Source organism: Gigantopelta aegis, chromosome 14 (genome assembly GCF_016097555.1).
Source record: "Gigantopelta aegis isolate Gae_Host chromosome 14, Gae_host_genome, whole genome shotgun sequence".
NCBI classification, from domain to species: domain Eukaryota; kingdom Metazoa; phylum Mollusca; class Gastropoda; order Neomphalida; family Peltospiridae; genus Gigantopelta; species Gigantopelta aegis.
In genome coordinates, this window is record NC_054712.1 from 37,634,134 (window position 1) to 37,898,453 (window position 264,320).

General features: G+C 38.0%; 9 protein-coding genes and 3 non-coding genes across 20 annotated transcripts; 6 read left to right on the forward strand and 6 right to left on the reverse strand.

Moving 5' to 3' along the window:
- The first annotated feature begins 371 nt into the window (after window positions 1–371).
- On the forward strand, window positions 372–8,297 carry LOC121388689 (peroxisomal coenzyme A diphosphatase NUDT7-like). Of its 3 annotated transcripts, XM_041520143.1 has the most exons (3): window positions 386–503; window positions 1,453–1,593; window positions 4,282–5,136. In XM_041520143.1, exon 3 carries the CDS (start codon window positions 4,282–4,284, stop codon window positions 5,002–5,004), a length of 723 nt encoding a protein of 240 aa, XP_041376077.1. In that variant the 5' UTR covers window positions 386–503; window positions 1,453–1,593; the 3' UTR covers window positions 5,005–5,136. The 3 variants fall into 3 exon arrangements, with proteins under 3 accessions (XP_041376078.1, XP_041376076.1, XP_041376077.1); XM_041520144.1 differs by lacking the exons at window positions 1,453–1,593; window positions 4,282–5,136 and adding an exon at window positions 7,506–8,297 and having other exon boundaries at window positions 372–503; XM_041520142.1 differs by lacking the exon at window positions 1,453–1,593 and having other exon boundaries at window positions 372–503.
- A 20,832-nt stretch (window positions 8,298–29,129) lies between these two features.
- LOC121389046 (uncharacterized Nudix hydrolase NudL-like) lies at window positions 29,130–37,812 on the reverse strand. 3 transcript variants are annotated; one of them, XM_041520659.1, is made up of 2 exons: window positions 37,758–37,812; window positions 29,130–30,056 (listed from the first exon to the last, which is right to left on the reverse strand). In XM_041520659.1, the coding sequence occupies exons 1-2, from the start codon at window positions 37,809–37,811 to the stop codon at window positions 29,331–29,333; spliced, it is 780 nt and encodes a 259-aa protein (XP_041376593.1). In that variant the 5' UTR covers window position 37,812; the 3' UTR covers window positions 29,130–29,330. The 3 variants fall into 3 exon arrangements, with proteins under 3 accessions (XP_041376593.1, XP_041376594.1, XP_041376595.1); XM_041520660.1 differs by having other exon boundaries at window positions 37,670–37,811; XM_041520661.1 differs by having other exon boundaries at window positions 37,633–37,811.
- A 19,063-nt stretch (window positions 37,813–56,875) lies between these two features.
- On the reverse strand, window positions 56,876–58,969 carry LOC121389223 (early nodulin-75-like). Its single transcript, XM_041520824.1, has one exon. It carries the CDS (start codon window positions 58,967–58,969, stop codon window positions 56,876–56,878), a length of 2,094 nt encoding a protein of 697 aa, XP_041376758.1.
- Window positions 58,970–77,377: 18,408 nt separating this feature from the next.
- Window positions 77,378–77,449, forward strand: Trnaq-cug. Its single transcript has one exon. It is a non-coding gene; the product is annotated as a tRNA-Gln (tRNA).
- A 1,065-nt stretch (window positions 77,450–78,514) lies between these two features.
- Trnaq-cug lies at window positions 78,515–78,586 on the forward strand. Its single transcript has one exon. It is a non-coding gene; the product is annotated as a tRNA-Gln (tRNA).
- Window positions 78,587–85,323: 6,737 nt separating this feature from the next.
- On the reverse strand, window positions 85,324–90,778 carry LOC121387997 (peroxisomal coenzyme A diphosphatase NUDT7-like). 2 transcript variants are annotated; one of them, XM_041519188.1, is made up of 2 exons: window positions 90,712–90,778; window positions 85,324–87,619 (listed from the first exon to the last, which is right to left on the reverse strand). In XM_041519188.1, exon 2 carries the CDS (start codon window positions 87,616–87,618, stop codon window positions 86,857–86,859), a length of 762 nt encoding a protein of 253 aa, XP_041375122.1. In that variant the 5' UTR covers window position 87,619; window positions 90,712–90,778; the 3' UTR covers window positions 85,324–86,856. The 2 variants fall into 2 exon arrangements, with proteins under 2 accessions (XP_041375122.1, XP_041375123.1); XM_041519189.1 differs by lacking the exon at window positions 90,712–90,778 and adding an exon at window positions 89,786–89,932.
- On the forward strand, window positions 90,151–127,953 carry LOC121387996. 3 transcript variants are annotated; one of them, XM_041519186.1, is made up of 14 exons: window positions 90,151–90,336; window positions 92,488–92,616; window positions 97,181–97,282; window positions 98,591–100,720; window positions 101,202–102,048; window positions 102,906–103,164; window positions 103,791–103,981; window positions 105,586–105,767; window positions 106,794–106,987; window positions 108,951–109,074; window positions 118,311–118,391; window positions 118,963–119,277; window positions 120,040–120,213; window positions 126,273–127,953. In XM_041519186.1, the coding sequence occupies exons 1-14, from the start codon at window positions 90,264–90,266 to the stop codon at window positions 126,320–126,322; spliced, it is 4,851 nt and encodes a 1,616-aa protein (XP_041375120.1). In that variant the 5' UTR covers window positions 90,151–90,263; the 3' UTR covers window positions 126,323–127,953. The 3 variants fall into 3 exon arrangements, 2 of the variants coding, with proteins under 2 accessions (XP_041375120.1, XP_041375121.1); XR_005959915.1 differs by lacking the exons at window positions 118,963–119,277; window positions 120,040–120,213; window positions 126,273–127,953 and adding an exon at window positions 112,680–112,789 and having other exon boundaries at window positions 118,311–118,338; XM_041519187.1 differs by lacking the exons at window positions 118,311–118,391; window positions 118,963–119,277; window positions 120,040–120,213; window positions 126,273–127,953 and adding an exon at window positions 112,680–112,985.
- A 23,032-nt stretch (window positions 127,954–150,985) lies between these two features.
- LOC121387984 (DENN domain-containing protein 11-like) lies at window positions 150,986–168,491 on the reverse strand. The gene is made up of 9 exons (XM_041519170.1): window positions 168,278–168,491; window positions 163,506–163,605; window positions 161,983–162,141; window positions 160,957–161,116; window positions 159,522–159,660; window positions 156,101–156,226; window positions 155,051–155,201; window positions 154,437–154,511; window positions 150,986–153,840 (listed from the first exon to the last, which is right to left on the reverse strand). The coding sequence occupies exons 1-9, from the start codon at window positions 168,489–168,491 to the stop codon at window positions 153,642–153,644; spliced, it is 1,323 nt and encodes a 440-aa protein (XP_041375104.1). The 3' UTR covers window positions 150,986–153,641.
- A 116-nt stretch (window positions 168,492–168,607) lies between these two features.
- Trnan-guu lies at window positions 168,608–168,681 on the forward strand. The gene has a single exon. It is a non-coding gene; the product is annotated as a tRNA-Asn (tRNA).
- Window positions 168,682–173,156: 4,475 nt separating this feature from the next.
- LOC121388748 (60S ribosomal protein L14-like) lies at window positions 173,157–190,268 on the reverse strand. Its single transcript, XM_041520239.1, has 5 exons — window positions 190,232–190,268; window positions 186,942–187,043; window positions 181,354–181,548; window positions 175,558–175,611; window positions 173,157–173,401 (listed from the first exon to the last, which is right to left on the reverse strand). The coding sequence occupies exons 1-5, from the start codon at window positions 190,232–190,234 to the stop codon at window positions 173,204–173,206; spliced, it is 552 nt and encodes a 183-aa protein (XP_041376173.1). The 5' UTR covers window positions 190,235–190,268; the 3' UTR covers window positions 173,157–173,203.
- Window positions 190,269–192,439: 2,171 nt separating this feature from the next.
- Window positions 192,440–215,003, forward strand: LOC121388370 (probable D-lactate dehydrogenase, mitochondrial). 2 transcript variants are annotated; one of them, XM_041519669.1, is made up of 12 exons: window positions 192,440–192,574; window positions 195,511–195,632; window positions 197,139–197,280; window positions 198,620–198,761; window positions 200,092–200,251; window positions 201,232–201,337; window positions 203,016–203,109; window positions 204,323–204,451; window positions 206,083–206,210; window positions 208,482–208,572; window positions 209,795–209,906; window positions 211,645–215,003. In XM_041519669.1, the coding sequence occupies exons 1-12, from the start codon at window positions 192,482–192,484 to the stop codon at window positions 211,811–211,813; spliced, it is 1,488 nt and encodes a 495-aa protein (XP_041375603.1). In that variant the 5' UTR covers window positions 192,440–192,481; the 3' UTR covers window positions 211,814–215,003. The 2 variants fall into 2 exon arrangements, with proteins under 2 accessions (XP_041375603.1, XP_041375604.1); XM_041519670.1 differs by lacking the exon at window positions 209,795–209,906 and adding an exon at window positions 209,951–210,062.
- A 7,054-nt stretch (window positions 215,004–222,057) lies between these two features.
- Window positions 222,058–242,096, reverse strand: LOC121388805 (sex hormone-binding globulin-like). The gene is made up of 5 exons (XM_041520310.1): window positions 241,771–242,096; window positions 232,398–232,495; window positions 229,098–229,299; window positions 227,316–227,465; window positions 222,058–223,969 (listed from the first exon to the last, which is right to left on the reverse strand). Exons 1-5 carry the CDS (start codon window positions 241,873–241,875, stop codon window positions 223,871–223,873), a joined length of 654 nt encoding a protein of 217 aa, XP_041376244.1. The 5' UTR covers window positions 241,876–242,096; the 3' UTR covers window positions 222,058–223,870.
- Between the last annotated feature and the right edge of the window lie 22,224 nt (window positions 242,097–264,320).

Sequence of the window (264,320 nt, forward strand, 5' to 3'; positions counted from 1 at the left end):
TGATTAAACATAAATCGTAAATCTTACCAAATGTTTGACATTCAGTAGCCTATGATTAATAAATCTCTCTCTCTGTCTCTGTCTGTCTGTCTGTCTCTCTCTCTCTCTCTCTCTCTCTCTCTCTCTCTCTCTCTCTCTCTCTCTCTCTCTCTCTCTCTCTCTCTCTCTCTCTGATATAAATGAATGAATAACATAAATAAAATAAAATAAAAATTAATTAATTAATTTTGCTTAGAGCAGACACGTAACCTTCCCTCATAACTACAGGCACTTGGTTTGACGACTCGTATCGAGTGTATTGAACAGTTTCGAGTTTTAAGATAACCGAACAAGTCCGTGTTTTTGACATTCCCTTTTACACGAATAAGTATCGGACCATGACCATGGAAACCACAGTAACCTTGAATTGCAAGGGGTGATTATTACGCTATTTACATAAATACGCAGTGACGGTGTTGTGCATTTCGTTAATACTACAGGCTGTGCAGTCCTCAACAGTATCAGTAAGTGCTAGTTTGTATAAGATCCTAAAGCTAACTCTATTCCTGGTTGTTTACGAACGCCTTTATCTGTACCAAAAACTAGCTGTCACTGAGAACATAGCGCCCATTGTAATCTGACCCATAGAAGCGAAACGTAAATTTAGCATTACCTGTTAAACTAACTAACTCACTCTCTCTCTCTCTCTCTCTCTCTCTCTCTCTCTCTCTCTCTCTCTCTCTCTCTCTCTCTCTCTCTCTCTCTCTCTCCAGGTATTAGGAAATCATGTTTACACATCAGATTTAATTCCAAATGGTTTGACGTAAACAGAAATGGGAAATTGTTTGGTAAAGAACAAACAAAAACGTGCTACACAGTAGTATTTGTATATATGTAAATCATTCATTGTGCAAACGATGGCGCTTGTCTCAGCTGTCTACGCATGGAGTTTGAAATTATTGTGTGACAGGGTGTGGGTGATCCTTTATTTAACGGTCTAGGGCGTGAAGACTGGGAACTTCTTCATTAACCAGTTAAACTTTGTAATGCTCGATTTAATATAATGTTAATGTGCTAGGGTAGAGTGTAATTGTCAAGAGTTACCCGTGAACAGGACATTTTCCAATAGACAGGCTATACATCAGTATGCAGAGAATATTTACCATTGGTCATATTTACCAATATACTAATATTGTGATGTAATAACCCGTGCTTTAATGTAGCACGGGCAACTTTAGATGGGGTGTCGTGGTCTTACACTGCGCTTTCCACCAAAACATACGACCTCCGTATAGATAGTCAGCCCGCATTAGCCGAGTCTATATACACGGGCGCTGTACATTGTGTGTGTGTGTGTGTGTGTGTGTGTGTGTGACGTCTGTGTGTGTGTGTGTCTGTGTGTGTCTATTATAAGAGACAAAGATGGCGGTATCCATTGCCGTTGTATTTATGAAATTTGTCTTTGTATGGTAGTCGACTGGACCTTAGCGCACAAACGGATCCTTGTAATATGAAGTGCAGCATCGGGTAACCAAAAAGAAGGCGGTCGACAGTACAAATCAAACGAAGAGAAGCGGTCAGAACAATCGGACACTAACAGCATTGCGTATTATAGTAATATTCCACCAGTAACCAATATATATATTCCATCAGTAATCAATATATATATATATATATATATATATATATATATATATATATTTCCACCAGTAATCAATATATATATATATATATATATATATATATATATATATATATATATATATTCCACCAATAATCAATATATATACTACTCAAAAGAATTTAAGGGTCAAACATTTATAACCAAATAAGTTTCAGAGTGTATTAGATTGATGATGTAAACTACACCAAAATTTTTATTTATTGTTCCATATTTACAAAAAACCCCACAAATAAACGTCACTGTATACAAGAAAGTCACATGACATGCTGTCAAAGTTGAAGGTTGTCAAACATGGATTTTACACATTAGAACATTCGTTTAATAGTGTGTGAATCCACCCCTGGCGCGAATACACTCGACACATCGTTGCCTCATGCTGTTGATCAGACGTCTGAAGAACTCTTGGGGAATGGCCTGCCACTCTGCCATAAGAAGTTGACCCAGATCATGAAGGTTGGCCGGAGGGGCATGGTTATCCCGAACTCTCCTGCCTAATTCGTCCCAGGCGTGCTCTATTGGGGCCAAGTCAGGCGAATATGCTGGCCAATCCATCCTGGCGATACCTTGTTGTCTGAGAAAGTCCGTTACCACCCTGGCGCGGTGGGGTCTGGCATTGTCATCCTGCAGAACTGCCCCGCCGCCAATCTGCTGAAGGCCTGGGAGAACCAACGACCGGATAATCTCATTCACATAGCGGATTACATTCAGATTGCCATCCACCACATAGAGGGGGGTCCTGTGGTGGATAGAGATGCCGCCCCACACCATGACGCTGCCACCACCGAACCGGTGACATTGTCTAACGTTAACGTCAGCGAAGAGCTCCCCAGGACGTCTGTAGACACGAACCCGACCGTCGTTGAACTGGAGACTAAACCTGGACTCATCAGTGAACATCACTCGACCCCACTGAGCACGTTGCCACCGCAGATGAAGCGTGCACCAGTGACGTCTGGCCGTTCTGTGACGTGGTAGGAGTGGTGGTCGAACAGCCTGGCGACAGCAGCGTAGATTATTGGCTCTCAGACGATTGCGTATGGTTTGATCAGACACTCGAGTTCCAGTCGCAGTCCGCAGATTGTCACGTAATCGGCGTGCAGTGGTTGTGCGTTGACGTAGAGCCATATTGGTGATGTAGCGGTCCTATCTATTTGTAGTGCTTCGGGGTCTTCCCGAACGTGGACGATTTCGAACAGAATTCGTTGCTTGGTACCGTTGCCACAGTCGGCCAACGACACTCTGACTGACACCAAGTCTCAGAGCAACATTTCTTTGCGTATTGCCATCCTGAAGCCAAGCAATAGCCCTTCCTCGATCTTCGATAGTCAGTTGAAGTCGTACCATTGTCGCATTTGGAGTGTGCACCGTACACGAACGCAAGCTCTTATTATACGGAAATTCAGCATTGGGAACATGGAATACACGTGCAAATCGTGCAAATGAAGCGCTTTGTGAAAAAGCAAGTTATGGGCACTTGGCAGACCTTTCGCTTTCGCCCTAATTTACGTGCAAATGTAAGCATGTTTTCGCCATTAGAACTAGTCGACAGTGTCAATGACAGTGGATTTTAATTCATTTATGGGTTGCTTAGACCCACTTTCGTCAAAATGGAACAATACCATGCGTGACATTATGGTCTAGCTAATATAATTGACATTCAGAAAATAATGTCGAAAATATCGTCTGACCCTTAAATTCTTTTGAGTAGTATATATATATATATATATATATATATATATATATATATATTCCACCAGTAATCAATATATATATTCCACCAGTAATCAATATATATATATATATATATATATATATATATATATATATATATATATATATATTCCACCAGTAATCTATATATATATTCCACCAGTAATCAATATATATATATATATATATATATATATATAGAAGAAGTGTTTTATTTAACGACGCACCCAACACATTTTATTTACGGTTATATGGCGTCAGACATATGGTTAAGGACCACACAGATTTTTTTAGAGGAAACCCGCTGTCACCACATAGGCTACTCTTTTACGACAGGCAGCAAGGGATCTTTTATTTGCACTTCCCACAGGCAGGATAGCACAAACCATGGCCTTTGTTGAACCAGTTATGGATCACTGTTCGGTGCAAGTGGTTTACACCTACCCATTGAGCCTTGCGGAGCACTCACTCAGGGTTTGGAGTCGGTATCTGGATTAAAAATTCCATGCCTCGACTGGGATCCGAACCCAGTACCTACCAGCCTGTAGACCGATGGCCTGCCACGACGCCAACGAGGCCGGTCATATATATATATATATATATATATATATATATATATATATATATATATATATATATATATATATATATATATATATATATATATATATATATATATATATTCCAACAGTAATCAATATATATATTCTACCAGTAATTGCCATTGATCACGACTTTTACTAGGAATCGCGACATTTTCCTAATGAACTAGAGCTAGTATTACTATTCCACCAGTAATCAGGACATTTGCCGGTGGTATCGTATTAAATCAATTTACCAGCAACAGGACATTTTTAGCTGGATATACATAGCGATTGTAATGCTAAATCTTATATATTTGTTCACAGATGTCCGAACTATGCACTGTAGAAGATGTAGATTCCATACGAGAGAAATTCCAACAGTATGACATTCGAGGAAATATCAGGGTCGATTATCCGCACACTCTATATCCACATCTAAAACGATCAAGTGTACTGGTGCCAATATTTTTCAAGACGGGTCAGTGGCGTGTGTTGCTAACCATTCGCTCCCGCAAGCTGAAAAACCACACAGGAAGTGTGGCATTCCCTGGTGGGGTTAGCGACCAATCAGATGCAGATGAAGTTAGCACTGCACTTCGGGAAGCCGAGGAGGAAGTTGGTCTCTTGAGACAAGACGTCAAAGTCGTTGCCGTTCTACACCCTTGTTTTGTCGCTCCCGGGAACGTCGTTTTCCCTGTAGTTGGCGTTATAAACAGAGACTTTGTTCCCAAGCTCAACAGCGATGAAGTGGAGGCTGTTTTCGACCTTCCTCTTGAACAATTTCTTCACGGTTCTAATAAAAGCCACACTTGGAATCCGTTTGGACATGAGATTCATGTTTATGTTTTCCCCTGTGTTGTTGGTGATAAACATGTAGATGTCTGGGGTTTCACTGCCGTGGTATGTGTGTCCGTCGCTTATGTGTTGTTTAATGTTAAGAAACGTGCTCGTATTTTAACACAGTCGAACGAAGCAGATGATGACATCTTTGGCGATTTTGTATTTACTTTCCATCATTTGTGCCAGAACATGAAAGCGCGTCTGTGATGTTGGACAATTCGCATACGTCATTCAGTTGACGTAAATACACTACATGTAAAATGTAGACTGTTTCACTGATGATAGAACATTAAAGTGCATTTGTTTAGTTCCATCAGCATTAAAATATTATAGTCAAAACCATTTGTATTATTTTTAGGGCTGAGGTGATGGGGAGGTTATTGTTTCGTTTCATTTTTGTTATGGTATTTTATGAGGATAGGCATTTGTTATTAGTACTGCTACTGTTGTGTTGTGCTTCTCTCTCTCTCTCTCTCTCTCTCTCTCTCTCTCTCTCTCTCTCTCTCTCTCTCTCTCTCTCTCTCTCTCTCTCTCTGTTTTATTTCATTGAAAATATTCCCTCTAGAAAACAAGCCATGACAAAATGTATAATGTTCTTCCCTGTGGGGTTTCCCCCCCCCCCCCCCCCCCCCCCCCCCCCCCCGCTGAATCCTTCACGATACACCTATTTGGGTGGTTTACTATTCAGCCACTAGTACAACTTGTACAATCAAAGTGTTTGGTATGTGTTACACTTGTGAGGGAGTGAACATAGAAATACTTCTTGGTATGCAAACCGCATATAATGATAGTGAATTTCCAAAATGGTATTCTTAACCTGTATGTTCCAGTGTCCACGAGTCAAAACCGCTGATTAAAAGCAGTGCGTTGAGGGGTCATCAATCATTTCTTTACTTTCTTGTCTCACCATGACAACACTGGCGTGGCCAGGTTCTTATATTGGGGGTGGGGGTGGGGGGGGGGGCTGTTGGGGGCAACCCACACTATGTATGCTTATATATATATATATATATATGTATGTATGTATGTATGTATGATTTTATCAAATTTATTAGTTGATTGTTTTTTAAATGGTTTGACAATGGACGGGACCTATCGCAACCGCCTTAGTTGTTTAGGTCGAAGGATCGAACCCCGTCGATGGACCCATCCTCTGATTGGGTTTGTTTTGCTAACCAACTAGAGAGTCATAACAGGTAATAAAAGGCCGTGGAAAAGTACATATAAAAGATCCCTTGCTGCTGCAAATGAGGAAAATGTAGCAAGTTTCATCCTAAGACTATAAAGTACATATAAAAGATCCCTTGCTGCTGCTAATGGGGACAATGTAGTGAGTTTCATCCGAAGACTATAAAGAACATATTAAAGATCCCTTGCTGCTGCTAATGAGGACAATGTAACGGGTTTCATTTGAAGACTGTGTGTCAGAATAACTAAATGTTTTCACATCTAATAGCTGATGATTAATTCGGACACGGATGTATTATTCTATTTCTTTCATATCCTTAAAAGCAAGGATATGTGACAAAGAGAATACTACATTCGTATCCGTTAGATAAAATTTATCTTACAACTTCTTGCTTTCGCTTATTGGAATAAAATACGTTTTAAAGCAATTCGTTGTGAGATAAATTGGTATCTAACGGCCACTCATGTAATACCGTATCCTCTGTCTCACTGAACAAAATAAAGTGACAAACAACTACGACAAAAACTGCAATGGAAACAGTACTAGAAGAAATCGTTGATCCATATCATTAAATGTCACGTGTGTCACGTCTTATACGGTTCTGCTTGGCAAATTACGAATCCTGGAAATACAAAGCCAGTATTTTGAAATCAAATTCTTTACTTTAACTGTCGTAGTCAACACTCCGGACCAAGCATGCGATGAAACCGATTGTCTCATTGAACAAAATCTAAACAGCTACTACAACAACTGCAATGATGACTACATCAGAATTTGAAAAGTAGAGCCAGATTGGCCAATGAAATCGTTGATCCCAGTCAGTACATGTGTGTCATGCCTTAGCAATTTATGAGTGCTGGAAGTAACATTCCAGTATGTTTAATGAAATCCCTGACTTAACCGGACAAAGTCGGCAGCAAGATCGGCAGCAACAGTGCTGGTCAGAACATAAAAGTTTCTCCGGTCAGGGCTGTACAGTATTGACCACTGTGGGCAGAACACTGGCAGTGTCGACCATTAGGTTTAGGTTTAATGTTTTGGATATTGAATACAAAAAAAATTGTCTTTCCATTGGTCAGTGCTTAACAAACTCCATGTGTTACTCAGCCCAGTGGTAAAGAAACATTGTTAATCACCTATGGGCAAAAATGTCAAAGATATGTTTACAGTAAATAGAAATACCCAGTTCATAGCATATATATTCATAATAATGAACAGTGTTCAACATGTAACCTAATTAGCGATGTGGTTTTTCAGGGATAGGCCTAATATTTCAGCAGCAATGTAAATTCATCCCAGATGAAATAATAAATCGCGATTACTTGTTCAGTACCAACATTGGTGTTGGTTTTAGCCATAAAATAAACATTCTTGAGTAACTTAGAGTGTTGGATATATAGCGCGACGAAACATATTTCCAGGTGGTCTAAGTATGACTCAGACATGATTTAAAAATAACAATAATGTTTGCTTCCATCAACCATTTTGATGCATGTGTCTGTTTGTTTGTGTTTGACAGATCTGATGTCTTCTGAGGTGGTTCCTGTCGAGGTCATACGTCAGCGATTCCAGAAATATGACGTACGAAACTCTAAGGATGAAATTTGTCCTCACGTCCTGTATCCCCATTTACAACGAGCTAGTGTCCTGGTGCCGATTTTCTCCAAGAATGGACGGTGGCACGTGTTACTAACCATTCGCTCGGGTATGCTGAGGGTTCACACCGGAAATGTAGCTTTCCCAGGTGGCCTGAGGGACCAATCGGATGTCGACGAAGTGGACACAGCTCTCCGAGAAGCGGAGGAAGAGATTGGCCTGTCGAGACATGACGTCACAGTTTTGGCAGTTTTCCAACACACTTTCGTCCTTCCACGGTACATTGTTTCTCCTGTGATAGGTGTAATTCCCGATAACTTTGTTGCAAAACCAAACCCTAACGAGATTTCATCTGTGTTTGACCTTCCACTTGACACCTTTTTCAATAAAGCTGATAAGCAACTTTGGGTAGGATTTGGAGTCGAAGGTTTTACACCTTTGTTCCGCTGTTTTGTGAATGATATAAAAATTCATGTTTGGGGCTTCACAGCTGTGACGTGTCTGTTGGCAGCGTGTGTGACGTATGACGTAGGAAGAAAAGCTGCACTAGAGGAGGGCTCATTTGGAATCGTCGATGACGTTTTTGCTGAATTACGATTTTCGTTCCATCATTACAGCCAAAACATTAAATCACGAATGTAAGACACAAATATAGTTTTCAATATCACCACCTTGAAACCAATAAAAAGCCAATAACAGCGAAACTAAGTATAAGTGACAGTAGGCATACTATTAACTTTTTAAAAACTATATATATATATATATATATATATATATATATATATATATATATATATATATATACTAGTATATATACAGTATTCCTCCTGGTGTGGCTGGTATAGTGCTCTACCTCTTGGGGAGCCAGTATGCTTGCTCCTGTTTTGCTGTCTGATTAATGGAATGCTATCTTCTCTGTATAGTTGCTTGCTACTAATGCTTTGTTGTAAGCGGGGGCGGCTTTGGCAAAGATGTCTTCGGTTGATGAAAGGAGAGAGATTCACTTGCTGACAGTTCGTGGGATTTGCTTTGTGATTGCAGGTGGATGATTGGAGTTCCTGTCGATGTACATCGTTTGGTCGTTTGGTTTTCTGTAGGGCAAGCACCAAAAAGAAGAATAGATCTAGGAACACAACATGGTTCAACCCGCCATACAGCAGGAACGTAAAGTCAAAAGCGGGGAATACATTCCTACAGCTAATAAAGAAGCACTTCCCGACCGGCAGCAAGTACCACGAACTCTTCAACAGGAACAACGTCAAAGTAAGCTACAGCTGTATGAAGAACATGAAAACGATCATACAACACCACAACGCAAAAATCATCGCCGAAGACAGCAACAAGCAAACAGAGGACAAATGCAAATGCAGAAATAAGGACGATTGCCCACTTGAGGGAAACTGCCTCACTAAATCAGTTATATATGAAGCTGCAGTGCATACCACCAACACACCAAGCAAGACATACATAGGCCTCACAGGGGGATCCTTCAAAGAAAGGTATGCCAACCACAAGAAGTCCTTCATGCACAGCAAGTCCGAAAAGGAAACAGAGCTGTCGAAATACATTTGGGAACTAAAAAGAAAAAACGCTGAGTACACAATAACGTGGCGCGTAATAAGGAAAGTGAACACCTCCAAGAGAAGCACGTTGAGGAAAAGCTGGAAGTACTTAAAGAGCTATAGGGACCAACTCGCTGAACAAGAGAAATGAACTTATATCCAAATGCCGACACCCACCCACATGGATTAACACAGCCATCTAAGCTAAGCCGAAAAAGAATAGCCCGTACCCAATGCACCTGTTGTGACGTCACTGCTTCATGACGTAACGACAGGGCAGTTGCACGTTACCTGATGATCGCTCATAGCGTGATACTTTAAGTAGTAACAAAAGGTGTAACGGTATATATATATATATATATATATATATATATATATATATATATATATACATACATACATACATACATACATATATATTCTGCCATTCTAGGCGAAATGTACACTAATAGAAAGAAATAAGGGAATGCATTATATTTAATATCAAATTTAATTCACTTCAGCAGTAGTTATGGCTGGTATAAGATACAGAGAGGTAATGTAGGATCAAATGTTAGTTATGTAGGAGTGGCTGCAAGTAACACAGTAAACTTCCTGATACTGGGGGATCGGGACGTAGTCCAGTGGTAAAGAGTTCGCTTGATGTGCGGTCGGTCTGGGATCGATCCCCATCGGTGGTCCCATTGGGCTATTTCTCGCTCCAGCCAGTGCACCTCGACTGGTATATCAAAGGCCGTGGTATGATTGTCATTTTGTTAAAGAACTATGGAAATCTATTGCAAATTGGATAACATATACTTTGGGTGAACATATTACTTTTGATAAACATATCGTTATCTTAGGTTTGTATAATGAAGCAAATAGCAGTGTAGTAAATTGGATGATTATTAATATAAATTATTCTATTTATTCTATAAAAATGCCCAAACAAAAGAATACGAATATTTTGAAAAATATTGGAAGAAATGGTATAATTTATTTATTGACAATTTTTCATGAACCTTTTCCAGCTGTAGTTTAACATATTGGCTTAGAAGAAGAAGAAGAAATGTTTTATTTAACGACGCACTCAGCACGTTTTATTTACGGTTATATGGCGTCAGACATATGGTTAAGGACCACACAGATTTTGAGAGGAAACCCGCTGTCGCCACTACATGGGCTACTCTTTCCGATTAGCAGCAAGGGATCTTTTATTTGCGCTTCCCACAGGCAGGATAGCACAAACCATGGCCTTTGTTGAACCAGTTATGGATCACTGGTCGGTGCAAGTGGTTTACACCTACCCATTGAGCCTTGCGGAGCACTCACTCGGGGTTTCGAGTCGGTATCTGGATTAAAAATCCCATGCCTCGACTGGGATTCGAACCCAGTACCTACCAGCCTGTAGACCGATGGCTAACCACGACGCCACCGAGGCCGGTTAAACATTAAAAGAGAAAATTTGCTGCGCCATTATTCTTTTCTGTCTCTTCTGATATATTTTTTTTTTTCCTTTCCTTCTTTCTCTTCTTTCTTTCTCCCAGAAATAATTACAACTTATTACTGACATGTATGAAAACTGATGTACATGAATATTTGTGGGGGCAGGTGAGTAGGTGAGTGGATGAGATAGTTTTTGAATGCAGTATATGTTTTAAACATGAACATTGTGTACATGTAAATATTCTATATATATATGAAATATATTTAAAATATTTATAAGTCAGTGAGCTCAGGGCTCCTCAACCCTGACACTGCCAAGTATTTCTGGGGACAATAAAATTTACTTTGAAAACCAAAGTTATTATAAATTCGGAATTAAATCTTTAAGTGGAACGAATTAATCCCAGATAAAATGCCGACTTTTCGTGTTGTTTATATAGCACCTGTCGGTGATTATCTTTCAAGTACAGATAATTGTAATAGGGTAATCGTTAGATGAATAAACCTTGCATGGAACACCCATCAACCGGTGAGCCTTGGCATACCTATTCATTTCATTTCAACTTACTTACATGCTTATAACCTGGGCACTCCCTCAGCTATCTGGGCTGTCTGTCCAGGACCCTGGGTTAGTTGGTTAATTGGTTAGTGGTTAGTGAGAGAGAAGAGGGTGTAGTGGCCTTACACCTACCAATTGATCCATTGAGAACTCGCTCTGGGTGGGAGGCGGTACCGGGCTGCGAACCCTGTACCTACCAGCATGTAGTCCGATGGCTTAACCACTGCGCCACCGAGGCCGGTAAATATTTATAAATACAGACTACCAGTGTGTTTGTTATTTGTTTATTTCACGGTGATAAATAATTGTTTCAAATATATACCTCATCTGACATTTGACGGCGACTCGTGGGCCAATCGGATCATCTCGCCCAAGCTGGTTCTATGGAAATATGCGACGTTGTCCGATTGATTTTTGTGTTACAGAAACACCCAACAACGGCCGAATGCATGGTTCGAATTACCCAATGGGTCGAACAGATTTTGATGTACCAACATTGCTCGAGCTAATGATATTCTGCTATATAAACATTCAGATACGAATCTACAGTTTAATACAAAAACTATAACTTAACTGTCATGAATAAAAGGAACAAATCATTAAGGTTGCCAATGGGCATTACATTACACTTTAAATATTTTTATAGCTTATTGTCTATTGTTATTAATCTTTTGAAAACTTCATCTTCCTAAATGTCATTTGCCTGATGGTTCATTCGCTTTTGGTCGAACTAATGAATACATTATAGAAATTTTTAAGATGTTATCGACTAATAGGCTTTTTAACGATTGTAATTACATATCAAATATATTTTTCTGCATAAAATATTAGTGGCTGTATATTAAACGTGTTTCTGACCGTTCTTATATTTGTACTAGGTTAAATTTCATTTTATTTCCTAAACTATGTTTTTTCGTACGTACGAATTATTTAAAGACAAAATCCAGTTTGAGCTTCTAACAAATATTAAGACGACCGGAAACACATTGAATATACAGACACTGATATTCTAAACAAGAAACTATATTTAATATGTAAGTTTAAGTATTTTATTAGACGGGAACACTTTACAGTGCAGCAAACTCAGGAATGTCCCTTTAATGAATAGTTCGGAAGTCTGAATGTAAATGTTTGATTTAATGTTAATTTTAAATATTCGAGTTTAAATCAGATAGCCATTAGCATTAAGGTACTGAATCTGTCTTGGCATCTTCTGAAGGCAACTTCTGAGTTCAAGCATGATCATCAGGCGCGTGTCCAGGAATCTTAGCGGGGGTGGGTGGGTGCGGGGGTAGACTGTTTAGACTATGGCGAGCGATGTTTATAGGGGGAGTTGGGTGATGCCTCTTCGGAAAATGTTTTGAGAAAAAGAAATTTTGCTTGAACAGGGAGGGGTTTTGACCCCTGAAACCTTCAGTGGGCAGAGCGCTCGTCTGGAGTGATTGCGTCGTAGGACTGAACCATTCCAGTCGGCCCATCCATTCTCTGACTGCTTTTTTTTTTTTTTTTTTTTTTTTGGGGGGGGGGTTCCAATAGCTGATGATTAATAAATCAATGTGATCTAGCTGTGTTTAGTAGTGTCTCCAATTCGTCGGAAAGTTTTGTCGGTTTAATACAAAAAAATATATATATAATACAAAACAAACAAAAACAGACAACAACAAACCATAATACACATGAGTAAGTTGTTTAGTAGTAAATAACAAATGCGCAAAACGCAATTTTGTTTGTCGTCTGCTAACAATAACATCGCGAAAAGTGGACCATGGCATTTTAGTATTGGTGGGGATCCGCGTTTTTGTACGAACTTGAGAACATTTCTTCAAAAAGGAAAAGATAACTCAGGAGAAATTGTTCGAGTCGAAAACATCCGTTCGATCACCAACAAAAATATGTTCTATCTGTGGGTGTTCACCATCGCAAACTGCTTCATTTACTGGAAATGCTGCTAGTTTCCGTAAATAATAGTAAATAACGGCGATCGTGCTTGATTTATTATATGTATACAACTTACGTGCAGCGTTAGTTGCAATCTGAGGCACTCTTATATTTACGTCCAACATTACACGTAACTTGCGTTTTCGTTGTTTCGTGAATAGCTCTTCAGTCGTAGATTTACGTTTACGTGTAAAACTAGGCTTACGATGTTTTGTGAATATGGGTCCAGGCGGAGTATTCCAGGACCCATATTCACAAAAAGGTGTAAATTTACGTCTACGACTAGCACTTACGTCTGCCGTAGATTTACGTTTACGTGCAAGAAGCACCTTATTCTCAAAGACGGTCGTAAATGTAAACGTAACTTAGTTGGACGTAAATCTACGATTTAACACTCACTGGAGTAATTAATAAAAACACATTAGAAACGATGGCTACCGGGTAAATAACAAATGCGCAAAACGCAATTTTGTTTGTCGTCTGCTAACAATAACATTGCGAACAGTGAACCATGGCATTTTGGTATTGGATGGGTATTCGCGTTTTGGTACGAACTTGAGGACATTTTTTAAAAAGGAAAAGATAACTCAGGAGAAATTGGCCGAGTCGAAAACATTCGTTCGATCACGAACAAAAATATATTCAATCCGTGGGCGTTCGCCATCGCAAACTGCTTCATTTATTGGAAATACTGCTAGTTTCCGTAAATAATAGTAAATAACGGTGATCGTGCTTGATTTATTATATGTACACAACTTACGAGCAGCGTTAGTTGCAACCTGAGGCACTCTTATATTTACGTCCAGTTTTACACGTAACTTACGTTTTCGTTGTTTCGTGAATAGCTCTTCAATCGTAGATTTACGTTTACATGTAAAACTAGACTTACGATATTATGTGAATATAGGTCCTGTTCTCCAGCCACTTTTGCGCCGTCACCGAAGACCAGGAAGTCCCCTTGTGTTTCAACAAGACAATGCCCGTCCACATACTGCAAGAATTACCCAGGCATTCCTGCAACAAGCCGGTATCACCGTTATGAACCGCCGTTTCACCGGATTTGAACCCAAATGAACACATGTGGGATGAGTTAGGACGTCGTCTACGTCACCGCCAGCCACCACCGCGTAACGTCACTGAGCTTGCACAGGTGTTGCAAGAGGAGTGGAGGAACATGCATGTGGCTTATTTGAGATGTTTGTGCTAATCCTTTCCCCGTCGTCTTCACGCATGCTCACGGGCCAATGGTGGACACACCAGATACTGACCTTGATATGGGGGGGGGGGGGGGGGGGGGGTTGAACTTTTCGATTACGAATGCAACTCGATTACTGATGATAACTGGCCATGTTTCCATGTGAATGTATCTCATGAAAAAAAGAAAGAAATGTTTTATTTAACGACGCACTCAACACATTTTATTTACGGTTATATGGCGTCAGACATATGGTTAAGGACCACACAGATTTTGAGAGGAAACCCGCTGTCGCCTCTTTTATTTGCGCTTCCCACAGGCAGGATAGCACAAACCATGGCCTTTGTTCAACCAGTTATGGATCACTGGTCGGTGCAAGTGGTTTACACCTACCCATTGAGCCTTGCGGTGCACTCACTCAAGGTTTCGAGTCGGTATCTGGATTAAAAATCCCATGCCTCGACTCGGATTCGAACCCAGTACCTACTAGCCTGTAGACCGATGGCCTAACTACGACGGCACCGAGGCCGGTTAAACATTAAAAGAGAAATATGCGAGGTTGTCCGATTGATTTTTGTGTTACAGAAACACCCGACAACGGCCGAATGCATGGTCCGAACTACCCGATGGGTCGAACAGACTTTGATGCACCAACATTGCTCGAGCTAATGATATTCTGCTATATAAACATTCAGATACGAATATCTACAGTTTAATACAAAAACTATAACTTAACTGTCATGCATAAAAGCAACAAATCATTAAGGTTGCCAATGGGCATTACATTACACTATAAATATTTTTATAGCTTATTGTCTATTGTTATTAATCTTTTGAAAACTTCATCTTCCTAAATGTCATTTGGCTGATGGTTCATTCGCTTTTCGCCGAACTAATGAATACATTATAGAAATGGATGAGCGAATCCATATGGACCAGTCCAAACTTTTAAATAATAGTAAAATCAGTTTATAATGTTTTCAGAAAATAAAACATTTGGGTGAATAATTCTTAAAGGGACATTTCTGAGTTTTCTGCAATTTTTAAGATATTATCGACTAATAGACTTTTTAACGATTGTGATTACATATCAAATATATTTTTCTGCATAAAATATTAGTGGCTGTATATTAAACGTGTTTCTGACCGTTCTTATATTTGTACTAGGTTAAATTTCATTTTATTTCCTAAACTATGTTTTTTCGTACTTATGAATTATTTAAAGACAAAATCCAGTTTGGGCTTTTAACAAATATTAAGACGACCGGAAACACATTGAATATACAGACTGATATTCTAAACAAGAAACTATATTTAATATGTAAGTTTATTCGTAGAAATATTTTATTAGACGGGAACACTTTACAGTGCAGCAAACTCAGGAATGTCCCTTTAATGAATAGTTCGGAAGTCTGAATGTAAATGTTTGATTTAATGTTAATTTTAAATATTCGAGTTTAAATCAGATAGCCATTAGCATTAAGGTACTGAATCTGTCTTGGCATCTTCTGAAGGCAACTTCTGAGTTCAAGCATGATCATCAGGCGCGTGTCCAGGAATCTTAGCGGGGGTGGGTGGGTGCGGGGGTAGACTGTTTAGACTATGGCGAGCGATGTTTATAGGGGGAGTTGGGTGATGCCTCTTCGGAAAATGTTTTGAGAAAAAGAAATTTTGCTTGAGCAGGGAGGGGTTTCGATCCCTTAAACCTTCAATGGGCAGAGCACTCGTCTGGGGTGATTGCGTCGTAGGACTGAACCATTCAAGTGGGCCCATCCATTCTCTGACTGCTTTTGGGGTTTTTTCCCAATAGCTGATGATTAATAAATCAATGTGATCTAGCTGTTTTTAGTAGTGTCTCCAGTTCGTCGGAAAGTTTTGTCGGTTTAATATAAAAAAATATATATATATAATACAAAACTACCAAAAACAGACAACAACAAACCATAATACACATGAGTAAGTTGTTTAGTAGTAGTAGTAGTAGTAGTAGTAGTAGCAGTAGTAGAGGTAGTAGTAGTAGTAGTAGTAGTAGTAGAGGTAGTAGTAGTAGTAGTAGCAGTAGTAGTAGAAGTAGTAGTAGTAAATAGTAGTAGTAGTAGTTGTAGTAATAGTAATGGCAGTAGTAGTAGCCACAGCAACATAGTAGTAATAAATACTTATGTTAGTGCATCTAGTTTCTTCTAGTATGTATACGTTAAAAACACTAGTTAAAAATGTGGGGGGTCTCGTTATACATAAATTATTTTCATTCTTGAGGGAAGTAATTCGAAAAGAAAACCAACTGTGATGTAGACTAGGTTTTATCGAGTTATTCCCCTTGCAACACTGGCATATTTATACCACTAAATCTAATGTTTCGACGTCAAATGTTAAATACGTTACTATACAAATGTTAAAAATGTGACTATACAAATATGAAATATGTGATTATACAAATTTTAAATATATGACTATACAAATGTTAAATATGTGACTATACAAATGTTAAATATGTGAATATAGGCAATATTCGCAACCTTTCATTCAACATATACTTGGGGGCCGTCCATAATTTTCAACATTTTCACGAGCGTACAAACCGGGGGTGGGGTGGGGTGGGGGGTTAAGGGGCCAGCGTACACTTTTTTGAAAATGAAAAATGTCGATCAACATTTTTCATTTGGGGAAGTACACTTTTAGGGGGGGGGGGAAGGGGGTGGTCAAAAGCGGACGGTTTGTACGCTCTTGAAAATGTTGAAAATTATGGACGGCCCCTTAGGCGTACGGGCTCCCAATTTGGAGAGGTGGTTCAGGCTGGTTTTTCCCCGAATTAAACAAAAGTGCCCGAATCTGGATAACAACATTTATTCATATTAGCATTACTGCCAAACATCTATATAGGAGTGCAAACGAATCACAACGCATTTTTACATGGATTGCAACTAATTTTGCTGCTAGAATGAAGAAAATAAATGGTAAAAAAAGGTCTGAGGTTAGCTCATTTTGCCCGAATATCTCTATCGTTTTTGCCCGAATGTGTTGAATTGCTTCAACACAAAAATGTAGTCCTCCCCAATCCCCGCCCTCTGTCTCGTACGTTTATGAATATATATATACTCCGTTATCACACATATAAATTATACAGTATGTCGCCCATACAGTTAACTGAAGGGTGTTTTATGATTTCTCAGATTTAATACAATTATGTACATATGCATTTGTGGGTAGGCTGGCCGCTCGGAGGAGTGATAGACCCTAGAAGTCGATACTTCATCATATCCACTAATTCTTTGTTTGGTAGTTTAAAATGGATTGAAAGTCGTCGTCGTCGTCTGCTCTCGAATGTTGTTTTGATTGTGGCGGGAGGGGTGTTGTTTGGTTGGTTGCGTATTGTGCTTTATTGTGTTCTCTCTCTCTCTCTCTCTCACTTAGTGCTCCTCTGACTTTAGGGACTCTCTCCATCTCTTACTCTCTCTCTCTCTCTCCTGCTCTCTCCTCTCTCTCTCTCCTCGCCTGGTCTCGCGTCTCCCCCCCTCTCTCTCGTCTCTCTCCCTCTCTCTCTCTCTTCTCTCTCTCTCGTCTCGTGTCTCTCTCTCTCTCCTCCTCTCTCTCCTCTCTCTTCTCTCTCTCTCTCTCTCTCTCTCTCTCTCTCTCTCTCTCTCCTCTCTCTCTCTCTCTCTCTCTCCTCTACTCTCTCTCTCTCTCTCTCTATCTGTGTCTCTGTCTCTGTCTCTTGGGTGGGTGGGCGGGTTGAAGGGAGTTTTGTAGGGATATACTATTAATAGAGTTACTATATTGCTCTAACTGATATATTGTTTTGGAACCCTTAAAAAACACCAGACACCCTACTACAACCACCACCACCACCAGCACCACATCCCACTAGATCCATTACACTCAAGGTTGGTGTACACGTTATCATCAGCACGTTGTAACGTGTGAAAATGTTGTGGTGGTGGTGCTTGTCTGGATCTCTCACTCGGTCATCACCATGACAACGGTCACTGTGTCACTGGCGTCCCCAGTGTTGATGTATGTCTGTCAACTGGTACAGTTTCACCGTCTGCATATTAGAGTAACAGATGTAGCCAGATTTGGGGGGGGGGGGGGGGGGGGGGGGGGGGGGGGGGGGGGGGGGGGGGGGGGGGGGGTTCACGCTACACATTACACCTCTTTTTCTTCTTGTTTTTAAACCAACTTTTACATTTGTTTTATATATTTGGCAATTAAATTTTATTTTGTTTAACGACACCACTAGAACTCATTTGATTTATCAATCATCGAATACTGAATGTCAAACATTTGGTAATTCTGACATAATATAGTCTTGGAGAGGAAACCCGCAACATTTTCCCCATTAGTAGCAAGGGATCTTTTGTATGCATCATCCCACAGACAGGATACCACATACCACGGCCTTTGATATACCAGTCGTGGTGCACTGGATGGAACGAAAAATACCCCAGTGGACCCACCAACTGGGAACTTTTATATTTGCATCAAAAACAATAATTCTGATACGAAGTCTTCAGAGGAAATCCGCTACATTAGCAGGCCGGGAGGTCCTGTGCTCTCCCCCCCCCCCCCCCCCCCCCCCCCCCCCCCACTCGAGGACGAAATTATACGTGGGGGTGTTCTACTCTTATAGAAGTAACTTTAGGTACACATATGGCTTGTGCCACATCCCACCCCGCAATAGAGGCTGTGAACCACCACTGGAGGTTGTGCCCCTCCCCATCCCTCCATATATTGTTTTTAAAAGGCCTGATTTGTTCATTAGCGGCACCTTTTTCTACTAATTTTTGTTCAGTTTTCATATCACAAATATTAAATGTTTTATAGAAGGAAGGAAGGAAATGTTTTATTTAACGACGCACTCAACACATTTTATTTACGGTTATATGGCGTCGGACATATGGTTAAGGGGACCACACTGATATTGAGAGCGAGAACCCGCTGTCGCCACTTCATGGGCTACTCTTTTTCGATTAGCAGCAAGGGTTCTTTTATATGCACCATCCCATAGACAGGATAGCACATACCACGGCCTTTGATGTACCAGTTGTGGTGCACTGGCTGGAGCGACAAATAGCCCAATGGGCCCACCGACGGGGATCGATCCCAAAAACCGACCGCGCATCAAGAGAGCGCTTTACCATTGGGCTACGTGTTTTATAGAAGTGCCCTTGTTAGGAGTTAGTCCATGCTCTTTTTCCAATATTTATTTACATGCTCATATACCACGAAGGTTTCAAGCATGTCTGTCCTGGGCATAATCTCTGGCCTTTGCCAGTGACTAAGTCCAGGGTTAGTCCATGTATCCTTTTGTTCTTGGTCCCCTCTCTAAAAAATATTTCTGTGATTAGTCCTTGGTTGGGTCGGAAAAAAACACAATGGGTCCGCCGAGAAGGTTCGATCCTTCCTAGACATACACCATATGGCTATCTGGTGTATCTGTTCAGGACCGCTGTGGCCATGACAAACAAAACTGGTAAAACGAAACCTAATATTGAATAGCATGCTTTAACAATGAAAATGTATTTACGTCTGGCAATATAAAAAACAGCCACAAGGATTTATGGGTTATCTGAAACCTGATAAGGTTAGAATACGGAGTTGTTAATCAGAACAGAACATCATGAGTGACATGAGTAATAGCCTATACGGTGTTACTGAGGATTATATAATACGGTGTATAGTGAAACCTCTCTAAACCAGACCCTCTGTAAACTGGAATTACCTCAAAAGCGGACTTTTTCTTTTTTTTGCAGCCCCCTTTTAAATATCTGTACAGAACAGAACCTCTCTAAAACCGGATCCCTCTGTGAATCGGACGTTTTACTTGGTCCCTAGGGTGTCCGGTTTAGAGGAGTTTCACTGTATTTTACTTTTAAAGGAAGCATTGTCATAGTTGGTGGGGGGTGGGGGTGGGGATCGCCCCCAATCACATTGTTTCCACACACACATACACACACACACACACACTACCTTTTATATTTGCCTGCCGCCCCATAATATCTCACAGTGTGAGTATGGATGCCTGCCCCAATGTAGGTGCCCCCCACATCCCGCCCAATATGAAGTCTTAGCTGTACACCAATGAAAAGAAAGTTTTAAGTTTGTTTTGTTGAACTTACTTATTGCTTTTTCTTTTTTTTTACCCCACTGACCCCTTTCCTTTCTCTCCTTTTGAATTCCATTTCATTTCTGCCCGATCTGGCAACTCCTCCTATCTTTCAACTTCTTTCACTGTCCACCTCCACATCCCAGTCCTTGTCTCTCCAACCGCGACTACTGATTGCTTTATTAATCTTCGGGTATTGGATGTCAAAATATTTGGTAATTCCGACATATAGTCTTAGAGAGGAAACCTGTTACATTATCCGCTACTGGGACGTATTTCACTAAACATCGTAAGCTTACGTCTCCTACAAGTACCGTAGTGTTATTTTGTGTCTAACGGATACTTACTAGAAGAAACTTGATGCAGTAGCATAAGTATTTATTACTACTATGTTGCTGCTCCTCCTCCTACTACTACTACTACTGTTACGTAGTAGTAGTAGTAGTAGTAGTAGTAGTAGTAGTTAGTAGTAGTAGTACAATATTTAGTAGTAGTAGTAGTACTATTTACTACTCTTACTACTACTACTACTACTACTACTACTACTACTACTACTACTACTACTACTACTACTACTACTACTACTACTACTACTAAATAACGTGTGTATTATGGTTTGTTGTTGTTCTTGTGTCTTTTTGTTTTTTTCTTGGGGGAAATCGGCACCAGGACACTAGCTCGTTGTAAATGAGGATACAGGAATTGAGGACAAATTTCAACCTTAGGGTTTCGTATTTCTCGAATCGCTGACGTATGACCTCGACAGGAACCACCTGTGACGACATCAGATATGTCAAACACAAACAAACCAGATACACGTATCAAAATGGTTAATGGAAGCAAAATTTATTGTTATTTTTAAATCAGGTCTGAGTCATTGTTAGACCACCTGGAAATATGTTTCGTCGCGCGCTATATCCAACACTCTAAGTTACTCCAGAATGTTTATTTTATGGCTAAAACTAACCCTAGTGTTGGTAATGAACAAGTAACCGCGATTTAGTATTTCGTCTGGGATGAATTTACATTACCGCTGAAATATGAGACCTATCCCTGAAACACATCATCGCTAATTAGGTTACATGTTGAATACTGTTCATTATTATGAATATATATATGCTATGAACTGGCTATTTCTATTTACTGTAAACACATCTTTGAAATTTTTGCCCATAGGTGATTAACGATGTTTCTTTACCACTCGGCTGAGTAACACATGGAGTTTGTTAAGCATTGACCAATGGCAAGACAAAATATCTTGTTTTATTACGTCCAAAACATTAAACCTAAACCAAATGGTCGACACTGCCAGTGTTCTGTCCACGGTGGTCAGTACTGGACAGCCCTGACCGGAACTTTTAAGTTCTGACCAGCACTGTTGCTGCCGATCTTGCTGCAGACTATGCCCGGTTAAGTCAGGAAGTTCATTAAACATACTGGAATGTTACTTCCAGCACTCATACATTGCTACGACATGACACACATGTACTGACTGGGATCAACGATTTCAATGACCAATTTGGTTTCAAATTCCGACGTAGTCATCATTGAAGTTTTTGTAGTAGTTTGTAGTTCAATGAGACAATCGGTTTGATCGCATGCTTTGTCCGGAGTGTTGACTGCGACAGATAAAGTCACGAATTTCATTTACAAATACTGGCTTTGTATTTCCAGGATTCGTAATGTGCCAAGCAGAACCGTATAAGACATGACACACGTGATATTTAATGATATGGATCAACGATTTCTTCTGGTACTGTTTCCATTGCAGTTTTTGTCGTAGTTGTTTGTAACTGTATTGTGTTCAAGGAAACAGTGAATACGGTATTACATGAGTGGCCGTTAGATACCAATTTATCTTACAACGAATTGTTTTAAAACGTATCTGATTTTAATAAGCGAAAGCAACGAGCTGTAAGATAAATGGTATCTAACAGACACGAATGTACAGTAGTATTATATTTGTTACATATCTCTAGAAAAGAATTTTAAAATAAAATTTAAACACCTTTTCTAACTAAAACCTATGTACGGCCCTAGTGCTTATAGTTAACTTATGCGTCACAGAGTGATCGATTTCGTTTACGTTTATGTTACGTTTATTTCCTATTCGATATTTGTTTTCTTTGCATTTACATGAAAACAAACCCAAACCCCAACAGGTTTTATATACAAATCATCATATAAAATGCACGAAGTTGACTTAATTCCACTTTTTAAAAATCTCTGTGTCGTTTGAATGCACGTTATTTCGCCTATAAATAACTACGGTCATTTGCATATCAAAAGCATCATTCTATAGTGCGTTTCATACTAATGCTCGGTTCTGTCGTCCTATCCGCACAAATCGTAGTATGACCTATATTTAAGAAAATATCTGTAAACATGAAGCAGGCGCGGATTCAGGTGGGGAGTTCAAGTGACAAAACCTCAGTTTGAAAAAAATATATATATCAAATATTATAATTATATTGTGGAATACACAAGCGCGCGCGCTGAAGGGAGAGAGAGAGAGAGAAAGAGAGAGAGAGAGAGAGAGAGAGAGAGAGAGAGAGAGAGAGAGAGAGAGAGAGAGAGAAAGACGTCATTTATGTAACGACGCACTCAACATATTTTAATCTATGGTTATATGGTTATAGGGAGAGAGAGAGAAGAATATGGTATGCATGCGATTGGTGGAGGTGTGACCCTCTGCACAACCCCAACCCCGGGACGTAGCTCAGAGGTAAAGCGTTCGCTCATGGTAGTCGACTGATCGATCCCACATGGTGGAGCCATTGGGTTGTGTCTAGTTCCAGCCTGTGCACCACAACTGATGTATAAAGGCTGTGGTATGTGCTATCCTGTCTATGGGATGGTGCATATAAAACGTCCCTTATTGCTTATCAAAACTGCTTATCGGAAACAGTGGCCCATGTGGCGGTAGCGAGTTTCTTTCTCACCGTCATAATGCTCCTTAACCGTTTTGTCTGACGCCACATAAACGTATATCAAATGCGTCGAGTGTGTCGTTAAATAAACATTTCTCTCGTATGTATGTGTAGTCTATATGCATTTCTAGTCGATTAGTTTATAGGTTGTTAGGTTGTTTGATAGTGAATGATATGGAAATAAATAGTTTTTGGTGTTAAAGAGTTCATGCATACATTAAAGTAATACTCCTGATGGGTATGGAGAAATAACTTAATCAGTCGACGAACTCATTTCTTCATCACTATCTTCGTTAACGGGGACTATCACAGGGGGTATTTCATTTCTTATAAAACTATTTTGTTTTCTAAAATCTTCTTCGATCTTTATTACATGTTTAACTGCGTCAGAGAAGTGTGTAGGTGTGACAGAGTTCAGTGCATGTGCAAGTTCTCTCCGCACCGTGGTCATTTTACCATCATTATGACGAGCTATGTGCCCTTTGACTTGACTCCAGATCAGTTCTATCGGATTGAGTTCAGAATGTCTTGGCGGCAGTCTTAGACACAAGTGCCCATGGCGTTCAGCAATATCATCAGTAACAAATTGCTTTGTACATTTGTTACTTTTCACAAGTTCATAAAGAACTGGCTTTGTCATGTTACTCTCAAAAGGTATATTTTTGTTTCGTAGCCACGACTGAATTTTTTCCTTTTTAGCGTTTAGTGCAGGACATCGTGTAATCTCAGTTAATTTGTTGTGGTAGCTTGCGTTATCCATGACGATAACAGAAGGTTCTGGTAGAGAAGGCATAAGTTGTTCTTCAAACCATTTGATGAAATTTTTCATGATTCATCTCACCATGATAGTCTCCGTCTGTTTTTTTTAGCCTCAAAGATCAATTCACAGCCATCTATCAATCCATATTTATCACAGCCAGCATGACAAATAATAAGTCTTTTTCCCTTCCCAGTCACCGAACAGAGTTTAGGAACTCGATCAGCAGCGTCTGATTTCGGCAGGTGATTGGCGGTACTTGTGCCCGGGTGGATATCTGTCCAGTGGTGGGATGTTGTGTGGTTGACATTCACCCAGGTCTCATCTTGATACACTATTAAATACCCCTGTTCTCGTAAACTGGATATTTCATGGAGATAGGACAGTCTCCTGTCTGATATATTGGCGTTCTCAAAAATCACTTTTCCGGTTGTAGACATATGTTCGTATTTAAAATCGAGGTCATGGAGTGTTCTTCGTAAAGTTGATATGGATATGTTGATTCCACATTCCTCCTTTAAAGCCACGTTAATCTTATGTAATGTAGGTAATTCGCCCTCTATAAAATCTGTATACTCGTCGTCTAATAACATCTTTATCAAATAAATCGAGGAATTTTCGGTCGCGTTTTTTAGCGGTGATTTCTGTGCTTGGATTCGTAGAGCTTAGATTTTTCAGTTCTTTTTACTGTTGAAACCGAAACTTTAAGTGCAGCGGAAACTCGATCGACAATTCGATAAGAAGCATACCTAGGTCTACCGCGCTGATATTCATCTTCAAAATAATCGAAAACGTTCTTAATACACGATTTTAGATCAACTGAAGTGTTTTTCGATTTACCCATATGTTTCCTCAAATAACAAAAAAAGAATGTCGACTAATACATTTTCAATGAATTTATATACCCTACCTAACTTGTATTTTACGGGGTTTACACATTGCTACAATAGCACGTGCAGTCATAGATCGAAATAATGATGTTATTGACCAAGCAATGCTATCGTATTTTGAACATTCAGGGCTGTGTCTGCGGGATGAAAAAGTGGTTGAACCCATACGAGTCCGAACAATAGCCCTTTGGTTTTTAGTATTACAAATGTAACACCCCACCCCCAAACCCCAGCCCCTAGCACCACCCTAAATACTATATATACTCTTCAACAAAAGAAACGCAAAAGGGTACAAATGGGTTATAACTCCGATTTTATGTTTCCTACCGGTTCATGCTTTGTGAATATAAGGTCATTGCATGTCCCAAACACATTCCCACGGTTACATTCGATAAAACGCAGCTACTGTACAATAAAGTTCCAAAATGTGAATATTCGCAAAAACGCAGCCACGTGCAAACCATGTCACCACTGCACGTGCAACATGAACACCGACAGTATAAAAGTGCAGGGTGTTCGCTTGCCTGGCCTCTGTATCTGGCCGACAGTTGACAATCCAGGACATGCCACGTCTCAGTGAACCGCAGAGAAACAATGCCATCGGCCGACTAGACGCAGGCGAATCCAGAACGGCCGTTGCCAGGGCATTCCATGTGTCCCCAAGCACCATCTCCAGACTGTGGGACCGTTACCAGCAACATGGATCAACACGTGACCTCCCTAGATCCGGTCGACCACGGGACACTACCCCCGGGCAGGACCGCTACATCCGGGTACGCCACCTTCGGGAACGATTGACTACTGCCACCTCCACAGCCGCAGCAATACCAGGTTTGCGCAGGATATCCGACCAGACCGTACGGAACCGCCTACGTGAGGTAGGAATTCGTGCCAGACGTCCAGTTCGAGGTGTCATCTTAACACCACAACACCGTCGACTCCGACTGCAGTGGTGCCAGATTCATCGACAATGGCCTCAACTGCGATGGAGACAGGTGTGGTTCAGTGACGAGTCCCGATTTCTGCTCCGACGTCATGATGGAAGATGTCGCGTGTATAGGCGTCGTGGTGAACGTTATGCGGCAAACTGCGTGCAGGAAGTGGACAGATTCGGCGGGGGTAGTGTCATGGTGTGGGCAGCCATCTCACACACTGGCAGAACTGACCTGGTCCACGTGCAGGGCAACCTGAATGCACAGGGCTACATTGATCAGATCCTCCGGCCACACATCGTTCCAGTTATGGCCAACGCCAACGCAGTGTTCCAACATGACAACGCCAGGCCTCACACAGCACGTCTCACAACGGCTTTCCTACAGAACAACAACATTAATGTCCTTCCTTGGCCATCGATATCACCGGATTTGAACCCAATTGAGCATCTATGGGACGAGTTGGACCGACGCCTCCGACAGCGACAACCACAGCCCCAGACCCTGCCCGAGCTGGCAGCAGCCTTGCAGGCCGAGTGGGCCACCATCCCCCGGGACGTCATCCGTACTCTGGTTGCTTCAATGGGCAGGCGGTGCCAGGCAGTTGTCAACACACGCGGAGGCCACACCCGGTATTGACTCCAGATGACCTTGACCTTGGTGGTGCGTCCTATCACTTACTCACAATGGACTAGAGTGAATTGTGAACAATCCTGCAACATTTGGTAATTATCGGACTCACCATTCAATAATTAAATCAATTCTCCAAATGTTACGACAATGTGGTTTTGCGTTTCTTCTTTTGAAGAGTATATATATATATATATATATATATACGTATGAGTTCCCAATTTAGAGGCAAATTAAATAACATTTTTATTATTATTTGATGTTGGTGGCCTTTGATATTTTATCCCCCCCCCCCCCTCGTCTTCTGGGTCCGGCCCTGCATTACTCACACGCATTACTCACACGCCCCCCCCCCCCCTCCCCGGACCGGACCATTTAGATCGGACTTTAAACTTTTAGACCTCCGTTCAAAATTATATGTCGAAATTATTCTCTTTTTTTTTAATATTATTAAATAGTCCGATCCTCTCTTCTTTCTCTTATTTATTTTTGGACTGTCCATCTAAAATGCTCCAAATTATATAAATATTCGGCCGAGCAGTCAATTCTTTTTATTTTTGGCTTGTAACTTTTTATTTATTATTATTTTTTTAATTCTATTAACTTTTTTACTAATAGCTATTTTCAAAATTCTGCCCATTTTCAACTCTATCCTCCCCTCATCCCGAGTCAGGCCACCGATCTTATCGGAGGTCGGACTCTGGATGGGCGTGTTCGAAACCCTAGTGGTATATGGACACGTTAAATTGTTATCTATCTATCTATCTGCATTAAATTTATTTATAAATTTGGAAAGCACATTCCTGCGGTGTGTGAGGTGATTTGTGTTTATTACTGTGCTACACCTCAGTTGTGTTAGGTTAGGTATGGTATGTTAATATATAATTGATATAATAAAATAAAAATACATAATACATTAGCTAAATTTATTAAATATAATGCACCTACAAGAAAGGGTTACATGTTCTGTTTGTTGACATCTATGTTTAACGGAAAGATTAGACAATGCTATTAAGGTGCGATCACATTTATCCGTTTTTTACTCTCCACTCCCGGTCCCGCACCCGTTATCCATCGTCCGTTGTCCGTTGCTTACGAACACACCTGTCAGTAATTTTAACAAAAATGCATGTCTACAGTTGCTGCACGAGAATACTTTATATTCACGTGTGTTGTAGGGTATATATACTTCGAAGCATACAACAAATATCCCTAATTCTTCGACATGTCGAAATACCTACAAGTCCGCTGCAATGATGATGTTTATATAACATCTCCCTCTCACGGACAAGTCCTATACGCTTCTCGTAATCGAAGTCGTCTGTTTGTCTCGGCATTTTATAACACTGAACATCAATAATAAAATTAAAATAAACAATTTTATTTTAGTTTGGTATTAATAAATTTTATATAGAAACAAATTAGTGTATTAGTCAATATTATATGGAACCTTAATTTCAATTAACCAAATTTTATAAAATTACTTCTCCATTAGAATTACAACATGAAATGTAAAATAACAAAGTTATGGTCAGAGTACATATATGATAATTTTATAATTTTAGTAACAGCGAGGAAGTTACTTTTGTTTGCAATGAATGGGGTATTTCGTTTTTAATTACTTAAATAGTAACCTCGTCCCACTTCTATGTACGGTTTACTACCCATTAATGTTGAATGAGAGAATAAAATTTTAACGAAAACATTTATAAGGAAAATAAAGCATTTACCAGAAGTGCCAGACCAACAACCTACGTAACTACGTACCTTAGAAACATATAAATTTCACCAGTAAAAGACACTGCAGACAATAACGTTTTCGTATTTATAGCAAATTGATTACAAATTACTTATAGCCATTGGTCGATATTAACTCATCATTTCAACAAGAAAATCATGAATACTGTGATTTCACGTGTAAATGTATTCAGTGGCATACCTGTATCACTTATTTTTCGTGGGAATGGGTGGTATTTCACCTTTAACAAAATATGAAAGTACTTGATGGGTTGGGGTATGTTTGAACCCCACTTTACCACAACCCCCTATAAAAATTAATTATGAAAATATTTACATTGGTGGAATAATGAAATAACTTACACACACAAACACACAGACATATATACAGACACACAGACAGACAGATATTTATGTAATTAGAGCTGTATCTACGAAGAATTGAATCGCGAGGTCAGGAAATACCCTAAATATGACGTCACACTGTGGGAATCCTATCCGCATCCATTGTCCGCTTCAGTCAAAATCGGTCCAGGAACGATTTGTGCGGACGAGTGTAAGTGTGCGGAAGCGGAGACGGCTAGGTCTGTTTGCACGCATTGATTTCAATACAATCGAATTTAACTGACGACGGATAACGGGTGCGGGAGCGGAAGCGGAAGGAAAAAACGGATAAATGTGATCGCGGCCTTACACACTGCAAAACAATAATAACCTTGATTTAGTGAAACAAGCTATAATGGCCTTCACGTAGCCTCAGATCCCAATGTTTTGATATGCAAATGACCGTAGTTATTTATAGGCGAAATAACGTGCATTCAAACGACACAGAGATTTTTAAAAAGTGGAATTAAGTCAACTTCGTGCATTTTATATGATGATTTGTATATAAAACCTGTTGGGGTTTGGGTTTGTTTTCATGTAAATGCAAAGAAAACAAATATCGAATAGGAAATAAACGTAACATTTGCAAAAAACTTTGGGTCTAAATAATTGAACAGGATAATAGTATGTGTTAACAAGTGGAAGTATGTGTTATGTAAACAACGCATGATGTTCTCACCAATGTGGGTGTAACGAAATGGTTTCATCACATTCGTGAGTGTTGGCACAGATAGTAGAACAGAAATCTATGCTGACTATAGACATCATCACCGGCGCATGCTCGCCGGTCACTTAGTCCACCGATTGTTCCCCCAGTATTGTACACGATGTTCGCCGTCCACATACAAAGCCTGGCGGTGAAACCCCAGATATCCATCTTTACACTGTCCACAAAACGAGGGAAGTGGACGATACTGATATCAATACTGAACATACTCCAATTCTGTACGCGAAAGTCGTGTAAGAATGTATCTAGCGGGAGATCGAAAACCGTGGCAACCTCGTCGGGGTTAGGCCTGGCCTGGAACCAGCTTGGTATGACGGCAACCACAGGGAACACGATGTAACCCGGCCTCACGATATTGGGAAACAGAACCGCTAGAACTGTGACGTCACGTCTCAGCAGACCAATCTCTTCCTCGGCTTCTCTGATGGCAGTGTCCACTTCGTCGACGTCAGAGTCATCCCTAAGGCCGCCAGGGAGCGCTACACTTCCGGTGTGAGTTCTCAGCTTGTGTGAGCGCACTGTGAGCAAGATTCGCCATTGCTGGTTCTTGAGAAAGATTGGCACCAACACACTGGCTCTTTTCAAATGAGGATATAGACTGTCAGAGGGTATATTAACGGCACCGTTACGAATGTCGTATCTGTGGAATCGCTGTCGAATATCTGTGATATCGTCTACTTCGCGACCAGCCTCTGATGACGTCATCTGTGAAGAACACGCAAACAGACACGTCATTGGGAAGCACGGACATGTTCTATATATAATGTTCATCATGTTTAGCACTGAGCAAAATTAATTTGAATATGTACATATTCCTCCTGGAACACAAATTAAATATAATTCTGATTAATATCAAACTACATATAATTACAATGCACTCCTTGGATATTTTTTTTTAAAGTATATAGACCTATATTTAAAAATTTACAATTTCTTCTTTTGTTTCTTCTTAGCCCAAAAATGTCGATAGTGTCGGAGGTGGGGCCCTGAATCAGTATGTTACAGATAATGTTGAACATAAATAACATTAAATATATATATAATACATAATGAGTATTGTTAGACTAAATATGTTCAGATTGATTGTACATTTTTCCATAGAAAGAGGGAGGGAGAGATAGAAGTGGGAGAGAGAGAGAGAGAGAGAGAGAGAGAGAGAGAGAGAGAGAGAGAGAGAGAGAGAGAGGGGGGGGGGAGAGAGAGAGAGAGAGAGGGAGGGAGGAGAGAGAGGGTGGGGGAGGGAGAGAGAGAGAGAGAGAGAGAGAGAGAGAGAGAGAGAGAGAGAGAGAGAGAGGAGATATGAAGTAAAATAGGACAGCAAGACAGTTTTAACATTTAAAAAATTTCTATCATTGTTATCTTATTATGTTTGTTCACATGTTAATAGACCACAATACGTGGCACAACTCATTTATACTGTTCGTGTATTTATTAATACACTGATTTGATTTGATTTGTTTTTATGAACGCCCATAACAGTCTAACGCAAATCATACAAAGACATCTTATATTGAACTTATTGTACATCAAATATATTTTAACATCATGCACATCAATTTATATAGCAAGTGTTGAAACCCTCTTATATTGCCGCACGCTAAACCCTTTTCAACAGCATGCGTATAGCCTAAAGGTACAAAGTTTAAAGTTTGCTAAACATTTGTTTTTGTGTAACGACACCACTAAAGCACATTGATTTATTAAACATCGGCTATTGGATGTCATACATTCGGTAATTTGGACATATAGTCTTAGAGAGGAAAAAAAAGAAAGAAAGAAATGTTTCATTTAACGACGTATTCAACACATTTTATTTACGGTTATATGGCGTCAGACATATGGTTAAGGACCACATAGATTTTGAGAGGAAACCCGCTGTCGCCACTACATGGGCTACTCTTTCCGATTAGCAGCTAGGGATTTTTTATTTGCGCTTCCCACAGGCAGGATAGCACAAACCATGTCCTTTGTTGAACCAGTTATGGATCACTGGTCGATGCAAGTGGTTTAACATCTACCCATTGAGCCTTGCGGAGCACTCACTCAGGGTTAGGAGTAGGTATCTGGATTAAAAATCCCATGCCTCGACTGGGATCCGAACCCAGTACCTACCAGCCTGTAGACCGATGGCCTAACCACAACGCCACCGAGGCCGGTATCTTAGAGAGGAAACATGCTACATGTTTGCACTGCCTGGAACGAGAAACAGCCCAATAGGCCCACCGATGGTATATACAAAGATTCCGTATATTAAAACACACTAAACCTATTTGACATCATACTTACCAATGTAGTATATACCAATACCTTATATATCATCCCACGATAACCTAGTTTATTTTAACCTACTGTGACACTGAACTTTGGTGTTAATCTGATGTAAAGATACCGCTCACAGATCTGACTTTTACTTATTTGATCGTATTTCAAATACTGTAATCCGTAACCTTTAGCGAACATGTTATTGTGGATCTATATTTTTAATGTTTAAATTACTATATTGACAAACACATTGTTTACTAACAAAACATTTAGAAGATGTTCAGAGGGACATTTGACATCAATTACTCCCAACAGGGCTGTTCCAAATAATTGTCAAGTAACTAAGTGAAAACGTTTGTTTTGTTTAATGACACAACTAGAGCCTATTGATAAATTAATCATCAGCTATTAGATGTCAAAACATTTAGTCATTCTGACACACAGTCTTCAGATGAAACCCGCTACATTTTCCCCCATTAGCAGCAGAAAGGGATCTTGTATATGTACTTTAGTCTTCAGATGAAACTCGCTACATTTTCCTCATTTGCAGCAGCAAGGGATCTTTTATATGTACTTTTCCACGACCTTTGATGTACCTGTTATGAGTCACTAGTAGGTTCGCAAAACCCCCAACACAAACCCAAGCAGAGGATGGATCCTTCTACCCAAACACCTGAAGCGGTTGTGATATGTCCCGTCCATTGTCGAACCTTTTTTCAAACTAATAAATTTGATAAAATCATACATACATACATACATACATACATTCATACAATATATAGATATTCATACATACATACATACATACATGCATACATGCATGCATACATACATGCATACATACATGCATGCATGCATACATACATACATACATATATGTCTGGTTAGGTAGCTCAGAATGCATCGTGGTTAGTCAGCAATTTGCGAGCGATTAGGTGCCATAGGTTCAAGTCCCAGCAACGGCATGGGACAATTTGTGAGGCCAGAAAGGATTTAATTGTCCCCTGTGCCAGTGCGTTAATATGTATGTATGTAACAGTCAACCTCGACATACATACAATATATAGATATTCATACATCAATACATACTAGCCAGTGCCAGGTCTGCCCACTGTTTCGTGCACGTAAGCGGGAGACCCCATGCATATGGTTGAGTTAAATAACTTCCTTTTTATGGAAGCTTCGATAGCTCAGAGCGTATCGTGGTTAGTCTTGCAATTTGCGGGCGATTCGGTGCCACAGGTTCGTGTCCCAGCAACGGCATGGGAAAATGTGTGAGGCCAGAAAGGATTTAATTATCCCCTGCGCCAGTGTGTTAATATCTATGTATGTAACAGTCAACCTCGACATACATACAATATATAGATATTCATACATGCATACATACATGCATACATGCATACATGCATACATACATGCATACATGCATACATACATACATACATACATACATACATACATACATACATACATGCATACATACATACATACATATATACATACGTACATACATACATACTTACATGCATACATGCATACATTCATACATACATACATACATACATACATCCCCTGCGCCAGTGCGTTAATATCTGTGTATGTAATAGTCAACCTCGACATACATACAATATATAGATATTCATACATCAATACATACATACATTCATACATACATACATACATTCATACATACATACATACATACATACATACATTCATACATATATACATAGTGTGGGTTGCCCTCTCCACCCCAATCCCCACCCATCACCCCAACCTAATATGACATCCAGGCTATGCCAGTGTTGTCAAGGTGAGACGAGAAATGAAAGAAATGATTGACGTCTCCTCATCACACTGCTTTTAATCAGCGGTTTTGACGCGTGGGCGCTGGAACATACAGGTTATATACGCTCTGCACACCATGAAGTCTTCTTATGTTAACTTCCACAAGTATACAAGTTGCACCAGTGGCTGAATAGTAAATCACCCAAATAGGTGCATCGTGAAGGATTAAGGGGAAAAAAAACCCACAGGGAACAAAATTATAACATTTGTTATACATGGCTTGTTTGCTAGAGGACATATTTTCAATGAAATAAACACAAACTGTATAATTTTATTCTACATGTGGTAATTATTGAAAACAAACTCCTCCCCTCAACCTCCAAAAACATAAAATAGACACCTCCCCCAAACACCCACCCACCCATCCCAAAAAACCCACAATAATAATAATAATAATAATAATTTTTTTACAAAAGAGATTAAAACACAACAGTAGTGGTGCTACTACTAAATGCCTATCCCCATAAAATACAATAACCAAAATGAAACGAAACAACAACCTCCCCATTCCCTCACCCCTAAATATAACTAAGATGCATTTCAAGACAAGATTTTTAATGTTGATAGAACTAAACAAAGGCACTTTAATGTTCTATTATCAGTGAAACAGTCTGCATTTTACGCGTAGTGTATTTACATCAAGTGAATGACGTATGCGAATTGTCCATCGTCACAAACGCGCTTTCATGTTCTGGCACAAATGATGGAAAGTAAATACAAACTCGCCAAAGATGTCATCATCTGCTTCGTTCGACTGTGTTAAAAGACGAACACGTTTCTTAACATTAAACAACACATAAGCGATGTACACACATACTGTGGCAGTTAAACCCCAGACATCCACATGTTTATCACCAACGACACTGGGGAAAACATAAATATGAATCTCATGTCCAAACGGATTCCAAGTGTGGCTTTTATTGGAACCGTGAAGAAATTGTTCAAGAGGAAGGTCAAAAACAGTCTCCACTTCATCACTGTTGAGCTTGGGAACAAAGTCTCTGTTTATAACGCCAACTACAGGGAAAACGACGTTCCCGGGACTAACAAAAGAAGGGTGTAGAACGGCAACGACTTTGATGTCTTGTCTCAAAAGACCAACTTCCTCCTCGGCTCCCCGAAGTGCAGTGCTAACTTCATCTGCATCTGATTGGTCGCTAACCCCACCAGGGAATGCCACACTTCCTGTGTGGTTTTTCAGCTTGCGGGAGCGAATGGTTAGCAACACACGCCATTGACCCGTCTTAAAAAATATTGGGAATCTACATCTTTTACAGTGCATAGTTCGGACATCTGTGAACAAATATATAAGATTTAGCATTACAATCGCTATGTATGTCCAGCTAAAAATGTCCTGTTGCTGGTAAATTGATTTAATACTATATCCACCGGCAAATGTCCTGATTACTAGTGGAATAGTAATACTAGCTCTAGTTCATTGTTCACTGGGAAAATGTAATTCCTGTAAATGTCGTGATCAATGATAAATTAATGGTGGAATATATATTCTGATTACTGGTGGAATATATATCTTGATTACTGGTGGAATATATATCTTGTTTACTGGTGGAATATATATCTTGTTTACTGGTGGAATATATATTTTGATTACGGGTGGAATATATATCTTGTTTACTGGAGGAATATATATCTTGATTAATGGTGTAATATATAATATAATACGCAAGGCCGTTTAGTGTCCGATCGTTCTGACCGCTTCTCTTCGTTTGATTTGTACTGTCGATCGCCTTCTTTTTAGTTACCCGATGCCGTACTTCACAAGGATCTTTTTACGCTAAGGTCCGGTCGACTACCGTACGAACATCGTGCTAGATTCTGCGTACAAATATGAATTCCATAAATACAACAGCAAAGGATACCGCCATCTTTGTCACTTAGCATAGAAGTGGCCGGTATATATACAATGTACGACGCCCGTGTATATAGACTCGGCTAATACGGGCTGACTATTTATACGGAGGTCGTATGTTTTGGGGCAAAGCGCAGTGTAAGACCACGACACCCCATCTAAAGTTTCCCGTGCTACATCAAGCACGGGTTATTACATCACAATACTAGGATATTGGTAAATGTGATAATGGTAAATATCGTCTGCAGCCTGGTGGATATCCTGTCCATTGGAAAATGTCCTGTTCACGGGTAACTCTTGGCAATTTCCCTCTAGCACATTAATCGAGCACTACAAAGTTTAACTATAGTTAAAGAAATAATGTATGAAAAGAGGCTCTCATGCAGTCTTCACGTCCTAGGCCGTTAAATAATTGTTCACCCACCCTGTCACTTCGATAATAACAATTTCAAACTCCATGCGCAGACAACCACCACCGTTTGAACAATTAAGACGTTCGTTTTTGAAAAAAACAGGAGTGCTAAAAATCGCACTCCTCAAAATGCTTACGAGGGTGGTGGAAATCACACTCCTTAAAATGTTGAGGAGGGCAAAATCGCACTCCTCAAAATAATCAGAATTGGAGGCAAGAGACTGAGAGCAATTGCACCCATGAACATGATTAAGTTTGAGGAGTAATGATTTCTAAATTAAATATCGTAAGAGTTTTTTTGTTTTCAAAATAAATATCCTAATTAACTAATATGATGGTTGTTCTCAAAGATGAAGGAATGGGCCATTGCAGTCTTACAACAAGAAAAAGAAACACCATGAACACAACATTTATTGATTTTTTAAATGTATTATATGCATATCATGTTGCATTAAAATTCCGAATCATGATAATGTTGACTATTTATGAATAAAGAATTGAAACTGATTTGTTTGTGCTTATTCTGTTTTATTTAAAACAAGTACAATAATTTTAGTCTTCATCGCAGAATGGTATGATTTCTCCATGGACACAAACCTGTCAACTGAATGTGAATTGACATTGTAACAACTATGGTATTGTTATTAAGAATTCTAACTGTAAAATGTCTAATAAAACTCTTACAAAAAGTAATGTCAGAAGGCCTATTTGTAAATCATTTACACTAAAAAGAAATTAAAAGTGTAACAACCACATAGCATAGGGTTATCACATTTATCATGATATCATAATATAAATGGTATGTACCTGCAAATTCTCTGTTTTAAAAAAAAAAAAAATGTCGTAACAGAGGAAATGTCAACATCTATTGTTTTCTACCCAAATATATCTTACTGCAATATTTATAAATATATATTTTTACTAGAAATCGGACTCTACCAAGGTCAATGAATGTCCTTGGCTTTAAATTACTTGGCAGTATCGTGAACCAGAAAGTAGAAATGTGCGAATACGTCGCATTGCTAATAACAAAAACAAAACCTGCTTTACTAAATTAGTTTTTTGTTGGTGTACACGTTTACTGTGATATTAACATGTATAAACATTGTACACATCATAGAATTATTGGATAACGCACCTATTATTTTTTCTGTACGTGATCAAAACGACGATAGTGTAAATTAAATTTCGCGAACATGACCTTCTGCATTGTACGAAATTAAACAAAACAAAACCGACGAGATCTTAATAATAAGTGAACTCCTAGCTGATTTAAACCTGAGTGAGTGCTCCGCAAGGCTCAATGGGTAGGTGTAAACCACTTGCACCGACCAGTGATCCATAACTGGTTCAACAAAGGCTATGGTTTGTGCTATCCTGCCTGTGGGAAGCGCAAATAAAAGATCCCTTGCTGCTAATCGGAAGAGTAGCCCATGTAGTGGCGACAGCGGGTTTCCTCTCAAAATCTGTGTGGTCCTTAACCATATGTCTGACGCCATATAACCGTAAATAAAATGTGTTGAGTGCGTCGTTAAATAAAACATTTCGTTCGTTCGTTCCTAGCTGATTGGCTCAGTGTAAAGATAGCCAACCAGTCGTGTTTCAATTTATAAAAAGTATTCTAGGACGTTCATTGTGAACAGAATGGAATGGTTTGTGGCATTGTGGATTGGATTCAATAAACAATTAAAGGGACATACCCTAGTTTCAACCAGTGAAAATTAACACTAAGTTTAGTTAATCTACAGACCTGTAACACATTTGGATAAAGGTAATGCTAAATTTACGTTTCGTTTCTATGGGGCAGATTACAATGGGGCGCCATATTCTCAGTGACGGCTAGTGTTTGGTACAGATAAAGGCGTTCATAAACAATCCGGAACAGTTACCTTTACTCTTCAGTATCGAATACAAACCAGCACTTACTGATACTGTTGAGGAATGCACAGCCTGTAATATTAACGAAATGCACAACACAGTCACTGCGTATTTATGTAAATAGCGTAATAATCACCCCTTGCAATGCAAGGCTACTGTGGGTTCGAAGTCCCTCGTAGGTCACCGTCATGGCCCGATCCGTATTCACCGAAAAGGGAATGTCAAAAGCACGGACAACTTCGGTTACCTTGAAACTATTCAGTGCACTCGGGTCGTCAAACCAAGCGCCTGTTAAGTGGGAAGGTAATGAGACATGCTCTATGAGAATTCTATTTATTTATTTATTTTTATTTTTAATATCCAAATACCTACATTTGTCATGAGGAATGGGGAATGTACTGCCCTAAATGGGAAAGTGCATATAAAACTAATTGGTGCTAATCGGTGTGTGGCTCAGTGCACCGAGGAAAGAGATGTTTGATTAAAATTACCTCATGCATCATATTTTAAACAACGGCTATTTGAGAATAAGAGAGAGAGAGAGAGAGAGAGAGAGAGAGAGAGAGAGAGAGAGAGAGAGAGAGAGAGAGAGAGAGAGAGAGAGAGAGAGAGAGAGAGAGAGAGAGAGAGAGAGAGAGAGAGAGAGAGAGAGAGAGAGAGAGAGAGAGAGAGAGAGAGAGAGAGAGAGAGAGAGAGAGAGAGAGAGAGAGAGAGAGAGAGAGACAGACAGACAGACAGACAGACAGACAGAGAGAATGAATGAGAACGAGAATGAGATAGAGTGGATGAGAATGTAGGGTCTCCACGAGTACTCGAGTACTCGGGCACGGGTCGAGTTTAGCAAGACTCGAGTCCGTTCACAGGACTCGAGTACCCGTGCAAGGTGGAATACAATGATCAACTATAATACACTGGACAATGTAGGACAATAATTTCAGGATTAGATAATCAACGATTTAAGTGACACAATAATTATAAAATCATGCGCTAGTTTCTTTTTTTAAACTGGCCGTCCATCCATCATAACACTAAATATATCAACCGGTTTCTAAATGCAATACAATGACATGATTTGGCATCCATGTTCAGCCCTGGAATTAAAATGCATAATTCTATTTAACTTTATTCTTTAATCTCATCATCATCTAATGTAAGTGTCGGGTACTCGGGTCCGGGCCGAGTTTGACCCTCGAGTACTCGAGTCCAATATTTAGGACTCGTGGAGGCCCTATGAGAATGAGAGCGAGTGAATGAGAATAAGAGGGAGAGAAAGAAAGAAAGAGTGTGAGAGAGAGAGAGACAGAGAGCTTGTTTATTTGTTTTGCTTAATGACACCACTAGAGCACGTTAATTTCTTGATCATCGGCTACTGAATATCAAACATTTGGTAATTTTAATATACAGTATTAGAGAGAAAACCCGCTACATTTTTCATTGGTAGCAAGGGATCGTTTATATGCACCATCCCACAGACAGGATAGCTCCCATTCTTACAATTGTAGGGTGAACTTTTATTTGAAAATGTCCGGTTGTTTATGATATTATATATTGTATTTGGGGGTTTTGTGGAAAATAATATGCACTTTTTAAAAAAGGAAGTAAATTTGTATAAGAAAAATAGGTTTATTGGTTATTTGTGGTATAAAACTTCTGAAGGGAAAAATAAGAAACTAATTTTGTTCGACATGCATAATCCGTATAAGTACACGTAGTCCTTGCTGCGTAATGGATAAAGCGAATGTTTGGTGTACGCCACACCAAATGTACGAACGTGCCCTGAGAAGTCTCATCAAGAAAATGTAAGTGCAGAAAGTATGGTAAACTCTGGGGACGAATATACAAAGTTCTCTTAAACGAGACAGATCCTAGTTTTAAAACACTACGGAATATTTCTCGTTATTAGCACTCGGGTTTGTTGTGGGGTGTTTTTTGTTTTGTTTTGTTTTGGGTTGTTGTTGTTGTTGTTGTTGTTGTTTTTTTTTGTGTTTTTTTGGGGGGGGTGATAACTGAAATAATACATTACTTATATTTTATTGTTTAGATTATCCATTTCGTACATTGGAAGTGTTTCTGTTCATCCTGCAATAAGTTCAGCCAGCAAACGTTTCGCTAATGTTCGCGAACTATTTGATTGGTTCCCGAAGTGGTAAGTGCGTGCGTGCGTGCGTGCGTGCGTGCGTGCGTGCATGTGTGTATATAGGTATTTATCGGATAAAGTCTGATATATAGAGGCTATTTCATGTGGATTTTCGAATACGATTTTGATGTCAACGAGTGACGTGTGAAAAGCATATTTTCACGAATTGTGAAGGAAATTCGCCATGAATCTAATGCAAATAATGCAAATAAAAGACTAACAGATTTACTCATATTTAGGTATTTTTGTGGTTTTCAAACAGACTGTCCTGAATTTGTTTGTCATTGTAAGATGGTTTCGACTACTAGAGCCTTGTTAACGACTAAAATATCAGACACACATACAAATACTCTCTCCCCCCCCCCCCCCCCCCCCCCCTCTCTCTCTCTCTCTCTCTCTCTCTCTCTCTCTCTCTCTCTCTCTCTCTCTCTCTCTCTCTCTCTCTCTCTCTCTCTCTCTCTATCTTTCTCTGCGTGTGTGTGTGTGTATATATGTATGTATGTATGTATGTATGTATATATAGATTTACCTAGCACCGAGGTGTTACACAGATTTATTTAGCATAGTGCAGAAGCTGGCTAATTCAGTCCAGTGGGCAACAAATATAAATGTATATATATATATATATATATATATGTGTGTGTGTGTGTGTGTGTGTGTGTGTGTATGTGTATGTGTGTGTGTATGTGTGTGTGTGTGTGTCTGTGCGTGTGTGTGTGTGTATGTATGTGCGTGTGTGTGTGTGGGGGGTCATTATCAGATAAAGTCTGATACATAGAGGCTATTTCATGTGGCTATTCGAAAAGCATACCATGAAATGGTCTATTTATTAAATACAATAACATCTTTCCTAGTTTTTCACAATATCGCTTTTGGTTTTTTGTTTATGTCTAGGGGCGGGACGTAGCCCAGTGGTAGAGCGTTCGCTTGATGAGTGGTCGGTCTGGGATCGATCTCCGTCGGTGGGCCCATTGGGCTATTTCTTGTTCCAGCCAGTGCACCACGACTAGTATGTCAAAGGCCGTGGTATGTGTTATCCTGTCTGTGGGATGGTGCATATAAAAGAACCTTTGCTGCTAATCGTAAAGAGTAGCCCATGAAGTGGCGACAGCGGGTTTCCTCTCTCAATATCTGTGTGGTCCTTAACCATATGTCCGACGCCATATAACCGTAAATAAAATGTGTTCAGTGCGTCGTTAAATAAAACATTTCCTTCTGTTAATGTCTTTCGCTGATCCTATTGAAAACACGTCACACCATGATATATTTCTTCCGGTTGAACTTTTGTTGAAAATTAATTTGACCATGGTATTTTACAAAGAAATACAAATAAAAAGTATCTTTATTTAATTAATAATTACTTAATAATACTGCTGTGCAAACATACTTGACAAAATGATCCTCCCACAAATACAAAACAAATGGAACGGTAAGTTTGAAAACGTACACTTAACGACAGAACATTGTGTCATCATTATTTAGCTTTGTATTCAATTAGTTTTAGATGTTTTATCGTAATTGCTAATTGCACTTCATATCCAAGTACAATTGTTTAAATTAGGTGGGGGGATTTTTCTTTCTTCTTTTCTTTTTTAAATACAAGTAGATGCATTGGTAATTTACATACAGTCGAGACTGGTCTTACGGTCACCTGTATTTAAAATATATGTACATTATGTATGTATTGATGTATCATTATATATATATATAGTGTATGTACATCGAGGTTCACTATTGCATACATAGATATTAACGCACTGGCGCAGTGGATAATTAAATCCTTTCGGGTCTCACAAATTGTTCCATGCCGTTGCTGGGACTCGAACCTATGGCACCAAATCTCTCGCAACTTGCAGGCTCGCATGCAACTCACCTTCACCGAATTCACACAAAAAAAATCTTCTTTTTTTTTTCTTTTTTTTTCTTTTTTTTGAACATTGCACTACAGCACCTTGCACACTCTAAATTGGTCTGCCTCTTTTGTCGGCGGGCTGGTTTCACATTACAGGGTTGTATTTTGTCAATATTCGTGTCACCAGCACGTGACACTGAGCTCGGTGCAGGCACACAGCCTTTGAATAATGAGAATAATGGTGTATTCTTTTAAAGGTGCTCTATTACAAAAAAAATAAAAAATAAAATAAAAATAAACCAACCAACCAACCAAACACACAATCACCAGGACACATTGATTTATTAATCATAGCCGATAAGATGTCAAACATTTGCTAATTCTGACAATGTAAGCATAGTCTTTATGGGTATAACTTTTTCACATTAAAAAATGTATAGATACCCGTGAGTTTGCAACCATTGTAAGATGTTACGATAACAGAGCCTTGTTGGCTACGACTCTTTCATACTAAATATATTTTCTTCTTTAAAATACCAGTGTCTGTATATAGAATGTGTTTGCGGTCGTATACTAATGTTTGTAGAGGTAAAATCCAGTTTGGGCTATTACAAGCATTAGGACAACAACAAACACCTTGTAAATACAGACACTGATATTTTAAATAAGAAAATGTATTAAATTTGTATGTTACGTCATCGAAAAGGCTCTATTGGTCGGAAATGTTTTACAATGGTTGTAAACTCAGGATTGTCCCTTTGATAATAGTAAAATACTTTTTGCAGGAAGCTGTTACTGTTGTGGATAGCGATAAGTCACCACTTTGAGAGTGTAGTTGGTGACGTCACAGCTAACACGACACAAGGAATAGTTTATATTACGCATTTTTCCAGTCAGGGCAGCACATACCACTACCTTTGATATACTAGCCATGAGGCACTGATTAGATCCGCAGATTGGTTTTGATCCTTCGACTCAAGGACATCAGACGACCACTCTACCGACTGAGCTAAAAATGTAGCGGGTTTCCTCTCTAAGACTATATGTCAAAATTAACACTTGTTTGACATCCAACAGCCGATGATTAATAAATCAATGTGTTCTAGTTGTGTCGTTAAACAAGATAAATAAACTTAATCGGTTTAACGTGAAGAGCATATATCAGTTTAGCAAACTCTTCTCTTTTTTTTTCTACTCTGTCTGGCTTGACTCCTCCCCCAAGGTGAATTATATTCTGGGCGCCTTTCATCGCCGACAGATTCCCGTTAGTTACGAGCATTCTACTTTTTTTTATACACAAAGCCTGTGAGGAATTTACGATAACTGTTTTAAAAATAAAACCAAAGTGTTAACATGTTCTAAATGCAGATTAAAGTGCACATAGCTGAACTGTTATGTTTTCAGTTTTTAGTAATAAATCTAATGCCAGCTGTACTCTGGGTATTCGAGATAACCGCACGTGGTGCTGACATGCCTGTCAAGTATCGGGTAATAACTATCATTGCATAGATTGGTATGCATATATGGGTTTACCGCATAAAGAAAGTTAAAGGTGGTGGGGTATATATATTTTTTTTTTTTTTTTTTGGGGGGGGGGGGTTTCTTTGTTTATCGGCACAACTAGATAACATTTATTTATTTATTTATTTATTTATTTATTTATTAAAATGACGGACCCTAAATTTGAAACACTAGCACGTATTTTTCACTATTAAAGACGTTTTTGGTCATTTAAATTTGACCCTACTGACATTTATTTATTTATTTATTTATTAAAATTACAGACCCTAGTTTTTAAACATAGGCATGCATTTTTCACTACTGGAGACGTTTTGGGTCATTTAAAATTGGCCTTACTGACATTGTATTGTTTAGAATATCTATTTTCGTACATCCAAAGATTTTTTTCGTCATCCGGATTTTTGTAATACACCGAAATATTATTTTTTCAAAATTCTAAAAAAAAACATGTTCCTGTTAGAACTGACGGGGCGAGACGTAGCCTAGTGGTACAGCGCTCGCCTGATACGCGATCCATCTAGGATCGATTCCCGTCGGTGGACCCATTGGGCTATTTCTCGTTCCAGCCAGTGCTCCTCAACTGGTGTAACAAAGGCCGTGGTATGTACTATCCTGTCTGTGGGATAGTGCATATAAAAGATCCCTTGCTGCTAATCGAAAAGAGTAGCCCATGAATTGGCGACAGCGGGTTTCCTCTCTCATTATCTGTGTGTGGTCCTGAACCATATGTCCGACACCATATAACCGTAAATAAAATGTGTCGAGCGCGTCGTTAAATAAAACATTTCCTTCCTTCCTTCCTGAGAACTGACGGTTATCGAGCCAGGCTCTAGTCTATTTTCAGACAGTATTTCCCCGTTTAAACATCATAGGCTTTAGTGTCACTCCATTGTAACTTTATCCAACTGTGTTATGTGTTTGCAGATTATCCAAACTTAGTGTCCATTTTCACGGGTTAAAACTTGGGTCTGCGACAATCAGTATTGAATGCCAAACATTTGGTAATTCCAGCATACAGTCTAAGACTCTTATAGAAAACCCGTTACATTTTGCTATTAACATAAAGGATCTTTAATATGACCTTACCGTGGTCTTTGATATGCCAGTCATGTGACACTGGTTGGAACGGGGGGGGGGGGGGGGGGGGGGGGGGGGGGGGGGGTGGTGGGGGGGGGGGGGGGGGGGGGGGGGGGGTCCAATAAAAGAATGGATCCACCGAGGAGGTTCGATCCTGTGACCAAAGCACTTCAGGCGAACGCTCTACCGATTGTCCAACTAGTGCACCACGAATGGTGTATCAAAGGCAGTGGTATGTGCTATCCTGTCTGTGGGATGGTGCATATAAAATATCCCTTGCTACACCGGTCTCGGTGGTGTTGTGGTTAAGCCATCGGAAATAAGGCTGGTAGGTACTGGGTTCGCAGCTCGGTACCGACTCCCACCCAGAGCGAGGTTTAACGACTCATTGGGTTGGTGTAAGACCACTACACCCTCTTCTCTCTCACACTAACCACTAACAACTAACCACTAACCCACTGTCCTGGACAGACAACCCAGATAGCTGAAGTGTTTGCCCAGGACAGCGTGCTTGAATCTTAATTGAATATAAGCACGAACATAAGTTTAAATGAATTAATGAATGAATGGTGAAATGTAGCGGGTTTCCTCTCTAAGATTATATGTTGCAATTTCCGAATGTTTGACATCCAATAGCTGCTGATTAATAAATCAATCTCCTCTAGTGGTGTCGTTAAACAAAACAAACTTTAACTTTTAATTCTACCGACTAAACTATATCCCACCCAATTACATATTATATAGACACACTAGTAAGGCTCTTTCACAAATGATAACACTAATTGTACTAAAGACGAGGCAATGTTTCAATACCAGCACCCACATAATAAAACAAATATTTAAACCATGTATGAGTATAAGACAGAGGCTAGGAGGTGGGGAGGGGGGGGGGGAGGGGCTAACGGGAAAAGGGCACATTGACCAGCTCGTCAAAAGGGCATCGAAATGGGGGGGGGGGGGTAGTGTTAAAACATAAAAAGGGACACTTGAATATTTTTTAAGAATGACAGGTTCCTTTGTTTCCCTACCCCCCCCCCCCCCCCCCCATACGACATCCACTCCCACCATCCCCACCACCCCACCCACCCCCCCACCCCCACCTCCACCCCACCCCCACTCCGACCACCCCACCTACAGGATCCGCCTTTTGTAAGACAAGATACGCTGCTTTAAGCGCAGTTTAATATAGTCCAATGCTTTATGATCTTGTTAACTCGGTCTTAACAATTGTACATCAGTTGACCCTGTCAGACGAATCATTTAAGCGGAACACTGTTAGGCTATGGACTTCTGAATGCCCTTCCTATTTCGAATTATAATAATAATTCAGACGTCAACTTATCTATCGGCCGTATGACCTTGTGTGCTCTGCCCCAATGAACACAATTCTTGACGTTCTTTTCATTGATAAACATCGCGCAATTGGTTTGACCTTCAACAGACAAAATAAAAGCATGTTTACATTAATAGCCAAGAGTTTCTTACATGCGTTGTTCGCTTCAGCTGGTTTTTTGTGTGTGTGTGGATTGTCAAAACGTCGGACATGTCTAACCTATTTGAACCCAGTAACACGACCGAGTCTCTCGTCTCTGTATTAACAACAAAACATGAAGTGTTATAATAAACCAACAGTCAGGCGACAGGAGCGGGTCCATGGAAGTGGGTGTTAGCTAGGTGTGACAGTGCGACAACCAGCCAAACCAGTATACACGCACGCACATACACACACATATACACAACCAAAACAGTCGACGTTGAGTATAATTGTGAATAGTGTTTTTTTTATATATATATAAAACTGTATAACAATTAAGTTTAAAATACTTGAAACAAAATCACTTTGAACACAACCTTCCTCCATCCAAAAAGGAAAAAAGGACAATTTTTTTTATAAAAAACAAAAAAATCAATAAAAAAAATACCTCCCCCCCCCCCCCCCCCCCAAAAAGAAGAAGAAAAAAAAGAGAAGCAAACACAACACAACAACAGCAAACCAACAAAACTCGCACACATACATACTCTCTCTCTCTCTCTCTCTCTCTCTCTCTCTCTCTCTCTCTCTCTCTCTCTCTCTCTCTCTCTCTCTCTCTCTCTCTCACACACACACACACACACACACACACACACAGACACACAGACACACAGACACACACACCAGGGAATTAATTAAGAATTAAGCACCACCCAAAACTTTTGACCGTGCGGCTTATACATCGTAAGTAATTGTGAACATTTCGTGGCTACAAAACAACATTAAAATGAATGTTGTGTATACAGAGCATGTTAAAAATATTTACAGTAACTGACACTGTCGTTACATTAACGTTTAATGTATTCTAGATAGAAAAAAAAAAGATAGCAACCATAAATATGCATTAAAATGTATGGCAATTAACTATGGAACTGGAATCACACTCATAAGTACTTTATTCATGCCATCTCGGTACATACCCACTAAATATAGAGTATGTAAAAACTCCGGTTTACGCTCCGTCGGTACGGATAAATACGTCTGGACGCCTTTTTGGCTTCAATACAATTCAGGTGGCTTTGAATTAAGTTACAGGTTTATATATATATATATATATATATATATATATATATATATATATATATATATATATACTGTGTATGTGACACATAGACAGACAAACAGTTTGTTTCTTTGTTTGTTTGTTTTGTTTAACGACACCACTAGGTCACATAAACAGACAGACAGACAGACAGAAAGGAAATGTTTTATTTAACGACGCACTCAACACATTTTATTTACGGTTATATGTCGTCGGACATACGGTTAAGGACCGCACAGATATTGAGAGAGGAAACCAGCTGTCGCCACTTCATGGACTACTCTTTTCGTTTAGCAGCAAGGGATCTTTTATATGCACCGTCCCATAGACAGGATAGCACATACAACGGCAAACAACAAATAAAACATCCCCTCCCTTCCTCCAACAAAACAACCCTACACAAATTACTTCGTGTCTGAATGCCATGACTCACACGGTCTGCTTTGACTTGAACAAGATATATTGACTTTGTCGTCTGCTTTTTTCAATGGATCTGAGGATAAATGGAGATCTTTTTTGGAAGGAATTCAGGAAGATGACACTGAAACGGGGGGGGGGGGGGGTCAAATACGAACATTGGGGTGGGTAAGCAGTCGTGCATATGGTTGTTGTACTTGGAAATTTGGAAGCGATTTATGCTATGATGGTTATAGTTGTAGATTGTAGAAGGGAGATGCATTAATCATATTATGATTGAGCAATTCTGTGAATGTTATATTTGGAGATCGGGGAGGGACTTACAGCAGTCATGCTATTATTGAGTTATGTTATGGTGGTTATATTCTGGAGATTTGGGAAAGGAGTTGTAGCATTTATGCTATGACTGATTTATGCTATGGTGGTTATATGTTGGAGATTGGCGGGATGAATTGCAGCAGTTGTGCTATGCTTGAGTTATGATGTGATGGTTATAAATTATTTGGAAATTATTGAAAGGAATTCCAGCAGTCATGCTGTGATTGAGTTATGCTATGATGGTTATATTTTGGAGATTGGGGAACAGAATTGCAGCAGTTATGCTGTGGTTGATTTATGCTATATGATGGTTATTTCTAGAAACTGGGGAGGGAATTGCAGCAGTTATGCTGTGGTGAGTTATGCTATGATGGTTATTTCTGGAGATTGGTGGGGGGGGGGGGGAGATTTCAGCAGTAATGCTATGACTGAGTTATGCTATGATGGTTATTTCTGGAGATTGGGGAGGGAATTTCAGCAGTCAAGCTACGATCGTTATGCATGGAGGGTGGGAAATAGATCGTGTTATGATAATTATATTTGGAGAGTTGAGGAAAAGCGCCTGCTACTGAAGCTGATGATGTGGTGGTGGTTATTACGATAAAGATGTGTATAATGTTCTGGGGGTGTTATAAACATTCGATCTGTACCATAGTGATATAATATACAGTTATAACCGAAAACGTCATCTACGAAATGACGGTGTACTTTATTTTTTAATTTTGAAAAAAAAGAGAAAAAAGTTTATATTATTTATAAAAAAAACATATGAATTACATATTGATTTATTTCCCCCAACTGTCCCGAGGGCGGGACGTAGCTCAGTGGTACAGCGTTCGCTTGATGCGCGGTCGATCTGGGATTGATCCCCGTCGGTGGGCCCATTGGGCTACATCTCGTTCCAGCCAGTGCACCACGACTAGTACATCAAAGGTTGTGGTATATGCTATCCTGTCCGTGGGATCGTGCATATAAAAGATCCCTTGCTGCTAATCGAAAAGAGTAGCCCATGAAGTGGCGACAGCGGGTTTCCTCTCTCAATATATGTGTGGTCCTTAACCATATATCTGACGCCATATAACTGTAAATAAAATGTGTTGAGTGCGTCGTTAAATAAAACATTTCCTTTCCTTTCCCATCTGTCCCAAACGTACAGCTGTAAACTTCACATTCTCAACCCTGGGCCATTTCCAAACTAACGCTCACAATTGCTCGCTAGACAGGTTTTTTAGCCTGATATTCAGTGAATATGACAGGACAGAATATGTTGGAAACCAGTCAAATTGTTCGCGACCGATTGCCTTCTTGAACACAGCATTGTTTCATATCTGGAATATAAAACTAACGTCATCTGTACAGTTGAAAATGAGCCAAGATATACCAAGACCGCGGAGTGGTCTTATTGTTAAAGGAAACACGTCAGTAATATTACTTATATGCCAGATTATTTCTGGCTGTACGTTTGCTATTCTAGCCACAGACATACACAACCGGCCTCGGTAGTGTTGTGGTTAAGCCATCGGGTCATACGGCTGGTAGGTACAGGGTTCGCAGCTCGGTACCGGCTCCCACCCAGAGCGAGTTTTAACGACTCAATGGGTAGGTGTAAGACCACTACATCCTCTTCTCTCTCATTAACCACTAACTATTAACAACTAACCCACTGTCCTGGACAGACAGCCCAGATAGCTGAGGTGTGTGCCCAGGACAGCGTGCTTGTACCTTAATTGGATATAAGCACGAAAATATGTTGAAATGAAATTAAATGAAATAGACATACACACAGTCAAACCGAGTGAACCATAGAAGAGAAGGAATGTACGTACTAGTATTGTGTGTGTATGTGTGTGTGTCTGTGTGTGTGTATGTGTGTGTGTGTGTGTGTGTGTTTATGTGTGAGTGTGTATGTGTGTGTGTGTGTGTGTGTGGTGGGTGGGTGGGTGGGTCTGTGTGGGTCTGTGTGGGTCTGTGTGTGTGGATCTGTGTATGTGTGGGGGGTCTGTGGGTGTGTGTGTGGGGGGTCTGTGGGGGGTCTGTGTGCGTGTGGGTCTGTGTGTGTGGATCTATGTGTGTGTGTGTGGGTCTGTGTTGGGGGGGGTCTGTGTGTGTGTGGGTGTGGGTCTGTGTGTCTGTGGGGGTCTGTGTTGGGGGGGTCTGTGTGTGTGTGGGTCTGTGTGTGTGAATCTGTGTGTGGGGGGTTTGTGTGTATGGGGGGGGGTCTGTGTGTGTGTGGGTCTGTGTGTCTGTATGTGTGTGTGTGTATGTGTGTGTGGGGGGGGGTCTGTGTGTGTGGGTCTTTGTGTCTGTGGGGGGGTCTGTGTGTGTGTGTGTGTATGGGGTGGTGTGGGTGTGTGCGTGTGGGTGTGGGTGGGTCTGTGTATGTGGGTCTCTGTGTGTGGGTCTGTGTGTGGGGGGGTCTCTGTGTGTGGGTCTGTGTGTGGGGGGGGGGGGTATGTGGGTCTGTGTGTGGGGGGGGGGGTATGTGTGTGTGGGGGGGTCTCTTTGAGTGGGGGGGTCTGTGGGGGGTATGTGTGTGTGGGTCTCTTTGAGTGGGGGGGTCTGTGTGTGTGGGTCTCTTTGTGTGGGGGGTCTGTGGGGGTCTGGGGTCTGTGTGTCTGTGTGTGTGTGTGTGTGTCTCTCTCTCTCTGTGCGTGTCTCTCTGTGTGTGTATGTGTGTGTGTCTCTGTGTGTGTGTGTGTGAGTAGGTCTGTGTATGTGGGTCTCTGTGTGTGTGTGTCTGTGTGTGGGGGGGGTCTGTGTGTGTGGGTATGTGTGTGTGTGTGTGTGTGTGCCTGTGTGTGTGTGTGTGTGTGGGGGGGGGGTATGTGTGTGTGTGGGTCTGTGTGTGTGTGTGTGTGTGGGGGGTCTGTGTGGGGGGTGTCTGTGTGGGGGTGGGTATGTGGGTTTGTGTGTGTGTGTGTGTGTGGGGGGGGGGGGGGGGTCTGTGTATGTGGGTATCTGTGTATGTGGGTCTTTGTATGTGTGTGTGTGTGTGGGTATGTGTGTGTGGGTCTGTGTGTGGGCGGGTCTGTGTGTGGGGGGTCTGTGTGTGGGGGGTCTGTGTGTGTGGGTCTGTGTGTGGGGGGTCTCTGTGTGTGTGTGTGTGTGTGTGTGTGTGTGTGTGTGTGTGTGCGCGCGCGCGCGCACAAAGTTTGTATTTAATTATGAAATGCAGGCCCCATATTTTTTATCGTTCTAGTCTTGGTACCCTCCACTGGACTGGGGGGGGGGCTACCCAAACTATGTATATACATGTGTATGTATGATTTTATAAAATTTAATATATTAAAACAAAGGTTTGATGGGGTGGGGCGTGTTTTCAAAGAGGCACTTTTATGGGTTATATTTGTTGTGTCTGTGAAAATGTCCTTCTCAATTGAATTTGAAAGAAGAGTCTGGCAACCTCGAGCCGTACCACTATATTTTACACTTCCGCCCCTGCTCTGGTACCCTCCCCGCCCTCTCCCCCTCACCTTTTTGAGCTCTAGTTTAGCTGGTGCTCGTTGTGGTTTCTTGTTTGCTGTATCATGCGCAATCGTACAACATGTGCCGGTGGGGATACAGGCTTGGAATAGATATTTAAAAAAAAAAAAAATAGGTGTCATAGTTATCGACCACCTTAAATAATTGTCGTAATCCCCAGGGATGAAGCGGTCACTACAGATCCTATCCCATCGTGATGGTCCTTTCCATTACGCACGGGTTCGGTTTAAGAACCGCTTCCATGCAAACCCCATGATTGTTGGTTTGTCTAAAGTTCGGAAAAACTGCAGCTTTGATACATCCAAACACTAAACAATGGTTCACCATATTTTACATTTGAAAACTATCTCCAAAAGAATATTCCGTCCATACAATTCAATTCAATAGAATAAAATTTCTGTGTTTTAAAAATACACACGTTCCACCTTTCATTTTTTGCCGGTTAGCGCGTCACTGGGTCACGAGACTTAGCTCTTGGAATCGAGAGGCGTTTTGGCAATCGATGACTTTTTATTGCGAATATATTAAAAACGGGTCAATTTTTTTTATTGATACTTCATATATATTGTAATAGGTATATGTAGATACCAAACAATAGTGAATTAAGTTTTCGATGAGCTTGGACCTTTAATATACTGTTAACGTCACTAGGTGAAGACTGAACATACACATGTAAAAACCAAGTAAAATTAGGTTTTTTTAACGAATTGTTATGGCAAAACGTCTTTGTCTTTTCCGTGACTACTGTCGCTTTCTGTCTTAATGGATAAATCTAACAAAACTTTCGAAAAAAGAGCTTTCTTCGCTCACTTCGTTCAACAGCTCGTTTGGCCAAGTTCAAGAACAGTAACTTTATCCCCTTGTCGCGCGTCATAGGCTGAAAATAGCCCAGTCGGCATCTGACAAAAGATTTTTTTTATAGAGTCCTTTCAGGAAAACAATTACTATTATTAACAAACACGTCGCGTTTTTAAAATTAACTATCGGATATAGTAATATAAACATTATTTATGCCATACATCTAATTAAAATATGAGAATTACATGTTGATATATAGAGAATAATACATGAGTGGCCGTTATATACTATTTATCGCACAACGAGTTGTTTAAAAAAAATTATCTAACGAGCGAAAGCGAGTTTGATACTTTTTTAAACGAGTTGTGAGATAAATGGTATATAACGGCCACTCATGTATTATTCTCTATATATAAACATATAATGTATTATTCTATTTTATACGCATCCTCAAAAACCAGGTTTTACGCTAATTTTAACATCTTTTTCGACTAAAGGTTATCTACAGCCATTGCACATGTAGCACATGTAGGCGTCACAGAGACATGATTGCCAGGTTAACTATACGACACAGTATAATCTATTTCCACCATGTTGTTTTTCATTGGATGCATGACACTGGTGACCTTTGTCATCACCTAGGAGCAGCCAGTCGTATGTCTTGAAATTGTTAACACACGTACGTGTGTTAACAACACATGTGTTATCAAAAATAATACATGGTGTTCTCACCAACGGGTGTGTAAGAAATACCATCTATAATTTGCAGGGCCCCGTTCCACGAAGCGATCTTAGCACTAAGATCACCTTAGTGCCTAAGGTAGCTATGCACTTAAGGTGATCTTAGGGCTAAGATCGCTTTGTGGAACGGGGCTCAGGAACTGAGCGTATGTAATCAAGAAAACGTATTCTCATTACAAACTAAACCCAACCTTGATTTGCGTTCCTTTTGCTCTTCAGTGTATATGTTTTACTGCGATATTTTGTTGGGTCATTTATTAGGCCAAACAAAGTATGTTTTCACTACGGTCTTAGACCTTTACTGTTATTGTCTATCTAGCATTAACGTAACTGGCATATTTTCTGTCTGCAGCGACAGCGTGTTGTTAGCCGTGAAGAATGTGGTCAGAATGTGTTATAACTGGTAAGTTGGCTCATGTTTGTAGTCCACACGCTTCTGTAAGGGCAGGTAAAGAGAGAGTAAGGTGGGGGGTATTATTTATACATACCGGCCTCGGTGGCGTCGTGGTTAAGCCATCAGACATAAGGAAGGCTGGTAGGTATAGGGTTCGCAGACCGGTACCGGCTCCCACCCAGAGCGAGTTGTAACGACTTAATGGGTAGGTGTAAGGCCACTGCCCTGGGCAGACAGCCCAGATAGCTGTGGTCTGTGTGCCCAGGACAGCGTGTTTGAACCTTAATTGGATATGCCAAATGAAATACCAATTTCGTAATGAAAATAAATTAGGCCTATGTCATTTTATTTTTATTTTTTATAGTATTGATCAAAAATATAGCTGGACGAATAAAGATAGAATAAAGTTTATTGGGTTTTTTTGTTGTTGTTGTTGTTGTTGTTGGGGGGGGGGGGGGGGGGCGGTTGTTGTTGTTGTAGTTTTGGGGGGATTTTTTTTTTGGGGGGGTGTTGTTTAACGACACCACTAGAGCACATTGATTAATTGATCACGGGCTATTGGATGTGAACCATTTAGTAATTTTGACATAATATAGTCTTCGAGAGAAATTCCGCTACAGTTGTTCCATTAGTAGCAAGGGATCTTTTATGTGCACCATCCCACAGACAGGATAGCACATACCACGGCCTTTGATATACCAGCCGTGGTGCACTGACTAGAACGAGAAATAGCTTAATGCATGGACCCACCGACGGGGATCGATCCTAGACTGACCGCGCATCAGGCGAGTGCTTTACCACTGGGCTACGTCCCGACCATGGTTCACATTTGTAGTCCAAACACTTCTGTAAGGGCTGGTAAAGATAGGGTAATAGGGGAAGGGGGCAAAAGTAGTATTTATACATAATGGCCGGGGATGGTGTGGTAATTTATTATTGAAAATAAATTTTCATTTTATTTTTAATTTGTTTGGTGTTGATTAAAAATATAGATTATAATTGTTGAAGGGGTAAAATACCTGTTTGTTATATTTCTAATTACTGTTATTAGTGGTTTTAGTAAATATTGTTGATTCATAAACTTCCTCAGTGTTGGTTTATTTTTAAAACATATGTAAGAAGGCATGTAATAACGTGTCAACTATAATGGATAAGTGACATTTCACGTGTGTGTCTGGCACACTCTACATTGTAACAATAATAAGAAGTGCTAATGATGTATACACACCATCTAAATACGTTGGTGTACGGGACATGGTGGGAATTTGCCTGCTAGCGTGACTGACATTTGACTGATGGACGGACGGACGGATGGGCGGGCGGGCGGACGGACGGACGGACGGACGGACGGACGGATGGATGGGTGGATGGATAGACGTGATAGGAAGGTAGATGATTGATGCATGAATGTTTTAAGCAAATTTTAACATCTTTTTCGACTAAATGTTATTTACAGCCCTTGTGTTTGTAGCTAATTAACGCGTCACAGACAATTGTCAGGTTAACTATACGTCACAGTGTAATCGATTTCAACCGTGTTGTTTTTTCATTGGATATATGGCATTGGTGACTTGGTCATCATCTAGGAGCAGCCAGTCGTATGTCTTGAAATTGTTAACAAACGTGATTGTATAAACAACCCATGTGTTATCAAAAATAACGAATGATGTTCTCACCAACTGGTCTGTGAGAAATAGATATTTACACAATGTTGTTAAAGGGACATTCCTGAGTTTGCTGCAATGTTTAAGATGTTATCGACTAACAGAGACGTTTTAACGATTGTAATTACATATTAGTGGCTGTATATTAAACGTGTTTCTGATCGTTCTAATATTTGTACTAGGTTAGATATCATTTTATTTCCTAAAATAGTTTTTTTTCGTACATAGGAAATTATTTGAAGACAAAATCCAGTTTGGGCTTCTTACAAATATTAAGACGACCAGAAACACATTTAATATACAGACACTGCTATTCTAAACAAGAAAATATATTTAATATGTTAGTTTAATCGTAAAAATATTTTATTAGTCGAAAACATCTTACAATGCAGAAAACTCAGGAATCTCCCTTTAACTGCTTTACGTTATTACGGCTCTTGCCAAATGGGGACCTGGTTCACTGACTTCTGGGTGTTTTCATCCAGTCGGTGGGCCCATTGGGCTATTTCTCGTTCCGGCCAGCGCACCACGACTGGTATACCAAAGGCCGTGGAATGTGTTATCCTGTCTAGGGGATGTTGCATATAAAAGATCCGTTGTTACTAATAGGAAAATGTAGCGGGTTTCCTTTCTATATACTGTCTAAAAATGACTTATATGTTTGACATCCAATAGCCGATGATTAATAAATCAATATGCTCTAGTGGTGTAGTTAAATAAAACAAACTTCTTCTTCTTCTTGTTTTTCACTGCTAGTATCAAAATATAAAAGTCGAAAGTCTGGTGTCAAGCCACACGACCTAACGGCTATTCGGCAGCAGATGGTTTAATGCACAAACACAACGTTGGCCTTGAAGTGGACTTTTATTGAATATCGACATCTTACATTGTTGTTTAAGAAAATTAATATTAATACATCAAAAACACCATATTACTGCTTACATCCAGATTATGGTAGCCCCACTCCCATAGCTAGTGATATTCAATGTTGGGCTAGTAAATTACTACTATTGCCATGCCCAATGGCTAGTGATTTTTTTGTTGGGGTGTGTGTGTGTCAAATGTTGCAGTTAAGTATTTTGTAAATATGAATATCCTGCTCAAACCCAAACCCCCGATGTTAGTGTTTTTAAGCTCTATCTCCCTCTTAAATCACAATCCCATGGCTAGTGGATTTTATAAAAGTTCTAGAAGCTCTGCCTTACACCTATATTTAGTGAGATGGCATCTACTATTAAAAGGTATATTGAACTCCGTTGAAAACTCACCACCCAATGTCCATTTGTTATGGTTATTGCATGCGTCAGGTTGTGATGACAAAAAACCCCACAATAACCCTACTATACATGTTGGGTGGGGTGGGGTAAACAAAATCAGTTAAATGTATTATTTCTTATCAAATCCATTTTACAACTATAAACCTGACTGGTGCGTTTATAGTGGACTTCAGTAAACGTATCAGTTTATTCGGTGTATTTTTGTGTTTTGTTTATTTTTGACGTGTGCGTGCATGCGTGTGCGTATGTGCGTGCGTGCGGTGCGTGCGTGCGTGTGTGCCTTTTTGGTGCATATTTACTGTGAATAACATGCAAGAGATATTTCGAAGAAAAAAGAGTAGCTTCATTAGGAGTGTGGATGTCAAGCAATTTTTAGCGCAATCTTGTATATTTAGACCTTCATTCATATAGTTCTGACCCAAAACGGAAGTGAAAACAATACAAATTCACAAAGACATCCTTCTCGCAAAGTGGTGCATTCGGGTGTGCATCATATAAGAATCAGGTCAATTGTCAATCGCATATGACACATAAAGCACTGGGGAAATGATACTTCCTTGTCTCAGTGTACTGTTGTATTGTATAGGTCCCAACTACAGAATGATACACAGACTGGGTTAACATGTACAAGTAGTACATAGCAGATATGGGTACGATAAAACAACAACAAATATATGGGAAGTAAGGAAATGTTTTATTTAACGACACACTCAACACATTGTATTTACGGTTATATGGCGTCAGACATATGGTTAAGGACCACATAGACAGAGAGAAGAAACCTGATGGACTACTCTTTTTTGATTAGCAGCAAGGGATCTTTTATATGCACCATCCCACAGACAGGGTAGTATATAAGTAGGGTTTAAGGTAGTAAATTTGCTATTGCCAGCTAGCTATTTCTAGCAGGTCCCTGGGTCACCTATAGCATGGGTCTCTTTTTCATGGGTCTGGGATGCATGGGTCTCTTTTTCTTGGGTCTGGGATGCATGGGTCTCTTTTTCATGGTTTGGGATGCATGAGTCTCTTTTTCATGGGTCTGTGATGCATGAGTCTCTTTTTCATGGGTCTGGGTCTCTTTTTCATGGGTCTGTGATGCATGGGTCTCTTTTTCATGGGTCTGTGATGCATGAGTCTCTTTTTCATGGGTCTGTGATGCATGGGTCTCTTTTTCATGGGTATGTGATGCATGGCTCTCTTTTTCATGGGTCTGTGATGCATGGGTCTGTGATGCATGAGTCTCTTTTTCATGGGTCTGTGATGCATGAGTCTCTTTTTCATGGGTCTGTGATGCATGGGTCTCTTTTTCATGGGTCTGGGATGCATGGGTCTGTGATGCATGAGTCTCTTTTTCATGGGTCTGGGAGGCATGAGTCTCTTTTTCATGGGTCTGTGATGCATGGGTCTCTTTTTTATGGGTCTGTGATGCATGAGTCTCTTTTTCATGGGTCTGGGATGCATGGGTCTCTTTTTCATGGGTCTGTGATGCATGGGTCTCTTTTTCATGGGTCTGTGATGCATGGGTCTCTTTTTCATGGGTCTGTGATGCATGGGTCTCTTTTTCATGGGTCTGGGATGCATGGGTCTCTTTTTCATGGGTCTGTGATGCATGAGTCTCTTTTTCATGGGTCTGTGATACATGAGTCTCTTTTTCGTGGGTCTGGGATGCATGGGTCTCTTTTTCATGGGTCTGTGATGCATGGGTCTGTTTTTCATGGGCCTGTGATGCATGAGTCTCTTTTTCATGGGTCTGTGATGCATGGGTCTCTTTTTCATGGGTCTGTGATGCATGGGTCTGTGATGCATGGGTCTCTTTTTCATGGGTCTGTGATGCATGAGTCTCTTTTTCATGGGTCTGTGATCCATGGGTCTCTTTTTCATGGGTCTGGGATGCATGGGTCTCTTTTTCATGGGTCTGTGATACATGAGTCTCTTTTTCATGGGTCTGTGATGCATGAGTCTCTTTTTCATGGGTCTGTGATGCACGGGTCTCTTTTTCATGGGCCTGTGATGCATGAGTCTCTTTTTCATGGGTCTGTGATGCATGGGTCTCTTTTTCATGGGTCTGTGATGCATGGGTCTGTGACGCATGGGTCTCTTTTTCATGGGTCTGTGATGCATGAGTCTCTTTTTCATGGGTCTGTGATCCATGGGTCTCTTTTTCATGGGTCTGGGATGCATGGGTCTGTGATGCATGGGTCTCTTTTTCATGGGTCTGTGATGCATGGGTCTCTTTTTCATGGGTCTGTGATGCATGGGTCTGTGATGCATGAGTCTCTTTTTCATGGGTCTGTGATGCATGGGTCTCTTTTTCATGGGTCTGTGATGCATGAGTCTCTTTTTCATGGGTCTGTGATGCATGGGTCTCTTTTTCATGGGTCTGTGATGCATGGGTCTGTGATGCATGGGTCTCTTTTTCATGGGTATGTGATGCATGGCTCTCTTTTTCATGGGTCTGTGATGCATGGGTCTGTGATGCATGAGTCTCTTTTTCATGGGTCTGTGATGCATGAGTCTCTTTTTCATGGGCCTGTGATGCATGGGTCTCTTTTTCATGGGTCTGGGATGCATGGGTCTGTGATGCATGAGTCTCTTTTTCATGGGTCTGGGATGCATGAGTCTCTTTTTCATGGGTCTGTGATGCATGGGTCTCTTTTTTATGGGTCTGTGATGCATGAGTCTCTTTTTCATGGGTCTGGGATGCATGGGTCTCTTTTTCATGGGTCTGTGATGCATGGGTCTCTTTTTCATGGGCCTGTGATGCATGGGTCTCTTTTTCATGGGTCTGTGATGCATGGGTCTCTTTTTCATGGGTCTGTGATGCATGGGTCTCTTTTTCATGGGTCTGGGATGCATGGGTCTGTGATGCATGAGTCTCTTTTTCATGGGTCTGGGATGCATGAGTCTCTTTTTCATGGGTCTGTGATGCATGGGTCTCTTTTTTATGGGTCTGTGATGCATGAGTCTCTTTTTCATGGGTCTGTGATGCATGGGTCTCTTTTTCATGGGTCTGTGATGCATGGGTCTCTTTTTCATGGGTCTGTGATGCATGGGTCTCTTTTTCATGGGTCTGTGATGCATGGGTCTCTTTTTCATGGGTCTGGATGATGGGTCATGGGTCTCTTTTTCATGGGTCTGTGATGCATGAGTCTCTTTTTCATGGGTCTGTGATACATGGGTCTCTTTTTCGTGGGTCTGGGATGCATGGGTCTCTTTTTCATGGGTCTGTGATGCATGAGTCTCTTTTTCATGGGTCTGTGATACATGAGTCTCTTTTTCGTGGGTCTGGGATGCATGGGTCTCTTTTTCATGGGTCTGTGATGCATGAGTCTCTTTTTCATGGGTCTGGGATGCATGGGTCTCTTTTTCATGGGTCTGTGATGCATGAGTCTCTTTTTCATGGGTCTGGGATGCATGGGTCTGTGATACATGAGTCTCTTTTTCGTGGGTCTGGGATGCATGGGTCTCTTTTTCATGGGTCTGTGATGCATGAGTCTCTTTTTCATGGGTCTGGGATGCATGGGTCTCTTTTTCCTGGGTCTGTGATGCATGAGTCTCTTTTTCATGGGTCTGGGATGCATGGGTCTGTGATGCATGGGTCTCTTTTTAATGGGTCTGGGATGCATGGGTCTGTGATGCATGGGTCTCTTTTTCATGGGTCTGGGATGCATGGGTCTCTCTTTCATGGGTCTGGGATGCTCAAAGAATTATTTGACATCACTCGGTTTTATCATTGTCATTTAAAATAACTATTTTATTCTAGTAAATAATGATATTTATCGGACTCTTCGTGTGTATATAACTAAAAGAACAGTTAATCACAAAAGTACTATTCGTGTGAAGAAGAAGACGTTTGTTTGTGGTGCACTGGCTGGAACGAGAAATGCCCAATGGGCCTATTGACAGGGATCGATCCTAGATCGACTGCGCATAAAGCGAGCGTTTTCACCACAGGGCTACGTCCCGCCCCTATATTGGTGTGAATAACACAAAGTATCGTTTAAACACACGTACTGTTCGTATGTATAACTATAAGTTTTAACACAAAGTATCGTTTAAACACACGTACTGTTCGTATGTATAACTATAAGTTTTAACACAAAGTATCGTTTAAACACACGTACTGTTCGTATGTATAACTATAAGTTTTAATACAAAGTATCGTTTAAACACACGTACTGTTCGTAAGTATAACTATAAGTTTTAACACAAAGTATCGTTTAAACACACGTACTGTTCGTATATATAACTATAAGTTTTAACACAAAGTATCGTTTAAACACACGTACTGTTCGTAAGTATAACTGTAAGTTTTAACACAAAAGGAAAACTGCATGTACTTTGGATGGTAAATCGAACAAAGACCAAAAACCAAAAAAATAAACTACAAAAAAAACTACAAAAAAAAACCACCAAAAAAACCCCAGCAACAACACCACCCAAATACAAAATACAAATTACAAATACAAGTACAAAATACAATGCAAAATACAAATACAAAATACAATACAAAATACAAAATACAAATACAAAATACAAATACAAAATACAAAATACAAAATGCAATACAAAATACAAATACATAAATACAAAATACAAAATACATAAATACAAAATACAAATACAAAATACAAAATACAAAAAAACAACGAAACAACAACAAAAACTACAAATCAAAATAACATACGTATTTCAAATGATACAGTAATCCTAATTTTAACTAAAATTGATGTAGCCTGATTTTGACGGTACCATGCACATGTGTTGTTTTGAAAACGCTTAAACCTGTCAGCATTTAGTTTTGGATTAACGCTGACAATTGTGTTGACAGGTGTAGGTGACCCGTTGGATACTGGTGTTATGTAATGTTATTAAACATAGGTGTACTATTATCACCTGATGGTCAAATAAGAGGGAAGACACAGTAACACACACACACACACACACACACACACACACACAGAGAGAGAGAGAGAGAGAGAGAGAGAGAGAGAGAGAGAGAGAGAGAGAGGGGGGGGGGGGGGAGGGAGGAAGGAAGAGAGAGAGAGACTGCAAACAACAGTAACGAAATGCATTAGCATTATGTATGCATAGATGTATGACTGTACGTTTATACATACAGAAAAAGAAGAAAATACTGTGGTCTTCCAACAATATCTCTCAAAGGATCAATAAACACGCTGAGAGTATTGTTGTTGTTGTTGTTGTTGTTGTTGTTACAACCAGTATTCCGTGACATGTATATCAAAGGCGGGGTATGTGTTATCCCCAGGCGCGTGTGCTTAAACTGAATTTGTAATCTACAACTGACTGGGTTTTTTCTCGTTCCAGCCAGTGCACCACGACTGGTAAATCAAAGGCCGTGGTATGTGCTATCCTGTCAGTGGGATGGTGCATATAATGCCCTTGCAAGTAATAGGAAAATGTAGCTGCTTTCCTCTCTAAGACTATATGTCAAAATTACAAGACTCGAGTCCGTTCACAGGACTCGAGTACCCGTTTAAGGATGATCACACTCATTTAAAGTTACATTCTCTGGTTACCATATTATAACATCACGTACAAATATGAAATACAAGCTCAAATGCACTTTTAAAAAACTCGTGTGTGTTCGCTATGAACGGAGACCGTCAAACGTATACGCTTGATTCGTCGCCTGTGCTGTCATAACTCGGCAAAGCACAAACGACTGCCTGTTGTTAGTTTCAGTTAACACGTGTGTTTGCCGATTTCAAATTGTAGGGTTCGTCTCAAAACATTAAAAGAGAAATCTTGCGCTGTACGAAAAACGTTCGGTTGAGGATACGGTACTAGAGTCTTTCGTTTAAACCGGTTTGATCTCTAACAACGTATTATCGACAATCGTACCTTCCTATTTCAGAATTAATCTTTTATAAAGTGTTAGTAGAACTTTCAAAGTTTAGTTTGTATACTAGTAACACATTAATCATGTATATATTTTTAAAATAAGTAGACAATGAACGTTTTCGCTTCTTAATTTTACGTGTTAAAATCGACAAATTCAAATAAATATTCTTTCGTTTGAAAAGGGTAAAGTTAGGGAGGGGGGCTGTTTAACGACATCAAAGTTAGAGCATATTGATTTAATAATCATACGACGCCATACAATCGTAAATAAAATGTGTTGAGTGCGTCGTTAAATAAAACATATCCTATCCTTCCTTCCATCTGCTGCTGGATGTCTAACATTTGGTAATTCTGACATATAATCTTAGAGAGGAATCGGGTGCATGTGCAGGGGGAAGGTATTGGAGGTCGAAACCCTTACTTGCCTAAGCTTAAAAAAAATTGAAATGTATTTTCTGGGGGAGCATGGCCCCATATATAAACTTCGCTCAACACAGTCTATAACCCCAATCCCGCTGAAAACCCTGCACACGCGCCTTGGAAACCCGCTACATTTTTTTTAGCAAGGATCGTTTATATGTACCATCCCACAGACACGATATCACATACCATGGTCTTTTATATACCCGCCGATGGGGATCGATCCTAGACTGACCGCGCATTTCCAAAAAAACACCTTTTTAGGTCTAAGTAATAAATAAAAATAACATATAGTCTTGAAAAATGTTACGTAAATCGAACACAGTACCCTCTTTCTCTACCCCTAGAGCGTTGCGTAATTAGTAACACCCCCTTACATGTACCGCGTATGCTAACAGCTGGCCACTGTCAAAATTTCAAGGCAAATCCCCCACCCACCGACCCCTGGAAAGGCGTTGTACTATACCTCTATGGATATAAATATGTTTTGGAGATATGAGACGACCCCTCAATCAAGACGGTTAAATTTGTTCAAAAATTGCGAAATCTCACGTGATCTCTTGTTGGGGAATTCCACACTTGTGATAAGCCAATGAAAACCGATATCGGTAGGAGCCCGTCAAAAGTGTCCCACTTTCAAAATACTGGCTTTGTTTTTGACCTGGATAAGCCAGCGTAGTGAAACCAGTGCGGAGTGTGGCGTCACATATGCACCAAACGTAATTGGATTTTCTGTTCTATATGCTTAAATAATAAAAATATTCCGGATACTGCCGCTTTAATTATAAATAATATTGTTTAACGTCATTTTACCATATGTTTGCCTCCAGTTACGTTATAGGGTTACGTTATAGTGACAATGGAAGGAAGGAAGGAAATGTTTTATTTAACGACGCACTCAACACATTTTATTTACGGTTATATGGCGTCAGGTTAAGGACCACACAGATATTGAAGGAGGAAACCCGCTGTGACGGAACATGCTCTTAAATTTGTTTCGCCTGTGGCGATTTTTAATTGTGTTAGAGGGCCGTGTGCAGTTTAATTGCACTTAAGCGCAGGTGGGCAACTTGTTACGTAATATCTCCGCGCGACCGTACACATCCAGCCAGGTGCGGAGGCCATGTGGCGAGTAGTTACGTAATACCTCTGCGAGTGCGGTTTCGACGACCGTGATTTGGCGACGATGGCGTCAGTAAGTCTGACGATCAGAGAGAAATATACCGACTCTAGTAGAGGTGGAATATCAGATGATAGGGGGAGGTACCGCCTTGTACCCCAGGCGAATTCTGATTTTAAATAAATAGCTAGTTTTAAGAGAAATCGAGGAGAACGAAAAGGACGGCTCCCAGGGAACGTAGTCCGTTGGACTTTGGTAAATATTTTTATTTCTGCTCTGTGTATAACCTTGATGTGATTGATGTGACTTTAAATATTTTGATACTGTATTATACCAATATTCTTTAGACAGTGTCTTCGGTCATCTGACGAAGTAAATCGTAGACTTTTTGTTCTAACATTATATGAGTATTTGGTAATATAAAGCTTAGCCAGTCATCCTAGAGGACCTAGGTAAACTGTAGGTTATTGTCTTTATTGTGATAGGTACCAGTATTAATTCTGTGTTACAAGGTTACTGAAAGAGTAGTTAAGGGTTAATTAAAAATTAACCCGTTAGGAATAGAGCTGTAATTCCTTTATTAATTAAGTTCCCCTGGAAGCGTTCCTAAATTATCACACGTTACTGAACGAGTAGTAAGGGTTAATTAAAAATTAACCAGTTAGGAATGGTGTTGTAATTCCTTTATTAATTAACTTCTCCTGGAAGCGTTTCTCAATTATCACACGTGTGGGTGTGGTGTAACGGTGAAGTGATTCGCATATTGTGTAACTAGACACCTAGAGATTAATTAATTAAGTGATCAGTTCTGGGTTGTTATTATTGCTGTTATTAATTAACTACTACGGCTGTACATTTGTCAGCGTAGATTAATACAGATTCCAAAGTGTATTGTGTTTTTGTTGTGTTTCTAGAGAACTAACGTGCTATAATAATATATACTTTATATAAGATCGTATCTCTGATCATACCTAGAGACGAGCCATACTAGGGTTAACCGCCTGTTACAGAGAGGTCTAATAGATATACAGTTAGGAGAGATATTTTGATAATCGTGTTCTATTCAGTTACGGGAATTATAGAATCCCCGTGACACCCGCTGTCGTCACTTCATGGGCTACTCTTTTCGATTGACAGCAAGGGATCTTTTATATGCACCATCCCATAGACAGGATAGTACATACCACGGCACTTGATGTATCAATCGTGGAGCGAGAAATTTGAGACAATGGAGGGAAAACAAAAGCCGAGTGTGTGGAAGACAATACGAAGGCATGATTTGGAATCCATGTTCAGCGTTGGAATTAATATGCATACTGCTCGTTTACTTTATTCCTTAGTCTCATTATCATCTAGTGTAAGTGTAGGGTACTCGGGTCCGGGTCCAGCTTAACCCTCGAGTACTCGAGTCCAATATTTTGGACTCGTGGAAGCCGTACTGTCTCGAAGAGCAATTCTTGACGTTTAGTTGAACCCTCTCCCAAGAAAACCCCTGCATTCGCCCTTGCAGTGGGTTTCTTATTATACATTGTACAGTAGTCTAGGGCAAGTGCGCAATTACCATAATATGTTAGGTCAGTAACTTAGCAGGTGATGTTTAAACAATGTGTCATGTTAAACCTTCGTTTTTTTTTCTCTCTAGTGCGCATTAGGGTCGGATGCAAGATGATTCTAGGGACTTTTTTTTAAATGCGCCTACAGTAGTAAAAAAAACTTCAGTACGTGCAATGCGATCGGTAATACATGTATATGAGAATGCGCAGGGGAGGGGTCGGAGGTCTAAACATACCTGCTCAAAGCAAACCATTTTGGGGTTGTTGTTGTTGCTTTTCAATTTATTTTCAAGGGAAGCGTGACTGTACACCTACCTCTAGCCCGAGTACTCTGACTGTAAGAGAGCTAGACGGACATTTGGACATAAATACGCTCTCATTAGTCAGAGACCAAGCTATGTATTTTTGGGGCAATTCCCGACAACTAAAAAGTTGGCAAAGATTTCCGCTCTAATACCACAACAATCCTATGTTTGACGTCAAATACCTTTACATCGATCATTTTCGAGTTAATTGATTAAAAAAAAATCCACATATTAATCACTAATACACACACTACAGAAAGAAACCCGACAGCACCCACATTCAGCTACGCTTCGTGACACTCCGTCGCAAGAATTACAAAGCTCGGTGACCTATTTCGTGACGTAGATCACGTGATCGCCCACTGGGCGATTCCGCCTAGTTGACGGAATGGCTGAGTGGGCGATCATGTGACGCAACGTCACGATATAGGTCGGCGAACTTAGAATTCTGCTGTCCGGAGTTCGCCGAAGCGTAGCTGAATGTGGGTGCTGTCGGGTTTCTTTCTGTAGTGTGTGTATTAGTGATTAATATGTGGATTTTTTTTAATCAATTAACTCGAAAATGATCGATGTAAAGGTATTTGTTGTGGTATCAGAGCGGAAATCTTTGCCAACTTTTTGGTTGTCGGGAATTGCCAAAAAAATACATATCTTGGTTTCTGACTGTAATGAGAGCGTATTTATGTCCAAATGTCCGTCTAGCTCTCTTACAGTCAGAGTATTCGGGCTAACCTACCTCCAACATCTCACCGAACCCCACCCCAACTCCTATCCCCACCCCATACACTTCGCTCGCCATAGTTCAGACCCCTCCCCAACCACAACCCCGCTAAAATTCCTTCACACGCATCTCCAAGCCGGTCAATATATATGGTACATTCAAAGCCAATAAATTAATTGTGTTCATCTGCTAAATACTGAAGATATTTCGGTTCCTGTCAAAACTCGCTTGGGGGTGCAAACACCCCACCTGGATACGCGCCTTCATGTCAATGCGAACCAGACAATATAAATGTTATTGAGTGGGTATTGAGAAACCCGCTATAGAATAACGAAGTATAGCGGCCTTCCGATCAAGGCTATAGGGAGTGGAAGTCGATGCTGGGTCGGCATACCTAGAGTAAACATTGTTAGACGCGGTAAAGGTTAAGTAGTTACGCACGAACGTACCACAAACCTTTACGATGTGTCATTAAACAGGTATATTTTCAATTCTTTACTGATCTTGAGCTTCGCAGCTCATCGGTACGAAAAACAGGAAGGAAATGTTTTATTTAACGAAAGAAAGAAAGAAAGAAATGTTTTATTTAACGACGCACTCAACACATTTCATGTACGGTTATATGGCGTCAGACATTTGGTTATTATTTAACGACGCACTCAACACATTTCATTTACGGTTATATGGCGTCAGGCTATGGTTAAGGACCACACTGATTTAGAGAGGAAATCCGCTGTCGCCACTTCGTGCTACTCTTTTCGATTAACAGCAAGGGATCCCACAGACAGGATAACACATACCACGACCTTTGATATACCAGTCGTGGTGCACTGGCTGGAGCGAGAAATAGCCCAATGAGCCCACCGACGGGATCGATTCCAGACCGACCGCGCATCAAGCGAACGCTTTACCACTGGGTTACGTCCCGCCCTTATTAATGAATAAAGTTGTAATTCATATAAAAACATTGTTAAGTTTTAAACCCATATCGGTTCCATAGACTGTTATGCCGGTGTGGTGTTGAGGATAAGCTCTCATCATTTAAAAAAAAAACCCACACCAATGGCATGCGACAAATAAAGCCTCTGACAGTCCAATCTAATTAAAATTAGCTCCACTATTACATGTGGATCTAAAGACAGCCAGTTGGAGCTCATGTCCACCAGTCAAAACCTTACTTGCAGAATCCTACCAGTGATTTAAAAATAATTTGAAAACATTCCGAATTATCCTGAGGGTATACGACATGTTTCGTGTGAATTACGAATGCCTTAAACATTTTTATTGTAAAACTGAAGACTGATTTAGTTTTTTTTAATTTTATAAATAGATAAATAATTTTGAATGTAAAATTGAAGACTGATAACCCACCCCGTACGTATTGATATGGTTCGCTGTACTGCGGCCACTAAAATAGACTCGGCCGATATTTTTAGAATTTGTATGCTCCCAAATAACGTTATAAAAGGCGAACTGTGATTGGTCAATATTTAAATTATTATTTACAGACGAAATGTTACCTGGACATTGGGGACTACGCAGTGTTGTTAGTTTTAAATCACTGGCAGGATTCTGCAAGTAAGGTTTTGATTGGTGGACATGAGCTCCAACTGGCTGTCTTTAAATCCACATGTAATAGTGGAGCTAATTTTAATTAGATTGCTGACAGTCCAGCCCAGCTCCAGGCCTTCCTGTGGCGGAATGGTTTAAACTATCAGGAGAAGGGGCGAAAGGTCTATCTGGTGCCTAAAAACCAGACGCTTCGGGTAGATGGGGCTCGTTAGCCGTGGGTGGCTGCTCGTCTAGGAGAAGAAACACTCTGATATCAAACCTCCACTGCCTTGTGGCCACACCTTATAAGAGGAAAGGTTAAGGGAGTAAACCCCTACAGAAAATCACCACTGCCTTGGGGTTTAGGCGGGTAAACCAAAGTCTAAGGGACCTGCCCTGAAAAAAAGGACGCTGAAGTCGGAGGTAGCTGACCAAAAGGTGCAGATAAAACAGTAGGGCGTAAATGTCATGACTGCAAACAAACACGCAACAAACTTCAAATGATAGTCAAATAAAAAAAATCAACCGTTATGGTGATCCATCAGTGACCCATCAGGCAGATAGAGTGCCGGGCTCTAAGCCTCGTAAGAGCCCACCCCAAACTACTGGTAAAAAAAAAAGAGAGAGAAATATGCAGATAAAAAAGATACAGTCCAAATGCAGAGCCAATATGGAACCTGACCAAATAATCAAAATCCTGCAATGGAATGAATGAATGAATGTTTAACGACACCCCAGCACGAAATATACATCGGCTATTGGGTGTCAAACTATGGTAATGCAAACAAATAAAGTGATGATCAACATCAATACAAAAAGTCAAGATATAAATAAAAACACAGTGTAAAGAACTGTGCAAAAATACAAATATCACAGATAGATACTGACTTTTACTCAAAACTTTAATTGTATCCCGAAGAAAACAAGGGGATTTGTGCTGTATTGGCCATTCTCAAAAAGAATGTTACACCCCTGCACCACGGCGAGGTTACAGCACGCGCAAGGGCCTGCAATGGAATGCTGAAGGTGTGATGAGGAAGAAACTAGCATAAAACATAAAAAGGTTTAATTGCTACTGTCCTCCAGATAAGGAACTATCACTCTACAGCATGAATATATCTGATGAAGATGAATGTTTTGTGGTAGGAGATTTTAACAACCACTCCCAAAACTGGGGATATGTAGAGCAAGATAACAGAGTTGAAGAAGTAGAAGATTGGTACACCAATATCAAGTACAACTCATCAATAAACCCGATGATACACCCACCTTCTATTCTAGGAGATGGCTGACGACAACAACACCAGACTTAGCCTTCGGCTCCTCTGTCAAGGACAGGATTTTTTTCTTCCATTAGTAGCAAGGGATCTTTTATATGCACCATCACACAGACAGAATAGTACATATCACGGCCTTTGATATACCAGTCGTGGTGCGAACAAGGGTACCAACGAGTTTGTAATGCTGGTGGGTGGAAATGGACGTCTGGTGATTATATTGCAAGACTGTCAGAACAGGCAGAGACAGATGCAGGTTTATATCTAGGGAGGAGATGCGACGATCAAACAGGGCAACTACAGTATACAGGAAAGAAAGAGAAATGTTTTATTTAACGACACACTCAACACATTGTATTTACGGTTATATGGCGTCAGACATATGGTTACGGACCACACACAGATATTGAGAGAGGAAACCCGCTGTCGCCATTTCATGGGATACTCTTTTCGATTAGCAGCAAGGGATCTTTTATATGCACCATCCCACAGACAGGGCAGTACATACCACCGCATTTGATATACCAGTCGTGGTGCACTGGCTGAAACGAGAAATAGCCCAATGGGCCCACCGACGGGGATCGATCCCACACCGATCGCGCATCGATCGAGTACAATATACAGGAGTACACTAACATGTAGTATCTATTCAGAAATACCAAGCTGACCATTCTAAACATCTTTTGCGCTAAAAGCCAATAAATCCATTAATTATGTTCATCTACTAAACTCTGGATTTTTCGGGGCACTTCCAATTTTGGAGGGGGTGCACACCTCCAGTACTATCGAGTAGTTAGTGATCCCATTGGGCTATTTGTCATTCCAGCCAGTGCATCACGACTGGTGTATCAAAGGCCGTGGTATGTGCTATCCTGTCTGTGGGATGGTGGATATAAAAGATCTCTTTCTACTAATGAAATTTTTTTGCGGGTTTCCTCTCTAAGACTATATGTCAAATTACCAAATGGAGGGGGTGCACACCTCCGGTACAATCGAGGGCAGTTATTACGATACGATTAAATTATTGCAATAAACTGAATGGAACTGAATTGAATTAACCTCGAGCTCGCGAACATCAGTGTGCATTAGGCTATATGTTCACATATACACGGATACTGATCCGACCATGCGGCATTTGCATATGGAAATATGATTCGGCAATCACAGGTGGTGTTTACGTACGGCAACAGGTGTTCAAAGTGAAGAAGACAACAAAGAAATAGAGAATAATACATGAGTGGCCGTTAGATACCATTTATCTCACAACGAGTTGTTTTAAAATGTATCTAACGAGCGAATACGAGTTTGATACGTTTTTAAACAACGAGTGGTGATATAAATGGTATCTAACGGACACGAATGTATTAATTTATTTCTTACACAGCCTCAAAAACCAGGTTGTAAGCATATTTTAACATCTGTTTCGACTAAAAAAAAAATTGGGTGTTTTTTGTACAGCCGTTGCACTTGTAGCTGACTCACGCGTCAAAGACCCATGAATGTCAGGTTAACTATACGCCACAGTGTAATCGATTTTCATCGCGCTGGTTTTTTATTGGACGTATGACATTGGTGAACTGGTCATCAGGGGTTTCCCCAGGGCCGTTAGGCGTAGCGGCCCGACACGCCTTGGTCCGTAAAGTAAGCGCTTTGACGGCGTGGCAGCGCCTTAAATCAATTGCCGCTACGCCTTGATTTGAAGTGCTTTAGAAAAACAATTATCACAAGTACGAGCGTGGCAGTCGACTACCTCTTGCAAACAACTTGTGTACCAGTATATCAAGCACATCTAATCACTATGACAGGTAAAACACTTCCTAAGTATCTAACAAGGGACCAGTCGTCTGCTCACAATTGCTGTTTGGTAATTTTGCCACATCTACTGGGACCGCTAACCCGCCAGGAAGGCCCTTACGTGCAACAGGATTCCCATGCCGAGTAATCAAGCTTCAAGGCTGATCAAAGAAGATGCCAATTGACAGAATCAACTGTACCATCTAACTGAATAAACGATAGGTGAAGCACTTTTTAACATTACAGTTACTTTGCAATCAGTCATTTCTATCCAAACACCCCCTTCCCAAAACACACACAATGAAAACATCAAGGGCTCGCGTTGTCGGTAGCCAAATTAGCCATTGGCTAATTAATTTTATTCTATTATTTTTTTTACAAATTGTGGCTAGCCATTTTGTATTTTCTGATGTGAACAAACGGTTACATAATCTATCCGACACCTCAAACATAATTATAATATCAAATATTCAGTTAGCGTAATAGCGATCTCGCGACCGGTAACGAGAAACAGTGTTAGCCTATCCAGAATATAGCGTAGGCCTTATGTTGTTTGCTTATTTTAATAATCACGGTTAATAATTTTAACAGGATGCATTCGACATGTATGACAGCAATGTGACGGTGATTCAATATCTGGAAGATCTGTAACTTGATATTTTAAATTTGTAAAGTCTGAACCAAAGTAATAAAAACAAACGGACAATGCGTGTCAATTTGAATACGCATCCCAGTTCAGGGTCTTTGTTAATTTTGTACCTATGGTCGAGAGCATAACATAAATGGAATATACTGTGAAGTCAGCATTCTTAGTCTAGGTATTTTACAAGCAGAAATCACAACACGCATTTAACACGACGCTGAAATCAACAGCAACAACATGGCACAAAATTATGAAATTGTTGGGGGTGGGGAATTGATGGGTCACGAGCGTAGGAAGGTGCCAAAAAGTGGCGATATCTGAAAGGTGGGGGGCACATGCCCCCTTGCCCCCCCCCCCCCATTTCCTACGCCAGTGTGGGTTACTTAAAATAAAAAATAAAAAAAAGATCATGATTAGCTGGATTGAAGGCAAACACTTAACTGTTTTCAACCCACTATCCCACTTATTTTGACTTGACTTGTGTTATACTGATGCTAAAAATGTAAGCGCCTTAAAAAAAAACCTGGGGAAAGACTTGGGTCATCACCTGGGAGCAGCCAGCCGTACGTGTGTAAACAACTATGTGTTATCAAAAATGATGCATGGTGTTCTCACCAACGGGTGTGTAAGAAATGTATTTTTCATTTACATAATTAGTAAATAATATATAGTCGTTGTTGTATAGCCTCTACGTAATCATATTGTGGTTCCTTGTTTGTGTTCTGAAAATAGAACAACTGTTGTCTGATTATTGAACTCGTAGAAAATGTTCATTGCTTTGTTTCTTTCCTTCTGTGTTTCTCTCTTTTAATAATATTCATTTCTGTTCATATTTAAATTGTATAAATATATTAATTTCGTGATGTCTATGCATTATGGAGGACTAGTCTAGACAGTTTTAAAATTTGTGCCTTATCCATTGGTACAATAATATGTTTCAAGCAATCAACATCTCTACGTTCAGCCAGCGAACGTTTCGCTGACGTTCGCGAACTATTTTATTGATTCCCAATGTGGCCATTTTGGTTTAACGTGAAGCGCATAAACCAGTCTAGCGGACGTTTTTCTGCTCAGTCTGACTGAACGCAGCCCAGATCTTTCCAACCGAAACTAGCATTGCCATAGGAAGCTGTTTTTGTCAACTTCCGGCGTGCGTTTTGGCTTGAGGATACAACATCAATCACTTCATGGGGCGATCTAAATAATCGTGTCCGTATCCGGATGCCGTTTTACGTATTCGTAGCCGGACATATGTGAACACCTCCATTGAAGCAATAGCGATTTTTGCCGTATCTTTATTCCGATCAGCATCCATTTATATGTGAACACATCTTATAGACAGGCGTTGGGGAGCATGGGTCATGGTCCTCCTCGATCGTAGCTTCTTCCACCCCCAAATGTGGGTGGTCCCATAATATAAAATTCTGGCTTTGCCAATACTTACGCACCCTTACTTCCATCTTAGCAAGCCAAGGTACCATTCCGAACAATATATACTGCATTTCATAATGCAGTATTCTATACGGAAAGACACCTTGACTTGCGACGATACCGTATCTCTGACTTCAACAGTACTTCAACAGTACTTCAACAGTACTGACAGGCGGGACATAACCCAGCGGTAAAGCGCTCGCTTGATGAGCAGTCGGTCTGGGATCGATCCCCGTCGGTGATCCCATTGGGCTATTTGTCGTTCCAGCCAGTGCACCACGACTGGTGTACCAAAGGCCGTCGTATGTGCTATCCTGTCTATAAAAGATCTCTTCTACTAATGGAAAAATGTAGCGGGTTTCCTCTCTAAGACTATATTACCAAATGCATATAGAAGATCCCTTGCTGCATTAGGAAACATGTAGCGGGTTTTCTTCTGTTGCTTAGGGGTCAGAATTACCAAATGTTTAACATCCAATAGCCGATGATTAATAAATCAATGTGCTCTAGTTGTGTCGTTAAACAAAACAAACAAACTAATCAACATTATTGACAAACAATCAAACAAACAAACAATGAAACACTTACCTCTATTGATATATATATATATATATATATATATATATATATATATCCACTCGACACTTGTAGAAAACATGGCAACAAAACAGCATAGTAGTTAGTGGTTGTCATTAGGTAATATTAGATCTACATGTATGCACAGATATTTTACATTTATACACATTTGAACTAAATATGCTTATAAATGTCAAACAGCGACCTGTGGACACATTTCTGAAGTTGTATTATATTCAGAAGAATGTACATGGTATCGCTAAATTGCATCAACATGCATATTAACACGTCACGTTAACGTTTCCGGCCATTTTCTTAACTTTAGCGGAAGTGCACTCTCCCCATTGATGCGCGCTTAAAAGGAGAAAAAGGGTAGTATAGGACTATGTCCAGTAATAATCCCATATCTGTCAACGGCCGAAAAGATGATGTAAAAAATATAATGAATGAATGAATGAATGTTTAACACACCAACACAAAAATACACATCGGCTATTGGGTGTCAAACAAAGGTAAGTATATGAATATGTAAAACAATATAAAAAATAAAGTTAAAGTTTGTTTTCTTTAACGACACCACTAGAGCATATCGAAAAAAGGAATGTCAAACATTGGGTAATGTTGACATAGTCTTATAGAGGAAGCCTGTTATATTATTAGCAAGGGATCTTTTATATGCACTATCTCACAGTCAGGTTTTTGGTAAAACCAAATATTCCTGCATTAAAATAAAATAAAAATAAATGTTTTATTTAACGACGCACTCAACACATTTTATTTACGGTTATATGGCGTCGGACATATGGTTAAGGACCACACAGATATTGAGAGAGGAAACCCGCTGTCGCCACTTAATGGGCTACTCTTTTAATTAGAGCAAGGGATCTTTTATATGCACCATCTCACAGACAGGGTAGTACATACAACAGCCTTTGTTACACCAGTTGTGGAGCACTGGCAGGAACGAGATATAACCCAATGGGTCCACCGACGGGGATCGATCCTAGATCGACTGCGCATCAAGCAAACATTTTACCACTGGGATACGTCCTACCCCTTTAAGTATATGAATATGTAAAAAAAAAAAAAAAAAAAAGTTAAAGTTTGTTTTGTTTAACGACACCACTAGAGCATATCGAAAATAGGGATATCAAACGTTTGGTAATGTTGACATAGTCTTATAGAGGAAATCCGTTATATTATTAGCAAGGGATCTTTTATATGCACTATCTCACAGGCAGGCTTTTGGTAAAACCAAATATTCCTGCATTAAAATAACAGCCTATTGTTGTTGGTTTTGTTTGTTTGTTGTTGTTTTTTGTTGTTGTTGGGGTTGGGTTGTTGTTTTGTTTGTTTGGGGGGGTTGGGGGGTGGGTGGGTTGGGGGGGTTGTTATTGTTTTGATGTGTTGTTATTATTTGGTGTTTCAATAAAGTCATATAGGGCCTAATTCTTTTAAAATCTCGCTCCAGTCAGTGCACCACGACTGGTATATCAAAGGCCGTGGTATGTGCTATCCTGTCTATGGGATGGTGCATATAAAATATACCTTCCTGCTAATCGATAAAGAGTAGCCCATGAAGTGGGGACAGCGGGTTTCCTCCCTTAATATCTATGTGGTCCTTAACCATATGTCCGACGCCATACAATCGTAAATAAAATGTGGTGAGTGCGTCGTTAAATAAACCATTTTCTTTCCTTCTTTTAAAATAGGGGTAAATATCTGAATATTTCTGTTTGTGTTTTGTTTTGTTTTTGTGCAATTCAAGGTAGAATGTCTATACACTTCACAAGATAAATTAATATTGTCGTCAGTCTCCGGGTTTATATTATAATTTGACCATTTAAAATAGACCTTCAATATTAATTTTCTTATTCTTCGATATAGCAGTTGGTTATACGAATTCGTTATAGGAGCGGCACGTAGCCCAGTGAAACATCTATCTTTAATATTAGCTCTGCCATTTACTTTTTGACCGACCGGTCAAAATTGCGCCAAATCTCCTCAATCAAAATTGCGCACCTTTTCTCTTTGGCATATTAAAGGGACATACCCTAGTTTTTAAACACTAAAGCATATATGTAACTATTATAGCCGTTTTTTTATAACTGAAATCATACTTTACTTAGATTTTATGGTTTAGATTATCAATTTCTGTACATTCGAAGTGTTTTTTGTCATCCTGGTGTTTTTAACATCACAAAATACCTTTCTCATATTTTTAAAAATGCACGTGCGTCTGAGAAGTGTCAGTTATGGAGTAGAATTTTAGCCTATTTTAGAAGGCATTTCACCATTTCAAAGTCACAGACTCATGTTTCATTGAATTGTAACTTTATCCAAATGTGTTATAGGTTTGTAGATTAACTAAACTTAGTGTTAATTTTCACGGGTTGAAACTAGGGTATGTCCCTTTAATTGCTCCATTTCAAATTCCATAGCATAGTGGTCCATATGTCTGACGCCATATCACCGTAAATAAAATGTGTTGAGTGCGTCGTTAAATAAATAAATTCTTTCCTTCGTTATATAAAGTTTGTTTTATTTAACGACATCACTAGAACACGTTGATTTATTGATCATTTGCTATTGGATATCAAACATTAAATTATAGTAATTGTGACATATAGTCTTAGAGAGGAAACCCGCAAAATTTTCCCACCAACGGGTGTCACGGGGATCTTATAATACTCGTAACTGAATGAAACACCATTATCAAAATATCTCTCCTAACTGTATATGTATTAGATCTCTCTGTAATGGGCGGTTATACCCTAGTGTGGCTCGTCTAGGTATGATCAGAGATACGATCTTATATAAAGTATATATAATATAGCACGTTTAGTTCACTAGAAAACACAACAAAAACACAATACACTTTGGAATCTGTATTAACCTACGCTGACAAATGTACAGCCGCAGTAGTTAATTAATAACAACAAATAATAACAACCCAGAACTGATCACTTAATTAGTTAATCTCTAGGTGTCTAGTTTACACAATATGCTAATCACTTCACCGTGACACAACACCCATACGTGTGATAATTGAGAAACGCTTTCAGGAGAACTTAATTAGTAAAGGAATTACAACTCTATTCCTAACTGGTTAATTTTTAATTAACCCTTACTACTCATTCAGTAACGTGTGATAATTGAGAAACGCTTCCAGGGGAACTTAATTAATAAAGGAATTACAACTCTATTCCTAACTGGTTAATTTTTAATTAACCCTTAACTACTCATTCAGTAACCTTGTAACACAGAATTAATACTGGTACCTATCACAATAAAGACAATAACCTACAGTTTACCTAGATCCTCTAGGATGACTGGTTAAGCTTTTTATATATATTAGATCAGTGAGCCTACAGTTTACTGCGTCAGATGACCGGCAGCACCGTCTAAATAATATTGGTATAATACAGTATTAAAATATTTAAAGTCACATCAATCACATCAAGGTTATACAACAGAGCAGAAAATATATAATTACCAAGTCCAAACGGACAGCGATCCCTGGAAGACTTCCTATGTTTCTCCCCGATATCTCTAAAACCCTAGCTATTTATCATAAAACCGAATATCGCCTGGGGGTACATCGCGGCCCTCCCCCTATCAAGTGATATTTCCACAGTGACCATGAGGGGAATTTTCTCTTAGATGGCCAGACTCAGTGACGCCTAGTCGCCAAAATCACGGTTGTAAAAACCGCACTCGCGGAGGTATTACGTAATTACTGGCCACCTGGGCTTAAGTGCATATTGGAACTGCACACGGCCCTCTAAAACAATTAATATCGCCACAGGCAAAAACAAAATTAAGAGCACGTACCGTCACAACGGGGATCGACCCTGGACCAATCGCGCTTCGGGCGAGCGCTACATACAATGATACATACCAGTCGGCTACGTCAGTACGTGAGTACGCCCCGCCTGAGTTGAAGTTCGTTATTCGTCACCAACGAAAATGTATTCTCCATTTTAAAACCGCTTGATTTGACATAAGAAGAAATAACAAAAACTTAAAAAGGAGGGCTGATGGGTGATAATCACACACACACACACACACACACACACACACACACACACACACACACACACACACACACACACACCTCCCCGAGGATCTGCGCCTAATGTGCTGAGCCTTGCCTGGGGTAGTACGAGGTAGCTCAATGATTTGAGTCTGTTTGTGTTTAGAAACGCTAAAGCATGTACAGTAGATTAAGACGTTATCTGTATAGGTTCCATGGTGTAATGGTTAGCACTTTGGACTCTGAATCCAGCGATCCGAGTTCAAGTCTCGGTGGAACCTACAATTTTTGTTTTGTTTTATTTGGTTGTACATGTGGTTCATGTGTCCAGCTGGTTGAAAGTCAGTTTCTGTTACCATAATGCCCGAAACCTTAGTGGTATAGGAGCAAGTAAAAATACTCTCAGTCTGTTAACATATTTCTGTACACCCAGGGAGTTTTTCACTCTCCTACTATATTGTTGTGATTGCTTGGCGCGTTCCAGATGTTCTTTTTGTTGCTGTTGTTGTTGTTGTTTATATTTGTTTCCAGGTAAGATTTGAAGGGTGGTATGGTGACTATATAAACTAGTTTATTTCTACAGAAATACTATCCTGTCCTGGACGAAGGAGACGGCCGAGGCCGGCATCTGTGTCCATGACAGGCTTGCGCTAAAACAACTTGCTCTGAATGTGAACATTAAGCCCTATGACCTGACCTCAGAAATATTATACAGGACGAAGTACTTTTCAATGAAAGGTTAAAACAGTTACAGACATAATTTTTAAATAACAAATATTAAACATGTATTTATTTTACCACTTAATTGCTGTGCACTAAAGAAAAAGAAAGGAAGGGATGCTTTATTTAACAACACACTCAACATTTTACTTATGGTGATATGGCGTTGGACACACGGTTAAGGACCACGGAGATAATTAGAGAGGAAACCCGCTGCCGCCACTCATTAATGGGCTACTTTTTTATTAGCAGCAAGGGATCTTTTATATACATCGTCCCACAGACGAGATAATACATGTACATACCACGGCATTTGTTGCACCAGCTATAGAGCACTGGCTGGAACGAGAAATAGCCGAGTGGGCGCACCAAAGCTGGCAAAGGGGATCGATCCTAGACCGACCGCACACGCAGGGGAGCACTTCACCGTTGGGTTACGTCCCACTCCGTGTCCTAAAGGGAGTCTAATAGTTTACCAACAAACAGACGGCTGCTTTAGAAATAACGAATAAGATCATTTACGAGTAACTGGACAGATACAAATTCATGTCATAATTTCCCACATAGCCCAGAACACCTCCAACAGGCCTAAATTGCTTCAATATGTGTATAAATATATATGTATAGGTTCCATGGTGTAATGGTTAGCACTTTGGACTCTGAATCCAGCGATCCGAGTTCAAGTCTCGGTGGAACCTGAATGTTATTTTTTTTTAAATATATGTGATATTTTATTAATACAGTCTTTTGCGTTTAATACTATGTTAATAGGAAGGAAATGTTTTATTTAACGACACACTCAACACATTTTATTTACGGATACATGGCGCCGGACATATGGATAAGGACCACACAGATAATGAGAGAGGAAAGATGCAGCCGCCACTTCATGAGCTACTCTTTTCGATTAGCAGTAAGGGATCTTTTATGTGCACCATCCTGTAGACAGGATAGCACATACCACGGCTTTTGATATACCAGTCATGGTGCACTGGATGGAGCGCGAAATGTTAATATGGAAGCTTGTAGGTCCAGCAGATTGAAAATGTTCAATATTTCTGTACATCCGGCGTCTGCTTGGCTACTATCTGTAGAATGAATGAATAAACGAATGCTACTGTCTGTAGAAGCTCATCACAGAGTATTGTGAGTGCACGACGCGTATCAGAATATTGATGATAATGTTGCTGTTTTTGTTCTTGTTGCTATTTAAAACATTTCTACAGAACACGTCAACTGAATACGAAGAATTCGAATTATACGAACGAAGGAAGTCTTTTATTTAACGACGCACTCAACACATTTTATTTACGGTTATATGGCGCCAGACATATGCTTAAAGGAATGCTAAAGCAAGGCTTTTGGACTGGTGTGCATATTCAACGATACATAATGCATATTATTGCTTAATATCAACAAGCATAATCGTATAGTTAAAACGGCTGAACAAAATAAGAAACTTCCGCTAACTTTGCTTGAACATAACTTGATGAAAACAAACCGGGGGAATAATTGTTATATATGCGTTTAAAGAGTGTTCCATGATGCATCGTTTGGTGCAAAAATCATGGCCACCGGTTAACAGAAACTGGGAGAAATTTTGACCAAGTGTGGTAGGGGTTAAAAATAAAAACACCCACTTAAAAACGGGTATGACCACCTCTTGAATTGACCACTGCAGTGCATCGCAGGCGCATAGAATTGACTAAAATGGTAATTTCTGCCTGTGGAATATTGTTCCATTTCTGAATGAGCGCTTGACGAAGTTCGTTGACGTTAGCGGGTGGGTTGGGACGACGCCTCAATCGTCTGTCCAGACTATCCCAGACATGCTCGATGGGGTTGAGATCAGGACTTTTAGCCGGCCAGTCATCAATGAAATCAATGTTATTTGTCCTAAGAAAATTTACAGTGTCTCTAGCTGTATGAGAGGTGGCATTATCATGCTGAAAAATCGAGATGCTGGCGTTGTTATGGAACAGAGGAATGACATGATGAGCGAGAATGTCATCGCGGTAACGTTGAGCATTTAAATTGCCATCAATGACGACTAGTGGTGAACGATAACCATGGGCAATGGCTGCCCAGACCATGACAGAACCCCCACCCCCGAAACGATCTCGTTCAAGAACACAACAGTCAGCATAGCGTTCATTTCTCCTACGGTAGACGCGCACCCTGCCATCACCACGTTGTAAAGAAAATCTGGATTCATCCGAAAAAAGAACGGTATTCCAGCATTGCCGTATCCAACGAGTGTGTACACGTGCCCAATTAAGACGATTTAGACGATGACGGTGCGTTAAAACGCATCCGACGTAAGAACGTCGTGCATGTAAACCGTTCTCCCGTAGACGATTACGAACAGTTTGCCCACTGATTCGGTTATTATGAAGCCCAGGTGTGTTAGCAGCAGTAGCAGTGGCAGTTTGGAATCGATTGGACAAATGCGTGTTCATGATATAGCGGTCTTGACCACGCGTTGTAACACGCGGACGTCCACGACGTGGCAAGTCGTTGGTGCTTCCTGTCGTTCGAAATCTTACGCGAAGATTTCGTATCGCTCAACTAGAACTCCCAACATGCCTTGCAACGTCTTCTGTCGACATGCCAGCATCAAGCATGCCAATCGCCCGTTCGTTTAAATTATTGGGTATTCTTGGCATACTAAAAATGCTACAATGTAAAAAACGTTAATTTTTTTTTTACAAATTTTGAAGCGTTTTCGTTCACTTGACAACAGTGTCAGTAAGACAAGTAAAACAAATTGACCGAATACTACACGGGACATGTCGAACCATGCATGCACGTGCAAATTGAATTTCACGTTGTCGATGATTAACAGTGCAAACATAATCGATAAAATTCATGAATCCTGATAATACAGCTCAAGGCTAATACTACCTATATGATTTCATTACACAATGAATTCTTTAACACAACAATTAGAGCATAGTTGAATTTCTAGTCCAATGGGAGCTTCATATTTGGTCACGTGAAGTACATTTATATCCCGATAAAGTACTTCAGACATTCACTTTATAAGCGGTATTGCTGCATGAGATTTTGGTTCTGCTCTAAGACAGTTAGATGACGAGTAACAATACTTTATCGGCGTATAAAGGTAGTGTCGCACGAGAAAACGCTCGGCTAACGCCTCGCCTTTGTCTCGTGCGACACTACCTTTATACGCCGATAAAGTATTGTTTCTCGTCCTCTAACTATTACATAATATATGTACAAATCGGAAGTTTCTTTTTTTTTGTTCAGTATATATAACGGGCGCAGCCATTTTGTACCATCCCAGTGAATACGCCCTCTGGCGAGCTGGTGGTTACATAATACTTAACGGGTCACGTCAGGCTTCGAACTGAAGAAACAAACATACCTGATGTTTGCTGATGCATTGCAATGTTCTGTAATAATATCTATCCCAGTAACACAGCAACGTGTATATGTGGTTTATTTTTCAATACAAAATAAACCACCATTGTCAAAGTGTTGAAATAACTGTATTATATGTTGTATATAAATTAACCCACGTACTGAAATAATAGTCGGAGTGTTTTCTTGCTTAATTGGTCTTTTCTTTCCGTGGCCTGTACCTGTGGTTCTTGATTGGCAGGTGTATATTTAGACGGTCCCTAGACACTGTGTCTAGACACACTAAAAAGAAGTGTCTCTTTTATTAAGATCACAGGGTATTGTGTGATAACCTCAAATCGTAATGGACTTTACCAGCTTTATTACTGTAAGTAATTCTGTAAAACTCTTGATTAAGTAGACTTTCCCATCTAAAATCACAAAACTGACCAATTACGTAATCCCAGAGAAAAGAAAATTATCACTTGGGTATTGTGAGTGGTCGTTTTTGCTCGAACGTATCCTACCAATAGGCCTAATAATGTGCATTTTTTCTTTGGATTTTTTAAAAGAAAAAAATACTATAACTCCATTTCGTTATATTGATGCAAATTAAAATATGTTTAGTTAAATAGTTTATTATACTATCAAGTCATTTATGTTGTTTTACAAGTCAGGTTGATGAAAGCGAAGCGCCTTGTCGTAAATTAGAGCATTTGTTTACACTGCATAATAGAGAAGTTGGACCTGAGCTGACGTCACTTCGCCCCAAGCTATACCACCGGAGGTCACAAAAAACGAAACAAAATCATTTTGAAAATGGCTGCCCCCAATTAGCAGGAATAATCACGTTTTTTTTATTAATTCTAAAATTACGCGTTTTTCATGTGTTAAAGTGTCAGTATGTGTTGGTGGTCCGGGTATGCATCTTTCCAACACATAAGGCTCTTGTTGGAGTTTAGTCTACCTTTAAGGACTACACAGATACTGAGAGTGGAAACCCGCTATCACCACTTCATGGGCTACTTTTTTTCAATTAGCAGCAAGGGAGCTTTTATATTCACCATCCCACAGACAGGATAGTACATACCACGGCCTTTGTTACATCAATTGTGGAGCACTGGCTGGAACGAGAAATAGCCCCGTCCCTCAAATTATAGGGTGACGGACGAATCACTATTTCGCTATAGAACCTACGTTTTCTACACAAATACCATAGAGTTTTACTTGAAATATTAAAACAGTAACAGATGCAATTCTGAATGCCATTTCTATTAAACACGTATTTATTTTACCACTTAATTTATGTGTACTAAAAAAAAAGCAGTAAAAAAGAGAAATGTTTTATTTAACGACACACTCAACATATTTTAATTATAGTTATATGGCGTCTGACATATGGTTAAGGACCACGGAGATATTTAAAGAGGACACTCGTTGCCGCCACTCACGGGGCCACACTTTTTCTATTAGCAGCAAGGGATGTTTTATGTGCACCATCCCACAGACTGAATAATACGTACCACGGCCTTTGTTACACCAGCTACGGAGTACTGGCTAGAACGAGAAATAGTTCAATGGGCCACTGATGGGGATTGATCCTAGATTGCTTTTGCACCAGGTGAACACTTTACCGCCCGACTACGTCCTGTCACCATGTTTTAAAGAGTTAAAGTGTGTTTGTTAGTTTTGTTTAATGAAACCACTAGAGCACATTGATTAATTGATCATCGGCTATTGGATGTCAAACATTTGGTAATTCTGACTCGTCATCAGAGGAAACCCGCTACATTTGTTCATTAGCAGCAGAGGGAGGCGGATCTACTGGGGGCAGGGTCCCGGGCCCCTCTAAATTTGCGACAGGTATATATTTTATTATATATTAATTTTCATTTTTTACGATCCCCCTCCAAACCTCCCCCAAAGTTCCCTTGGCATTTCGCCTCATGTCATTGCTCCCCCCCCCCCCCCAAATGGATTTTCAGGCTCCGCCAATGAGCAGCAAGGGATCTTTTATACGCACTTTCCCATAGACATAAAAGCACATACCACGGCCTTAGACCAGTTGTGATGCACTCTTTGGAATGAGGACAACAAAAACAACAACAAAAAATCAGTTGAATGGATCCACCGAGGTGGTTCCATCCTGCGACGCAACCACCTCAGGCGAGCGCTCAACCAACTGAGGTAAATCCTGCCCCGTCTTAAAGAGAGTCTAACAATTTGCCAACAAACTGATGGCCGTTTCAGAAATAACCGAAAAGGAGATGGGGGTAACTGGAGAGGTGCAGATTCTTGATTCATATTATCATCATTTATCGAATAGCTGAGAACGCCTCCAACAAGCCGACGGTACTTCCAACTTCCGCGTCACGAGGAATAGTTGTCATGGTATCGATGCCTTCACAATCTGTTACATGGCATATCATCAAACCCAGATGGGTCTTGACGCAAGTAGTTTTGAGAGAACAGTTAGCACATGCCAGTGGCTATGATCTTTAAGAAACAGAAAAACATAATATATAGGCCCTCTTTCTTTCTCTCTGTTTTTGCTTGTTCCTCCCCTTCTCTCTCTCTTTCTCTCTCTCTGTCCGTCTGTTTCTCTCTTTGTGTGTGTGTCTCTCTCTCTCTCTCTCTCTCTCTCTCTCTCTCTCTCTCTCTCTCTCTCTCTCTCTCTCCTCTCTCTCTCTCTCTCTCTCTCTCTCTCTCGTTAATTTGAGGATAACTATACTGTATTTGACAATTTGCAGACTTTGATTATAAAACCAGCATTATAATTCAATTTGCATAGCCCAGTGGTACAGCGTGCGCGGTCGGTGTGGGATCGATCCCTGTCGGTGGGCCCATTGGGCTATTTCTCGTTCCAGCCAGTGAACCATGACTGGTATATCAAAGGCCGTGGTATGTACTACCCTGTCTGTGGGATGGTGCATATAAAAGATCCCTTGCTGCTAATCGAAAAGAGTAGCCCATGAAGTGGCGACAGCGGGTTTACTCCCTCAATATCTGTGTGGTCCTTAACCATATGTCCGACGCCATATAACCGTAAATAAAATGTGTTGAGTGCGTCGTTAAATAAAACATGTCTTTCTTCATGACAGAAATATGGGGCGGGATTTAGCTCAGTCGGTTGAGTGCTCGCTTGAGGTGCTTGCATCGCAGGATCGAACCATTTTGGTGGATCCATTCAACTGATTGGGGTTTTTCTCGTCCCAAACACTGCACCGCAACTGGTCAAAGGCCGTGGTATGTGTTTTCCTGTCTGTGTGAAAGTGCATATAAAAGATTCCTTGCTTCGTTAGAAAAAAAAAAGTAGCGGGTTTCCTCTGACGACTACGTGTCAGAATGACCAAATGTTTGACATCCAACAGCCGATGATTAATAAATCAATGTGCTCTAGTGGTGTCGTTAAACAAAACAAACTTTCTTTTTCAATAGCCGATGATTAATTAATCAATGTGATATAGTGGTGTCGTTAAACAAAACAAACTTTCTTTTTCAATAGCCTATGATTAATTAATCACAATGTGCTCTAGTGGTGTCATTAAACAAAACAAAATTTAACTTTAATAATTGACTGGCTCATCAAATCCATTTGGGACGTGAAACCTGACCGAGTTCAGCCTGACCGAACAGAAAAACGTTCGCTTGACTGATTAATATGCTGAACGTTAAAGCGAACGACCGCGCAAACGTTAGCGAAAAACGGCTGACTGAACTTCGTGTCACCTTAACATGTCGGATATTTGGGGGATTCCCCAAGAGCCTGTTTACATATTCATACGCAACTTTTCGCTGTTTAGTCAGACGAATAACCTTTGAAACTTTTTTAAAAGCAAAAATCCGCAAAATGTTGTATTTGACCATTTGCAGATATTTGCGACTGTAAAAATAGCATTTAAAATAACTATTAAAATTTAATAATGCATTTTTTTAATATTATAAGTTACTAAATAATATCGAAATTAAAATATATCACACTTTTGAGTGTTATTCCACCAAGTGCTAATTTTGAATAATAATAAATAAAAAAAAATTTTTACTGGGAAGGATACAAGACAACCATGATAAATGGATTTCATATGATTTAATTATTATGTTTAAATAATTAATATACAGTGGGTTTTATTATAATCTTTTTAATGGAGTTGATGGTATTGTCAAGAGCATAGGCCTAATGGAATTGGGAATGTATACATCCATCAACTCAATTCTATTTGTTTTCTGTTCAAAAATGGCACTTGTCGATATTTTATGAAAATGTCCCTCTAAACGGTTTCTTATGCTAGTACTTCATCATAATGTACAGTCAAAACCTCTTAGACTTGCTCGGGCTTCGTTTATTTTAATTATTATGTAAAGGAGTTAAGTCTAAAGCCTAAGGGGCCGTCCATAATTTTCAAAATTTTCACAAGTGTACAAAGAGTACACTTTTGACCACCCTCCTGCCCGCCTCCTAAAAGTGTACATTCCCAAATGAAAAATGTTGATCGACATTTTTCTTTTTCAAAAAAAGTCTACGCTGGTCGGTCTTTTTTCTGGATAGAAAATAGTCTTATACGAAACCCGCTACATTTTTCCATTAGCAGCAAGGAATTTTTATACGCACTTTCCCACAGACAGGAAAGCACATACCACGGCCTTTGATATACCAGTCGTGGTGCACTGGTTGGAAAGGAAAAAACCCAGTCAGAGAACGGTTTAATGAGAAAAGTCCATATCCAAATGCTCACGCCTATTCCAATGGGCAATTCCATGACTTAAGGGATATGAGTGCAAAAAATATATATATTTCATTATTTGATGCTGATCTGAATATATTGGGAGTTTCGTTGACATTGTAACAAGAATAAGCTACAACTTTTGGATTAACAACTTTGTTAAATGAATTTCAATGAAAAGACCACCGGTTATTGCATTGGATTATATCAGAATAGTGTATTGTTTGTTATACAATACAGGTTTAAAATACACACCAAAATTATAAAAGTCTAAGGGAACACTTCAATGACTTCAGGGCTTCTAGGTTATGATAGCCCCACTCCCATGGCTAGTGATATTCAGTGTTGGGCTAATAATAGATAATTACTATAACTAGCCTGACAGCTAGTGGAAAAAACACTTTGTCATATGCTGCATTTACATATTTTGTAAATATGAATATCCTGCCCCTTCTTTCCACCCCAATCTAAGGATTTTTAAGCTCAATCTTCCTCTTTGGGTGACATATCTGATTATAATTAGTAGTAGAATTGTATTTATTTAAAGTAGGGCTAGTGAACTTTTAATCATGGCTAGTACATTTTTAAAAATCACTGATCCCATGGCTAGTGGATTTTTACAAAATTCTAGAAGCCCTGGTTCGGACCACATAATAGTAACAAAAGATACTAACTGCAACCAAACCCCTCATCCACAGTATCAGGAAATTAACCTTATTATTGGCGGTCAACCCCACGGTACTGACAATCAGTACCACATTACATATATGTATTATATTAAGTCATAACTACTCTACTGCTAGTCTAGTAAATTAAATTCTGTATCAAATACCATGAGTTGTCTTAACTGTGTCCATCAGTATTAGGTCTTTACATCATAATGTTCACAGATTGGATAATGGAATTATTTTTCTATTAAGAACTGCCCTGTGGCCACAGTAGAAAAATAATAATTTCAGATCAGCAAATATGTCTTTTTCCTCATACTGTGCATGAGCTACGTTACGCATAAAACGAAAATTGCGGCGAATTCTATAAGCAATGAATGCCACCATGACATTCACGAAAGCCGTCAGACCCCAAACTGTCAGTGGTTTGTTGGGCACGGCAAAGTACGGAACATCAAATCTGACGCCATAGAAATCGGTTTCTCTAACAGTGTAGTCTTTGCCAAGGAAGGCCTTAAGCGGAATGTCAAATACTTCTTCCACCTCGCTCGAACAGGGTATGGGAATAAAGTCTGGAGGAATGATTCCAACGAACACAGAGATGCAATAGTCTGGTGGTGCAACAAAGGGAAACAGACGAGCTACGATCTCCACCTGGGATTCCAACAAACCAACTTCCTCTTCCGCTTCACGCAGCGCAGTGCGTGCCGCATCGGCGTCGTTTTCGTCTCGCTGACCTCCGGGAAAGGCTACGACGGAAGGATCACTGCGCAGACGACTCGACCGAACGGTCAGCAGCACGTGCCACTGGCCAGCCTTGAGGAAGAGGGGAACCAGCACACAGCATTTCCTCATATGGGTGAAGAAATCTTCAGGTGGGATTCCTCGTCCTTGGATATCGTACCACTTCAGTAGCTTCTTGAGCTGGTCTACACTCGGTTGTATCGGGTCACCCTCAGTCTTTGGTCTCATCGCCATTCTGAAAAAAAAAAGACTCGTGGATCTCAAAGCTGTCAGGGTCTCTTTCTCTTTGATGTCATAGCTAGTCTGAAAAAAAACCTCGTGGATTTTAAAACTGTGAGGGGATCTCCCTTTCTATGATTTCATTGTCATTCTGAAAAACATTCGTGGGTTTTAAAATTGTGATGGTGTCTTCCTCATTGCCATACTAAAAAAGAAAAAAAGAAAAAAGAAGACTCGTGGGTTTTAAAACTGTGAGTGTCCCTCTGTTTTTGATACCATAGAAATTATAAAAAGGACTCGTGGGTTTTAAAATTGTGAGGCTGACGGTGTTGAAGAACTGTGTAACCTAAAGCAAACTTTCTACACTGTTTTTTTTGTCATACCATGGAAACGAATAGAGATAGTCATGGTGATGATGATGATGATGCTAAATCTAATAATACAAGGCATAATAATAATATAACGAAGACGACTAATTGAATGTGGTCATGATAGTGCGCGACTAAAATCACTTATGTTTGAATGTTTTTATTCAATACATATTACGGGGAGAGACGTAGCCCAGTGGTAAAGCGCTCGCTTGATGCGCGGTCGGTTTGGAATCGATCCCCGTCAGTGGACCAATTGGGCTATTTCTCGCTCCAGCCAATGCACCACGACTGGTACACCAAAGACCGTGGTATGTGCTATCCTGTCTATGGGGTGGTGCATATAAAAGATCCCTTGCTGCTAATCGAAAAGAGTAGCCCATAAAGTGGCGACAGCGGGTTTCCTCCCTCAATATCTGTGTGGTCCTTAATCATATGTCCAACGCCATATAACCGTAAATAAAATGTGCTGAGTGCACCGTTAAATAAACCGTTTCCTTCAATACATATTAAATGGACTTCATTATTGTGCATAGGTTATTAAGTGTGCTCTTTGTGCACTATGTTGGTTAAAACTGAACTTCATAAATTTGATTTTCATAAAATTTTGCATTCATAATGAAAAGTAAAGTTTGTTTTATTTAACGACGCCACTAGAGCACATTGATTTTTTTTATCTTATCATCGGCTATTGGACGTCAAACATATGGTCATTCTGACACTGGTTTTTTTTAAAGAGGAAACCCGCTGTCGCCACATAGGCTACTCTTTTACGACAGGTAGCCAGGGATCTTTTATTTGTGATTCCCACAGGCAGGATAGCACAAACCATGCCTTTATTGAACCAGTTATGGATAACTAGTCGGTGCAAGTGGTTTACACCTACCCATTGAGCCTTGCGGAGCACTCACTCAGGGTTTGGATTAAAAATCCCATACCTCGACTGGGATCCGAACCCATAACCTACCAGCCTGTATACCGATGGCCTAACCACGACGCCACCGAGGCCGGTGTATTAATAATGAGTACAATTCCGTTACTATTCCTATTGAAAATAACTGGTTTTGTCCAAATGTTGGCCACATTGATGAGGTTATTCTTTTGATAGACCCCCGACCACAAAATAGTATAATAAAATATTCATAACCTTATTTGGTATTGACCATATATACCAGACCCTTCGTATAAATAAATGATATTGGCCAAAAAGTGGCCAAAATGGCAATATTGTCTAACACTGTTATTTTTGGAATCGGCAGCCATTTTTACATAAAGTAGTTTTTTCAAAAGTTCCTTTCCAAAAATTCTGATTAAAGCCATCTGTCTCTTGTTGTAAATGGGTTTGTAAATAGAGAATGGTAAAAAATAGCTGGGTACATATCAAAATGATATGTATCACTTCGACCAGTTGGGTGAAATAAATTAAGATCGATTGTGTGTAATAAATAGAATATTAAACTCGCTACCATTTTGTATCATGTTTATGTCCCTTGTGAAATAATTTTCATTGTCACTCGCTGTAGCTCGTGACAACTGAAGATTATTTCACTCGGGACATACACGTGATACGAAATGGAAGATCGTTTAAGCCTATATATGTGTCTGTGTGTGTGTGTTATGCCCCCTGCATAATTTTCAGCATACGCACCAGTTTGCTCCATTATTTAGTTATTTTTTAACTGCTAGATTAAAACAAAATGAAGTATGTGGAATACCAGCAGTGTGTTAAGATAATATAGGGGCGTTAGGTGTGATGTAAAACACCGACGCTGTCCAACTCACGATCTGCTTAGCCTAAATTAACCTGTTCTCACACGTTGTGATTTACTGGGCCACAAGTATACAACCCCGAACTCCGTGTTCTCTTCAGATTCGCCCTAGTCAGCCACAGAGGTGAAACCCGTCCCCTCTAGTCCAACATCCTAAACTCGATTGTAATATCGGGTTACAAGAGAATGTACTTTAAGTGTACCCTGGCAATACAAAAAAAAACCTTAAAACCCATTCATTTTTTGCCTATAGCTAGAAAGATCACAGACATAACGTCATCGAGAACTACTTTCGCCTCGTAGGTCCCGCCAATCACAATCAGTACTGGCAGGAGCCTTTTCAGACCTGTCCAATCGCGGCCACATCTGTGTTGTTACGCTGGTACGTGCTTGTAATTTCGGAGAAGACACCAAGGCGTTCCACTGCTGGTATCATCATCCGCACACGCAATGAATCATTGTTTTTTGGAAAATAAAAAAATAGGAACGACAACAATCAAAAACTTATATATCGGATAGAGGAATGCCGTCAGATGCCGATCATCAGGTGGACATTAAAATTTTCAGCGAAACAAAGTGTAACATTATAAAACAAGGTATGTTAACATTTTCAAAATGGCGGCTATTAGAAAAAATACTGATCGGAGGTTGAGGAAAGAAAGAAGGTGCATGTATTTTTTAGAGTGCAGACCTTTTACGTATGTCACGTCAGAGTTTTGGCGCTGATTTTTGTGCATTATCGGTATTAGTTTTGTGTATGCAAGTCAATGTAAATGCAATCTTTTTTGATGTAGGAGTAAAAATATTTTATCAACAAATTTAATCATCATGTGCATAAATTAGAATCGATATTGTTTTCATACAGTCCAGCAGTTAACAGTGACAACGGCAAGTGGTATGATGACACCATTAATCAAAAGTTCTGTCTTCTTGTCTCTACCTAGCTGAGATGATGTTTTATTTTGTCTTACCCGCAAATACTCGAAACATGGGAGGTGTGATCCAGTCAGACGTCTGTGGCAAAGGTCAAGGCCACAATAACAGGATTTTTACTATATTTTGTAGTAGTTAGTAAACCGTAACATATCTATTAATAACAACACCTAATTGTACTTTCCATTAATTCATTGGGATGATTATGAACTATTTTATATAAATAAACATTACTATACATGTAATAATGTTGATTATTTATATGACAAAATCATTGAAAATGATTTCAAAAGCCTTTGAAACGAAAGGGTCAATATGACCTGCACTTAAATTGATGTTTAATGTGCACACCCACACTTATATATAATTTTTACAAACTGCACAATATATAAAGCATTTTAGTTTACACCTTTACCGATATGATTAGGAATTAACCAGATGGTTTGCACTTTATAAAAATATAAATTTAGATATTTGTAAGATAACAAACTATTTATAGTGTGCGCTGCCGCCCCCACCCCCACCCCTCACCCCCCTCCATTTTAGGGGAAATATAGAGGCACTGATTTTCTGTTTTCGATTTTCTTGTCCATTTCAGTATTTTGCAAAATCTGGGTTTTTTTCCACCCATTTCAATAGTTTACAAATTCTTTTTTATTCCATAGACACACATACAGCTGCAATTATTCGATGGTATAATATAAGTAAATTATGTGCAATGAGGCAAAACATGTCAATTCACTGTATTTAATTTTGGTTTGCATGTAGACTTAAAATGAACTAAATGTTCATTCTCAGTAACTCAGTTTAAGCAGAAGATGACCACTTCTCCACATCATCATAGCTGTAGGAAATCGAGGGTGAATATATTTGGTTCTTTGTCCTACTCTTATATATAAATAACAAAATATGGCTTGTGTGTGTGGCCTACAATGGTTTCCTAAATCCTCATACTCTGTTTTGTTCTGTTCTATTTCCAGCCGGCTAAGATGTTTGGGGTTTCAAAATCATAATATGGCCTACTAATAGCATCTCATACTGTTTTTCCTACTTTTTATTCTTGGATTCGTATTATACCTGTGAATGTACCTAACATGATTAGTGGGATAAATCAAATTAAAAAAGCGCATTATAAATCTATAGTCAGTCCCATCCTACTACAAAAATCAGAACGACCTCGGTGGCGTCGTGGCAGGCCATCGGTCTACAGGCTGGTAGGTACTGGGTTCGGATCCCAGTCGAGGCATGGGATTTTTAATCCAGATACCGACTCCAAACCCTGAGTGAGTGCTCCGCAAGGCTCAATGGGTATGTGTAAACCACTTGCACCGACCAGTGATCCATAACTGGTTCAACAAAGGCCATGGTTTGTGCTATCCTGCCTGTGGGAAGCGCAAATAAAAGATTCCTTGCTGCCTGTCGTAAAAAAGAGTAGCCTATGTGGCGACAGCGGGTTTCCTCTAAAAACAGTGTCAGAATGACCATATGTTTGATGTCCAATAGCCGATGATAAGATTAAAAATCAATGTGCTCTAGTGGCGTCGTTAAATAAAACAAACTACTTTTTTACTACAAAAATGATTTTTGTAAATAATTTTAGTCTGGTTTGACATAAGAAGAAAATTTAAATTGTTTTGGAAATAACAAACCTTAGTTTGTGTTCAATTTAGAAAACATTTGGCTCAAAAGTAAATAACTTGTAGTAAATTCCACTTTTGAAAAAAAGTGTTCTCTATAATTGATTATTAAATTATCAATAAACATATATAGGCTACGACAGCCTACATTGAAACTAAAACTTTATTTTTTTTCAGACATCATGTCAATGTCCAACAATGAATTCCAGGAGTTTTTTAACGACCAAGTATTCGGTACTTCCCTCGCAGAAGCTGCATGTAACCATGGTAACAGTATCAACAATCAAGATTCATCGGTTGGAACAGGTAATAATATGATATTAAAAACATTTCACAGATTTTTAGTTAAGAGTAGCCTACATCTCCTGTAATTGCTCTCGGCGATGCCATGGAGTTTGTAATTATCTTCAGCACTTTGTGTTTTACAGTTGACTAATCCACTAGATTCAATTGCCACAGACATTTTCTTAATTGCAGGGGCTGTGAATAGGATGTTTTCGCTGACTAAAACTACACATAATTAAATACATTTGATTGTTTTGAATTAGTGTCATATATATATATATATACACACACACACACACACACACACACACACACACACACAGTGTGTTTGTAGTCTTGAGCTAATGTTTGTAGCAGTCATTATTGATTTTGTCGTAATTTATTAGAAGGTTGATTCTGGTTTGTGCTACTTTAAAGGGACACTCCTGAGTTTGCTGCAATGTTTAAGATGTTATCGACTAACGGAGACTTCTTAACGATTGTAATTAAGTATCAAATATATTTTTCTGCATAAAATATTAGTGGCTGTATATTAAACATGTTTCTAATCGTTCTAATATTTGTACTGGGTTAAATTTCGTTTTCTTTCCTAAAATACATTTTTTTCGTACATACAAAATAATTTGAAGACCAAATCCAGTTTCGGCTTCTTACAAATATTAAGACGACCAGAAACACATTGAATATACAGACACTGATATTCTAAACAAGAAAATATATTTAATATGTAAGTTTAATCGTAGAAATATTTTATTAGTCAGAAACATCTTACAATGCAGCAAACTCGGGAATGTCCTTTTAAGCATTAAGTCGAAAACAAGCACCTTGTTTATACACTACCTCTGCAATTGCTACGGCAGGCAGTCAGCAATGCCGTGGAGATTGCCATCTGGTTTTTTCCTTCCTTCTCTGCTGCATTTTTTTTTTGCCGTGGACTATATTGGATTTATTTTGTCAAGATTTATTTTTTCATTATTGTAAAAAATAAAATATGCTTTGTGAATTGAAAACAGATTAAAAGTAAATATTAAAACAGTAACTGCACCGTTATTACTAAAGTATCTGAATCTCAGCTCCATCAGGCATCATTGGAAATTGCGTACACGTAACAATACCGATCCAAAGTTCAACCAGCAAACGTTTTGCTGACGTTCGCGAACTATATGATTGGTTTCTGACGTGGCCATTTGGTTTACCGTCTACTGGATGTTTTTCCGCTCGGTTTGGCTGAACGCTATCGGGCATTGAGCGAGTTCCATCTAGGTCATTGAACTGTTGACTGTTCATAATACCTTTAATGCTGTCGAAAATTGCCAAAGTGACCGAAATGTTATCTATACTACTCAAAAGAATTTAAGGGTCAGACGATATTTTTGACATTATTTTCTGAATGTCAATTATATTAGCTAGACCATAATGTCACGCATGGTATTGTTCCATTTTGACGAAAGTGGGTCTAAGCAACCCATAAATGAATTAAAATCCACTGTTGTTGACACTGTCGACTAGTTCTAATGGCGAAAACATGCTTACATTTGCACGTAAATTAGGGCGAAAGCGAAAGGTCTGCTAAGTGGCCATAACTTGCTTTTTCACAAAGCGCTTCATTTGCACGCTTTGCACGTGTATTCCATGTTCCCAATGCTGAATTTCCGTATAATTGGAGCTTGCGTTCGTGTACGGTGCACACTCCAAATTCGACAATGGTACGACTTCAACTGACTATCAAAGATCGAGGAAGGGCTATTGCTTGGCTTCAGGATGGCAATACGCAAAGAAATGTTGCTCTGAGACTTGGTGTCAGTCAAAGTGTCGTTGGCCGACTGTGGCAACGGTACCAAGCAACGAATTCTGTTCGAAATCGTCCACATTCGGGAAGACCCCGAAGCACGACAAATAGAGAGGACCGCTACATCACCAATATGGCTCTACGTCAACGCACAACCACTGCACGCCGATTACGTGACAATTTGCGGACTGCGACTGGAACTCGAGTGTCTGATCAAACCATACGCAATCGTCTGAGAGCCAATAATCTACGCTGCCGTCGCCAGGCTGTTCTACCACCACTCCTACCACGTCACAGAACGGCCAGACGTCACTGGTGCACGCTTCATCTGCGGTGGCAACGTGTTCAGTGGGGTCGAGTGATGTTCACTGATGAGTCCAGGTTTAGTCTCCTGTTCAACGACGGTCGGGTTCGTGTCTACAGACGTCCTGGGGAGCGCTTCGCTGATGTTAACTTTAGACAACGTCACCGGTTCGGTGGTGGCAGTGTCATGGTGTGGGGCGGCATCTCTATCCACCACAGGACCCCCCTCTATGTGGTGGATGGCAATCTGAATGGAATCCGCTATCTGAATGAGATTATCCGGCCGTTGGTTCTCCCAGGCCTTCAGCAGATTGGCTGCGGGGCAGTTCTGCAGGATGACAATGCCAGACCCCACCGCGCCAGGGTGGTAACGGACTTTCTCAGACAACAAGGTATCGCCAGGATGGATTGGCCAGCATATTCGCCTGACTTGGCCCCAATAGAGTGCGCCTGGGACGAATTAGGCAGGAGAGTTTGGGATAACCATGCCCCTCCGGCCAAACTTCATGATCTGGGTCAACTTCTTATAGCAGAGTGGCAGGCCATTCCCCAAGCGTTCTTCAGATGTCTGATCAACAGCATGAGGCAACGATGTGTCGAGTGTATTCGCGCCAGGGGTGGATTCACACACTATTAAACGAATGTTCTAATGTGTAAAATCCATGTTTGACAACCTTCAACTTTGACAGCATGTCATGTGACTTTCTTGTATACAGTGACGTTTGTGGTTTTTTGTAAATATGGAACAATAAATAAAAATTTTGGTGTAGTTTACATCATCAATCTAATACACTCTGAAACTTATTTGGTTATAAATTTTTGACCCTTAAATTCTTTTGAGTAGTATATAAAAACGGTAACTACAAATTTCAACTCTGTATTATTTGCGGATTGATCTGCGAAATGTAATGTTTATACGGCGTTACCATTTTGCATAAATACATAAGGTACATTATACCTTACAATAAAAATAGTTACATCAATTTTGTATTAATTTATCTTAAATTTATTTGACAAAGGATAAAGTCGAATCGGGTAATTGATTGTTCTATTTTCAACTTTCGAGATCTGTGTTTCACCAATAATCTTTATTTTTATAACAACCGGTTGTTGTAGATGCTTTTGAGCACATCAAAAGTTCCAAGCGAAATATCTTTGATTTCCCAGAACAAGAAGTTCTCACTTTAACTTGAAAAGAAATTTTATTTTCAGATGAAAGCAGTGTTTTATTTAACTGCACACTCATCACATTTTATTTACGGTTATTTATGGCGTCAGACATATGGTTAAGGACCACACAGATATAGTGATAGGAAACCAGCTGTCGCCACTTCATGGGCTACTCTTTTCGATTCTTGAAGCTGCAAGGGATATTTTATATACACCATCCCACCGACAGGATAGCACATACCACAGCATTTGATATACCAATCGTGGTGCACTGGCTTATTTTCAGATGAAACATAAAAGTGACAATTTTACATGTATAGTACTTTCATTCTTATCTTTTGTATCCATTAGATACCTTGAGTAACAATACGCTTCAGTGGTGTCAACACGCAAACAAACTTACATAAAAGGTTTACAATGTTGACAACCGATTATATAACCGATGATTGGTTGGTTCCATTAACCAATCATCAAACATGAAAATCCAACTAATTTCAACCACTAGTAATAATGTTTTGTTTTGGTCATTAGCACTACCGTACATATACATGTATATACACCAAATTCTGCAATATTTTGCTTTGGAAATCAGTCGCTTTGTGTGCAAATCTTACAATATTTACCAAACAAAAAAGGAATTATGAGTCTTGTGGGGTAGGATCTATCTATGTTTGTATACTGCTTGCTTGAGGTGCTTGCATCATAGGATCGATCCACCTCGGTGGCACTAGTTCAGTTTTTTCCAGTCCAACCAGTGACACATAACTGTTTTATGAAAGGCTGTTGTATATATATGTATGTTCTGTCCTATGTGTGAAAAAGTCCATATAAAAATATCTTGCTGTTAATTAAATGGAAAAAAGTAGTCAAAATTATCAAATGTTTGACATCCAAGTATTGATTGCTAATAAATCAGTCTGCTCTAGTAGTGTCATTAAACACAAAATTTTTATTAAGTTCTGTAGAAGCTTCTATTTTGATGTGTGGCGGGATGTAGCCCAGTGGTAAAGCACTCGCTTGATGTGCGGTCACTTTGGGATCGATCCACATCGGTGGTCCCAATGGGCTATTTCTCATTCCAGCCAGTGCGCCACGACTTTTATATCAAATGCCATGGTATGTGCTATCCTGTCTGTGGGATGGTTTGTATATATAAGATCCTTGCTACTCATGAAAAAATGTGGCGGGTTTCCTCTCTCTATGTTAACATTCCCAAACGTTTGACATCCAATAGATGATGATTAATAAATCAATGTGCTCTAGTGGTGGTGTTAAACAAAATAAACTTTATTTTGATGTCTATTTTTTCTTTGGTATTTGCAGATCACCAAATATCTTCCAATGCAAGCAATGTTGCCAATATGAGTGGGATCAATGGGACAGACGAATCTTCCAGTCTCAATATGCAGAGGTCAACAGACAGCTGTAGGTGTACAGGAAATATGGTTCATTGTGAAATATAAGTTAGGGTTTCTGCCAGAGGGTAAAAGGAAATAATGATATACCCGAACAACTTTTAAAGTAGTGGATATAGAGAATAACATTTATCTCACGAGCAAAAGCAAGTTTGATACGTTTTTAAACAGCAAATTGTGAGGTAAATGGTATCTAACGACCATTCATGTATTATTTTATTTCTTACGTATCCTCAAAAACCAGGTTTTTAGCAAATTTTAAAATCTTTTTCAACTAAAAGTTATTTAGTGCCATTGCACGTGTAGGTAACTTATGTGTCACAGACACATGATAGTCGGGTTAACTATACGTCACAGTGTAATCTATTTCCACCATTTTGTTTTTCATTGGATGCATGGCACTGGTGACCTGGTCATCACCTAGGAGCTGCCAGTCGTATGTCTTGAAATTGTTAACACACGTATGTGTGCAAACAACCATGTGTTATCAAAAATAACGGGTGTGTAAGAAACATTTGAATAAGTTTTAGTAAGATTATAGTGTGAGGTCTACTGTTGAATTTCAAAAAGATTTCAACTCCATGACCATTTAGTAGGGGCACTTGTGATCTGTCCTGTTTTTATTATGTACCCTCAAATTATTTTCTGGTAGAAAGCCTGTAAAGTGGTCAAATCTTTTTATGCACAGTGTTTAAACCTGTTGTCAAAGGAAATATTTTTTGGTACGTCAATACAGTGTTCACACTTTGACTTGCCTATCGGGCAAGTGTTGACAGCACTTTCACTTGCCTGACTGCAAATTGTAAAGTACATACATTTATCAATATCCAAACATATACGATGAGAACACATTTATTTTGGACATAGAAAAATATTTTAGTGTCCGTCAATAAAATTAAATACCATTCACTTGAAATATAGCTATCCAAGCAGATTACAATCCTTCCTTCTACCCGGACTGTTGTGTTAGTATAACATTATTTTCATATATTCATTGTATCTTAACATCGGTGGCTCCATTGGGCTATTTCTCATTCCATCCAGTGCTTCACAACTGGTGTAACAAAGTCTGTGGTATGTATGGGTTTCCTCTCTCAATATGTTTTTATTCAATACATATTACGGAGCGAGACGTAGCCCAGTGCTAAATCGCTCACTTGATGCGCGCTCGGTCTGGAATCGATCCCCGCCAGTGGAACAGTTGGATATTTCTCACTCCAGCCAATGCACCATGACTGGTCCACCGCCATATAACCGTAAATAAAATGTGTTGAGTGCGTCGTTAAATAAACAAAAATTCCTTCCTTTCTATTTTCAGATTTCATAACTGTCTCGTCACCAGACCAGGTGTCTGCCATGCAGTCTTTATTTCCTTCCACCCAGAGTTCTTCTAGTCACGGTGCCACAGATATGTTACTGGCATCAGCGAGCACACAGAGAAATACTTTAATGGACAACGTGTCGACATTGTCAAACACGCAGTGTATTTCTTCGAACATACAGACAGCAGATAATGTAGCCGATGCCTTGACTACTCAGACTGTTAGCATGATGGAAAACAATGCAAGAAACGGTTGTCCGCAGCAACCCGCTAATCAAAATAATCAAATGAATTCTCAGCAAATTGTGATGGACAATTCTGGCGGCAACACGAATGTGAAGACTATGGTGTCTGCCGACTCCTTAAACCTGCAGCAGAATGTGAATTCGCAGAATGTGGTGAGGAATCACGGGGAGTTAAATTCACCAAATGTTGCTGTGGCGGCAGTTGGCAGTTCGAATGTGCAGGATGTTGCCAAAGGGATACTAAACGCCCAGAACCTGTTGAGTGGAAACGTGATTTCCATCCCTCTTCAGAGTCCGTCTGGCGCGAACCGGATCAGTATTAACACGTGCAGTGAAAATCAAGGTATTGGTATGTTGGATCATACCCAAGTTAAAGCCCCAATTTTTGTGAATATCCATAACATGAATGCTTCCCAGACGGTTACTGCTCATGGTCATGTCGACTCGTCTCCAAATGGCTCTCAAGGCATGAATCCTTCCGTGTCGGTAGGCAGCCATGATACATCACCGGCTAATATTGGATTGGCTGTTGATAGAAGTCTGCCTAATGTGTTCCTGATTCAGGGCACTGCCAATTCGCCCAAAATGTTGATTGTGAATGCGGGGAAAAATAACCTTGGACAAATTCCATGTACTTTTGCCAGTCCAGCCCAGCTTAACATCAAGGATGTGTTGTCGTTGGATACTGGCAGTCAGGTTAATGTAGGCGAGCCAAACATTGCTTTGAATAATGAACAGAATCTGTTTCTTCATAAACTTCTGATGGAAGCTCGAGGAAGTTTGAACATTGTTTGCAGCAAAGAAAACAGTCAGCCTGTTAATTCACCTCACGAAACTGTTAGTGCGCCCTCGCAGTGCATGGATTTGGGTAGCCGCGAGAATGTTAATTTGATCAATATGTTGTCGAATAATATTGGTATTTTGAACTCTGTATCTGTGCCAGTGAACTCGCTTCCTAAAAACACTTCAGGTGCCGAAGGTGTTGGTGTCCAAGCACAACACATGGATTTAGGAAGTCAGGATAACTTAAACCTGACACAGTTACTGTCAAATAATCACGGAAATTTGAATTCTCAATCCTCGACGATGAACACACCAAAGAACCCTGGACAAGGAGATGGTGGTGGTGGCACACATTTACACTGCATGGATCTTGGAAACCATGAAAACATCAGTCTCTCAAATCTTCTTTCAAACAATAATGGGAACATGAATTCCCCACAAGTTCAAGAGAGAATGCAAGCGGGGGAGAATCCTTCCCAGGGGGGTGATGTTCCACAGAATGTTGGAGGCATGCAGCAGCGAATGGATCTTGGCAGTCAGGATAACCTCAATTTGAGTAGTCTCCTTGCGGTGGATAATAAAGGAAATTTGAATTCCGAATCAATTCAAGTGATCGCACAATCGGCCAGGCCTCCCGAACAGATCCTGACGCCCACCAAAGATGAAGTAAAATCCCCCGTCATGATGACGAATACGAACACCGATATGACGCAGCAGGGATCCAATCAGATGACAGCTCACAAGCAGGTGGGTGAGCACGGGATGGAGTCGAGAAGTCCGACTGCGTCGCATGTGATGATTAACAATCAAGGTCAGCTAGTCTCGGAAAACATGGAGGTCTGCCAGCAAGGAAACATGTCTGTGCAGCACGTGCTAAACCAGGCCGGGCAAAACGTAGCCAATCAGAATGTTGGAAATCAGAGTATGGCTGGTGAGAACATGTCTGGGCAGAGTATGGCCGGTCAGAACATATCTGGCCAGAATATGGCTGGGCAGAACACAGATGGACAACAGTTGGAGAGTAGAATGGAGATCAGCATTCAAGAGAATTACAGTGCTAATCAAGCTAATGGGAAGAATGTGTCGCAGGCTTCAACAAGTATGTTTAATGAAATTTAAATTTTTATTTTTTATTAGGATAATATGTTGGTTAAAAAAAGTAAAGTGATTTGTATTTCAATGTTAAAGTTAGTAAAATAATGAACTATATTTGCCAAATTCAGTTTTAATTTGCATTTGGTTATTTTGCAAATAACAGGTTAACCATGCATAATTAAAGTTGGAAGGTGATACAAACATAAAATTGTAACTGCTTACCTTCTTTATCCCAAGACTGATGTCATCGGTGGGTCATTTTTAGTTTGCACAATTCTTGTTTTAAGAAATTGCTTTGGACGTTTTTGTCACTGAATGTTACATTCGAAAATGTGAAAAACGAATCCTCCTATTTTCCCGTGAAACTGATTTGGGGTGTACATATTTTTACAGTATTAAAAGTGGGCATGAACACAGTCTATATTTTGTGGATAAAAATTCATCCTAAATTCATTAATTTATGCATCATATTTTTATTGTTTCAGATTCGGCAACCAGTGGGACGGTCAACACAACCGTAGGCTTGCCATTAGACCTTCACAACATATGCCTGGACACGTTTCAGAATGTTCCACTGAATATGGGCAACCTCAATCAACAGGCCGTTTTCTCGACAGCCACCTCATCCTCGCTGAATGTCCAGCTGAAATCGCCCACCAGTGCTGGAGCCAACCAGCATCCCATGTCGACGACTTCCGTGTTCTCAACACAAACGAACAACTTCAACAGTATCTCCATCTCAGAAACGACCGACAACGCGATCACACAACTTAATAATCTCGGTGCTGAAAGCCAGCTGAGCGAACCGAGTTTAAAGCTGTCCCAGCCATGTACACTGAACGTGTCTTCACAAGGGTCCATGCTTCGCCGAATGCTGACGGGTGACTGCGACGACGCTTCCCTCTCCCCTAGTTCTCCCATATCTAATCCCGAAAACCAGTTGGAGTCGCCCAGGGACCTCTCGTCGCCTAACAACTTCTTCCAGGACATGACCACTCAGTCGACGTTGATCAACAATGCAGAGAAGCTGCACCTCAGCTCGGATGCGTACGTTAAAGACGAAACCAGCGACGGTTTCAATCTCATGATGACGCCATTCCAGACCGAAGACAATACAAATGTTCCAAACAAAATTCACAAAGGTTGCCGAGACGACGATGCCCATTCGTCAAGGTCCGACCCTATCTGTGTCGACAAGTTGTTCGATGCCAATGGAGCGTCGTCGACGACTAGTTACGAGTTCACAAAGTTTGGCTCGGACATTCCAGGTGTTTTCAAGTTCGGTCTTTCCAGCAAAGCTAGTACTGTGAGTACAAGCTGTACAAACACCAGGTAAAGGATCTTTTTGTTGTTGCATCCCTAGCGAGTTGTTAATATTTATTAGTTGTTCAAGAAATGATGACATGGGGAAGGTAAGACTCTTAAGAGGCACAATATATAGGTGTATAGGCTCCCATTGTAGGGTGGGGGGCTGAAGTACTGACGTTTGCTCGAATCTGGATAACATTTTAATCATATTTTCTTTGCTATCAAAATTGCATAAACACGGTATGAGCAAAACGATTGTTCCTGATGTCTGGCAGACACATTGGCAGATATGATTTTAAAATCCTGAGGATGACGTCGCAGCATCATGGTGGGGAGTCATCCTGGTTATAAAGTTGTAGAACACTGTCCTAAGCATAATGTCGTACTCCATTAGCGCTGCTAAGAGCCTGTGAATGAATTAGCTTTGAAATTGGATTTCTCTTGGCAAGCCACATGATTTCAAATTTTATGGGAGCACTTTTTGGTACTGTGCTCTGTTACCATCGGAATCCAAGGGAAGCTGTTTTATGTGTATATTGGGACAATATTTCAAATTCTTGGGCAACGGTTAAACCGGAAGTCAGTTCACGTGAGTTTTACTTGGGTAACCGATTGTTCGGTTACGTGAATATAGTTCTAGTAACCAATCAGTTATACCTGCCTAACTATAAAACACAGACCTACGGTTCTATGCATATATATTTTGAATTTGACTTCTGTTACTTTTAATTTTAGAAGTTAATTGTTCACCACGTAACCCAATTGGCGGTTCACATGATTTTAAAGTTGCGTAACCGACACATGAACAGAACAGCGGTTCTCATGAAATATTGTGCTCTTGTATAATGTACATAATGCGGTTTTTTCTGGTTTGTTTTCAGGGCTGTTCCTTCGATTGTTATGAATATGTCTCAGGGTGGTGAATCGCTGAAATCTGTGGTCCCCCCACCTGCTAAGCCTGCAGGACACAGCAAGAAGGTCAAGGATCCTAGTCTGAGCAGTCATTTTCCGAACAAAAGTCATGGCTACGAACTACAGATCGTCAGTCAACCGGAAGAACAACATCGCGCCCGGTATTTAACTGAGGGAAGTCGCGGAGCAGTCAAAGACAGGTCGCAACAGAATTATCCAATTGTTAAGGTTTGTTTCTAAATAAAGAGTCTCTGTACATCAGCTAGTGTGAATTTTCTTTGATTCCATATAACAATAATGAAACAATAACAATCCATGTATGAAATAAATAATACACACATTTATGAAATACAAAAAACCACATTATTTACGAAAAGCACACATAAATGTGTTTATGCATTTTATACATTGTGACAGCATGTAAATTATGTATTACTTAGACAACCCCTCCTACCCCCCCCCCCATCCCTTACCCCCCAGTCCCCCTACAAAAATAAATGATACATAATTACACTTTTTTTTTCTCTAAAAATTATAATTTAAAAAATCAATTTTTTTATTTCACGTCTATAACTGATGAATATGTCATTTTTGTTCATAATAGGCCTATAAGCATTCAAATAAGTATAAATGTATGGGTTAAGCTAAAAACATTTTTTATAAAATGGGGAAACACTTCATGTTCCATGTAAATGATGTCCTAAATTCTGTGTGCATATGAAAATTAAGTTGTGTAAATTAGGAAATGTGCAGGCAATTTTCAGAGGCTTGGCTCACACATTTTGAAGTGTGTCCAGATTCTTATATTAAATTTCACAGTGGATTTTATTCTTACTATTTCCTGTTTGTTACAGTTGCATGGCCACAATGAGGCGGTTAAGCTCCAAGTGTTTGTTGGATGCGAGACGGGGCGAATGAAGCCGCATGGTTTCTATCAAGCATGCAAAGTGGCTGGAAAGAACTCGACTCCGTGTATTGAGAAAGAAATCGATGGCACCATGGTTATTGAGTTGGACATTAATACATCCAGCGACATGACAGCAAGGTAGTGTAGCATAAATGGCCACATATACACACACTCACACCCATGTAAGTTACTAGTGTTTTGACAGTACATGTATTTATTTAATGCTGGACCGGCCTCGGTGGCGTCGTGGTTAAGCCATCGGTCTACAGGCTGGTAGGTACTGGGTTCGGATCCTAGTCGAGGCATGGGATTTTAAATCCAGATACCGACTCCAAAACCTGAGTGAGTGCTCCGTAAGGCTCAATGGGTAGGTGTAAACCACTTGCACCAACCAGTGATCCATAACTGGTTCAATAAAGGCCATGGTTTGTGCTATCCTGACTGTGGGAAGCGCAAATAAAAGATCCCTTGCTGCTAATCGGAAAGCGTAGCCCATGTAGTGGCAACAGCGGGTTTCCTCTCAAACTCTGTGTGGTCCTTAACCATATGTCTGACGCCATATAACCGTAAATAAAATGTGTTGAGTGCATCGTTAAATAAAACATTTCTTTCTTTAGTTAATGCTGGAAACAGAATTACGTTGAACATTTTTGTATGGAAATACCTTAATTTGTTACGGTACAATGTGTATCAAACAAATTACTGGGGGTGGGGTGTCACAAAATTCTAAAAAGGGCAACTTTTAGTAGGCTAATGAGCTGAACCTCCAAAGAGAGCAAAGTCTGTTGTTGATGGTTCAGGGACATGAGTCTTGGAAAATGTGGGGGAGGGGGCAGGACATAGCCCAGTGGTAAAGCACTCGCTTGATGTGTGGTCGGTTTAGGATCGATCCCTGTTGGTGGCCCTATTGGGTTATTTCTCATTCCATCCAGTGCTGCACAACTGGTGTAACAAAGGCCGTGGCATGTACTATCCTGTCTGTGGGATGGTTCATATAAAAGATCCCTTGCTGTTAATTGAAAAGAGTAGCCCATGAAATGGCGACAGCGGGTTTCCTCTCTCTATATCTATGTGGTCCTTAACCATATGCCTGATGCCATATAACCATAAATAAAAGTGTTGAGTGCGTCGTTAAATAAAACATTTCCTTCTTTCCTTGGAAAATGTTAAAATAAACATTTCGCAGACGTGTTGTTAAGCTAGTTCTGGATAACGTTGCGTTTACAAAAAGGTCATTAAAAAGATTACTGTAATGGGTGAGTGTAGGTGGATGGGGAGGTCCTCGAACAGTATGAAATTATTAGCAGCCTGGTTCTAACCACATTTCAAGTTAGTTCCTAGAAGGAAACACTAGGGGGGGGGGGGGGGGGGGGGGGGGGGGGGGGAATGACTAAAGTTGTATGGTTTGATTTCTTGGTTAACTTCTATTGACTAAAGTTGTATGGTTTGATTTCTTGGTTAACTTCTATTTATATGTAGTATTTTATTTTTTCAGAATAATTATCTTGATGCCTACTAAACCTAATTGGCCTATAAGTTGACACATTCTGGGAGTAAAATTTGATTCCTGTTTCAACTGAAAATTTATTAGTAACTACTGTTTAATGATTTAAACTTGTGTAGCGATCTCTGAAACTTGTGTAGCAAATCATGACACAATACTGAATAAAAACGTTCCCGGATCCCACCACTTATGTCATGCACTGACATTAACTCAGAATTAAATTTTCATTTGTTAACAGTGTGGACTGTGTTGGAATTCTGAAGTTGAGAAATGCTGATGTTGAGAAGAGAATTGGCGTCACCAAGGCACGAGCAAAGAAAAAGAACAGCACGCGTGCACGCCTGGTTTTCCGCACGACCTTCCAGAAGTCCGATGGACACTACATCACTCTACAGGCTGCATCTACACCCATTCTTTGTAGTATGTTTTTTTAAATTAAAATTAGATATTTTGTTTTAAAAACAAACAAAAAACCTACTTCTGTGAATGAAGGTAATGTTAACCTTGCAGAAAGTAACGAATGAATGTTTAACAACACCCCAGCACATTGGCTATTGATTGACAAAAAGGCAAACTTGAAAATATTTATTGCATGAACTTGGTTAAAAATGCTTTGTGGTATTATTCTGTTTGAGAGGTAAGTATTCTTCTAAAAGGGGCAGGATGTAGCCAGTGGTAAAGTGTTCACTTGATGCGCGGTCGGTCTAGGATCGATCCCCGTTGGTGGACCAATTGGGCTATTTCTCGTTCCAGCCAGTGCTCCACAACTGGTGTAACAAAACCCGTGGTATGTACTATCCTGTCTGTGAGATGGTGCATATAAAAGATCCCTTGCTGTTAATCGAAAAGAGTAGCCCATGAAGTGGCGACAGCGGGTTTCCTCTCTCAATATCTGTGTGGTCCTTAACCATGTCTGATGCCATATAACCATAAATAAAATGTCTTGAGTGTATTTTAATTTTTTTTAAATATTTATTCACAGAACCCCTGTTTACATTTGTTTTCTGTCCCAACCACAGGGATGAAGTGACAGAGTTAAAATACAAAATTAAACATCATTTAGGTATACATATCGAAATTTTCATTCAGTATTTACAATTGTTATTATCACGAAGTTATACGTGTATGTGTGAATATTAATGATACAGATAGAAAAAAGATTGTATATTATTTAGCCCGAGTTCTCATAGTTTATAATTTTGGACTAGACATGTAAAATAATTATTTAAAAATTGACTATACAAAATGGCTTCCATCATGAATTTGTTATTCTAGGTTGGGGTGTTAAAAAAAGGTTGTTCGTACTTATGGTTGGGGGGAAAAAAAGGTTTTACATATTTCCGGTGATTCATTTTGTTTTGAATAAGCTTTTTCTCCAGAATACAGCCCTAATGAATTTGTTCTGTATAATATGAAGCTTAGTTTTGTTTTAATCGTCTATTCCAGCTCAGCCTATTGGACAGCCTGAGATTCTGAGGGTGAGTCTGCTCGAGGCGACTGTCGACGGAGGACAGAGCATGTTCATTATCGGGAAGAATTTCCTGAAAAACACGCAGGTCTTCTTCCAGGAGGTCGTCATGGAGAACGGAACCATTCTCTGGGAGAAAGAGGCCAGCATTGAGCAAGAATTCTTTCAACAGGTAAAACAGGTCCTCATCTGTAGCAGGGCGGGGCGTAGCTCAGTGGTAAAGTGCTAAAGTGCTCGCTTGATGCGCGGTCAGTCTAGGATTGATCCCAGTCGGTGGACCCATTGGGCTGTTTCTCGTTCTAGCCGGTGCACCATGACTGGTATGTACGTGTTATCCAGTCTGAAATAGTGCATAAAAAAGATCCCTTCTTACTAATGGAAAAATGTAGACTCCAAATGACCATATGTTTCACAACTAATAGCCGATGATTAATAAATCAGTGTGCACTAGTGGTGTTGTTAAACAAAGCAAAACTTTTCATCTGTAGTATTTCTGATATGGTAGGGGAAGGAGCGGTGTGGGATCAATCCCCGTCAGTGGGCCCATTGGGCTACTTCTCGTTACAGCCAGTGCACCACGACTGGTATATCAAAGGCCGTGATATGTACTACCCTGTCTGTGGGATGGTGCATATAAAAGATCCCTTGCTGCTAATCGAAAAGAGTAGCCCATGAAGTGGCAACAGTGGGTTTCCTCTCTTAATATCTGTGTGGTCCTTAACCATATGTCTGATGCCATATAACCGTAAATACAATGTTTTGAGTGCGTCGTTAAATAAAACATAATTCTTTCTTTCTTTGGTAGGGGAAGGAAAAAGACCGAAGAGAGGGAGCATTTGGGGTGTACTAATGGGACTTCTATGAAATCTGTCAAATAAATTAATTTAAAACCACTGAAGCACAGTGTGGCATATAGACACCAACATCGCTATCAAATATTCCTGGGTCTCACAACATTAATTTACTTCTGTCAAAGAGATTAGTCTGTGTTGAAGTTTGTTTTGTTTAACAACACCACTAGAGCACATTGATTTATTAATCATGGGCTATTGGATATCAAACATTTAGTCATTCAGACAGTCTTGGAGAGAAAACCCAGTAAATTGTTTCCATTAAAAACCAGGGATCTTTTATATGCACCATCCCACAAACAGGATAGCACATACCACATCCTTTGATATACCGTGAAACCTCTCAAAACCGGACCCTCTGTAAACATGAATTCCCTAAAAACCGGATGTTTTTCATGGTCCCTTTTTAAATATCTGTACAGAAGAGAACCTCTCTAAACTGGATACCTCTTAAAACTGGACTTTTTACTTGGTATTATAAGGGTGTCCAGTTTGGAGAAGTTTCAATGTATCAGCTGTGGTGCACTGGTTGGAATGAGAAATAACCCAATGGACCCACTGACTGGTTGACCTCGTATCAGGCAAGTGCTATATCACTTGCCTCTGTATCGTCCCCTAACTTGAGGAAATTAGGCTGTGTATTTGGTGTAAATTTGTAAAAATTGTCACCTACAGTTTTTGTTTTAGGGCTTATGGACATTTATTAGCCATTTTAGAAATGTTAATTTTAAAACTAAAAGTGATAATTTGCAATAAGATTTTGATACAACTTCAGTTAAAATGTTTTTCATAACTTATTTTCAGCCACATCTCATTTGTAGGACTCTGCAATACAGGGCTTCTAGAATTTTTATAAAAATCTACTAGCTTTGATCAGTGATTTAATTTTTTTTACTAGCCACGATTAAAAATTGACTAGCCCTACTTAAAGTAAATACAATGTTACTAATAGTAATAATCGGATATGTTAGCCTACCTAAATAGGGAGATTGAGCTTAAAAAGCCTTGGATTTGGAGGATGGGCAGGATATTCATATTTACAAAATAAGACTTAAATGCTGCATTTGACAACTTTTTTTCACTAGCCATCGGGCATGGCTATAGTAGTTATTACTAGCCCACCATTGAATATCACTAGCCATTAAAGTGGGCCTACCATAATCTAGAAGCCCTTGTGATATTTATTAGACATTTTATCATTTTGAGAAATAATAAGAATAATTTGAAACGAGATTTAGTCAAAACTGTAGTTAACTTCTTTTTTTTTTTTTAACTTGTTTTTAGACACATTTGATCTGTACGGTCCCCGAGTATCATAACGCAAGTGTTGACAAACCCGTTGACATGCAGATCATTGTGAAATGTCGTGGTAAGCTGAGCGATCCTCACGAGTTTATGTACAAGCCATGTAAGTATTTGACCGGCACTAGACGTTCATTCATCACATTGTGGCTGGTGTAACCTCCTTCATACTGTGAGTGATTAACTTCTTGTAGATGTACAAACAAAAAAGAAACAATGTCTCCAATGTATTGTGGAAGCATCTGCGTGCATTTTCTTGAATAAAAATGTAACTGACATTATATTTCTTGGCATGTATGTCAAGGTTAATGGTCGTAACTGTAATCGACTTCTGTATTTTAGTTTAATGCTTCAAAATCTGAAATGATTAAATATCATTTTTATTACCATGGTATGATGATCATCTTTTTAAAACAAAAATTAAAAAATTAGTAATTCAGTGACTTTTCATGTTGGTATCACCCTAAAATTTGAGTACTGTTGCATGTTGGTCATTTTTTTTTTTATTGTCACACATTGTTGCCCATAGTTGTTTTTTTTCTTTTGCGACAGTCGTGTGTTAAATATTCATACACGAACAATGACACACTGTGTGGCACATGTGACAGTCTTCACATTGACAAATTCGCCCCCGGTTTTTAACCACCCCCCCCCCACCCCCCATGACGACCATTATTAAAGTAACACCCCATGATACCAAGATGAAAGCATATTTATATGATGTGTAATATTTAGCACATTTTTATACCCTCACAGTATTAATGAGGTAGATTTCACTAACTGGTGACTAAAGCTGCTTTCAATTACATAGCAGTATGTAAATTATTATAAGCTGTCAAAATTTAATTGAGATATCATAGTGCTTAATTTTATAGCACATGTGTTGAGAAATTTGTATGTTTTTCCTCTATTCCCAGTTAGTGCACCAGTCAGTATGGCTTTGACTCGATCAAATTAGTCAATTTGGGAATCGTATTTTGGCATTTGTGTTGTGTGTGGATTTTTTTTTTTTTTTCCCGTACATACATACAATATTTGCTGGGAGTTTAACAAGTTGTTTTTAATGCCGCTGTTGTTGCTTTGTATTATATCGGATTGACAAAGTCAATGCAATCGGAAAAACACAAACTAAAATGTTTCTAGTTTTTATTTCGAAATCCTCCCATGAGTGGTTTGGTTGAGTCGGAGTCACGTCATTTTATCACAGAAACCGGCATCCATTGCTTGAGCAACCCTTTGCAGTGTCGTGTATGTTTTGATAATAAATGTTAGATTTCAGCCTTGAAAATAGTACAACCCTGACCTCCAAGTCTGCTGAGTGTTTTCAAAAACACTAATTGGAATTATTATTTTTAAAGACTTTCTTTCCCTCTGGTTCAGCAAAAATGCCATCCTCCTCCTCAGTGCCATTCAATCTAGGTTGTTCAAGAATATTTGCTATGGTTTAAGGTTTAGGTGGGAAAAGTTTCATGAACTGGTAGAGGGGGTCATACGCAAGCAAGGTGAAAAAAGATTCAGTGTGACAGTGATCATGTTATGCAGTCTTAATTATGAATAAAAAGTTTCAAGAATAATTACTTTTTAACAGGTTGTCAACTGCTTTTAATTGGTTTTTGTACCTCTTGTTTAGTTGGCCAACTAAAAAATGCATTATTCAGTCCAAGAGTTCATTTAAAGGTTTACATTTTGGAGAATATTTGGAAAATTCATTCTTTAGGTATTGCACTGTGTTCAAGTTGGAAGAAAGTATCTTAAGACAATGTTACTTACAGTAGTTGATAGTGTTGGAATGTTAGCCACTTTGTTTTAGTTTGTTTTATAGTATGTGTTGGCATTTTTTGTTTTAGCTTCTTCTTTTTTTAAATGCATCTTTCTCTTTAACATAATAACAGTTGATTATCCAGCTATGACTGCATGTATTCATGGAACACATGTTCACACCAAAGGCAACAGCAGAACTCGTTATTAAACAACAAGATTGTTTATAGGGGCACAAAAATACTGGTTGAATCGGCCTTTACATTTTATCACAGTATTCTCTTGATTGGGTTCTTGTGTTTAACTCGGTCTGAAGATGTGTGTGGTGTTCTTGTTTTAGTTGGAGGCTGTCTGTGTTTATAAACATGGATACGTTGATAGGATCAGCTGATTTCTTACACATGTTACTGTAGTAAAAACATTCTTTGATAAATTTCATCATATTTGAGGCATCGATAGCAGATTTTGTAACTGCTGACAGTTTTAAAGATTCTATGATATATTTTGAAATGCATTTTGAAGATTACTTTCACTATGACCTTCATTCCTATGCCATTAAATCCAGGGTTATATCACTAAGAATCAGAATTATTTTATTTTATTCCAGTTCATATTCCAAATAGTTTGTGGATGGATGACATTTTTGTTGAGAAAAAAGTAACTTTTTTCAATATGCCTAGATTGCATTATTCGAAATTTGCTAGTGTAGGAGGTCTGGGTTGTATATTTGCTGAGCTTTTGGATGCCACCATCAGAATATATATAAAAAAAGAAATGTCTTTACACCAAGGATCTTAATATCAAGAAAGGATCGATTCAAGTGTTGAGAGGTACTGTACAAACATAATTTTTCCTTTGTTTTAATGCAGAATCAATGTTTCATACAGATGGTTGACCATTCTGAACATAGCAAATGTTTTACATTATTAACCTCGTATTTCAGTCAAGACCACTGGCAAATTATTTCATAGTTTCACGAACATGCATAGTCTTAAAAGTTTGGGTCTTACGTTGTATTTGATGTACAATTTTTTTTACATACCCCAGAGATTTGAAACTTTTTTTCTTTGGGTTTTTTTCTCTTTTTTTTTTTTTAAATTGCAAGTCATGTTCTTGGACAAATATTATTGAGATTTAGATTTTTTTTTTTTTTTTTTTAAACAAACCACAAGGAGTTATTTTAATAACAGTAATTTTTTTAGTCCCACTGTAATAATTTAGATACTGAGTTTTTCCAAATTAATAATATGTAGGATTGGAATCTTAATTAGTTTTTTTTAAATTCTGTTGCCCCCTTTCCTTGCTTTCATTTTAATTCCATCATATTCCTTGCCGATTTGGCAGTTTCAACTTCTATGGCTGTTTTTGATCTGTTAATTTTGTTGTCTTGTATGCAGTCAGTTTCCTTCCCATTAAAATCATTGTTTGTTACTTCCCAAAAAAGAATGAAAGAAAAAAAGATGAGGGGTGAGGAGGGTGTGTGGGTCAGTTTCTTGTTCAGATTTTTTTTTTTTTTTTTTTTTTTTTTTTTTTTTTTTTTTTTTTTTTTTTTTTTTTTTTTGACTATGAAGAATTTAATTTAGCTACATAGCCACTTTTAATATTGTGGGTTTTTGTTCTCAGTTTACTTTCACAATTTTTTATTTATTTATGATATGAAAAGCTAGTCACAGAAAATTAGCAACAGATATAAAAGAAAATTTACTATCATCTATTTTTCTGCCACTTGAATACATTGATCTGTTTGGTAATTTCCAGATTGGTCGATTTTTTTATATTTTTTTTTAAATAAAAAATTGACTGCATTTTAAATTGGCTCGTTTTAATATCTTTTAGCTTTGCTCAGAGAACAAACCTCCATCTGTATGATTCATTCCATCAATTATCTCTCAGACTGTATTTATAAATATTGGGAATGGGGGCTCCAATTAATAATTTTGATCTTACCTTTAGACCTGCGGAATCTGGGCTGAATCGAGTGTCAGAGTTAAGACTCTGTGTATTAGAGTCTGCAGTCTGTCGGTTGCATGTAGCCATTTAGTGGCTCACAGATCATATAGCAGGTGGATCTATTTTGAAAACTTAAATAGACTCACTCTGGATACAAAATTTTAAATGTTTGTCATATTTTGTTGGATGCTTCTTGCTCATTACCATCATATTCCCGAGACGAGAGAACAGTCTTTTTCATGTTTAAAGCACAAAATTCAATGATGTTCTCAAGATGAGAGAACAGTCATTTTAATGTTTGAAGCACAAAACTCAACGGCGAGCATCAATTTTATTTCATACATAACACCCTTTTTTGTGGCTTGGCATTCGGTAGTTTTAAAATATTTAAAAATTTAGTTCAAATCTTCTCTCTTTTTTTTTTAATGTTCACCAATTAAATAATAATATTGATTGTTCGAAATCTTACACACAACATAGTCCCAGCATATGATGTTTTGTTTGTGCTGGAGTGACATTAAACATTCATTCATTCATTCATTCATTCATTCATTCATTCATTCATTCATTCTGTCCCAGGACAGTATTATTATTTATATAGTGAAGGTGTTAATGCTAAAGAGGTACAGAAAAAAAAAACCATTCTAAAAACAATTTCACAAATACCTCATTTGTAGCTACTATTAAATTGTATGTAGGTCCCTACTATTTATGGTGATTTGGTTCTCTGTGACCTATGCTTCTATATATTTACAATGCACGTGAAATACACCTTAGTATATGTATGGACGTCCGACATGTACATATGTTCATACATGTAGGTTAAAAGGACTATCCTGAGTTTTCGGCGTTTGTCAAGATAAGTCGACCAACAAAGACTTTAACGATGGTAATTACAAATTAAATATATTTTTCTGAAGAAAATATCAGTGGTTAGTTATTAAACATGTTTCTGATAGTCCTAATGTTAGCACATTGTCGAACTTAATTTTATTTCCTAATATATATATTTTCGTATATACGAAATTATTGGGATACCAAATCCAATTTGGACTAATATTAAGGACACATCAGAAACACATTGAATATACAGACACCATTTATTCTGAACAAGAAAAAATATTTAATACACGTATGTAATACTAGCTGTTAAAAAAAATTATTAATAAAAAACTTGTTACAATGCAGCAAATTCAGGATGTTCTTTTAATTGTTCAGTTCCATATGTTTTTTGTCTCACAGATATAGGTATTACTTCTCCAATAACAGTAATGGCGTCAAATTCCGTGTTTTGATCCATCATTAAGTTTTTGTATTTCGCTCCCATTTCTTACAAACTATACAGGTAACTCCTATATCAATATCCATCTCAATACATAAATAAAACAAAAACCTTACCGGTAATTTTTTAGTTTTATTTTAAAATGTATTTATTTTTTTTATTTTTTTAAATTTATTTATTTATCTATTTATTTAAGAACTAGATTAATCCTGAATGTTACATCACAAATTATTTCTTTATTCACCGAAGTAGTTGGTAGGCAAGACAGTTAATTCCAAAGAAGTCTTTGATTTTAAAACAATTTTTAAAAATTATTATTTAATGGTGAGACTTGTAGTAACAATGTGTAATCTTTGATACATGTAGTTGTGTTGTGAAAACTTGAATCATTCAGATTCTGATTAAAGTGACGCACTACAGGTTGTGAGAGAGTGGGCCGTTTGAACATGAATTGTTTTCTGTGTCTGACAGTGAACTCTTGACCAATCAGATCATATGTTACAGATTGTTACTGCAAGCTTCATTATAACCAGATGCTATTGGCCATCAAGAATGAATGTTTCATTGTGATACTTACTAATTTTACAGTGCCAATTGAAAAGCTAAAATTAACATATATTTTTAAAATATGAAATGGTTTTAATGTATTGTGTGTGTATGTATACATATTATATATATATTACAAATTTTAACTTGGTTCCTTTTTTATATGTTATTGTTGGTGCCAGTTTTATGAATAGTATAAATTGTGTTATTCATCACTTAATCATGTGTACCATTTTCTCAAACTTATTCTTCATTATGTGGTTTCTCTCAAGTAATAATACAAATAATTATAATATTTGGAACCATTATAATGTTGATTTTAAATGTCCGTAAGCTAATTTGAACATTAAATACTTGCATTTGAGCTTAAATTTTAACTACATGTACCTGTATTAACACAACAAAACTAGATAAATTGAAAATAAATAAACAGGAATTGTGGGCATCAAGGAAAGATAAAAAGCCAAAGACAAAAATAGCAACAATGTAGGTAAGCATAAAAATAAAATCCATAATCCATTCAGGGTTTCTGCTAGAAGGAAATTTTTGGGTATGGCGCTATGGAATTGAATATTTACAATGTGTGTGCTGAATGACAGGGTATTGGGGCCTCCCCAAGAAAAGAAATGGGGTTAGGGTTACGGTTAAGAAGCTCATACAATAATGATAAAAAGTCATTAATTTTGTGACTTAATCTGCAAAAACAATTGTATATGGCACCATACCCATTTTACCCTAAGGCAGAAACCCTGCCATTTAAATTCTTAACTGCATTGAACTGAAATATATCATTGCTGAATATGGCTCTGTTTAATATTGTGTAATATTACGGCTTTGTCTGAATTCCAAATGTTCTTCTGTTTTTTCTTTTCTTCTCTTTTTTAATTTTTTTTTTTTTTTAATTATTATTTAAAAAAAAAAAAAATCATCCTCTCTCCCCCCCAACACCCTTTAGATTATTAATTTGAAGAGTTCAGGCGCAAAATGCGATATAAATCATTTTCTTTCTTTTTTTAAGTTAAAACCATTATTGTATGTCAGTAAGAGCTGATTGTAGGCCCACTGATTTGCCGCAAAACGTGATTGATCCTTATGAAATTGTATTGGGTAAATCCCATTTTTTTTTATCAAAACGCGATATACGCCAATTAAAAAAATCACCTTTACTGAAAATTAAAAAAATTGATATATCGCGTTTTGCGCCTAAACTCTTCATTTATTGTTAGTCTTTAATGGGTAAATCTAATAACTTGTAGAATATGCACTATTGTAATCCAGGGAACATTTTGTTTTCAAAATCTTGATTAGCGACATTTCTTGTCAGTTGAAAATTGATTAGCAATTACCATTTAATGTTTTAAAATTGTGTAGCAATCTCTGAAATTTGAGTAGCAAATCGCGACTAGATATTGAACAAAATGTTTCCTGCTATCCTATACTGGTTGTTATTAAATTAACTCAATCTAGGCATTCACTGTACAGCTATTGTTGAGAGCCCTACGTGTGTAGTTACAGGCAGTTATCACAGAATTAAATTGTCTTAAAATATTATTAAATTAACTCAATCTAGGCATTCACTGTACAGCTATTGTTGAGAGCCCTACGTGTGTAGTTACAGGCAGTTATCACAGAATTAAATTGTCTTAAAATATTATTAAATTAACTCAATCTAGGCATTCACTGTACAGCTATTGTTGAGAGCCCTACGTGTGTAGTTACAGGCAGTTATCACAGAATTAAATTGTCTTAAAATATTATTAAATTAACTCAATCTAGGCATTCACTGTACAGCTATTGTTGAGAGCCTTACGTGTGTAGTTACAGGCAGTTATCACAGAATTAAATTGTCTTAAAATATTATTAAATTAACTCAATCTAGGCATTCACTGTACAGCTATTGTTGAGAGCCCTACGTGTGTAGTTACAGGCAGTTATCACAGAATTAAATTGTCTTAAAATATTATTAAATTAACTCAATCTAGGCATTCACTGTACAGCTATTGTTGAGAGCCCTACGTGTGTATTTACAGGCAGTTATCACAGAATTAAATTGTCTTAAAATATTATTAAATTAACTCAATCTAGGCATTCACTGTACAGCTATTGTTGAGAGCCCTACGTGTGTAGTTACAGGCAGTTATCACAGAATTAAATTGTCTTAAAATATTATTAAATTAACTCAATCTAGGCATTCACTGTACAGCTATTGTTGAGAGCCCTACGTGTGTAGTTACAGGCAGTTATCACAGAATTAAATTGTCTTAAAATATTATTAAATTAACTCAATCTAGGCATTCACTGTACAGCTATTGTTGAGAGCCCTACGTGTGTAGTTACAGGCAGTTATCACAGAATTAAATTGTCTTAAAATATTATTAAATTAACTCAATCTAGGCATTCACTGTACAGCTATTGTTGAGAGCCCTACGTGTGTAGTTACAGGCAGTTATCACAGAATTAAATTGTCTTAAAATATTATTCTTTCTTTGCTGTAGCACTCCATTCCAGTCATTTTCTCTTTTTCTTTGAAAGATCTTTATCTTTTTTTTTATATCCTTTAAAATCACCGTCAGTTCTTCTTAGTCTAATACCCATGCAAAAGTATTAAAGAAAACATAAACAATTTAGTTGGTTTCAATATTGAGGGCTAACTCTGGGTCAGCAAAACATTTCACCAGATTATCTGCTAAACTTTAAAAATTGCACAAACCCAGATATTTTCTAACAAAATATCAATTATTTCATCAAATTATTTTGCCAAATCAAAATAAAATTTGCCAATTGTTTTTGAAATTCGCAGTTGGCGAATTTGGCGAGTGCCGCTGCTAGCCTGTAATACAATATTGAGTTCTGTGAAAATAAATGTCATGCAGTACAACAACAAAAAAGGGTATGGTACACTATAACCCAGGTTTTGAGTTAATGTGACAGATAATGTTTACAGTTAGATTGTAGAACATTTTCATTTGATAATGTTATGGCTAGTTATGTTTGATAAAAGTGAGTAACAATCTGTTTTAAACTGGCTGCCATAGTTAAGTCTTGATCCTGTTATGGGAGTTTTATTTTTATTTGCATAATCTTTTTTTCTTTTTTTTTATCTGTTCTCAAAACTTCATAATGTTTCAGTAATTTTAAGCAAACTATGCACAGTTTTATTTTTAAGCACATGTTTTTTGGGTGGGGTTTTTTGTTTTTTTTGCCATTTTTATACATACACAAAACAATTTTGATTTGATTTTTAATGCAGTAGTTCACATTTAATATGTTTATGTACTTATTGTTAGTATCTAATATAATTTTTGTTGGTTTTGGGGCATTTTAAATGTAAACATGTGTTTGCACTTTACTGGAGAGTTCTTTTAAGGGGCGGGCTACTCTAAAACTAATTAGTGCTACATTTGATTGCTTCGATGTAGCGAGCTATGTGTAGATTCATATTATATAATTTGCATGTACAATGTACTAATCCATACGTTTCTTTTTGTTAAAATTATTTTTCATCTTTTTAAGAAATTCTTATAGTGTGATTATTACTCATAATTCTCTGAGATTTTCCAATAATTCATGGAACAGGTCTGTTCTAAAGGGAGGGTGTGTTTGGGTGTGTGTGTTTGCATTTTTTAACTAAAAGTAGGCTTTTAGAGTTACTTTAACAGCATGTGAGAAAAGGGTTGGTCTAAACCAAATCCCCTCTCCCCTGAATGCATGCCCAGCTTAAGGACTCTCCTTGAAGTGTGGACATGACTTGCGTATGTTTTTATGATCCAAACTAACCTGTTTTTTTTCCATCCTGTTTTATCAAGTGCCGCCAACAATAAAAGTGGAAGATCCCATGGAGACGGACCAAATTCAGAACAAGTCTGTTCCGTATGGAGTCTCTCCAGGTAATTTACTAGTTACTAAAGGTAGTATTAAACCATATAACTTCCGGCTGGGTCAAAGTTCGAGATGCACCCAACTTTTGATAGAGAAGTGAACACCACAAGTTCTGTGATTGGTGATAAATGTGTGTTGGTTGTAAAAAAAAAAAATCACATGTCCAGGGCTTGAACATAAAGTTAAAGTTTGTTTTGTTTAATGACACCACTAGAGCACATTGATTTATTAATTATCGGTTATTGGATGTCAAGCATTTGTTACATTTTCCCATTAGTAGCAATGGATGTTTTACATGCACTTTCCCACAGACAGAAAATCACATACCATGGCCTTTGACCAGCTGTGGTGCACTGGTTGGAACGAGAACAAATCCAATCAGTTGAATGGATTCACCGAGGTGGTTCGATCCTGGAATGCAAGCACCTCAACCAACTGAGCTAAATCCCGCCCCTTACTGTTAGATTTATACAAATAAGACTTTCATAGCCTTGATTGTTGATATATTAAAAAATCACTCTTTTTCTTCTTCTGTTTTTAAAAGCCTGAATTTATATACATTTTTTTTTTTTTTTTAAGTTGCAATGGATTTGATCCGTCAAGTGGAGCAGCATCAAACAGTCTCGACCACGTCGCTGTTTCAACTTCCCCCTGGAACCGTTAAAGGCATCTCCAGTACTGGGACGACCCCCGTCCTGTATCCAGACCTGAACGTCCAAATGAACACCACGCCTCCCAGTTCGTATCAGATTCCTCCCCCTGCAGCGGCCGCTATGCCGGTCAGTGGCGTCGTGACGACCAACGTCCAGACCCCACCCACTGCACAGCACACAGTGACCGGATCAGAGTCGGCTGCAACGATAAAAACTGTATTTATGAATCCTCCGCCACCAAGTAGGTTCATTGGAAAATGATTTGGCAATTAACTGTTCTTTAAATGTAAAAAGGGCGGGACGTAGCCCAGTGGTATAGCTCTCACTCGATGCGTGGTCGGTCTGGGTTCGATCCCTGTCAGTGGGCCCATTGGGCCATTTCTCGCTCGAGCCAGTGCACCACGACTGGTATATCAAAGGCTGTGGTTAGTACTACCCTGTCTGGGATGATGCATATAAAAGATCCCTTGCTGCTAATCAAAAAGAGCAGCCCATGAAGTGGCGACAGCGTGTTTCCTCTCTCATTATCTGTGTGGTCCTTAACCATATGTTTGACGCCATATAACCGTAAATAAAATGTGTTGAGTGCGTCGTTAAATAAAAATAAAACATCTTTTTTAAACGTGAAACCATATGCATTTAGTTCATCTTGGGATGGGACAAAATATTTCGTGTGGGATCTAGTAATCTTTCTAGGCTTCTAGTCTCCCAGGTTAGAGGATTAGCTGATATTTCTCAAATCGCAAAGACAGTTAAGTTTGATAAGCTTGACATAAAAGAAAATAAAAAAAAACTTTTGAAGTTTTCAACATTGCAAATTTGCACATAATTAGTTTATTAAAAAATATATTTTTCACAAACTATTCATTTTGTATTTATTGTATTTAAGCTAGTCACATGACTTACATTTTTGGTAACTGGATAAAAATAAACATAAAAATCTTGACAACATATCTTGCCAAAATGTACATAACAAATAAAATATAATTTTTTTAATTTTCAGCGAGTAACATTCAGACGTCGTCCCCGATGGTGTCAAGTAGTAACATGACAACAGTTCCGCAGCACGCACCCCCCGTCATGAGCCCGGCCCCCCTACAGACTCCAATGATCCTCATTCTTCCAGGGACCACCAGCACGAACTCACTCATACAGCCGTTGCAAGATATTAATAATGGTGGGTGTTATACACAGCCGTGTGTTTGCTTTCCAATTAACCTTTAGACTACTGGATTAATTTTTAACAAAAACCACGTTGAGTGGGTACAAGTTTATAATTTTTACTCACATATATTCACTTAAATGTTTCATAAATACATGAAATAAAGTTCATATATGAATCAGTAAGTATTATTTTCGTGTCTTTTTTTTGTAATTTTTATTATTTTAGATCGGCTAATGCAGGCCTGGAAATAATTATTTGGACCGTGCCTGTCAAGCTGTCCTATATCAGTCAGTTTGTGCCTGTCACAAATTAAAATGTACCTGTCACCAAATTGCATGCCAGTGTGTAAATATCGAAAGCAATTATTACAAATTTTAGAATGTTATTTATCTTTTATTAATCCTGTAATATTAATAAATGCATGAAATTATAGTATGACTGATAAATTACTTATATGGTCATTGTTATTGTATTCAGATCAACAACTGCCAATATCACTTTGGTAAGAAACCTTCAAATCTTAAGCAGCCACTGTTGTCAGAATCAGATAAGAAACAATGTTGTCAGCATAACTTTGACTTGTATCTGATTTCGGTTTCTAGTTTCTAGTTTATGATATCGTTCATGTTATATATCCGTAGGCAGGAAACCTTCAAATGTTGAACTGTCACTACTGTCAGATAAACAGAATACATTTTCATTATCACTAAAACTTTCACTTGTGTCACCAGACTCCGAATCAGATCCACTAATCTCCTTTCTTTCAGTTTCTAGTTTCTGGTATTTTACTTTTGGGGGTCTCTTTTTGTACATTTGCCTTTTCTTCTGATTTGGTCTCCTCCTTTTCACCTGGTTCCACAGATGAACTACAGGGCTTACATCAAATGATCCCAGTGGGGGACCTTCCTCAACAATTCGTAGGATATTTGTTAACCTGTCCTCACCTAAAGAACACCTGCTATGACTCTTTGTTCTTTTTAAGCGAGAAAACATTCTCTCAAGTTTTGCATTACAAACTGGTACAGAAAACAAAGTTCAATGAAAGTCAGTATATTCTTCCACTTAGTGGACTTAGAGCAGTTAAACAAAATTTTCCAGGTTTTTTTGTAACAACTTTTATGTGGCTGTAAAAAGTCCAGTGTGTACCTGACCATGTCGTGCCATTCCTCTAGAATATTTTGAGGAGAGGCATCTGGAGAAAATCCTTGTTTCAGCAATACAGGCTGAAAGTTCTCTATCAGTTCAGTAACATTGACATCCGTAAAGTCTACACCTGCCACATCAACATTTGATTTCCAGTGTTCAGTGTTTAATATAGTGGCAACATTATTCAGCTGTATACTGCTGGCACCCTTTAGTCTGGAATCCATGGCACGGTGTACAGCATTTATAATGGTATTCTTTGCTGATTTTACATCTTCAGTGGCCTTCAGAAAACTTGTTTTAGTGAATTCTATCCCCTGATAAGTGTACACTGAATCAGTCTTTTGTAACTTTCCAAACAGAAATTTAACAGCAGGAAGATCCTCAAAAGACCTAGTTAACAATTGATCAAGAGATTCTTCAGAACACTTGATATTATGTAGAACTCCAACACTGTCAATAACATCTTCTTGAAATGCTTTGGACAATATAGCTGCTGGGTTCAGGACATCAATAAAGAATGCAACATACAAAAGCATGCGACTAGAATTCCACTCACACAGATAACCACATATCTTTTTATGATCTTTACATTTTTTGTCACCAGCTAAGTGCTGTAGATGTTGCATGTAAACACCATATTTATCCAGGACCATCCGCAGTGCTGACAACTTGAAAGAAATCCACCTTGTACCACAAGCACGTTTTGGTTTCAGAGAGCCCTCTTCAAATTCAAATGTATCTTTGACTAAATTGTGCAAAGTTTTCAGTTCCTGTAGTTTTTTGGGAGATTTATGGTAAAGGTAATACAACCTCAGCAGCATATTGTCCACCTTTTGAAATACGGTAGTATTTAAGGCATCTTTCAGGGCCAATTCTAATTTGTGAGCCACACACCATGTATATATTAGCCATGGTGCTTTTTGTTCCAGAAGTGCTTTTACTCCACTTTTATTACCACTGTTGACTGATGCACCATCAGCACCAAAACCAATAAGCTTTGAATAAGTTCACTTGGCATGATACCCAGTGAGTGAAAACTCTCCTCAATTGCACCAAGTATTCCAGGTGCATCTCCCTTTTTTGACATCTTTTAGGTAAAGAAATGAAAGCTTCACTTCAATTTCATCATTTTAGAATAAGGATCAAAATACAGTACATATACAACTTCCTTTTCTGTAACAGACTTGTCTGTGCTCCCATCAGTTAAAACACTATAGAATTTGGCTTTTGAAAGATCATCATGCAGCTTTGATGCTATAAACTGTCCATGAATGTCCACAAATTCTGCACATTGTTTACGGTTAGTGTAAGCTTGAACACCTATATCTACACCATGGTAAGTTTCCAGTTTAATCAAATCTTCATACACAGAGAATGGGAGCTCTTTTTTGGCAATAAAATATGCTATTTCAAATTTTTTTATTTGTTGAAGTTCTTGTACTTTAGTCATACTACAAAAGCTGTCACCAAGCGTTTGTTGTTGGGGGTCTGGTTCAAATACATTGTGAAGATGTTCAACACATTCACCCCTAGCGTTCATGTCCTTGACGTAAAGTTTGTATGCATGTTTATGGTAGTTTGTTGAAGAATGGTCTCTAGCATTTGATAAGCGCATGTTTGTAGACCCTCTTATCCAAACGTCAGTGAAATCTCTACTACACCGTATCTCTTTCTCAAACTGTGTGCAGACGACACACCTCATTACGGTCACCTCACCTTTAGAATTTGTTTCGTGTTTTAACCAAACGGATGCATTAGTTTTTACCAAGTCGTCATTTATCCATTTTTGCAACGTTGTTGATCGTAGAGTTCTAACCTGCTTCTTTGTAATGCTGGTAATTTGTGGGGATGAATCTGATGTTTCGCTACCGACATTAGTATCACACATACTACTACTTGTACTTGCTACACTTGTAGTTTTATCCAAAAAAGATGTTATCTTTTTCGACATTCTAAATTCTTTACCTTTACGGACACCACGTGATATCCGTTGTGCATGCACGGGCGATGACGTCACTATATTCTCGGTTTCACGTTTTATTGTTATTATTTTTAAATATATATTGACCCGTATAAAGTATAAGACGTGTTCTGTTGATTTGTTATTTTATGTTATTTACTGACATAATTAACTTCGCTCGGGGGGGGGGGGGGGGGGGGGGGCAAAAATTTCGTGCTGTCGGCTATTCGGGTCACTCGGAACACATTTGCCGATTAACGACTTTCTGATCGGACCCGCGTTCCGTATAAGCAGCGTAAGTGCAGCAGACATATTTCGCGAGACGCGATTTCTGCCAATTCGTCAAGGAAATAAAAGTTATAAATTTTTTAGTAGTACGTTTGGGTGTTTTCTTCCTTGTATTTAAATATGTTTGCGTGCAGATCTATTCGTTGTGCATAGTTGAGCAGAAATGCGTAGCGTTCACAGTGGGTTTTTTGGTGTGCAACGCGGCCCCGCTCTATTAATAGACACCAGCTGTAGTAATCGGTTGAGGTGTCTCTTCCCCCAAAATAATATTAATAATGACCGATGTGTGACCGTTCCGTTTTAGAGGTACAATAACATTCCATTAAATAATTATAATCGGAATCAATTAATTGTCAGTTAATTTTAAAGGTAAACTTTAGTGTTAAAAGACGCTTATAATTATCACGCCGTTTGTGTCAACCATTGAACCAATGATTCGCCGAGGTGAGGTCATTAGGCGTGTCTATTAATAGACAAAAACAATTTGTGTGTTGTTTTTTCTCGTGGAAAACGTAAATGCCTTCTCGTTTGTATTTAGTTACCATAAAAACTAATGTAAGCTTCGTGCACGTGCACACTAGTCGGAAAATATTCAAAATATGCCTCTCTTTTTTTTCTCAAAATATAGAGAAATCGGCTAAGACAAAATAAAAATAGCAGTTTTTGTGCCGGACAAGATGACCGCTAATATTAAATACGCGACTGTCAAATCGTGACAAATCACAAATACGTACCGGACAATGACCGTGACCGGACACTTATTTCCAGGCTTGTAATGGTGATTAAAATTAGGCAAAAAATCAAAAAAGTTGCGTTTACTTACGGGCATTTGTGGCCAGCTGTCCAGTATTTATGTCCATTATTCCCGATAACAGTGGTTTTCTGACCAGAATTTTTTTTTAAACCCGAACTACGATTCATATTGCAATATTTGGTAATTTTCGTTGTTGGTAAAACGATCAAATTTATTATCAAATTAGCTGTTACAATCAGCTATCGATCCCTGAAAATTACCGTGACATGCCGCCATTGTTGTCAAGCGAAAATACTTGCCGAAAACCACTTTTTGAACTCAACATTTCAAGGTATTTTCAATTGAAAAAATCAAAACAAAAACCATCATTTTGAAAAAAAATCTTTTTTCTTTAATTATATTTCCGTTTCCGGTGAGTGTCGTGTGCAAAACGGCGGGAAATATGAATTGGGGAATGCACTGTATACAGTTTACAGTATATCGACTGACGTGACGTCGCGCCTGCAGTAGTCAGAAGGTTAAGAGGCAGGGCTTCTAGATTATGGTAGCCCCACTCCCATGGCTAGTGGTAAATAACTATTATTGCCATGCCTGACGGCTAGTGAATTGGTTTTGGTCATATGTTTCAGTTAAGACTTATTTTGAAATATAAATATCCTACCCGCACCGCACTCCCAAATGTTAATGTTTTTAAGCTCTATCTCTCTTTAGATGACATATCTGATTATTAGGCCCCTACTATTAGTTAGTAAAACTGTATTAAAGTAAAGTAGGTCTAGTGAATTTTGAATTGTGGCTAGTGAATTTTAAAAATCGCTGATCCCATGACTAGTGGATTTTATAAAAATTGTAGAAGCACCGAGTTAGAGGTGTTAGGTTATAGTCGTATAATATTGACGTTTAGTACTGAGGACTGAAAGAAGAGAAAAAACTCATTGCTCATAAAATATTGTCCCCAGACACAATTTGTGTTATTAATTCACTACCGGTTCAACTGGAGAGGACTATAGGTGTAGCAGGGGTGTAGAAAGTACTCGCCCGCTCGCTGAATGTGAGTAAAATTTCTGACGGATGAGTTAAACAATACAACTACTAGTCTGACGGGCGATCTGGTTTTGTTAATCAAGGTTTCGGGGGTGGGTGAGGGTGAGCGTCTTTTTTATTTCGTTTGCCATGTGATGTTGATCACTTGGTCAGCCAAGTTATTAATAATGTTTTTGTCAAATTTATATCTATCATTTGAAGGAAGGAAATGTTTTATTTAACAACACACTCAACACATTTTTTTGTGTGTTGTATTTACAGTTATATGGCATCAGACATATGGTTAAGACTATCATTTGAAGTGTATATTTATAATATTGTTAAACAATTTTGATCTATGAGCTGGCAGACTAGTAGAAATACTGGTGGGCTAGTACATTTTAGTTAATTCTGGTCAGGAGGGCTAGTGAAATATTTTCCATTTCTGCACCCCTGTATAGTTACTGTCTGTCTGTCTGTCTGTCTGTCTGTCCCACATATAATTTTCCAGACTTTATTTTCTCAACGTCTTTAATATATGCAGCTGAAATTTTGTGATTAGCCTTATCATGTATTGTTACAGATCAAGTTTGACATTTATGACAATTTACCCATTTCTGACAGAGTTATGGCACTTGAACTTTAGAGATATAATTTTTTTTTTTAAATCCTGACTTTTCGCATTGCCTCAAGATATTACTGGTGTCACAAAGGCTGTGGTATGTACTATCCTGTCTGTGGGATGGTGCATATAAAAGATCCCTTGCTGCTAATTGAAAAGATTAGACTATGAAGTGGTGGCAAAGGGTTTCCTCTCTCAATATCTGTGTGGTCCTTAACCCTGTGTCATTAAATAAAAAACATTTCCTTCCTTTCATATTTTTCTACTTTTTTTTTCAGTTGAAGCTTTGTTGAAGAGCTTGCTTGGACATCAGAATGGGATGAGGTAGCAATGGATCAGGTGACGTCATTGTCACTTTAAACCAGACATTTGTGTTGTGCGTGTGAGTGCGTGTCGGACCACAGTCCCCTGGTGATCGCAGTATTAAGATCTCCGTGCCGTGTGCTCTAGCAGCAAGGACCAGACTGAGTAGCCTAACCGAGGATGGTCTTGTTTTAAAGACATTTACTGTGATTGGTAACCCCATTACCACCAATCCTCACGTTATGGACGTCTCTTGAGTCGTACTCGTAGCAGTTTAACACGTCCTCTTAGATTCCAGGGGCTAGTTTTTTTGGTGGCAACATGTTTACCAGGAGCCCTCTTTTTACCACTTGTCTTCTTGTGGTATTAATTTTTTTTACAGGAGTCTGGTTGGTAGCATGGTACCAGAAGTCATTAAATTACCAAAGATCTGTTGCATGGTAGTGTATTTAAAAGAAGAAAGGCGACAAGGACCAAAAAGAAAAAAAGAACATCTAGTTCCTGTGGTCATGTGATGTGGTCTTGGTATGCAAGAGAAACTGTGGTGTAAGGAGAAATCATTTGTAGCTTCACAAAGGCAGCTAAATTGTGTTTTAGACACTCTTCTTCTTTTTTTTCTTTTGTAGCAGTCTACGTATGCTGTTAAACATGTATGTTTGAGCGGTTGTACATTTGAAACCTCCCATCACTCCTGTTTTTCCACGTGTAATGGTCAAACCTGTGAATCACGACCATCAGTTGTGGATGCTGGAGAAAGAAGGGATTGGTTATGTGCTACATTGATTATTATAACTGTTATTGGCTTTTTGTACATTTTTCTACTGGGTGTATTGTTAAAGCAAAAGATTTCACTGCAGAGGCTGTTGTGTCGAATCATCTCTTGAAACCTGGGTGTCCACTTCAAAAAATAATCTGATTTCAATTCAGCCATGTCTTTTGGGGATTAGGTTTCATCAGTCATTTAGACTCAGTGGCAGATCCAGAAAATCCATTTAGGGTAGGGGGCAATGACATGAGACAGAATGCCATGGGAACTTTGGTGGAGGTTTGGAGTGGGATGAAAATTAATATATAATAAAATTATAACTGTCGCAAAATTTAGGCCCCCTAGATCTGCCTTTCAAAGACCTGACTACGGATAATCAAAGCTATCTTAGCGGTATGGTATCGTAAAACCGTCACAGGCTATGACTTCACTGTGTGAGACATGATAGTTCCTGATGTCGTAGCGCTAACATAGCTTCGAAAATCTGGGCCGTGTTCAATTGTTCTGCATATAACTGTTTCGGTGCCATTTCCCCATTAGGGCTGTCCAGAATTGATTGCATTAAAGAGGAGCGAGATGGTAAGAGGCATTTACTTCTTTGATTACCACAAATGAAGTAAAATTGTATTTAAAGCAAAGTGTGCATAGGGGAAAACAACAGCAGATTCACCAGGCATAAAAGTGATAATTTCTGTACTTCAAGCCTCCGCCTTAATGTTGTCATTTCTGGAACAGTCCTTGGAACAATAGATGGAGTATTGCACTTCTGGGGAATTCCAAACTTTAGTCCTTTATTGAAAGTTCAGTAATCAGTTTTAGTATGTCTAAATCATTGATGAAATCCAAACATGTTTTTAACTGTAATTTATCAATGTATCAAATTCAGACTACTAGAACTATTGTCTTTTTTTCTTCAGAAAATTAGTTAACTTTTTTTTTTTTTTAATCTGAAAAATGAGAAGCGTCAGCAATTTTATTTTATTTAATAATGAAATAGTTTAGCTTTTGATCACTTCTATGCCATACTCCTCCACCAAACCCCCCTCTCTTCCCCCCCCCAAAAAAAAAAACCCCACAAAACAACACCCATGTAAAACAAATTTAAAAAAGCTATCTACATTTAAATGAATAAAAGCCAAATAGTCGAATTATTCATTTTTGCAAAGTGTCAGGCTGTAGCTCAATTGGTAGTACCAACCTAATGAATTCATTGTAGGATCAATCCACTAAAGCGGACCCATAGCTTTTTGTCCCATTCCAACCAGTGCCCGACAACTGGGGTATGTGCTGCCCTGTCTGTAAGAAAGTACATCTAGAAGATTCCATGCTGCTAAAAATAATTGAATTATGGCAGTGGTCCATAATTCAAAAACTAAAATTGCCGAGAGGGATGACATGGATTTTACTCCATCATGGTTCAGTTAAGGTGATCCGATAGCTAGATTTGGTTTCCAACAATTAATGTAATTTTTATTTATTATCAATTATTAGAGAAATACGGGTCCTTAAATCTGTGACAGTATGCCTTTAACCAAAGGAAACTTTCTTCATTTTTGCAAAACGTCTACTTGATTGATTGTTGACCCGCATCTTTATAGAAGGTTTTTGGGTTTTTTTTTAAACTATGATAACAACATAGCCAGTCTCTGCAGTAAGTCGTAATGCTCTTTATATGTTTTTCATTTCACCATTTCATACTAAAAACAAGTTTTATGTGTTTTTATGGCAGTTCACCCAAATGTAGTAGCTTTATTCATCAGTATCACAATATTTGACTTCATACACATCTATCGTAATGTCCTATCGTAATTATCAACATTTTCACATTCGTGCAAAACCAGGACTTGCACCAAAGTCAAGGTGATAAACATTGTTCCCAAAATACATATATCTCTCTCTCTCTCTCCCCCCCCCCCCCCCCCCCCCCCCCCCCAAAAGTACAAATATGCTGACCTCAAAAATTTCATCTCAAAACCAATGATGTTATGTTTAGATTGAAATAACTAAATCTATTTCAGGATACCCACAGCTCTTTGTCTGCTGTTGACAATATCATTGTTCTAAAGAATAGACAACAAAACCTGTTGTGCCCAAATTAATGAGATCTAGAGCTTTGAAGACATTAAAGGGACAGACCCTAGTTTTTAAACACTACGGCATATTTTTACAATTAGAGCCATTTTTGATCACTGAAATCAAACATTACTTGTATTTTATTGTGTAGATTATCCATTTCCGTACAACCGAAGTGTTTCTGGTAATTTTGATGTTTCTAATATAACAAAATGCATTTTTCGTATTTTAAAAAACACCCATGCGTCTAAGAAGTAACAGTTATCGAGTGGCATTTTAGTCTATTTTTAAGGGTATTTCAACGTCACAGACTCTTGTTTCACTGTGTTGTATTCAAATTTGTTATAGGTTGGTAAATTAACCAAACATAGGGTCTAGGTAAAAAAATAATGCCTTGTGTTTAAAAACTAAGGGCTGTTCCTTTAAATATAATATTTTAAGACCGTATAGAAATAATACTGTATGTTATGTATTTATGAAAACAAAATACATAGTCATGTCAGCATGTTTTTTTATATGATAACTGAAAATGTTGATAATTGTGCGTTTTTACCCTTAAAAGTTTGAAAAATAGTAGTTTGACAATCAAGTTATCCTGACCGTAATTGTCTGTTTAAACTAGATTTTCTTTGCTATGAATTGTGGTTTACAATCAAGTGATTTATCTTAAGAAAAATGTAATAATGATAGTTTTAAAATTCTTTTGGAAGTCGACTACTCTGTTGGTTTTTATTCAGGGAATAATGATACAAATTATTTTAATAGAGGAATATTTATTTTGTAAGAAAATCATTATTTTCAGATGTGTATATATTTTATTTCATATTCTTAAATACTCACATTTCCGATCAATGGGAAGCTGGGTAAATAAATATGAAATGTTTTTAAAAAATGGTTTTCAGTGTTAATTGGATTTAAGTTTTTAAAATTGTATACACTTTACTGCGTGCGGTCCATGCAATTAAAAATATGTGTATTGTGCAAAGTAAAAAGAAAACTGAGGAGAGAAAATTAGTTTTCCTCAGCTTTTGGTGGGTTTTTTTTTTTTAAATATACTTTATCTTAGCATTTTGTTTTAGTATCTAGTTGCATCAAAAAAAATATATAAAAAAATACAGATGTTAATAAAATTTTCTTCAGCTTTTCCATCGGCATTACTGAATCGGCATTACTGAATATTAATGCAAACTGAGGGCTGGTGTGTTTATAAATCTTTCTGATCATACTATGCATGTCGGCATTGTAGCACGCTAATCATGAAAACTGAAATTGACATTCCAGTGGCACAAGCTAGTATGCTGGTTGTCGTGGATGCAGACTGGACCATATTTGGTGTGCACACACTCATAATCAAGAAATAGTCTTAAGACATTTTGTAACTGAATTAATTTAATTGCACAAAACATTAGAAATCTGTTAACAAAATACCAGACATTTGGCACATGTGCATGATTTAGGAAGAGGGGGGAAAGAGTGAAGATGATGGGGGGGGGGGGGGGATAGTTTTTAAAATTTTATTTATGAAGTTAATTGTTTTTATGTGCAATTGGGATGCACTGCCATAATTGTACATTGCCAGATATGAAATAATTTTTCTGTTTTAAGAAGACGACTACATGTGGTCCTATTATTTTTTTATTATTATATTTTTTTTTTTTAGAAGGCAACTACCGGTAGTCGTAAATAATAAATATAGTTCTTTTTACAAGAAAATAAAACAATTTGTTTTACAAGAAAATACAACAATTTGAATAAACAACATTGCAGTAAAGGTAATTTCAAGGATTCTATGGGCCACAATATTTTATGAGTTTTATTATAAACAAAACGTGGCATCTATTACCGTGATACCATTTAATACACATGCAGCGTTAATGTACATGCCTAATTTGCTTCCACATGATCTATTTTAGTGCAGATTTGTTTTATTGCAACAGAAATAAAATGTGTCATTATTTTAATAAATAGAAAGACTAGTACAGATCTGTAAAACTTGCTTTGACCGGAGTATACCATATCCTAGTCACCTTGCAGCGCTTAATTATTTTACTTGTTAGTGATTTATAATCTGGAATCGTACATTTGTATGTCATAGTTCCACACAGTGAACTGTTAATAGTTGTCATTTTAGCTGTGTATATTATACAGTGTTATACTCAAGAGGATATAAAGTAAAATGCTTGAATTGAAGAATAGAGGTAAAACATTTCGTCGGAAACTCTGAAATGTTACTGGATTACAATATAATCAGTATTTTTACGAGCATACAAACTATAAGCTAGATGATGAGGGGGTCAATGTCAACATGCTTTCTTCTTTTTTAAATGTTTGTAAAATATTCCTTACAAAATCACAATTTTTATTATATGCCTGTCTTTGATGGGTCATAGGGCTGGGATGTGGCCCAGTAGTAAAACCCTCGGTCTGATGCACGGTCGATCTAGGATTGATCCCCAATCTAGTGCTGTCGTTAAACAAAACAAACTTTTTTATGGGTCGTATTTAGTAAGGTGTTGTCCGTCGGTAAAGTCTTTGTTTCCGGAGCATAACTTTCTTAACAATTTAAATAGGGTCATCAAACCTTGCATGCAAGTCAACTTAGAATGGCGGAGTGTTGTGTACTATAACTAGGTCACTTCACGCATTACTGCTCATTAAAAGAAATACGTGTGCAGGCCATATCTTCTTCATTACTTCATATAGGATCATCAGACCGTGTATGCTTTTGATGGACCCATCATGTACCTCACTGGTAATCTTGTTTTACTTATACTTTTTGGAAGAGTGGTGGGGTACTAAAAAAAATAGTTAACATTTTGTATGCTTGTGAAAATATTTTTTAGAAATGTTATGCTTGTGAAAATATTGATAACTGAACATCTCCGAACTAAAGCATTTTTATCAGATACTACTGCTGTTTATTGTTCAGGTTTTAAATATACCTGATATAAGGTGTATTCTTGCTGAAAGTTGGACTTTTAAAATTCCAACATGTTCTGTATTGCCACTTAAACCAAATCTTCACAAATTTAAATAATAAAAGAATCCTGTACCACCATTACTTCAGTCATTTTCATGACAGGTTTGTTTTTTAAACTTTTACCAATTTTATTCTTCATCTCCATTGTAATTTGTATTTCCCACCTAGACTATTCCGTATTTAAAAATATATACAAAGAAACAATTTGTGCCAAGTTCATTTCAGAGTGTGTTTCTTGCCAAAACCATTGTTTGTATTACAATCGGAATCCATTTTTTACCATGTCCCCATTGCACATGACTATCTTAACGTTTTGTATATTCTTACACCGAATAACGGTAGAATCTTTTTTTTCTTCTATTTTGTTTTCTAACAATGATTTTTCAAGTATAAAACAAAAAGTACTGTTTTAAATGTCTTAAAATATTTAAATAATTGAATATATCTACTGACTACTTTAGTTTGGTTGGGCAATATAGGCATAAGTTAAATATGCCAGTTGCTTTAGCTTCCTTTAAACTTGTAGCATGTCGATTTAGATTTGTTGAGATCTTGATGATCTCACTGGGTCTGTATTGAATTCCAAGTTGTGCTGTGATATGCTTAAATTAAGTATTGAAGTATTATATGATGGAGTTAACCTAAAACTGCGATCTGTGGTATACTTTGTATGCAATTAGAATAGACGTGCAATACATGTATACATATTTCTTTTCTTCCCATGAATCACCATTCTTCGATTTCTTTTAATTACTATCTGCAATTTAGGTCACATTCAAAAGATTCAGACACTTGAAAGCTATTACTTACAATGTGCTGATGTGTCATTAAACAAACTTACCTTCCTTTTTCTTCCCTTTTTCAAACATTTTCTTAACTAAATTGAGATGTATTTACACTTATGCCGTAATCTATGGCTTATGGGGATAATTAAATACAGTAACCCATATAATTCTTACAAGATGGTGGGTGCACATTAAGTTGATGTACAAAAATACACAATATACAAAAACTTGTAGCACTTCTCTTCCAGTGATGTGGATTTGTTTAACCACAGAATATCCCAATAATGAGTACACACATGTACAGAAGGAAAAATCTTTTTTTAAAATTAATTAAATATTGTTGAAAAACATTACTTCTCTGCCATCTTGTTACATAACTGTTTGGGAACATTTCTTTTTGATAAGAATTGTTATTGTGTGTAAGGCAGTTAATAATACACATTGATTGTGATTCACAAGTTTAAAACTAGTTGAGTTTTTTCCTCTTTCTATTTTACTTCTTTTCTGTTTTTTTTTCTATGAGTAAACTATTACATATTGGAGAGGCGAGATTTGCAGCTATAGCTGCAATGACTTTGACTGCTTCTGATGTTTCAGACCATATTGACATAAAAATTATAGCTTTTGAAATGATGTACAAAATGTATGTTTTTACAACATCTAGTTTTGTTCAGGCTGAGGATTATCTTTACCAGAAATCTTATATCAGTTTTGAAATTTCTGAAACAAAATTTTGATATTTCAAGCATAAATGTAAAAACTGATGTGCAGTTCGGTGATTTTTTTTTTGTTTTGTATATAGACATTAATATATATATTAATAAATTTGATATTATAGATTGAAATAAGCTAGTAGTACAGTGTAATTATTCCAGTGGCTAAATTTCGGTTTTGGTTGTGTGAGTAAAAGTAAATGTTAATATTAAAGCCTATTGGATATTTGAAATTCTAGATGGCTGACATTTTTTCTTTACTTCTATCAGCATCTTTATAATTAAAATCTGGAACACAGTATTTCATGTGAAAGCTTAGTCCACATCATATCTTTTAAGATTTAGAAATCCAAATGTCAGACTTTTCAACTTGTTAAAAAAGCTGAGCATGGCAATTTTAGCTGCATGTTTTTAACATGGGTTTTTTTTCCTTCTTTTCTTTTTCCCTTCAGTTATTGCTCCCTTCAGTTATTGCAAAGTTAAGATGGTTAGAAAGACCCTACTGACAAAACAAAAACAGTATCTGTCTTCTTGAAAACTGAACACAAACTAAAATCTTACTTCTCTCATTTGTCTCCACCCACCCAAACACATTCAAGTAGAGTATTTCACACTTTTGATGTGTATAAAATATTCATACATGTTTGTTGATTTTGATGAATTCTTTAAAAATAAATTGTTGCTATCACCAATTGAAAAACAAAAATGTTTCTTTCTTGTTTTTTTTGATTTTGTTTAGTTAAAGGGAATAACTGGCCAATATTTTGATGTTTTTGTTTTTGTTTTCTTTTCTTTTTTATTATTACATCTCTCTCTCTCTCTCTTTCTCTCTCTCTCTCTCTCTCTCTCTCCCCCCCCCCCCCCCCCCCCCCCCTCCCAGTAGCATTGACAATAACTATTATTACAAACACTTAAATGTATTGGAAGGAATGGTTGATTTGTTTATCAAATAATGATTATTTATAGCTATTTTTAAAATGTTCTTTAAATTTTTGGAATTTTTCCTATTTTTTAAAAACATACTGTGCTAAATACTCTTAATAAAAGACTACATAAAACTAAGTTAAAATGTATTGTTTTTAATTGATACACACATAATGTTCACTAGCATGTATCAAGTAATTACTGAAGCCTTAGCCTTTCTGATTGGGGGTTTTCTGCATCCCAACCAGTGTCTGGTACATCAAAGGCTGTGGTATGTGCTGTCCCATCTAAAAAAAAATGCATATAAAAGATCCCTTGCTGCCAAATTGCGAAAATTGCTCAATCTTTTAATTTTTTTACTTAATCCTATGGGACGTTCAAAATTCAATAGCACCAACATTGCTCCCACCCGCTACCGACCCCGGTCGGGCTGCTGGTTCTCTCTTGCATCTACCAGTGCAGACAGTTCCTTCTCCCTCCCACCCCAACCCTTTGCTGTCCTGGACGGATGATCCGGTGTGGGCTGAGACCAGTGCCCATGACAGGCATGCGTTACAACAGTTTGCTCTGAATGTGCATGTTAAACCCTTTGACCTGACCCTAATGATGTTAAAACCTTTTTTTAGCTGAGGTCGCTTGGTTTAAAAGTCACTGAATATTTGCTCAACAGTCTTATGACTGACTTTCAAGGCATTGGAACACCCAAAGACCAATGGGTTTTTTGTTTTTTTTTTTTTTTTTTTTTTTTTTTTTTTTTTTTTTGTACAATATTTGTATATTTTATAATTTTATAAGTCGCATCACATATACACTACACATTTTAATAGAAAACTGTCTCTACATAAATGCATACTATTGTATGACTATATTGCTTCTACTGTATCCGGTATGCTATAATTTAAAAAAAAAAAAGACCAAAATCTACAACATAACTTTAATCTACTATTGTTCCAAGCCCCTTGGTTTGATTGGTTAAATATTCTTGAGTTTTGATTGGTTAACTGTTGTGAATCCAGGCTTTTAGACAGAAAATTGAGGGTACATAATACAAACAAAACTTAAGTGCACTTACTAGGTGGTCGTGGGTTTTAAAGTTTTGAAATTGGACACTTTGTTTCATGCGCTATAACAAATTTTAAACAGCAGTTATCTTACTAAAAAAGTAATCTATCAAAGAATTGTGAATATATATGCATTAATTTCCAATATTTTTGTGGTACGTAATTCTACCCTTCATACCCTCTGGCAGAAACCCTGGAATCTAATGTGACACTATTAACTAATAAAAGCTATGGCATTTCAACACATTATTGATTATCATGTGCTTTGACAGATTTTAAACAGCAAGTTTCTGTATTATATCATCTATCGAAGAATGTTTTGGGAACTTGGATTAATTTGTAATATTATATGGTACATAATTTTAGCTCTATACCATCTGGCAGAAACCCAGGAATCTCTTGAAACTATTAAAGGCATATTGTCACAAACCACTGACCTATTTAATGCTCTAACAAAGTATTACGTAAACAAAAATAATTACAAAATGTCTATAAATGAACATTTTGTATATTATTCAACTATCTTCATAACCACCATACTCCATTTTTTAATGATATTTTGTAACAATAATTGAATTATGGCAATGGTCCATAATTCAAAAACTAAAATTGCTGAGAGGGTTGACATGGATTTCACTCCATCATGGTTCAGTTAAGGTAATGCAATAACTAGATTTGGTTTCCAACAATTAATGTAATTTTTAGTTATTATCCATTTTTAGAGAAGGTCCTTGAATCTGTGACAGTATGCCTTTTAACTAAAACAAGTTTTGGCATTTCAGCACAATTACTGTAAGTATTTTGTTGTACTCTGATGTTCATTTCCTTTCCCATAAATTGTAATGTCAAGCTTAATGTCAACATTGTAATACTGCTTCAGATGTTTCCACATACCAACTCAGGAATGAATACCAAAAACGGTTTTTCCATTTTTTGATCCACTCTTGGTCGCTTTGATATTTTTAAAACTGATTTTATTCTGAGACTTGCAAATTCATCTGTTCTTTGTATATACTAAGTAGTTTAAAGTTGTAGTTAGTTATGTAATCATATTCTAGTCTTTGATGTGTATCACATTCATCAGTTTTCATTTTGGATTTACATGTTTTGCCATGGTAACGGCTTCAGAAGGGAGTATGATAAGTGTTGGATAATTTGAAGAACATTTACTATACACCTGTGACGTCACTGTATTGTCTCAACGCTCCGTTATTTTTCAGTAATGGAGTGATGATTCCATAACTCTCCATTACTAAGAGTAATATAAATAAGATATAGATATATATAGATAGATAGACATAAAGTCATTATCTATTAAGTGTATTTTAAGTAGGGGAATAGCCTCATAACTCTCCATTCTCTGAAAAATAATTGAGACGAGGCCTGCTAGGGAGAGTTATTCGAACATTCCCCTATACGTAAACTGGATCAGTTGAATACTTTAAGTGTTTGACTTGTGGATCATTGAAGGTATCCATGTGACTAATATGTTAATGATGCCACAACTGGAACTGGTATAGAACCAACAAAAATACTTAACAGAATAGCAAAGCTATTAATAGCATCGAGTGGATTTTGATATCTTTTTCTAATCTTGAGATCACAACCTGGTTTTGGTTAGGAATGTTATTGTCGTTAAATTTTTATGAAAAAGAATAAATTTTTAATTTTCAAGTTTCATTTTGGAATTACATGTACATGTTTTGCCATGGTAACGACTTCAGAAGGGATAATGATAAGTGTAATATAATCTGGAAGAGCTGTAATTGGATCATTTGAATATTTTAAGTGTTTGACTTGTAGATCATTGGAGGTCTCCATGTGACTAATATGTTAATAATGCCACAACTAGAACTGGTATAGAATAACAAAAATAGCTATTAATAGCATTGAGTTGATTTTGGTATCTTTTTCTAATGAGATCACAACCTGTTTTTGGTTATGAATGCTATCGTCATTAAATTTTTATAAAAAAAAAATATATATATACTTGATGAAAACCAGTCGAGAGAGCGGTTGTGGTAATGCACTGGCACGCAAACTGCTACACTAGACCATACTAACAATTGTACGACTTTTTCAGTGAAATGAGCATACTAGTTTCATGTTTTATTATTTTTTCGGTCCTATATCATTTAAAAAATCAGAAACTGTCACATTGCAATTTCGGTCAGTGTTTTCACTATAAATACTCCACATATTTCTTGCTGTTACGTTCCTATTAGTTGACCATACACTACTAAATAGCCCAGTGGTACAGCGCTCGCTTGATGCGCGGTTGGTGTGAGATTGATCTCCGTTGGTGGCCCCCATTGTGCAATTTCTCATTCCAGCCAGTGCACCACGACTGGTATATCAAAGGCAGTGGTATGTACTACCCTTTCTGTGGGATGGTGCATATAAATGATCCCTTGCTGCTAATCGAAAAGAGTAGCCCATGAAGTGGCGACAGTGGGTTTCCTCTCAATATCTGTATGGTGCTTAACCATGTCTGACGCCATATAACCGTAAATAAAATGTGTTGAGTGCATCGTTAAATAAAATATTTCTTTCTTTCTTTTACGAAGTACTTCTGTTGCAGATAACTCACCACTATTGTTTTTACATGGTCAAGCATACAAACATTACCCTATGTAGCAAGTAAACCTTAAGAAGAGAAGATCTCTTGCTATTTCTCATTCCAGCCAGTGCACCATGACTGGTATATCAAAGGTTGTGGTATGTGCTATCTTGTCTGTGGGAAGGTGCATATAAAAGATCCCTAGCTACTGTAAACATGTATCGCCATTCCCATTTAAAACTGTGTCAAAATTACCAAATGTTTGATATCCCAATAGCCGATGATTAATAAATCAATGTGCTCTAGTGGTGGTGTTAAACAACACAAACTATAACTTTAGAAGACCTCATGTGACTATTCTACTTATAACCCCACAACACAACACAACACAACAACACACACACAACACCACAACACAATACAACACAACACAGACACACACCACACACACACACAACACAACACACAACACACACCACACACACACACACACAAAATGTTTACAAAAATTCCACCTAAAGTTTGAAATATTACCTATTTACTTCAAGGGATCCGAGAGGAGAAGCATGTTATTCAACCTCTGTGTACATGATATCGTATGCCATTCAGTTCTAGATGCAGAAATCCGTCCTGTTTCTACACCATAATTATCGGAGTTGGCCCCACTTTAAACATAACCTAACCATGAAGTCCGTTCTGATTTCAAGAAAATAAAATAAAGAGGCACTCTTTTGAGTGGTATTTTTCCTTTCAGCCCGTGCTTCACGGCTGATATGTACTACCTTGTCTATGGGATGGTGCATATAAAAGATCCCTTGCTGCTAATCGAAAAGAGTAGCCCATGAAGTAACAGTAGGTTTCCTCTCAATATTTGTGTGGTCCATACCCATATGTCCAACAACATATAACCGTTAATAAAATGTGTTGAATGCGTCGTTAATAAAACATTTTCTTCCTTTTCAGTGTATAGTGGGGTATCTAGCTCAGTTGAAATGCTTGTTTCGGATGCTTCGATGGAAGGATCAAATTGGTATTCCAGGCATCATGTCTGGGTAGGTCCATATAAAAGATCCTTGCTGCTAATGGGGAAAATGTAGCAGAGTTTTCTCTGAAGATGGTGTTTCAGAATTATCATATGTTTTATATCTAATAACTAAACAAGTAAACTAACTTTTCTTTTCAGTGGAACTACAGTGTCACCTATATACCACTGATTGGCTGCAATAGTAGTGAAATGCATCCAACTACCCTAAGGGTTTTTTAATTTAACTGACCATCACTGATTTTTAAAGAATGTAAAGTTTTATAGAATTGGCTGTCGGCAATTAAATAGCCATTCAAGTTTACAAACTAGTCTGAATGTTTTATAACCGCAGCAAGTAGCTTACCATTAACTGATATGAACCTAACAGCAAGAAATAATTGGATACATATTTAGTGACCAAAATGCAGGTATTTGAAATTTAAAAATCAACTGAAAATTTGTCATTGGTCAATATGACTTGCCCAAATGCATGGGGGCAAAATAATTTTCACATTTGTATTGTCAGTAAAATAATTGGTAAAACACCCGTCTGAAGCACTACACTCCCTGACTGTGTTTTTCCCATTCCAACCAAGACTGGTTTGTTGAAAGAGTATAAATAAAAAATCCTTTCTTGTTAATTGGCTGTAGCTAAAAATGAGCTGGGGTGTTAAATATTCCTTTACTTCACTACCTACTACTGTTAAAACAATGTGGTGAAGATGTTTATGATTTTGTTTGTTCTTACCAGTGGATGACGCCCAATAGCCAGTGTATTTTTCGTGCTCGGGTGTCGTTAAACATCTATTCTGTCTGTTCTATTACCAGTGGATGACAAGTCCCATTACTCGCAGTGTTGTAAAGTCACAGTGCTTTTCTTATCCACTCTTGTACCCACTTTCTTGTCGATGGTTTAACCTCGATTCATGATTGAAAATTAGTTTGAGAGAAGATCAGATGCACTTTGCATTTCACATTAACAATTTAGTTTTGATTGTCATCTCCACTTAAAATCTTATTGAAACTGAATGTTTTTGTATTATGAAATTATTTCTGACATGACAGACGATTCGTTGTATAACTAACTTTATTGCAGCGTAGTTCAGAGATTGATCATCAAATATTTGAACCATCAATGAGTAATTGGGCCTTACTGGTACACAGCTACCATGATATTATTTGGGAGGGGGTGGGGAATGGGGTTGGTGGGAGGGGAGTTGTTTTTATTTGCAAGGTGAGGGGACAAGTTGTGAGTATACCTTGACAAACAAGATCACATTATTGGTTTTTGTTAGTCCTTTTCCGGTCCAAACAGAGGGGACTACAGATTTGGTCTCTGTCCATCTGTCTGTCTGTGTGTCTGTCCCACATCTAGTTTTCCAGACATTCTTTTCACAGTTCCTCAAGATACTGAGCCGAAATTTTGTATATAGCTTTATCATGTACTGTTACATATAAGTTTTTGACTTTCATGACGATTTACTAAGTTTTCACAGCGTTATGGCCCGTGAACTTAGGAGATATGAAAATATGTTGGGTCCGGTAAGGGGACATGTATGCTTTAGTATGACTCTCGGAATTCTTGTTTATCTGCAGTCCCAAGTTGTAATGTTTATATTCTCCCATCCCTAGCGATGCAAGACATACCCATTCCATGACATCAGCCCATGCAGAATTAATCTGTCTTGGATGGGTTATGACGTCACTGAATTTAACATGCGAAGTATTACGGCATTGGTAATATATGACGTCATATCAATGCAAGTTGCTTAGTTTTAGATCAATATTTTATTGTTAAAACCTTCATTATAAAAGCTATCTTGTTAATTTGTAGTGTTAAATTTTATTTAACACATGAAAGAGACACAACAAATATGGTAATGTAGTTTATTTATGATAAAACAGTCAAATAAAGAAGTTACTTTTTCAGCCATCTTTGTTTGTTCGTGTAAAATAATGGTTTATTTATCGAATGGATGGGAGAAAAAGACTCCATCATATGCGGCCATGTGATATAGAAAAAGTATATCCTCGGTAGTGGAAATTTTGAAGCTTCGTCCCAGGGTCAAAATTTGGAAATTTCCACCAATGCGGGTGTACTCTTTCTATCCCACATGACCACATATGGAGATGGAGTCTGTTAGTATCACTTGGTGTGGACATGGTTGTTAGTGGCAGGATGATTGCTTTGTGGAACTGAAAGGCTTTTATACACGTAATCTTCATTCAATAGGGCAGCAGTGATTGACATTTTTTGTCATTTTCATACATTTACTGCTTAGCATTTTGTAAAATGTAACCATATAATGTTTTGTACATTTTTGTATCATACTTGTACCTGTAAATTAATTTTTGAAATGGAATCAATTTGTGTAGTGTAATGGTGCCTATAAATGTTTTTAAAACATGAATACTATACATAGTTAAATTTAATATATTTCAAAATGTTTGCTTCTTCTATAAGCATCATAAGTACCGAATATGATTGATATGCATTTGTTGGATACTATCCATTCTTACGGATAAGGGCAACAGAAATGGTAGATTTAAGTTCACCATTTCTGCTAATGATTCCAGAAGGCACCAGTCTTTTTGGTTTTGGTTTGGTTGACAAAAAGTCTGGATACAAAAAAAACAGTTTGAAAATGTCACAACATTCAGAGGTCTTCTCATTTTCTGCCAAAACATAATTTTTTGTTGCCCTTGTCTATTAAACTATATTAAAGAAATATCCATTTACGGTGACTACAAAAAAAAAAAAAAAAAAAAAAAAATTGTTTGTACATGTAAATATGTATAGATTTTAATGTTTTAATTCATAAACCCCTTTGACACACACACACTAAATAGAGCATTCACAGGTATTGAAACGTGTTTTTTTTTTCTTTTGTGAGGAGTATTCACTCCAAAATCAAATGAGATGGGCTTAATTAATTACCCGATAGTGTCGTTATTCTTTGAAGATAGTTCAATTTCTAATATTGGTTTACTTTTCACAGGGGTGGCACAGTGTAAAAAATAGTGGTATGGCTCGTGGTTGCCAGACTCTCCTTTCAAATTACTTTGTAAGGACATTTTCCCAGATATAACAAATATAACCCACACGCGCACACACAAAAGTGGTAAGGCCATGGCCGTACCAACCGTACCATCTGCGCCGCCCCTGTTTCAGGTTCAACTAAAATTGTCTTTTTACTGGGATATTAATAGCTATTAATTTTAAATGTAGTAATTGACCCGTATTTATCATATTAATACCTTGTAGATATAACTAGGGATCTAATGGAGGTTTGATCTGCATGTAGCTCAGTGTGGTGGCTGCGTGCTTTGACAATGTGCGATATAGGTCACACGATTACTGGTAATTCAAAAGCCATGGTATGTAATGTCCTGTCTATGGAAAAGTACATATCAAAGAACCCTTGCTACTGTTTAGGAATATCCTGCCTGGCTTGTCATCATTTAAAATGAGCTTCGGTATAATTGAACAAATATTCCCTTCCATTAACTGTACAATATAGTTCCGGTCCTGGGCTCATATTTTCGAAACCGCCTTAGAGCCGAGATATTGTAAAGGCATCATAGCTATGGTGTGTGTCGTAGTGAAATCATAGCCTCCGATTATTTTAAGATACTGTAGTGCTAAGATAAGTTTGAAAATCTGTAGCCTGGTATTTTTTTGTCTATACTATATACCATTCAAAGATCCTGTCATTCTTAATTTGATACATCAATGATATAAATTATTGCCACGATAGAATGAGTTTTTTTTTTTTTTTTATTTTTATTAATTCACCAAAAACGTACATGTATCTATAAATGTTGCAGAAAAAGCATCCCTTCAGATGTGTGGTACTTTTTATTCAAGATTTTTCATTATCTGAAGTAGTAGTACCTATTCGTAGAGTTCTTACATTGTGAATGAATTGGTTTTGTTGATGTACTGGATGCTGGTTAGTTTAGTGTGTGTGTGTGTATCTTTGAGGCTTGTATTTTTTTTTTTTTGTATATAATGTAACAATGTTGAACATTGTACATCATTGATTGTTGTGCTATCTTTATCAGTATTGTTTTTTTCATTTTTGTGTTTTGATCAGGATGAAACAACTTGCTTGTGTGGCTGATTAAAATTATCTCTACTGGTCTACCAGTAGATCTAACAGCATTGCGTGGACTCACCATGTCCAGGTGACCTTTCATCTATAAATAACAATTTAAATATCGATCAATTACATTTCGCCTTTTGTAGCGTTATTCGGGAGCATACAAATTCTAAAAATATTGGGCGAGACTATTTATGCAAAAGGTGAACTTGTTGGTCTATTTCAACTTTGAAAAAACATGGGGAAAAGTGCAGTAATAAATTCTGGATTGTATACTAGTATAAACAGATTTTATGGCTATACCATCACGTTTGGGGGTTTTTTCGTCTTGAAACAAATTTTATATAAACTTTTATATTTAAATTAATTTCCGGCATACTTCGTAATTCACCCGAATCATTTCGTATACCCTCGGCATAATCCCGAATGTTTTCAAATCACTGGCATGATTTTGCAAGTAAGGTTTACATTGGTCGAAAGAAAGGTCAACTGGACATGAGCTCCAAGGAGCTGCTGTTAGATCCATATGTAATAGTGGAGCTCATTTTAATTAGATTGTTGTGTAGACAGACCATCCATGCTAGCTGTGTTTCAGGCTGCTGGGGACCTCTTGCTGTGTTTTATTCGTCAAACCGTGACATTATTTAACTGAAACTGAGACGACTACCACCAGTTTTACACATTGCCAACATACTTCAAAAACATATTATTATTTCTTTTTATGACATCGTAAGAGTACATAGATTACTGAATTATCTATTAAAGGAAGGAAATATTTTATTTCATGACACACTCACATTTTATTTACGGTTATATGGTATCAGACATATGGTTAAGGACCACACAGATGTTGAGAGGAAACCCGCTGTCGCTACTTTTGGGCTACTCTTTTCGATTAGCAGCAAGGGTTCTTTTATATGCACCATCCCACAGACAGGATAGTACATACATGTACCACGGCCTTTGTTACACCAGTTGTGGTGCACTGGCTGGAACAAGAAATAGCCCAGTGGGTCCACCGATGGGGATTGATCCTAGACCGACAGCACGTCAAGCGAACACTTTACCACTGGGCTACATCTCGCCTGTATCTTTTAAATGTCAATATTTAGTCATTCTGACAGTCTTCAGAAACGAAATGCTACGTTTTTCCAGTAGTAGCAAGGGATCATCTATATGCATTGTTTTTCCACAGATAGGACAACACATACCTTGGCCCTTGATATACCAGTTGTAGAGAACTGGTTGGAATGGGTAAAAAACACTTTAAATGCTGATTTCAGCTATATGCAATGTATATATTAAATTTTGGTGACTAAGGTCACTAGTGAAAATTTGGTGATGGTTTTATAGTTGCATAACGGGCAACATTTTGTTTTCAAAATCTTGACTTTCAATGTCTAGTCAATTGGAAATTGATTAGCAACTACTGTTTAATGTTTTAAAATTGAATAGCGATCTCTGAAACTGGCATTCCCTACATAAGACTGCACTTTCATGAGAGCAATGGTCTTCTCGGAATTATTCAAACAATTTGTCAACAAATGTCCGATTTTCATTTGAGCTCACTTGTTTGACACCAGTGATCTCTGAATCAACTATACTCGACAACGAAAGTTTAGCAAATATTTTAATGATATCTAAATTTGCCATGGTTAAATAAACTTAAAAGAAAACCAGGTCGTCCTGTTGTGTTACGGCAAAGGTTGATGAGTTTATGTTGTTTGTAAATGGTAAACATTTCAGATGTGAATACTAATTAATAAAAATAGGTTAATTTATACGTTATGCCATTTCTTGCAACATTAGCTAACTTTCGTTGTTGAGTATAATTTAACATCTCCTTCCCCAAAGGTGCGAAACAGCTTGCATTGTTGGTGTGATTATGCCCGTTTTGGACAATTTGTGAAAATGTTTGGCTAAGCCAATTTTGGTTTGTTTTGTTACTGAAATAAAGTGTCACCAAGTAGATTGGTGGTGAAAAGAAAGTTTAAAAGTTTGTTTTGTTTAAGGACACCACTAGAGCATGTTGATTTATTAATCAACAGCTGTTGGATGTCAAACATTTGATAATTTTTGACATGGAAAACATCATGGATGAAACTTGCTATATTTTTCCATTAGTAACATTCATTTTCTTGCAGACAGGATAACACATACCACAGCCTTTGTGGTATGTGTTATATCATTAACGAGATTTAAGCGTACAATTGAAAGGAATGCTATTCTCAAATCAAATGGATTTGCAAGCATCTGAAAATTGTAAAAATGTGGTCCACAAGCCCAGTTTTCCAGAATCTATTTTTCGCTTTCATGGTTAAAATATAGAAAATAGATATAATAAGTGATTTATGCAAATTTTAAATGCTCGGATGCCTGTTTTCGGTGGGAGCCAATATAAATAAACACTGGAAACCATTTTGTGTATTAATTTTCTCATTTATTACATCATTGTGACATTAAATGTTTGTAAATCAATGTTTTTAAAATAATTTACATATCTGACATCACATCAAGAAAATGCTGTAAATATTGGACCTTTTATCACATTAAATATACCACAAACAAAAACACAACAATACCCACAAAATGATACAGACAAAAACACATAAATATTGTTCACATATATTGTATTTTACCCATCTGACAAAACACATATTAACCAAAAGGGGGGAAATATTACAAGTAGCAAAAATAAGGTTGGTACGAAATTGTTGGTAGTCTGAATGAACTTCAAATGTGTGCCAAAAAATACACTGACAAAATAGATAGTACGCCATTGAAAATGGATGTAAATCTACAATTAACACACGATTCCAGTGCTTTAGAATTTGTCAAGAAAGAAAGCCAAGTGAAAGATTCAATTTATAATTAAACTGTACCAAAATAAATTATATATAAAATTAAAATATTAAGAAGACATGGATCCAAGGCAAAGCTGTAGGGTAAATTAAAACACAAACAAAATTTTCATTCATTCGTCTTAAATAACCAGGGTTTCTGCCAGAGGGTAAACTGGGTATGGCGCCATACCCAATTAAATGTTTTGCAGATTTTATTTGTTCAATTTGACCTTTTGACAAAATTAATGACTCTTTATCATTACTGTATGATTTTCTTAACCCAAACCCCAAACCGAACCCAATGTCTTTCTAGGGGAGACCCCAATACCCCCTATCACATTCAGCACACAAATTGTAAATATTCAATTTTATAGCGCCATACCCAAAAATTTCAGAAACACTGATATAACTATTCCATGTATTTAACGGGTGCATAAACCATTATATACATGTCATACGCAATTTAGAGTGCATTGTAACATAATATTTACAACTTACTCCAACAATGGCTTCCAATTTATGTACAAACTTGTTGAAAATGCACACCAAGCCGAGATCAATAAGTTTTCTCAAATGGATTGAATTCCAAACAAACAATATCATGGTAAAATAATTAGAATTGCGAGATGGTTTGCGTGCTACATACTGGAAACAATACTGGGCTGTTTCTAAACCAGTGGGTAGGAAACTTTATGTTTCAAATAAAATTACATTCTCCATTTAAAAAAAAGGAAAACCAGTTATTTTATATACATATATATATATATATTAGAAATAAGCTTACATTATTAACAGAAACACCAATTTATAAACACTTAATTTTTTGTAGACCATAAATTGCACCAAAATTGCCTTTAAAGGACAAAATAATGAGGGTACTTACCCTCTTCATATGCCATATCCTACATGTATATACATTTTAATAAAATATGTCACAAAGACTCGTTTTAAAGGCATATTGTTACAGACCACTGACCTGTTTAATGCTCAAACAAAGTATTACCTGAACAAATATAATTTGATTTGTCCCTAAATGTACTTTATTCAACCATCTTCATAACCACTATACTCCATCTATTAATGACATTTTTTTGTAAAAATAATTTAATTATGGCAATGGTCCATAATTCAAAAACTAAAATTGCCCAGAGGGATGACATGGATTTCACTCCATCATGGTTCAGTTACGGTGATGCAATAGCTAGATTTGGTTTCCAACAATTACTGTAATTTTTATTTATTATCCATTTTTAGAGAAATAAGGTCCTTAAATCTGTGACAGTATGCCTTTAAGGATCTTACTGTGACCAGTTGTCTATATCACATTGTAGAATGCATCCCATAACCTACACATTGTAGAGCATATGACACAATTACTGAATAACATCAATTTCCCAAGCTGTTTAATATAATATGGTCACGATCAGATTTAAATGGGGGGAGAAGGAGGGAAGGGGGTATCCACACCAGCTTCCACACATTATCCATCATACTGAAATCAACTGGTGTGAAAAGAACTATCCACTTCCACACATTTTAATACAGTAGCTTAACTAATTGATGGTAAAGTAAAGTTTGTTCTGATTAACGACACCATTAGAGCACATTGATTTATTAAGTATCGGCTATTGGGTGTCAAACATTTGGTAATTCCGACATATAGTCTTAGAAAATCCGCTACATCTTTCCATTAGTAGCAAGGGGATCTGTTATATGCACCATCCCATAGACAGGATTTCAGAAGTAAAAGGTTTGTTTTGTTTAACAACACCACTAGAGCACACTGATTAATCAATCATCGGCTATTGGATGTCAAACATTTAGTAATTGCAACATATAGTCTTAGAGAGAAAACCTGCTTAATTTTTCCCCATTAGTAGCAAGGGATCTTTTAAATACAACATCCCTTAGACAGGACAGCACATACCCTACATACCATGGCCTTTGATATACCAGTCGTGGTGCACTGGCTGGAATGAGAAATAGCTCAATGAGACGCCAATGGGGATCGATTCTAGGCCGACCGCGCATCAAGCGAGTGCTTTATGACTGGGCTATGTCCTGCCCGTTGATAGATGGAAACGGAGAGGATACAAGCTTCTATAGGTCCTTTTGTTATTTTCCTAATACACGTCACATGCGTTCCTATAAAACATACAATAGATGATGAATAAGGTGTGCAAGTGAGTGTGGATCAAATAAAACTGATCTATAATATGGTTATGGCTAAGGTTCCTTTCTATCTATTAAATACTGATTCAGTCTGAGGGCCAGACTGAAAACATCATTCTACTAAAATGCATTAAATATGCGTTGCATGTGTCGGTGCAAAATTAGTCTTTGTAAAGCTACAGTTCATATCTTATATATATATATATATATATATATATATTTAATTATTTGTCTGTTTTATATTTATATCTTATGTTCAGTTTGTAAAGCCATTGAACATAAGATATAATAATAATAAAATAGACAAATACAGTTGAATCCCGTTGGCTCGAACCTCATCAAGAAAGTGTTTGACACATCGGGTAGTTTGACCCAACCATTCAATCAACAATGTGTAAGTGTAACCTGGGATTTTGTTTTTGGTTTCAGCGTTGCAGTGTATTCGACCCTTATGAGTTCGACCCAACGAGATTCTACTGTAATTAAGAAATAAATATAAAATATGAAATCTAGCTTACACAGAGACAATAATATTCGATCTAGTGCAAAATAAGCTGATAGCAGTACCGGGGTAACAATATGTGATCACAATATAAACGGGTAATAGAACGGGGTAACTATAATATATAACATGAAAATAAAAGCTATATGCTGCAGTATACAAAATAACTTGTATTCATTCTAATGTATAGTCCATGTTGTAAAGGACAAGCTCTGAATATTGGTTTAATGACAACTCAGCTACAAACGGAGAGAGAGAGAGAGAGAGAGAGAGAGAGAGAGAGAGAGAGAGAGAGAGAGAGAGAGACCGAAACAGACAGATGAAAACAGACAGACAGACTCCCACACACAGAGAGAAACAGACAGACAGAGAGAGAGAGAGAGAGAGACAGAGAGAGAGAGAGAGAGAGAGAGAGAGAGAGAGAGAGAGAGAGAGAGAGACAGAGACAGAGAGAGAGAGAAACAGACAGACAGAGAGAGAAACAGACAGACAGAGAGAGAGAGAGAGAGACAGAGAGAGAGAGAGAGAGAGAGAGAGAGAGACAGAGACAGACAGAGACAGAGAGCAAGAAAGAGGTGGACAGAGAAAGAGACAGAGAATGAGAGAGATGGACAGAGGGAGAGAGAGAAAAAAAAGAGAAAGTGAGGGAGGAGAGAAGAGTGCAGAGATAGGAGAAACCACTGCTGATGTTACGTCTGCCGAAAAGTAGTAAGTAATATTTCACAAAGAACAGTTCATACATACTACTTTCATGTACTATTCATGAAGCACTGGTTAGGACTGGGAGGGTGGGGGGGGGTGGGGGTGGGTAGCAATGGAACAGTCCGTCAGGGACAATCAATCCCACTACCCACGACACCTCAGATGAGCACTCTATCAGATTTTTTTTATGTACACTATAGTATAACATGTAAGATTATATGAACCCCTGAAAATGGAAGGTAAAAATCTAAAGAATTAACTGTTGAAACACATGCAAGCTCTGCAAAAAGTTTTAAACATATTAAGAAATATGCGTAGTGTAAAATACAGTTAATGAAGGTATTAATGAAAGAATTCAAACAACGTTTTCACACTGTAGGACAGTATTACATAACATCATGTATTTAGCAGTCAGACGTTTAGAATCTCTGTGTACATCCAATGTAATAAGCACTATAGTGTGAAGAAAGGAGTATCCACATACAAAACACAAACCTGTTTGATGGCTGTTCAAACAGATAATGATTCAACTAATTTGTAACAATCTATCTAATTAGATCTTTACTTTGGGGTAAAAAAAAAACCCCATTATATTGGCACAAATTTCCACAAGTCAAATGTTTTATTAGCATAAGTGAAATGCTTGTTTTGTAATAACGTTATCAAGATAGTTCCACCAATATACATAATTATTGGGAATTCATGATAGAAATGAACAGTAAAATGATCTTTTATTTAGAATTTATTCATACAAGGCTAATGAAATATCACTATTTATACAACCCACATGAATGTCCCAAACAACTAATATAATGCTTTGGACAACCAGATTTTGTTACAAAATTTCTGAATAACATTAGTAATGGTTATTCTTAATCAACCCAGTTCAAGTTAGAATTTGGATAACCCCACTGTGTTTGCAATATGTCTACATATATAACATTGTGTGATTTTGGCATACTGAAAAATACAGAAGGTGTATCCAATAAATTGTGATGTATTTCGAAGTTGTTACTCTCTTCAAAACATTTGGCATGCTCGATTGGCAATTGTAGAAATTCGAATAATTAGAATCTCAAACGAACTACACAAAATCTGACCAGATTTCGGCGATTCTCAATTCAGAGATGGTTTAAGTAGAATCAAATATGGCAGATGTTAATATTTACCTGTGTGCCCAATATCATGTTCACTTTTCTGAGTTGACACAATTCAATATTCTTGAACTTATAGTTTTTAAACACTATGGCATATGTTTTACTATTATAGCCGTTGTTGATAACTGAAATCATACTTTACTTAGATTTTATGGTTTAAATTATGAATTTCTGTACATTCAAAGTTTTTTGGGGTCATCCTGGTGTTTTTAACATCACACAAAATACATTTATCATATTTTTAAAAACACACATGCGTCTGAGGACTAACAGTTATGGAGTCGAGTTTTAGTTTATTTTTAGAGGGTATATATTTCACCATTTCAAAGTCACAGACTCATGTGTCACTCAATTGTAACTTTATCCAAATGTGTCACAGGTTTGTAGATTAACTAAACTTAGTGTTAAGCTTCACAGGTTGAAACTAGGATATGTCCCTTCAAAAGTTTATAAATCATAACTTTAAAGCACAACAATTCTTAGACGAGTTATTATGGACAAGTTATCAATAATTATATCCATTCAGTGTTATATGCAAAATATGCAGTGCTCCAAAACAATGGTGGATAAATTTTAACCTACCAATCTAGGGCTTTTGTTTTAATTTAGTTTGAAAGGTGAAATTTTAAGAATAGTTTTCAGTGAATTTCAAAGTCACAATCAAACACTCCCAGTGATAAAAAATATCCGTGGACATGGAAAATCCTAAAAACTTTAGTCCTGAAAAGTAGGATTACCGTAAAAGAACAAGAACAGTTTTGGGGCACTGCTAAAATGTGGAATTCCAGAAATATTACCATCATGATTTTCATCTCATTACAAAATAAACTACAGCCAAAACGGCTCAAGTACTTTTGTCATCTAGGCCGTAAATAAAACACTTTGTATTGACATTGTAAACATTTAGGGAGAGGTCTTAACATTGGCATACCAGCCTCGGTGGTGTTGTTGTTAAGCCATTAGACATAAGGCTGGTAGGTACAGGGTTCGCAGCCCGGTACCGGCTCCCACCCAGAACGAGTTTTAACGACTCAGTGGGTAGGTGCAAGACCACCACACCCTCTTCTCTCTCACTAACAACTAACCCACGGTCCTATACAGACAACCCAAATAGCTGAGATGTGTGCCCAGGACAACATGCTTGAACCTTAAATGGATATAAGCATGAAAATAAGTTAAAGTAGAAGAATAGAGCCGGATCCCAAAACCGATAATATGGTGGTGATAATATTGTTTAAACCAAGTAGCATGGTACACTACTTTAAAATCTTAGGCAATGGATCTTGGTTTAAATTATTTTTTATGTACTAGGTAACACGAATCTTTAGTTAGGATACATTTATTTAATAGTATTTGCATGCCAATCAGTTCTGATGTTGTTTGTAACTTTTAATTTTAGAATGCACAGTGGTTCACCATGTAACTAATTGGTAGTTCACATGAATTTAAAGTTGTGTCACCCAGCAGCATAGCGTGGGTTGCCAGCGCCCGGGGCAAGGCAAGTATTGTGCCCCCTAACCAGTGGACCATTAGCACTTCCCGAGTCCCTTCCCCAGTCCAGAATTTTGCATCCAGGGCAACCATCCCAGTGGCCCTGCCTGTGCTACGCCACCCATGTCACCCACATGCAGAAAAAAATGACAGTTTGCAGAAAATATTGTCCCCTGAAGTAGCTAACTGTATTAACAGACCACCGTAATACATTGTGTATTATATACAGTACATAAATGACCTGGCTCCACATTTATAAAACGTGTAGAATCTGACTGAAAGACTCGAATAAGAGTCTGAGAAATTAATGTCATGATCATGCCCTACACAGCCGTACATGATTAGAGAATCGAGTCTAACACTCTAAAAGTTTTATAAGCACGAGTCCTGTTCTGAGCTACTCCCTATTGTAAAAGGTTGTTATGAGACACTCCCTTAAACAGATGACTGGGCCTAACCTAGCAGGGAGGGGAGGGAGTGAATACAAAAAAAAACATCCCCTTTTTATATAGCTGGAGAAATCCCTATATTAAAGCCAAGCTTTAGATCTCAATAATTTAGGTGCAACAAAATAAAAAAAATTGTATTCTGAGCACTCAAGGTTTTGTTTTTTTCACACAGTAATGTTATTAACATTTGTTAAAAAGAGTTGTAGATATTCAAAAATGCAGTTCAAGTTATGTTATCTAATTAAAGCTGAACATTTCAATGGTTTTGAGTGAAATGTTTCGAGGTTGGCACATTTCTATTTAATTTCGGCGTGATTATTTAGGACACATATATATACATTGTATATTGGGCATATATATTTCATGGCACAATGTTTATCACCTTGACTTCTGTACAGTCAGAAGACCTGCCCCAAGTTCAGGTAGCAAACGTATTGCTAACGTTCGCAAACTATTTGATTGGTTCCAAAAGTGGTAATTGTAGAAAACTTAAGGTGTTTTCTTTTTTAAGAATACTTCACTTGTACTCAAACAAATGCATATTCCCCTAAGGATAGTAGTCTGGTTTGAACATTCCAACAGCCGATGGGATGGCCTAAAATTCTTCTATTGTGTACTCCTTCCTGTTCTAGTCACGCGACTGTAATTTCCTTCTTTTTCCCTCGCTGTTGTGATGCGGAAGTCTTTCCGTTTTTGCTCTGTCTTAATCTGAGCAATCTGTCCTTTTCTCTTGATTTAATTAAGAGTTTATTGCATGACCAGAACAAGGAGTACCCAGTAGAAGAATTTTAGGCCATCCCATTGGCTGTTGAGATGTTGGAATCAAAGACTACTATCTTTAGGGGAATATGCATTTGTTTGAAGATAGTTGAAAAGAAATCAATTTACTGTGTAGTGTAAAAGTCAGTCTAGCAAACGTTAGTGACAAGCGGTTAACTGAACTTACACCTGATTTATGCCTTTTAAGCTGCCCCATGCTATTTTGCACTAGGTGTGGCTCTGTGTGGTTACTGCATGTTCGACTGGATGCACATCACAACTATTTGGGACAGCATGGATTATCGACCATGAGAACGACATCTATTCCGTAGTGCTCGACAAGCTCCATGAGAAAGCTGCGGTCACCGATGGGGTCAAGGCCCATGCTTTTCATGTGGTCCGAGGTCAGCTGGCGATCTTGAGAACACGAAATATCCAGGAGTGTTTGGAATAAGCGATCATTCAGCTCCGTGAAGAAACTGAAAGAAAGAATTTATTTATTTTAAAATTATTATTTTCAATAAATATAATGAAATGTAATCATTCCCCTCTCCCCAAATTTTTTTTTAAAGATAAACAAATTGGAGAAAACTTGGAGTGTTTTCTCTTTTATAGATACATTACCTGTCCTCACAAGTGTACCTCCCCCCCCCCCCCCCCCCCCCCCACGCAAGTGGTCTAGTCCGAACAGGTAATGTGAAAAGAAATAATTTATTATAATTTGAAGGAAAATTTAATTTCTGCTAAAACAATTGTTAAACTGTAAAGAAAACTATTTGCCATCAAAATTTAAAATAACTATACTACTATATTATGGGCTACTTAACTTTCAAATTGACAAACTACCTATCAATCCTGTACCTTTGCTTACTGGTCACCCTCCTAATTTCATTTTATTAATCCATTTATACATCAACACATGAAAACTATTTAAAGTATTTTGGGTGGGTTTAACAGTATGAATTGTGATTGGTTTATGTGTGCAATAGTATAAATGTCTTACTGAGATTTCTCTGACACTGTACGAACATGAAATCTAAATTTCCTAACAGCATGAAATAAGAAACTGACTCACTTTGTGAAAAACTCTTCCTCATCAATCGCTTGCTGACTGTAGCCAAGTTCTTCCATGGAAAATAAATGTGCTGACCTGTAAGATAAAGTATAATAAGTCAGCTACTTGTTAATTACAGGCATGTTTTAGCAGGACAGTACTTCCGAGAACAAACCATGTCAATGTTACACTGCACAGCAAATACACTTTTAATTTATTGAGAATAGTTAATCGTTAATACCCGGTAGCTAATGATATCTGAAATGGGGGGGGGGGGGGAGACACAGCCTCTAGTCGGGGGACACAAGCCATATTTTTATTTCTATTTGCTTCTGGACCAAGCAAACACATTTTTATCTTCGAGTGGGGGAACACATCCCCCCCCCCCCCCAAAAAACCCCAGTTCATACAGGCCTGAAATTACATGTTAATTATTATATAGTGATCACAAAGCGTTTTAGCCATATTTGGGTTCTGTTTTTATGTTCTAATGTTATGGTACAATTGTACTAGTAGTAGGACTAGTAGTTTTTTAACTATGGCTAGCCCATTTTGAAAATTAATGATCCCATATCTAGTGGATTTTTTGAAAATTCTTGCAGCCATGTAATAACAAAAAGAGAAGTAATAAAAACCTTTGGTTGTTGAGTCTGGCAAACTTTTCGTGGTCGGCGTTGCTGAGTTTAATTAGACCACAGAGGGCAGGACTGTGTGCGTGAATAATCTGGTTGTCAACGTAAACATCAAATAGATGAGTCTTGCATTCAAATATTTTCTCTGTCGTACCTACAAGCAAGGAATTTGAAAGGTGAAAATGCATAAGAAAAAGTAAATAAAAATGGATGAATAAAAAAGATCATTTGTTTTGTTTAACAACACCACTAGAGCACATTTATTTATTAATCATTGGCTATTGGTTGTCAAACATTTTGTAATTTTGACATATAGTTTTAGAGAGGAAACCCGTTATATTTTTCCATTAGTAGAAACATCTCTTTTATATGCACCATCCCACAGAAAGGACAGTACATACCACAGCCTTTGATATACCAGTCATTGTACAGTGGCTGGAAATAGCCCAATAGGCCTACTGACAGGGATCAATCCTAGACCGATTGTGCTTCAAGCAAGAACTTTAACACTGGGCTACATCCCACCCAATGAATGGATGGATGGATGAATGAATGAATGAATGAATGAATGAATGAATGAATGAATGAATGAATGGATGAATGAATGAATGGATGAATGGATGGATGAATGAATGAATGAATGAATGGATGAATGGATGAATGGATGAATGAATGAATGAATGAATGAATGAATGAATGAATGGATGAATGGATGGATGGATGGATGGATGGATGAATGGATGAATGGATGGATGAATGGATGAATAGATGAATGAATGAATGATTGAATGAATGGACAGATGGTCGGATAAACAAACGAACAAACAAATGAATGAATGACTAACCAAAACAAATGAGAACAAACAAATGATAGAATAAATTAATATAATGTTTAATGACACCGTGAAAAGATAAAAGAAAACCATCTGTTAATGACTAACAGACTAGGATGGCAAAGGCATGATGGCATCAATGTAATATGTCCTGGTTAGTGAAAATACTGAATATGATTAGTGTTAGATATAAATAAACTGGATTATAATACATTCTTACATGCAATGTATGCAATTTCACTTTCTAAAGACTCAATGTCTGCCACATTCACGTAGAAGTGTGGTCGAAGGTCAAAGCTGGTTAACCCTTGGATATTATGGTTACCAAGACAACAGGCACAGTATACTGAAAAACAAATTTAGAACCTGGCATTTTAGCAATCATCAGTGCTACTTCTAACTAAAACCACTTTCAGTTTAAACACCCACCTCACCATATTATGACATCCTTTACTAAATAAATGCAAAATACAAACAAAACTAGTTTTAATAAACTCACAATCTCGCCTCACCATATTATAACATCATTTATCCTAAATGTTACCCACAATACCCATGTCATAAACTCATTTAATATTTTTTTGCTGTCTGTTTTTTGTTTGTTCAAGCCAACAAGACCTATATACATGAGTGTAACATTTTGATATCATTTAGTTAATGTACATAAAGTCAAACTATATGGTGATGATGTTATATTACCGATGAAGGTGACTTTAGAAGTGTGTTTTACTAAATATTGAATTAAAATGTTATTTCAGAAGTGTTATTGGATAAATAGAATTCGCTACTCGTAGTTTTTTTATAATAAAATATCAACTTTGTCGCAATAAAGACTCGACAAATACCGATTAACATAAACTCCCTTGATATGTTCCATATTTAAAAACCTTTGCGACAAATTCTCTATTTACTAATGCAAAATACATGTGTACAAACACACCTACAGTTTTAATAAACTTACAATCTCACCCAAAATACCTAAAATGTTCTATCTGTATGTTCAATTGGTAAAAACATTGGTCAAAATATAAACAAATAAAACAACAATACTTACCCAAATCGAAGAACGGTGTCTACTCCAAAAGGATGAAATTACATTTGTCTTAATTAGTTTATCCTACTAGACTCTATATTTGATTATTCTTTTGTTAATCGGTCTCTAAATTTTGTAGTAGGAGATCTGAGCTCATGAAGCAATCTTAGCACTAAGATCACCTTAAGTGCATGTGGTAGTTATGCACTTCCCGCAAATGTTTTATTTTTGACCTCAGGCTAACGCTTTCGGTCAAAAATGACATTTGCGGGATCAAATAGACAATAACACCCGCAAATCTAAAAACTCCATATGGTTATCTCCTAATTATGTGGTCTTAAAGTGCTGTTCCAGATGTATGATGTATTGAGCTATATCAATCAATATATTATTTAATATGATTAGAAAATTAAAAAAAATTATATACCGGTATATTTTCCATTTAAAAATATTCCCCTGAAAAACAGAACCAGCTGAATTCGTTTCGAGAATTTCCGTAAGATTTGATCCGTGACGTCACGAAGGGAACCCCTTTCGATAGTCGGCGCCATTGTTCATTGCTTCTTTTGTGTTTATTATGGTTAAACGGAGTGTTGTTGGCGGCTGTAGCAATACAAAAGCCGATAAATTTAGTCTTCACACATTTCCTAGTAATGTTGCTGTGAGAAAGCTGTGTGTGAATTTGATTAAAACAACGTGGAAATACTGGACAGGAAGAAAATGCCGGAGACCGTTGCGACAGAAGACACTTTAGTTTCGATTCGTTGTCGGCTTAAGCGAGATATGGGAATACCATGTGTTATGGCTTTTAAAAAAAGATGCCGTACCAACAGTTTTTCTGCGACACAAAACAAATGACAACAAGCCGACGCCATCCACACCGAAACGACCTTGGGGTGCATATCGTCAATGTCCCAAATTGCGTTATGCTTTCAACTCCGGTCAGTTTATTTTCTCATGCACGGTTCGTGCAATCATCGAGATCCGATTTGTTGTTGTTTGCATCTCGTTCATTTGTGAGATTTTTCTTTACAGTTCGAGAACATTAAAACAATAAAGTACAGACAAGTAAGTATCTATAGCCTACAAAAATGTAGGGTTTTTTGGTAAAAAGAAAAAAGAAAAAAAAGAAGCTAATTTTGTATGCATCTTAGAAAACAATCGGATCAGAAATAAATGACTTGTAAATTCCATAGTATGAAAAAAGGCATTCCCTGTTAAACAGACTATAAATACATTAAATTAATTTTACTATACCTTCCCACAGAGAAAACCTTTTTTCATACTATGGAATGTGCTATAAGTTATTTATTTCTGAGCAGACTGTTTTCACAACTGCACACAAAAAATAGTATTGTTTTGTTATTTCCAAAACACTTTTACTCTTCTTTTTTTTTTTACGTCAAACTAAACTGAAATTATTCACACAAAAAAAACATCTTCATAGATGGATGGGACGGACTAAAAGTCGTTTTTGTTTATTTCTTAAAATTAAAATAAGTTATGTATTTCTGAGCAGACTGTTTTCACAACTGCACACACAAAATAGTATTGTTTTGTTATTTCCAAAACACTTTTACTCTTTTTTTTACGTCAAACTAAACTGAAATTATTCACACAAAAAAACATCTTCATAGAGGGATGGGACGGACTAAAAGTCGTTTTTGTTTATTTCTTAAAATTATCGATATCGGGTCCATTTGACTCGTAGAATTCAAGAGTTATTTATCGTCTTTTCTACTACATCACAAGTATTAGAACATACAGTGTAGCAAAATAATTCGCACGAAAAGCTAAAGAACAAAACAATAATAAAAGTTGTAAATTAGTGGTAAGCTGTCTCCACGACCATTTTCATCGTCAACTGTCAGGCCGGTGGTTCGTCGGAAGATGTTCCAGGTTCAAACTGATAAGGCATTATTTGTTGTGTTGCACAAATATTAGTCCAGTCGTCATTACTACACTATTCATCATCGAAAGAAGAATCGCATGATCATTGAGCTTGGCAATCGCTGTCGATCCCATCTCGTGGTTGGTTTCTGTGAAGCGCGTTCCCTTCGTGACGTCACGGCTATTTACAGGCAAAAAAATTTTACCGAGAATTTTACTCGGTCGTTTCCGGCAGTGTTCTACGGGAGTGATGTTTTAATACTTTTATGGGGCATTTTCGTAATTATTGATTTACATATGGGTGTAAAATATTATTGCAATGAATTAAGAAAGCATTTAATTGTGGAATTTGAAATTTTAGTGTATAGTCTGGCACAGCACTTTAATCTTGCACAACCAAATTAAATTTTAAGGTTTTGAAATGGGACTGAAGAATAAGGTTACTAAACAAATACGAATCCACCTCCAAAATGTAGAAAACATGAATCAATTTCTCTTTTCATGAACATCTAACCTGACCTTAGAACCTATGGCTTCTTTCTCCCTAATCCTTATTGGACTAACCCAAATATCTCAACAGCCAATCAATTGAAAATAATCATCATTCATATCCTGGGTTCAGAGGTCAGGTTACATGTAAAAGGAAATTAAATTTTAAGAAAAAGGAGGAGAGAAATGTATAATTAGTTTTTAAAAAAGGGGTAAAAACAAGACTTGCCTCTGTAACAGACAACCCCAATAGGTGGCGGGGAAAAGAATAAAATGCGTTTCTGTAACAAAGCAAACTTCCAAAGAGTAAATATATGAGTTGAGAAGAACTTGATGAACTGATTGAAACAGCCAGCGGGGTGGGTAATCTGGTAAATGAGAAACAAATAAAGTTTAGATTTTAATAAATAAATTAAACACTAATAAAATTTCTAAACTTGGCTAGTACAGATTATGATTGTTACTTCACGAGGATATATAAAAATCACAAATAAAGTATAAACAAATGACATTTTGATTTTTAAAAATAAATTAAACACAAATAAAATTTCTAAACTTGGCTAGTACAGATTATGATTGTTACTTCACGAGGATATATAAAAATCACAAATAAAGTAGAAACAACTGACATTTGGATTTTTAGAAATAAATAAAACACTAATAAATTTTTAAACGTGACTTGTAAAGATTATGACTTTAACAGGTTATGACTGTTACTTCTCGAGGAAATTAATAACAGACATATAAAATAAAGAATTTAAAGTTAATAATTGAGATCTACAAAACCAACACCATGGAAACAAATGTCACAATATAAAATTTCATTTTGCTGTAAGTTGTAAATAAAGTATGGTGTTTGATTTTTTTATCAAAAGAATTTAATGCAAAGAATTTCTTATTTTGTACCAGTTGAGAAAGTAAAGTTTGTTTTTATTTAACGACGCCACTAGAGCACATTGATTTTTTATCTTATCATCGGCTATTGGACGTCAAACATATGGTCATTTTGACACTGTTTTGAAGAGGAAACCCGCTGTCGCCACATAGGCTACTCTTTTTTCGACAGGCAGCAAGGGATCTTTTATTTGCGCTTCCCACAGGCAGGATAGCACAAACCATGGCCTTTGTTGAACCAGTTATGGATCACTGGTCGGTGCAAGTGGTTTACACCTACCCATTGAGCCTTGCGGAGCACTCACTCAGGGTTTGGAGTCGGTATCTGGATTAAAAATTCCATGCCTCGACTGGGATTCGAACCCAGTACCTACCAGCCTGTAGACCGATGGCCTACCACGACGCCACCGAGGCCGGTATACCAGTTGAGAAAATATATGAACTAAACAAATTATTCATCTCATCAATACAAAGAATCTCTCAAATCAGATCATGATGCTGAGAATACAGTAAAGTTTAAAACAATTCAATTCTAAACTTTTCACTATGTTTTCCAAAATATGTACCTGTTGTATAGATGGTCAATGCTTACATTTATCAGCTACTAAGGCTTCTTAAAAGTACAAAATATAAATGATATCGAAATATACGAAGCTTCTGACAGAAATATGGGAATAATAAAGGTAAATCTCTAAGAAAGAAATTTATGGGGGAAATGGAATAAGAAAAAGAGTAAATTCAAAATTAATTTCTGTTTCACTGCGGTGTACCTTCATCTCTGGAAGAAGTTCATGACTTGGAGTAGAGGGGGTGGAGGCAACAGATGGAATAGTCAGACTGTCAGCAGTTCCATTCATGGGCAGCATTCCCTTCTTGTCCTCGTAAAATGCTTTCAGCGGCACATAGTTCCCAGGAATCTCCAACTGATGTCTGGAAACAGAGATAACATAACAACTAGTTTTGAATTCAAAACAATGTCGGCATAATTATTGAAGCAGAACAAACTTCATAATTGTTTTATTTAATTAACAAAAATAGAGGTGAAATGAAGGCTTTTAAAAATATATCTACATAGTATAGTGTAAACAATAATGATAATGGTATTTTAAGATGTACGTGTATTATTTCTATATTCATGTTTTAATCAAATATTTTATGATACCCCACCAGACCTGTCAACCCTCCCAGATTTCGCGGGAGTCTCCCGCTATTTGATCAAATCTCCCCCAAACTTGTGCAGGAGACAATTTCTCCTGTTAAATGACCATGTGTCAAAATTACCAAATGTATGAAATCCAATAGACTATGGTTGATTAACCAATGTGCTCTAGTGCTCAAAAGAAAGGTGAAAACAATAAAAAAAATTATCTATGAAAGTGACAACTAGGTAACATGTACTTTCTGCACACATTTTCATTTTTTTCAACTTATTTTCGTGCTTATATCCAATTAAGGTTCAAGCACACTGTCCTGGGCACACACCTCAGCTATCTAGGCTGTCTGTCCAGGACAGTGGGTTAGTTGTTAGTGGTGAGTGGTTAGTGAGAGAGAAGAGGGTGTAGTGGCCTTACACCTACCCACTGGGAACCCTGTACCTACCAGCCTTATGTTCGATGGCTCAACCACAATGCCACAGAGGCCGGTATTGAGAGTCGTTAAAACTCGCTCTGGGTGGGAGCTGGTACCAGGCTGCAAACCCTGTACCTACCAGCCTTATGTCCAATGGCTTAACCACGATGCTACCACCGAGGCCGGTTCTGCACACAAATCTGGGTAAAGTAAAGTTAGCTGCGCACCTGACTTGTGTTTCTAGGAAGAGCATGTGTCTGTAGAGGGAGGTGTACGACGTCGACAGGATCCCGACAGACTTCATGCGCGCTCCTCGCTCGATCTCACTCTCCACCTTCATGTTCTCAAAACACGCCAGGCCGAACACACCGTCCTTCTTGAAGTATCTGCAGAGGGGTAGGAAGAAAGGAAGGAAATGGTTTATTTAACAACGCACTCAACACATTTTATTTACGGTTATACAGGCCCCTCCATGCGAGGTGAGCAGAGCCTCGCACTTGCCTCATACTCACCTAAAACTTAAAACTGGCGAGCAGTTTATTGCTCGCCTCAATCGTTTTGCTATAGGCTATTGCTGAAAAAAGTCATGACTTGGAGACTTGTTTCAAATTGTAAACCCATTAAGGCAATATCCTAAAAACAGCCGTTTCGTTCTTTAACACTAAACTATCACTGCAAAAGAATGCATAAACGTTGGTAACGGGTTATTATTATTATTAGCATTACTTACTGCCTCTACATCATGTCCACCAGTGAAAGATTTAGAAAATACCTCTTGAAAAATAACCCTAGTTTTAAAAATCAAAACGGTTTGGACACAAATAATTAGTTATTCAACCACTGAATATATTTCAATATGTGAGTTGGGTAATCTGTCAACTGTTTCAAATTATTAAATAGAAACATTTTGCATGCTTGCGTGAGAAATCTGTTTTCAATATGGGTACATTTTCATCATACACCGGTGGACGTTAGATCGTAGCTGAAAGGGGTTTCCGGTCTTTTGCCGAGATGGCGAAAGGAAAATTTGTAGAACTATCAACCTGATACATTCTAAATAAAGCTATACACAATTTGTTTGTTGTTTATTTTTAATTTTTGAAATTGCTCTCCTTATTTGGTATTTTTCGCCTGGGATCACATTCAGGAGAGCAGTGGATTGCTCTCCTGCTATTTTTAAACGGAGAGGCCTGATTATATGGTGTAGGACATATGGTTAAGGAAACCTGCTGTCACCAGTTCATGGCCTACTCTTTTAGATTAGCAGCAAGGGTTCTTTTATATGCACCATCCCACAGACAGGGTAGTATATAAGACAGCCTTTAATATACCAGTCGTGGTGCACTGGCTGGAGCGAGAAATAGCCCAAATGGCCCACTGACAGGGATCGATCACAGACTGACTGTGCATCAAGCGAATGCTTTACCACTGGGCTAAGTCCCACCCCGCAGAGGAGAAGGAGAACAGTAGATTAAATACACACCCACTAAGACATATATTTCTTATTTCTTCCAATAGCCAAATGAAATTTCAAGCATTTATCTACATAATGCTTTATATTTAATTCATGTTACGGTAAAAGAGTTTTAAAAAACCATGAAAAAGCAGGATGTATATAATTATATTTTGTTGGGGTGGGGGGGGGGGGAAAAAATGGAAGTCTTGCGGGGGCTGAAAACTCAGAACAGTCCCTTTAAGTTTAACTGTATGACAGAGGCCAATAAGACAAGAGTTAAGGATTGTAACTTACACAAAGTCTTTACTGAGTGTGTGTGACCCACTAGCCATGGCCTTGAACTCCACCCCATCAAGGTCAATATCTTCCGGCATACACCATTCAATAACATTACCTAAAGGAAAGAATCAAAACAAAAATTTACAAAAAACAATGAACAAAATTCAGTGAATAAAGAATGAAGTTTTTCTCAGTTATACTGTGAATCATTTTTTGTATTATTTGCTGATTAGTGTATCTAGACCAAATTAACCCTAGACAATCTGAAATTCATGATCCTTAGCAAATTTTGAGAGGTATACACAGATATGAAATATATGTTCTAAATTACAGTATTTTATATATGGACCTGAAAATTAGTGCTACATTTATTAACTGCACCCCTGTTTTCAAACGAACATTCTTCATATAACATGATGTTTTTTATTTTGTTTTTGAGATGGATAGAAAAAAGTTAAAATTTTCCACTAGCTGGTCCATCCGACAAGTACACCTACAAATCTACATGTCCATAAATATTTTAACTTGTCAAAATAAGTGATTTGTTGTATTTATATGTGTGATGTTTCCGACTGATCAAAGTAAAATAGTTTTGTCAACTTTTACTTATCTACCACCAGTGTTTCTGCCAAAAAGAACTTTTTGGGTATGGCGGTATGGAATTAAATATTTACAATGTGTGTGCTGAATGCAACTGTAGTCGATAGAAAGAAAATGGGTTATGTGTTTAGGGTTAGGGTTAAGAAAATCATACAGTAATGATAAAAGTCATTAATTCTGTCAAAAGGTTAACTTAAAATAATAAAATCTATAAAAAGAAACTTGCGTATGACGCCATACCCATTTTACCCTTTGGCAGAAACCCTGACCACCCCAGGGGCCTAATTCACTAAAGTCTTGCAACTTTGCAATCTCACACTGCAATGCTAAAAAGACTTGTAAAGAGGATGCCTTGTTGTCTAGCAGAGCCTAAGAGACCTTTGCACTGAGAGATCACAAAGTTGCGAGAGTTTAGTGAATTAGGCCTCTGATCTAAATGTAAAACTTTAACGCAAACATTGACATCGTTGTCACCCCCACCCCCAACTGCCATCGAAAAAGTAATACCTAAATCTCACCTTCACAAAACAAAAAGGCGAGATAAACAATGATAATTTATTCATGACCTCGATACTTAACATGTCTGACACTTTCATTTTAATTGTTCAGATGTTTTACTATCTGATAAAATATCACTCAGGGCTACCTCTGGCACTCGCCAAATTCGCCAGTTGTAAATTTTGAAAGCAGTTGGCGAATTTTGTTTTAGTTTAGCGAAATAATTTCATGTAATAATTGACTTTTTTTTTAGAAAATAACTAACAATTTCTGCAATTTTTGGAGTTTAATAGACAATTTGGCAAATTGTTTTGCTCACCCAAAGCTAGCACTGTCATTAAGCTATTAGTTGGCTTTTTTTGACAGAAATATTCAGGTGGAACAAAGAAGGAAGGAAATGGTTTATTTAACGACGCACTCAACACATTTTATTTATGATTATGTGGCGTTGAACATATGCTTAAGGACCACACATACATTGAGGGAGGAAACCCGCTGTCATCACTTCATGCGCTATTCTTTTCGATCAGCAGCAAGGGATCTTTTATATGCACCATCCCTTAGACAGGATAGCACTCAGGTGGAACAAGTACATTTCTGATGGCACAGGTAAAATAGCAAGGCCTTTGTTGTACAGGACAAGTGGGTGTTAAGAGTTAATGTAGAGCCCTTATACATTCCTTATCTGTATGGGTCTTCACTTGGGATCACCTTTCAGTTGCCAGACCACAGCACAATATTTGTTTTTCTCGTTCCAACCAGTGCACCACAACTGGTCAAAAGCAGTGGCATATGTGCTTTCCTGTCTGTAAGAAAGTGCATATAAAAGATCCCTTACTACATTAGGAAAAATGTAGCGGGTTTCCTCCGATGACTACATTGTATATGTCACAATTATTAAATGTTTGACATTCAATAGCCAATGATTAATAAATCAATATGCTCTAGTAGTGGTGTTGTTAAACAAAACAAACTTTAAAATTTATATCTTTAAATTCATGCGAACTGCCAATTGGATACACTGTTAACCTTTACAAATTTTCTAAAATTAAAAGTTATATTTCAGGATTATCAGAATTTTATTCACCATAAAGTACCTACACTCTGATGAGGGAGGGGTCATTCGGGCATTATGAAAGGGTGGTTCACCAACAGACATACACCACCCTCTTAATTATATTGATCCTGCCTGTGAGAAGTGCAAATAAAAGATCCCTTGCAGCCTGTCGGAAAAGAGTAGCCTATGTGGTGACAGCGGCTTTCCTCTAACAAACAGTGTCAGAATGACCATATGTTTGATGTCCAATAGTGGATAAGAAAAAAACATCAATGTGCTCTAGTGGTGTCGTTAAATAAAACAAACTTTACTTTTTACTTAATTGTGTTGAACAGTATAATTTTCAGTGTGAAAGAACGATGCACAATTGTACATGGGAGAGGGGATAATGATCAAATGTACAAAAGATGTACAGGGGGGAAGGGAGGTAAAAAAAAACCCCAGATTTTGAGCTTTTGTACTATGAATGGTCCAGGTGTAATTATAATTTGTGTAACCAACAATTGGTTACTTAGGTAAAATTCACAGATAGAAGTTCTGCTTACCTCAAATCTTGGAATATTATCCCCTGCCAGACATTCTATGTACCTAATGATATCATCACTAGTTAAAAATTATGTTGTGTAAAATTTATGCTAGGAGACTAATTAAAATGAATGTAACATGTTTTGTTGGGGGTGGGGTCAACTTTTTTCTTGTTCGATTAAAATTTAATTGATAATATTCTTAAAGGGACATTCCCGAGTTTGCTGTATTATAAGATGTTTCCAACTAATAAAACATTTCTATGATTAAACTTACAATATCAGTGTCTGTATATTCAATGTGTTTCTGGTCGTCTTAATATTTATAAGAAGCCAAACTGGATTTTGTCTTCAAATAATTTAATACGTACGAAAAAAAATAAAAAATTGAAATAAAATGAAATTTAACCTAGTACAAATATTAGAACGATTAGAAACGCATTTAATATACAGCCACTAATATTTTGTGGAGAAAAATATATTTGATATGTAATTACAATCGTTAAAGTCTTTGTTAGTCGATAACATCTTAACGGTAGGGTCAACTCCAACAAGAGCCGTATGTGTTGGAAAGATGCATACCCAGACCACCAACACATACTGATACTTTAGCAAATGAAAAATGCGTAATTTTAGAGTTAATAAAAAACCATGATTATTCCTGCTAACTGGGGGCAGCCATTTTGTTTCGTTTTTGTGACGTCCAGTGGGATAGTTTGGGGTGAAGTGACGTCAGCTCCTGACCATCTCCTGCATGTACAGTGTAAACAAAAGCAGTAATTTTCGACAAAGCGCTTCTCTTTGATCAACCTGACTTGTAAAACAGCATAAATGACGTAATAATATAATAAACTATTTAACTAAATATTTATATTTCAAGTTGCAGTAACAGAACAAAATGGGGTTATAGTATTTTTCTCTGTTAAATAATCCAAAGGAAAAATGTACACTATTAGGCCTATTGATATGCTACATTGGAGCAAAATCGACAACCCACGATACCCAAGTGATAATTTTCTTTTCTTTGGGACTACGTAATTGGTCAGTTCTGTGGTTTTAGATGGAAAAGTCTATTTAATCAGTAGTTTTACAGAACTATTTCCAGTAATAAACCATGTCCATTACAATTTTAGGGGTGACAGGTAATATTCCACAATACCGGTATGTATTTTTGTGTCTAGACAGCTTCAATTAATTGGCTCGTCTGGTTACCAATCAAATACACACCTGCCAATCAGGAATCACAGGTAAAATCAACTAACAGCATAGACCAATTAACTGAGAAAACACTCCGTGTATCATTTCAGTACGTAGGTTAATGCAAGGGCAAAACATTGTTAATTGTTTCGACTTGTAGTGTAGCCACTTTGACAATGGTATTTTATTTTGTATTGAAATATAATATATACCGTATAGTGCTGGATATACTTATTGCTGGCTTACTGGGATGTGTATTATTACAGAACATTGCAATGTATGACTATTTATCATCCCGTAAAAACCAGGTAGATTGTGTTTCTCTAGTTCTAAGGCTCATTCCAGACGTTACGCGTTAAGTATTACATAACCACCAGCTCGCCAGAGGGCGTACTCACTGAAATGGTACAAAATGTCTGCACCCATTATATATAATAGCCGTCACATTTAACCGTTTTATTAACTACTATACGATTATACGTGTTGATATTAAGCAATAATGTGCATTATATATCATTGAATATGCATACCAGGCCAAATACCTTAAATTGGCTTAATTGTCCTCTCCTTTAAAAAGTGCAGCAAACTCAGGAATGTCCCTTTAATGTTTTTGCGATTCATATATGAAAAATAAATTTTTGACCGACAGACAGAATTATGTTTATTAGAATTTAGTTGTATTAGTTAATAATGTTATAAGATGATTCTAGAGACCATTTTTAATTTTTGTCAAAATATTTTCATTTTCATATTTACTGTGGCTCATTCTGAATAGTTTATTTGCTCATTTTACCCCGACCAAAACCGAGCTCGCTAGTTATATTTCTAATACTTTTTAATGATACTTATTATTGTGTTTCATTTTTTAAATTAAAATATTATACATCAGAGGTAAACACGAAAACACAAACCTGATCTTGTATCGAAAGCGACCACAAAAATCGCTACAATATTGTCGAATTCAGTTGTCGGTGACACGGAAGTGCTTCCGCTTATGTTAATAACATCTTTGATTGGACTTGTACTGCCATGTTCTGAACATAAATTTCTAACTTTTTGTCTCTGGATTTCATATTCATCTTCTTCTTCAAATGTCAAGAGAGGCCTTTGATCATCTTCGGCCATTTTCAATGTTTATATTATAATATTTTTATTTGGACTTTAAACGCAAAAGAGTGCTTTCTCAACACAATCTGTCGTCTGTACCACAAAAACGATAAAATTAAGCTCCATGTTAATACGTCTCTGTGGCGCAATCGGTTAGCGCGTTCGGCTGTTAACCGAAAGGTTGGTGGTTCGAGCCCACCCAGGGACGTTCATTTTTTTCCCCAGCTTTTAATTTTATTATTTTCCCATTTGTTTTTCTTATTTATTTATATGTGCAGATAGGTCTATGGGTTTATTTTTTTTATATAAAATTTAAAAACATAAAGTGTCAGTTGGCAGGATTTTAACGTACTGCACCGATTCGCATGGCATTTTCAAGGCTAACCCGAGTAGACCTACTCAAACGGTAAGAGAGCTAGACGGCCCATTTGGACAGTTATAAACACTCTGATAACTGTCCAAATGTCACATTCAGAGATAGCTCTGTTGTTGCACACGCCTGTTATGGGCGCAGGTGTCGACTTATGCCGGCTCCTGCGTCCAGGACACAAACATACCATTATTATTTATTTATTTACATAGAGTATGAACAAAAAAATCTATATTTATAAATAAAAAAGAGAAAGAAAATGAGCCGTAGCTAGCGGAGGGGGGGGGGGGGGGGGGGGGGGGCAGAAAAAATCCGGAAAGCATTATAGAAACTTAAAGAAAATTCTCTTCTTAACTGTTTAAGGAGTTTTAGACTATGAAGTACTCAGTTGCCCCCCCCCCCCCCACACACACACACAAACAAAAAATCCTAGCTACGGCCCTGTAACATACAGTGTGAGCAACAAATTATTTGATTCTGTGAAGCGGGTGGGGATGGGGATGGGGGTGGATGCGCGGATCCCAAACAATACAATCTTTATTTCTCTATATATGCATAATACAAAGAACACGGCACATTTTAAAACATAAGCATGGAAATGTAAATAAGAACATTTATACAGTCATGTATGGAATAAAGGCATGTTGTGTACCGATAGATAAACATAAGTGAATAAAGGCACGATTGTACATAGCCAAATATAATTATAGATATTAATAAAGTAAAGTTTGTTTTGTTTAACGTCAACACTGGAGCACATTAATTAATCAACGGCTATTGGATGTCAAACATTTGATTATTCTGACTCGTGTGGTCGTCAGAGGAAACCCGCTAATTTTTCCTAATGCAGCGAGGGATCTTTTATATGCACTTTCCCACAGACAGGAAATCACATACCACGGACTTTGACCAGTTGTGGTGCACTGGCTGGAACGAGAAAAAAAAGTCAGTTGAATGGATCCACTGAGGTGATTTGATCCTGCGACACAAGCACCTCAGGCAAGCACTCAACCAACTGATGAGGCAGAGGATCTCGACCAATCTGCTAGTCTGTGTGAAAACATTTCGTAACAAAACGTTTGTTTTGTTTAACGACACCACAAGAGCACATTGATTTATTAATCATCGGCTATTGGATGTCAAACATTTGGTAATTTTGACATACGAGTCTTAGAGAGGAAACCCGCTACATTTTTCCATTAGTAGCAAGGAAATCTTTTATATGCACCATCCCATAAGCAGGATAGCACATACCACGACCTTTGATATACCAGTCGGGGTTCACTGGCTGGAACGAGAAATAGCCCAATGGGCCCGCCGATGGGGATCTATCCTAGACCGACAGCGCGTCAAGTGAGCGCTTTACCACTTGGCTACGTCCCCCCCCCCCCCCCCCCCCCCCCACGGGAAAAAAGGCACATGGGCCAACTCGTCAAAAGGGATCATTCACACACACACACACACCTAAAAGAAAAAGAAGGAAAAAAGGCACATGCATAGCCTATTTTTGGGAGGATAGGTCCTATGCCCCCCCCCCCCCCCCTCCCCCAACACACATTTTTGATCCACCCACGTGGGCGGGACGTAACCTAGTGGTGGGCTCATTTGGGCTATTTCTCGTTCCAGCCAATGCTCCACAACTGGTGTTACAAAGGTCATGGTATGTACTATATAGTAGACAAATAAATTCTGTCTGTGGGATTGTGCATATAAAGGATTCCTTAATGCTAGTTTTTAAACAAAAGTATCCATGGGGTGGCTGCAAGGGCTTTTCGTTTCATTTTTTATTTATTTTTTTATGAGCGTCAACTCGTTAAATAAAACACGTGTATTTTCCCCTCCTTTAGGAGTGGGGCCAGGACGTAACCCAGTGGTAAAGCACTTGCCTGATGCGTGGTCGGGCTAGGATTGATCCCCGTCGGTGGGCCTATTGGGCTATTTCTTGGAGGGTTAGTTGTTAGTGAGAGAGGAGGGTGTAGCGGTCTTACACCAACCCACTGATAACTCGCTCTGGGTTTGAGCCGGTACAGAGCTGCGAATCCTGTACCTACCAGCCTTATGTCTGATGGCCTAACCACAACACCACACTAATTGTATTGGGACTGGGTACGAGCCTGCCTTAGTGCACACCCCATGATCCAGTCACTGTTACACAATTATTTTAACGGTCACCCAGGCCCGTAAGAATATCTGGGGTTGCGCGCTCTTTATTGGGGTTGGAGCCATATGTATTTTTTTTCTTTCTAGCCACGACTGGTATATCAAAAGCCATGGTATGTGCTCTTCTGTCTGTGGAATGTTGCATATTAAAGATCCCTTGCTACTAATGCACAAATGTAGCAGGCTTCCTCTCTGAGACTATGTCAACATTACTAAATATTTTATATCCAACAGCCGATGATTAATAAACAAACTTCTTTATGTAAAGTACGCTATAGGACCCCCCTCCCCCCGCAAAAAATCAAAATCAAATCAAATCAAATCTTGATTTTCGTCTTCACGAGCCTGCAGGCATATTTGAAACTGAGATGACAAAAACCAAAATTAAAAAAAAAAATCAAAAATATCTTTATAGTGTTAAGCCAAAATACGTACATTACAGTAACCGATGTCAAACATTTGGAAACTTTAATATTAATCTTTTGGAGGAAACCTACTACATTTCCCCATTGGTAGCAAGGGATCTTTTATATGCACCATCAAAGATAGGATAACACGTACCACAGCCGTAGATACACCAATCGTGGAGCATTTGCCGGAACGAAAATGTGCCCACCGACTAGGATTGACCCTAAACCGACCGTGCACCTTGAGCACTTTACCACTGAACTACGTCCCACCCCTTATTCCCAATTTAAAAAAACAAACCAGTTTGTTAGTTTTGTTTAGAAAGAAAGAAATATTTTATTTACGGTTATATGGCGTCAGACATATGGTTAAGGACCACACAGATTTTGAGAGGAAACCCGCTGTCGCCACTACATGGGCTACTCTTCCGATTAGCAGCAAGGGATCTTTTATTTGCGCTTCCCACAGGCAGGATAGCACAAACCATGGCCTTTGTTGAACCAGTTATGGATCACTGGTCGGTGCAAGTGGTTTACACCTACCCATTGAGCCTTGCGGAGCACTCACTCAGGGTTTGGAATTGGTATCTGGATTAAAAATCCCATGCCTCTCAACTGGGATCTGAACCCAGTACCTACCAGCCTGTAGACCGATGGCCTACCACGACGCCAGTAGTTTTGTTTAGAGCAAACTGATTTATTAATCATCCACTATCAAACATTTGGTACTTCTGACAGTCCGAGAGGAAACCCGCTACATTTTTCCATTAGTAGCAAGGGATCTTATAATATATATATATGCACCATCCCACAGACAAGATAGCACATACCATGGCCTTTGATACACCAGTCGTGGAGACGTAGCTAGCAAGAGGAGATCTGGTAAACTTCTTAGCTACAACCTCAACTTGACAGATTGACCTTAGACAAACCGTGCATCGTGCGAGTGCTCTACCACATGGCTACGTCCCACCCCTTATGCTCAATTAAGTCTGGTAAAAAAACTACTCGTCAATTATCATAAAACAAAGTTTTAAAATGTATCAAACTCGCTTTTGCAGGTACGTACATGCTTTGTCTTTGTTGGACCATCATTGAAAATTCACTTTGTAAAAAGTAGTCTTGTTTTAACACTACCACGAGAGCACATTTTTATTAATCATCGGCTATTGAATGTCACATTTGGCAATTATGAGTCAGAGGCATGAGACTTATATGCACCATCTCACAGACAGGATAACACATACCACAGCCTTTTATATAGGCTACCAGTCATAGTGCACTGGCTAGAACCAGAAATAACCCAATGGGCCACCGACAACGATCTATCCAAGACTAACGGTATACTAAACAAGGTTTTTACCACTGGGCTAACTCCTGTTCCAATTCAATTTGTAAGCCAGTTTTTACTAGTATATGTATGTATGGAAGTTATGATAATGGGAAGGGGCATGCTGGTAGATTTTAAAATATTTTCTGAGCACATTTCACATTTCTATCTGGTGGTGGGGCGTGTGTGTGTGTGTGTGTGTTGTTTAGTTTCTAATAGTTGAATAAAAAGATGGAACTTAATACCCACAAAATATGCAACTATAATTTGAGAGGGGGGTTTGAGGTGGCATGCTGGCATATTTAAAATATTTTCTTAGTGCATTTCACATTTCTATCCGAGGTTGAATAAAAATAATAGAACAGGAAGGCAACTCCATACCCACAAAATGTGTAAACAATGCAAAAACTACTTTGTTCCGAATTGGAGCACTTTATTACATAGCAACCAATGTCAATCACATTTATTTCTTCGATTTTTTTTCAGATTTCTCCTGTTTCTTAGATTTCTGCGATTTCTCTGGTTTCGCAGATTTTTGTGATTTCTCTGGTTTCGCAGATTTTCCTGCTTTCTTGGCAAGCTTCTTTGTTTTTGGCTTTGGAGGGTTTTTCCTTGCCGTTTTTCTCAGCTTCCCATACTCAATGTTAATCATACGGTTTCTCTGCAAGTAATATATTAAATATATCAATCACACACAAAAATAGAAAAAAAGTAAACATACAATTATAATTTTTAATCTATCTTAACAATACTGATAAATTTGATGCAATAATTTCTTTATACAACTGATTTAGGGTTTTTCTCTTCCATCTGCAATTTCATTGTTTTAGTTACTGAATGCAAATTAAATGTATAAATCACAAGGTCATTTGCTTTAAAGTATTTGGAAATTTAAATTTTTTGAAAATAACATTTAATTATAGCTAACATAACTAACTGCATTATCATTTCTAAAAACATTAAAACCTATCAATTTAAAACTGGAATTTAATTAATATACAAACTTAGTTTTAAATTAGTGAAGTCAGAAAGCAAAGCAAAAAAAAAAAAATAATAATAATAATTTAATACTAAAAAATCCCACCATTAGGGGTCAAATAAACAGTTGTTACTTTACACAAAAATGACAATATGAAGACTGGTTCTGCATATTTCTAAAGTAGATGTCCCATAATACGCACATTTTAAAAAGCTGTTGGCCCCAGTTATTAGATTATTTTTACTGTTTATGTTTTAACGTATCTCAAATTCAGCATGCAGATGTTTATAATAGCTTAAACATAATTTTCTGTTAAACCAAAAATGAATGTACCTCTAAAACGGAGGTCAGCAATTTTAAAGGGACATACTCTAGTTTTTAGACACCAATGTATATTTTTGACAATTATAGCCGTTTTTGGAAACTGAAATCATACTTTAGTTAACATTTTATGGTTTAGATGATCAATTTCCATACATTGTAAGTTTTTTTGGTCATCCTGGTGTTTTTAATATAAACAAAATTCATTTCTCATATTTTTAAAAATGCACGTACGTCTGAGAGGTAACAGTTATGGAGTCGAGTTTTAGTCTATTTTACCATTTCAAAGTCACAGACTCATGTTTCACTCAATTGTAACTTTATCCAAATGTGTTTCAGGTTTGTAGATTAATTAAACTTAGTGTTAATTTTCACAGGTTGAAACTAGGATCTGTCCCTTTAAGAATGTGATAGTAATTCTTTTTAAAATAAGAAAAGCCACAGGATGTCACCGAAACAATGGTTTCCAGTAGTGTGTTAGTAGCATATTGTCAAAATCACTGACATAATGATTATTAATTCCCTGGTGATTTCACATATTTGTAACATAATCCAACATTACAATGATTTAACTGAAAAACAATTTCCAATGCAGGGTTTCTGCCAGAGGGTAAAACGGGTATGGCGCCATACCCACATTTTTTTTTTTTTTTTTTTTTTTTTTTTAATAAGTTAACCTTTTGATAAAATTAATTACTCTCCTCATTACTATATGATTTTCTTGACCCAAACCCTAAACCTAACCCATTTTCTTTCTGGGGTTTTTTCTTTGGCATGACTAGCATTACATTTTACGTAATATTTTTAAATGGCCATCTTATCCATGCAATTTATTTTTATCAGAACATGTTTCTCAACTCGTCAAATACTGATAATCTGTCAAACACTTTATCCGTTAATGACTTGGATCAGGGCTTCTAGATTATGGTAGCCCCACTCCCATGGCTAGTGATATTCAATGTTGGGCTAGTAAATAACTACTATTGCCTTGCCTGACAGGGCTTCTAGATTATGGTAGCCCCACTCCCATGGCTAGTGATATTCAATGTTGGGCTAGTAAACAACTACTACTGCCATGCCAGACAGGGCTTCTAGATTATGGTAGCCCCACTCCCATGGCTAGTGATATTCAGCTAGTGGGCTAAAAACTACTACTCCATCCGAACAAAAAAAAATGCTGCAGTTAAGTCTATTTTGTAAATATATCTATATCTTGCCCGCCCCCTCTCTCCCCCCCCCCCCCCCCCCCCCCCCCCCCCCCCATATATGTTAGTTTTTTAAAGCTCTATCTCCATCTTTAGGTGACATATCCAATTATTACTATTAATTAGTAAAATTGTATTAACTTAAAGTAAAGTAGGGCTAGTGAAATTTTAATCATGGCAAGTAATTATTTTTAAATCACTGATTCCCATGGCTAGTGGATTTTATAAAAATTGTAGAAGCCCTGCTTGGATGTACTATTTTGCGTTATATCGGTGCACCACTTGGTAAACCTGAACATCTGAAATACTTACCGCTTGTTTAGCTTTCATCAGCTTGAAACGATCGAAGTCTGTCATGGCAGCCTTCTGCAAAAAATAAATTGGATGCAAATTAAGAAATAGCTTACAAGTATCACCAGAGTAGAAAATATCACTTACCTTTTATCCTAGTTCCTAGTTGAGTTTACAAACACAACGTTGGGTACCTGTAAACAGGGGTGCAGAAAGTACTCGCTAACTTGCCAAATGCAAGTAAAAGTTCTCATGGACAGTTGAAAAATGCAACTATCAGTCCAACTGGCAATCTGTCTTTTTCTGACCGACGGTATTTTGTTTCATTATATAAATTTTGAAATAATGTAAATCTATATGTATGAAAGAACTGTAAAAAAAACCCCGTCTTTATTAGAATATTTCAAAATATATATATATATATCATTTGATGCGAAGACTGCATATTATTATTGAACATTAATATATTGTTCTATAAGCTGGTGGACTAGTATACATAAATTCGGGCAGGCTAGTAAATTTTAGTTGGTTCTAGTCCAGCAGGCTAGTGAAATATTTTTCATTTCTGTACCCCAGTGTACAATTTAAAAGATGCTAGTCCCCCAGGCCAGTTACATTCCAATGTGATTACTACATGGTTTTTTGTTCAATATCGATCATAAGTTAAAGTCAGTTTTTTAAAGATACCACTATAGCACATTGATTTATTGGATGTCAATAACCTACTCACAGGTTGTGGCCATATCTCAGATCATAAACTGTCAGCAGTAATAATCTGACGGCAATTCCTATCATGAAAGGTTCATCATTAATATGGCCGCTATGTTACTTAAAATCAACTCGGGTTATAGCCCAGTGATGCGTGGTGGTCGGTCTAGGAGTGATCCTCGTCATGGGCCCATTTAGCTATTTCTCCTTCCAGCCAGTGCACCGTCACCGCTATATTAAAGGCTGTGATATACATGTGTGCTATCCTGTATGTGGTATGGGTGCATACAAAAAGATCCCTTGCTATTAATGACAAAATGTAGCGGGTTTGCTCTTTAAGTAAAGTAGTGTTTCTTTTATTTAACGACGCCTCTAGAGCACGCTGATTTTTATCTTATCATCGGACATCAAACATATGGTCATTATGGCATATTTCTTTAGAGGAAACCCGCTGCCACCACATAGGATACTCTTTCCGATAAGCAGCAAGGGATCTTTTATATGCACTTTCCCAGACAGGACAGCACATACCACATACTTTAATGAATCAGTTGTGGACCACTGGTTGGAACGGTTGCTCTTTAAGATTATACGTGAAAATTACCAAATGTTTGACATCCAATAGCCGATGATTAATAAATCATTGTCCTCTACTGGTGTAGTTAAACAAAATAACCTTTAAAAATCCCTTGGGTTAAAGGAAATTTCCCTTAATTTGTAGCCCATATGACATATTTACTCATATCTTGCTGTTAAAATAAACAAAAACCATCCAGTCTTTTTTTTTTCTCTGTTTCAATGCACACCATTGATGACAACACTATATCCCCCCCCCCCCCCCCCCCCACCACACACACACACCTTCAAAGTGTCAAGCCTAAGTATGGTTTTCCATGACCACCCTACATTCTGGAATGTTTAACCCACTCACAGATTATGGCCATATTTCAGATTTTAAAATTGTCAGCAGTAATAATATGACGGCAATTCCTATCATGAAAGGTTCATCATTAATATGGCCGCTATGTTACTTACAATCGATGGTCATGGGCCCAATGGGCTATTTCTCGTTCCAGCCAGTGCACCATGATTACTATATTAAAGGCTGCGATATATATATACATGTGTGCTATCATGTGCACACAAAAAATCACTTGTTACTAGTGGTGGGAATTGGGTTGGATTTTCATGTTTGTTATGGCAGACAAAGCACTTTGGGGGCACTTTTGACAATTTTCAGGGCACTTTTTTTGCATTAAAGACAAAAACAACAATTGAAATGAACATAAATATAATTAATGTTCTTGCTTTAATAAATGAATGGCAAAATATATTTATAACGGATATTTTTATTAATTAATAATATATTTTTTTAGTGTTTTATCAAGGCAATTTTAGAATTAATTATTGAAAAAGGCTCGTTTAATCTCAGGGCAGCATGGTGCTGATTAAGGCATGATGGTGCTAGACTATTGAGGCATGGTGCTGCACCATGCTAAAATAAGCTAGGGAAAACACTATTGATTGGTTAGTTGAACCAACCAACCGACCATCAGTTATAATCAGTTGTTGACATTTTAAACCTTTTTTTTTTTTTACTAGACGTTAAAAATATTTAAGTTTGTTTGATTACTGACAGCGTATTGTTACTCGGGATATCTAATGGATACAAAAAATAAGAATAAAAGTACTATACTATATATGTAAAATTGTCAATTTTATTTTTTATCCGAAAATAAACTTTCTTTTCAAGTTTTCAAAGAACTTCTTGTTCTTTTTTTTTTCTCTTTCTTTTTTAAAATCATCATGTTCACATGCTCAGGCGAAAGTTGCGACCTTTTCTTGCCGACGAGGTTTCAGCCATGCTGAAAACTCAATCAATAAATAGTATTGAGGAAACACACGGATCTCGCAAGTTGAAAACAGAACGCTCAATTACCCAACTCGACTTTATCCTTCGTTAAATAAATATAAAATAAATTAGCACAAAATTTATTTAAATAAATTTATTGTAGGGTATAATGTAATGCAAAATGGTAACGCCTCATAAACATTATTATTTCACAGATCAATTCACAAATAATACAGAGTTGAAATTTGTAGTTGATGTTTTTATAGATACTATTCGGGTCATTTCAACAATTTCCATAGCATAAAGTACATATATGTTTGGTTATATCAATTACCAGAAATTGTAATCGATTAGTCAGAATTTAGATTCCACCAACCAATCTTTGATTATTCCAATTAATCGTATCCTCACTACTTGTTACTAATGATAAAATGTAGTGGGTTCCTCTTTAAGACTATACATCAAAATTATTAAATATCTGACATCCAATAGCTGATAATTAATAAATCCATGTGCTCTAGTGGTGTCATTAAACAAAACAAACCAACTTTTAACAAGTCCCCTGTGTCAAAGGAAATTTTCATTAATTTGTATTAACGATGTATTCATTCTTATCTTGCTTTAAAAAACCCATAAAACATTCAGTCTTATTTGTTTTCTCCACATCGGTTGATAGCACTATTTATTACCCATATGGGCTCAAATATACGGGGTAATATTTTTTCGATCTCTGCACAGTGTGCAGATTGCTTCTATAGTCACTGATTGGCTGGCTTTAAAAAGACAAGATTTGATTGGCAATTACATACTGCATTTGTCAAACTATTACTACGAACTTCAAATATTTTTTTACGATACGAACATTTACGGATTTAAAAATCAAAATATATGTACAACTGTTTAAAAAAAAAATTTTTTTATTATTTTGACTGGTTTTTTTGGGAACTATTCTTTGGTGGATACTGTTGGGTGTGCACCGGTAACGGCGCATATGAATATATTGTTATGGCTGGTAGAGCTTGTTAGTTGTTACAGCAGCGAGGAGAAAGTAAATATACTTTTAAAATCGTTAAAGATTGACAATGGGTAATAAAGAGAATAACCAACTCACTACGAGGAATTACGGATTATCTGTCCCTCGTGAATTAATGCTGTAAAACCCTCGCCAGAGGCTCGGGTTTACAACATTAATTCACTCGGGACAGATAATCCGTAATATCTCGTAGCTCGTTAGTTATTCTCTAAATATTCCCTCCCCCACCACCATCAGCGTGTAAAATCTCAGTATGATTTTTTATGACCACCCTAGGTCCAGGAATGTTTAATCCAACATTACCACCTACATGAATTATGGCCACATTTCAGATTTAAAATAATTATCAGCAGTAATAATCTGACGGCAATTCCTATCATGAAAGGGTTCATCATTAATATGGCCGCTGTCACTTATAATCAACTTGGAACCTCCTATGGAGCAACAGCAAGCTGTGTATGGATACAATGTCTGGTAGAAGATTGTTAAAAGTCTGTTTTTGTTTAACACCGCTAGAGCACATATATTTATTAATCGTCAGCTACTGGGTGTCAAACATTTTGTAATTTTGACATACAGTCTTAGAAAGGAAACCCGCTACATTTTTTCATTAGTAGCAAGGAATCTTTTGTATGCACCATCCCAAACAGGAATGCACATACCACAGCCTTTGACCAGTTGTGGTGTACTGGTTGGAACAAGAAAAAAATTAAATAAACAAGCTTGTTTAAAAAAAGAAAAGAAAAAAAGTTGATTTGTTCAACACCACCACTAGAGCACATTGATCTTTTATTAATCATCGGCTATTGGATGTCAAACATATGGTCATTTTGACAGTCAGAGAGAGGAAACCCGCTACATTTTCCCATTAGTAGCAAGGAATCTTTTATATGCACCATCCCACAGACAGGAAAGCACATACCACAGTCTTTGACCAGTTGTAGTGTACTGGTTGGAACGAGAGAAAAAATAAAAAAATAAAAAATAAACAAGCTTGTTAAAAAGCTGTTTGGATTAGAGCTGCCTTGTACAGATATGAGAGCTGGAATAGGTTTGGTTTTGTGTTGATTTATTAATCATCAGCTATTGGATGTTTAAAAACATTTTAATATTCTGACTTCAGGGGAAAACCACTCCATTTTCCCCATTTATTTAGCAGCATAGGATCTTTTATATCACACCCAAATTCACCAGGGGTAATTAAGTGCACTACTATGCATATCAAGATGTATATATTTACATTGTAAGCCATATCTCAGATTAAGAATTATCAACAGCAGTGGTCTGACGGCAATTCCTATCATGAAAGGTTCATCATTAATATGGCTAACAAGCTAATACCAGGAGTTGGAAATTGGTGAACTGTAAAAAAAAAGAGAGGAAATTTAGAGAGGTCCCGGAAATTCTTGAAATCCTAGGTTAAAATCTGTGCCATCCAACACATTTTGGAGGAAAGGACAATTAAAATGCGAGGAAACGCAATGTTCCATGAGAGGAAAACAGCTGATCCGAGGAGAATTACCATCCCTGTTATATGCACTTTCCCACAGACAGGATAGCACAAACCACTGCCTTTTATATACCAGCCATGGAGTATTGGCTGTAACGAGAAATAGCCCAATGGGCCCACCGACAGGGATCGATCCCAAACCGATGGCGCATCAGGCGAGCACTTTACCACTGGACTACATCCCGACCCTACTGTGATGTAAAGCCAGGGCTAGCACTGGAAAGATATTTTGCTTAGCCATTTTTAACATATGTAGAATGAATGAATGAATGTTTAACGACATCCCAGCACAAAAATAACAGATCGGCTATTGGGGGTCAAATACGTTAAATACATCAAGATAATTTTCATTTAAAATAAATACACACACACAATTATTTCCTTAAAAAAAAATTCTGAAGTAGCTAATTTAAAGAAAATTTTATTAGCCAAATACTAAATGTTGTAGCCACATTGTATGAAAATCAGGGGCCTAGCTTGGATTTTCAGGTGGTATGCAGACTTTTTCAGTGATGGAATAAAACAGAGCATACACGCATTTTACATCATATATTTTAATAATAAATACAAATATTTATTATCTGAGGTGGTACGCAGCTGCGTACTTGCATATATGGAAGCTAGGCCCCTGAAAATTAACAAAAGGCTAATTTGGCAATAAGCCGGGCGAGCCCTGAAAGCTGGCAAGTCGTGTTATTATACAAGCAGCCAAACCTTGTTTTTGTTTTCTATCTTCTTGGCCCATGTGGTCTGCGCCCACTTCTCACTGATCTGGTTCTTGTCCCAGGCTTTCTTCACGGTCCTCGTGCGTGACCCTGGCCCAAGTCTCAGTGTGAACTGGGTCAGGTGCAGAGCCTTGAAGTTGATGTCTTTACGGTGCACGTTAGTGCATGGTCCATCTACAAGAGCCTGTGAAAAAAAACAAAAACAAGAGTATTGGTGAGGTACATAAGCTGGTAAAAAGTAGGTCACCGTGACCTAGTTATAGAGGAATTTCATGTTTTTTGTCAAATATGATTTATATCTCACCAAGTGAAGTTTGCAATCACATCTCACAAGTGTGATATGATCGCAAAACTTCACCAGATGAAATATAAATCAATTTGACAAAAAACTTGAAATTATCTATTTATTATATAACTTTTGGCAATTTACCTTTATTTTTAAGATGCCAGCAGCAAAATAGTTTCGGCTTTCTTACAGTGAAGATAACACTTTCTACAGTGACGATAACACATTTTAGAGTGAAAGAGTGAAATTTTCACTCTAAAATGTGTTATTGTCACTGAATGACTGATAACACTTTTATTTCACTGATATTTTAAGATTATTTCACTAAATGTTATATAATAATGTGCAATACACCGCCATCCCAAGTTGAACATGAATGCAAGGTTTGATGATTTTATATGAATTGATGAGAAAGATATGCTCTAGAAATGGAAGTTTATGGATAGACAGATGGACGGACAACACCATACCAGAATACGATCCAGAAGAGATCAGTCATTACGTTTTACATTTTATAAGTGATGGTAAACTTTTTTTTATTCAAGGACACCACTAGAGCGCATTGATTTATTAACCATCAGTTTTTTTTTTTTTTTGTTTTTTTTTTCTCTTTCACAATTTAGACCAATAGTCCAGTCTGTAAGATAAAATGAGCTGTTTTTTCCAGTTCGCCTCTCTTTCCATAGAGTTTGGTGTGTATGGCAGTTTCGATTGGCCACTCAGCTTGTCTCAGGTCTTGATGAATTGGACACGCCTGTAAGATGTGTTCTGCTGTTTGGTCTTCCAGGCCACAACTGCAGGTTGGTGTTGCTGCAAGTTTAAACTTTCTGAACATGTGAGCATTCAGTCGGTTGTGGCCTGTCCGGAGTCTCAACAGAGTTACTTGTTCCAAGCGACTGAGAAGGTGGTAATCATCTTGTTCTGTCTGGGTCTGTTGGCTGCCTTTATCAAGGTTTTCTTCTCTGAGAAGCTAATGTTGTTGCTGGGCTGTACATGATTAGCTCCTAGCTTGGCTAGCCTGTCTGCTTCCTCATTTCCTGGAATCCCACAATGTGCTGGGATCCACTGTAGAGCTACTCGTCTTTCCTTTGCTACCTCTTGCATGGCTTCATTCAGGTGAGGAAGTTTTTCCCCTTGCAAGGCTTGTAGGACTGAGAGAGCATCTGTGAGGAAGACAACTTGTTGACAGTCTTCTTTTGCATCCTTGATCATTGTAGCAGCCTGAATAAGTGCATGGGTTTCTGCAATGTAGTTGGAACTGTGGGTGCCGGTTGGTACTTTTGCAGTTAGGGTATTTCTTGATTAACCATCAGTTAAATTGGATGTCAAACTATGTCTTAGAGAGGAAAGCTACTACATTTTTTACATTAGTAGCAAGGGATCTTTTATATGCACCATCCCACAGACAAGATAGCACATACCACGGCCTTTGATATACCAGTTGTGGTGCACTGGCTGGAATGAGATACAGCCCAATGGGCCTTTTCAGTGATGGATGCTACAAATCCAGGTACATACACGTAACCTTTTTTTTAAATATTATATTCACTAAATTTGCTATCACAGGGTACAAGTCTAGTTCTACACGAGTCTTTTTTTTTTTCATAAATTAAATTTAGGATGTCAATTACATGGCCATACAGGTTACGCAAAAGGAAATGTTTGTAATGTAAATTTTAAATTTAAAGAGGAAGCATGTTGCTGCCAGACGCACTACTATTAAAAAGCAGCATGGAATATTTTATACAAACTTCCCGAGAGCCAAAACAAAGAGTACATACAATGCTCTTCGATATATCCGTAATAGGCATAAGCCGTGACAGGAACACACCCAAATTCACCAGGGGTAATTAAGTGCACTACCATGCATATCAAGATGTACATGTACTTAACATTGTAAGCCATATCTCAGATTAAGAATTATCAACAGCAGTGGTCTGACGGCAATTCCTATCATGAAAGGTTCATCATTAATATGGCTAACAAGTTAATATCCGGGGTGGGAAATTGGTAAACTGTAAAAAAAAGAAAAAAAAGAAGAGGGTTTCTAGAGCGGTCCGGGAAATTCTTGAAATCCTAGGTTAAAATCTGTGTTATCTGACACATTTTGGAGGAAAGGACGATTAAAATGCGAGGAAATGCAATGTTCCATGAGAGGAAAACAGCTGATCCAAGGAGAATTCCCACCCCTGTAATATATTTAAACAGTCTGCATCAGTTAAGTGTTACAGGAGAAAATAAAAAGGTCAGTAGATAACATACGGTATTCAGCTATAGGTGTAGGCGATTTTATATACGGTACAGTGAGGTAAATAAGTATTAACCAGGGATTTATCCAGGCATTCTGTAGTATGGAATATCAGCCCCAACCCAAATGAAAGAGGTACTGAAAATTCCCAATTTGAAGTGTAAATATTTTTGTAAAAGTTTTATGTCTGTTCTGATCAAATTAATGTACAAATGACCAGTGTAAAAAAAAAAAAAAATTAAAATCACAAAACAAAACTTCACAATTATGACTGTGATGATGTTCTCAATCATGGGACATGGGAGAAGTCGTACATAAATCACTGTAACCATTAACAGTAGGCAGCTGTGGAGGTTACAGTAGCCATAGAAAAAGGCAGTCTCTCTCACTCAATAAACACTGTAGCCATTAACAAGACTGAATGGCATTTCAAACCTGGTACGTGTACAAACCAAAAAGGCCTCTGACTATTAGAAATTTGCGTAAACCATTTACAGGTTAAACAAAAACAAATTTTGGCAACCCATTGTTTTATGAAACTTATTATGGCCATGTCAATGGCATTCAAAATTTAATAACTAAACAAAAAATATATTATGAAAAATTATATTTGTGCAAGAGAAGTTTCTGATACATGTACTTGAAACAACTTTGTTATTTAATACCATCACACTCTGTTTCAGAGACAAAAATACAGGTACCATACTAGTTTTAGTTTGGATCTCCACGAGTACGGGTCGAGTCCAGCAAGACTCGAGTCCGTCCACAGGTCTTAAGTACCTGTACAAGGTGGAAAATAATGATCACCTATAATACAATGGACAATAATTTCAGCAGTAGATAATCAAGATATAAGTTACACAATAATTATATGATCATGTGCTAGTTTATGGATTTAATCTGGCCGGCCGTCTGTCACAATATTGAACGTATCAATCTGGTTTGTAAATGCAAATACAATGGCAAGATTTGGCATCCATGTTCAGCGCTGGAATTAAGATGCATAATGCTATTTTACTTTATTCCTTAATTTTATCATCATCTAGTGTAAGTGTTGAGTACTCGGGTCTGAGTCAAGTTTGACCCTCGAGGTCCTAGTTTTAGTTAAAAAGCTCCTTATGGTTGGTATGAAATGTATAACACTTTAACAGAATTAGAATGAAGTGAAACACATTTATGTAACTATATCCATAAACAGATCTACGTATACAGGTGTAACCAGACAATCAACATTTATAGACATGTACATACAAATGTACATTTAATTCGGCCATATCTCAGATCATAAATTGTCAACAGTAATAATCTGACGGCAATTCCTATCATGAAAGAGTTCATCATTAATGTGGCCGCTATATCAATTGAAATAATGAGCACGAGTTAATGTTCAAGAAAAATTAATTAACCAGATTCTTTATTAAACATAGGAAAGGAAAGGAAATGTTTAATTTAATGACGCACTCAACACATTTTACTTATGGTTATATGGCGTCAGACATATGGTTAAGGACCACACAGATATTGAGAGAGAAAACCGGCTGTCGCCATGCCATGAGCTACTCTTTGATTAACAGCAAGGGATCTTTTATATGCACCATCCTACAGACAGGGTAGTATATACCACGGTCTTTGCTACACCAGTTGTGGAGCACTGGCTGGAACGAGAAATAGCCCAATGGTCCACTGATGGGGATCGATCCAAGACCAACCGCCCATCAAGCGAACGCTATACCACTGGGCTATGCCCCCACCCCCCAAACAGATACAACTGCTGCAATTGTCTATGAAAATCAGTAATTGGAAGGATAACACATGGGGTGTGGTGGCCTTACACTGGACTCCCCCACCCCAAAAAAACCCCAACCCCACTACTGTGTAGATAGCCAGCCAGCCACCATTAGCTAAGGCTATATATATATACATATATACACATGGCCGCGATATATATAGCCATTTCTATATTAGCTGACAATGATGGAAGCTTCTTTTGCCATTGTATTTGTAGAATTCAATCTTTGTACACAATATTTTTTGTGTGTGTATAGTACAAATACAAAAAAAACAAAAAACAAGCAATCAGAACAATTGGAAACTGCATGTTATAGTGCTACAAATGTAAATGAATGGATTTTCTGAATTCTGACATTTTATTAAATGATCAACCCCCAAACTTTTAACATGCATTGTAATAATTTTCTGTATCACAACTGTCAAACAACATTCAGTTGTCAGTGTTTCATTCTATTACATATTTTTCTTGTCAGACTTTGAATAACTTTCAAGACTAGCTCTATCATTCGCCAAACTAACGAATTGCGAATTTTAAATACAACTGGCAAATTTCATATAATGTTTTTTTAAATAATGGTAATTTCTGCAATTTTAAAAGTTAAATAGCACACCCAGAGCTAGCTTGATTTTAAACAAAGTTCTGTACATGGACTTGCCGAGCATTAAAAACCACACAACTAAATAGGAAGCAACAATATTTTTTACTTAACAACGAAAGTGGAAACCTCATCGAATAAACAGGTCAGGACATCACTAACGTATACATAGATCTGAATGAAAACCATGTCGCCATATCTCAGTTTTGAAAATGTCAGCACTTTCACTCTGACGGCAATTCCTATCATAAAAGGCTCATCATTGATATGGACGACATTCAGTTTGTTTCAGTTATTATCATTATTTCGAAAATAAAAGCAATTTAATTTTTATTATTATTTACATTTACTTCTTAAAATACTAAAAAGCCAAGTGATAATTCCCTGCTCCCCTCTACACTGACCTGTTTTAGGAGCATGGCAAATTGATCTCCTTGCAATAAACTGTTTTTAAAATGAATTTCAATAAACTTTGCAAGATTGTTCATCTAGCATTTTAGGGGAGTGACCTTCAGTTCACCTTATTGTGCTCTTGGTGAAGACTGACATTGTTTTTGTTTTTTTAAATCACAGCTTGCACAATGTACTAATACTGGGTAGTCTTTTTAGAATGCACAGTACATTTATATGTACATATATGCATCCAGTCTACTTACTCGGTTCTGGTCAATGACGTTGACAATAGTACAAAGTTTTCCCTTGTCCGGTCCATGAGCAATGAAGGCAACGCGGCCCAACTCCACTTGCCTTTCAAAAACCTGACAAAAAAAAAAAAATTATATAGTAAATTATAAGACAATTTATTAGTACACTCGATGTAATTTATGGTTTCTCCCAAAACTTCCACATACTCCGAGACACTCCTACCAAGGGCTTCTAGAATATTTATAAAATCCACTAGCCATGCAATTTGCGATTTTGAAAATGTACCAGCTATAATTAAAAATTTACTAGTCCTACTTTTAAGTTAATACAATTTTACTAAATAATAGTAAAAATAGGATACGTCACCTAAAGAAAGAGATATAGCTTAAAAACAACATTGGAGGGTGGGGGATTTGGCAGGATATTCATATTTGCAAGCCTTTGGGCATGGCAATAGCAGTTATTTACTAGCCCAACATCGAATACCACTAGCCATGGGAGTGGGGTTATCGTAACCTAGAAGCCCTGCCCACCCCAACCTGAAACTGGGCTTAATTTATATATGACATGTATAAACACCAATTCTATTTGTAATTCACAAGCTAGGAATTCAAATATATAGCCTTCAGGTAGCCAGGGTTTCCGTCGGAGGGTAAAACGCCATTCCCCAAAAATATGATTTGGGTATGGTGCCATACCAAATTTGTTTGTGAAGAATTTATTTTTTAAAGTTGACCTTTTGACATTACTGATTCTTTATCATTACTGTATGATTTTCTTAACCCTAACCCTAAACGTAACCCGTTTTCTTTATGGAGGAGGCCCCCCCCCCCCCCCCCCCCCATTGACAGTGTTTGCATTCAGCACACATTGTAACAATTCAATTCCATAGCATATACCCAAATATTTCTTTCTGGCAGAAACCCTGGTAGCATAATTAGGACAGAAAGATATCCACCTATTACACCCCCAAATTATAAAGAGGGAACCTCACCCTAACCCTAAATGTAACTGAAACTAACCTCAACCAATAAGGGGAAACGTTCAGATATTTTGTCAGGATCTTTTATATGAATCATCCCCGAGGCAGGATAGTACAAACATGTACTATGGCCTTGATTACACCAGTTGTGGAACACTGGCTGGGAATGAGAATTAGCCCAGTGGGCCCACTAACACTGTACAGTGTTCGAAATAAGCACGAAAAGAGTACCACTATTGGGGTATTGTATTAACCATATGAACTGGGTATTGCATTAAACACTACAAACGATGTAGTGCTAGGCCTGGATTCGAACTCCAGACCATCGGGACTGTAGCCGACCACTGTATCCACTCGACCATGCAGTGGATCAACAAGTGAAACTGCATTTTAATACTTATAAATCTTTTGACGGAATGAATGGAACGTGTACGGAATAAAACGAAGATTTAGTCCCATGATGCCTCATTCTGTCTTCTGTGCTATATTTCTTCCAAAAGCACCATCAAAAGCACCCGTGTGGAAGAAATTTTATACAGAATAGTCAAAATGTCTAATTTTTCAAAGGCAAAACATAGCGATACTGGATTACGAAATATAAACTTCATGTTGGTTTTACAGAACAAATTGTTTTAAAATATATTGTATATAACTATCGCTAACCCTAACCTTAAACTAATTCCAAGAAATATTTCTTTAAAATAGAGGTGGGGAAAATACGGCACTTTTGCCAGTGCCAACCTTTAAAGGAGAGGACAATTAAGGCATTTGGCCTGGTATGCATATTCAACAATATATAATGCACATTAGTGCTTAATATCAACACGTATAATCGTATAGTTAATTAATAAAACGGTTAAATGTGACGACTATTATATATAACGGGGGCAGCCATTTTGTACCATCTCAGTGAGTACGCCCTCTGGCGAGCTGGTGGTTACGTAATACTTAACGCGTCACGTCAGGAATGAGCCATAGAACTAGAGAAACACAATCTACCTGGTTTTTGCAGGATGATAAATAGTCATACATTGCAATGTTCTGTAATAATACACATCCCAGTAAGCCAACAGTAAGTATATCCAGCACTATATATATTATTTTTCAATACCAAATAAAATACCATTGTGAAAGTGGCTACACAACAAGTCGAAATAATTAACAATGTTTTGCCCATGCATTAACCTACGTACTGAAATGATACACGGAGTGTTTTCTTAGTTAATTGGTCTATGCTGTTAGTTGCTTCTACCTTTGATTCCTGATTGGCAGGTGTGTATTTGATTGGTAACCAATTAATTGACGCTGTCTAGACACAAAAATACATACCAGTATTGTGGAATATTACCTGTCGCCCCTAAAATTGTAATGGACATGGTTTATTACTGTAAATAGTTCTGTAAAACTATTGATTAAGTAGATTTTTCCATCTAAAAACACAGAACTGACCAATTACGTAGTCCCAAAGAAAAGAAAATTATCACTTGGGTATTGTAGGTTATCGTTTTTGCTCCAACGTAGCATATCAATAGACGTAATAGTGTAAATTTTTCCTTTGGATTATTAAACAGAGAAAAACACTATAACCCCATTTTTTTCCGTTAATGCAACTTGAAATATATTTAGTTAAATAGTTTATTATATTATTACGTCATTTATGCTGTTTTACAAGTCAGGTTGATCAAAGAGAAGCGCCTTGTCGAAAATTACTGCTTTTGTTTACACTGTACATACAGGAGATGGTCAGGAGCTGACGTCACTTCGCCCCAAGCTATCCCACCGGACGTCACAAAAACGAAACAAAATGGCTGCCCCCAGTTAGCAGGAATAATCATGTTTTTTTATTAACTCTAAAATTACGCATTTTTCATTTGCTAAAGTGTCAGTATGTGTTGGTGGTCCGGGTATACATCTTTCCAACACATAAGGCTCTTGTTGGAGTTGACCCTACCTTTAAGTGGCCAATTTAATTTTTTTTTAAATTAGTCAAATGCTAAATGTTCTAGCCACTTTTCATGAAAATTAACAAATGGCTAATTTGGCAATGGAGCCCAGGTTAATTATTCATTTTATTGGCCAAATGTTTGGCTCAATCTGTTTAGTTTATTTCCTGCATTATTTTCTAAATTTCTGTTTTACACCACGAACAACTTAAAAGTAGTTTATTAAGTATTATTCTACACAGTTTGACTTTATTTAGTTAAAAAATATCCATTGATAGTAATAAATAGAATGTCCTTTTATTGTCTGTATTACAATCTGTCCATAATATTTCAAGTAAATATAATTTATTTGGAAAATGTTAGCACATGGCCTCACCATGATGGAGTCGGTGTGTAAAAAGGGTTAACTGGTCTTCTTCAGAAACGCGCATCAACATTTATAATCACAATGGACCAGGCGCCAGTCCATACCACGATTACGATTGCACTACACAAATTCAATTTCCATTCATAAAATTAATAACATTGAAAGTTAAAGTTTGTTTTATTTAACGACACCACTAGAGCACACTGTGACTGATGCCAGAAATTCGGTAAACGTTATTAGTAGTCTTCAAAGGAATTCCGCTACATTTATCTATTAACATCAAGGGGTATTTTTTAATCACTTTCCCATAGACAGAATGTTCAGCATATACCACGGCATTTGATATACTAATTTTGAGGCAGAGATTGAGACGGTACCCCCCCCCCCCAACACACACACACACACACACACACACACACACACACAAACACAAACGCGCACATATTAAGTGAAGCTACGTCCCGGAGCTGTGGGGCACGGGCAGCTGAACTGTCATGGGCCCTGACTGAGTTATAATTGTATTCTTTGCACCGTGTGGCGGGATGTAGCCCAGTGGTAAAGCTATCGCTCGATGCGCTGTCGGTCTGTGATCGATTCCCATCGGTGAGTCCATTGGGTTATTTCTCGTTCCAGCTAGTACACCACGACTTGTATATCAAAGGCCGTGGTATGTACTACCCTGTCTGTGGGATGGTGCGTATAAAAGATCCCTTGTTGCCAATCGAAAAGAGTAGCTCATAAAGTGGCGACAGCGGGTTTCCTCTCTCAATATCTGTGTGGTCCTTAACCATAGTCTGACGCCATATAACCATAAATAAAATGTGTTGAGTGCGTCGTTAAATAAAGCATTTCCTTCCTTCTTTGCACCGTATTAATTCACGCGCTGAACATGGATGCCAAATCATGCCATTGTATTGCATTTAGAAACCGTGTGGAGCGGATTTAGCTCAGTCAATTGAGTGCTCGCTTGAGATGTTTGCGTCACAAGATCGATCCACCTCGGTGGATCCATTCAACTGATTGTTTTTTTCTTGTTCCAACCAATGCACAACAATTGGACAAAGGCCGTGGTATGTGTTTTCCTGTCTGTGGAAAAGTGAATGTAAAAGATACCTTTCTGCATTAGGAAAAATGTAGCGGGTTTCCTCTAATGACTACGAGTCAGAATTACGATATGTTTGATAGCAGATGATAAATTGATCAGTGTCGTCAAACAAAACAAACTTAACTTTCTTTTGTTAAGAACGCATCCAGTCCCTATGTCGGCTCCAAATATAGAAGAAGAAAAAAATTAGCTCCACTGATTAAAAATAGCTCTTCTGGGTCCTCCAGTAGATCTAACAGCATTGCGTGGACTCCCATGTCCAGGTGACATTTCATCTATAAATAACAATTTTAATATCGACGGTCGGACCAATTATACTTCGCCTTTTTTAGCGTTATTCGGGAGCATACAAATTCTAAAAATATCGGGCAAGACTATTTATGCAATAGGCGAACTTGTTAGTCTATTTCAACATTAAAAAAACAGGGGAAAGAGTGCAGTAATAAACTCTGGATTGTATACTAGTATAACCAGATTTAATAATAATAATAATAATAATAATAAAAACAACCCCAGAACCACCAACCCACGCAAAACAACAGTAAGGGCAAACAATTTAATAAAAAAAAAAAAAAAAAAAAAAAAAACCCACCCCGAATCTCCACCCCCTAAAAAGCACACACACACACACACACACACACACACACACACACACACACACACACACACACACACACACACACACACACAAATCGCTACAATATAATCTTCCCCATCCCTCATGCATCTCAGTTTTAATCACCCTGAAAACAATTATGTTTGTTCGCCAAAAAATTACCAAGCATGACAAAAAATTATATCTGAATACAGAACATCCAGTCAGGCCAAGTAAAACTAAATTGATTTGCTGAATTCTCACATGCATATTATTTGTAATTAAACTTTTTCTAAAACAATTTCGTAAAATGACTTGAAATATGACCCGGAAGTCCTCGATTTACTATCAGGCAACCCGAAATCAAATGTGGGTTTTTTTTTTTATCGGAACATTTCGTAATTTTTCGCAAAATAATTCGTAGAATAAGCCGAGAATTCCCGAGTGTTCAAATACACTATACGAGAAATGGCGAGCTTTCCCGACTCTTTAATCAGAACATTCATGGCGATGAACTAATTTTATCTTTTACACTAGCAAAGTTTTAGACGCAAAAGCAATGTGGCATCAAGTTACTGTAACTGCAAGACAAGCATTTGGTATCTTGCGTGCACTTCAAACTCAGACAATCTATAGGCATGCCCATACACAGGTGACAGTTAATAATTTTGTATACATTCATTAAATCATAAATGATAAATAGCAGATTTAATTCATTGAATGAGTGTTCAGGACAGCTAGGCACTGTCGGCAGCGTTTGCGGTCAATTTAGTATGCTGAATATTCATTCAATATGCTGTAAAATCGATTGCGAGTGCACACAAATGAACACACTATATTTCTACAGTCATTCCTGTGATGTGTTTGTTATGTGAGCTGGTCAACAACACTCCATCTTAAATCGTATGGCATTTATTAATTTCAGAGGGGCGAAACATAGCCCAGTGGTAAAGTGCTCGCCTGATGGCATGAACAGTCAGACTGATCAATCCTCGTTGGTTGGCCCACTGGTCTATTTCTTGTTCTAGCCAGTGCACCATGACTGGTATAACAAAGGCTGTATGGTATGTGCTATCTTGTCTACAGATGAGATGGTCTATTTAAAAGAATCCTTACTACTAAGTCTAATGGAAAAATGTAGCAGGTTTTCTCTTTAAAGGGAGACTAAACTCCAACAAGAGCCTTATGCGTTGAAAAGATGCATACCCGGACCACCAACACATACTGACACTAACAAATGAAAAACGCGTAATTTTAGAATTAATAAAAAACCACGATTATTCCTGCTAACTGGGGGCAACCATTTTGTTTAATTTTTGTGACGTCCGGTGGTATAGCTTGGGGCGAAGTGACGTCAGCTCAGATCCAACTTCTCTATTATGCACAGTGTAAACAAATACTCTAATTTACTTGTAAAACAACATAAATGACTTGATAGTATAATAAACTATTTAACTAAATATATTTCAGTTTGCATCAGTATAATGAAATGGAGTTATAGTATTTTTTTCTTTTAAAAAATCCAAAGAAAAAATGCATATTATTAGGCCTATTGGTAGGATACGTTCGAGCAAAAACGACCACTCACGATACCCAAGTGATACTTTTCTTTTCTTTGGGATGACGTAATTGGTCAGTTTTGTGATTTTAGATGGGAAAGTCTACTTAATCAAGGCTTTTACAGAATTACTTACAGTAATAAAGCTGGTAAAGTCCATTACGATTTGAGGTTATCACACAATACCCTGTGATCTTAATAAAAGAGGCACGTCTTTTTAGTGTTGTCTAGACACAGTGTCTAGGGACTGTCTAAATATACACCTGCCAATCAAGAACCACAGGTACAGGCTACGGAAAGAAAAGAAAAGACCAATTAACCAAGAAAACACTCCGACTATTATTTCAGTACGTGGGTTAACATATATATACAAAATATAATACAGTTATTTCAACACTTTGACAATGGTGGGGTTTTTTTTTTTTTTTTTTTTTTTTTACACACATTAATGTTTGCCATTGGAACCAAAATCTGATATAGTTTGTACCAGATCTGTCAGTGCCCCCACTCCCAAAGTCGTACTCGATCCATCAGTGGCCCCCACTCCCAAAGTCGTTCCTACGGGCCTGTGATGGATAATGTGTGTGGAAGCTGGTTAAATCTGATCATGGCCATATTATTTTAAACAGCTTGTGAAATTGATGTTATTCAGTAGTTTGAGATGGTTGGTATAGGCCTAGTGCTTTCCAGAAGTGCTTGGGTTGTGGACCCATTCACTAATTGTGTTTTATTTCCCATCTCAACCAGTGCCGCACAACTGGTATATCAGAATTTATGGGATCCATCCCCGTTGGTGGGCCATTGCATTGGCTATTTTCTCATTCCAGCCAGTGCAACATAACTAGTATATCAAAGGCCATGGTGTGTTATTCTGTCTGCAATAGTTCAAATAAAATTTCCTAACTTGCTGCTAACAAAAAATGTAGTGGGTTTCCTCTCTACAACTACAGTAAATTACACTTATAACGAACATGCTTAGAATGAACTACTGCATAGAACAAACTGATCGTAAAGTCCAGTTTTATCTCCCTATAGAGTAATAACCAACTTATGCAAATGCATGTGTACAACAAACTATTGCTATAACGAACTATCATGGTCCCTTCTGGTTCGTTATAAGAATACTTTACTGTATGTCAAAATTAATAAATGTTTGATGTTGAAAAGCCAATGATTAATAAATCAATGTACTCTAGTGGTGTTGTTAAACAAAAACGACCATTAACGTTTTGGTTGAGAGCGAGAGAGAGAGAAAGAGAGAGAGAGAGAAATAGAGAGAGAGAGAGAGAGAGAAATCCAACAACATACATGTAGACTACAGTAACACTTATCAAATGCATTTTCCCATGGATTATTTCTCGTTCCAGCCAGTGCACCACGACTGGTATATCAAAGCCTGTGGTATGTACTACCCTGTCTGTAGGATGGTGCATATGAAAGATCCCTTGCTGCTAATCAAAAAGAGTAGCCCATGAAGTGGTGACAGCGGGTTTGCTGTGTGGTCCTTAACAATATGTCTGACATCATATAACCATAAAATAAAATGAGTTGAGTGTGTCGTTAAATAAAACATTTCCTTCTTCTTTTCCAGTGGATTAATTAAAGTGATTATTCTGTTTTTGGGTGCTATTACTTTAAGTGATATGAGATAAATGAAATACATGTAACAGTCTGGAGCAACACCCAGACACAGTAACCATTGACTATTATAGGATGTATGAAATGAGCTTCCATTTATTTATCATGTTTATGTCCCGAGTAAAATAATGTTTACTTGTTAGTTGCAAGCTTTAGCGAGTTACAGTGAAAATTATTTCACAAGGGACATAATTGGTAGAGTTTAATATCCTATTTATTATCCATAAACTCTCTTAATTTATATCACGTAACTCGTTTGGTTGACATCCTGTCGAATCGAAGACGTCAAAGTGTTACATCCCACTTGGCGTTCTAGGGGGACATATCATTTTGATATGTACCAAAATATTTTTAACCATGTGGGTAATAATTCTCCGTATTAACTGTTTCAGACGCGAGAAGCCCAAGTTACAGACAGTTTGGTGCAGGCACTGAGAAGTATCGCAGGTCCGCGCAATGTGTCCACAACAGAAGCTATCCGTGAACAGCATGGGCACGACGAGTCCTATCATGCGTGAGTGTACTGTATTATACAGTAGAGTACGTGCTTGAGATACTGTGGGCTGTAGGATCAATCCCTACTGCCGGTGAAGGTATGGGTGCCCTTGACTCCCTTGAATTTTGAAATATAAATGTGAGCAGTTTCTTGTTTTTTTGTAATTTAAAACAAGTTCAGGAATACCGTTCGAGTGTGATGACCAATTACTAACATTCAAAATAAGGTACGGCCAGTTTGGTTGTGAAACGTTGTTTAATTTTCAGGACTTTAGAGCAGATTAACTAGGGCATTGCAACAATTTTCTGCATTGCCACAGTGGCGTAGCGTGAGCAGGGCCACTGGGGCGGTTGCCCTGGGTGCAAAATTCTGGACTGATGGAAGGGACTCGGGGAGTGCTAACGGTCCACTGGTTAGGGGATGCAATTCTTGCCTTGCCCTGGGCGCTGTCAACCCACGCTATGCCACTGCATTGCCACCATTAAATTTGAGCCCTACATACATATATTCATCAGAATGCACTGCAGTAGGCCATCGGTCTACAGGCTAGTAGGTACTGGGTTCGGATCCCAGTCGAGGCATGGGATTTTTAATCCAGATACCGACTCCAAACCCTGAGTGAGTGCTCCGCAAGGCTCAATGGGTAGGTGTAAACCACTTGCACCGACCAGTGATCCATAACTGGTTCAACAAAGGCCATGCTTTGTGCTATCCTGCCTGTGGGAAGTGCAAATAAAAGATCCCTTGCTGCCTGTCATAAAAGAGTAGCCTATGTGGCGACAGCGGGTTTCCTAAAAAAAAACAGTGTCAGAATGACCATATGTTTGACGTCCAATAGCCCATGATAAGATAAAAAATCAATGTGCTCTAGTAGCGTCGTTAAATAAAACAAACTTTTTTTTTGGCAGTATAACCAAGACCGTACATAGAAATATCTACATACAATCTACTGGTTCTAGCTCTGTTGGTAGAGGGCTTGCCTGAAGTGCTTGCATCGTAGGATCGAACCACCTCAGTGGAGCCAATTTCTCTGATTGGATTGTTTTTCTGGCCCAAACAGTGCCCCACGACTGGTATATCAAAGGCCGTGATATGTGCTGTTCTGACTGTGGGAAAGTGCATACAAATGATCCCTTGCTACTAATGGAAAAATATAGTGGATTTCCTCTAAGACTATGGATAAACTATTATTAAATTTTTGACATTCAATAGCTGATGATTCAAATCAGTGTGCTCTATCTTTAACGTTATTTTATTTAACTTTTAAGACTATTATTTTCATAGATGAGAGTAGTGAATCCTCCGGATTTATCTGGAATTCTGGATTTTTGCACTGCGCGATTTTGTTCCAGGTCTTGTAAAACCTGCTAATTTTTAACATTATGTCATTTAAACAGTTTTCTAAATAGCCGCTGTAATTTTCAGGATTGTTGGGGATTGGGCATTCTCATTTATGATTTTTAACTTTATTAAATTTAATACATACAGTCTAGACTGGCTGAGTATATGGTGTGTTACTTTCAGGTGCTGTCCGCCTGATGTGGTTGTATTTGCCGAGAGTACGGAGCAAGTCAGTCAGATAGCCAAGTTATGCAATGACACAGAGACACCTCTTATACCATTCGGACTAGGAACCGGTCTGGAAGGTGGGATTCCAGCACTGCAGGTACATTTAATAGTAAACTCAGGAAACAGTTTGTTCATTAGGGCAGATCCAAAGTGATGAGACCAGGGGGACCGTCCCCTCCTAAAAAAACTGAAGTGCCTCTGTGGGTTTTTTAACTTGCAGTTTGTTTACAATTTGTATTTTATGAATGCCACACTTTTATTGAAGTGCCCTTTTTAAGAGTTAGTCCATGTGCCCCTTTGCCATTGGTACCCACTCTAAAAATATTTCCTTTGTCTGCCCTTTGTGGGCGAGACGTAGCCCAGTGGTAAAGCGCTCGTTTGATGCACGGTCCATTTGGGATCGATCCCCGTCGATGGGCCCATTGGGTTATTTCTCGTGCACAACGACTGGTACATCACAGGCTGTGGTATGTGCTATCCTGTCTATGGGATGGTGCATATAAAAGATCCCTTGCTGGTAATCGAAACGAGTAGCCTATGAAGTGGCGACAGCAGATTTTCTCCCTCAATATCTGTGTGGTCCTTAACTATATGTCTGACGCCATATAACCGTAAATAAAATGCGTTGAGTGCGTTGTTAAATAAAACTTCTTTTTTTTGGTCTGCCCTTGTTTTATTATCATATCACACTTTTGACTATGCAAACTTTAGAAATGTTTACACAATTCGGAAATGTTAAATTGTAATAGAAAGAAAGAAATGTTTTATTTATCGACACACTCAACACATTTTATTTACTGTTATATGGCGTCAGACATATGATTAAGGACCACACAGATTTTGAGAGGAAACCTGCTGTCGCCACTACATGGGCTACTCTTTCCGAGGCCGGTAAAAAAACTTTTTGTAATAGTTTCTTCAAACTGATTAGCATCTACTGATTAGCAACTATTGTTGCTAATCAAAATTATGATAATTAAATGTTCTCTCTATAAACTGTAGGCTCAGAAAACCGAGTGCTTGCAGTTTGTCACTGAACTGGTGTTTGCATTGAGTGTTAAATGAATGTGACAGGATAAGATGAAAACCAGTCAAATTATTCACAAGTATTTGCCCTAGTAAAGACTTTCAATTACAGGGTGGGGTTATTGTATTACAGGGCATGTTATTGTATTACAGGATGGAGTTATTGTATTACAGGACAGAGTTATTGTATTACAGGGAGGAGTTATTGTATTACAGATTAAGTCGTACAGTGAAACCCCTCTAAACCGGACACCCTAGGACCACGTAAAATGTCCGGTTTAAAGAGGTTTCCGTTTTAGAGAGGTTAAGTTGTGTATTGATTTTTAAAAAAGGACCGTGAAAAATGTCCGGTTTTGAGGGAATTCTGGTTTACAGAGGGTCTGGTTTTGACAGGTTTTACTGTATTATAGGGTGGCGTCAGTCTGGATCTGACGAAGATGACGACCATCACGGCGGTCCACGAAGAGGACTTTGATGTGGAAGTGGAGGCGGGCGTGTCCAGACAGACTCTCAACAGCTACCTCCGAGACACTGGGCTCTGGTTCCCTGTCGGTCCGTATCTCTACCACGTTCTACACCTATACCCATCCAAATGTATACCCACCATCCCAGCCTATACCCCCCCCCCCCCCCTGTATCCCAGCCTATACCCATCCCCAGTATCCCAGCCTATACCCACCCCTAGTATCCCAGCCTATACACCAGCCCCCGCCAGTATCCCAGTCTATACACCACTGTCCCAACATATCCGCCTATACACTGACTGTCCCAGCATCCAAACCTATACCCCTCCCCCCCCCCCCCCCCCCACAAGTATCGCTGTTGACTGGTATATTTACACCATTCTACATGTATGCTTTATTATTCCATTCTATACCCCAATCCCAGCCTATACCCTATATATCTGGTTTCATTTTCTTTTGTCCTTAAAATGCTCCATAATGATGTAATTTTCAACATGAAATAGAAGATATGTATACAAATATAGTACAGGCATTTAAAATACAAAATACTTAGGAGTTAATCAGACAAAGTGTATTTTAGTTGAAGCAAAACTACTTTCACTACAGCATTTGTTTTTGCTACCGGTGTCGTGGTTAGGCCATCGGTCTACAAGCTGGTAGGTACTGGGTTCGGATCCCAGTCGAGCATGGGATTTTTAATCCAGATACCAACACCAAACCCTGAGTGAGTGCTCCGCAAGGCTCAATGGGTAGGTGTAAACCACTTGCACCGACCAGTGATCCACAACTGGTTCAACAAAGGCCATGGTTTGTGCTATCCTGCGCAAATAAAAGATCCCTTGCTGCTAATCGGAAAGAGTAGCCCATGTAGTGGCGATAGCGGGTTTCCTCTCAAAATCTGTGTGGTCCTTAACCATATGTCTGATGCCATATAACCGTAAATAAAATGTGTTGAGTTGCTTTGTTAAATAAAACATTTTTTTTTTTTTTTTTTTTTTTGCTAAGGCAGTATTCTGAACTACAAAGGCTGTTACTGGTAGCACTATTATTTTTTTAGTTTTTGGTGGGGGACCAAGGGCACATGGATTATTAAAAATGACAAGCCAATGAATAATTATAATTAAAAAATTCTTCTTGCATATATTTAGGGATTCACCTCTGAGTTCACTGATATTTTCCAATATTTCACTAGATGTTATATACAGTCAAAGCTGTCTAAACTGGACCCTGAACAAACCGGAATCTTGTCAAAACTGGACAAGTTTCACAGTCCCGATTTTTCAAAACTCTAAAATGTGACCCTCTAAACACCAAATCCTGTAATATTAGGTCGTTGGCATGATCTGATTAAGACAGGTTTTGACTGTATAATAAAATGCACTGTTTTACCATATTGTGAGTGTTTCTGTGTTCCTCAGACCCTGGTGCCGATGCGACTCTGTGTGGGATGTGTGCGACCAGTGCGTCGGGCACAAACGCCGTGCGGTATGGGACGATGCGGGAGAACGTTCTCAACATGGAGGTGGTACTGGCAGACGGCACCGTCATCCACACCGCTGGCAAAGGCAGACGCACAAAGTAAGCATCTTGATGTCATCTATAGTCCATCCCATCCTCCTACAAAAATGTGTTTTTTTTGTAAATAATTTCAATTTTGTTTCATGTAAAAAGAAAAGTAATTTTTTTTTTTAAAATAACAAAAAACAATACTATTTTTGTGTCCACTTTAAAAAACAGTTGGCTTGGAAATAAATAACTTGTAGTCAATTCCATAGCACGAAAAAAGGTGTTCCCTGTGGGACGGACTATAGTGTTGCAATGCTTGAATTAGTAGACTGCAATATAAGTATGATTATCTCATCCAGTTTTCACCAGAAAAGGAGAGTGGTCACTCACACTCAGTTGGAATGTTTATCTGTAGGTGATCGTATACCTGTAGATGTTGTTTTATAGATACACACTTTATCTGTAGGTGATCGTATACCTGTAGATGGTGTTTTATAGATACACACTTTACCTGTAGGTGATCGTATACCTGTAGATGGTGTTTTATAGATACACACTTTATCTGTAGGTGATCGTATACCTGTAGATGTTGTTTTATAGATACACACTTTATCTGTAGGTGATCGTATACCTGTAGATGGTGTTTTATAGATACACACTTTACCTGTAGGTGATCGTATACCTGTAGATGGTGTTTTATAGATACACACTTTACCTGTAGGTGATCGTATACCTGTAGATGGTGTTTTATAGATACACACTTTACCTGTAGGTGATCGTATACCTGTAGATGGTGTTTTATAGATACACACTTTACCTGTAGGTGATCGTATACCTGTAGATGGTGTTTTATAGATACACACTTTATCTGTAGGTGATCGTATACCTGTAGATGGTGTTTTATAGATACACACTTTATCTATAGGTGACAGTATACCTGTAGATGGTGTTTTATAGATACACACTTTATCTATAGGTGACAGTATACCTGTAGATGGTGTTTTATAGATACACACTTTATCTAGACATATCTCTTTCTTGTTTACTTTCAGAAAAACTTCGGCAGGATACAACCTGACAAATCTGTTTGTGGGGTCAGAGGGCACCCTGGGCATCATCACCAAGGCGACATTGCGACTCTATGGGATTCCTGAAGCGGTATGACCACTTCCAATCTTCCAAGCTCTAGTCTAGAGAAGGGCATCATTAGGATAGGAATTAACAGGGCTCACACTGGAGAGAAATTTTTTTGAGCCATTTTTCTGATATATAGAATATTTCTGTGAAAATTATTAAAATGTGGTTAATTTAAGGACTTTTATTAGCCAAAGACATAGAAAATACTCAACGAATTACGAAGCAATATTGTGTATCTTGCACGAGTGAATTGATCTTGTCTTTCCCGAGCCTTTGGAAGGACAGCATCATTTCACAAGTGCAAGATAAACAGTATTGCTGGGTAGCGAGTTGGGTATTCTATTTATTACCCATTATCAATATTTATCATTTTATAGAAGATGTTTGAATGATACTGTTATTGAAAAGTTGAAAAGTTGAGAACAAGAGACAGTGTTGCATCATAGCTGTGACGTACTATCGCTGATGACGTAAATTAGTTAAGTTAGTTGTTGACATGACTTCCACCATAGAAACTATTCTTGCACACAATTAACTGCTTATAGTGAAGCACTGATTAAGACGTAAAAATGTATCTAGGGGAAGAAATGTGTTTTTGTCTTTCCTTAGGGAAAGATCACTTATCTTTCCCCACTTCTCTCTCTGCCCATATGGGTAATATTAAATGTTGTAGCCACTTTGTATAAAAATTAGCAATTGGCTGAATATTTAACAACACATTGTCAAAATGCATCTGGTTTTGTTTAACATGGTGATTGAGAAACTGAGACACAGAAAGATAGGGGTAGGGAGGGACGGAGGCAGGCAGGGAGGGAGGGAGGTATAAACGTAGGTAGGTGCAATGGGTGAGGATTTGATCTTTATTTTCGAGGTGGGACATAGCTCAGTGGTACAGCGCTTGGTCGATGTGCGGTTGGTCTGGGATCTATCCCTGTCGGTGGGCCCATTGGGCTATTTCTTGTCACAGCCAGTGCACCACGACTGGTATATCAAAGGCCGTGGTATGTGCTATCCTGTCTGTGGGATGGTGCATATAAAAGTGGCGACAGCGGGTTTCCTCTCAATATCTGTGTGGTCCTTAACCATATGTCGGACGCCATATAACCATAATTAAAATGTGTTGAGTGCGTCGTTAAATAAAACATTTCTTTTTTTCTTTCGATCTTTATTTTGTAAACTATTCAGTTAGTGATAACTTGTTTGTACAATGGGCTGTGTCCAAATGAGGGGGTGAGACATAGCCCAGTGGTAAAGCGCTTACTTGATGCGTGGTCGGTTTGGGATTGATCCCCATCAGTGGGCCCATTGGGCTATTTCTTGCTCCAGCCAGTGCACCACGACTGGTACATCAAAGTCTGTGGCATGTGCTATCCTGTCTATGGGATGGTGCATATAAAAGATCCCTTGCTGCTAATCAAAAAGAATATCCCATGAAGTTGTGACAGCGAGTTTCCTCCCTCAATATCTGTGTGGTCCTTAACCACATGTCTGATGCCATATAAACGTAAATAAAATGTGTTGAGTGTGTCGTTAAATAAAACATTTCCTTCCTTCCTTCTGTCCAAATGAGCATGTCACGTGTACAGTCTGGATTTCTGTGCAAACCAGCACAATCACAGAGTTCCATTTAGTGACAGCAGAAATCTGGTACTCTGTGCATGTACCACTGTTAAACTATATATTGTTTTCGTCATTGCAGACAATATCTGCGGTGGTTCACTTTGAATCAATCCAGGGTGCAGTGGATACAACTGTGAATGTTTTGCAGTTTGGAATTCCTATTGCTCGAATAGGTCAGTAAATCAAGTCTGTTTTCAACAGTGTCAGCTTTTGTGTTTAACTTCAACGTTAGTTATTGCAATACAGCTCCATTTCTTAGGGTTCGAACTTAAGAATTTACCACCCACGTTTTTAGCTTGCCCCTGGTAATTTTTTAAAGGGTAACTTTTTCAGAAAATAAATATGATGGAATGGTTATTTTGTTGCATGTAGACATATTTCAAATGTACAAATAATGTGCACCAGATATTATCATTTTGCTGCTGTTGTGAAGTTTTGCCGATGGCAGTATTTTGTATCTAGCAGCACACAATTGCCACTGATGACTCTTCCGACCTATAGCAAATTATATCTCAATGACGGCAATTGCAGTCGGTGCCACTCGTAAGTTCGAGCCCTGATTTCTTAGAGACTATAAATCATAGACCAATGAAACTTGGTTTTAGTTGACCTCTGTATGGTCATTACAGTGCATGTTAAAGTGGGGCTTTTAGGTTTAAAATTTTAATTTTTGATTCAAATACTTTAAAGTAGTGTTTTGCTCAGCATTACGTTTTCACATCTATGTCTCTTTTTTTTTGACAAATGACAACTTGAACAATGATTTATAGCTGAATCTCAATGGATATTATATTTTAAAAAATAAGTATTTTTTATTAAATTAAAATAAAATTAGGCATGACAGAAACAACTAATTTTATAAGCATATATAGGTTTCTATCATTAATAATTTATGGATAGCTCTTTCCTGTGTCTCTTTCCTGTCTCTCTCTCTCTCTCTCTCTCTCTCTCTCTCTCTCTCTCTCTCTCTCTCTCTCTCTCTCTCTCTCTCTCTCTCTCGGTTTGGGATCGATCACCTTCAGTGGGCCCATTGGGTTATTTCTCGCTCCAGCCAGTGCACCATGACTGGTACATCAAAGGCCATGGTACGTGCTATCCTGTCTATAAAATGGTGCATATAAAAGATCCCTTGCTGCTAATCGAAAAGAGTAGTCCATGAAGTGGCGACAGCAGGTTTCCTGTCTCAATATCTGTGTGGTCCTTAACCATATGTCTGACAACATATAACCGTAAATAAAATGTGTTGAGTGCGTCTTTAAATAAAACATTTCCTTCCTTCCATTCCTTTTGTTTTTCAAGCTCAACTACAATTGTTGATCAAACAAACACACAAACTCTTGGTTGGTGTGATGTATAGTTAAAAACATTTCTTACATTTTATTTCAGAATTCCTTGATGAAGTTTCCATTGATGCGTTCAACAAGTACAGCCATTTTGACATGAAAGTGGCGCCCTCTCTGTTCCTGGAGTTCCATGGTGCGGCCAGTGGACTCGATGCTCAAGTCGAAATTGTTGGTAAATAAATATTAAAAAGTACACAGTAAACTATTACCTGTTTGAAAATGGAGAACTACATATGTTGTATCTTGTTTATATTGTATTTGACCATTTGTAAAACCAGCAAGTGATCAAATACATCATAGTTATTCCCTAATTTAAATGTACAAAATAGTGGCATAACATCCTGTTTGTGTGTGTTCAAAAATCCCTAAAGACTGAGCGGTTTAGGTTTAAACTGAAGCCTGTTCTGAATATATCATGGTTCTCACTAGTCTGCTTTTTGCCTCGACAGAAATTAAAAGCAAGATGTATGTATTTACTTTTACAATGATGGCAACAGCATCAACTTTTGTCTTAGCCGTAATGTTTTGGGGTTTTTAAAAAAAAAATTATTTGGGTCCATTTCTTGACATTCAAGTAGGATGTAACACAATCTAATTAAAGTTAGCTCCACTATTACATGTGGATCTAACAGCAGCCTGTTGGAGCTCATGTCCAGTTGACTTTTCATTCGACCAATCAAAACCTTACTTGCAAGATCATGCCAGTGATTTGAAAAGAATTTGAAAACATTCGGGTTTATGCCAAGGGTGTACGAAAAGATTCGGGTGAATTATGAAGTATGCCAGAAACTAATTTCAATATAAAATTTTATCTAAAATTAGTTTCAAGACAAAAAAAAACCTGTGATGGTACAGCCATAAAATCTGTTTATACTAGTATAAAATACAGAGTTTATTACTGCACTTTCCCCCTTGTTTTTTTCAATGTTGAAATAGACCAACAAGTTCGCCTATTGCATAGGCCTACATACATGTAGTCTTGACCGATATTTTTAGAATTTGTATGCTCCCGAATAACGTTATAAAAGGCGAAGTGTAATTGGTCGATATTTAAATTGTTATTTATAGATGAAATGTCACCTGGACATGGGAGTCCATGCAATGCTGTTAGATCTACTGGCAAGACCAGTAAAGCTAATTTTAATCAGATTGGATGTAACACTTTGATATGAACCAAAAAAGTTAAGTTTGTTTTAGCACATTAATTTACTAATCGTCGGCTATTGGATGTCAAACATTTGGTAATTCTGACATAGTCTTAGAAAGGAAACCTGCCTACTGTGTACGAAGCCAAAACAATGTTGTGGCAAGTGTCTGTCGTCAAACTGCTATTCATTTTCATGACTCTATGTACAAAATGTCAGCATCACATTTAGTCAATCCCATTCAATCAGCTCAGTATTTGCTGGTCCGATCAACAATTCAGTTATTATTGTGAATTTAAACACCCCATTAACGGACATTAATGCAAGCTTGGTGCCAAATTCTAAACTGTACATTGCTGATGTCTCGTTGCTCACTGTGACGTCATTTAAGTTTACTTGTGACATAGATCATTTACTGACCCAGTTCGTAGAAAAATAATGTAATAGTTCTCAACATCTGCTTACTTCTGCATTGTGGCTTGTTTGCAGTTGGTTTGTAATAAATAAAATACTAAACTATTTTTGTGAAACTCGTGAACAGTGTTGGAATCTGACTCGCTTTCGCTCGTCAGATACCAAAACTGTTCACTCGTTTCATAAAATGGTATGACAGGCAAGCACGTTTACTATTCTATATTTATTATATAAACTATTTTAGAGGAGTTGTGCAAAGGAAATGGTGGCTCTGACTTTGTGTGGGCCCGTGATGCCGATGAGAGGAACAGGCTGTGGAAAGCTCGTCATGATATCATATACGCCTGTATGGCCTTGAAGCCTGGATCGAAGGTGAGATGATTTGTTTGTTGAATTTATCGTATTGGACAGACGTATCCCAGAACACTTTAGGCCAAATTTATGTAGCGTGTAGTGGTGTTCCAATGAGGGGGTGGGACATAGCCCAGTGGTAAAGCGTTCGCTTGATGCGTGGTCGGTTTTGGGATCGATCCCTGTTGGTGGGCCCATTGGGCTGTTTCTTGTTCCAGCCAGTGCACCACGACTGGTATATCAAAGGCTGTGGTATGTGCTACCCTATCTGTGGGATGGTGCATATAAAAGATCCCTTGCTACTAATGGAAAAATGTAGCGGGTTTCCTCTCTGACTGTGTCAAAATGACCATGTGATTGACATCCAATAGCCGATGATTAATAAATCAATGTGCTCTAGTGGTGTCGTTAAACAAAACAAACTTCTTCTGGTGTTCCAATGATCGATTGTAATAAAAAATTGATCAGATTGGCTCTTTCGATGTGATGATCGATTATACAAATCCATAATTGATTGTGTGGGAAAATATTAACTGTAACTGTTCCTTCAGCAGACCGGCCTCGGTGGTGTCGTGGCAGGCCATCGGTCTACAGGCTGGTAGGTACTGGGTTCGGATCCCAGTCGAGGCATGGGATTTTTAATCGAGATACCGACTCCAAACCCTGAGTGAGTGCTCCGCAAGGCTCAATGGGTAGGTGTAAACCACTTGCACCGACCAGTGATCCATAACTGGTTCAACAAAGGCCATGGTTTGTGCTATCCTGCCTGTGGGAAGCGCAAATAAAAGATCCCTTGCTGCCTGTCGTAAAAAAGAGTAGCCTATGTGGCGACAGCGGGTTTCCTCTAAAAACAGTGTCAGAATGACCATATGTTTGACGTCCAATAGCCGATGATAAGATTAAAAATCAATGTGCTCTAGTGGTGTCGTTAAATAAAACAAACTTTACTGTGCCTCCAGTTTAGATGGTAACATTGGTGTAAATATACAGTGGTTTGGATTTGTTTTCATGTGTACATAAAGAAACATTCTATTAAATAGTTAATAAAGGTACAGTTAGCCATTTACAGGGTGCACACGACAATAGGTACATGGTCCTCATAATTCAAAGCCTTCTTATGGTCATGGAATTCTAACCGATTGTGTAATCAAAAGTGGATCGGTTGGTGCCAACTGATTATATCTGATGATTGATGATGAAATCTCAAACGATTTCCATCACTAGTAGCGTGTTTTTCTTAAGACACAGGTGTGTAAGCAGTCTAAATATACTGGTATGTAGGAACACAAGATAAAAATAAGTTTTGCAGATTTGGTCCTTTGATTTTAAAATTTTAATTAGCAACAGTTGCTAATCAATTTAAAAACTAAGTAATAACTACTAATTAACATTCTAGAATTATATATGATATCTGAAACTTGCATAGCAACTTGCAGTGTGATATATTGAACAAAATGTTCCCTATATGGTCTTGGACATATAAAATTACTTAATACATCCACCACATTATTTTTGTCGAAAGCCGAGATAAAGATGTTTTATTTTTCAGACATTTTATTAGTTCTATGTTATGTTATCAAGTTTAGATCCATTTCTCACATACTGGGAATCCTAGATAAATGAATCTTAGTTTATAGTTGTACTTATATATGTCCACCTTGATGCATGCTAAAAAAAAAAAAAAAAAAAAAAAAAAAAAAATATATATATACTCTTCAAAAAAAGTAGGGAAACCTGAAATATTAATGTTGGACAGAACATATGTTTTGACCACAGACATCCTAGTAAAGGACATTCAGGTCTGTTTATCAACACACCGAAACACATTCCATAGTTTGCACATGCATCACGCAGTTGCTCCATACACATGCGTGGGGTATCATTCTCGATTTTGACAATTTCCAAGAAGGTAGATTAATCACTGTGGAACATTATTTCTGTCAATCTTTTCATTCTGTTGATCATACAGTTGTTATTGTTTTGTGTTTAGTCATTTTTATTGTTTGAATTTGTGATTTACTAATAAAAAACACATCAACTTTCAAATTTCACTTCTGACCGCAATCGTCTTTCAAGATCTTTGGTGGTCATAAAACCTACTGTAATACTGAACTACCAGTTGTAATGTTTGCCCAATTAATTCATTATTATCATATAACCATTCCACACAGCTAATATACCTTACAATTTTGGCAATTGTAAATTCTTATTAGAGTTCCCCTACTTTTTTTGAAGAGTATATATTAAGTTTAACTCTGTTTTTATACGCCCATCTATGATTGTTTATTTTAGCCCTACTCTACAGATGTCTGTGTACCCATTTCCAAACTGCCAGAATTGATTATCAAAACGAAACAGTTGATAAAGGATGCAGGAGTTATTGGTAGGTTTTAGATTAGGCTGATGATGTTCTCATGATTGATTGTAATAAAAAGATTGATCAGTTGCAGGGCTGTACCCAGGCTAATATATTCAGTTAATATGAATGTTATTGTATGTTTAGTTAATATTCATATTGTTGTATGTTTAGTTAATATGAATGTTATTGTATGTTCAGTTAATATGAATGTTATTGGATTTTCAGTTAGTATGAATGTTATAGGATGTTCAGTTAATATGAATGTTACTGGATGTTCAGTCAATATGAATGTTATTGGATGTTCAGTCAGTATGAATGTTATTGTATGTTCAGTTAATATGAATGTTATTGGATGTTCAGTTAATATGAATGTTATTGGATGTTCAGTTAATATGAATGTTATTGGATGTTCAGTTAATATGAATGTTATTGGATGTTCAGTCAATATGAATGTTACTGGATGTTCAGTCAGTATGAATGTTACTGGATGTTCAGTCAGTATGAATGTTATTGGATGTTCAGTCAGTATGAATGTTATTGGATATTCAGTTATGTATGAATGTTATTGGATATTCAGTGTTAGTATGTTCAATGTGAATGTTATTGGATGTTCAGTCAATATGAATGTTACTGGATGTTCAGTCAGTATGAATGTTATTGGATGTTCAGTTAATATGAATGTTATTGTATGTTCATTTAATATGAATGTTATTGGATATTCAGTTAGTATGAATGTTATTGTATGTTAAGTCAATATGAATGTTATTGTATGTTTATTTAGTCAATATGAATGTTATTGTATGTTCAATCAATATGAATGTTATTGTATGTTCAGTCAATATGAATGTTATTGTATGTTTAGTTAATATGAATGTTATTGCATGTTTAGTTAATAGTATGTTTAATTAATATCAAATTTATTGTATGTTAAGTCAATATGAATGTTATTGTATGTTTGTTTAGTCAATATGAATGTTATTGTATGTTCAATCAATATGAATGTTATTGTATGTTCAGTCAATATGAATGTTATTGTATGTTTAGTTAATATGAATGTTATTGCATGTTTAGTTAATAGTATGTTTAATTAATATCAATTTTATTGTTTGTTAAATTAATATCAATGTTATTGTATGTGTGATAGTTAATATGAATGTTATTGTCTATGTAGTTAATATGACTATTATTTGTTCAGTTAATATGAATGTTATTTGTTTAGTTAATATGAATATTATTGTATGTTTAGGTCCTATAGTGGGACACGTTGGAGATGGAAACTTTCACGTCTTCTTCCCTGTTGAGCCGGGAAACTCGCAAGAACTGGAGACGGTGAAAGAGATTGCGGTGAAAATGGTTTTGTAAGTACATGTATGTCTTTAATTGTTTGTTTTTTGTTTTTCAGCATTCTTAGTTGGGCACGTTGGGGATGGTAATATCCATGCTCTGTTTTTATTGGATGAGAATAATATGGCAGAGAGAGACGTAGCTTTGCAAACTGCGGAACGTATATCCCTGTGAGTAACCGAATGCTCAGATGAAGAAATTATAGCTTTCCAAATTAAGCACTGTTTGTTTTATGACATGGCACATTCTATAAAGACATTGTCTGCTGTAATTGCATGATGTTTTTGACAAATAGAGTTTTTCAAATGATGCCTGAGATGATTGGGTCAAAGGATCAAATCCCCATAATGGACCTATTCTCTGATGGGTTTAAATAGTAGCCCATGAAGTGACGACAGTGGGTTTCCCAGATCTCAATATCTGTGTGGTCCTTAACCATATGTCCGACGCTATATAACCGTAAATAAAATGTGTTGAGTGCATCGTTAAATAAAACATTTCCTTCTTGATGTTTTTTTTTTTTACATCTCAACCAGTGCCCCATGTCTGGTATATCAAAAGCTGTGGTATGTGCTGTCCTGTCTGTGGGGAAGTACATATAAAAGATCCTTTGCTGCTAATTAAAAAATGTACCGATTTCCTTTGACTAAGTGCCACAGTGATCAAATGTTTGACATGTTTGATGATTGATAAATTAATGTGCTGCATTGGTGTCATTAAACAAAACAAACTTTTAACTTTTTCAAATGATGAAAATAGAATATTAAATACATTATCTTGTTTACATTAATTATCAGTGTTTGTATATTTAATGTGTTTATGGTCATCCTAATGACTTGCAGTAGCTCAGCCTTCATTTTACGTCCTAATACATGTACATAAAACGTTATTAGAGGGACATTCCTGAGTTTGTTGCATTGTAAGATGTTTCCGACTAATAAAATATTTCTACGACTAAACTTACATATTAAATATATTTTCTTGTTTAGAATATCGGTGTCTGTATTATTCAATGTGTTTCTGGTCATCTTAATATTTGTAAGAAGCCCAAACTGGATTTTGTCTTCAAATAATTTTGTATGTATGAAATATTTTTCGTATGTATGAAATGTTTTTGTTTTTTTAGGAAATAAAATGAAATTTAACCTAGTACAAATATTAGTGTGATCAGAAACATGTTTACTATACAGCCACTAATATTTGATGCAGAAAAATATATTTGATATGTAATTACAATCGTTAACACGTCGCTGTTAGTCGATAACATATTAAAAATTGCGGAAAACTCAGGAATGTCCCTTTAAGAGGTACAATCCAGTTTGGCGTCTATATATATTTGAAACAATCAAATTGTATTTATTATGTAATTTTTAATACGCCCTGGTAGTCATTAAAAAGAATCTGTTAGTTAGAAACAATTTACATCACAGGCGCATGATTTTATAAATTTTAATGTTGGAGGATCAAGACTGTAGGGAGCAAAGTTTTTAGATGGTGGGTTCCAATCCCGAATGTCACTTACACACAGGTGCCTGTTATAGGAATGAATTCATTTTGGGTGATATATATAAAAAAAATTTAAAGGGCTTTCATTTGTTTTTGGCAAACTGAAATTTTTTAATTTTGCTGTTGATGTTTTGACCAAATTCATCAAATTGCTAAATACTTGTTTGGGGCCCCAACCTAAATCCTGTATGTATGTTGCACCTTTTTATACATGTAGATCTTTAATTGACATGTTCTCTTTAACAGACTGGGTCAGTCAATGGATGGGACATGTACAGGGGAACATGGGATTGGAATCGGAAAGCGAGGTCTTCTCGAGAAGGAATTTGGTCCGGCTGGTATGGCAGTTCTTAAACAGCTCAAGAAGACCCTAGATCCAAAAAATATCCTCAACCCCGGAAAAGTCTTCTATTAGTTGTTGATGCTGGATTTTTTTTTTTTTTAAAAGCTCAAGAAAACAGTAGATCCCCCAAAATATCCTGAACCCTGGAAAAGTCTTCTGTTTGTTGCTGATGCTGATTTTTGAAAATAGGTCAAGAAAACAATAGATCTCCCGAAATATCCTGAATCCCGGAAAAGTGTTCTATTGATTCGTAATACTTTTTGAGAAAAAAAGCTCGGGAAAATTCTAGATCCCCCAAAATATTTTGAATCCTCGAACAGTGTTCTATTAGTTTTTGATACTGATTTTTGTTAAAAGGTGAAAAAACCCAATAGACTTGATTTATTTAAAATCCCAGATAAATATTTGATCATTTGTTATTATCTTGTTGTATTACCTGCTATTATCTCACCTTGGTGTAGTCAAGAGGTGAGATATAGATTTTACTATTCATCTTTAGCACAGTATTTCATGAACTGTAAGTCCCAGATAAGTGAAACGTGCTATTTAGTGGCACCTATATGTATGTTTACAAGGCTAGCTTTGCCAATTGCCAATTTCGCATATTGCAAATTTTAAGAACAATTGGGGGAAAAAAATTGACAAAAAAAGCAAAAAAAAAGCAAAAAAAAAACAAATTGCCCCCCAGAAATGACTATTGGTATTTTTATGGAAAGTAGCTATGGGTTTTGCATTTTAAAGATTATTTGGTGACTATTTTTTTTATCACCCAGAACTAGCCCTGCCTATATGTATGTTCATCTCAATGCATGTTAAAAAAAAAAATGGTGCTAATTGTTATTTTTAGTTAAAATGCATTAGCATTTAACTTGGTGTTAAATATTCGAGTTCAGTTCGCGTTTATATAGAGAAATAACTAGTTAATGATGTAGGATATTGGTTTTATCCTGTGACGGTAAGAATGGGAAATTTCCCCATTTGACCTGAAGAGGATAAAGCCGATATCCTACGTAATTAACTAGTTATAAATTTTATCCTGCAGTACATAAAAAATGAAGGGGAAAAGCTATTATTTCTGTTATTTCAGCTACATTGTACAATGACCTAGAGGTCAAATGAGCAATTTTGTAATGTAGCTATGCATGTGAAGTCATATGAGTGACGTCAAAAGTCATAATCTGCTAGTATAGTTTATGACTTTGCTTTATCCATTATGATAATTGGCCAATAGAAACAGTGGTTACAGGATAAAATTGCATCTGTGAATGCTAGTATCAATGCATGTTAACAAAAATCTAAATACATTTTTTAAACTTTTTAAAATATAACTTTTAACATGAATTTTACATTATAAATTATTCCTTTTATAAGATTAAATTTAAAATTCTATAAACTAGATTTTTTTTTTTTACTTACATTGAGATCAACATCTATATTCGACACCAAAATAGTTGAATGGCAACAGTAAACAAGACATTTAATTCAATTTAATTTTATATATAATTAGTGTGATGATTTTATAAGATAATTTGTAAATATAAAATATTTGGCTACTGCAATGTTTACTTACTCTAGTTATTTGTATATATCTAGTTAGTAATGTATATAATATTTTTATATATATATTGTATATTGTTGTTGTTATATATTATACAGTTATGTCTCCTTTTTATATTTGATTCTGGAATGAATAAAAGATGAATGTTTTTTTTAAATATATAATTAACAAAAAAGACAGTATTACAATTGATTGCTGAAATATGTGTGTGTATATATATATTAGTGTTCTTCATTGTTCTGAAACCAACATGGCATAATGGCTGATCCTGATGACATGTAAGAGCCACTGATGCATAGCCCAATATGGGGGATGGGGATAGGTGGAGTCACTGATGCATAGCCCAATATGGGGGATGGGGATAGGTGGAGTCACTGATGCATAGCCCAATATGGGGGATGAGGATAGGTGGAGTCACTGATGCATAGCCCAATGTGGGGGATGGGTGGAGTCACTGATACATAGCCCAATGTGGGGGTGGGGATGGGTGGAGTCACTGATGCATAGCCCAAAGCGGGAGATAGGGATGTGTGGAGTCACTGATGCATAACCCAATATGGGGATGAGTGGAGTCACTTATGCATAGCCCAATATTGGGATGGGTGAAGTCACTGATGCATAGCCCAATATGGGGATGAGTGGAGTCACTTATGCATAACCCAATATGGGGATGGGTGGAGACACTGATGCATAGCCCAATATGGGGATGGGTGGAGTCACTGATGCATAGCCCAATATGGGGATGGGTGGAGTCACTGATGCATAGCCCAATATGGAGATGGGTGGAGTCACTGATGCATAGCCCAATATTGTGATGGGTGGAGTCACTGATGCATAGCCCAATATGGGGATGGGTGGAGTCACTTATGCATAGCCCATTGCTAGGTATGGGGATGAGTGGTCTTTAGTGAGCCTCCAGAGGGATATTTATAGTCCCCTACCGTCCCACCAGAGGGGAATGTAGGTCTGTCCCACATACGGATTTTCAAACTATTTTTTTAATCAATTGACTCAAAATATTGAGCTGAACTTTTTATATGGATTTATCAGTACAGGTAAAGTTTCATGACGATTTACCCATGTTAACAGTCATGGCCCTTGAACTTAAGAAATAAATTTGTTTTAAATTCTATAGTCCCCCCCCCGCCACACACAGCGTTTCAATTCAGCTGAAATTTGGTGTAGAGATTTATCATGTAGTATTGATCAGGTTTGATTGGTAATTTACCAATTTTTCATAAGAGTCATGGCCCTTGAACTTAGGAGATATGAAAATGTGTTGGACCCGGTACAAAACATGTATTGCTTTAACAGTACTCTCAGAATACATGTGTATGTATATTCAATGTCCAGGTGAAACAAACTGAAAATAAGTTATATGAAAAACATGTAGTCTAGATTTAAAAAGAAGTCACAGATTTTGGCATACATGTACATGTAGTGGATGGGCTTTTATGGATGCCACTAAGTCACCACCACAGTGTGGCAGGGGCGGATCCAGGATTTTGTAAATGGGGTGTCACAAAATTCCAAAAAGGGCAAAGTTAGTTTGTCGAAGGCAGATGAGCCAAACCACCAAAGGGAGCGAGATCTGTAGGGGGCTTCAGTCAGGCTTCCCAGAAAATGTTTAATGCATTTTCAGGTCAGTTTAGTGTTAGAATAATAATTACACAAAACCGACGGGTGGGGGGGGGGGGGGGGGGGTTGTGTGTCACAAAACGCGGTCAGGGCGGAGCGCCCTTCTATGCTAGCTAAAACACAGTCTATATAGTGAGTGATGAATTTAAAAAAAACAATTTGTGCTGCCATAATAATATATATATAATGTGCCAATTGTAACATGTTTACAACTAGCTGATCCTTTCTGATAACTAAAATTACATACTAACGACATCTTTATGTTTAGGATATCAGTATCTATATTAACAAAGGTGTTTGGTGTGCTAATGTGTGTACTAGCCCAAACCACATTTTACTACCAGTAATTTTTGTTTTTATTTTTTTATCCCTTTCCTTTCTCTCCTTTGAATTCCATCTCATTTCTTCTCGATCTGGCAACTCCTCCTATCTTTCAACTTCTTTCGCTGTCCACCTCCACATCCCAGTTCTTGTCTCTCCAACCGCGACAGGTGCTGGTCTCTTGTGGCTATCTGTGCCACACACCTGCCATTCCCCATCAGCTTTTAGCTGTGGACTTAAGTCTGACCACTTCAGGTAATTTTGTATGTACAACAAATGTATATATTACGTATGTAAAATGAAAAGTGACCGCTAACACATTGAATGTACAGACATTGGTATTCTAATCATTTTTTTTAAAAAGAAGTAGTTTTATTCATTAAAAAGGCTCTGTTAGACGGAAACATTATAATGCTGCAAACTCGTAAGAATATTAATGTAGATATATGTATTAGTACAACGTTTGTATAGATCTCTGTGTAATTTCTACCATTATATAACAATTTTAAAGCTATCTTAGTGCTACGATATCGTAAAACTTGCGACGCATGCCATAGCCTACGACGATTTTACGGTATCGAAGCGCTGAGATAGCTTCGGAAATCTGGGTCCCTGATTCCTATATGAATGCAATATCAAATAAATATTAGAATGAAAATTAGTATTAAATCAAAACAGAAATATTTAACATTTGGAAATTGTTACTTTTCTATGATTAAAAATAAAGATATAAAAAGTATCAAAATTGTTTGTTACTAACTCTGCGTGCTGTCGATAAGAAATGCTGCCTATTATTTTTCTGCCCGTTAATTCAGACCAGATTTCAAAGTTCAAAATTTACCATGGCAACAGCGGCAACTCAGTGGCAAGAAATATACTGCGGAGCCCTGATTAATTTTACCACCATGCTCTTCTCATACATTCCATGTTGTATATGTAAGAAATAGTAACATTATCATTGTGAATATGACAAAAGGCATCCGTATCTAACGAATTACGAAGGCTATAGCTCGAGGCACCAGGTTGAAATTATTGTTGTCTGACAAACCTTGATAGAATTAATTTGTCTTCGTGCCCTTCTTTCGAAAGAAAGGTTTGCTTTGGTGCCCCTCGAGCTTACCTTGGTTCCATAATGTGTTATTAAAACGAAGGCAATAACTGCCTTGCCCCCCGAATATAATAATAATTAAAATTCGACCCCAGAGATGTGTGTCTGTCTCCCCATTATTATACTAATGATTAAATTTTTTTAAACCCAGTCTATTGCTGTTGGCAAAGGCATTTGTTTCTCTTCTGGTATTTTGGTGACAACTGTCCTGCTGAAGGTTCTTTAGAAGTTAATTGTCCATCAGGGATCTTTGTGAATACCACTACTGGCATTTATTGCTCCTTCTTGAGGTGCTTGCGTCTCGGGATTGAACCACCTCGGTGGATCCATTCAACTGATTGGTATGTTCTGTGCTTATAAAATATCCCTTGCCGCTAATGGAAAAATGTTCCGGGTTTCCACCCGAGTCAGAATTACCAAATGTTTGACATCCAATAGCCGATGATTAATTGGTGTGCTCTAGTGGTGTCGTTAAACAATACACACTTTTTTTATTGCTTCTTTAGCTGAGCTGTCGGTGTAGGCATTGGGCCACTATTATATGGTGGTGTATTTATTTTGAAGCTCATGCGATTCGTAGCTCATGTGTGAAAACAGTCGCCTGATGCGCGGTCAGTCTAAGATCAATCCTAGTCGGTGGCACCATGGGGCTAATTCTGTTTTAGCCAATGGACGACCAGCTATGTAGCTTGAATGCAGAAGAATAAGAATATATATTTGAGTCTAGGGCTTTTAAAATATATGGGCGGGACGTATCCCAGTGGTAAAGTGCTCGCCTGATGCACGATCGGTTTGGGATCGATCCCCGCGGTGTGCCCATTTGGGCAATTTCTCGTTCCAGCCAGTGCACGACTGGTATATCAAATGTCGTAGTATGTGCTATCCTGTCTGTTGGATGGTGCATATAAAAGATCCCTTGCTACTAATGGGAAAATGTAGCGAGTTTCCTCTCTAAGACTATATGTCAGAATTACCAAATGTTTGACTTCCAATAGCCGACGATTAATATATCAATGCTAGTGCTGTTGTTTAACAAAACCAAACGTTTATCCTAGTCGGTGGCACTATTGGGCTGCATCTCGTTCCAGTCCATGCACGATCAGCTATGTAGCTTGAACGCAGAAGACGACGATATCTTTGAGTCTAGGACTTTTAAAATATACATACTTCTTAAGGTTCATTAGTATTACATTACATCCTTCACGGCCATCAGTAATTTCAGATGAACCCCATTACATCATCATCACCACGACTGGTATATTAAAGACCGTGGTTGGTGCATAAAGAAGATCTCTTGCAGGCACAGCGGAGAAGGAGGGACTCTACACACACACACACACACACACACACACACACACACACAATAAAAAGTAAAGTTTGTTTTATTTAACGACGCCGCTAGAGCACATTGATTTTTTATCTTATCATCGGCTATTGGACGTCAAACATATGGTCATTCTGACACTGTTTTTAGAGGAAACCCGCTGTCGCCACATAGGCTACTCTTTTTACGACAGGCAGCAAGGGATCTTTTATTTGCGCTTCCCACAGGCAGGATAGCACAAACCATGGCCTTTGTTGAACCAGTTATGGATCACTGGTCGGTGCAAGTGGTTTACACCTACCCATTGAGCCTTACGGAGCACTCACTCAGGGTTTGGAGTCGGTATCTCGATTAAAAATCCCATGCCTCGACTGGGATCCGAACCCAGTACCTACCAGCCTGTAGACCGATGGCCTGCCACGACGCCACCGAGGCCGGTACACACACAATAATTCTGAATGAAAAATATTATTGGTAGTAAATCGTAAGGCAGAAATGTAGAATGCAGGAAATTGCATTTCAGGACATCAAGTTTTAAATTTTTGACGGGAACATACCCTCGAACACCACTAGAAAGTTTGCGCCCTCAATCTCAATCAGCCGCCCCCCCCCCCCCCCCCAATGTCTACATGCTGCCGCCATGTCTGCCTTGCTACTAATGGGGAAATGTGGCGGGTGTCCTCTCTAAGACTATGTCAGAATTATCAAATGTTTGACATCCAATAGCCGATGATGGCTTGTTCTCTACTGGAGTGTCGTTAAACATCCATTAGGACCTAAGTTGGTGTTGTAGCTAGGTGAACACACATAGTGCCGGAGTTGTGGGTTTTACTTCTCTATTACAACTACAAACACGGTGATAACAATCAACATTTATTTCATTCGAAACAATCAACAGTGTTCATGTATTTACATCAAAAGTCAAGGTATCAAGGCAGTTGATCTAATAAATGGCCAAAAACAATTTGTCCCGAAAAGGTTTTTTTTTATTATTCCTCTATCTAACTAGTCATTACATCCTACTTAATCAGAGAGCTTTTGCAACCACACTCTTACTGATATGCTAGGCTAAGACTACCAACTGCCAGCAGAAAGTTGGCCAACTTTCTGCTGTCAAGACTTCTACGACTGTCCAGTCTGAGAGCTCTTACAACTCGATTCTCGTCGTATAACCCATTAGTTGTTAATCTGAGTGCACCCGTCGTAATTTGGGAGTTGGGGAAATTACAACGCAACCGCCGAGTTGGCCAACTTCATCGCGATAGTTGGCAGTCTGAACCTAGCATAATGCTAGCGATAGGTCACCACTTTAGTTATAGTTTGTGACGTAACAGCAATTTTAATTGCAGCTGTTTACGATCAAAAGGTCTACTATATGTAATAAATTTCGTGGACAATATATACTTAAAAATAAAAAAATGAATAACACTTTTGAGAATGCCGTTATCTGTATTAGTCACTAACCATGCCGATCTGCTAAACTAGCTAAATGACTAGTACCGTTACCGAATCATATTGGACTAAATTTACGAAGCCTGTTTTCCGTAAATACTGGTGTTTTAGCATTGTAAATCATTAAAATGTATGTGATTGCACGCGTGTAAGACAAACAGGTTTTTCGTTCCAGCCAGTGCACTACGACTGGTATATCAAAGGCCGTGGTATATGCTATATTGACTGTGGGATGATGCATATAAAAGATCCCTTGCTACTAATGGAAAAAGAAAATGCAGCGGGTTTCCTCTCTATAACTGTGTCAAAATGACCATATGTTTGACATCCAGTAGCTGGTGATTAATAAATCAATGTGCTCTAGTGGTGTCGTTAAACAAAATAGACTTTTTTGAAACAGGTTTTGTAAATTTGGCCCATTATGATACTCCCGTCCCAGACTCGGTCACTGGCAAAATCAGAGGTAAACCCCGGGATGGGCGTGCCTGAAACTTCACATTATGATATCCGTAACAGGGCCGTACCCTCCGGGGGGGGGGCAGGGGGGGGGGGGGGGGGGGGGGGGGCAGCTGCCCCCCCCCCCCCCCGAGAATCTTGTCCTTTTTTTTTTTTTTAATATATCTCCAGTAATAGCATAGAAATGTTTAATCTTTATAGTATGTTAAAAATTATTTATAAAATTTAGTGCCCCCCCATGGATTTTGGTCAGGGTACGGCCCTGCGTAACAGTAGGCCTAATGACATAATATTGTGAAACCTCTCTATGTAGCCATAATCAGAAAAATAACTTTGTTCATTTTCAGCAAACGCTAGCACTTTAAAATATATGTAAAATGACTTCTGGCATTGAACGTTAGATGAGATTAACGTACACACAGTAAATATTTCAAATCACGTGGTCGTAAAACCTTGGTAGCCATTAGTTGGTCAGCTGCCGCGAGACCATGCCTCATAAGAACCAGTTTCATTCGCACGTGGAGTGCTTATGATGTCACAACCCTATTTATTTGTCATACACAATATCACCTGACGCATACATGTTCAGAAGAACGAGCGCTCGCGGTCACTCGATCGCTAGACTGGTTTCTGCACCTAATGTTAAATTAATAATTATAATAGCTTAGGATACGCTATAGAAGCCAGTTGAACCATTTGCGAGCGCTCATTATCCTGAACATGCAAATGAATACGTCAAAAAATTTAAGAGAACATGTGCAGAAATATAAATAATTAATTTTGTAATAGTTAATAAAGAGACATAATTGAAAAATATTTGTTCTACCAGCCTCCAATCGGTGCCGTTCAACAATTACGTAACGTAACAGCTAGCATTTTTATGACCCCCCCCCCCCCCCCCCCCCCCCCCCCCCCCTCGTCCAACATACACCTGAGTGTTATGCTTGGCTCAAACTAACAACTGCTACGACAAAGGTGGCCAACTTTCTGCTCTCACGACTTCTACGACTGTCCATTTTCAAGTCTGGGCGCTCTTACAACTCGATTCTCGTCGTATAACCCATTGATTGTTACTGTTACTTTATTAACGTGCCAATATCCAAAAGAGGTTCAGGCATAATTGATTGTTTATCTGAGCGCACCAGGCGTAAGTCGGGAGTTGGGCGAAATTACAACGCAACCGTCCGTCCAGTTGGCCAACTTCGTCGTGAAAGTTGACTGTCTGACACTAGCATTAGGTATTTATTTGCTGAACGGCCCGATTCAAGTGTAGGAAATAACACCACTACCCAAAGTCTTCCCGACGAAGACCCACAAAAGGTGTCACAATGTAGCTTGCGTGCATAATGAGGTGTTTAAAACGACACAGTTACATGTAATACATCAAAGAGGTATTTAAAATAGCACTGTTACATATAATAAATATACATGCATTTATAAAATGACACTGTTAAATTTGATATGTATTTCCCGGGGGCCGCTTGCCATATATTAGTGCAGCGATATACGTATTTATTTTTCAATCATTACATTATTTAATATAGCTAAGTAGTTTAGGACATTAAAAAGCTAGTCTATAATTAAAGACATTTTCAGATAATACGAAACGAAACCTGTTATGAATTCTGTCATGTACAAGTTCAGATTTTGATAACCAAACATTGGAATGGCAGTCGTCGCACATATATAGCGTTACACATATTTATTTTCAATAATTCCAGGCGCGGATTTAGTGGGGGGCCCAAGGGGCCCGGGCCCCCCCTATTTTTGGGGTCAAGTTATTATTTTATAGCTATTTTGTTACTCAGATGCGAGGAAATCGCGTTTCAGGCCACTTAAATTTCAAAATTTCGCGGGGGAGCATACCCTCGGGTCCCCCCTATTTAAAAATCCTGGATCCGCGCCTGAATTCATTATAAATTATAGCTAAGCAATCTATAGTTTAGGACATTAAGTAATTAGTTTATTCGTTATTTTCAGATAATACGAAAATATACCCTTTAAGATCTGTCTTTTACAAGTTTACATTGTGTATAATCAGTCCTTGGAATGGCAGTCCTGCATGCGAGGTAGGAAGGATGCAGCATCCTGAGAAGTGGCAGTCCTCCTAAAGGCGAAACATTGGAGCAGTTATATTGTCCAAATATAATTTTGACTGCCTTTTACAGGGATATGTTAGAGAAAATGTTAATAACTTTGTCGTTAAGATTTAGCTTAGGCTTAAAAAAATTGTTACCGGGAAGTGCCCCCCCCCCCCCCCCCCCCCCCCCCAAAAAAAAAAAAAAAAAAAAAAAAAAACAACCCCAAACAAACACCAACAACCCCCAAACAAAACAAAACAAATTTAGGTATGGTCGGTCAGCTTTTAAAAAAAACCCAGAAAAAAAAGTAAATTCTTTTCCTTTTCTTTTTTTATTATATGTTTACTCTTTTTGCTAACATATTAATTTAAAAAAAAAAAAAAAAAAAAAAAAAAAAAAAAAAAAAAGTAATATATTGAAAACAAAAAATTAGGGTCGGCCTTTTTTCTATGTAGGGTCGGGTTCTCGGAAATTCTTTTTGTACACCTAGAAATGCCCTTTTTGCCTAGACGAAGATTATTTATTATATTACTGTCATGGTTGTTACTGCCCCCCCCCCCCCCCCCTCCCCAATACTTTAGACTAGGTACGACTCTCAAGACCGATTACTCTAGTACATGGGCACAATATTTTGTCATAGAGTAAGTAAATAGTCCAATCGAAAAGTCATATTCATTCAAGTCACGGAAAAGGTTCTCATTTGTCAGTAAAACATATTTTTCCGAATTTACTTCCTTAAATACACCATGTCTTTAAAAAAAAAGAAGAGAAGAAAGTCTAATACAAACTTCTAAACTGATGTGGTGTAAAAAGACATCGACTAAAATAATGTACTTGTAAACAGAATAAATTAGTTTCAAGGTTTAGTACTAACCATGATTTCTATTTTGTTACCTACAGTGCACACTGCCATTGACAACAATGTCCATAAACACATCAACATCTAAAATTCAAAGGGGGAAACGTCAACAAGTCTTGTTTACACAGGCGCCATGTTATAAACAATAGTAGTAGTAGAAGTAGTAGTAGTAGTAGTAGTAGTAGTAGTAGTAGTAATAATAATAATAATAATAATTATAATAATAATAATAAGTTATAAATAAATAAAAATTAGCATTATTTCATTTATAACAATGTTTTAAAAAAACAACAAAGAACAAAAAATGTAATACAGTTCATCATCAAACTAGTAATTTTGAGAATTTCAAAAAGACATAAAGTGACAGACCCTAGATTTCAAACACAACGACGTATTTTTCACTATTAAAACCGTGTTTAACAATTTAAATTAGAAGTACTTACATTTTATTATTTAGAAGTGATTCTGGTCATCCAGGTTTTTGTAATACCCCAAAATGCATTTCTCATAATTCTAAAAACGCACGTTCGTCCCAGAAGCAATGGTTATCGAGACAAGCTCTAGTTATTTTTAGACTATAGTTCCCCGTCCATTTTCTAGGACTGAAACTTGGGTCTGCGTCTTTAAGCCAAATGACTGATAACAAATGGACCGTTAAAACCACACCAGGCAATAACATAAATATGCAACAAATGTGCTCAGTGTTATCCTATATTTAACTTATGTGACTTTAATATAGCAAACGCATGACAAACAATCGGAGATAAAATCATTCCCCATCCTTCATATTAAAACGTTCAACTAGCTAAATTTCCATTGGTCAAACATTTCAATCGTCTGACCAATGAGTACTATATTTTCGGTGCCAATAAATGGTGACGTGATAATGATAATATGAGCAATGTTTATATTTACATACAAATACAACAAAAAGTTTCAAAGAAAAAAAAAAAAATAATAATAAAGAGTTGGAGTGAATATCACAATTAAAGTGTCTAACCGACGAATAGCTTTGTCGTTCATACACCATTGTTCTGCACAGTTTTGTACGTATGCAAATTGGTGAAGTCAATAGAAACAAAACCAATGACGTCACCGTAACCGGGTTTCGAGAGTAGTGCGCCTAGACTGGTTTCCATCAAACGGAGTTACCATAGCAACGTGAGGATTGGTAAACTGAGGGCAGGACACTCTTCTAACGGATCTCTGGGGGTGGATGGGCTTCCAGCTCGACGTGACCCTCTTGCGTGAGGTCAGCCACGTCCTGCGCATGCGTTCGACGGGAGCGTAGGCCACAATCTTAGTTGAAACTCTTCCGCGAGGCTCACTGCTTCAATGGCAACTGGAGACGGCAAAATAATTAGGTCGTGTTGTCAGACCGGAACTGACGTGTAGATTGCGAATGCATCCCTCAAAATGACCATCATATATCTGAAAAGAAAATGTAATCATGAAGTACTTTTTTGATATTGTATATACAACGTGCGCGTGCGCGATCTTTGTTGCTACAGGTATACACGCGCCAGAGTTTATGGCGCGCAAGAATTTAAACCACATGCAAATAAAACAGTTGCGCGGTGTTATTGCGCACAATAAACAGGTACGGTACAATAAATAAGAATTCAGCAGGTTCTAATCTAGAATTGAAAAAAAGTAGAAATGACTTCTCCCTTCCCCGAAGAAAGGGGCGAAGTTTGATAAAAATTGGCGAAATTCGTTCATTCATTCATTCATTCATTCATTCATCCATGCATCCATCCATTACTTCGTATAACAATAAGCAGGATTACACCCCCAAAAAAACAACAACAACAAAACAACAACAAACAAACAACCACGAACATCAAAAAAAGGAAAACCCTACAAAAACAATAAAGAACTAAATTAAAATATTATATGTAGATATATCAAATAACCATGTCACGTATCAATAAGTAATTTTGGAAGATATTGTAAGTTTGATAATGAAACATTTTATTTTGGACATTCACGGTGTATAAAGTGATATTACGTAGAACGATTACTATTTCGATATTTCATTACTATTGCTTAATTTGATGTACGATTACTATTGTTTCAGTTGAGGGTTTTTTCCTTTGAAAGTGTTACTTTAATACCCGAAAGAGACAATCCTGAGTTTGCTGCTATTTTAAAATGTTTGCGACTAAAACACAGAGTAGCATTTGACTAAAATTAAAAACTAAATAGGGATTCTTGTTAAGAATATCAGTGTCTATATATTCAATGTGTTTCTGATCGTGATAATATTTGATAAGTAGCCCAACTAGGGATTCTTGTTAAGAATATCAGTGTGTATATTCAATGTGTTTCTGATCGTGATAATATTTGATAAGTAGCCCAACTAGGGATTCTTGTTAAGAATATCAGTGTCTGTATATTCAATGTGTTTCTGATCGTGATAATATTTGTAAGTAGCCCAAACTGGATTTGGTCTTTCAATATTTGGTACGTATGAAAATAAAGTATATCAGGAAATATAATGAAGTTTGACTTAGTAAAAACACTTGGATTTAATATACTGCCACTAATATTTTATACAGAGGAATTTATTTAATACGTAATTATACTCGATAAGAAGACTATGTTAGTTGGTAACATCTTAACAACGGCAGCAAATTCAGTCTCTTTAAAGGCATACTGTCACGGATTTAAGGACCTTATTTCTCTAAAAATGAATAATAAATAAAAATTACATTAATTGTTGGAAACCAAATCTAGCTATCGCATCACCTTAACTGAACCATGATAGAGTGAAATCCATGTCAACCATCTCGGCAATTTTAGTTTTTGAATTATGGACCATTGCCATAATTCAATTATTTTTACAAAATATCATTAATAAATGGAGTATGGTGGTTATGAAGATGGTTGAATAAAGTACATTTAGGGACAAATCAAATTATTTTTGTTTAGGTAATACTTTGTTAGACCATTAAATAGGTCAGTGGTCTGTGATAATATGCCTTTAACATACTGCCACTGATATTTTATACAGAAGAATTTATTTGATACGTAATTATACTCGATACGGAAACTATGTTAGTTGGTAACATCTTAACAAATGGCAGCAAATTCAGTCTCTTTAATATCACAAAAAGTGCATATATTCGGGTATAAAGTATAATAAATAACAATACAGATACAATACATATAAGGTGTCAGACAAGCAATTTGGTTTTAAAAGGACTGTCCTGATTTTTCAGCGATTGTAAGATGTTTCCCTTTTCGATGACTATAATTACATATTCAATTACATTTTCTTGTTTAGAATATCAGTGTCTGCACATCCAGTGTCTTTGCGGCTGTGTGCTAATCATAATGTATGGACAATAAGTTTCCCTATGTTACTTCATGAATCAGACTGAAATTACAGGGACAGATTATGCTAAAGGTAAGGGGTGGGTGAGTTCCGAAACAGTATGTAAATGTTTATAATTTGAAATTATAAATTTTACGTGGACATCAATTTAGATCTACGTGGTGGGTTGGGTTTTTTTAGCCAGGGGGGCGGGAAGGGGGTCCGTTCAACTGGGAAACTCCCCATAATCCGCCCCTGAATTAACAAATATATGTATGATGGATCAAAGATGTTTGAATACTGATGCCAATTACTATTTACGCAGTAATTACTAGTTAAAATTCAACACACACTTCCACTGCCGCCTCTTTGTGCGCCGTCAACAGAAATAGTAATCGAACATTGAAATAGTAATTCGCTTTACGACGTATCATTTCATTTCAGCTTATTTTCGTGCTTATATCCAATTAAGGTTCAAGCACGCTGTTCTGGGCATACACCTCAGCTATCTGGGATGTCTGTCCAGGACAGTGGGTACGACGTATCACCTTTACACCAAGATGTTAAAATTCTCTGGATCACTGAGAATATGCAGAGGCGAATCTAGCGCGGGGGGGGGGGGGGGGGGGGGGGGCGCAGGGGCCCGGGGCCCCTAAATCTGCGACAGTTAAGGCCTATATATTTTATTATATATTAATTTTCATTTTTTTTTACGATCCCCCTCCAAATCTCCCCTAAAGTTCCCTTGGCATTTCGTCTCATGTCATTGGGGCCCACCCTAAATGGATTTTCTGGATCCGCCACTTCTACGGGAGGAAAAAGGGAGGGGAGTATCGGCACGCTATGTTTTGTTCAATAAACTAGGTTTGAATCTTTAACTAATACGAAACAATTTACACTTAGCACTAAATAGAAAACTTTACATTTTATATATTGCACCATAATCTTTCTTTTATTTTGGATAGCATTAGCGTTAAAAGTAACTAAGCTATAGAAAGAAGTTGAAGGACTACACATCCCTCCAAACACGATAATTCCAAGGTGCTCTTGATGGTGAGTTTGGTTTAATACATTTTAAAGGGGCAGTCTCAAATTGTATAGTGACCAAAAATATGTGTTAATGTCCACAAAAACTCAAAATAATTTTATTTACTATTTATAAATATACTTTATTGCGAAATCGATGAATGACGAATTAAAAATAAATAAAACAGGGATCTTTTATTAAAGAATAATAAATTTTCTGAGTGTTTTATAAAGGCAATTTTAGAATTCATTATTGAAAAAGGCTTGTTTAATCTCAGGAGAGCATGGCACTAAGGCACGATGACGCTAGACTATTCAGGCATGGTGCCGCACCATGCGAAAACAAGCTTGGGAAACTAGTTGCAATTTTGAGAATGTATTTTTAACAATGTTCACTTAAAAGGAGGAAAATAAAAACAACAAAAAAATTACCGGAATTGGCGGGAACAAAATCATGGCGTCTGCGGAGTCCATTCCTCCAATCACAAAAGTGTTCAGCTTACACTTGACATGGTAACGACGATAGTAAGGCCTTCCGTCAACAACAATAAATCCCTTTAGGCCCTTTCTTCGGAATTCAATCTGAATAAAATAATATACGCACATCGTTAAGAAGTAAATCGACATACATCATTAAAAAGTAAATGGAGATATGGTGCTGAATTTACAAAGCCTATTTTTCTTAAACGCGGGGATTTAACAATTGTAAGTGTATGTAGTTACACGCGTGTAAGACATAAACAGGCTTTGTAAATTCGAGCCCTGGTATTTAAACACTGACCCTAAATATTATCTAGAGACATTAAATATATATATATATTATTTTTGGCTATTACAGCTTTTTATTGTCACAGTACATATTTCATAAACCTTTTTTCCTTAATTTATAAATTTTAACAAATCTAGTGTTTCCGATTGTAGTAGTTCAAAATTAACTTTATTAAACCACCACTCTCGCTTACAAAAAAGTGTGTAGGTTTTTTTAGGGTTGTGTTTTGTTTAGGTTTTTGACACTAGTGATGCTTAAAAAATCGATTATAATCGAAAATCGATCGGTTACGGTCTATCGGTGTGATGATCGATTATTAAAACAAATCATAATCGATTGTATGGGGAAAAGTTAACTGCATTTGTTCCTCCTTCAGTTTAGACGATGGAACTGATATAAGTGTATGGGAGTTGGTGTTTGTTTTATGTATACACAAAGAAAAATGCATTAATTAGTTATTAAGCAGGGCTTCTAGAATTTTTATAAAATCCACTAGCCATGGGATCAGTGATTTTAAAAATGTACTAGCCACAATTAAAAATTCACTAGCCCTACTTTACTGTAAGTTAATACAATTTTACTAAATAATAGTATTAGTAATAATCAAATATGTCACCTAAAGAGGGAGATAGAGCTTAAAAACAATAACATTAGGGGGTTGGGGTGTTGGCAGGATATTCATATAATTTACAAAATAGACTTAACTACAATATTTGAAAAAAACAAACCCATTTCACTAGCCGTCGGGCTTGGTAATAATAGTTATTTACTAGCCCAACATTGAATATCACTAGCCACGGGAATGGAGCTACCAAAATCTAGAAGTCCTGTATTAATGATAATTCAAATCCTTCTTGTGTTCATGTAATTCTAACCGATTGTGTATATCGTAAATTGATCGGTTGGTGCCTACCGATTATAACCGATGATCGATGATGAAATTCTAACCGATTCTCAACACGAGACACCACTAGAACACATACATTAACCGTCGGCTGTTGAATGTCAAACCTTTACTTACAACACGCGGTCTTCAAACGAAACTTGTTACATTTTCTATTAGTAGTATCGGAATGCCTCTCAGGCTGAAAGGGCCCAGGTATTAGCTCTGATCACAACCAATGTTATCACAAGCCCACCAGAAACAAATAAAATAGTGTTCTTTCTAATTTAAAAGTGCCCCTTTTTTTCTTAGAAAATACTAATATTATTACAGTGTTCTCGTTCTATTTCTTTTGTTTCTTTGTTTCTTTTTTCTTTGTTTGTTTGTTTTTTCTTGCTTTTCAGGACCGCCTAGTTATTTTGGGCTAGATTCGTCTCTCACAAATCTCTCATCAAAATCTGTTGTCAGATCTCAGAATGGTGAACAAAATTTATCCTTATTTATTTACGGAAAGTACCGAGTACGAGCACTTTTATAAAATGGAAATGTGTTTGTAACTTACCGAATGCCAATTTCCGTCATCCAGCCTGCTAGTATGTATGTGAAGGTCAAGATCTGCGAGAGAACATCTCACATTGAAGACCAGTCTCCCTTCCACTAGCCACAACGCCAATATTTCGCTACGTTCCGTAGATCCTCGGTGAATTCCGTAAAACAGTAAACCTCTTGAATACTTCGTTTTAAAATCAAACGATAATTTCTCGCTGAAATTAAAATATACTTGAGTTGAAAATAACATATAAAAGACTCCTTGGTGCTTTATAGATTGGAGTAGTCTATGTAGCAGCAGCGTGTTTTCTCTCTTTCTCACTCATTTAAATATTGAAATAATATGTTGGACACTAAATAGATGCAATTTTAAAAAATGTGTTCAGGAGGCGGAGCGCTCGCGAATAATTTGGCTCATCCTTTTCCAGCTAATGTTAGGCACACAGACCAGTGTGTATGAATGTGATGTGACAGAAGACAATGGCACTAGTTAAATTGTCCGGTCCCTCTAGTGAGGTCATAAACCGCATCTGTAAGACGTGCATATTTATATGAAGAGGGTGGAGAGCGGGACGTAGCCCAGTGGTAAAGCGTCCACCCGGTGCGCGGTCGGTCTGGGATCAGCCAGTGCACCACGACTGGTATATCAAAGGCCGTGATATGCACTATCCTGTCTGTGGGATGGTGGCTACTAAAGGAAAAATGTAGCGGGTTTTCTATCTGAAGACTATATGTCAAAATTACCAAATGTTTGACATCCAATAGCCGATGATTAATACATCAATGTGCTCTAGTGGTGTCGTTAAACAAAACAAACTTGTTTTCTATATGAAGGAAGGAATGTTTTATTTAACGACGCGCTCAACACATGTTCGATTAGCAGCAAGATATCTTTTATATGCAGCATCCCACAGACCTAGGACGAGTTCAGCCAGACCGAGCAGAAACAACGCCCGCTAGACTGGTTTATGCGCTTCACAGTATACCAAATGGTCACGTCGGGAACCAATCAAATCGTTCGCTAACGTTAGCGAAACGTTTGCTGACTGAACTTGGGGCAGTTGTGGAGCACGAAAGAGCCCAATGGGCCCACCGATTGACAGCACATCAAGCATACAACAAATTCATGTAATAACTGACTTGTACGACGCCCCAAAGTGACGTTGCATAGCGCGATAAGGAAGTTTGGCTCACTGAGGGATGGGGTTTTAAACGTGTACAGATTTATTGCACACCTTTGTCAACAGGAATACAACCATGATAAAGAAGACAATTGTACCAGTTGAACTGTTCGCAATCGCTCTGCCCCCGAACACGCCTGAACTGAAGTGAACTGAACTGCATTTACACCCAGGCCGTAGTCTATGCATAATGACATACAGCAGTCAATATAATTGTAACAAGATGGTGGGTGTACATTAATGTACATAAATACAAAGATACACAAATATACAGAGAATATCAGCCAGAGGATTTGAAAATATTCATAAAGGCAAAGCACCTTTTCGCAATCTTTCTTGTTTCCATAAAATATTAATAATACTTTTGTCTTTTTACAATTTACTATTAGTTTCCATTTCGTGCAATAACAATCAAATACATTTACTGATTGTTGCATATCTTGGTAATCATCTGCAAGGTGTCATACTTTGTACAGCTCTTTTCCAGTGGCTTAGGGTGTCAGTCAGAATTGGAGTTGGTCAAAGTTTAAGTTTGTTTTGCTTAACACCATTACAGCATTTTTATTAATTAATTACCTTCTACTGAATGTCAAATATTTGATAATTCTTACACAATGTTTATTTTGTTATATTACGTCGTTAGCATTTACATGCACTTCCCATAGTATATAGCACATATCTCAACCTTTAATACATTAGTCATGGGACACTGGTTGGAACGGGAAAAAACCGAATGGGTCCGCCGAGAATGTCGATACTACGACCAAAGCACCTCAAGGGAATTGAATTTCTCTACAGACTGAGCTAGATCACAGTCTTTGGTGTGGGTTAAAGTCAGGTTTCCAAAAAAGTCCAGCTTTCTAGCATATTATTGTATTTTTACATTTTTCTTTTCATTTATTATTATTATTATTATTATTATTATTATTATTATGGTGAGGCAATGTTATATCAGAAATAGGCCAGTGCTTATAAATCTTTAGTCTAGATTCAAATCTGTAATGACGTCACATGCAGTTTGTCTTGAGTCTAGACTCTTAATAGGTTTTATCAACATCAGGCCAGGAATCGGTACAAAATAATGATGTCCTCTCAGTGGTGCATTGGTTATGTCATCAACAGTTACTAGGTCGATTTTGTTCTAAGATGCACACAAAAATAGAGGGTTGTGTTTGTTTGGGTTTTTGGGTTGTTTTTTTTTATTGGTTTTTTTTATTAACGATTTTATTGCCCCCAGATCAGTTGACAGTGTCAAGGTTGGGGAGCCTTGAATCATTGCCTTACAAAAATACATGTATATATTCATACCTTCTAGTTACATACATTTGAATTTGTTAAAAACAATACATAAATATGAATACAATAATGGTTTTGATCTGAGGGGGACAGGGGATAGAGAATGGACAGATGAAATGAATGGGGTAAAAAAGAGGAAAGATAAACAGAAACTAAAAAAGAGAGAAAGAAGCATGTATTATTTACTCGTATTGTAGATTAAGATTGGTTTTCTGGTTCTACTGAATTTTTAGTATATCCAAGCAAGCCCAGATTTTCCTTTAGGTTAATAAGATGTGCAGTTATGAGATTGAAGAAAGTAGTATCAATTAATTCTCCGATTTTCAAGCAAAAAGATTCAACCATTTCTCCCAATGTTCATTAAATTTGTCATACTGGCAATTTTTAAAATAAATACATCTTTCTATTTGGAATTTAGTTTTCAGGATATTTTCAATGGCCTTTTCGTGCAAACTTTGTTTAAGTATTTTCATGTTGTAAATGTAATATTTTATATTGACAGCTATCCAGTTTACTACGTATCTTAGATCACCATCTGTTATTCCAAACATAACTACATTTTTGCTTAGTGGGATGCAAAGACCAGTTTTTTCAAAAATCCATTTTTTAACTGCTTCCCAAAGGTTTCTTACTTCAACGCAGTCGTAAAAAAAGGTGTTGCAATGTTTTTTTTTTGTTATTTCCAAAACACTTTTACTTTTCTTCTTACGTCAAACCAAACTGAAACTATTTGCCACAAAAAAAAAATAATAATAATAAAAAAAAAAAATGAAAAAAAAATGTAGGAAGATGGGACGGACTATAGATGATAAGTGCAATTTCCCAGTTTTACCTACCCGCTTTTGTAAAATTCATTTGTAGAAAGTTCCACTTTGCTCATTGAAAACGGCTCTATCTTGACTCCTCTCGATGATAAAATATTAATATCCGATGCCTGTAAAAACAAAATAAAATTGCTATTTACATTGGTAAAATCATCGGAAGATGTCATCAACTAGAGAGGAAACCTTTTAACGGGGGATGTACATTTGTATAATCATCATTCAGTGGCGTTGCGTGGGCGGGGCCACCGAGGCGCTTACCCCGGGCGCAAAATTCTGGACTGGTGGAATGGACTCGGGGAGTGCTAACGGTCCACTGGTTAGGGGGCACAATACCTGCTTTACCCCAGGCGCCTTGCCCCGGGCGCTGGAAACCGACGCTACGCCACTGTCATCATTTATTGGCGCTGTGTCTCTTCCAAACCCTTCTGCATCATCACCATCATCATCATCAGGCTTCCAACAACGCCCAACTTTCTAACATTATTTTATTTTTGCAATGCACATAAATGTCACAATGCACATAAAATTTGTCTTGAATATCCAACATCTGTAACGTAACGAAAAGTAATCATTCAGTGTTCGAGATTAACGGTATCCCGATATCCCGGGGATACCAGAATTTAATTTTGGATACCAGACTTCAATAACCCAGTATCCCACCAGGATACTAATGTAATGTAACATTGTTGTTGGGGTTTTTTAATCCTGCGTTTTCATTTTTCGCTGAAACAATGAACGTCGGTCATTTACTGAAGTTAGGTAACAGTATTTTCGAGCTCGTATCCAGTCTAATGCTATGCCGTAAAAATATCTCCACCGGTTCATACCCAGTCTAATGCTACACTGGAGCAATAGCGAGGTAGCAATAGACTGGGAACCGCTAAGTCGCTATTTTTTTTTTTTTTTATGTTTCCTCCCTTCAAATTTTATTTGAGATATTGATTCCACATATGTAGGAAATTGATACAGGTAGGTTTATCATTAGTAATGTCGGAAACAGTTATAGATTACTGCTAAATATTAATTTATGTCATTATTAAGCAAAAATAGATGCAGCAAATCTTTCTGCAGATTCTGTTTGTTTGCCAATTTCACGATTTCGATTGCGGCGTAGCAATAGACTGGGAACGAGAACAGTGTCGTCCAAGTTTGTTACGTTGTTATTTATGAATTTCATTTAAGTGGGATACTAAATTCTCAGGTGGGATACCAGATTTTGAAATGTTAGTATCCAACTGGGATACTGCCCAAAGTTTTTAATCTCGAACACTGAATCATATCATAATACAATTACAGTTTTATTTAAGATTGATCTCAGCCGGCCTGCAAATAAACTCGCTCTCTCCAAATGCGTTCACCAGTGGCGGATCCAGAAAATCCATTTATGGGGGCCCCAATGACATGAGGCGGAATGCCAATGGAACTTTGGGGGACGTTTGGAGGGGATCGTAAAACAAAAATGAAAATTAATATATAATAATATTACAACTATTGCAAAATTTAGGGGATGGGGGCGGGCCCCTGCCAAAGATCCGCCCCCCCCCCCCCTCCCAAGATCCGCCACTGTTCACCCATTTATGAGATAAGATACCCCAGCGCTATTTCCGCTCTACAATTTCAATGAGTCAAGATCCCCAAAATGTCTTCCGAGGACACCTGGGTATTTTGCTAATCGCTGACAGAGGGGTGAGTCACACGGCAAACTGCAGGTATAAAGACTTCTTGTGCTGTACAAATATTAATACAACCCGAAATGACACACCACGCACGGAACTAACTTATCCTTTCTGTCTCTCTTTAAATATGACACATTATAAACGTGGCTGATGGAAAATTATTACAGTATTATAAAACAGCTTTAGTGCAGACAAATATAACCTTTGAAAGAAAACATCCTGAGAAACTGTCATTGTAACAGCGTTTATGACTAAAGCCAGATATTTTTTTTTTTCATTTCAAATTATTTTTGTGCTTATATCCAATTAAGGTTCAATCACGCTGTCCTGTGCACATACCTCAGCTATCTGGACTGTCTGGGTTAGTTGTTAGTGGTTAGTGGTTAGTGAGATAGAGAAGAGGGTCTAGTGGCCTTATACGTACCCACTGAGTCGTTAAAACTCGCTCTGGGTGTGAGACGGTACCGGGTTTGCGAACCCTGTACCTACCAGCCTTCGGTCCGATGGCTTAACCACGACGCCACCGACGTTAAAAATTACATAATATACTAAGACAAAACGGTTTAACAATAATACTAATGCGTGGCACGTTAACCCCCAGGCTGCATTCACTGACGTGACGAATTACAAAATTAATTTTATATTGTACGAGTAGGTCGCGATACGATACATACTCCGATATGTGGGTATCGTAGTGTTTTCCGTAGCTTGTTTTAGGCAACACTCCACCATTTGGCGTGTTGTTACAGCTTAAAGGGACAGACCGTAGTTTACACCCATGAAAATTAACACTAAGTTTAGTTAATCTACAAACCTGTAACACATTTGGATAAAGTTACAATTCAGTTAAACATGAGTCTGTGACTTTGAAATGGTGAAATACCCTTTAAAATAGACTAAAAGTCGAATCCATAACTGTTACTTCTCAGACGCACGTGCGTTTTTAAAAATATGAGAAATACATTTTGTGACATTAAAAACACCAGGATGACCAAAACCACTTCGAATGTACAAAAATTGATAATATAAACAATAAAATCTAAGTAAAGTATGATTTCAGTTATCAAAACAACGGCTCTAATAGGAAAACATATGCCTTAGTGTTTAAAAACTAGAGTATGTCCCTTTAATACAGTCCGGTTTAGGAAATAGTTCCTCATATAAAATACTACAAAATTCTGATATGCTTTTTGAAATCTTTCTTTGATGATTACACGCTGGTTGACCTCTGTAGTATTTAAATAACCCACTGGTTTGAAGTTACTTGTTATATGTAGTACCAACTGATAACAACTGTGTTAGTGGTATGGTGCCACTTATATAACACGAGGCGGTTGTCAGGCATAGGGGTCATTAATTGAAACATTTCGTGGTCGACCTATGTTGAATGTTTACACGGTACTTGTCATTTGAGAGCACTCTCTAAAATTAGTAGTCACATTACCCTCTCGATAGTGCTGTATTTTTCACAGAATATATTCTGACATAAAAATTGAATTGAACTGCATGGAGTCATTAATGGTGGTGTGTAACCTTAACATGATTCAGCGCCATGCCTCAGTAGTCTAGTGCCATCTTGCCTTAAAGGGACAGACCCTAGTTTTTAAACACTACAGCAATTTTTTTCAATATTAGAGCCTGTTTATGATCACTGAAATAAACATTTCTTATATTTTATGGTTTAGATTATTCATTTCTGTACAACCGAAGTGTTTCTGGTCATCCTGCTGTTTCTATTACCCAAAAATTTATTTTTCATATTTTTAAAAACGGATGTGCGTCTGAGATGAGAAGTAACGGTTTATTGATTCGAATTGCAGTCTATTTTTAAGGATATTTCCCGTTTTAACATCACAGACTCTTCTTTCGCTCTGTTGTAGCTTTATCCAAATGAGTTCCAGGTTTGTAAATTAACTAAACTTAGTGTCCGTTTTTTTACGGTTTGAAACTAGGGTCCGCACCTTTAAATAACATTTCAATTACAACAATTAGCTTAACTGATCAATTTTAGCAAATCCAATGTGTTTCTGATCGGCCTGATTTGTGTAGTAGCTCAAAACAGAAAGTACGTATTTCGGGTATTGTATGTATTGCGATACAGCTGCTATAAATCGGTATATTGGATCGTGGACTTAGTATCGCGATACAGTAATTTATCGTTACACCTCTTAATACTTATACCGATAAATAATGCATTAATTAAATCCAGTGTCTTATTTAATTTTGAACGTAACGAAGTTTATTTTATTTAAGCACATTTTGCAAATGACTACGCTTTTTTTGTCTTAGTATATTAATTAAATTTAAAAAATAAATATCAATGTCTCTTTATACAAGGTGTTTCTGATCATGCTGATGTTTCCAAACGCCCAAACAGGATTCTTTCTCCCACTAATATCTACGAAAGATAAAATTATATTTGAAAATATTGAAATATACTAGTTAATACTAGTATGTACTAGTAAATTGGCCAGTAAATAGGAGCAAAACTCATTAAAGAATGAGTCCACAAGACGCTTTCAAGATGACTAACTTTCAAAGACTTCAATATTTAAGCTGTACGTCCTTCTCAGTGCGTGCGCGCGCGCGCGTGCGCGCGCGCGCGTGTGTGTGTGTGTGTGTGTCAGTGTCAGTTACAGGGTGTGTCACATTGTGTGTATGTATTTGTTTGTGTATATGTATGTATAAGTATGTGTGTGTGTGTGCACGTACGCCTGTACACGTGTATGTCACCCTTCGTGGATTAAGTAAAATTTAAGTTGAACATTGCGCAACCCTAAAAGGGATGTGAATCAAACCTTTTCCTCGTCATCCCTTTATATATAGGCCCTCCTAGGTCCGCAATTTTTAGTCTGACTCACTAATCAAGTAATAGGCTACATTTATTGTGGATTAAAAAAAATGTATTATTATTATTCAGACGCGTGTGCATAGGGCGTGGGTGGGTTGCGGAGGAGCATGATCCGACTCCTTAAACATCACTCGGCACAGTCTAGACCCCGACCCCCCCCCCCCCTCCGTCCTGCACAAAGCCTATTATACAAAGCGCTTGGGGAAGTTCAAAGTCCCACACTTCCCAGAGGCGGATCGGGGGTGGGGGGGGAGGAGCCCACCCACCCTAAATTTTGTGTATAAATTATATTATATATCAATTTTCATTTTTTTAATGATCCCCTCCAAGCCTCCCCCAAAGTTCCCTTGGCATTCCACCTCATACCACTGGAGCCCCCCCTAAATCGATTTTCTGGATCCGCCACTGCTTCCTTATAATAAACATTATTAGATTCTTCTCCTCCATTATTACTCTTAAAGACCCATTTATTATTTGTTTTTAAAATATAAAATTCCTTTATTTTCATAAATTTGAGTCAAAAATATTAGACATGTACCTTTGACATAATTTAATAAAATGTAGGCCTAGGCTAACTGATATTATATATATATATATTCAAAATGCTATAGCCATATTTCCTTCCTTTTTTATTTAGATAATCGAATAAAAATCCCTCATAGCTTACCGGCACATGCGTTAGTTCTCTGTATTAAATGTTATTATATTATTTACCACACAAAAAAACCTTTGTGTATAAATAGCCAGAAGAAATTTACGACAGTCGATTAAACGTCATTATCCGTAGACATTTCACTGACAAGTAGGGCAGAAGTGGGTAGGACACAAAAGAGGGTATTGTGGGTAGACAAAAGATGACAGACAAACCTGGAGTCATTCTATATCCGCATGCGATGATGGGCCGAACGAACCGCTAGTAATTGGCGTAACTTTGTTATTGTATTGTGTGGAACCGACACCGGATATTGGTAGGGTGTTAACGATATATCTGGCTCCATATTATCTCGGTATCACGAAAACTACGGTAATAAAATTGTTTTAACTTAAAGTTTTAACTGATAATTAAAGAAACAGACCCTAGTTTTTAAACACTAAGGCATATTTTTCACCTAGATCTTAGATTCAACCCGTAAAAATGGACACTAAGTTCGGTTAATTTACAAACCTGTAACAAATTTGGATACAACAGAGTGAAACAAGAGTATGTGACGTTGAAATACCCTTAACAATAGATTAAAACGCGACTCCATAACCGTTACTTGTCAGACGCACGTGCGTTTTTAAAAATATGAAAAATGGATTGTGTGGTGTTAGAAACACCAGGATGACCAGAAACACTTCGGTTATACGGATAATCTAAACAATAAAATATAAGTAATGTTTGATTTCAGTGATTATAAACGGCTCTAATAGTGAAAAAAATATGCCTTAGTGTTTAACAAACTAGGGTCTGACCCTTTAAACAATTAAAGACCTCTATTTAAGACTTTTAGCAAACAAATACATGTATGCCAAACAGTTACTTTTGAATAAACAGTTTAAACGTCTTTCAAGATTACGAAAAGAACTGTAGGACTTCGCCGTACACCGTCGCAATTCGCCGTACAGTCGCCATTTTAATCAAATGTTTAATGAAAGAAATGCGTTGTGATGCGTAATGTGTTCTACAGTGTTTAATGTTATATGAACTGCTACGAACATGAACAGTGGTAATAACTTTAATACTAGTAATTATTTTCTTTATTTGTGTCAGCAAGATTTGTCGCTTCGACAGTATCAATATCCGGTGTCGGTTATATTTTTTAATTTTATTTTTTTGAAAAAAGAAAAGAAAAAAAGTACAAGTCAGATTGGCCCCGTGTTCCGCGTCATTGTGCGACGCTAACGTTTGCGAACTATTTGACTGGTTCCCGGTGTGGTCATTTGGTTTTATTTGAAACGAACGTTTTTTGTCTCGGTCTGGCTGAACTCAGTTTGAGAGAGACTCACCAGGTCCCCCGTTCCACGAAGCGATCTTAGCACTAAGATCATCTTAAGGGCATAACTACCTTATGCACATACGATCATCTTTGCGCTAAGATCGCTTCGTGAAACGGGGCCCTGGAAAGTAATATTAAGTTTAACGACACCTCAACACATTTTAAACTATGGTTATTTTAACACTTGTTCGAGAGAGACAAGAGATGAAACCCGTTGGCGCCACATATGCTATTCCTACTGATAACGCAACCAGGAATCTTTTATATGCACTTTCACAAAGACAGGATAGTACATACCACGGCTTTTGGTGTACCATTCGTGTAGATAAGGATTTAACGCTCGATTCCATCAAAGGAGTTGATTCTGCGACATGTTTTCACTAGTACATACGTGTGTCTCTTGAAAAATGAACTGTGATATTTTGGTGGGTTTTGCAGGTGAATGTTTATTTCACCTGCTAGGTCTGCAAGGCTGCTATTTCGAGCCCTGCATCGTACCTAAGGCGACCGCTCTACCACCGAGCTACATCCCGCTTCTAGCGCGTGTACCGGGAGGGGAGGTATGGGTCATCCCACCCCCACCCCGATCAAGTCAATTTTTAAAAATGTATTTTTCAGGGTAGCATGTCTTAATATGATAAAAGAGACGGATTTAACATATCCCAGAAAGTTAATTTAGGATTAAAAAATCGTTCGGTTCAGAATGTCAATCAATATCCGTGGAAACTTCTCTTAAACTCTTCGACCGGCCTCGGAATCTATCGACAACGAGGGCGGGAAGTAGCCCAGTGGTGGTAATGCGCTCGCCTGATGCGCGGTCGGTCTAGGATCGATCCCCGTCGGTGGGCCCATTGGTCTATTTTTCGTTCCAGCCAATGCGCCACAAATGGTTTAACAAAGGTCATGGTGTGTACTACCCTGTCTGTGATTGTTGCGCATAAAATATCCCTTGCTTTTAATCGAAAAGAGTAGGTCATTGCGTAACGACAGCGGGTTTCCTCTCATATTATCACTGTGATACTTAACCATGTCCGTCGCCATATAACAGTAATTACAATGTGTTGAGTGCGTCGTTAAATAAAACAATTTCTTCTTTCTTTTCGTCCAAGCGAACACGATGTGATGGGGGTGGGGGTATTCTATAAAGGTCAACGTTTAGCACCGACAACACCTCTTTAAATACGTCTTGATTAAGGTACGAATAAACTTTTTGTTTTGTTTAGTGACACCACTAGAGCACATTAATTAATCATTTCTGTCACATAGTCTTCAGAGGAAATTCACTACAATTTTCCATGAGCAGGAAGACTTCTTTTCCCCACATACAGGATAGTACGTTTCACGACCTTTGATATACCAGTTGTGGTGCATTGGTTAGGATTAAGCAAACCCCAATGTGGGTCCACCGACGGGATTCGATCCGCATAAAGTACGACCACAATTACACGAATCCAACACCCCCCCCCCCCCCCCCCCCCCCCCCCCCCCCCCCCCCCCCCCCCGTGGACTCACCTAATTTGAAGACAGACAACAGACGTCAATGGCTATCGAACTGGCTGATGATATATCGAGAAGATAACATACAATAGAAACTTTCGATCTACAGTCTCCCTTCATTATAAAAATTAGTAAAATAAAATAAAATAAAATAAAATGGCCACCACCCCCTAAAAAACCGCACACAAATCCACACACCCCCCCAACCCCCCACCCCAAAACAACCCCAAACAAAAACAACAACAACAAAAAACCCAACCTAAAAACCCCCACCAACAAGATAGTAGCCTTGAGAATAATATTATTTCTTAGTTAAACATTTAAGAATAGGACATCAACCTTTTATTTTCTCACTGTGGTGCGCTTTTCTTGGATTCCTTTTGTAATTAGTTAAGTCTTGGTAACATTCGAACGTAGTCTCAGTCTGTATCAGTCTCTTAGCCTGACAGTATCATTCTCTCTCCATGTGTATCTCTCTCTTTCTCTGCAACTCTCTCTCTCTCTCTCTCTCTCTCTCTCTCTCTCTCTCTCTCTCTCTCTCTCTCTCTCTCTCTCTCTCTCTCTCTTTCTTACATTTTCTCTCGCGCTATTACTGTCTTTCTCTCTCTTCTCTTTCCCTTCCTCTCTTCTCTCTCTTCTCTCTCCTCCCCCTTCTTTACTGTCTCCTCTCTCTCTGTCTCTCTCCCTCTCTTCTCTCTCCTCTCTCTCTCCTCTCTCTCTCTCTCTCTCTCTCTCTCTCTCTCTCTCTCTCTCTCTCTCTCTCTCTCTCTCTCTCCTCTTTTTCTGGTGAAAATAAGCAACCCATACTTAATCTTATTCTTGTATGAATATCTTCTGATCACAGAGGTATAAGATAGTGGAATAGATTTATATAGTCTATATATATGGCGTATGACACCCCCCCCCCCCCCCCCCCCCACTTAACTTTATCGTTCCTACGTCCCTGATAGAGAGCTTAAATATATGAAAACCATGTCACCGTAATAAAATGCCCTGGACAGTTTCCACACACAAACACCCAGTAAAGAACTGGCGAATTCAGAGGTTGGGTCCAGGATAGCCGTGCTTGAACCTTTAGTGGGTATATAAACACGGATACCCTACATGGAATTTGTAGCAAGTTCAGAATCATCAGTGTATATATATATATAATTTTTATTTATTTATATCTGATTAAAAATATAAATACAGTATTCAGTGGCGTAGCGGGGGCTGCCAGCGCCCGGGGCAAGGCAAGTATTGCGCCCCTTATCCAGTGTACCGTTAACACTCCCCGAGTCCCTTCCACCAGTCCAGAATTTTGCGCCCAGGGCAACCGCCCCGGTGGCCCCGCCCACGCTACGCCACTGACTATTTGAAAAAAAATATATGCATGTACTTACCTCACATTGTCGTTTCACGTGTCTACTGCTAACTGCCATCAAATCACACACAACCGCTATAAACACATAACTTGAAAGTCTTTCACAAACACTATCCAAATGCATGTTGAAAAGGAAGTAAATAAAAACCCGAACTTTTTTCAACTTTGATTCACAAACCACTGTTTATTAAAGTTTTACACTTAAAGTAACTTCACAGTTCACCAACGTATATATATCTACTACTCACTTCTCGGTATATTTTATACGCAAGTATTGCATGTGTAAAGTTTGTTGCACGTTCTGAGAAAATTTATAATTGAAGAAAAAACCGGGTATTTCCTAACTTTTATAGTGTCGCCTACTTATGGATGCGTAATTTTAACAATCATTCATAAACAAGCGTACGATACGTATCACCGGGTTGGTCGATTTCGTCATCCAGGGGGCTAGCTGCGCGTGCGCTAACTCGACCGTCGCGCTAAGCAGACGACAGAGATAAAATATATTGACCAAGTGAGGATTCCGGCAGATTTTACCGCCAGCCGTCAACAGGGTAGCGTGAGTCATTATTACCCGAGTTTGGCTGTGATGGTGATACACTGGTTTTTTGATTGACAGCTAGAGTCGACCTTTCGTGTTAGTAGGTGTGCCAACAAACCTACGCTATCGTATGTTTATGTGTACATATCGGTCCGAGGAGGAAACAGGCTAATTTAACTTGTTGTGTTTACTAGGTCTAGTAGTATAATAAGCCAAATCTAAAGTATTGCTGGAGCAAATCTTCGAATTTGGGCAAAAATGAATGAATGAATGAATGAATGGATGTTTGACGACACCTCAACACCAAAAATATATTGGCAGAGACATTCGGCCAAAATGAGCTGGCTTGAATTTTTTAAAATATGTATTTCCATCATTCTACCCACACTATTAGTTGTAATCTATGTACAAACGCGTAGCGACGCGTTTGTAACCCTATATAGCTGTTTGGTAGTAATGTTAATATGAATAAATGCAGTGGCGTAGGCAGGGGGCACCTGTGTAGTGAGATATGACACGAACCTTTTTAATGTTATTAATAGGCAAAAAGGTAAAAATTTCCTGGGATTGGGGGGGGGGGGGGGGGGGGGGGAGTGGGGGGGTCATGCCATTGTAATAAATGTTGTTACCCAGATTCGGGCATTTTCGTCTCATTCAGGAAAAAATCAGCCTGCTTCTCCCCCTCCCCCACACTCCCCATAACAAAAATGGGAACCATACGCCTATGATTCTAATAAATAAAATAAATAAGTGAAAGCATGTTGATGTAAGGTTTATTTATTTATTTACGACTGATATATCAAATGTGGCAGTAGCATACATTTACCGTTAGATACCATTTATCCTACGAATTGTTTTAAAACATAGTTGTTTTAAAACATTTATACCGGCCTCGGTGACGTCGTGATTAGGCCATCGGTCTACAGGCTGGTAGGTACTGGGTTCGGATCCCAGTCGAGGCATGGAATTTATAATCCAGATACCGACTCCAAACCCTGAGTGAGTGCTCCGAAAGGCTCAATGGGTAGGTGTAAACCACTTGCACCGACCAGTGATCCATAACTGGTTCAACAAAGGCCATGGTTTGTGCTATCCTGCCTGTGGGAAGCGCAAATAAAAAATCCCTTGCTGCAAATCGAAAAGAGTAGTCCATGTAGTGGCGACAGCGGGTTTCCTCTAAAAAATCTGTGTGGTCCTTAACCATATGTCTGACGCCATATAACCGTAAATAAAATGTGTTGAGTGCGTCGTTAAATAAAACATTTCTTTCTTTCTTTCATTTATGAAGTAGTATTTGAGGGAGCGTTAAACAAGTGATGGCAAGGTTGACAGCTGAGGAACGTGAACGTGCCTTAGGCATGCTTCAAGTCGGCATTTCGAGTAGAGTCATCGCACATGACAGGAAAGGTGGGGGGAGGGGAGAAGAGGGACCGCCTGCACTGGCAGGTGCAAGGGAACACCAGCAGCCCGATCGAATCGGTAACAGGCGGGTGGGGTGGTGGTGGTGCTATGGAATTTGAATGGAGCCGTTAATGCCAAAGAGAAAGGGTGCGCAATTTTGACTGAGGAAATTTGGCGCAATTTTGAACGGTCGGTCGAAAGGTAACTGGCCGAGCTAGTATAGGTTTTGATATTAGTGAATCGAGAGTAGCTCGTTAATTATAGACTTCTATGATGCTGGGTGTCTCCCTAGGTTGCCCATAGGGCCCTGATAAAGGGCCCGACCGCTTCTGGTCGTGCCATGACAACCCAGGGGAGACTCGTGCAATTGTGCAACGGGTGTGCCAGAAAGTTCTTTTAATAACACTGCACCATAATCAAGCTTAACATTTCATAGGTTTCAACAAACCAAATTGTGATCTATCTTCGTGGATTTTTTTTTATAAAATAAGATTTTGTAGGGGTGCATAAAGTCAGCTGGAGCTTTACGGTGTACGTACGGTGTATATATATACACGCCAATATTTTCCCACCCAGTGACATGCGTGAAAATAGGGCTCCTGTCCATTAACCCTGCATATCATTTACTTTTTTTTCTTTCTTTTCTTTTCTTTTCTTTTATCCTCCTCCTCCTCCTCCTCGACCTGCTCCTCCTCCTCCTCCACCTCCTCTTCGTCTTCTTCTTCTTCTTCTTCTTCTTCTTCTTCTTCTTCTTGTAACGGTACAGCGCTCGCTCGATTCGCGGTCGTTCTGGGATCGATCCCCGTCGGTGGGCCCATTGGGTTATTTCTCGTTCCAGCGAGTGCACCACGACTGGTATATTAAAGGCCGTGGTATGTACTACTCTGCCTGTGGGATGGTGCATGTAAAAGATCCCTTGCTGCTAATCGAAAAAGAGTAGCCCATGAAGTGGCGACAGCGGGTTTCCTCTCTCCTTATCTGTGTGGTCCTTAACCATATGTTTGACGCCATATAACCGTAAATAAAATGTGCTGAGTGCATCGTTAAATAAAACCCTTTTTTCTTTCTTTCTTTCTTTCTTCTTTTTGCACTAAGAAATGTACACCTGCTGGTCTGAAAATAAACATATTAATATACCTTAATAAATTGCAAGATGTCACATTATGTTGTCCAAAACGGGAACGTATGACTAAGCGTTTATTTAATAATATACGGAACCGTGATCGACCGAAAAAACAGAAGGGCTTCATCTGATTAATAACGTGTGGGTGGATGGTGGGATGTTTCTTCTTCTTTTAGATTACATGTAAGGTTGCCATGGAGACAAAATAGCATGCAAAAATGTACACATGTAAACATTAAATTTTTTAAATACAAATTGTTTTAATAATAATAATAATAATAATAATAATAATAATAATAATTATTATTATTATTATTATTATTATTATTATTATTATTATTATAACCTCTCCACAAAGCTATTTTATCTACTTATATTATTTATAAAAATGTTACTTTATTCAAACCTATTAGCCTTTTGTTTTATTTGAGTTAAACGAAATATTTTAATTTTAATCATATACGTCTTTATTCTGCCTTGAAGTATAGGACAAATACGTGGCGTGGCGCTTGTAACCCAATAATTACTGTGCATGAAGCTGATAATCCAATAATTGCGAGCAAATTCATTTGTCATGATTTCAAGATTTATTAAACAACACCCAGGACAATTGAAATACATAATCCATAATCCGTAATCCGTATACGTAATTCACAACACATAGAGTGATCGGACTAAGCATAAAGCACGGCATCCATTCGCACGTCCCCTGCGCGTGCTGTAACCTCACCGTGGTGCAGGGGTGTAACATTCTCTTTGAGAATGGCCAATACAGCACAAATTGAAGTTTAGAGTAAAATTCGGTGTCCGTAAAATTCTGTGATATTTGTATTTGTATTTTTGCACAGTTCTTTACACTGTTTTTGTTTAAACCTTGAATTTTTATATTGATGTTGATCATCACTTTATTTATTTGCATTACCATAGTTTGACACCCAATAGCCGATGTATTTTTCGTGCTGGGGTGTCGTTAAACATTCATTCATTCATTCATTCATTCATTCCATTCGCACGTGGTCCGTGGTACGTGCCCGCAGATCTATTCGCAGGGGCGGGGGCTCCCCAATCCCACCACGTAGATCTAAATTGATGTCCACGTAAAATTCATAATTTCAAATTATAAACATTTACATATTGTTTCGGACCCCCCCCCCCCCCCCCCCCCCCCCCCGCCCTTACCTAAAGCATAATCTGCTCCCGATTCGCGTCAGTGAAAAATCGGATATATAGAGAAAAGATAGAGAACCATCCCCTGCTTAGTTCCGCATCCGTGTCCACGTGCGATGTTTCACGGACACGGACACGGATAGACACGGACGGACACGAAAGCTATTTTTGGAGATTAGATGTTGCCTTGTTGTAGCCTTGTAGCGAAACGGAAGTAAAAAAAAACCCCAGCAACATAATTTTCTCCCTTTTAAAAAAAAAAAAAGAAAAAAAAAAGAAAAATTGTTTTAGTGTGTGTGTGTGTGGGGGGGGGGGGGGGGGGTAGGTTGCATAAAATTAATTTTCAGTTACTACAAACACCAGGAAGACCATATATACATTAGATTTGTAATAATAAATGATAATGTAAGATAACAGTCGTAAGCAGTGTGTAGCTTGACGGTAATAATGAATGAATGAATGAATGTTTAACGACACCCCAGCACGGAAAATACATCGGCTATTGGGTGTCAAACTATGGAAATGCAAATAAATAAAGTGATGATCAACATCAATATAAAAATTCAAGGTTTAAACAAAAACAGTGTAAAGAACTGTGCAAAAATACAAATACAAATATCACAGAATTTTACGGACACCGAATTTTACTCTAAACTTCAGTTTGTGCTGTATTGGCCATTCTCAAAGAGAATGTTACACCCCTGCACCACGGTGAGGTTACAGCACGCGCAGGGGACGGTAATAAAGCTGTAATAGCAAAAGATATTTTACACTGTCCGTAAATTAGGTCAACGGATTTAATTACATATATGAACACACTGGCACGTACGCAGGCACACATACACGCACACACAAACACACACACACATACACGTGTAAAACATACACAAAAAGACATACGCACGCATTTAGACACACACACGTGTAATACATAATCAGACACATACACACAAAACATGTACTAAATTAACTTTTATTTAAACCATGTTTGCTTTGCAGAAAAGATACGACAGACCCACATACGTGTAAAACAATACACAGACACACACACGCACTTAAACACACATACGCGTAATACATAAACATGACCAAAATTTGATGTTTTTCTTTTCGAAAATTTTATTTTTGTTTTCTTGTGCTGAGCTTTAGAAGCCAGTGCTCCACAACTGGTGTAACAAAGGCCGTAGTATGTACTGTACTATCTGTGGGATGGTGCATATAAAAGATCCCTTGCTGCTAATCGAAAAGAGTAGCCTAGGAAGTGGCGACAGCGGGTTTCCTCTCTCAATATCTGTGTGGTCCGTAACCATATGTCCGACGCCATATAACCGTAAATAAAATGTGATGAGTGCGTCGTTATATAAAACATTTCCTTTCTTCCTTCCTTTGGAATCTGTAAACTTTAAAATTAATAATACTTTAGGAAATAAAATGAAATTTAACCTAGTACAAATATTATAACGATCAGAAACACGTTTAATATCCAGTCACTAATATTTTATGTAGAAAAGTATGTTTGATATGTAACTACAATCGTTAAAAAGTCTCTGTTAGTCGATAACATCTAAAAACAATTGCAGCAAACTCAGGAATGTCCCTTTAAGCACACGGCACGTAAACAAACGAGTGCATTGACTGTATACGTACGTACGTCAGCACATTACCGTTCGTGAACGTCTGCACCATTATAACGGAACAACAGTGACGCTATAAAATATTAATACCCGTGTGTGTGTTGTGTGTGCATGTATGTCCGCACGCACGCACTAACCCCGTTAATCAACGTCTGGCTTGACTCCAGTGTTCATTCATAAGTTCTAGGTGTTCGTTTTGGTACGAATAGCAGGTACAAAGGGCTCGGATTTATTGCAACACGGCAAAACACCGATTACCACTTGTAAGGCTGTCAAAAGATCACGGACGTACGTGTTGGCGCATTCTTACGTTAGGTAGAAATCACCCCCAGTGTTTACCTGTGATAGTCGGACCACGCATAATGTACACCGTTGTATACTATTACTAGTAAAAACAATAACATTCATTGTCACACGACGTCGTAGATGCTCCGTGATCGGAAACCTACACTAAGAGTTAAGGTTTAAACATTTAAAAAATTTTTTTACAAATATTTTTTAAACGACACCACTAGAGCACATTGATTCAATAATCACCGGCTGTTAGGTGTCAAACGTTTGGTAATTATGACATATAATTTTTCGAATTACCAAATGATTGACATCCATCACAAGCTCAAAGGAACCGAGGAGGGGGGGGGGGGGGGGGGGGGGGGGTGGGGTGGGGGTGGTGACGAAAATGCAAGGGTTATTTTTGCCCTACTCTAAATAAGGTAACAAATCTGGTTGTGCTACACACCCCTCCCCCACACACAAACACACGAGACTGTGGCCCCTTCTACTACATATTGTGGCCCCCCCCCCCACCACCACCACCACCACGAACACACACACACACTTCAAACGTCATGCCTATGGGCCTGCAACAGTCGATGATTCATGAACAAATGTGCTTTAGTCCTTAAGCAAAACAAATTTAAAGTATCCCGGATTGCGTTCCCAGGACAGCGTGCTTATACCATTATCAGTCAGTCCGTTACACAAGAGTAGGCTATAAAAGTCAAGTATGCGTATTCATTTTAATAGTTTGGATTGCCTGACTGAAATTCTGCTTCATACTAATTACTTTTTATCTAGCGAGCTATTCTCCATACCATTATATACTTGGCCCAAAACTTTAAATACTTATGTCCCGCACAGGGTAATTGGCCATGCAAGAGAGGCGGGCCAGGATGGACGTGCGTGAACCTTCATTGGATATAGGCACGCAAAAAGCGTTTCCCATCCATTCCCACACGTGTATGGGATGGTACTTTAATTGGGGATAGGAAGGGATTTCTCTTTATATTTTTCATATACAGTACGGTAAAATTAGACTTATGCCTTGTAAAAAGGAACAGTCTTGGAAAATGCTGAATTTTCGTAGTTATAGGGAGTGGTAGCCATCCCTCACACAGGCCTTGGCCTTAAGTTTTTTCAGTGGTAGCCCACCGGGCTACCAAGTTATAAAATCTAGTAGCCATCAGTAACACCACCCCTTCTCCTACGCAGGTGCGTGTGCAGAAAATTATGCGTGAGTACGGGGGGTGGGGATGGGGAGAGAGTGGCTTCAAAGTCTGGCAAGTAGGGAGAGGGATTTGAGAGTCTGGGAAGCGAAGTTTTTAAGTGGGTTCGAGTCATGCTCCCCTGAAAATATATTTATAAAAAAGATAAAAATTCGCTTTGAGCATGGGGATAAGGGTTTATCTCCAATACCACCCACCGCATAATGTGCTCGACTATCATCTTTAAAAGTGTTGACAGGTGTCTGTTAAACGAGGGTCTGTCTGTATGGGAATGGGTAAAATCAATTAATTGGCTGTACATGTGTAGTTGCCACGGCCATCAAATGAACAGGAGTGGTTTCTTTCCCGTTATAAACCCGTCAACAAGGTAAACCTGTATACACGTATTTTAATGACCCAACAAATAAGCGACGCGACGTCAACAGCAGACATAGTATCTATTAGTAACCCATTAATGGTTGGACTGTACCAAATAGAATCACATACGCGACAATATTAACATAGATGTATATGTATAATTATGTATATACAGCATATCAACCAAACTATTATCCATAGGTATAAATACTACTAAACCTCTCACTTGTATTAATTGAAGAAAGTGGAACCGGTACTTTTCACGACTCATGTTCAATATAAGGGATATTTCTGCAACACCCATTGTTTCGCACAAAATTGTAGTTTTACAAATATCCCATACATGTTTTAAGCATACATGTGGTACTGAATGAAATAAAATTACCGTACCTACATTTGTTGCCTAGATAAAGAAAGAAAGAAAAAAAGAAAGAAAGAAATGTTTTTTTTTTGCTAATGCAGCAAGGGATCTTTTATATGCACTTTCCCACAGACAGGAAAACACATACCACGGCCTTTGTCCAGTTGTGGTGCACTGGTTGGAACGAGAAAAAACAACAATCAGCTGAATGGATCCACCGAGGTGGTTCGATCCTGCGACGCAAGTACCTCAAGCGAGCACTCAACCGACTGAGCTATAACTAAAATTAAACTGTATAGAAAGAAAGAAAGAAATATTTTATTTAACGACGCACTCAACACATTTTATTTACGGTTATATGGCGTCAGACATATGTTTAAGGACCACACAGATTTTTAGAGGAAACCCGCTGTCGCCACTACATGGGCTACTCTTCCGATTAGCAGCAAGGGATCTTTTATTTGCGCTTCCCACAGGCAGGATAGCACAAAGCATGGCCTTTGTTGAACCAGTTATGGATCACTGGTCGGTGCAAGTGGTTTACACCTACCCATTGAGCCTTGCGGAGCACTCACTCAGGGTTTGGAGTCGGTATCTGGATTAAAAATCCCATGCCTCGACTGGGATCCAAACCCAGTACCTACCAGCCTGTAGACCGATGGCCTACCACGACGCCACCGAGGCCGGTTAAAAACTGTATAGAGGCATCAGTTAATGAAGGGGCGGGACCTACCCAGTGGTAACGCGCTCGCTTGATGCGCGGTCGGTCTGGGATCGATCCCCGCCAGTGGTCCCATTGGGCTATTTCTCGCTCCAGCCAGTACTCTATTGGCGATACACCAGGGGACAGTGCTGGCCATGTAAGCAAAGGGACATTAATGTTCGCTAGTTACTGTGTTGTTGTAACACGTGCTGTGTGCGGTCGGGTGTTGTCTTGCTGAAATGTGTGCATATCCTGATGCTGATGAAAGAAGGGAATGATGTGATTTTGCAAGACGTTATCCCGGTAGTAAATGACATTCATTCTGCCACTCTGATAACCCCTCGTCGACCGTGAGCAGGTGGTGCAGTCCTAGCAGCTGGCAGCGTTCAATCACGAATATGGAGGCGAACAATATGGCGATCTTGTGACGTTGGCATGAACGTGGAGGGTCCCTGGTGGTTCCTGTCTGCTGGTATCTCTTGTAGAGTCTAGTGATTGTTGACTGGTAGCATCCAAACCGCTGTGCGATGACTCTACTCGAAATGCCGACTTGAAGCATGCCTAAGGCACGTTCACGTTCCTCAGCTGTCAACCTTGCCATCACTTGTTTAACGCTCCCTCAAATACTACTTCATAAATGAAAGAAAGAAAGAATTTTTTTATTTAACGACGCACTCAACACATTTTATTTACGGTTATATGGCGTCAGACATATGGTTAAGGACCACACAGATTTTAAGAGGAAACCCGCTGTCGCCACTTCATGGGCTACGCTTTCCGATTAGCAGCAAGGGATCTTTTATTTGCGCTTCCCACAGGCAGGATAGCACAAACCGTGGTCTTTGTTGAACCAGTTATGGATCACTGGTCGGTGCAAGTGGTTTACACCTACCCATTGAGCCTTGCGGAGCACTCACTCAGGGTTTGGAGTCGGTATCTGGATTAAAAATCCCATGCCTCGACTGGGATCCGAACCCAGTACCGACCAGTCTGTTGACCGATGGCCTAACCACGACGCCACCGAGGCCGGTTCATACATGAAAGTGGCTTTTCAGAGACTATCTTTTATAGCCCCAATCAGCATGATTTGCACATTCAATTTACGTTGTTCATGCTATGCATGCAATATGTTGTGTTTTGGTGTTGTGTTTCATGGAGTGTTCAGGCAATCGTTTTTGTAAGTTATTCGTCGTCATGCATGGTCTATAATTTTTAATGCTGATATACGCCCCATTCACGTTTGTTGTCATCAACTGGTGGTGCATTTTCACTATGTTCAGTATATTTCAATTTGCATCAACAGAACGAAATGGGGGTTTTAATATTTTTCTTTCTAAACAAATCCAAAGAAAAACAAATGCCTATTGGTACGTTGGAGCACAAACGACCACCCACTATATCCAAGTGATACTTTTTTTTCTTTGGAACTACGTATTTGGTCAGTTCTGTGAGTTTAGATGGGAAAGGTTAGTTAATCAAGAGTTTTACAGAATTATTTACGGTAACAAACCATGCTGGCTGATAATGTCCATTACCATTTTAGGGGTGGCAGGTTATTTGTTGGAGAACATTTTAATTTTCTACAACAATATGGAGACTGCATGCTAATAACAAAGTGTCTACATTTTCTCTAGGCCATTAAACAAAGACTAATATTAGGACATGTCATAACGCATCCGATTGGTAACAAATATGCTACATCACAATACCCTGTGATGTTAATAATACCGGAAGGCCCTACTTCATCACTTTGTGTCTAGACTGCAGCTATTGCCATGTCTGGTTACCTACCAAATATACACCACCGGTAGAAGTGTGTTTTGTTTAACGACACCACTAGAGCACATTGATTACTTAATCACCGGCTACCGGCCTCGGTGGCGTCGTGGTTAAGCCATCGGACTACAGGCTGGTAGGTACAGGGTTCGCAGCCCGGTACCGGCTCCAACCCGGAGTGAGTTCTTAAGGGCTCAGTGGGTCAGTGTAAGGCCACTACACCCTCTTCTCTCTCACTAACCACTAACCAACTAAGAACTAACCCACTGTCCTGGACAGACAGCCCAGATAGCTGAAGTATGTGCCCGGGACAGCGTGCTTGAACCTTAATTGGATATTTACTCGTAGTCATCAGAGGAAACCCGCTACATTTTTCCTAAAGCAGCAAGGAATCTTTTACATGCAATTTCCCACTTTTGGGACGGAATGTACTTTTACATCAGTTATGATCAGCTAATGAATATTGTATTGTTTAAAGTTACTCATTGTTTACTTTCCATTGATTTGTTTGATTTTTAAAAAGACATTTGAAACACTTGTATCTAATCAGCATATTTTGACAATACATTTAGTGATATAAATTCACACATACAGTAGGGGGGGGGGGGGTGCGTGTGTGTGTGTGTGTGTGTGTGTGTGTGTTTATTAATATACGTGTATACATAAAACATATGTATGTAACTATTAATAATTCCATCGTGTCCCAGTTTTATAATACTCTCAGAAATGTTAGGTTAGTGTGTGTTAATCGTGTTTTCTTGAATTTGCTCCATAGATATTCTTGCCTATGTACATTTTGTGTGGGAGAAATGTACACACTGAGCGCTCGAAATACAGGAATACCTTGCACACAGAGCAATAGGTGTCAATATTTACCTATCGATTTAGAACGAGATCTGTACACTTTATCTACGGTAAATACTCCCAACAGTTTTTTCTCCAATTTTTTTTCTCTATATAATTAAAGATACGCGAGCATTTATGTGAAGTTGTCACTAAGCGCAACTTCAAATAGAAACCGTTAGAAGATATTGGTATGTGTATTTGTAATACACAAATGATGACGAAAGGGTCGTTATTTTATATTAAAGCCGCACACCCTAGTTCCATCCAGCAAAAATAAATTATAATTTGGTTAATCTACAAACCTGTAACACACTTAGATCACGTTTTTATCAAATGGAGTGAAAAAGCAGGTTTTATATCGATAAATACCATGGGAATCCCCATGTCCCAATTGCTTGAAATAATTTTGAAAGTTAGTATTCTGATGTCACCGGTAGATGTTGCTCGAAGCACAACAATGCCTACGTCACGACAAATTTCACAGACTTGGGGTGCGTTCCTTTCACCTCTCCTGGACATGTTCCAACTGTTCTGTCCTGGTTGTATCCCCTCTCCAGATATCGTAAGACTTAGCAAAATTATTGGTTTTAAGGGTTTGTAACGTTTTGTACTGAGACACTTACTTGTCTGAACTTTATTGTTACTGAAAATGTTCACGAACTGTGAAGAAAAATCTCACAAATGAACAACAACAAATCGGATGTTGACTGCGCGAACCGTGCACGAAAAAACAAACCGGACCAAAATGATAACGGTCATGTGATATACCAACGTCTGTGACATTGAAATGGAAATATCCCCTCTAAAAATAGATTGGACCTCGCTTGCTTAACGTTTTTTTTTCGACAGCACGTCTTGTGAAAAAATGCAAAAAATGCATTTCGTAGTTTTACAAACATCAGGATTATCAAAAAGCACTTCAGGTGAATGGAAATGTGTATTCTAAATAATAAAATGTAAGTAAAGTGCAATTTTATTTGTGAAAAATGGGGTTTAATAGCGAAAAACAACGCCGTAATGGTTAACAAATAAACGTAACTAGGGTGTGTCCCTTTAAGACAAACAGTACTAGGGCACGGGTCAGTGGCTGCTTAAGCTTGGAATCATTATTATAGGGATAGGGGTAATTGGGCTTACCCTGGTCTGAATTAAACAGGGAAGGGAGAGTAACCCCCCCCCCTCCCAAAAAAACCCACCAAAACCACCAAAACACCCCACATAAAACAACAACAACAACAACAACAAAACCAACACGAAAACCTCACATGGCATAAGAAATTAATGTCTTCTCCAGCTACAAAAAAAGGAAGTAACTTTAAACTGTAATGCTAGTGTCAGACTACCAACTGCCACGACAAAGTTGACCAACCTGCTGCTGACTTCTACGACTATCCAGTTCTAGTCTGAGCGCACGTACAACTCGATTGTTGTCATATAACCCATTAGTTGTTAATCTGAGCGCACCTATAGCGTCGTATGTCGGGAATTGGGAAAATTACAACGCAGCCGTCGAGTTGGCCAACGTTCTGTTGGCAGTTGACAGTATGAACCTAGCATCATGGGCTCTTTTTCGTATTTTCCGATGGTGAGGTTGCGAGGTTGGGAATTGCTCATTTGGTCACCGCTAGACACGGCCGTGGGTGAGAAATAGGCTAATTATTATTTTATTTCCAGCACCCATAGAATAAAACATACTAGTGTGCAACCACCCACGGAATGTATTTGAACATAATGTCCTTTCCCCTGCAACCAGCCCTATTAAAGGGACATACCCTAGTTTTGAAACACTAAGGCATATTTTTTACTATTATAGCCGTTTTTAATAACTGAAATAATATTTTACATAGATTTTATGGGATAGATTATCAATTTCCGTACATTCGAAGTGTTTTTTGTTCATCCTGGTGTTTTTAATATCACAAAATGCATTTCTCATATTTTTAAAACCGCACGTGCGTCTGAGAGGTAACATTTGTGGAGTCGAGTGTTAGTCTATTTTTAGAGGATATTTCACCATTTCAAAGTCACAGACTCGTGTTTCTCTCAATTGTAACTTTATCCAAATGTGTTATAGGTTTGTAGATTAAATAAACTTAGTGTTAATTTCCATGGGTTGAAACTAGGGTATGTCCCTTTAACAAATATTAAAATTATTATCCAATCAAGGTCACATGGCTGTTAACCTACGATAGGGTGTGTGTCACCAAACCAATCTTAGGGGCGGGACGTAGCTCAGTGGTACAGCGCTCGCCTGATGCGCGATCGATCTAGGATCGATTCCCGTCGGTGGGACTATTGGGCTATTTATCGCTCCAGCCAGTGCTCCACAACTGGTGTAACAAAGGCTGTGGTATGTACTATCCTGTCTGTGGGATGGTGCATATAAAAGATCCTTTGCTGCTAATCGAAAAGAGTAGCCCATGAAGTGGCGACAGCGGGTTTCCTCCCTCAATATCTGTGTGGTCCTTAACCATTTGTCCGACGCTATATAACCGTAAATAAAATGTGTTGAGTGCGTCGTTAAATAAAACATTTCCTTCCTTCCTCTATATCTAGATATATCCATCCATTCATTCAGGGCTGAATATCGGTCCAAATGTCCGTCTAGCCCTCTACAGTCAGAGGGCTAGGTAGTGTTCTATTCAGTACTAGTAGGTAGACAGGTGCGTGGTATTTACAAACGCGATAACCTTGCATTTGGCGACACCACGCAAATTACATCAAATAAACGAAAAGTTTCGTGTTTCGTCCTGCAAGCGAGTAATTATCGTGTTAAAATGCCAATGCGCAGTCCAAACTACAATGCTATTTGATACACCAGAATTAAGGGCGATTAACAGACGGGGGAGTTAGCTTATACGCACCGGAGACATCCCTTTGTGGTTACACACCACCATTAATTACTCCATGCAGTTAATACAGTTCAGTTTGGGGTTGTTGTTTTGTTATTGTTTTTGTTTTTTTTTGTTTTTTTGGGGGGGTTGGGGTGTGTGTTTTTTAAACATATTTTATTGCATATAATATAGACATATAAAAGGATTGGGCACAAGTTATCCAACTTACGAGGCCGTCTCCTGTTTAAAAACATTAACTTGTACAATTGTACAGTTCAGTTCAAACTTGTTTTACATGCCTATATCCTTTCAAGGTTCAGGCATGTCTCCTCTGGACCCTACCACTGGCCCCTACCACTGGCCCCGACCCCTGGCCCCTACCACTGGCCCCTACCATTGGCCCGACCCCGACCCCTACCACTAGCCCCTACCCCTGGCCCCTACCTCTGGCCCCTACCCTTTGGCATGGCTAGCGGTTTGGTCCGGGGGAGAAAGTTCAATACAATTTCTGTCAGAATATATTCTGTGAAAAATACAACAATATCAACAGGGTCACGTGACTACTAGTTTTAGGGAGTACTCTCTTTTGACAACTACCTTGCAAAAATCAACACAAGTCGCCACGAAATTGTTCAGGTTACCACCCTCATGCCAGAGCACCGCCTCCTGTTGCTGTTATACAAGTGGAAGTATTTTAACACTTGCACAGTTGTTAGAACTATATATAACAAGTAACTTCAAATCAGTGGGTTACTTAAATACTAGAGAGGTCAGCCTACACGTCATCATCAAATAAAGATTTCAAAAGGTGTATCATAATTTATCATCCATTAATGGCTTTTGTAGGAGATATCGCTGGTACTATAATTTGTGATATCTCTGCAGGAGATATCGCTTTTATAATTTTGATTGGTCAAAAATATAATCACAAGACAATGTTTTGTTACGTCACTGTGTTTGTTTCAGCGCTAAACCTACCATTAGTGACGTCACGCCACTACCGTTCTGCTAGCTAACGAGTCTACCGCTGGCATTCAACCCACATTACTGACATTGTCGCAAATGAAAAGAATGATAATGGATGATAAAAAAAAAAACCTCCCTCGTGTCTTATGATATCATAATTTATCAGCACTCGTTGATAAAAGTATAAAATCCTCGGCAAGCCTTGGATTTCATACATTTTATTAACTCGTGCTGATAAATTATGACGTCACAAGACACTCGGGGGAGTATCCTCTATTTATTTATTTTTTATAAGGAAGTATATAAAAACATCAATTTAATGACATAATATTATTAACCAATTATCCGTAAAATGTTGCAAACGGCCCACAACAAATACACCACAGCGACAAAATGTCTTATAGCTTATACAAGATTTTTTACTTCTAGAATATTTTTCAACTGGTCACCTCATGTACCATGTATATGGTCCAAACGAATATAGAATTTGAATTTGAAAGCCGCATCAGTTTGTTGGATGAATGCTCCTCGAAAAATTAAAAATAATTGCATGATTCTGATTTCATGAAAGTAATATTACTTCTGTCCATTCCCGAGGTAGCTTTGCATTATAAATTTGTGATTTTTTAAAAAGTAAACTTTACATTTGATCCCTTTAATACAACTGATCATCAGTACAATGTAAACATTTCGTGTTGGTCACAAAGTTTAATATGTTTCGTCTAAACATATTACTAGTTGATTCATTGTTAGTTATTATTAACCCTTTAACTAATAGGTCCGCAGTGTTTCTGCCAGAAAGAAATGTTTGGGTATGGCGCTACAGGCCCGTAGGACGGATTTTCAAGGGGGGGGGGGGGGGGGGGGGATAATTTCTATCGTCAGGTTTCCGTATTAGCATTATAAGACATTTTAAAGTCCCGAAATAAAAACTGGCGAAAAAAGCTCCTACGGGCCTGCGTTATGGAATTGAATGCAACCACAGTCAATGGGCTATGGGGAACCTCACTCAGAAAGAAAATGGGTTGCGTTTACGGTACGGGTTAAGAAATGCATACAGTGATGATAAGAGTAATTAATTTTGACAAAAAAAAAAAAAAAAAAAAAAATTACCCTCTGGCAGAAACCATGGTCCGTAATATATCTGGTCTAGGGTGTTAAAAACAAAACTAGCTACCGTCACAAACGAATCAGTAAAATCTAATTTCAGACTTCATGAGCAGACATTATTCACTAGTGTTGCTCTTTTACTAACAGTTACATTTTTACATAATTAGCACATGGAAATAAATATTTTTTGTTATTTCTAAAACAGTTTTTCGTTTTTTTCCCCTTCTTTTTTTTTCTTCTTTTTTTTTACGTCAACCCAAACTAGAATCATTTAAAATACAAACAAAATAAAACTAAACTAAATTCAACAATTAAACAAACAAACAAACAATTCGTTAATATATATGTAAACAAAATGAATTTTATTATTATTATTATTATTATTATTATTATTGTAAATTTGTTTTGTCTAATACGAGGCATATTGGCTGAACCCAATATATTGTTTTAGCTAACTGTAGACAGTTTGGCAATCGGGAGGTTTCATTTATTAATAAGAAGTTTTGGGCGAAAACCGAACTACTTCAATTATCACCGGCATGGTAAGCATGATTAAAAATATTCCCCGTTTCGATCATTACATCTGTTGAAACTCACATTGCGTTTTGATCCAAAATAGTCCCAATATGTAGACATATGACATTATTTTGTGAGAGGTTTTTCTCTAACCTTTATAAGAAATATCTTGCTAGACGTCTCTCGAGGGCGAAAAATGACGAGGATAAAGTTAATATGGAACTCTCTTGTACATTATCGACATCACGAAAGGGCACGTGTTCCTTCAATAATCGATCCACTTTGTGAGCGTCGATTTTGCGGGGGTGGGAATATAAAGTTTATTTAACGCCATTGGTAATTTCATACAGCATCTTGTGGACGGGCCAGCGTAAGCCATTTCCTGAATTACAACACAATTGTATTTGCACTTCGGGCGAAGTACAAAATAATGGCAACTAACGCATTCTAAGATGGTAATGAGATACAATAATAGAAAAAAAAAGTTAATTATTTGCTTAATAGCACCTGTAATGCGAAATTGAATGCGAAATAATAATAATAATGGTCAGCCGTATTGTGTTATATTCTGGTTTAGGAAAACTGAATTCGACAATCGCAAAACCGGAACAGCTATCTCTGAAACGAAAACAGGAATCTTTTCAGCGCGTAAACTCACGTGACTGAAGTTCACGTGGCCGGTCGCGTTTAATTGAATGTAATCGCTGATCACACTAAATAGACGTGCGGGGTATTAGCGGGGGTGTCTGGCGCGTTTCCGACGATCTGTACAAAACGTTTAGAGGTTCTGTCTGTCTCTGTCCGTCCGCCTGTGTATCAATCCACGGGTCCATATCGCTCTGTATCTGACTCTCTATCTATGTCTAGGTGTATTCATTCATTCATTCATTCATTCATCTATTCATTGAAACATTCATCCATCCATCGCCCCACGCATCTGTCCAATCATTCATATGCATCTATCTATTCATCCATTCATCCATGCACGCACCCATCCGCACACACGCACGCACATACACATACATCAATACACACACACACACGCACACACATCAACACACACACACAGATCAACACACACACACACACACACACAGACAGACAGACACAGACACACACACACACACACACACATCAATACATAGACAAACCCGATATACATACAATATTATTATAGATATCCATACATCAATACGTTTCCATCTATCAAACATTCATCAATGTATCGATCCATCGGTGACCGGTCTATACACCAACACAATCCATCCATCCATCCATCCGTCCATCCGTGCGTCCGTCCGTCCATCCATCCATCTATCCCAAACCCACCCATCCATCCATCCATCCGTCCATCCATCCATCCATCCATCCATCCTTCCAATGTTTCAGAACTATTGTAATGAAAGCCGTGGTATATACCACTTTCTCTGTGGGATGTTGCATACAAAAGATCCCTTGCTGCTAATCGGAAATAGTAGCCTATGGATTGGCGATAGCAGTTTCCCTCGTATTATCCGTGTAGCCATCGGTGTCCAGCCAAATAACCTTAAGTAAAAATGTGTTTAGTGCTCTGAATACTGTAGTAGGTTCCTTTTTTGAACATTCCACCCTCTCTCTAAATAAAATGAAAATATAAATGAAAAAAAAAATAAAAATAAAAAAAAAAAAAAAAAATAATAATAATAATAATAATAAATAAAAAAACAAAAAAACAAAAAAACTTTTTTCTTTCTTTTAAAAAAAAAAGAAAAAAAAAAGAACAGTAAGTAAATAAAAATCGTGCGCCCGACCCTGCAGCATGGATATTTCCCTAATGGATCCGTCAATGTAGACTAGACGGCAGAGTGCAATTCCCGATTTCATCCTAATCTAATTTGGTCAAAATGAGATTCTAAACGTGGGTGTCCAAAACAACATGGCGACATCCGTCCACTACTTCCGGTCGCGCGCGTCGTTCTTTGCCTGCTGTTTGCGAGATAATGTCGGCGCGGACACATTGCGTACAGTCTAGGCTTAATTAGAGACGATTTTTGTCCTGGCGCCACATGCAGCATTTCGTCAACAAACACCTACAAATAAACCACCATTATAGTAAAAGTAGCACTAAAACACTGCTTACGTAGGTGTTGACCCAACATTATCGGTTATTTCGGCCGATGCACGTCTTATAATATTAAACAAATTACTTCACTTGCAAATCTAATTCACAGGCATGGCGGAGCAGGATGGGATGGGGCGGAGGCTGGGGAGCTCTAGCCCCCCCCCCCCCCCCCTCCCAAATAATTCTATCAAAAATATTTTGGGTAGTAAATCTTAAGGTAGGGAAGAATTTTACTTGTAGAACGCAGGAAATTGCATTTCAGGACGTCTAGTTTTTAAAATAAGCCCGAACCCCCTGGAAACTTTGCTTTGCGCCCTCTGTCTGTCAGATTTTACATAAATAATTTTTATTTTTAATTATTCCGGGTCGTACCTAGCGGATGTGGGAATGGGTGGGGTTGCGAGGGGTGGGTTGTGTATGGCAACACGATATGAAAATGAGCCATTCTAAAGTATAAACATAGTGGTGGAGCAAATCCTAAAATTCGGGCAAAAACGATAAAGAAATTCGGACAAAATATGCTCACCTGAGACCTTTTTACCATGTAGCCTATTTCCACCATTCTACCCGCAAAATTAGTTTAATTCATTAATTCATTACTTCAGCGGTACAGCGCTCGCCTGATGCGCAATCGATCTAGGATCGATTCCTGTCGGTGGGCCCATTGGGCTATTTCTCGTTCCAGCCAGTGCTCCACAACTGGTGTAACAAAGGCCGTGATATGTACTATCCTGTCTGTAGGATGGTGCATATAAAATATCCTTTGCTGCTAATCGAAAAGAGTAGCCCATGAAGTGGCGACAGCGGGTTTCCTCTCTTAATATATGTGTGGTCTTTAACCATATGTCCGACGCCATATAACCGTAAATAAAATGTGTGGAGTGCGTCGTTAAATAAAACATTTCCTTTCCTTTCCATCTAAAATTTCACAGTAACTCGTTTGCAAGCCTATATAGATATGTTTGGAAGTAATGCTAATATGAATAAATGATGTTACCCCGATTCAGGCATTTTCGTTTAATTCGGACAAAAACCAGCCTGTCCCCCGACTGAGAGCCCGTACGCCTGTGTTTAAAAGTACTCTTTTTGTATCGTTGCAGATTGTTTTTTTCGCTACTATATTTCCCCAACAGGAGCGTAGTGTGGTCTGGACCTGGGGTAGGTTGCTGTAGAGGGGGTGGAGTGCGAATATGAACCTCCCCCCAAAGTTCCCTTGGCATTCGGCCTCATGTCATTGGGGCCCCCTCCCCCTAAATGGATTTTGTGGATCCGCCATTGCTATGGTACTGGCGGAGGAATCGGGGTGTGTTTGTAAGGGGGGCGATGGTTTTATATATATATATATATATATATATATATATATATATATATATATATATATATATATGTATATATGTGTGTGTGTGTGTGTGTGTGTGTGTGTATGTATGTGTGTCTGTGAGTCTCTCTCTCTGTGCGTGCGTGTGTGTGTGTGTGTGTGTCCACCCTCTTCCCACTTGTTGGCACCTTCCTACGCGCGTGTATGCCAATTTTATAAAACATCGTAACTTTACGTAAACGTGAGACTAACAGTGACACCTGCCGTACGTTTACGCGTGTTTGGCATCTTTTTCACGTAGAAAATTACAACGTTACTGAAGATGGACGAAAGAAAATGAAACATGTATACTTGGAACTACAATACTTATGCTGTTAGTAATACGAATTGTGGTTCAGTCGTAGATTTGCTTTACGTGTAAAATTAGGTTAAAAAATAAATAAATAAACTTTATAAGGCACTTCCATAATTTCCGTATATTACGGACGTTGCCGGAAACATAACTATTATTACGTCAACAATACGATGACGTTTTGAACACTATGGTTATGGACGTCAAAGTTGCTCTACGTACATTCTTTTGAATTTTGCTTAAATTCAAAAGTATGTTAACATTATAGCTCTTTGAAGTCTATGAGCATATTTAAAGTGAATAATAAACTATATTAAATTATTTGGTATGTATTTATTGAAGATGGCGAAGCTGTCACAAGGATTTCAACAGTGTGGATTTCTACGGAGTGGATGTCACCAAGACAGGTCTGTGTATTTATTATATTTCTTGGTAAAATATATTTTAAAATATTTATTAGTGATCAGGCCCGTACGCAGGAGGGGAGGGGGGGGGGGGGGGGCGACGGGTGCTTACGCACCTCTACCCCACCAAATTACCAAAGGTACACATTTTTTTCTATCAAATTTAGATAACGTTATTAGGTTTATTATTATTATTATTATTATTTTGTTTCAGCCATTGTTCCCATCACGAGGAATTCGCACCCCCTCCTCCCTTAAAAATCCTGCGTATGGGCCTGAGTGAAATAATTGAGGTATCAGTAATTACTAGTGAAGATTACGTTTCAGAGTCAGATACATGAGTAACTTGTAGTGAATTCCATAATATTCAGGGGCGTAGGCTAGGGGGGTTCGGGGGGTTCCCACGACCCCCCCCCCCCCCCCCCCCCCCCGCTGAAGCAAATGGTTCGCTTTCAGAACTGAAACATACAGGTTTATACATATGGAGTTTCTGGCGGTGCAAAAACAAAATAGAAAAAGGTCCACTTGGTTCATATTCGCCCCCCCCATGTCCAAATCACGCTACGCCCCTGGTATTAAAAAAGTCGTTCTGTTGGAGGAATGGGATCATGTCTATGTTCCTCAGCTCTGTGTTCCCTAAGCTAACCCTAACCCTAAGCCTGCAGGAACATAGAGCTGACCTCGGAAAGACTATAGGACATTCAAAAGTACACCAAAATGTCGGGACGTAGCCCAATGGTAAAGCGCTCGCCAGATGCACGGTCGGTCAAGGATCGATCCCTGTCGGTTGGGCTATTTCTCTTTCCAACCAGTCAATCACGACTGGTATATCAAGCATCGTGGTGTGTGCTATCCTGTTTGTGGGATGGTGCGTATGAAAGATCCTTTGCTACTAAAGGAAACATGCAGCGGGTTCCTCTCTGAGACTATGTCAGAATTACTAAATGTTTGACATCCAATAGCCGTAGCTCGAGTGTCCTCTAGCTCTCTTTTGTTTATATTTTGTCTCCGACAATATATAAACAAAGGGGAGGCCCAGATGACACTCGAGCTACCAATAGCCGATGATTAATAAATCGGTGTTCTAGTGGTGTCGTTAAACAAAACAAACTTTCACTTTAACGTTATTGAATATGGCACTCTTCCCCCGAAATACCGACATTCGACTAGCATAATACAACTTATTATGCAATTATGCTTCCTATTGACCTGATAACCTCTACCTGATAACTCGAAGTGTTATCATGTCACTAGGAAATAAGTTGTGCGCATGACGGGTGTTTGCTAAATGTTCAGGTCCCCGTTCCACGAAGCGATCTTAACCCTAAGATTACCGTAGGCGCATAGCTACCCTATGCACTTAAATTGATCTTAGGGCTAAGATCGCTTCGTGGAACGGGGTGGAACGGGGTTACGGTGATCTTAGGGCTAAGATCGCTTCGTGGGACGGGGCCCAGGTAGGTAGCTTTCTCATTTTCAAACATCCATTTACAGTAATAATTGTTGAACTGCATAAATAAATATAACATTTACACTTCCTGTAACGTCAGATTA

Excerpts from the sequence above, each read along its gene's own strand:
- LOC121388689 (XM_041520142.1), top strand. The coding sequence starts at position 4,282 with ATGTCCGAACTATGCACTGTAGAAGATGTAGATTCCATACGAGAGAAA.
- LOC121389046 (XM_041520659.1), bottom strand. The coding sequence starts at position 37,811 with ATGACGGTGACCTACGAGGGACTTCGAACCCACAGTAGCCTTGCATTG. Across the intron at positions 30,057-37,757 it reads GTAGCCTTGCATTGCAAGGG|ATGACGTCATCAGAGGCTGG; the intron begins GTGATTATTACG and ends TGTTCTTCACAG.
- LOC121389223 (XM_041520824.1), bottom strand. The coding sequence starts at position 58,969 with ATGAAAAAGAGACCCATGCATCACAGACCCATGAAAAAGAGACCCATG.
- LOC121387997 (XM_041519188.1), bottom strand. The coding sequence starts at position 87,618 with ATGGCGATGAGACCAAAGACTGAGGGTGACCCGATACAACCGAGTGTA.
- LOC121387996 (XM_041519186.1), top strand. The coding sequence starts at position 90,264 with ATGCCGTCAGATGCCGATCATCAGGTGGACATTAAAATTTTCAGCGAA. Across the intron at positions 105,768-106,793 it reads ATCTACACCCATTCTTTGTA|CTCAGCCTATTGGACAGCCT; the intron begins GTATGTTTTTTT and ends CGTCTATTCCAG. Across the intron at positions 118,392-118,962 it reads TCCGTATGGAGTCTCTCCAG|TTGCAATGGATTTGATCCGT; the intron begins GTAATTTACTAG and ends TTTTTTTTTAAG.
- LOC121387984 (XM_041519170.1), bottom strand. The coding sequence starts at position 168,491 with ATGGCCGAAGATGATCAAAGGCCTCTCTTGACATTTGAAGAAGAAGAT. Across the intron at positions 156,227-159,521 it reads TGGGGTTGTCTGTTACAGAG|TATACTGTGCCTGTTGTCTT; the intron begins GCAAGTCTTGTT and ends TTTGTTTTTCAG. Across the intron at positions 154,512-155,050 it reads GCCAGACTCAACAACCAAAG|GTCAGCACATTTATTTTCCA; the intron begins GTTTTTATTACT and ends TTTATCTTACAG.
- LOC121388748 (XM_041520239.1), bottom strand. Across the intron at positions 175,612-181,353 it reads AGATAGAAAACAAAAACAAG|AAGGCTGCCATGACAGACTT; the intron begins GTTTGGCTGCTT and ends TATTTTTTGCAG. Across the intron at positions 173,402-175,557 it reads TGATGAAAGCTAAACAAGCG|AGAAACCGTATGATTAACAT; the intron begins GTAAGTATTTCA and ends TATTACTTGCAG.
- LOC121388370 (XM_041519669.1), top strand. The coding sequence starts at position 192,482 with ATGTGGCATCAAGTTACTGTAACTGCAAGACAAGCATTTGGTATCTTG. Across the intron at positions 195,633-197,138 it reads CACGACGAGTCCTATCATGC|GTGCTGTCCGCCTGATGTGG; the intron begins GTGAGTGTACTG and ends TGTTACTTTCAG. Across the intron at positions 206,211-208,481 it reads CCTTGAAGCCTGGATCGAAG|CCCTACTCTACAGATGTCTG; the intron begins GTGAGATGATTT and ends TGTTTATTTTAG.
- LOC121388805 (XM_041520310.1), bottom strand. The coding sequence starts at position 241,875 with ATGCATTTGGATAGTGTTTGTGAAAGACTTTCAAGTTATGTGTTTATA. Across the intron at positions 227,466-229,097 it reads ATGACGGAAATTGGCATTCG|ATTGAATTCCGAAGAAAGGG; the intron begins GTAAGTTACAAA and ends TATTTTATTCAG. Across the intron at positions 223,970-227,315 it reads TTTTGTTCCCGCCAATTCCG|ATATATGATGGTCATTTTGA; the intron begins GTAATTTTTTTG and ends TTTTCTTTTCAG.